The sequence below is a fragment of the Sciurus vulgaris genome, assembly GCF_902686455.1.
Source record: "Sciurus vulgaris genome assembly, chromosome: 2".
NCBI classification, from domain to species: Eukaryota; Metazoa; Chordata; class Mammalia; order Rodentia; family Sciuridae; genus Sciurus; species Sciurus vulgaris.
In genome coordinates, this window is record NC_136462.1 from 38,226,148 (window position 1) to 38,488,329 (window position 262,182).

The 262,182-nt window shown below is 43.1% G+C and overlaps 5 protein-coding genes across 17 annotated transcripts; 3 read left to right on the forward strand and 2 right to left on the reverse strand.

Annotated features, from left to right (window-relative positions):
* Positions 1–66,465: 66,465 nt before the first annotated feature.
* Positions 66,466–92,173, forward strand: MAX (MYC associated factor X). Of its 5 annotated transcripts, XM_079127193.1 has the most exons (7): positions 66,466–66,730; positions 67,445–67,471; positions 75,336–75,443; positions 89,283–89,406; positions 89,645–89,727; positions 89,863–89,947; positions 90,638–92,173. In XM_079127193.1, the coding sequence occupies exons 1-7, from the start codon at positions 66,695–66,697 to the stop codon at positions 90,823–90,825; spliced, it is 651 nt and encodes a 216-aa protein (XP_078983319.1). In that variant the 5' UTR covers positions 66,466–66,694; the 3' UTR covers positions 90,826–92,173. The 5 variants fall into 5 exon arrangements, 3 of the variants coding, with proteins under 3 accessions (XP_078983319.1, XP_078983318.1, XP_078983317.1); XR_013761845.1 differs by lacking the exon at positions 89,645–89,727 and having other exon boundaries at positions 89,863–89,963; positions 90,638–90,775; XR_013761846.1 differs by lacking the exon at positions 89,645–89,727 and having other exon boundaries at positions 66,467–66,730; positions 90,638–90,776.
* Positions 91,839–173,571, reverse strand: LOC306653953 (protein farnesyltransferase subunit beta). 3 transcript variants are annotated; one of them, XM_079127113.1, is made up of 12 exons: positions 173,292–173,571; positions 151,727–151,791; positions 141,209–141,281; positions 139,139–139,230; positions 131,634–131,780; positions 131,449–131,532; positions 127,336–127,422; positions 120,116–120,245; positions 118,654–118,786; positions 111,780–111,891; positions 110,413–110,527; positions 91,839–107,733 (listed from the first exon to the last, which is right to left on the reverse strand). In XM_079127113.1, exons 1-12 carry the CDS (start codon positions 173,433–173,435, stop codon positions 107,602–107,604), a joined length of 1,314 nt encoding a protein of 437 aa, XP_078983239.1. In that variant the 5' UTR covers positions 173,436–173,571; the 3' UTR covers positions 91,839–107,601. The 3 variants fall into 3 exon arrangements, with proteins under 3 accessions (XP_078983239.1, XP_078983240.1, XP_078983241.1); XM_079127114.1 differs by lacking the exon at positions 173,292–173,571 and adding an exon at positions 172,667–172,827; XM_079127115.1 differs by lacking the exon at positions 173,292–173,571 and adding an exon at positions 154,455–157,326.
* A 14,361-nt stretch (positions 173,572–187,932) lies between these two features.
* On the forward strand, positions 187,933–209,967 carry RAB15 (RAB15, member RAS oncogene family). Of its 7 annotated transcripts, none has more exons than XM_079127169.1 (7): positions 187,933–188,053; positions 205,623–205,683; positions 206,462–206,522; positions 207,027–207,104; positions 208,025–208,114; positions 209,221–209,286; positions 209,461–209,967. In XM_079127169.1, the coding sequence occupies exons 1-7, from the start codon at positions 187,981–187,983 to the stop codon at positions 209,617–209,619; spliced, it is 588 nt and encodes a 195-aa protein (XP_078983295.1). In that variant the 5' UTR covers positions 187,933–187,980; the 3' UTR covers positions 209,620–209,967. The 7 variants fall into 7 exon arrangements, with proteins under 7 accessions (XP_078983295.1, XP_078983292.1, XP_078983294.1 ...); XM_079127166.1 differs by lacking the exon at positions 187,933–188,053 and adding an exon at positions 188,061–188,555 and having other exon boundaries at positions 206,426–206,522; XM_079127167.1 differs by lacking the exon at positions 187,933–188,053 and adding an exon at positions 188,063–188,555.
* A 139-nt stretch (positions 209,968–210,106) lies between these two features.
* On the forward strand, positions 210,107–218,160 carry GPX2 (glutathione peroxidase 2). The gene is made up of 2 exons (XM_079127173.1): positions 210,107–215,031; positions 217,477–218,160. The coding sequence occupies exons 1-2, from the start codon at positions 214,810–214,812 to the stop codon at positions 217,825–217,827; spliced, it is 573 nt and encodes a 190-aa protein (XP_078983299.1). The 5' UTR covers positions 210,107–214,809; the 3' UTR covers positions 217,828–218,160.
* A 7,226-nt stretch (positions 218,161–225,386) lies between these two features.
* On the reverse strand, positions 225,387–243,528 carry CHURC1 (churchill domain containing 1). The gene is made up of 4 exons (XM_079127196.1): positions 243,376–243,528; positions 234,779–234,914; positions 231,712–231,782; positions 225,387–225,964 (listed from the first exon to the last, which is right to left on the reverse strand). The coding sequence occupies exons 1-4, from the start codon at positions 243,493–243,495 to the stop codon at positions 225,872–225,874; spliced, it is 420 nt and encodes a 139-aa protein (XP_078983322.1). The 5' UTR covers positions 243,496–243,528; the 3' UTR covers positions 225,387–225,871.
* Between the last annotated feature and the right edge of the window lie 18,654 nt (positions 243,529–262,182).

The following is a 262,182-nucleotide window of genomic DNA, read 5'->3' on the forward strand; positions in this document are numbered from 1 at the left end:
TCAGCATACTGTAACAATACCTGCATACCTGTGTTTATAGTAGCACAATTCACAGGAGCCAAGTTATAGAACCAACCTAAGTGTTCACCAACAGGTGAGTGGCTAAAGAAAATGTGGAATTTTATTCATCCATAAAGAAGAATGAAATTATGTCATATGCAGGAAAATGAATGGAACTTGAGAGCACTATGTTAAGCAAAATAAGCCAACTCGGAAAGTCAAAGCTCATATATTTTCTCTCATATGTGGAAGCTAGAAATTTTTAAAGGGGATAAGAGAGAGGAAATTCCATGAAATTAGAAGAGAGAGCAGCAGCTTAGAGGAAGGGGACTGGCGTGGAGGAAAGGAAGAAGGGAGGGTGAAGGGAAGTACTAGGGAAAGAAATTGACCAAATTATATTATATGCAGGTACAGCTGTGTCACAATAAACCCCACTATTATGTACAATTATAATGCACCAATTAAAAAAAATTTTAAGGAGTTCTTGAAATACAAGGAGCTGGGGGTAGTATACACAGTGGTAGGTCACTTCCTTAGCATAAGCAAGGCCCTGGATTCAACCCCCAGCACTGTCAAAACAAAACAAAACAAAAAAATCACTCTTGGTAAAGCTGGTGGCATGAGTGTATCTGAGAGTGCCCTGGCCTGATCCTGAGTTCACCTCTGCCACCAACTCTTCTTTCAGTAAGGCGACTGTATTAGGTTAGTTAGCAGAGGCCCCTATGCAGAGCCCCCACAAACCATGACTCTACAAACCACGAGAAAGTGGGGAGAACATGATTGAGAAAATGTCATTAGCAGATTCAACACACCTAGAAAGAGAAAGTGAAATTCCTACAATTCCCTGGGCCAAATATCTGTCTGCCCCTCCAGTCACGCTCCCCACCTTCTCCACCCTGGTCTGCGATGGGAGAGGCCACTGACTGCACCAGATGGGCCCTCCGGCTTCCAGCTGTATGCAGCAATGGGAGGCACGAGCAGGGTTAGAGGACAGCAGGTAGACTTCCAATCTGCCGCACTGTTGGGGCAACACCATGTCCCTTTACCAGAGGTCACAAATTCTGTGGAAGCGCCCGTCCTCACAGCATGGCTGTGGCTATCTCCAAGTTCTCCTAGCTGCTTCCTCCTTTTGCCCTTGACATGGTAATGAACTCCACAGTTGCTAGATGAAGGGTGTGTTCTAGTCAGTTTTTCATTACTGTGACCAAAACATCCAACAAGAACAATTTAGAAGAGAAAAAGTTTATTTGGGACTCAAGGTTTCAGAGGTCTCAGTTCATAGACAGTGGACTCTGTTGCTCTGGGCACTTGGTGGGGCAGCCCATCAAGGAAGAAGGGCCCAGTGGAGGAAAACTGTTCCACCCAGGGTGTGATCAGGAAGCAGAGAAAGAGAGGAAGTAGGAGAGGTTGCAGGTTAGATGGTACCTCCCAGGTCATGCTCAAGGTGACCTGCCTCCTCCAGCTGTACCCACCTGCCTACAGTTACCACCCAGTCCATTCAAACTGAGATGGACCAATTAGTACAGCTCTCATAATTAATCACTTCACCTCCAAACATTCCTGCATCAATTGGAGCTTTTGGGAGACAACTCACATCTAAACCCTAACAGTGCTTCAGCATCCCTGGTTGACTCTGGAATATATTTGAAAAGAGTTACTTCCTTAAACTCTCTGCAGTGTACCATTTATTTCCTACCTGGATCTGGTCTGATACCCAGCTCAACCTAGAAGAGGGCATGCCTGGTTCAACGAGGACATGTAACCAGTCATGTGGCAAGTAGTCCTTCCCTGTGGAAGTGACAGCCCCAGACCCTAGAGTTCAATGCCATTTAAATGTTTTTTCTTGCAGTTCAAGGGTTTGAACCCAGGGGTGCTCTACCACTGAGCTACATCCCTAGCCCTATTTCATAATTTTTAAATTTAAATTTATTATTTATTTTTCTTTTTTATTTATTTATTTATTGGTAGTGGGGATTGAATCCGGGGGTCTTCTACCACTGAGCTACATCCTCAGCCCTTTTCACTTTTTCTTTTGAGACAGGTTCTCACTACATTGCCTATGCTGACCTTGAATTTGTGATCCTCCTGCCTCAGCCTCCCTAGCCACTGGGATTACAGGTGTGTACCACCACGCCCAGCAAACTCTGGTCTTCTGCACCTAACTCCTCCTACACTGATTCCAGGAGTCCTAAACAACCAGCAAATACTTTGACTCCCAGCATACCTTCTCATCCCTCGAAAGGAAGGCTCAGGTCAGGCTAAAGTTAGCTTAACATATTCATGTCTTACTGTGCTATAGTGAATTGGCTTTTTTGTTTGCATTTCTCTCTTTGAGCCTTGCTACTATGAGTCATTGTCCCTGCATCCAGTCACACTGGCATGAGATGCAGTGTGTGGACGAGCAAGGCTGGGCACAGACCAGGGATGAGACACTGGATCACAGTGAATGTCCCAAGGTAAATGCCACCACACAACTAGCTTCCTGGTGGCCAGGCCCTTTGTCCTCTCTTGCAATATCTGTCTCAGTACACATTTGTTTTCAGACTTCTCTGGCCTTTAATATCCTCCACTAGGCTAACATTTTATGATCATCCCATACCCTGTTATCAGCTAACACCTTGCAGGGATTATGACAGCTAGCTCAGAGGGAGACTGCTTAGAAATGGGCCTCAGTTCAATGCCTAGGGAGGGAGGGAGGAAGAGGGAGAAGTAAGTGAATTTGAGGAAGGAAGAGACAGACAATAAACGGGTAGTCAGTTTGACCTGCCTCTCATTTTTGCAGCTGTCCCTGGAGCTTTCAATCCCCATTGTTCCCTCTGTGGGTCTGGGTCCTATCTAGTCTTGGCTCAGCCGTACCTACCTGTGTGACCCTTGACTTCTCCAGATGGTGATCTCTTCCTTTGAAAAAGGAATTCTAAAAATCAGTTTATTCTAGATATCATATATTTAAAAATAATATATCAGTGGTATTTAGCTGAAAAGTAGAGATTTGGTTTCAAATAAGCTTTTTAGACTTTGGGTTTAGAAAATGAACTCACTCAGAATTCAGCTCTACTGCTTACTATGCAACCCTGGGCAAGTTATTTAAGTACTTTGAGCCTCAATGTCCTTGTCTGTAGAACAAGAATAATATCAACTACCATACGTGATCATAAGGATTATGTGAGATGATGCATACATGAAGGAGGGCCAGTCATGACCTAATCAACTCCATGTTGTCCCTCTCTGACTCCACTTGGCCTCTTCAACTTCCTTTTCTTTCTTCTGGAGTTACCTAGATTCCAGAACAAGTCTGATTAACCCATCTGTGTGACAAGGGACCAAAAGTACCTCTAAGCAACCGGGAGCCTCCCAGAACATACCCAGGATGAGCTGGCCTCCACAGTGTGAGTGATTGCCCCACAACAGACCCGAGGAGTCCCTGCTAAGCAGGAGTGGTCATCTCCAGACAGAAACTGAATTGCCCCCTCAAGTGCTGATGACTTCCCAGAGTTTCATGGACCCAGGCCTGAAATAATGATCAACCCGACCAGGGCCTGACCACAGTGATCTACTCTGCCAGCTATGGAAGCCCCTCAAGGCCTTGCCAGCCTCCAACCTGTGCCTTTGTCCCCCTTTCTATAAAATTTCAAAGTTTTTCCATCAGTCCCTAAAGATAGGTCTTCGATGACCACACCCCTGAATCTGTTCTTCCCAGTGTGGCCATGCTGAATAGAGCTCCTTTGCAGCCCTTCCCTGCTGCCTAGCTCCGTGATTGGTATATTGACACATATTGACACAGGTGACCGAGTCCGGTCAATTGTGACACCCAAAGCCAAGGCCTTCATCCCAGGACTCCAATAACATGTAAACCCCAGTTACATGTTATCCCACATTACCCCGTCTCTGCTAGGTACATTTGAAGAAGAGCCCTAAAACCAAATGGAATCTAAAGTTTTCTAATCCTAATAGCATCACTCAAGAAACAGAAGGGGAATCCAATTTATAATCCACAACATTTATTAAGATATCTTCTCTTCAATTACCTACTTGCCCTACCCCTACCCACCAACTGCTCCACAATCTCAACTCTAGTAACTCCACACAACTCCCCAACTTATCAGAGCAGCAAAAGCAAAACAAAATGAAACAAACAAGAAAAAGGACGACCAGTTAAATCTGAATCTAGACACACAAGGAATCATTTTCACATGTCCCCTCATGTGATGCTGGGGACATACATATGCTTTAAAACACATACTAAAAAATCATTTGTTGTCCAAAAATTTATTTTTTGCTTATCTGAAATTCAAAAACAACCAGTATCCTGAACTTGATCTGACAACCCTACCCAACATCCAACCCACAAATCTTTTTCTGTTTTTACTTATCACTATCCCATAATTTTTATGTAGGTTGACTTAGCTCACCAAGGAAGCTGCCTATTACCTGCATTGTCCACAATAGAGAAGAGCCCTGGAGCTGCCCCAGGGAGAAAAGTCCTTCCCCTCCCCCTTCTCCCGGCCCCTTCAGTTCTTCCCTCCCTGTATTTGTTTCTCAGACTCTACATTTTTACATGTTTATAAGCACAGGGTCACAAGAAGAAGAAATTAACTGAACAAAGACCACATTGCTTCTTTCTCCTACCTTATTACTCTTTTCTTTCTTTCTTATTCTTTTTTTTAACCAGGGGTACTTAACTACTGAGTCACATCCCCAGCCCTTTTTATTTTTTATTTTGAGGTAGGGTCTTGCCAAGTTGCTTAGGGTCTTGCTAAGTTGCTGAGGCTGGTTTTGAACTCTCGATCCTCCTGCCTCAGCCTCCCTAGTCACTGGGATCACAGGTGAATGCTGCCCTGCCCAGCTACTAATATTGTAATCATTTATTATTATACAGACAACATTTTCTACCCTCCCAACCCAATCCAAAGACTAAGTATTTTCTGAAAAACTCCAGGGAGCTTAAAAGGGGCTGGCCCATTGCATTACTCCTATAAGAGGTACTACATTGGTCCCTGACCCCGGGGGTCTAGATCCAGACAAGCCCATGGCCCCCTCCACTCCAGGCACTATCCCAGCTCCACTGCTTACAAGCCACAGGTAATCACAGCATGGTTCTCTTCCTATGGTCCTCCCTATCAGGAAGCTCAAGATTTCCAAAGACCCCCAGTGACCCAGGGGCCCCTTCTGGGACAGTGGCCTCAATTCTCTTTAGAAGACGCTGCAACCCCATTGCTGCTGAGTGCACAAGCAGTCCTCCATCTGGGGCCACCCGAGGGAGTTAAATTCCCATTACAGAAACAAAGCCTGCTGAACTGAGAGAGACGTTGATCCTGAGCACCGGCAAGAGCCTCCTCATCCCCAAAGGGGTGCTGGGTCCATTAGAGCTTTTCACAGCTGACTGCTTACCTGGCATTTTCCACTTCACTCGGTGCACTAAACAGTGTCCTGGGGGGAAGGACCCAGCAGAACCAACCCATAAAATCCAACATTTCCCCCTTAGTCCTCTTCGAAGCAGACCCCTCCGGGCTGCCTCAAAGGAGAGATGCAGCTCCATGTATTTCCCTTTCTTTTCTTCTAAGAATGGGAATCCAATCTGGGGCATATCAGACCCAGGACTTTAACGGAAAAAAAAAAAAATCATCTTGTTCATTTCCGCTTATAACTACCAAGGGGCTTCTCCACTCTTCTCTCTCCTATAACCATTGCTACTTTCCAAAAAAAACACAGATAAGAAAAAGAAATGAGGCTAAAAAAAAAAAAAGAGTCTCAGCAGCATAGGTTGCTTCCTAATTTCAGTTCAGTTGAAGGGATATTTGCTGTGAGGGACAGCTCATCTCAGGGGTTACAAATTAGGGGAAATTCAGCTCTGCCCCCCTGAGGCCACAGGATGTGTGAGACTCAGACCTAAGCAGTACCTGGGGGTGCTGTGTGCCCCACAGGAAGGGCAGGGAGAAGGGTGGGATTTAAGACCTTGGAATCAGGAGCAGCATTGGGGTGCACAGGGTTTGGGTTGTTGTGGGATTTTCTTTATTGTTTCGTGGTGTGTGTGCATGTGCGTCTAAATGTGTGTTTTTACTTTCTCTTCTCTTTCTCCCTCTCTCCTGCCCTATTGGGGTGGCCAAGCCTGACCTGCATAATCCTCTGAACCCCTCTGCAGTCCTTCCACCCTGACCTCTTGGACAACAGACCATTTCGTCAGGCTTTTTCTCTTAATCTTTCTGTCTGTAAGAGGTGTAGCACACAAGACGTGCTCCATGGATTTACAAATACATACATATATGTGCTTTTTCACTGGGCTCTTGAAAACAGCCAGGATCAGAACACTTAGGCACCCGTTTCACGGAGCTTACAAAAGCAGGATTGAACGTAGAGTTTAAGTTGCACATCCTTCAGAGTTGAACAGAGCTGGGTGGGTTGTCTTATCACCCATAACACTGAAGGCCAATTAAATTGCTTGTGACTCAATTTGCTGATGTATAAAATGGGGACACTGGGCTGGGGGGTGTAGCTCAGTGGTATAGCACTTGCCTAGTATGCATGAGGCCTTGGGTTTGAGCCTCAGCACTACAAAGTAAACAAATAAAATAAAATGAGGACACTAATCCTCACCTCCTGGGCTTATTATGAAGTAGAAATGAAAAGCACATAAGTGTTCAATGTGAGTCAACATCCACTAGGGTGAGTGGTGGCATTTTAGTACCACACATTTTGGCACCTAATGGTAATACTGATAGCTTCCAGTGCTTTGCTGTTTTCAGGTTGTTTCACATGTATCTGTTCCATTCCGCTAACATCATTATAAAATTCTTGAGGACACAACAGCACTGGGCATATCACAAGGATTCAACAAATAGCTATTAGGTTTAGGTTGTAGGAGAAGGTGGAATTTTTCTGCAAAGCCACTGAGGTTTCCATTTTAGGCAAAAGCAAAGAAGCCTTGAGAATCTCCATGACTGAAATGTCGAATGTACATGTTTGCTCAGTGAATAGGGCAGAGGGAGAGATTAAGTGAATTCCAATTGGGTCGTGACAGCGTCCTGTGACAGATAGCCTGCAGAGCAGAGGAGAACACAGCTGAATAAACCGGGGCATAGAGAGAAATGAAAGCAGCCAGGGGCACGCTCAGCAGGATGAAAGATAGTAGGTCAGTGTGAGGTTGGAAAGGGAACCTCATTACTGTCCAGACAGAGGCGGGGTGGCTCTGTCAGGTGGAGTGGCACTCAGGGAATTCCAGAATGTGGTGGTCACTTGGGCACCAAATGGAACAGCAACTGAATGACAACCACCAACACAGTGGGCGGGAAAGGTAGTAAGTGATTAATACATATGTAATTGAGCCAAAAAATGCTTCTTCTCCCTCCCCTTGGGGATGCCACTGTGGCCTCTGGAGAGAACCCTGGGTGATGCTGAGACACCAGGAGATGTTTATTTTCTGGGAGCTCCCTACAGTCCCTGGCAGGTAAGAGACAACTAATAGATATTTGCCAGTGATTATTGGAGTTCTGAGATATGAAACCCATAATGCAGCATTGTACGGAGAGGTCCTGGTCTTTGGTTTTACCAGTGAGGAAAACTAAAAAATATAAAAACTTAAAAAAAGAGAAGTGGCTTATGCAAAGTCATGAAGGTGGTGAAGAAGCAGGAAGTGATAGCTCAGCTCTTTTAAGCCTCAGTTCATCACCCAGTTTGCACACCCATCTGCAAAGGGTAGGCTCTCTGTTACTAGTGGCTAGAACCCAGCTGCAAACAGACCATCCAGCTGCCTAAAATGACTTCAACATGGTACAAGTTTTCCCAAGGTCTCTTCCAAACTGAGCAACATGGTTGCCTTGGCCTTCTTTCTTCCAGTCTGATTCTAACCACACGTTTTTCAAAGCTGGAGAAACCTTAGTGATGAGCCAGCATACCTCCCTCTTCAGAGCAGAAGCCGCCATAGAGATGAGCTCTTATTTTATGATTGTCATGATCAATATTATTATTGGTCAACAACTGCTAGTGAGGCCCAGGCAATGATGCAGTAGTTGCTTGGTGGGTCCCCCATGCTGGACAGTTAGAGCAAGCTGGCTTCTCTGTCCCTGTCAGGCATCACAGCCTCCTGAAAGCCACCAACAGCCAGGGACAGGAAGAAAATAAAAGAGTAGGTGCTGGCCTGGAGTTGAGTCATAAAGACTCAGGGGAGTCTGAAGGAAGGTGACTAGGGCCTGGCTTCATGAGCAAAGAGCTCACAGGGGCTGGAGGAAAATCGCAGCTGGTCTTTCTGCTAACAGAGCCCACAGGACAGGTAGGTGATCTTCAGAGCCCCAGGGTGAGCCTCAAACTGGCATTTTATTGCTGATTTTTAAAAACTGCCATCATTGCCAATCCTGTTTTATATCTTTTAATTGTTTTAAAATTGTGTGCTCTGTGCCCTAAAGTGACTTTAACACCAAGGGAAGCACTTTAAAAAAATAAATAGATAATGAGCTATATTTGCTTCCCCACAGGGTGCAGATGGAGCAAGCCAGGCGGAGAGTGGGGAGCCACAGGAAAGCCTTCTGAGCGGGGGCACAGGCCCTCACTCCTGCCAGACCCTACTTCCCCTGTTCCCCATAAAATACCACTCTGGGCTTCCGAGCACCATCAGGAGCCAGAAAACTGGAAGCCAGGTGGTTGCATGAATCATTTGGAACCATTTGTAGATTTTGCTGCTTCCATGGCCTGCCAGCCAGAGCCAGCTTGAAAAGATGGAGCACATGAAGGGATCATGTCCTTTGTGGAGTTTGAGAGAATATGTGTTCCTTAATCAGCAAGGGAGAGCACAATTAAAATGATAAATCTAGAACCACATCTTTCCAGCCCCAACTGAAAGGCCAGAAGATCAACCAGGATTTGCTGACAAGGGCCAGTATATTTATCAGTAAGCGGACAGGTCACAAGCTCTTCCAAAACAATCCAAGAGGAGGGAATACTGTCAACCTCTTTTTATTTTATTTATTTATTTTTTTGGGAGGTACTGGGGATTGAACTCAGGGGCACTCAACTCCTGAGCCACATTCTCAGCCCTATTTTATATTTTATTTAGAGACAGGGTCTCACTGAGTTGCTTAGTGCCTTGCTTTTGCTGAGTTTGGTTTTGAACTCGAGATCCTCCTGCCTCTGCCTCCCAAGCTGCTAGGATTGTAGGCATGTGCCACTGTGACCGATTTAACCTCTTTTTATGAGGTCAGTGTTACCCTGATTCAAAGTCAGACAAAATATCACAAGAAAAGAAAAATTACATGTCAACATCCTTGATGAACATGGATACAAAAATATATATCAAATCAAATTCAATAACACACTAAAAGGATCATCCACCATGATCAAGTGGGATTTATCTCTAGGGTAAAGGATGCTTCAACATATATAAATCATTAAATATGATGCACTGTATTAACAAAATGAAGAACAAAAAACCACAGGATCATCTCAATAGATATAGATGAAGAATTTGACAAAGTTTAACTTCTTTTCACAAGAAAAACTCTCAAAAAATTAACTATGGAAGAAATGTACCTCAACACAACAAGGGTCATATACAATGACCCCACAGTTAATATTTTACTCAGCAGTGAAAAACTGAAAGCCTTTCTTTTAAGATCCAGAACAAGACAAGGATGCTTGCTCTTGCCACTTCTATTCAACATAGCTCTGGAAGTTCTAGTCAGAGCATTCAAGCCAATGAAAGAAATAAAAGACATTCAAAAGGAAAAGAGCGAAATTGCTACTGTTTGCTACTGATATGATCTTATATAGAAAAGACGTTAAAGATTCTACCCCCAAAAATTAGAATAAATGAATACAGTAAAGCTGCAGGATACAGAATCAATGTATAAAAATCAGTAGCATTTCACCAGGTGTGGTAGCACAGGTCTATAATCCCAGCAGCTGGGGAGGCTGAGGCAGGAGGATTGTAAGTTCAAAGCCAGGATCAGCAACAGCAGGGCAGTAAGCAATTCAGCAAGACCCTGTCTCTAAATAAAATACAAAATAGGGCTAGGGATGTGACTCAGTGATCAAGTACCCCTGAGTTCAATTCCCAATATAAAAAACTTAGCATTTCTATATACTATAGTCTAGTGATTAAGAAGGCAGAGGGGTATCTTTGGGGTCAGATCCGAATTCCAGTCTCCACTCTGGCAGGGTGCAGCAGTGCATACTTGTAATACCAGCTGCTTGGAAGGCTGAGGCAGGAGGATCGTGAGTTCAAAGCCAGCCTCAGCAACTTAGCAAGGCACTTAACTCAGTGAGACCCTGTCTCTAAATAAAATACAAAAAATGGGCTGGGGAAGTGACTCAGTGGTTAAGCACCCTGGGTTCAATCTCAGTACCAAAAAAAAAAAAAAAAAAAAAAAAATTGTGTCTGTACTGAACATGTACATACATTTTTCTGGTCATCATTCCTTAAACAATACAGTATAATAACTGGCTGCATACATTTGCATCATACTAGGTATAAGTAATCCAGAGTTGATTTAAAGAATAGTAGGAGGATGTGCAGAGATTATATGCAAATACTGCAGCATTGTGTATAAGGGACTTGAGCATTCAAGGATTTTGGTATCCATAGTGGGTCCTGGAACCAATCACCAGCAGATACCAAGGGATGACTACAGTCACCGTCACTGAGTCATATGATCAAATTCCCACCTTGCCTCCTCTCTGCCCACCCAAGACTAACATACTACCAGAAGCTTCTCTGTGTAGCAGAAAGAGCCTGGATTTGGGCGCCAGCTCTGCTACTCCCTAGCCCTGTGCTTCTGCCCATATCACCCAATTTCTCTAAGCCTCAATTTCCTCTTCTGTAAGATGGAAATAATAATAGAGACTCTGCCTGCTTCATAAGGTCATGGTGAGGCTCAAATACGATAGCATTTGGATCTGGAATGTCTTTGAAAAGATTCATGTGTTGAAGTCTTAGTTCCTAATGCAGCAATGTTCAAGGCAGGGTTTTGGGGAAGTGATTGGATCATTAGAACTCTGACCTCATCAACAGATTAATCCACTGATGAATTAATAGTTTGATGGCATTATTGAAAGGTGATAGAAACTTTCGGGGTGGAGAAAATAGGTCACTGGGGGCATGTCTTTGAAAGGTATATCTTTTTTTCCTCTTTCTCACTACTTCCCTGGTCCCATGATCTGAGCAGCTTTCCTCCACCACACCCTTCTGCCATGATATTCTGCCTCACTTAGGTCCAAAGCAATGGAGCTAGTTGACCATGATCTGAAACCAAGAGCCAAAATAAATTTTTCCTCCTCTAAATTGTTTTCTTAGGTATTTTGTTCTAGTTATAGAAAGCTGACACAGACTATGTGTGAATTTGTTTCAAAAGCCATAAAGTGAGGGCTAGAGATGTAGCTCAGTGGTAAAGCACTTGATCCCTAGCACTACAACAAAAAAATTGCAAAAGAGAAAAGTTACTCTAACCAATCTCATAGGCCACAATCAAGTTCCACCTTCTTCCACCTTTTTCTGTGAGAGAAATCCAATTCAAACTGTCTTAAAAAAGAAGAAAAAGATTTTATTAGCTTGTGCAACTGAGAAATACGAGAGTAAATTTTGGAGTTAGCTGGATCCACAACATTAAAAAATCTGCTTCTGTCCTTCTCCTAACTCTGCTGCCCTCCATGTTGACTTTACTCTCAGGCAGGCTTGCCCTGTGATGGGGCACAGATGGCCGGAAGCAGGGCTCAGCTTGCAACCTACCAGCTTAGCAACTCAAATAGAAATAGTCCGCCCCTGGCTGGCTTAGTAGCTCCAGCCAAAGTCCCAGAAATTTGTGCATTGACTTTGGTCATGTGTCTGTTTATGACCCTTTTCCCTAAGGCCAGGAGAATGGAATATACCAACTGGCCAGGTCTCAGTTATATACCTCATATCTGGAGCCCCCAGCCACATGAAAAGAATAGGGGGAGATGTTTCCCCAAAAGGAAAGCAAGGTGATGTTTCCTATAGAAGAGAAAAGAAGATACTAAATGACAGAGGTCCACCCTACATTGATTCTACTATTATATTTTCTGGTGGGATGCAGGAAAAAGAAGTAAGAGCAAGATGAGATATGCGCTTGGTGCTCTCTGGTTGCATCAACACTTCTATCCCTGGAATACTCTGTCAGGTAACAGGACTCCGGGCAAGGAAGGTCCTAGGAAGGGAGCCCGGCTTTTGCTGAGAAACACAACTATAGATTATGAAAGGAACGCAACCCTCTTCCCTGGCTCATTAAAGTAAGAGAATGTTTAATAAATACCATTTGATGAGAAAGTTCTGACAAGGCCACTACTCACTAAATAACCATCACTCTGGTTCTGATTTCTATTTCACTTGAGAATCTACAAGAGCCCAGACTTCCGCTGCTGTTGACAGAGGCCATGTTGGCAGGGGGCCTGAAGCAGCTTTGTGCATAGAAGAGCAAATACTGAGCAGGGGCCCCAAGAAACTCAGGTACTCCGATCTAAGTCACATCATTTCAGCCTAATGTCTACTTCCTCAGGGGTCTGACAGTCTCCCTCCACCCCATCATTATTTCCAGCTCCTAAATGACACTCCTCTCACTGTTGTATCATATTACAAAAGTTATGTACACAGTTATTACAGGAAACTCCAAAAAGAACATATAATCACCCTTATCCTTCTCCGTTGCATAAGGATCATCCTCTTTCATAATATACATTGGGAATCCACCTCATTGCCATAGATACCCTTTTAAAGCATTGATTTTAATACATTCAAGTTTTTTTCTGAGCGAATGTATCATATTTACCAAGTCCCCTCTTGTTGGACAGCTAAATTGTTTACAAATGCGACTATTATGGTATTCCATGGGGTCTTTTAAAACTAAAATGAACAAGTGTAGGGAGTTATAATGACCAAACAGGATAGGACAAATGGGGCAATGTACAGCAAAAGAAGTATGAGAAAAAAAGCCGCTTTCAGAAAAATATTTCTGTCTGACATCGTGTAAACCACACCTGGAGTCCAGGAGTTTTTCTGGGCTCGGCTCCCAGCTCTGCAGAGTTTCTGCTATTTGAAGGACATAAAGACGCTTTATCCATCCGGGTCCTGCTGCTGCTGTGTGGCGCTGGCCCTTTAGCTTTTCACTGTATCGGTTATCTGTTACTAGACAAAACACCAAACCTCGCTGACATCAGCCATCTTTTTTGCTTACAATTGGATGGGCCAACAATTTGGACAGGGCTCTCTTTGGTGGTTTTTCTGTTCCATGTGCCATTGGCTGGAGTCATTCACTTGTCTTCATCCACTTGGTGGCTACACAGGAAGGTGTCTGATACCTCAGCACTTTCCTACATGGGCCTCTCTTCCTCCATGTGGTTAGTTTGGGCTTATTTATCCCATGGAGACTCAGAGTGGACAGATATGGCAGCTACTTCCAAGTAGGACAATCTTGGAAGTTGCTAGTATCTTAAGGACCAGCCTTATAAGTCACAGTGTTACTTCCAATGTATTCTGTTTGCCAAAGCCAGTCTGTGTCAATCTGAATTTAAAGAAAGAGCAAATAGACCCCACCTTTTGCTAGGAGGAGAGGCAAAGAATTTGAAGCTATCTTTAACTTACTCTAGTATATGTGATGAGAACAAAAAAATTATAAAATTCTCCCGCAATCAAGATACATGGAACATTATGAAGTGTCACAAAATACTAAGTCCCAAGTGTGAACTCAGCCAACCAAAAGAGAGGTTGAAGCCCAGGCATGCTCTATAACTTTGCCTAAGTTCTGAGTAATGCACCAAGAGAGACCATTGCCCCAGTGGTAAGTGGAAAACAGAATTCCTGCAGAACTCACAGGCCAGGAAACAGTGGCAATACCCATTCGGATCCACAAACACCCACTGCGGTGTTGGAGAAAGCACCGGGGACTCAGACATCCAGCCCAACTCTTCCCTTGGTTGTGGAACTTCACCAGGCTCCAATGAAGCACTGATTTCTCCTTGTGCAAAATTTCCACTCCTTCCTTTCCCAGGGGTGTGGGATATAAGTTATGAGATCCTTTGTGAGAATATTTTCGCTAAAATAACAAACATCTGCTTCCTCAGGCTGGCAAGTGAAAAGAAAGCGTAGGTTGCCCGTGAAAATGGTCCATTTTCCAGGTAAGTGTTCATATTATGTTTCCACATAGAGGCCTTGAAACAAAGGACTCTAGAGGTCTGAGTGAACCAGGCCATGCTGGTCAACCCCACCTCTGATTGCAGCGGTGCAGGGAGATTCTTGCTCATCCCCAGTCCCCTCAGAGAGCTGCAGGGATGTCTGGGCACTGACTAGGGCCTAAAGTTAATATCTAGTCATTCATCGCCTGAATTCCACTTGATCACTAAACAATGCTGCTATTTTGTGCACAGTATCTCTGAGGCAAACCATTTGGGAGGTAGTAAGTGGGCAAGTGGGCCACACGATGGGCAGGGGTTTGAACTATCTATAATCTATACACAGCCTAGGCCCAGCTGCAGGATCCCCTTTTTCTGCAGGGACATATAAACTGTGGCCTCTTTTAAAAGAGCTCAGACTTCATGTCTTTATTTTCACTAATCTAATCAGATAAAGGCAACCAGTTCTTAAATATTTAAAAAATTTTTTCACAGCTCAGCCTGAAGCCCTGTGCCTATTTGATTTATACAACTCATATCTGGCTGGGTGTTGGTGGATTGAGACAAATATCTTTTCAGAACTGAAATGCCTCTTTTTTTTTTTTTCCCTCTGTCTCTCTAAGCCTCCCTCCAAGAACAAGCCAGCTGGACAGAGGCTCACTTCCAAGGAGAAGGGACTCAGGCGTGGCCATCCCTTAGTCTTCTTATTTTCCCTAGACCACTGGGAAGGAATCAAGACATTTTTTCATTCAATCAGGATCATTTATAAATAACAGAACCACTTTCTGCTTCACTGCCGCTTACAATATTGAGAGGAGTGAATTAGGGTCACCACTATTAGAAAAAGGAGCAGCGAGTAGCACATGGCACAGCTTCCTTTGGAATCTTTGCTCAGCATGACTATTGTAGAAGTACTGGGATCCCCTGCACTAGGGGGTGGGGGGGAGAAAAAAACAGATGTATTGGGATGAGTGCTTTGGGACTTGCATTAGAGGTCTTTGGACCTGGATGTGAGGTTCTGGACAGGCTGGACCAAATGTGGGCAGAGGGAGACTGAGCTTCACATGTTCCCCAACCCCACTGCAGCCCACTACCTTCAGAACCTGGAGTTAGCAGGTTCCACTACTGAACTTCATTCTGTGGCCTGAGAGGAAGATAGTTCCCTCTGTTGTGAAGACATTTCTGTCCTGGGGAGCAATGGCCCCTCTCCTGTGTACCAGGTGTTTGAAAACAAACAATACATTTACAAAAACAGGAAAATTCAAAGAATTCCTGAATACTCTTCACTTCATTTGCTTGACATTTTCCTTTTCTCGAAATACTTTTTTTCTGAACCATCTGAGAGTAAGATACAGATAAGATCCCCTTTGTCCCTAAGGACTTGAGCATATATTTCCTAAAACACATGAACAGTCTTTCATAACCTCATATATTACCCACATCACAAAATTAATATTAATACAATACTATTATCTAAACTACACATCTTTTTCTAATTTTATCAATTTTCCTAAGAATGTTCTTTATCGCCAAAGAGATGAAAAAATTGATCCCAACTTCAATCCAAGATTATATGTTCTCCTCTCTTTAGGTTCCCTCAATTAGAAGAATTCTTCAGGCTTTGTTTGTCTTTCATGAGGTCAATATTTTTGAAAAATAAAAGCTATTTATTTAAGCCAGGTGTGTTTGATGATGCCTGTAATCCCAGCAGCTCAGGAGGCTGAGGCAGGAGGATCATGCTTTCAAAGCCAGCCTCAGCAACTTAGTGAGGCATTAAGCAACTTAACAAGACCCTGTCTCAAAATAAAAAACAAAAAGGGCTGGGGAATGTGGCTCCATGCTTAAGCACACCTGGGTTCAATTCCTGGTACAAAAAAACAAACACCACAGCCATTTATTTAATAGATTATCCTTCATTTGGGCTCATCTGTTGTTTACTCAGATTCAGGCTATGCAGCTGTGGCAGGAATAGCATAGGGCTGTGATACTGTGTCTGTCTTTGGCACACACATCAGGAGATGTGTGATATCTATTTGTCCCATTTGTCCCTTGTGATGTTAACTTTGATTTGTGGGTTCAGGTGGGGTCTGATGAACCTCTCCACTGTTGATTTACCATTTTTGCCTTTTTTTTTTTTTTTTTTTTTTTTTGTGGTGCTGGGGATTTGAACCCAGGGCCTTGTGCTTGCAAGGCAAGCCCTCTACCAACTGAGCTATATCCCCAAACCCCATTTTTGCCTTTTAAATCACTATTTTGTGGGAGATACTTTGAGATTGTGTAAGTATATCATTCCTCATTAAATTCTGACTACTACTTTTAATATCTACTGATAATTCTTACCTGAATATATTATTACTACAAAAGTTACCAGTGTGATTTTCTAGTTACATCATTTTTCCTATATTTAGTAGTTGGGACCTTACTGTAAGTGCTTTTTCTTTTCCTCCATTTACTTCTTTGTTTATATCGGTATAGACTTATATTTTCTTATTTTATTCAATGGGTTATTATACTACTACTATCATTATATTTTTTTAAAGTTCAGATTCTCCCAGATTTCTCCAGTGGGGACTCCTTCCAGATGTCTCCTTTGTCCTTTTGACATATCTAGACAGGACTATTTTGGAGGAAGGATGCTCCAGAATTCTGGTCCAGAATATTTCCTCAAATAATAAGTTTAGAGAGCATTCAAAAATCTCACTTGTTAACATTATGAGAAAACATATATTATTTGTCAGTGAATTTTCTAGAGTTCCAATGGAACAACAAAATGTTTATCAACATACATTTTTATCATATTCTTAGATAGCAAACTCATCTGGTATGTCAAAGCATGACCAGGACAAGAGGTCCTGGTCCTGCTGTGTGGCCAGTTCATTTCACAGTGGACCGACTGCGGAAGGACAGAGAAGAGTCAGGGGTGGGGGGAAGCCCAGAGAGAGGTGAAGAGGAAAAGGAAGGGGAAAGATGGAGGGAAAGAACTCCTCCCCATCTTCATGCACCTACAGCCTCCTACGACCCTGCCGCACCCTCTGGAAGTCAGCACCCTGCTGCAGAACACAGGATACTTTGTCAGAGGTTAGAAATGACCACCTTCATCTCAGTCAGAAAAGGGGCTGGGACCTGTGTGTGTGGAAGGAACTCAAGTTCCTTTGCCACAGAAATGCCACTGGAAGAGGGAAAACAGCGCCTGTGACAACCCCATCACCTTACACCTCTACTCACACCACCACAGCCTGGAGACGCTTCAGGCAGAACTGAATGCTGGGGAAAGCCTGTGATAAATCAGCTCTGCCTTTACTAGCTGAGGGTTGCTATGGCAATGGGAATACACTGTAGGTTTTAAGAGATGTAATTTTCTGTGATTCACTGTATATTTTTAGCCATTTTTCTTCCTGTATTATCTCCCTGTGGCAATTGCCTATTAATGCTGGTCTGCACTAGGATTGGACTAAATGGTCCATTCTCCAAAGTGATGAAAACCCTGGAGATCAGTAAGTACAGGAGGGGTATGGCCCATGGACCTAAGGGTAAGCTGGTAGAACAAGCAGATTGGTTCCATGAATTAATTAGCATGGGCCATGCCACACCTAAGGAAGAGAGGAAAGAGAAATAAAAGGGCCCAGAAATGTGGTGCTGGATTTCTTAGAAGGGGAGACTGAGTCATGTCACTTGCTGCAATCAGTATGTTCAAGTGGTGTCAGGGGCAGGCCACACAAATCACAACCCTACATCCCAGGCAAGGGAAACTAACCACAGGTTTCTGAACAAGAAACTATACAAGCATACTAAGCTTTTTTAAAACTTGGCTCATCTTGCTATTATTTTTCTTTCTCTCTTTCTTCTCTTCTTGCTCTAATTTTACTCTATGTGTGTGCATTCATGTTGCTGGGGATTAAACAGGCCCTGGCACATGCTAAGCCTAGGTTGACCACTGAGCTATACTACCAGCCCATAAATTTACTCATTTATTACACCATAACATTTTAAGGAGGGACAAGAGGAGATGAAAACAGAATCAGTCCACTTGGTTACTTGGTAGTTTGGTCACGTGTCAAATTGCTTAATGATGAGGATCATTCTGAGGAATGCATCGTTAGGAATTTCACCACTGTACAACATCACAGAGTGTATTAAACCCAAATCGAGTTGGTGTAGGCAACCACACACCTAGGCTCTATGATACATATTGCTCCTGGATTACAAACCTGTCCAGTCTGTTACCATACTGAATGCTATAGGCAACATTATTTGTATTTGTATATCCAAACATAGAAAAGGCACAATAAAAATGATAGGATTTTTCGACTCCTTTATAATCTTGTGAGACCACCATTGTATATACAATTCATCATTGACCAAACCATCATTATGCATTGAATGATTGGAGTTGCATCTCTCTTTCTGTTTCAGGCAACAGAAAACTCATATTACTTAAGCAGAGAGACAAGTTGCCATCTCTAATAACCAAAAAGCCCAGGGGCAGGGGCCAGTTTCAGACCCAGCTAAATTCAGAGCCAGAGGACATCATCAACATCTAGGCTCTCTGTCATACCACTAAGTCCCACTGATATTTTGGCTTTGGGGCTATAATAGCAGAAAATTCAGCTGATAGAAGCCTCAACAAAGTGTGGTTTACTTTTCTCACATAGGAAGTACAGATATGGATTTTCTTCTTATATAACGAGTAGTCCAGAATAGGCATAGATGACATTTCTGTGTAGCAGAAATGTTATCGAGAACCCAGCTCCTCTTTTCTGCCCTGCTGCACTATCTTCAGGGTTTCTGAAGGACTCACAGTTCCAGGTGTTCAAGGCAAAAAGGAGAGGATAGCTCCCTCTGATTCTCATATCTAGAAAACCAAATCCTTCCCCAAAGCCCTCAGCTGACCCCTGCTTGCAACTGAATGGATACATCGGTGCCATATGGCTACTCTAGTCACTGTAGAGGCTAGGAAGTATGTTTCTAGAGTTTTTTAATGCCTAAAGTAGAGGCAGTGTTTTTTATTTTGTTTTGTTTGGACCTCATATAACAGTCAAAGAACAAGTCATATTCAAGACTGTGGGATGGTTCTGCCTCTTCATCACAGGGTCTGCTCAGTTGCTGCACTGTCATTTCCCAACCAAAAGGGGAGAAAGTAGAAGAAAAGGACAAGAACTTCCTTTTAAGAATGTGATACAGAAGTTGCATACACCATTTTTCCTGCTCACATCCCCTTGGCCAGAACTGAGTCACATGATCACAACTAGTGGCAAGGGAGGCTGGGAAATGTAGTATTTGGGTGGTTGGGGGCCTAGCTAAAATTTGAAAAGCTGTATTATTAACATGAAGAAGGGGAGGAGTATTTCTGAACAATTAGCTACCTCCTCCAAATCAGTAATAGGAGAAAGGGTTTGAATGGATGTTGGGTTAGCTAGCCAACCATTTCTGCTTCTGCCGTCTCCTCAGTCTAACCTTTGTGGAGGCCAGACAGCTCCAGCATCATCAGCCTCACATTCTCCCTGGTCCAAGTGCAGTAGTGAAAAAGACCAACTTCCCTGCCGCTACCCTAGCCAGTCTCATTCTATCTCCGTGGTTCTGACTGGGTCACCTGGTCATAATCAACTCAGGGGAAACAATACAATTCTCTGGTCATTCCTAAGTTACCTGCCCCCCAAATCACCAAGACCTTCATAGGCTTCAGTTTGCTCCTGTGTAAGATAAACATAAGAGCTAAAACTACTTGAAGGCATTGGTGGGAGAGTGCTGCCGGTGGTCATTGTCAGTAGATGCATCCTCACTTGACCTTTAACCATACCATTCTAAAAGACAAGCCCTCAATAAATCAAAGTGAATGCTGTTGAATGGTGGTCTATATTTCATCTCATAACATATTCCAAATTTAAAATATTTATTTAGCACTTACTAAGTACCTGTCACTGGACTAAGCGTTCTATATACCCTCATTTATGACTTTAGAATAATTCTGAGGGCTGGGGATATAGCTCAGTTGGTAAAGTGCTTGCCTCGCAAGCACAAGGCCCAAGGTTCAAATCCCCAGCACCGCAAAAAAAAAAAAAAAAAAAAAAAAGCATAGAATAATTCTGAGGGAAAGGTACTTTCACCGTGTTAATAGGTAAGGCAATTTAGCTCCTTGCCTAAGGACCCAGCCAGGGCAGTGATGGATAAAGCCAAGACTAGAGTTGAACCCCCAACTCTGCTCCCTCTTGGGTACAAATATGTAAAATCCACACATATGGGATCACGGCAACCTTCCTGCTGACCGTGGCATCATGAGAGCACTGCTCAGCTCCCCCTTGGAGATAAAACCTGCTGCCAGGAATAGCCGCTCCACCCAGCAGGGGCACCTTTTGAATCCTTGGAGTGTCTGCACTGAGCTCTTACATTTCCTGGGCACAGCAGGGGCCCCAGAACCAGGCCTGTGCTGCCCAATGGTGACTCATCTGCTCTGAGGCTTCCCATCAGCCTGGCCCCAACGCTTCTGGAGCTGTGCTGCAGTCCAGGCTTCCTCCTCCCTCTTTCCTCCCTCTCTCCTTTGCCAAATGTCAGGCCTGCACCATTGCCCAAAGGCTCTCCCCACCTACTTCTGTTCCCTCACCTTTATCCTTCAGAGGCGTTTCCCATAATATAGCTCTTATATGCCCAATTCCATCTTGGCTTCTGTTTCTCCAAGGACCCAAAATGACACACTTCTTGTACCTGCCTTGACTCATTGCATGGACTACACCATTAGTTCGTAAGTTTCCTAGATTCTTGAGTTTTAAATAATTCAGAACGAAAATACTAATTTAAAGTAGGGCACAATGGCGCACCCCAGCTACTCAAGACACTAAGGCAAGAGGATCACAAGTTCAAGACCTGCCTGGGCAACTTAGAGAGACCCTGTCTCAAATTTAAAAAATAAAAATGGGTGGGAATATAGTTAAGTGGTAGAGCACCTCTGGGTTCAATCCCCAGTACAGCCCCTCCCCCCAAATACATATATATATATAAATACTTTTATATAAATTCAAATTAGGAGGTGTGGAAGATCTAATATAGGTGCATATGGAGGTTCCTGGCCTAGCACTTAGAAGCAAGTTTCTACAGAGAGGGGAAAATAGTCATTGCAGATCTTAAAAGGGTCGCCCAGCCACACTGGGTATGTTGGAAGGAGAGGATGGGAAGGGTCTGCTCCTCCTTGCCTGGGTTCACTCTGCAGAGATGCAGATAGATTCTAGCCATTCTAATTCTCCATCCAGAAGCCTCCAAAACTACTTAGAAAAGGAATTGATTATTTACAGAAAGAGCAAAGACTGCTGCTTAACTCAGCCAAAGGGAGAAAACGACCAATTGAACAAATTTCACTGGCTTTGACAAGGATCTCCAGGCTGAAGTGAGTTCACCCTTAATGCCCCTGGGAGCACTATGTGCCAAGAACACCCCGTCCCCACCCAACCAACCTCAGGGTCTATACAGGAACTGCTAACAGTAGCCACAGAGTGGGGGTGCCCTATCAATGTGTTATTTGGACCCAATAGTCTTTATCATAAAACTTAAAAATTAGTTAACAAGATTTATTGAGTGGGATACTTCACATAAAAATCTGGAGTTCTTACTTTTCTTTAAAAAAAAATTAGCAAATCTGAAATGCTAGAGCTGCAGGCCAGCTTCTTGCTTCAGACAGAGTCAATCTCCATTACTCCTATCCTAGAACACCCACTGGCCCTGAAATCACTTGAGTTCACAACACCAGCCTTAACCACACAGGACAATGAACCTACTTGATTTTGAACACTCAGATTCAGATCATGAGGCCTGGATAGCACTTGGCTGAAGTTTACTATGAACTCTTTTAAGAAATATTAGTTACTAAGCAAATTAATAGTATAAATAAGATTTCAGGGTACTGTTGTTGTTGTTTCGTTTGTTTTTTTAAAGGAGTCTTCAAGCATTCCAGCAGGAATGAGATATTAGCACAGCTGGAAGCTTTGACTTTGTCAGGACAGGTGGTAGCCAGAGGCAGAGGCCCTGGGTAGGACTTCTGTCTGGGCTTTGCCCTTACTAGTTACATGACTTTGAGCATTTCCTGCACTCCCAGCTTAGGTACCTGGTGTAGTAACAATAATAAGTAAGAGCTAATGTCTGGTGAGTGCTCTTCCATGCAAAGCAGTATGTTAGGTTCTTTGTGTGTATTCTCTTTTCATACAAAGCCCGGAGGTCAGATTCTAGTATTATCTCCAAAGTAGGAGACAGGTTCTGTGGCCTGTTCAAAGTCAGTCAGCCAGGGATGGAGCTACTATTTGGAGCACAGACTCTCTGACTGCAGAACACACTGTGTTTACTCCCTCTGATGCTTACGCCTGCATTGGATTGTTGCAAGATTTAAAAAAAGACCAGGCAGGCCAAGTGCTTCCTGTAAACCAGAACGTGGTAGAGCAATATTTACTGTTATCAGTTGAACACTGCAATTCTTTTTCAAAATTGATGCTTTACCTAAAAATCACCAATTCAGTCTGACTCCTTCCTAATTCATTCAAATTAATGAATTTCCCCCCCTCTTTTAGGGATTATTAAGGAGCTGGAACTGACACATTGTTAGTCCTGCAGTGCCCTCTGCTGACAGCAATTAGGAAAATTGTAAAGTCTCAGTAGCAGGTGATATCAATCCCCACCACCACCTTGAACAAATATTTCTCCAGCTACCACCTTGTGCTGGGCATTGTACCAGTTGCTACCAGGTCTAGAGAGATGAGGAGGGTGCAAGAAATTCTGTTCTATCCAACACTGTCCTGCATGATTTAGGTACAGGAGAAGGAAAACAGAAAGCTGAAGACAGAGCAATCTGTATTTCATCATAGCATTGCAAAGTAAAAATATTTATTCAGCACTTGTTGGGTGAGTCCCATGATGACATTAGGAGACCAAAGCCAGACCTTATGGTCATCCTCCTCCTCACAAGGTCACAGTGAGCCCAAAGGAAAGGTAAATGCTGCTCCTTGCCCAGGAGTAGCTGGGGCAAGTCCTACATTGTAGTGTTTGCCAATGTCTGTGGTATAAATACTCCCATAATGACCAATTGCAAACTACCAATATGATGATTATCGAGTTTCTTGAAAATTTAACAATTAGCCTCTTACAAGCTATAGGAACTGGCTCCAACATACTATCTCTTTTAATTCTAGCGGGGGGAAAATGTACCTTTGCATCTCCCTTCCCACTGGTCTGGGCTCCAGAATTATCCCAGCTGGTACACATCTGATGAGTGGGGACAGGCCAGCCAGCCTCACTCCACAAGGCTGACCCCAAGTGAGAAATGGGGAACGCCAGCTGGAGTGTCCCTGAGGCGTCCACAGGTGGCTCTGGCCAAAGGTTCACGTCACCTTCCTCCCACCGCCTCTTTCCAACCGTTTTCATGTCTAATCAACTGAAGGAGGAGCAACTGTCAGAACACCATGATGTCTCTGGAAAGAATCCCTCCTTCTGCCATCCACTTCCCTGCCCCAACTCCAGTTCCCTCCCCAAATCCTCACAGATTTGGTCCACAGTCCTTCCTCAGTCTAGAAGCCCCATCCCAGCAGCTTTGAAGAACCCCTAGATTTTCTGATGTGACAGACTGGTCAACCCTGGACCATGTGCCTCTTCTTGTGTCCAACTTGCAAGGAAAAGGGCCCTGGCTTCGCGCAGCAAGAAAGAAGGAATGTTGGGGGTGGGGGCGCGCATGCCTGTGGGAACAGTTCTCAATTGCCTCCAACTACAGAGGTGAGCCAGGCTAAGTAAACCCAGCTGCCAGGAGCCAGAGAGGACCAATCTCCTGCACATGTGCTTTCTACTCAGCCCCCCCCCACCCCCATCATTCCAGGGCCACCAAATAAAACCAGAAGTAAGACCACCTCTGTTATCAGCAGCTGCAAACCTCTGCCTCCCCTGAGGCTGGCAGCTACCCCAGCTTGTTCTCCCCCAACCTGCCTTGATTTCCTTCTGCAGCCTCAATCCACTCATCCCAGAGTCCCACTGATCCTGAATGAATAAGAGCTGCAGCAAGAAGACTGAGTTCCACTTGTGGCTCAGGTACTCAGAGTTCGATGTCCTCAGGAAGGTTCTATACCTCCTGAGGGTTCTCCTCTGAAGCCTACATGGAAAAAAACATCGGGATGCACTGTCATGTGGAGTAAATTAGAATGTAGTGGAAAGGACTTTATAAGTCAGAGTGTTCCCTCAGACAAATCTTCACAATATTTCGTTTTGTTTCCCCTCTCCTTAAGAAAGGAACACGTGTTCTTTGTGGAAATTCTGAAAAATACATTTGAGTATACAAAAATTAAAATCACCCCAAGCTAACCATCCATATTTGATGTGTTTCCCCCCAGATTCTTTCCCCATGTTTATACAAATAATACCTTTTAAAAAGACGGTATTCCAAAGAACTTAAAATCAGCATACTACAGGGATGCAGCCACACAATGTTCATAGTAACTCAATTCACAATAACTAGATTGTGGAACCAACCTAGATGCCCTTCAATTGACGAGTGGATAAAGAAAGTGTAGTATATATACACAATGGAATATTACTTAGCCAATAAAGAAGAGTAAAATTATGGCATTTGCTGGTAAATGAATGACCTTGGAAAATATCATGCTAAGTGAAATAGGCCAAGCCCAAAAAACCAAAAGCCGAATGTTTTCTCTGATAAGTAATGACAATATATAACGAGGGCAGGGTTGCCGGGGGGAAGAGGAGAATGAAGGAACTTTGGTTAGTGTAGAGGAGAAAGGGGTGGGAGGGGGTGGGGATGGAAAAACAGTAGAATGAAACAGACAGTATTACCCTATATATATGTATGATTACATGAATGGTGTGAATCTACATTGTGTATAACCATGGAAATGAAAAGTTGTACCCCATTTGTGTACAATGAATCAAAATGTATCTGTAAAAATAAAAAATATTTTAATAAAAAATAAGTTTAAAAAAAAGGCCCTGACACTTGGGTCTGGTGATGAGATTTAAAAAAAGAGGGTATTTATGAATCAAGGGTAGTTGTCTCCCCCTTCAGCAGGGAACTACAGGCTGTCCGGACAAACTGCAAAAAAAGTTCATCTCTATTCAAAAACAGTGGAAATCAAGCTCTATATTTAGCAATCTTCTAGACCCCTTTAATAAGGAGACCTTGGAAATAGATCCTTTTCTTTTTTTTTTTTTCCCCAATAGAAGCCTCCAAACTTTTGGTTTGGCAAGCCATTTTAGAAAAGCAACATACCTTTTTGGATTACCGTGTCTGCTTATCCTAATTTGTTAAATATTTTAAAAATTGGAACACTCTTCATTTAGTAAAGCCCATATTACTGCAGTGGTATTATTAAAATGCTCGTTCTTATGCTCTGATTTGCTATCGGAAATACTTCTGAAAACCTCACTTTTTGCGGTGGTTGATCTACAAAGCACCAGAGGTGCCCATGTAGAACAAGAATGCAAATTTGTTCCGCTGAGTTCTCCTGGTACCTGACAAAATGTCATCTTTCCATCAATGTTACCAAGATCGGGCCTCACGTCTGCCCTAAAACAGGTGTTTTTTGACTGTCGGAAACTTCCTCAGCCTCTTCTTCTTTATAATGATAACAGCTGGCCCCTTCTGCCTGAGTCCATCTCAACCTCGACTTACCCAATATCCCAAGCCAACCTGGGGGATGGGTAAAAGTCAAGGGCCCCCAGCAGATGCTCACATGACTTAAAGTGTGTTGTTAGGGAATGTGTCCTCTGAAGTCCCAAATGTCCCCTGAGTGGCTGCATGCACTAGAAGAGCTTGTGGCTAAACATTACCAGCCCAGATGTTTCAGGCTGGATAGTGGCAAAAATTAAGGCAGGCACTCTTCCCTTAAATGCCTACAACAAGCCCAGCAGCTTCTTGCACGGCCACTTAAGCCTGCTTCTCTCCAGACACACGCAAGAGCAAGGAGCAAAGAGCACCCACTCCATCAGCACGCTCTACTGCAAAAGAAGTTTCTGTGACTTCCAGAGATACTGCTTGGCCATGTCCAGAGGACGAGTCCTTCAGAGTCTTTCTCTGGGTGTGAGAGGAGGTCTGGTGTTCAGGGTAAAAACCTGGACTTTGGACCCAAGGGGACCTGGGCTTGAATACTGGCTGCATCACTTCCCAGGAAGTCTGGCCTCAGGCAAGCGCCTCTCCCTTGCTGAACCTGAGGAAGGGGCAGTGAGGATGCCAAGAGGTCATAGGTAAAAGCATGCTGTGCCAGTGCCTGGGGCACCAGGGTTCCTGACCAGGTCACTTGGCACTTTGCCCCTCAGCAGAGCTGCAGCAGTAGGAGAATACAGGTGGGCTCAGGAGGGTGTCCTGACTGCCTCCCATTTCTGTCACCAACTGCCTTATATTTGTCCAGGTTTCCCAGAGAACCAGAGCCAATAGGAGCTACACAGAGATATGCAAGAGGAGATTTATTATGAGAACTGACTCACACGATTGTGGAGGCCCAAAAAGTCCCATGACCTGGTGTCTTCAAGCTAGAGAACCAGAAAAGCCTGTGGTGTAAATCACTTCAAGGTCAAAGGCCTGAGAAGTGGGAGCTCCAATGACCAAGCGCAAAAAAAGTAGGTTGTACCTGTTGGAGAGCGAGAATTCGCCTTTCCTCTGCCTTATTGTTCTGTTTCACCCCTCAGAAGACCGAATGATCTTTACTCAGTATATGGCTGTCAATGCTACTTTCTTCTGGAAACACCCTCAGAGACACACCCAGAAATTATGTTTTACCAGCTGTCTGGGCATCCCTTAGCCCAATTAAGTTGACATATAAAATTAACCATCGTGTACCCCTTCCCACTGAACTTTCACATGCTTGCTACATCCTTCCAAAGGCAGAATCCAACAGCAGGACTTGTCTTGTCTTTCAGGCTAAGCGGTGCTTCTAAGCAGCCACCGGAAGGCCTTCACCCACCTCTCAACCAGGCCCCCCATCTGATCATCTGCCCAGGTAAGAGGGTTGGACCGTCTCAGCTCTTGGTGGCACACATCACCTTCTTACAGTCTCCTCTCACCTCCGGGCACTCAGGGAATCCAGGCCAGGGCACCAGAACCTACTTCAAAGCAGGAAAAGACCCCTCCCACTCCCCATGACTCACCAGGCCTCCCCTTCCAGGGAGAGAAGTCAGTGGTGTAGAGGCAGGGACTCCAAACCCTGAGACCACCAGAGAATTTAATTATGTCCTTCAACTGTCATCACAGAAACCCAGGATGTACAACTCATCTCTCCTTCCTGATTCTCTTCTCTATAAGTCTCAGATGTCACCTATCAGTGAGGCCTCCCATGGCCTCACCTACCAGAGAGTCACACCCTGCCCCACCCGGTTCCCTGCTTTTTTTCCCCACCTTTATAGAACGGCTCATGCTGTATTTCTTTCTTATTTATCTTGCCGACTTTCTGGCTTCTCTCATTAAAATATAAATTCCACAAAATTAGGAATCTTTGTTTTGCTCACTGCTGTTTTCAAATCCTGGAACACAGGCACACTGGGGGAAGAGGGGGGAAGGATTAACATTTTAACATTTTTTTTTTTAATAATTTTTTAGTTGTTGATGGACCTTTATTTTATTCATTTATTTATATGTGGTGCTGAGGATCGAACCCAGTGCCTCACACAGGCCAGACAAGCGCTCCACCACTAAGCCACAACCCCAGCCCCAGGATTAATATTATAAGAAGGAAAGTTTTAGAAAAGCACTTCTAAATTCTCTTGTGAAGGGACCCAGTGTTGCCCTTTGAGCTTCTTAGGATCCTTCCAAACCCTTAGGAAACCAGACTTCCAGCCCCTTCCCACCCTCCATCCCTGAGGGCACTGTGGGATCAGTAGGGCCGCTGTGGACGCAGCATCCCTTGTGGGTTCACCTCTCTCTGGGGGGCCAGCACAGCAGCTTACTGCGAAGCCCCTTTCAAAGATGGTGGTCTGACAGATGGGAGCCCCTTGGGCTGTCATCTCCTTCCTGTTATAGAGGGCCCTGTGGTCTGCAGACAGACTTGCTCAGTAGGAAACTTGCAGAACCCAGAGTCACAGCCTTCTAACTGGAAAAATGAAGGAATCTAAAGCCAGAAGCTCCAATTACTTACAGGGGCTGGTCTGAGAGGCCATGGCCAATGCCTTCAGCTCCTGGAGGGGAGCTGTGAAGATGAAGAAAGTGAAACCCAGTCCTCCTTTCCTCTGGCCCCCAGAGTATGGCTGCTTTCTAATTGCATCTGCCTGGAAGACTTCTGAGACTGTCATCTTAGATGCGGCCACGGCTCCTGCCAGGCCTGCCTGTAGGGCTAGGAGTGGGCTTCAGGGGCCTCTCCTGCCCAGTGCCCACGGCCTCCAGGCCAAGAGCTGCAAACTCAGAAGGCAGCCAGAAAAAATGGTGAACACAGCAGGAAAGGGAGGAGGCGGGGTCCAGGCACCAGGAGGCTGAGGAGCAGGACGCGCACGCTCAGTCAGCCTGTCAGAGTGAGGACTGACCTGCACAGGTTAGGGGAGAGGGTGTGGAGAATGGGATGTCGGCCAGGACAGGCGGGGAGGCGGGAGGGACAGTGGATTATTTCCCAGCACAGGCCGCCCGACAGCTGCCCACCGTGATAACAGGGTTATCTTTAACCACTTTACAGGAGAGAAATCACCTTTTCGGGTGGCCTTATGGTTAGGAGGCAGGGATCTGCAGTTAGTCACACCTGGATTCAAACCCATGCTCTGTCACGTCCCTTCAGAGTCACCTTGGATAAATGTCTGAACCTTGCCAACCCTCTGTTTCTTTACTTACAGAAGGATGACAGCTGTTGCCACCTCTTTGAGTGGTTGTAAGGATTAAGTAGTGTTTATAAAGCGTTTAGCACAGAGCCTGGCACAAGGTAAATGCTCAGTTCCCCAGGTTGCATATCTATCTAGCCTCTCCAGCGGTGACAGTGTCAACAATCCCATGGTCACCTGCTTTTTCTGTGATTCCATTTATGTTAGATTTGAATCCTGCAAAGTTGTTTGCACAGTAGAATAAAAGTCAATGCTCTGTTTGAACCCCAAGCAGATTTCTGTGTCTGGTGCAACTGAAATGGAAAGATGTTGAAATGACTCCATCTTGTTTTTATATGCATCAGGCTTTTTCAGTCTGATTTGTAGTATGGCTTCATGCAGCTTTAGATCCCATCCTAACTTTGCTGATGCCGTTTTAAATCTTCTTGCTCCTAATTTCACTTCCAATTTTATCACTTTTCATTTCTTTGCTACACTTTCATCATTGTTAGCCAAGTTTTTTTTTTTTTTTTTGGTGGGGGGGGTGATGCTGGGGATTGAACCCAGGGCCTCAAGATGCTAGGCAAGCTCTCTACCACTGAGCCACACCTCCAGCACACCCTTCCCAGCCCCTGTTTCTTTGATTAACCATTTTTGGAAAATGTCATGGAGGTTCATCACTGGAGGACAAGGAGGTTACACAATCAAATGTCTTCCTGTCTGTGCATGAACCCAACAACAGAGGGGCAGAAATTAAGAACAAGTAGACTTTAAGTGGCATGGTTAGTCACTGATTATGATGTACACCTGTTATTTTGGTAGCAATTTGTTCACTAAAGAGCTAGCAGCAAAGTTTATGCCTTATGCAATGACCTGAAATTGACAGACTGTGGCCACCAGAATTTGAATCATGTCATTGAGGACTGGTGTGCTTTACTCAACCATGATAACCAAAGTTTTGTGTACCGAACTCTGCAAAACAAGCACTGCCTGTCATGATCATAGATGTTGGATTACTGCTCTATGCCAGGCTTTGTTTTCAACATTTAAATGCAGGTAATCCTGCCCATCCCATGAGAAAGGTAGCATGACGAATCCCCATTCTACAGATGAGAAAACTGAGACCAAAGAGAACATACCCAAGGTCACCTAGTTGGCAAATGGTGGCATTGAGCCTGTGCTTTTAATTAACATACATTCTGTGATAGAGATGAGGATCCTGAGGCTTAGGGAGTGTTTTTTATTTTGGGGATCATGGGTACATAAATGGCAGTCTTTTTGCTACTCTGTCACAGCCAACTCTCCCCACAACCTACATGGCAGGGGGCAGGGGGATCATTCCAACACAAGGGGCCAGCACACTTCCCCAGCTCATGGGAAAGGAATGCAGCCTCAAACACCAACTCCGTTTCTTGATTTTATCTGTTTATTTCAGAATGGGTTATGTGTGCACACTAGCCAAAATTCAAAAAGGTACAAAGTTGGAAACGTCTCTGCCCAGCCTGTCTTCAAGCCTCGAATTCTCCTCCCCTGAGGTAACCAGTGATACCAGTTTCTTCCCCTTCTGTTCCTAAGAATTCCCATGCCACCTCTTCCCTTCTTGACTCAAAGTCAAGTTTGATCAGCTCCATGCCCACAATTCTGCTTCCCCCGCCCCCAAGGGAAGGGTCTCATGACATCTCCTAAATTGCCCAGGCTGGACAATAACTCTTGAACTCCCACCTCAGACTCCTGAGTAGCTGGGATTAAAAGTCTAAAATTTTTTTTAAGGAAAAACATCCAAGAGTCAAAATCGTTTAAAAGTTGCCTTGGGGTTATTGGTTTCGTTTGTTTCCAGGAACTTGAGAACCACTGGAGCACCAGAAGAAAAAGTGCTGTGGACCATGCGAAGGGAGGGACCTCCTGATGTTCCTGGACAGGTGTTCAGGGAGGGCGTGGCTTCCCAGGATGGTGAGGGGAGGTGGGGCAGGAGTTGTCCCAGGTAGGTCAGCCTGCGCGCCGACCCTCAAACCCTTACTCTATCTATTTGGAAAAGGACTTAAAAGGCAAAGAAAAGAAAATTGCCATCTATGATTCAAGTCTTTCTATAACAATATTTATTTCAAATATTCTCTCCTGCTGTCCCTTTAAGCTATCCAAATGTTTCAGAAAGCCCAACATTGCAGTATCTAAACCACGTCTTCACAAAATTGCCTCTTTCCTTTAAACCTCTTATCTTCTGCAGCACAAAATCCTTTCTCTGAATATATATCTCAAATTTGGGGCGCAGGCAATACAATCATCATAGAACATGTGAACAGAAGGAATTTGTCATTTAAAGGAGGAGGGAGGAGGAGCAAATGTCAAAAGACATACAGATACAAGGATAGCTCATCTTTACTGATAGGCTGGCTAGCATAGTACTTGTGAACGTGGCTGTGTGACCTGGACAAGCCAGTTAACCTCTCTGTGCTTTAGTTTCTTCATCCAGTAAGATTAAGAGAATATTTCTTGGTTCTGAGGGATTTGGGGGGATTAAGCTTGTTGATACAGGAACTTGGAACAGTGCCTGAGACAGAGGAAGCACTTTATACAGATTTGCCCTTGTCGCTGAGCCCTGGGCTGAGTGCTCATCTGCTGACACAGATGAGTTCACTTAACCCTCACCATAGCCCTCAGAGGTGGGGCTCCTTGGTATTTCCCCTGGGCATTTGAGGAAACAGACCCACAGGTTGAGTGACTTCTCTAAGTCACCCACCTTGGAGACAGAGGAGCCAGACTCCAATCCTATTCACCACCACCCTGCACGATGCAAGCCCAGCTGGGCATGCAGTGATGGAGATGTCTGAAGAGGGAGAGGGTCTTTCCTCGTAGCTCAAATGTCAACTGGTATGGCCCCAAACCACCTCAGTATCAGCTCCTGATTAGGCCATACACACCAGACTCCATTTAAACCCTGTGGGGCCCAAGTCAGCCTTGGGACAACCAGGTGGGGGCCCCTGCTCACGAAGCTCATTCTGCCCTCCAGCACCATTTCCAGAAAGGACCACGGCAAGGTTTATCCCACACCGCCATCTAGAAGGACGAGGGGACGTAGATGGAATTCAAGCCGACCGGAATTCGTAACCGCTTGGTAAGTCGTTTGAGACCTTTGGAAATTATTAGTGCCACTGTTATTTGGGACATGTTTCCATTACTCAATATTCCTAATTCATTGGCATCAAGCTTAGGTGAATAAGTAATTAAAACATGCACATGAAGATCTCAAACAAGCACTTGATGACCATTGATAAGAATATTCACTGGAAAATAAAGTGAACTGTGTAACATCAGGATAATCAGGCTGAACCACTCAAATGAATTCAATTAACTGAAGTCAATGAAATGCTGCTCGAGCTCACAGAACCAGCATGACTTCAGGCAAGTCACGGAAGATCTCTGAGGCTCAATACTTCATTGGAAAGGAGGAGGGTTTGCTGGGCACAGTGGTACAGTCCTGTTATCCCAGCAACTCAGGAGGCTGAGGCAGGAGGATCACAGGTTGAGGCCAGTCTCAGCAACTTAGCGATACCCTGTCACAAAATAACAAGTAGGAAGGGCTAGGGGGTGCAACTCAGTGGTAAAACACACTTGAGTTCAATTCCCGGTATTAGAAAAGAAGGGAGGGAGGGAGGGAGGAGAGGAGTTTAACCAGGGATGGTGGAATGGGGATTAGAAACTGGGAGAAGGATAAAGGAATCTAGTATATCTGGATTATCAAAGAAAGACAGGAAATGCATGGTTCGGTGGAAACTCAAGCCATCTAATATTTTTGGAGCATGGTGTAAGTAAAAAACCAATAATAACAAAAATTGGGAGCAAATGAGGAAGCAGTGCAACTGATAAAGTACCAAGAGAGGCCAGGGGGTGAGTACTCTCTGTGGGCTTGACAAGGACCAGAGTCCCTCTGGCGCAGATAGTGAGAAAGGGGAGAACAGTTCCCAGGGGAGGGAGTCTTCTCCTGTATTCCTTTAACCCAGGGGTCAGCAAACTTTTTCTCTTCTTTCTTCTTTCTTTTTTGGCAGTACTAGGAACTGAACTCAGGACCACACACATGCTAGGCAAGCACTCTATCACTGAGCTACATTCCCAGCCCTTCTTATTTTATTTATTTATTTGGTACCAGGTATTGAACCCAGAGGCACTTTACCGCTGAGCCACATCCCAGCCCTTTTTTGTATTTTATTTAGAGACAGGGTCTCACTGAGTTGCTTAAGACCTCACTGCGTTGCTGAGGCTGTCTTTGAACCCCTGATCCTCCTGGCTCGGCCTCCTGAGCTGCTGGGATTACAAGTGTGTGCCACCTCACCTGGTTTTATTTTATTTTTGAGATAGGAATCTCACTAAATTGCTGAGGCTGGTCTCAAATTTGCAATCCTCCTGCCTCAGCCTCCCAGGTAGCTGGGATTACAGTCGTGTACCACCACACCCAACTAGCAAACTTTTTCTCTGAAGGGCCAGATAGTAAATAATTTTGGCTTTGTGAGCCCCATGGTCTATTACAACTTCTGGACTGTGTGTCTAATCACTACAAACAATACATAAATGATGTCTGATGAAGCTACATGTGAAAACTGAAGTTTAAGTCCGATATCATTTTTACGGGTCACAAAACATTCTTTTGATTTTTCTCTAAACTTTCCTAAAAAATGCAAAAATCCTCCTGAGCTCCCAGGCTATCCAAAGCAGGTGGTGCCCTAGGTTTGTACTGCAGGCCATAGTTTTCCAAACCTTAGATATTTGCTGAGTTTCTACTGGGTACTGGGCACTAAGCCAGGTTTTGGGGATACAAAGCCACTGCCTGCAGGACTCACAGAGTGACATAGGAGTAAGACATTAAAAACAAGTGATCATGGTGATATGTCAGCCAAACCCTAGTGACTCACAGATGAATGAGTGGAATGAATGACATGTATAAAATGGCTTTGGACTGTGACCAACTTGAGTGCTGTGTGCACTACACACAGCATAAATCGAGAGGGTGTCCCGTGCGTGGACCTCTGGAGGTGTGGGGCAGCCCTGGCAGGAGTCCAGAAGAGAACTCTGAACTCATCCTGAGTTTGCACAGGAGGGCCTCACAGGGGAAAGGAGTGAAGTGGATTCTTGAAAGCTGTCTAGGAACTTTGTCCTACTTGGGCAAGCAGGATGGGGCATTGCAGGAGAAGCAAGGACAGGAAAGAATGTAGTGCTGGGGTGTGTGGTACAGGAGAAAGCTAGAGCTCAAGGTGAGCTGTAGAAACTGAGGATGGGAAAGGAAGTAGGAACAAGACATGAAGGGCCTGTGGACTGTGCTAAGTAATTTTCATGTGAATCCAGATCTGCCCAGTCCAATAAGGCAGCATGCTGTTAGCCACCTGTTGACATTTAAATGAAGTAAAAAAAAAAAAAAATTTTTTTTTTTTGCGGTACTGGGAATTGAACCCAGGGCCTTGTGCTTGACAGGCAAGCACTCTAACAAACTGAGCTATATCCCCAGCCCCTAAATGAAGTAAAATTTAAAACTCAGTTCCATAGTCACATTTATGTAGCCACATTCCAAATGCCCAGTAGTCACATGGCCACTGGCTGCCGTATTAGATGTTTCCATCTTGGCAGAATAAGACATTTTGTTTTAGAACTATCACACACAAATGGGGCAGATGCATGGGAACATAGGGGACTAGTTCCACAGTCCAAATGAGAAGGCAATTTCAGAGGGATCAGAAGAGAGGGACAGAATCAAGAAATACTCAGGTGACAGGCTCATGTGACATGGGCACGTGGAGCTCGAAGGAGAGGTAGAGTCCAAATTTCTAAACTGAAACCTTTGTGAAGTAGAAGGCAAGTCAGTACAGAGACTTAGATAGGAGACAGATGGGTCATTTGTCTTCTCTGGGGTTGTTACCTAGTATTCTATGCAATGAAGAAGGTGAACTGAATAACTTTGTAAAATTGTTCACTCTTCTATTTTTTTTTTTTTTTTAATGGTGCTGGGAATCATACACAAGCACTCTACCACTGGACTATATCCCATCCCCTGTCCTTAATATGTTTATCATTGTATTTCAAATCACCTTTATTTAAGTATCATTTTGTTTAAGTACTATTTTATTTTAAATCACACACTAAATCTTAATAACAAAGCACAGCCAAATTATTCCTTATAAGGTACTCTGTCCTGAAACAACTCTTTATCATGATAGGCACCAAGAAGAACAACGATCTTGAGAGTCTTTCTAAGCATTATATTCTTCAGCATTTATTGACTGACTGCTATTTGTGAAGACATTAATGATAAAATGAAGCACAAGAAACATCATCTCAACCCTCAGTCTTTGATTTAAAACACTTAAAATCAGAGGAACAATGCTTAGATACTGATGCCCTTCCATTGACTCTATTTGATGTCTAGTGTTTGGGTAAGCAGTTTATCTTAGTTTACTAGTACTAACAAAATTCCTAAACAGCTTCAGACCCTCTGGATTTGGACATTTGAGGGTAAGAGTTTTATCACTTGCCAAAAGTCAGCATAAGCTCACTTAGATGTGATTAAAGAGGTTGGGCTTATGGTCATTAGACCTGGGTTGGACTCCTGATTTCTGGCTGTGTGATCTTACACAAGCATGACTTCTCTGAGCTTTAATTTTCTCATCTGTAAAATAGGTGATAATTCACCTTGCAGGATCACTCATAGTTAAGTGAGATTGGGAATGACTTGGTAGAATATCCGATACTCGGGGTGTTTAATAATAGTAGTTTCATCATTCATTTATTTCTTATTACTCAATCCTTCGACCTGGGCAGGCAAGTCAAACACGGCTACTGCCTCTCTTTCCCCATGTTCTCCATCCTTCTAATCTGATTGAAGCCAGGCTGAATGGACAGAAGAAGTTCCACTCCTCCAGACTTGGAACTTCTTTTATTCCTGTAAAAGGTACATTATACATCTTCTGTTTAGTGAGAGTGCCTCTTGGTATATGCCAGCTTCTTCCCAAGTCCTATGGGGGCTGGGCCTGAAATATCCATGACCATGCCTCTGTGCTGATTCCTGTCATCAGTGATTAATAGTGACAAATTAAAGAAGCACAAGCTAGACTTACTTTTGGTGGAGAGAAATACATACAGTAAAAATAGACTACTAAATATCTTCAGATTATTTTCTCATATTTTTTAACATATTTTCTCATAAAGCATAAGTCAGACTGTGGGAAACCTAAGTGTTGGCCATCTGACCATCTCCAGGTCCTCCAATTGGCACTGGTCACTTGCATGGCTGGAAACCCAAAATGTCCATATGCTCCCAGTGGGACTGTGTTCTCCTGGCCACCTCTCATCCAATTTCTTGTTTATACTGAGCTCTGAATCTCCTAGCCTTACCTCCTGGTAACTGTTTTGTTCCTTCAGATGGCATCTACCCAGACAAGAAAACCAGTTCCTTTTGCTTTGAATTTCCCAAGGCAACTGTTAGCCCACCACAAATTTATTTATGCAGGAGCTTTTACCTATGGTGTAGAAATAAATGTGTGGGGATAATTTCTTTTTTTCTTTTTCTTTTTTTTAAAGTAAAAGTGATTAGACATCACCAACGCTGGATTCAATCCATTGTGCAATCAGTGCAGTCCACAGAGCCCTGTATGAGTCAGCTTTTCATCACTATAATGAAATACCTGAGACAGGCTAACTTTATAAAGAAAAGAGGTTTATTTAGCTTAGAGTTCTAGAAGTTAAGGGGCCCACAACTGGTGACGGTCTTCTTGCTGGCAGAGTCCCAAGGTGGCACAGGGCAACTGATGGCAAGAGACAGGTAGCACATGTGTATATGTGTGTTTCTAATCTCTCTCCCTCTTATTATAAAGCCACCAGGATTCAATCATTTACCTTATCTAATCCTAATCACATCCCAGTGGCCTCACCTCTTATCATCACAGTCAGATTAAATTTCTACCCTCTTAATACCTTGCATGAGGATTAAATTTCGATACATGAAGCCTTGAGGGACACTCAAACCATATCCAAACTATAGCAGGTCCTGTGTTCAGAAGGGTCTAACACTTGGGGTTTTGCACCCTGTGGTCACCATCAGGAAATTCTTAATAATTTTCCTCTTAAATTTGCATGTTGTGAGTGAAGTTGAACAGGGTACTGTGATCCTTCAGGGTCCTGGAACCTGGACTCCTGCTCTGCACTGCCTCCCACCAATTCCCCACCTTCCTGTCCCTAAAACCTACCACCCCTCCCTCCTCTGCCTGGTGTTCCCTGACTCTTGTTGATCCACCACAGTTGGGGTGGCGGGCATATGGGAAGGGGGAGATGCCCCTGGCTAGAAGGCTGATGGGAGGGAAAACCTAGCTGCTGAGCAGCACATGCATACTTCACCAAGTCGCAGGCAGGCCCGTCTCCCCACCCCACTCCCTGCCTTCAAGGCCCGAATTCCTGGGTTTCCCTATGCCCAAGGGAGCCTGATATTAAATAGCAAATTAAAAGCAATTTGAAAGATCAAGAGAGAGACTACAGTTGAAAGATAAAAGCTTCGTAGTTTAGTACCTCTGACGGCACATTTGGTGCATTTGGGGTTGTTTTGTTTGTGGGGAGGGTTTTGCTCTGTTTGGTTTTACGTTGCTGGGGATCAGCCTCAGGCCCTCACATTCTACCTATGCCACAGACATACCCAGCCCGAGACGCCTGTGGAACTTTCTCGTTTTCGCTCTCCCCATCATTGTTCTGCTGTTCTAGGGCCCTCTCTGCCATAGGGAGTTTCTCACTGGCCAGCTTCCCTACCAGGCTTCTTTGAGTCTCCTTGAGCGCCTACAGACCCTCATGTCTCTGTCTTTTCCCGCCCTGTTTGCCTCTCTGTCCCCCTAGGTGAGCCCCAGAACCCTGGCAGAACTCTGCAGAACTGTCGCGCATTCGGTACTTTCCATCTTCCAGATCCATGACTGTTTTAGCTTTTTCATTGCAACAACCAAAACACCTGACAAGAACTTAGAGGAGGAAGTTTATTTTGTCTCATAGTTTCAGAGGTTCAGTGTATGGTCGGCTGACTCCATGGCTCTAGGCCCAGGATGAGGCAGAACATCACATCAGAAGCAAGGTGAAGAAAAGCAGCTCAGGACGTGGCAAACAGGAATCAGAAAGAGCTCTCTGCACTCCAGGGACAAAATATAGCCCCCAAAGACATGCCCCAGTGACCTACCTCCTCCAGCGCACCTCACCTGCCCAGTTGCCACTCAGTTAGTCCATATCAGCGGATTAATCCACTGATTAGGTTAGACTTGTTGCGATCTAATCATTTCACCTCTGAAAAGTCTTGCATTATCTTACCCATGAGTTCTTAGGGGAAACCTTATAGCTAAACCACAACCGTGACTACATGATCTACTAAAGTATTTTGTGAAATAAAAACAGGTTTCACCCTAAAAGCCTACTGCCAGTGGTTCCAATATTAGGATTTTTTTTCTCACCACTGGGTATATATAAATCACCAGTTGCTTTTTAGCAGTATTTACCAATAAGTCATGTTCTCTAGAAAATGAGTCACACAATAAAGCCCGTAAAAAAAGAAAAGAGTTCCACCACCAATAAGTTTGGGAAACATTCCCTTTCCATCCTCCCCATTCTTTGTAGCTTTCCATGACACATTAACTTATTAAAGAAACTGGTTTGATTTATTTTAAAATAGCATTTACCAATTTATTTGTCATCATGACCCCTTTTTTCAAGGAACAACTATAAACAGTCCACTGTGCAATCGTGTCTTAGAGGAGTCAGCAAATTTTTCTGCAAAGAGATAGTAAATATTTTGTTTTGAGCGTCAGAAGGTTTCTGTGAAACTACTCACCTCTGTTCTTGTAGCTCAAAAGAAATAATAGACATGTTGGGCAAGGTTAATAGACACGTTGGGCATGGCGGCACACACCTGTGATCCTATCAACTGGGGAGGCTGAGGCAAGAGGATTGCAAGTTCAAGTCCAGCCTTGGCAGCTTGGCAAGACACTATCTCAAAATAAAAAATAAAATAGCTCAGTGGTAGAGCACCCCTGGGTTCAACCACCAGCACCACAATAAAATAAAACCCACCGTGGACAACATGTAAACGAGTGCGGCTGTGTTCCTAGAACTTTGTGAGCACTGAATTTGAACTTTGGATAAACAGTCTTCTTTTGATGTTTTTTCAACTATTAAAAATGTCATTTCTTAGCAGAAGGGTCAAATAAAAACAGGTGAACCTGCAGGATTTGCCAATTCCTAACTTAGAGGGAGACTAAGAAAAAAGTTACTCATAAACACAAGTTAGATCATTAACTCTTGTTAATACTCAGTGTTTCTAGTTGGTCACTATATTTTACAACCTCTGGATGATTTAAAAATAAAAAGCAATGTCACCACTCGCAGTTTGGATGGTTTCATCTAATACTTAAGCCCTTGGCAGTAAATATTGAATCATGTTACATCTGCTACACCTCTCAGCACACCCCTCCGGGTCCAACCAGGTTGCCTGACTAGAGCACAAACCTGCCTTTTGGGTTCCCCCGCCATCCTCCACACCCTGCTCACTCTGAATGTTACTGGTCAAAAACAGAATTTTGTGTCTCTCTTATTTTGGTGGTGCGGGGGCAGAACCCAGGGCCTCTCACATGGTAAGCAAGTGCTCTACCACCGAGCTGCTCCCTGGCCCCAGGAAGAGTCTAGATGTGGCTGTAGTAATTGTAAGGAAAATCCCAGGAAACCACATGGGAAATCACATAAGGGAGTTTATTAAGCAAACAGAGTCTCCCTGCAGGGTAAGAGAGAAAATGAGAGGAAAAGAGAAAGGAAAGAGAAAGGGCACACGCTAGAGAGTAGAATGCGAGGAGGAGGAAAAGCAAGCATGTAGGAGAGAGAAGCAAGAAGGGAAAGATGGCGGTTGAAATCCGCAGGGCTAACAGGGGACCAATAACAGAGAAGAATACTTGCAAGCTGACTGATGAACCAATAGCTAGCTAGGATGTTCACAGATTGACAAGTGGTTGGGAGGCGGGGAAAATGGCTGCAATGGAATGGGCGGGGGAGCAGCTTTATACATTACAGTAATGTTCCTTGAAGTCTTCCTATTTGCACAGGGCTTTTTTGTTTGTTTTGTTTTTCTTAGTGGTGCTGGTTTGTGTGTGTGTGTGTGTGTGTGTGTGTGTGAGTGGCTTTTTCTTGGGGGGGGCGTGAGGAGATGCGGGATGGGGGACTGGGGGAGGGGTGGGGGGGTCGAGGGTTTTACTGAGGATGTCTTTGTGGTGCTGGGGACTGAACCCAGGGCCTCTGGCACACAAGCACTGCCACTGGGACACACCCCACCCTCCATTTGCATGTTTTAAGATAAATATACTTCCCTAGAGCCCAACACCAGAATCAAGGAACTAAACCACAAGGCCACACCCACATGCTCTACAGAGTAACTTACTCTGATTCATAATTACAACCCACATGCACGTTCTTGACTTCGTGCCACATTCCATGCTATTCTGTTCTTAGAAATACATAGATGCATCTATTTTGGGGCCAAAATGACTTAAAATTAATTTTCTGAGAAGTTCATCATTAAGATTATCCTCTATCTGGGTGACTCCAGAGGTCAAAGCAGGAGAATCGCAAGTTGGAGGCCAGCCTGAGCAACTTAGCAAAGCCCAGTCTCAAAATAAGAAACAGGAAGGGCTAAAGTGGTAAAGCATCCCTGGGTTCAATCCCCAGTGCCACCAAAAACAATAACAAACAAAAGATTATCCCCTAAAGTAGCTAGAGGTAGCCTTGGAGTTGAAAAAGCCCATTGTGTAATTGCATTGCATGACATACACTTCAAGGTCTTGAGAGATGTTTATGTTTGTCCCTTTAACTCCTGAATGCCGGCTATGTGACGGGCAATGGTGGGAAGGAAAGATGTACGTGATTGCTTTAGTGTAGTGTTCTGTCTATTCCAGAAATAAATCAAGTGGAAGAAAATCCCTGTGTTTGATAAATTTCATCAACCCCCAGAGGACAAGGAAGAAAGCCTTCTCTTTCAACTGGAGGACGAGCACAAATCCATTTTAAGAAATCAACATGAACTGGGCACGGTGGTGCACGCCTGTATTCCCAGCAGCTGGGGAGGCTGAGACACGAGGATTGCAAGTTCAAAGCCAACCTCAGCAATTTAGTGAGGCCCTAAGCTACTTAGTGAGACCCTGTCTCTAAATAAAATATTAAAAGGGCTGGGCATGTGACCCAGTGGTTAAGCACCCCTGGGTTCAATCCCCAGTTTCAAAAAGGAAGGAAAGAATGGAGGTAGGGAGGAAGGAAGGGAAGGAGGGGAAGGGAAAGGGGAGGGGAGGGAGGATAGATAGAAAAGAAATCAATGTGAAAACATGAATGAGAGGTATCTCCCCAACCAGCTTGTGAAGGAAACAGGAGAACCAGTCACACTCAGTTAATAAACTTTTTTTTTTTTTTTTTTTTTTTTTGGTGGAGGAGGGGTGTGCTTGAGATTGAACACAGGGGGCAGTTTATCAGTGGGTTTTGCCCCTAGTCATTTTATTTTATTTTTTGAGGCAGTGTAACAGTGATCCACTTTATGCTTTGACTGTAGCCCTTGCTGCTCTGCCCCTGCAACTTATTTTTTAAATGGACATGTTTCTTTCTCTTCTTCTCTCCCTGCTCCTCCCTAGACTCTCCCCCTCCCTGATCTCAGGGGAAACAAGATTACCTTTCTTCCCCATCCTAGGCAGAGTTATCTGTCCCTGAGCACACCCACCATAGGAACCAAGTAATCCAGACTTTGGGGATGGTACCAGAAGATCTCAGAAACGACTCTCTCCCAAATGAACAAGTGAATTGCAATTCCAACAGAGAACAGTGGAATGTAGCCTTGAATCACCTCTATAAAAGCCCCCCGTTCCTGCTGATGGCAGAATCACAGCCTCTGGGACAGGAGTCCCCTGTGTTTCTCCTTTGCTAGCAAAGCCATAAATCTTCTTTCTCCTTTTTCTCAAAACCATGTCCTTGTATTGGATTGGTATCAGGGACAAGGACCGAGCTTTCGGCAACAACAGGGTCTCTCTAAATTGTTGAGATTGGCCTTAAATTTACCATTCTCCTGCCTCAGTCTGGAGTGCGCCACTGCACCCAGCAGTTAATAAAGGTGGGTTTGTTGGGGGACTAAGAATCAGAGAGGTGACAGTGGGTGGGTGAGGAGTGACACTCATCTTTAAGCAGCTCCAAGCATGTGTTTTGGCCTGACGGATGAGGGACCCCATCAAGGCAACACCACAGGAGGAAAATCACTGCTGCTGGCGGCGTCCACTAACTTCCTGGAGACTCGGCCCTCTCGGAAGTTAATCACAGTCCCTGGCTCCCTGATGACTTCTGACATGGCTCTCTTAATTACACCTGCCACACAGCCGAGGGGCTGCGGACAGGGGAAGCTGGTGACGAGTCAGAAGTAGACGTCATCTTTGCCATGCTGCTGACTTTCCGCTGAGCTTGGATTTCCTTCTTTAGGTTCTGCTTGTGCCATCCTCACCACCGGACATCTGTCAGTACACCAAGGCCTTGTAGCCTGGTGGTTGGGAATGTGGACTAAAAAGTCAGACTATATTCAAATCCTATCTTTCACCAACAAGCTGGGAGACCCTCTTGCTACTTAGCATCTACCTCTGTGTTCAGTGTCACCATCCATAAACAACTGACAAATATTACCATGAAGACTAAGAAATGCCCCAATCTAACCAGGCACAGTGGCACATTCTGTAATCCCAGTGGCTAGGAGGTTGAGGCAGGCGATCACAAGTTCAAAGCCAGCCTCAGCAAAAGCAAGGTGCTAAGCAACTCAGTGAGACCCTGTCTCTAAATAAAATACAAAATAGGGCTGGGGATGTGGCTTAGTGGCCAAGTGCCCCTGAGTTCAATCCCTGATACCAAAAAGAGAAAAAGAAATGCCCTAATCCCCCCCAGCCCCCAGCTCAAGGAGTGGAGAGGGAGCCAGGTCTAGACCGGTAGAATGAGGTTGTAGGAACTTGGGGATCACAGCAGAGAGCCTCCTGTGAAGCAGGGGCTACTGACCACAGGAGGAGACAGGGCAAAGCAGGTGACAACGGCAGCTAGAGCGTGGTGCTTGTGCTGTCCCAGGCACCGCCCTCCGCCTGTGGTATTGCATGCTTAGAACGACCCTCTGAGGGCTCTTATTCTTATTGGTCCCATTTTGCAGGTGATTGTGTCTTAAAAAGATCAGGTAAACTGCTCAAGGCCCCAGAGCTAGTGAGGGGTAAAGCCAAAGCTCCAACTCAGGTTTTGGCTCTTAGACAAGCTGAGGATACAAACACCAGGAGATGGAGAGTTATTGTTTAATGGTTCAGAGTTTCTGTTTGGAGTGATTAAAAAAAGTTCCACAGGGCTACGTATACAGCTCAGTTGGTAGAGCGCTTGCCTCACAAGCACAAGGCCCTGGGTTCAATCCCCAGCACTGCAAAAAAAAAAGAAAAAAAAAAAAGGAAAAAAATAAGTTCCAGAAATAGTAGCAATAGTTCTACATTGTGAACGTATTTCATGCTGCTGAATGATACACTTAAAAATTATTAAAATGGAATGAATTTGATCAAATTATGTGTGTGTATGAATGTAGCATAACAAATCCAACTATTTTGTATAATTATAATGCACAAATAAAAATAAAATTAAATCAACGAGGTGTGGTAGCACATGCCTGTAATCCCAGTGACTTGGGAGGCTGAGATAGAAGAATTGCAAAGTTGAAGGCCAGCCTCGGCAATTTAGTGAGACCCTGCCCTGTTTCAAAATAAAAAATAAAAAAAGGACTGGGGATGTATCTCAGTGGTAAAGCACACCTGGGTTAAATTCCCAATATCAAAAAATAAAAATAAAATAAAAGAAGATAAACATAGTTAAAATGGCAAATTTTATGTTATGTTTATGTTATATGTATATTTTACACATGCGTGTGCACGCAAATTACCAGGAAAGATGATGAAAGTCTCAACAATTCCATGATGTTGAAGACATATGAAAACTGGGTGCAGCAGTGCGTACCTGTAGTCCAGGGAATCAGGAGCCTGAGACAGAAGGATCACAAATTCAAAGCCAGTCTCAGCAACTTAGTGAGGTCCTAAGCAAGTTAGAGAGGCCCTGTCCCCAGACTTAAAAAAATAAAAAGAGCTGGGGATGTGACTCAGTGGTTAAGTTCCCCTGGGTTCAACCCTGCCTGGTACCAAAAAGATAAAAAATAAAAAATTTAAAAAGCAGGGGTTGGGGGGAACCGGGGATGTACTCAGTGGCAGAACACCCCTGGATTTAATTCCCAAGACCACTCACACACAAAAAAAGACATGTGAATCAAGGACAAAACTAGGCATTAGGGATTGAAGAAAACAAAGCTGGAAAGCTTCTTTTCCTTGCAAAGAAGACAGTTTGTAAAACTTGGAACAATAATAAACTTGAGTTTATTTCTTGAGGAAAGCATTTTGCAAATGTGAACGCCCACAGGCTCAAACCTGATACTCTCAGGAGCCATCTCTAGGACTTCGAGAAAATTAAAAAAGCTAAAGAACTACCACAGAAGAGAAATCTACCTTCTACATTAAGAAAACCTTCATCAATACAGTAAGGACTGTGTTTGTTGGGCAATATTTCTTTCTTGTATAATTAGGACTTAGAATACAAAATGTTTTCCCCAAATAATGGATGAAGCTAAATAAATGTGTGAAAGAGCCCAGCAAATAGAACAGACGACACCTCTGTAAATCCCACGAGAGAGATTTACAATAAGCAGGTTATTTCTAGTTATAAAACAGTCTATAAAACAAAGATGCAGCATGAATGCTAGTCCTCTTCGTCAAGGAGGCTGTGGAATATCTAGGGAAAATCAGGAAATCTTCCACAGGGCGGCAGGGGCCCTCTTGTTTTCTTCGCAGAATAGCAGGAGCACCCTAAACAGGTGTCTGAGGGGATGCTAGGAGGAGGGCAGGGACATCTCAGGATGTCCTGATTGTGCTCCCCTACCTAGGGAGCAAAACCATCTGAAGATGAACAATTAGTCCAGCAGGCCCAGACATGATTAATAGGATTCCCCCGTCTCCATTCCATACATGGCATTTGGCTCGGAATGCCAACTTTACCACTGGGGAGTGGCTTCCATCCCATGCATGGGTCATTAGCAGTTGTTAGAACCTGGGAGCTGATAAGAAATCTGACCAGCTGATAAGAAGGTGGTTTGTTGAATTTCTTGTGGACATCGATGTGGCGTTGACCTCTGAACTGCTACCTCCCTACTGGCTTCCTCTGTGGAAGGAGGATCACAGGTGAGGGCAAGAACTCAGAGAAGACTGTGCCTCCACAGAGGAGGAACTGTTTATTCCTGGCAGTACTCTCTTATACCTGGGCAAGAGGTACCCTTGTCCTAGCCCCATGCATTAAAAGTTCCCTACCTGGACGGGGCACAATGATACATGCCTATCAACCCAGCTATTCAGGAGGCCGAGGCAGGAGGATCACAAGTTTGAAGCCAGCCTGGGCAACCTAGCAAGACCCTGTCTCAAAATAAAGGGCTCTCAGTGGTAGAGCCCTTGTCCAGCATGCACAAGGTCTCAGGTTCCATCCCCAGCATTGCAAAAAGATAAATAAATAAATAAATAAATAAATAAATAAGAGAGAGAGAAGAAGAAGAAAAACTCCACTCATTTTGATTTGCAAAACCCCAGGGATGAAGTCACAGAAGCTAAACCATTAGTCCCCAAGTTAACTGAAGGGGGCAAGTTCAATAATTCCTACAAGAGTTCAAAGGTAATGAGAATCCCAGTTTTCCCTCGGCTGGTCACTATGAATCCAGTCATGAGAAGGAGGCCCGGCCTCTATCTGCAGCTGGGACGCAGCCAGCCTTTTGTTTTCAGCTCTAGGGAAGACACATGTGCAGAACACCTGTTGACTGGAAGCTCAAAGCATTTTCCTTTTTCTCCTCCTGGGGAACCTGTCTTCTGCCCTGGAGGAAACGGGAGGGAAATTGCTCAGAATAACAAGCCTAGTGAGGCTGTCTAAATGGACACCAGCCCATGTTACTCTCGGAAGGGTGAGAGGATAAAATGTCCAGCAAACCTGAAGATGGAGACAGGTTTGACAGCAGTCTACTGCCTCAATGTGCAGGCAGGGTGCCAGGTGGGGCTCCTCTCACAGTCTAGACGTGTCTCAAAACACTTAAGGAAAAAGCACCTGGGTCAGGTTATTGACATTTATGGTGGAGAGGGAGGAGGCAGAGAAAGCAGTGAGTCAGGCCCAGCTGTCAGGCCAGAGTTGGCCTGGAACCTCAGAATGGCAGGAAAACAAGTCTTCAGGAGGCTGGCTCCTGGCTGCTCCTAGTTCAGGGCTGGGAAGGAGGCCCGGCATGCACAGCAGCCGATTCTCTGGGAAAGGACCAGAGAAGGCATGCATCTCTCTTCTAAATCAAAAAGCATGTATGATTTCTAAACAGAGCTGCTTTGACAGGAACTTTGTAGATAACTCTTCTTTACACAACTCTCATTCTATCTTCTGGGAAAGGCATTCAGACCTTGGAGTCCCCTGCTTCATCATAATACATCAGTGCCTTAATTTGATGTTTAAAGATGCGAGCCCTGAGCCCTTCTGTCTGGTTCAAATCCTGTCTCTACCACTTAGTAGCTGTAAAGCTTGAAGTACACCACTCAACCTATCTGTGTCCCAGCTCTATGGGACTAATGACAGTCCCCACATCAGACAGCTGTTAGAGGAGTATGAGTTCCTACTTGTATGATATTAAGCACACAGAAAACACTACAAAAGAGTCTGCAAAATAAATTTATAATTACAAGTCTAAGCTAGGGGTGTAGCTTAGTGGTAGAGCATGAGCTCAGCATGCCCAAAGCCCTGGGCTCAATTGCTAAACCAAAACAACAACAAAAACAAGTCTATTCATCTTATATGCCCTGGTCCAGACCCTTACCTTAGAAAAGTTCACAAAAGTATCACCCTCAAATAAGCCCAGTCCAATATGGATTATCCCTGAAAATTGTATTAACAGTTGTTTTTATTGTTGTTATTATTTTGTATCAGGGTTTGAAATCAGGGGTGCTCAACCACTGAACCACATCCCCAGCCTTGCTAAGTTGCTGAGGCTGATTTTGAATTTGTGATCCTCCTATCTCAGCCTCCCAAGCTGCTGGGATTATAGGAGTGTGCCACTTAATTATTAAGTGATTTATACTTTGAGGTGAATTTTACAAATATCCCTATGTTGAATTGGAGATGGATGTCATTAAAAAATAATTTATTGAGGTGAAATTTGTACCATTATTTGCTAAGTCTCTTAAAGAGAATAGCTCCATAATAGAAAGTTACTCCTAAATCTACCCAACATGTGCCCTCGAGGCAAGATTTTACTGCCTCACTTGGTAAATAAGCATGACCTTCCTCATATTGTAAATGCACTAATTCATACTGTAAGAATGGTATGTTTATTATGTGGTTATTGTGTTGTGAAACAGTAACAGGCGGATTTTTACAAGACCCTCATGTGTAGGAACTTCATTTGAGTGAATCATCACAGAATGTTTCTGAAGTGGGTGAAGCTAAAACTAAGTGGGAAGGGCCTAAAGATGTCTTCTGTATTGCCCAACGGCCCAGCTGTGGACTAGGTGTGGCCTTTATACTAACTGCACTAGGAGAGAGTGAGAGGCTTCCAGAAGTTCCAGAGGTTGCTTCATGAGGCTGGAGTTTGTCCTACCTAGAACAAAGTGTATTTGCTGGACCAGCTTCCCTGGATTAGAAAACTGAATGGCATGGAGACCACATGGCTAAGAGGCAGGATAAGACGGCAGACCAGACACCTGTAAAGTGTTTAGTGTAAAGTGTGAGATCATTTTGGGAGCACAGAAACTGAGGGCTATCTACAGATCTTGAATATTTTCACAGAATTTTTCTTTTCTTAACTTTTTTCTTTCGAGGCACTACAGATTGAACCCAGGGGCAGACAGGGTCTTACTAAATTGACCAGGCTGTCCTTGAACTTGTAATCCTCCTGCCTCAGCCTCCTGAGTTCCCAGATTAAAGGTGTGTACCACCAAGCCTGACAATAATTTCCTAAAATAAAAAACTTAGCTAGAAGTGGCTTAATTGTGTTTATATTGTATCATTAGACATTGTTTTCTTTATATATTCCCTTAGTTTTTTTCATGAAATATCTTTTTATGTCAACTCTTTTGGTTCCATTAAGGGAGTTTTGCTTGTGTTTTCCTGGCGGTGAATAGGGGCACATTTTACCCCTGAATAGCAAAGGAAGTAGAAATAAAAAATGGAAGAAGTTTGGCTGGGGGTGCACCTTAGTGGTAGTGACACAAAAACTAAGGGAGAAACCGCCCATCCTGCCATCTTTCCATCTGGCTAAAATCTCTAAACCAAGGGCCCACACCCCTGCTCCCTAACTCTTGGAAAACAGTCTTCCTGCCTCCCATGACCCTACTTTTGTTAAAATTCATCTCATAGCCAAGACTTCCCAGCAGTGCCCCATTCCCAGGCTCTCCAAGTCTCCCAGTATCAGTCTTTTTTCTCATTTTCTCCAATGTTATCTTTTTTTTTTTAATAGCTGCAGCTTGCCTCTTTACATTTCTTCTGTATTGATTTTGTTAAGTATTCTGTTTCTCATATAAATAATTTTTACATTATCCCTGCATTGGTGTAGATTTCTCCTCCAAAACTCATTTTGAAATTTAATTGCCATTGTGAAGGTATTGAAATGTGGGACCTAAAAGGTAGCTAGGTCATAAGGATTCCACCCCATCAGTCCATTTTCAGTTGCTATCACTGATTACCACAGGCTGGGTAATTGATCAAGGATAGAAATGTATTTCTGATAGTTCTTTTTTTTTTTTTAATTTTCTTTTTGTAGTTGTAGATGGACACAATATCTTTATTTTATTTGTTTATTTATATGTGGTGCTGAGGATTAAATCCGTGCCTCACACATGCTAGGCAAGCCCTCTACCACTGAGTTACAGCCTCAGCCCTCTGATAGTTCTGAAGACTGGGAAATTCAAGAGTATGACACCAGCATCTACCCAGCCTCTGGTGAGGGCCTTCTTTACCAGACATGGTGGAGGGTGTCACATGGCAAGACAGAGGAAGGGCATTGGAGCCCTTGCTTTTTATAACAGCCACACCCTCAATAGCCCATTGATTTATTAATTCTTGACCAGATCATTCATGAGACAGAATACTTATGACCCAATTTCTTCCAAAGGTTCCACTTCCAAATATTATTAACAAATAACTTGGGATGTGTAAACTGGGCATGATGGTACATTCCTATAATTCCAGGACTTGGAAGGCTAAGGCAAGAGGATCTCAAGTTGAAGATCCTCCTGGGTGATTTAGCAAGGCCCTCAGCAACTTAGCAAGACCTTGTATCTAAATAAAAAAGAAAAAGGGCTCAATGGTAAAGCATCCCTGGGTTCAATCCTCAATACCAAAACAGAAAAAAAAAAAAAAAGAAAAGAAAGAAATCACTTTAGCTTCCCATCTAAATACTTTCCTGTTCTTTTGAAAACTAGAAAATACTGCAGAGAGGACAGATGGGAACTATAATAGAAACAAGGGTGGCTGATCTCCTGGGGGCTTCTGTAGAGAAAAAGCTTTCTGCTTTTTTAGGTTGGCTACCAAAATCAGTTATTCTGCTCCCAGCCCCAGATCTTGAGTTGCTCTTCCCTTCCCAGTTCCATAAGAGCTCCCGGGCAACACAGAATGATGGAGAAGCACCTGTAGGAGTCTCAGCTGTACAAGGAGAAAGGGGGCCAGAGCTACCCGAAGGCAAGTACCAAGAGCCATGAGCAGCTGCCACCCAACTCTGCTTCAGTTGTGGGTTCTGGATCCAAGTCTGCCCTCCCCAGTATCCAACCTAAGACCTTGGAGCCTGGCTCTCCACCTGAACAAGAACACAAACTGCACACCACCCAGATACACGGCTTCAACCACAGAGCTGCCTGTCCCCTTCGGAGCCAGGGAACTCTGGATGAGTAAGAGAACAGTCAAAGTCCTGGATGGCAGGCAGATTATGCCAAGGCCTTGAATCAGGCCAGAGAAGTCTTTTTCCATCTGTGGAAATTAGGCAGACTAGAGATGCCAATATCCGGGGGAGCCTCCAGCTGACACTAATGGCACTCAGCAGTTGCATAGGGAAGAGAAACAGCTCTATCTGGGCATGCTTGGTTAATAAAGAAGAAAGGTGCTCCTGAACTTGAACTTAGGTGGACCACTACAAACCCATCGAGGGGAAACCTGAGTCTCAGCAAAAGAAATTAACACTGGACAACTTCTTCTCTTTCTTCTCCTTCTTCTCTTACTTCTTTCCATCTTTTCCTTCTCCTTCTTCTCCTTTTGTACAGGGATTGAACCCAGGGGCACTCAACCACTGAGCCACCTCCCCAGCCCTTTATTGTATTTTATTTAGAGACAAGATCTCACTGAGTTGTTTAGGGTCTCCCTAAGTTGCTGAGGCTGGCTTTGAACTCGTGATCTTCCTGCCTCAGCCTCCAGAGTCTCTGGGATTGCATGCGTGTGCCACTGCACCCAGCTGGACTTCTAACCCCGATTTCTGTTTTGTTTGCTGTCCTGCAAAAAGTCTTTGCTACTTACACCACCTGTGTCATTTTTTGTCTATCCATCTATATATTTGTATAGCTCCAAATATGTGCTATTGCTAAGGATATTGTATTGAAAAATACAATCAGAAAACTTTCATAAGATCTAGGTAGAATTAATCATATCTCTGGCATAGATTTTAATGGTAGATGTTGTTAGATGTCCTTTTACACAGAAAAGAAGTCTAACAGAGGATGAAATATTAGAATGGGAAGAAAGAAATTTCTTATTTTGTTTTCTCAGATAAACAGGGAAATAAATTTTAAGTGAAACTAGATAATTATAAATTTGGCTCAAATATATTAAAATGAAAGATTCAAAATTATATGTATATATTATATTTATATACATACTCACACTTATATGTGTGTGTGTCTGTGTGTGTGTGTTTGTGACTTTGGGAATAAAGTTTCCAACACATGAATTTTTTTTTTAAGTACATATGTTGCTGATGGACCCTTATTTTATTTATTTATCTGTGGTGCTAAGAATTGAACCCAGAGTCTCACACACACCAGGCAAGCTCTCCACCACTGAGCCACGACCTCAGTCCCTCCAACACAGGAATTTTGAGCAAATATTCAAACCATAGCAAATCTCATGAATGGATTAATGACATTATTGTGACAGTGACTTCATTATAGAAGTTCTTTCTGTCTCTTTCCCTCTCCTTACCCCCTCTCCCTCTCTCTCTTTCTCCTCCCTGTTCTCTTGCGCCTAACATCTTCTCTCTTCCTCTCCCCCTCCCTTGCCAGATGATGCCCTCCTACCATGTTATGATGTAACAAGAAGGCCCTCACCGGAGGCAGCTCTTTGATCTAGGAGTTCCCAGCCTCCAGAACTGTGAGATATAAATTTATTTTCTTTATGAATTATCCAGTCTGTGAGGGCAGATATAACCCCAGCCCCATCAAATATTTATTGCAACAGAAAATAAACTAAGACAGTCTTATTAAATTTGAAGTTTTTTGAAGGTGAAGAGCTTCTATCTCCTTAATAAGTCTCTGCCACATCATTTGTTATTAAAAAGTTTCTTCAAAAGTAATATTGCAGGGCTGGGGTTGTGGCTCAGTAGTAGAGCACTTGCCTGGCATGTGTGAGGCACTGGGTTCCATTCTCAGCACCCCATATAAATAAGTAAGGGTCCATCTACAACTAAAAATTTTTTTTAAAAAGTAACATTGCCATTGTTCTTTTTAAAAAATGCTTGAGTGTAAAAAAAAATCAAATAGGACAAAATTGAAGAAAAGTCATAATCTCATCTCAAGAAGAGAAGAGATAACAGTTTTGAATATATCCTTCTCCACACCTTGGTCTGTACATGTACAAAAATTGACAAAAATGAGACCTTCATATTCTATTTCATAACTTTCTCCCTTTACTTTTATGTTGCTATGCAGGCCTACTTCAAATCTCTGAATAGCAATATAATATTCTAAGGCCAGATGTTTCCTAACATCATTGGTCTATTAATAGATATTGAGACTGTTCCAAATGAACTTTTAGGTTGTAGAAAGCTGTCAAGGATGACTCTTGTTTCAGGCTTGAGTTTTTGAAAAGATGGTGGTAATACCAATTTGGGTTGAGAGTGTCAGAGAATTAGCAAGAGTTGGGTAGAGAAATAATAGTTTCTTTTCTGTGAGTACTTTCTCTTTACAATAATATAATAATAATTAAAAAACAGGAACTGACATAGATATATTACTCTCGTCTAGTCCTGACTCTCCTCTCAGGCTTCATTAATTGTCCCAATAACATCCTTTATAGCAAAAAGATTCAATTCAGGATCAGGTGAACCACTTAATTGTCATGGCTGTTCAATTTGCTTTAATCTGGAAAGTTCTCCAGTTCTTCCTGACCTTTCAAACTTTTGAAGATTACAGGCAAGTTGTTTTCCAGAAAGTTCCTCATTTTATGTTTGATGTTTCCACCTGAATAGATTTAGGTGTCAGAAATATCACAAGTACTGCTGTGTATTTTATATTAGGTATTCCATTGCTTTTTCTTTGGGGTGGATGGTACTGGGACCAAACTCGGGACCTTGCACATGCTAGGCAAGCACTCTCCCGCTGAGCCATGACCCCGGCCCTTGGGTGTTGATTTGTTCCATTACTTATGATGTTAATCTTGGTCACTTGGTTCGAGGTGTCTTCCAGGTTTCTTTACTGCAGTGGTACTTCTTTTTTTCCTTTGTTATTATCAAATATTTGTTGCAAGCTACTTTGAAGTTATGTAAATGTCTGTTCCTCATTCAACTTTCACCTACTGCTTTTAGCATTCCTTGATGGTTCTTGGGTGAATAACTATTGTTGTTGCCAAAGTGCTTTTCTGATTCCATTATCATCCTACTTTAATTATTTGACATTCTCCGATCAGAAAAATCTTTCTCTCCACCCCATTTATTGTTCGTTTGTTTCAGTATAGACTCTATTCCCATTTTATTAAGTGGATCATAATTTCTAACTGTTATTGTTAACCTCGATGCCTAAATTATCTCAGATTCAGCAAGCAGGAGTCTCTTCAAGCTGACATCTATGTTCTTTTGATGTGCTTCTATCATTCATCAAACAACAAGAGACATTTATTTCAGTCTCATTCTGTACTGTCTTGGCCAAGTCTTAAAAGCACCCATTTCTCCAAAAAGCCTTGGTTTCTTTCAGTGGAGAATAGTATTTAGAAGCCAAGACCTGGGTGTAAGTTGTGCTTATTTCTATTGAGTTGTTACTCCTCCTGGCTCTCAGAGAATAAAGCTAGGAAATCTGTATTTATTTCTGTATCTATTTTTATATACAAAAGCCATAAGTTCATGCAGTTATTTTCAATTCTAATCCAGCACCACAATTAATTCTAGTTATCTTCCCCTCCATATGTAATTTTTCTCTTTGATAGGCAGACACCTGTCCTTGGTTTATGTATTTACTCAGTGGAGTCTGTTTCAGTCGTCACAGTTCTGCATGGATGCCTGCCTCACTCACTCCTTTCCCTGGTCTAGGCTCCCTCCTCACCCTCCACAGACCCTGACCACCCTGCTGGGCCACCACCACTCTTATTCACCCCTCTTGGGGCTTCAGTACCCTGTGACAGGCCACTGGAACTTGCACTCCCACTGATGGATACATGTTGGCCCAAGCTAATGGCTTCAGACTAAATTATTCAGGAAGCAGTGAACAAGGGGAAGAAGAAAAGTTTCCCTGGTTATCTTTTAATTTAAAAATTAATGCAAATATAATGATAAAGAACATCTGGTTTCCTTTCAGAAGGAGACATGACAACTAAATGCAAGGTGATATCCTGGGCCAGAAAAAGGACATTATTGGGAAAATTATGAAATTAAAGTAAGGTGTCTATGTTATTCTTAAGAACATTTCAATGTTAATTTCCTAGTTTCAGTCACTGCACTATGATTATGTAATATGTTAACACTAGGGGAATCTGGATGATTTTTGCAACTTTTCTGTATAAAATTATTACTAGGAATTGAACCCCAGAACTACACCCCCAGCCCTTTTTATTTTTGAGACAGGGTCTTGTGAAGTTGCTGAGGCTTGCTTCAAACTTGCAATCCTCCTGCCTCAGCCTCCTGAATCACCAGGATTCCAGGAGTGCCCACTGTGCCCAGCTCTTCTGGGTGTTCTTCTATGTACTCATTGACATTTGTGAAAATTCGTCTGACACTATGGTAGGTATTGTTTTGTAGCCCACTTCATTTGTGTCACTTTTCATGATGAACATCGTTCCCTCCCTTATCTGTTGACAGCAATCTCCCTCATCTTCCACCTCAGCACATCCACTGTAAGGATGGAGTGGACTTTTCCTCAAGGTTGTGACCATCTCCACTTGCCATGAGTCAACTGGCCAGAGGGTCGGTCTGACCTGCAAGGACAGACGTTCCAGCAGCTATCAGTATCCAAGGGACACTGTGTTCTTTGGACCTGTTACCAAACCAGCCAGGTCAGTTTCTCCTCCTATTTCAAAGCAAATTTCTTCCCATCCTCTTGAATTGCTGCAGCATTTGGTCTATAATTTCACCAAAGCGGTTGGTGGGGAAGCAAACTGTGGCCTAGAGGAAAGTATTTCTAAAAATAAGGAGTTGTTGCTCATACATTATAAGTTCTATTTACTTACTTATTTTAATCAATGCACTTAAACAGTCCTGATCTTTGAGAGACTTGTTTGAGGTAACATAAGCCACTGGCAGTGACGGGAGGGAAGAGGGTAAGATGGCCATGTTGTCTTCAGCCAGCAGTCTGTGCCAGGCACTGCCATCCCTACCAAGCCCAGACTGGAATGCCGGAAGGATGAGGTTCAGCCCTGGCAGTTGGAAGTGACAGCTGGACTTTGGAAAGTTATATGACAGCTTCGGTGGCACTTGCCCAACTCACCCCTAGAAAGAGCACCTGAGTGCTCTAAATACCCAAGTACCTACTTTACAGATGCTGCCTTTTGCTAGCCCTTGAGTTCCCTTCAGGGTTAAGTGCACAGCAACTTTAGACCGTGCTGACTACATAAGGGTCCCTCTCCACATAAGGAATTCGCAAACCAGGGTTCTTCAACTCACTAGTCTACAAACTGGAGAGGGCAAGGCACTTATGTAACTTGGAGCTAACAGCAGCTATGCTGCGGTTGATCAAAAGGAGTGGTATGGGGTCACGTGACTAAGTCATTTCTCAGGGCCCTTCACATTCTAAAGTCCTTATGTTCCTAATCTAAGGCAGCAGTGCTGTGGTGAACAGCACATATTTTGCATCAGAAGGACTTGAGCTCAGCTCCCATTTCTGTTACCTACTGGCTAAGTGATGTTGGGCAAGTTACTCGACCTTATCTAACTTCGGATTCTTCCTCTTCACTGGGGTGTTGGAAGAGTTCTGTGGCATGATGCAGGGCCTAGCATAATACCTTGGACCCAGCACATATCCCATACTGTGGCTATTATTATTACTACTATTAAGAACTTTTTTGACAGGTGATACAGGTCAGTGGTAGAGTATGTATCTAGCATGCACCAGGCCCTGAGTTCAATGCCCAGCATGGAAGAACAAAAAAAAAGAAATTTATCATTCTGAAATAGGTGTAACTATTAAGATAGATCAGTGATGGTTTCCAGGGGTTGGGGTGGCAGGACAGGATGACTAGCAAGGGACACAGGAATTTCAGCATGTGATGGAACTGGTCTGTATTTGGACTTTGGTGCTAGGTTGCATGACTACAGTTTTCAATATTGTTACTTGGTATAAATTATACCTCAATTAAAAGAAAACAAAGGAGACTGGAGATGTAGTTCAATGGTAAAGTGTTTGCCTAGCAAGCATGAGACACTGGGTTGGAACCCCAGCACCACAAAAAAAAAGGAAAAAAAAAAAAAAAAGGAAGGAAGGAAAGAGAGAGAGAGAGAGAGAGAGAGAGAGAGAGAGAGAGAGAGAGAGAGAGAGAGAGAAAGAGAGAAAGAAAGAAAGAAAGAAAGAAAGAAAGAAAGAAAGAAAGAAAGAAAGAAAGAAAGAAAGAAAGAAAGAAAGAAAGAAAGAAAGAAAAAAGAAAACCAAGGCCAGGAGCAGTAGTGCACACCTAGAATCCCAGCAACTCATGAGGCAGGAGAATCACAAATTCAAGGTCAGCCTCAGCAACTTAGCAAGACCCTATCTCAAAATAAAAAATAAAAAGGGCTGGGGATGTAGCTCAGTGGTAAAGCATCACTGAGTTCAATTCCTAGTACCAAACAAACAAACCAATGACAACCAAAAAAAAAGAATATTGCTGCATATATGATCACATTTCACTCCCATATTTCCATTATTGAGGGCGAGTTCTCTCCTTTGTAGCATGGGAGGGTAATTTTGTGGAGGGAAGTGGAACTCCTGTGGAGTCAGGATCTCTGGTCCCTTACCTAGAGCTACAAACATGTTCACATACGGACAAAAGCACATTTTAAGAAATGCATCCTTAGTCAATTTTGCTTTTGTGTGAACATCATGGAGTGCACTTACGCAAACCTACTTGGCCACACTCCTTCTGCTTGGCCTCTTTTTTTTTTTTCAATATATATTTTTAGTTGTAGATGGACACAATACCTTTATTTATTGATTTATTTAAATGTGGTGCTGAGGATTGAACCCAGTGCCTCCCAGGTGTTAAGCAAGCATTCTACCACTGAGCTACAACCCCAGTTCCCCTGCAGGGCCTCTTGATGCAATCCAGAGACTGGTAAACTCGAGATGTATGAGACTGCTGCTGGCTAACACAGCAGGCTGTTTTACAGTAATGTGTTTTATATAGGTAGAAGGAGTACCCTCTAAATAATAATAAAAAGTATAGTTCAGGCATTTATCATCGTGATCAAATGTGATATGCTGTACATAAACGTATGTGCTGTACTTTTATGTGACTGGCAGCACAATAGGTTTATTTACACCAGCATCACCACCAACAGGTGAGTAATTGTGCTACACTGTGACAGCTGTGATGTCCTTAGGTGACAGGAATTTTTCAGTTCCATTATACTGTTATGGGACCACTATTGTACATGTGGCTGGTCATGACGGGAAAGTCCCTATGTGCACAGGACTGCTTCCATCCTGTTGGGTAGGGTGCCCCAAGCCGTTAGCCCCTGCAGTCACTGTTCTGTCTCACACCATTTCCTTCCCATGAATGTCCAGTCACTGGTTTAAATAACACCAAAAAATTGGTAAAGAAGTTTGTTAACTGAAGATTTGGTGATATTTGAATTCCACAAAACCACAGGAGGCCCTCTTCCTTTCAGGATTCCTTGTTTGGTCACAGATTGGAGATATTTCTTGGGATAAAGTAAGTGCCCCAAGGCATGTTCCTCCAAAATAAGAGGAACTTGGGAGACTGGGGTGTAGCTTGGTGGCTGAGTATGTGGCCCTGGGTTCAATTCATAGGACCAAAAGAACAAACAAAAGAAAAGGAACTAAAGGTTTGTAGACAAAAATATTCTTGAACCAGTAAGCAAGAAGCTGAGCAATTTATCATAATTCTTAGCAATGACTTCTAAATCACCTCTTGGAATACATTTTGTCTTTTGGAAAGTTTCAGAATAGAGATCCCGATTAATTTATTATTTTAAATAAAAGCTATAGTCCATTCAACCTTCAATATCTCCTTAAAGATCTGTCTTTTGTTTGTGTTGTTTGTGTGTGTGTGTTTTCTTTGACTCTATGGTGGGACATATTATAATATGTGCAACATTATTCCATCATATTAAAGTGTCTTTTATGTCACATAACTTCTATGGTATATCACAAACAGTAGCCAAACCAATCAATGGAACAACTTCAAACAACAATCTTTGCATGCCTATCAGGAAACTAACCCCGGTGTTAACAAACAAAACATCCTCTACTGGTTCTTGTTTACCAAAGCTTTGAACAAGTGCCTTTGGTTTTCTGACAAAGGAGTTAAATTAATTCAAGGACTTCAAGTAAGGTACAGGCTAAACAGATTGGCCCTTGACATTGACCTCCTCCTCTTCACCATGACCCCTAGGTCCTCAGGACTGTCAGAGAACATTTTGAAAATGATTCAGAGCTGGGCCTTTTACACAGGGGCTGCCCTGCCAAGCACTCTGTGGAGCGGAACCCAAACAAATGGCTTCTTCATTCTCCATCAACCCCCAGATGTTAAATCAGGTAGGAAAACTTCTTTCCCCTGACAAAGGTGGAACAATCTTCATGATTTATTCCCAGGTACTTCAAGGTGTGAATTAACATTTATCTATGTAGTCTATAAAATAGGATAGAATTGAAATAAAGAGTCACAAGGTTCAGTCCCATAGTATTTATGGTCTTAGTCCATTCAGCCTACTGGAACAAAGATATCATAAATTGGGTGACTTGTAACAATAGACATTTATTTCCCACAGCTCTGAGAAAGTGCATGATCAAGGTGCTGGCAGGGAGTCTGGTGGGGGCCTAGTCCTCACAGACGCTGCTGTTTGTTGCTTCCTCTCGTGGTGGAAGGAGCCACAGAGCATCCTGGGGCCTACTTCATAAAGGCACTGATCCCTTCGTGAGGGCAGAGCCTCATCGCCTCCCCAAAGGCCCACGTGTATTCAACACATGTATTCTTGAGGGGCACAAACTTTCAGACCATAGCGTACTGTGTGCCCACCATGTGCCCAGCTACCATGCTGAGTATCAGGCAGGGACGTGACCAGCAACAAAACAAAGTCCTGACTTCATAAAGCTCATGGTCTAGTGGGGCAGTAATCAACAAAGAACAAACACTGAATGAAAACAGATGGTGCCAGTGCTCCCCACTAGACAATGACGTCCAGAGGGCTCCCAGCAAAGTTAAGAGTGAGCAGGCCACTCCCAAAGTCAGGGGACAAGCATCCAGCCAGGGGGACTGCAGGCCCAAAGACTGGAAGGAGGAGAGGGCGCTAAGGCAGCCTGGGAGTTGTGATGGGAACAGTCTGGGTGAGAGCTAAGTGCGGAGAGATGGGCAGAGGCCAGGTCACACAGGGCCAGTTTGGTAAGGAGGTGGGAGTCGAGGTCATTGAAGGCTAAACACAGAGGGACATGATCTGATTTACCTTCATAAGCAATCACTCTGGTTGTTTGAGTGGAGAACAGTTCAGAATGGGGACAAGTCTGCATGTGGAAAATTATCTTTTCATTAGTTCAAAACTTGTTATTAAATGCCTTCTCTGTGCCAGACTCTTGACTAGGGAGATGGTAGAGAAGGGAGAGAGTCAAGAACCTGAGTGGCCTCTGTTCTGGAGGTAGAGCCAACAGGACTTGCTGATGGTGAGAAAGAGGGGGTCCCAGCTGAGAGGGAGAAGGAGAGTTTGACGCCCAGGTTTCTGGCTTTGGCAGTCGGGTGAATGGTGGCACCATTTGAGGGGAGAGGGAATACCAGGAAAAGACGAGGGGATGGGGAGGGGTGACAGGTCTCAGGCATTTATTTGTCCTTGTCTTCTTCTGTGGTGCTGCAGATTGAATCTAGGGCCTTGCGCATGCTAGGCAAGTGCACTACCATTGAGCCACATCCCCAGGCTTTTTAAAATTTTATTTTGTGTATCCTGCCTCTTTCTGACCCGCTAACACAATCTTGCTAATTTGCTCAGGTTGGCCTCGAATTTGCAATCTACTACTACCTCAGCCTCCTGGGTGACTGGCATTACAGGCACGCACCACCACACCCAGCCCCTCAAGAGTTGTTTTGAAGAGATGAGTTTGAGATGCCAAAGTGACACCTAAGAGGAGACATCAAGCGTGATGGATGAATGAAGGACTTCCAGGAGGGTCTGAACTAGAAGGTTTGTGACCAACAGATGACCATGAACATGAACAGCTGGGGAGAGAATCAAACCCCAAGGTCTTCAGCAAGCAATCAAGTGAAGGATCAGCAAATTGGGCAGTGAGATGGGGGAAATCCACTCAGCGCCAAGCCTTGTGTAGTTGAGTAAAGCCACACGAGACACAGAGAGGCCTGTCCTCGAGGAGCTCACAGTCAATCTAGCAGAGGACAGAGACATGCAAACAGAAGCACAGAGAAGAAAAGCACCAAGTACTATGGGAACAATCACACTTAATCCAGCTTTGGAGAATCCTGGAAGACTTCCTAGAGGAGGTGAAAGGTGCACCCAAAAGGATGAGTAGAAACTGGAGATGACTGGAAATAGTTTGGGAGAGAGAGCACTCAGGGAGAGGGAGCCTTGTGTGGGAATCTCTAGAAGCAAAAGAAAACATGGTCCTTTGGGGGAAAGGCAAGAAATTCTGCACAGCTGGTATTCAGAGAATGAATGAGCAGGAGCTGAAAGATGAGGCTGGCAAAGGAGCCAGATCACTGAGGACCACATATGCCAAACTATGGAGGCTAGGTCTATCCTGAGGGAATCAGGATTGAAATGTTCAATCAAGAAAGAGAAGATAGCCAGCAGGCTGGCATATGCCTGTAATCCCAGCCAATGGAGAGGCTGAGGCAGAAGGATTATGAGTTTGAGGCCAGCCTCAGCAATTTAGTGAGGCCCTAAGCAATTTCTGGAGACCTTGTCTCAAATTTAAAAATAAAGGGACTGGGATGTAGCCCAGTGGTAAAGTGCTCCTGGGCTCAATCCCCAGTGATTTAAAAAAAAAAAAAAAAAAAAAAAAAAATGTAATGAGGCGGGTCAGAAAGAGGCAGGATCTGCAATGGGTGCTAAGGTCACAAAAGGCCTGAAACATACCAGACTTGCTGATGGAATTCACGAGAGACTGGTGGGAAGGGAGGAATACTGGGGTCTAAGAAGGCTACTTAATAACACTCAGGTCTCCTACCCTGAGTTTGGAATCAATGCAGAGAGAGAGGGGCTGGGATGTAGCTCAGTGGTAGATCGCAGAGACAAGTCAAACAGATGGAGAACCAAGCGGTAGCTTCATTATTGCTAAGACTAAATTGGAGAATGTGGCTTGGCCTGTGTGTCCTCTCTGACACTTGTTGAATTACCCTTACTTCCCCTCCCCCCAGTCATAGCAAAGCTGGCGACCACAGGTTCCTCCCTAGGGACAGACCCCCTACAGAGAAGGAGAACAGAAAAAAAATCAACCCTTGCAGTTGGGGATGGGGGTGGGAGGGAGGGGACAGGAGTGGGTTTCTCCTCCAAACTCACCAAGCTAACCAAGGAGTTCAGAAATCCAGCCCCCAAATTTGCCTCCTTGGTGTGCTGGTGATTTCAAACTGAGGGTTGTTGAGAACAGCCAATGCGGGGAGGGGCTTCCCTGAGCTCCCCATATCTGCCTAAAGACAGATCCTCTAAACAGAGCTCATTTGCCATCAATCCCTTCCCCCAATTTCATCAACCAAGAAGGATTACACTTCTATCATAGGAGAAGAGACTGGAGGTTGGCACCACGCCCAGACAGGCTCTGTCACAAGCTGTCACCTGTTCTTCAGAGGGCCCATGCCTCTTTCCCAGGAATTGTTGACTCTCCCCTGAATTGTCCACGCCTCCCCTTTCCCTATGAAGAAGAAGATCCATAAGCTTCTGGATCTCACAGGGGTGCTCACTTTTCTTTTCTGTGACACCCCTGGGTTACACCCTGTATGCCTTTTCTCCCCTTGGCCTGCTTCTGTTCATATATTTTGTAGACTTGCTATCTAACCCTCAGAGGGTAGAGGGGAAGTTTTCCTGTCGCTATACTCTAAGGGAAATAAAAGAGGGGGCAGAGATGCCACCTTTATCCCCCATATTTTCTTTCCCTGCAGTGTGGACTGGACATGACCTGCCTTCTCTGAAAACAGGAGAAGTGGAGAAAAGATCCCTTGCTGTGCCTAGAGATCTGCTTTTGCCTTTCCAGATCCCAATGTTCTGGATCCCTGGCCTACATTCTTGTCCAGGCTCCCCTGTGGAGTTAGGGGTAGGTCCCAACGGAACTGGGCAATCCCTTGTAGTTTCTTTACATCCTGCCCATATTCTTGTAAACAACTTCTTCATTTTAAAAATTAATTTTAATTAGCAAATTATTTGGAAGGATTTGGCCTTATGTATGCTCAGCAAATGCTCTGCCCCTGAGTAGCATCCTCAGACCCCACCTCTTTATGAAAAACTCTTCAAATGATCTAATTTGAGTGTGCCAGCTGGTTTCTTTGGGCACCCTGGTGGTTACATTCCTTCCCCCAAGTGAGAAAGCTGGCATAGCTAACAAAGGAAGAGGATGTGCCTGTCTTCCTAAGGGTTATGGCTTGAAAAGTTCGCTGCTTAGGGAAGATAATGGACTTACTGAGGTAGTAGTTGAGATAGTGGTTGTCTTTTAATAGCTCTATTTTAGCAAGACTGATACTGCACGCTTAAATAGACAAGTCATTAGAAAGTTTATTTCCCAAAGACATATCGTTAACATTTTTGCTGAATACCTTTCTACAAATTTCTCTACACACATATACTCACACAGACATACTCAATTTTACATGAATGGCTCATATTCCAATGCTGGGTCAAAACACGCTTTTCCTGCTGGGCATAGTGATGCTGGACTGTAATCCCAGAGACTTGGGAGGCTGAGGCAGGAGGATCACAAGTTCGAGGCCAGCCTCTGCAATTTAGCAAGTCCCTAAAACAACTTAGTGAGACTCTGTCTCAAACTAATAAATAAAAAGGTCTGGGGATATAGCTCAGTTGTAAAACCCCCTTGGGCTAAATCCCCAGTATCAAAATACAAAAAAATCTACTTTTCTTTATTCACCATCAGCCTTGAGCTTTGAGTTGGCAGTGGAATAATCCAAGTAATATGTCCAGAAATAAGTTGCATGTAACAATATAAAGTTAGAGACACTCAATCTTGGATCACTGTCAGAGAGATGGTGGGCAAAGCCTCAGGAGGTAGAGGATCCCACCAGGCAGAGGTCAAGAGCCAAACACAGAACCCCAGGAACTTAAACAGTAACAAGTCAATGGGAACCAGAGTAGGTACAGGGAAGGGGCCACCAAAGAAGAAGGAAGAAAGCACAAGAGTTCTGGGCTTTCAGTAGGGGTGGAGCGGTACTTACCTAGTCATTTTTGTTATTATTCTACATTAACTGCATTAGGTCCAAGAACATACTAAGATGGCCGTCCTTTGAATCATGTTGGGATTTGCTTTGTGGCTTAGAACATGGTCAGTTCTTATAAATGTTCCTTGAAAATAACACACATTATCATTGTTGTGGGCAGCGTTTTTTTCTATCCATTCAGACTTATAAACCAGGCTGACAGGTCTTCATGAGATAGGGATTGGGAGAGACTGAAAAAGAGACTGAGTCTCCAAATAGAAGTGTGCAGAGCCTAATGGAAAGCAGGAAACACCCATGAACCTCTGATATGCAAAACAAGCATTTGTGAGCAACTCAGCCTTGTCCTTAGCCCTCACCCTTGGCCTGTGCCTTAGACCTATGCCTTGCCTGCAAAAAGTAATAGGACAACAATGCAGGCGTGGCTCCACCTTTAGTCTAGCCCCTAACTATTGTCTCTCTATAAATATTAACACCCCACACCCAAGAGTTGCTATCTCTCCCTCTGGGGAAGGCCAGCATTCTCCCTTGAATGTTTATTCCTTGTTTTACCACAAGAGCTTTTTATTCTCAAGATGGCCAGCATTGTCCCATGAATGGGAATTCTTACTCTACCCTAAAAGTCTTTCCCTTGAAACGGCCCACCTTCTCTCTCGAATGTGAAACCATTTTCCTAAATAAATCTGTCTCCGACTGGAGCATGTTGAAATTCTTTCCCCCTAGCAGACTTCCTTCCAACAATGGGAAGTTCATGAGGACTGAAATCTGGCATGGTCTTTGCAGACGTAGCACTTGCCCTGGTGGAACTGACAGCCTAAGATGCCCCCAAAGAACACCTCCACTCCCTGCTCAGACCTGGCACTGGATCCCCTGCCTGGGAGCTCTTAAAGCATCCATTGCCTATACAAACTATTTGACACTCACCTTGTCTGTCTTCACTGCATTGTGTTCATAATTTACTCTGTTGTCAGGTTTTAGATTCTGCATGAGCAAAGATTATTTTTCTTGTAAACAGCTTTATTGAAATATAATTATTGACATACCATAAAACTACTCTTTTAAAGTATACAATTCAGTGAAAGCCTATCTTATTTATCTTGGCATCCTCTACAGTAGTACTTCTCAGTCTTGGGTGCACACCAAAATCACCTGCAGAGGTTTATAAACTAATGCTGCTTTGTTCTCACCCCCCAGAGTGCTGATTTAATTGATCTGGGTTGTGGCCTGGCCATGGGAACACATCCCCACACCGGTCCCCAGTGGGGATTGAACCCAGTGTCTCCCATATGCTAGGCAAGTGCTCTACTATTGAACTGTGTTCCCAGTCTTTTAAAAACCGTTTAAAGTTTGAGGGCAGGCTGCCTCATGTTTAAGCGATCCTCCTGCCTCAGTTTCCTGAGTAACTGGCACTACAGCTATGTGCCACCATTCCCTGGCAGCGTGGGAATTTCTTAAGCCTCCAGGTGAATTTAACTAGGGTTTTGAAATTTGCACGTAACAGGGTTCCAACCAGTGTTTGTTGTAATCATGAATTAGCCCTAACTTACCCAAAAGCTGTCATTCCTCTCTCCCTTACAGCCCAACACCTCTTATAACACAATGGTCTGCTTATGACTGTCTCCCCAACACTAGCAGACAAAAGCATTTAGAAAATATAAATTCATTTATAAAGACTGCAGACTTCAGTAGGACTGGATTACTGAGCAACAAATAAAACATATTTAAAGAAAAAAATGCAACGCTTACCACATTTACATTTGTCTCTTTGGCAAGAACTATCTACAGACACAGGGATATGTATCACAAAGGTTTATATGCTAAAACCCCAATTTCCAATTCAAAAGTGAGGGATAAAATGATTTTCATTCAGGGAGCAGTAATTCATGAGAAAAACTAATTTCATTCATTTTGGAGATCAGATGCAAGAGTAGTTGGTTAGTTTATCTTTGTTCTTTTTTTTTTTTTTCTCCCATTAAGGTGAATACTGAACTTCATCCCCAAGCGCCCTTGCCACCCACCCATCTCTCTCTCTCTCTCTCTCTCTCTCTCCCCTCTCCCTCTCCCTCTCCCTCTCCCTCTCCCTCTCTCTTCTCTTCTCTTCTCTTCCCTTCCCTTCTCTTCTTTCTCTCTCTCTCTCTCTCTCTCTCTCTCTCTCTCTCTCCCTCTCTCTCTCCCCTCTCCCTCTCCCTCTCCCTCTCTCTTCTCTTCTCTTCCCTTCCCTTCCCTTCTCTTCTTTCTCTCTCTCTCTCTCTCTCTCTCTCTCTCTCTCTCTCTCTCTCTCTCTCTCTCTCTCTCTTTCCACAAAGTCTCACTAAGTTGCCCAGGCTGCCCTTGAACTTTGTGATCCTCTTGCCTCAGCCTCCTGAGTTGATGCGATTGCAGGCATGTGCCACCATGCTGGGCAGTTTATCTGACTTTGGAAAGTATCTTTGTTATTGTTTTCCCTTCCTGTGGGACTTGATGCACACTCTCAAAAATGGCAGCAGGGCAGTCTCAATTTTGCTTCCACAACTGTGAGCTTCATGAAAACAGGGACAGTTAGTTCCGTTTTACATGTAATGCCATTTCTATGCTGCCCCATGTTAAGTTGCTCAGTAAATATTGGTGGAAAGGATGTGATTGCACCTCCTGCTATAGTAAAATATGATTTTAGCTGGATAGGGAACTGCACAAGTTCCTCGTTTTGATCCTTTTTGTAACCCTTAATTACGGTTCTCTGAACTGGGGCACTCCCTAAACTGCACCGGCTATAGCAAACTCAGAAGGGGCTTTTAATTTCATGTACACGAGGTCCTGGTAATGTACCAGCCTCACGTGAATAACCGAGTAGCTGGGATAGTCCCTCCTGGACATATGAATACACGATTTTGGAAGCAGACCCACGCGAGGTCGGTCCGTTACCATGTCTTATAAAGCCACTTAACACCTCCTATTGACACCCCACAACCAGATGCCGATGGTCCGCGTGGGCATCCGGAGCCGCGCCCCCTAGGAGCCGCAGCACTGTTCTCTCCCAGGCGGGTTACGCCCCAGGGCGCAAAGCGGAGCGATTCACGCATCAAAAAGTCAAAGTAAAACCAGTCGCGCCAAGGAGCGGCGGCGTTATTTAGGGAGCCGACTTCTCCCCAAGAGCCTCCACCCAGTCCCCTGGGCCCAGCGCCCAGAACTCAGACGGCGGCCGGCTCCTGGAGCCCAGCTCCCTCCACGTGTCCTGTCTTCCCGGCAGCCTCTCGGCTGCCTCGAGAGGAAAACCTCCTGACAACTCGCGGTCTGCGGACTACGTCTCCCAGAAGGCACCGCGCTACTTCCCTCCGCCCCCTCCCAGACGCGCAGGCGCGCTGGGCTCCGTCAACAAGTAGGGCTGGCGGCGACTGGGTGCGATCCCTTATGGGACTTGTAGTTTTTCTGGCGCTCACTGGGCCGCCAGTCAGAGGGACGAGAACTACAAGTCTCGGCTGCCCCGGCGCGGCGAGCTCGGTCACGTGGCGGGGGGCAGATCGGGCGTGCGTGCCGCCGTTGATCCGGTGCTGCAGTGAGGAGGTGGTTCTCGCCCGTGTTGTGTGTGTGTGTGTGTGAGTGAGGGAGCGAGTGAGTGAGTGAGTGAGTGTGTGTGTGGGGGCACTCGGCTTGTTGTTGTCGGTGACTTCCCCCTCCCCTCCGCCCCTCCCCCTCCCCGCTGCCGCTGCAGTGGCCGCTCCCTGGGCCGTAGGAAATGAGCGATAACGATGACATCGAGGTGGAGAGCGACGTGAGTCCCGGGGCTTCTTCCTTCCCGTGCGGGTTGTCAGGCGGGGACAGCGGCCGGGGCTCTCCGCGGGGCGACGGCGGGAGGGGGCCGGGCTGCCGCCGCCTTCTTCCCCTTCCCCGGGGCTGGGACTGCCTGCGTCGCGCTCCCGGCTCGCTCCCCTCCGGGCTCCTGGCCGGAGCGGCCTCCTGGGGCTGGAGGTGGGGAGCAGACACGCGGCCTCCGGGACCCCCACCTCTTTCCGTGGAGAAGGGTTCTGCGGCCTCTCACCCCACCCCACCCCGCTCAGGATCCGGGGACAGGGATGCGGTGTGCTTGGGATCCCATTGTCCGGATCCTGGGAATGGGGACGGCACTCAGGACCTGCCCCTTGGGTCCGCGACCCCCTCCTCCCGTGACCTGCGGATTCTAGGGGTGAGGGAGGACGGTGAGGGGCGGGGAGTGCCCAGAAGCCCGAGCTGGGTCCGAGGGTGGAGACAGTCTTCGGACCCCTCTGGCCCTGGTCGGATCCCGGAAGGAGGGGCTGCGCTCGGGACCCTCCTACCCTGCTACCGGATCCCGCTGGGGGGTTGGGGTGGGGGGGAAGAGAGGGAGGGGGGGTGTCGGGCTGACTCCCCACCCGCCGCTTCCTCCGCCGCCGGCATTTTCTTTCTTATTATTGAATGCGAAGTGTAAAAATAACTTCTATATTTTCTATTTTTTTCTCTCTTATTCCAGGAAGAGCAACCGAGGTTTCAATCTGCGGTACGTCTTCTACTCTCCATTTCGTTTTCATTTCCGTTCAATTTTAGTCCTTTTTGGGGTCAGAGAGAAAAAGAGGTGGTTCTGTTACTTTTAATATTGTAGTAAACTCTCCTGTTAGCTGCTGAGTTGAGGTGGGGCCTTCTGGGGTTGGGGAGAGGGGTTTGCAGATCCCATGATTCTAGATTCTCAGGTGGTAAATTCTAGTGAGTTGACTGAGTGAGAGGAGCTGTGTGCAGTTCATTAATTGTTCTGTAGTTTTCAGGTGAGAGATCCAACTACCACTGTATAATCGAGAAATGAAAAATAAAGCATTCTGAAAGAGAATGGTAGTATTGTTTCAGGGGCAAGATGTCCAGAAGATTCATTTAAGAACAAGTAGGTTTTAAATCCTGTTTGCATAGTTGTGTGAAGCTGAAGCCACATGCAGTAATCTGCTGTAACCAGAAGTCATGTGACTGACTGCTCCAGACCCCTGGAATCTAGCACAGCATAGTATTCTTATGCAAAAATTGTAAATGTAGAGGAGCCAAAGGTCGAATCATGAAAGTGTCATGTACAGACAGCAGCTTGTGGTCTGACTCAATATTTGAGTTGAAGGAGAGATATAAAGAAAACAATAAAATGTTGAAATGTGGCATTGCAGAGACAGCTTTGCAGAAATGTGATATATAAGATCATATCGTGTTAAAATAATGTCTTAGGGTTTTGATATATGTTCTCAGTGGATGGTTTTGTGGATTTGTACAGACACTAATGTCTTTGGAGCCTGAGACAGTAATGTGGGTATAGATAGGAAAAACAGATCTAGTAAATCAGAGAAACAGGTACATCATAGTGTCTAATATTTGACAGTTGGGACCAGTAAGAGTGGACGGGTTGGGATCAAGAATTCATCTGCCTGTGGGGACCAGACAATGAGATTGTCAAGAAGTAGATGGAAGGAGTGAGGACTGGAGTGCCATTTCTAAACAGGCAGCCACTACTCCAGTGGGTTGGAGTGAGGGCTCAGTGTTGCCAAGATCTTTCTATTCTATTTTTAAAAGAAAAATTAGAAATCATGTTATTTTTCAGATTTTTTTTTTTTTTTTTTTTTTTTAAACCATGCTGTGGATTGAACCCAGAGCCCTGCACATGCTAGGCAAGCACTGTCCCATGGAGTTATAGTCCCAGTTCCCATTTTTCTGATGTTTGAAAATGGTGTATAGAACGACTCTTTGGGGGTTTGCAGGATGCCACTTTGATAATCTCTGGTGGAAGAATTGACTATCTCAAGGTAAAGGCAAGTTCTCTGAGTTGTACCTACTCTTAGAGCAACCAAAAAGATTGTGCAGGTTGTCAAGAAGATAAGTATGAAGACAAATTTTATTTATTTCAAGCTGATATTTCCATAAAAATTGGTGATGCAGTTGTGAGAGTCTTAAGGATTAGCCCTGGATAATTGTTAATTAAAAATAATTTGTTTTATTTCTTGTTGAAATATTGTCAAATACGTATATTTATAAATATATTTGAATATTGAATTGCCTTTTTTTTTCCCCCCAGTTACTGTTATTTTATCCTTAATAATGTGTACTTGGAGTTTTGTGTTTGGGACTCATTCGGTTTAATTTTTTTTTTTTTTTCCTTCAAATCTTCAGTTGTAAAACCTGCCACAGGGTTTGATCAGGGTTGGAGGGTAAGGATTGGTAAGAATTCCTTTGCAGAATCATCCGTTAAATTGGGATTACATTGGCTTTCAAATGAGAAAAAAGTTTTCTTCTTTGTGAAATTTTGGCTCACAGTTCTTGAAAGCTTTCTGCTTTTCAAATATTCTTCCACATGAGTATTGATGTAAATTCGTTTACTGAATTATTAAAAACTTTCCACTCTCCTAGAATGCTAATTTCCTTGTTTTGTCTAGATGTTTTTGGTTTGCTCTTTTTTTTTTTTTAAATGGTGGGTGCTGAGGATTAGAACCCAGGACCTTGTGCTTGTGAGGCAAGCACTCTTACCAAATGATCTATATCCCCAGCTCCCTTGGTTTGCTCTTAAGTGCCTAGGATTTTTTTTTTCCTTTGACTCTGGAGGTAGACAAGGGAAGTAGGTCTGCTTTTTTTTTTTTTTTTTTGGTGCTAGGGATTGAACCCAGTTGTCTCAAGATCCTTTGCTTTTAATTTGACACACCTACTTGTTGATTTGAGTATTGTCTGGCACAAGGTAATCACAATAGCATGGAGAGAAAAAGCAGATGAGTTATAGATCATTTTACAGTATACCAAACTGTGGTGAATGGGTAGGGTAAAAAAGTATTCCATTTTTCCCCCTCTGTGAATGTATCTGTTTACTCTCTAAGATTTAGCATAGATATATCATATAGACATATATATAGATATACATATATAAATAAATATATGTTTTGGGAGATAAGGGAGAAAACTTAAGTTTTTCCTTGGGAAAAAACATTAAGAAAAAGATGTGGGCTGTGAATGATCATTTAGGACAATAGATGATCTTTTAAAAAGTTATTTGGAAAATGTTTTATGGGCCTAATAGAAAAAGAGACATTTATGTTTTAAATTGTCACTACAATTTGTAGGCCTTACATGAAATATGCAGGATACTCAGCAAGAACAGAATTAGGAAGTGAGACTAACTGTAACAGAAAGTGAAACTGATTTGACGAATGTTTTTGTTGCTTCAGTATAAACTGAAAACAGCTTCTCCAGTTACCAGTAAGCTTTTGTTAAAGGAAGTAACCCAGAACAATATTACTAAATTCAGTACATCACAGAATCCCATTGATGTTATCTTATTTTAATTTTTTTTTTTTGAAGGGAAATGTTTGCATTTAAAGATAAATTTTTAGAACAGGTATGATTTATAAAAGAGGTTCCTTTTGCTTTGAGAAATTTCTTTGGGAAAGGGTGAAAGTATATAAGAAATGTAGCATTAGTCTGTTGATCAGGAAACCAAGGCCTTTTCCAATGTATTGTAACTGAACGTGTTGCATTTACAGTGTATCTGTTAGGGATTTAAAACTGATCTGTGCAGTTCCACTTCTTGACCTTTCTGGTGTGAAGTATTTTTAACGGCTCAGCGCTCTTTGCTTCTTGAGGAATTGTAGTATATTCAGAAGGGAATGAGTCTGGTCATTCCTCTGAGATTGGAATTCACTCAGGAAGCTAGTGTCTTCTCATAAGATAGATGTTCTTATGTTTGAGTCTTTTTTATTTTCTTCCCTGAGATGCCAATAATGGTGTAAGAGTTGACCGTGAATCCAATTTGGTTTTCAATTAAAATTGTCTCACCAAGGCATCCTTCCTCTTTAGTGGCTATAGTTTAGTGTTACCTTTGGATAATAGTGTTCCCAAGTTCTTTTAGGCACCAAAGATAGGAACAACTTTGAAAACAAATGTTTTCATTAAATGACAGAAATATATAATCAGGCAATAAATTTCAAGCAGGAGAGGTGTTGGGAAATTGAAATTAATGTCTTCATGTTAGGGACCTTAGTGAATTCATCTCATCCCAGATGCCCATTATTTCATGTTGCAATTTTCATGTTGATTAAAATAAATATTTTAAGTTGCTTTGAAATTCAGTTTTATTCTGTTTCTTATCAGAAGTAAAGAATAAATTTTTTTCTGTTGAGAATTTGGGACTTTTTTTTTTTTTTCAGCATCCTTAGTGTTTACTAAGAATAGCTTGATAACAATCATAGCAGTGCTATCTTCCCTCTAAAATGCACTGAAATTCACATATATGTATATATGTACACATACATACATATACATACTGAGGCTGAACCCAGGGATTTCACCAGTGAGCTACATCCTCAGTCTTTTTTAAATTTTGAGTTGCTGAGTCTCACTGAGTTGCTGAGGCAGGCCTTGGACTTGTGATCCTCCTTCCTTAGCCTCCCAAGAATCTCTGGGATTACAGGTGTGCACAACTCCTGTCTGCACCTTTAAATTCCTTAAATGCAGTTAATGTTTAGTGGGCAACATAGGTTCCCTATATTGCTGATAATTTTCTGTATTGGGGTCTATATTTTCTATATTGGAATCCTTATAAAAAGGATTAGGTGTAAGGTGGCTTGTAAGAAATAGTGTTCTGAGAACCTTGTGCATGCTTGGATAATAAACCATTTATGTTCCCATGTTATTTGCCTAGAATTTAAGGTTGGGACCAATGTTGTGCCTCTAATGAAGATGCATTTTCTGTGTAATAAGTTTAAATAATTTTAAGAGATTTCCTTAATTCTGAACAGAACTCCTTGGCTTTGATGACCTGCCAGTTTTAACAATTTATTGGCCGACAAAATAATGTCTGTATTTAACACTTGTTAGTAGCAGAGATGAACAAATTATAGGTGAAGATTTTATTCTGGCTACCAGTACAGAAAGTTTAGTGGAAATAAAAACTAAGAGGCTAAGTAAAACTTCAGCCGAGATGCCAAAGCTGGAAGCAATTTGGTACTGTAGTTACTGTTGAGCATCTGTGGGCCACTCTTTGGTATTGCCTAGCCCCTTAGTATTTCTTAGTCTGGGATGCCCTGAAGGAAAGGCTTTCTGGCAGAAACTATCAATCCAGTGTGCTTGAAAAGCCAGCAGCATCCTTTGCTCCTGGAGAATGTATTGTGGTGAAATTTGGAGGCCTGCTGAGTAGCCCAAGAAACCTTCTGTTGTCCACTCAAATTGCGCCTAATTAATTTGCAAGGGTGCTCTCAGTACGCAGTTTTCAGTGTCAGAATTGAAAACTGCCACATTGAAAACTGCGAGACATCTCTCTCAGGACAGGCAAGAGAGCTTGCTCATCTGAGTTGAGTCTTACTTGTTCAAGATACAATTGTTTGGTCCTTTAAAAAAAAGAAAAGAAAAATGCTTTTGAGTTTGTGGGAGAATCTCAGATGCTGTACACTGAGAGTCTTCACCCATTTTCTTTCTCAACTCTAAAATCTTGTTCCTTTGGGAAAGGGTTACCAGCCAGTAAAGGTGGTTAACAAGTCAGTGATAAACTTGCCAGTTGGCTCTCTGGGTGTGGGGTGGGATGGGGTAATCAGGCTGGATGGATTTGTGGTTTGGAAATACTTCCCGAAGAGAATTTTCAACCTTGTGTTAGATTTTCAGTTTTCCATGTGCTCTTTCAAGCCACTGGTGATATCTTGTAATTCAGAGTTGCCTGGAATTAGGCATGTTAGTTTTGCATGTTTTTAACTTGTTCTTGCAAATGAGGCTTTGAAGAGAAAAAAATATTATCTTTGCCATTGTCTCAAGAGCCCCCAAATTGATTCTGGTTAGGCCTAGCTGCTCAGGGATGGACACGACAGCAGGGATTGGTCTAAGGTTCCACTATTCTGTTAGTTAAATTGGACTTGGAACCACCACAGAAATTCCATCCCCTACTTTGAGAACAACAGTCCCCAGCCCAAGCTCTCTACCAGGCAGTGGACTGCTGCCTTTTCCTTGTTGAGCCAACTTCTCAAACTTGGCTGGCGCCCCAGATGAGAAGCCAAGATTTCTGCTAATGGGCCACAGCCAAGTTCACTTACAGTCCTCTAACCGAAAGACTTGTCCATTTGAGTCCTTTCAGGGCTCAGTGAATGGGAGGAGAGTAGTGCATTGTGGGGATGATTTCAGTGTTAGGTTTTTCCTCACTCCATGCCTCTAGTGCAGGATCAGTAAAACCAAGTCCAACATGATTCTAGCTGTTTGTGATTTACAGGGCTCTCCCAGAAAGAAAACAGATGATTAGAATTTTATTTGTATCAACAGGAGGGATTGTGGGTAATTCTGCTGTCACTGCTTCTGTGCACAGCTCTTAATCTGGGAGGAGGGCCAGGACTCAGGGTGATTTAGTAGCCCGAGTATCTTAGGCTGCTGCTGGAGACCAAAGCTGGGCGATTAATTTGCATGTAAATAGACCATCTTGGAGGAGTACATAGCAAACACAGGAGAGGCAGATGCATGCCAAATGTCAGCCCTTGTCCTTCTAAGCTCCTCAGGTAGATAGTCCCAGCCCAGTTTACCTTCGTGTAGATGACTAGTGGGAACAAAAAGTTGGACAAGGACTTAGTACTTAAATATGTTTAATTCCTTTAAAGTATTTCTTACTGCTGTTAGAAAGTATCTACAATTTTCTTGCTTCAAGGTTATATCATGATACAGAGTACCTGTCTCTGGACTGGGAGTGTGGTTCAATGGTAGAGCACTTGCCCAGCATGTGTAAGGCCCTGGGTTCAATACCCAGCACCAAAATTTTAAAAATTACCAGAGCACCCCTGATATTGAAGTCCTCTAGATTCAGGTCATATGGTGTTCTGAACTTGATTATCCTCTCAGTTCCCCATACTATTCCATACATCACTGTGGTCTAGGAAGTACTCACTTTATGGTGAATTCTGACTTAAGATGGGATAGCTTTAGAAGTGCTTCTGTCTTCGGTCTTCAAAGAGTGGCATGCTCTGAAGGATCATGACTGTGATGGGAACTACGTGTCCATTCGATAGAGCTATAGGCGAGGTGTATGCTTGAGGAAGTAATTAAGATGACCACAACTGCTCCTGGCCTCTCCTCCTCTGGGATGACTCAGACTTTTAGGATTAGATAATATGAGAATTAGAAATCCTTTATTCTCACAACTCTGGTCTTTACAGTAGATTTTTGTCTATACATTTTGTCTAGTAAAAAAATTCATTGGAGGCATTATTGTGCTAAGCCAAGTTACTTACTCTTGTTGGTTCCTTTTAAAAATTCTTGGCCCTCTGTACAAGTGGATTAAAAGCCACCTCATTTTCCCATATGTAGATTTACTCTCTAGGCTAGCTCCTTGCAACCCGGTATATTCAAGGTAAATCTCAGAGCATATTCTCCATAATTATCCAAGTGTAGGTGTGGTGCAGTTCTTGCTTTCGATTGTTAAGCACTTGTGTTCCATTTGGAAGGGATATCCTTTTAATGCTGACCTGTTGAAGCTCCCTTATATTGCTCCCCAGCACTGTTTTTACTGGAGGTACTTTTCTGTTCCGATTTGTTGGCAGTCTTTGCTGCCTTCTTTGTGATTCCAAGCAGGAGCAGGACAGGTTGAAGACTTTGATTTGAGTATTTAGAAAACTGTCTAAATAGCCTGACCTGCCACAAGTGCCTGAAGGAATTTATTCAGAGCATGTGGGTGTCGGAAGGCCTGCCTTGTCAGAACTACCTTTCTGGCTCAGCCTTGGCAAGGATAGCACCTTGGATGTGTTTTAAAAAACAGGGACTCTGAATGCAGTTAGCATCTTTATCAGTTCTGTTATTGTGATCTCAGATTTTATGCAGCTGGGTTTTCTGGAGGTTTTAATTTCTGTTGTATTTGATGGGAGGGTTAAACTAGTGCCTTTAGCAGACTGGAGACCAGAGCAGAGCCTCCGGTGGTGGGTTTCACGTAGAGAGCAGCACTGCACCAGTGACTCAACTCCTCCTGGGGCACCCCCTCCGCCGAACTCTCTTACAGTGGGGGTAATCAGATCTTAGGAAAGGGCCCACTGGAGATTTCCCTATTCACCTCCCGGCCACCAACTGGTAGCTGTTCTGTCACATAAGTAAGTTGGGGACACTGGTGTTGCAGGAGAGTCACGCTTTGTCCCCATGAATAACTTTGATTTTACTTATGCATGAGCTGGATGCATCGAGCTACTTTGGATGTTCCTGTCGCAAGCTTTCCTCACCCCTTTCTCCCCCTTTAGCAGAGCCTAATTCTGGAGACTCCTAACTTCCCACCTCGACAAATCTTCCCAGTCCACTCGCCAGGGACAGCGCTGACAGCATATACTTCCAGGCTGTACCCCACTCACCTTGTACTAAGCCGAAAGTGTTGTCTTAATGTGCTCTTTCTCCCATTCTTCTAGGCTGACAAAAGGGCTCATCATAATGCACTGGAACGAAAACGCAGGGACCACATCAAAGACAGCTTTCACAGTTTGCGGGACTCAGTCCCATCACTCCAAGGAGAGAAGGTGAGTTTATTGAAAAAGCCAGTGGGCCACCACTAACTTGTAACTTGTGGAACTTAATAGGACACTTCTATCCGGAAAGAAATACAGTAAGAGATATTCAGATGGCATGGTTTCTTTCCTTTTTTAAAAATTCTTTGGCCTATCATCACACATCTTACTTGCTCTTGTTTATCTTTAGTAGAAATATATCAGATATAATGGTGCCGTTTGTAAGACATCAGTATGAGTGGTTTTTCAAACTAGTATTGTATCTAATAAATTAACTCAAGAAATTATTATAACTATACATTCTAGTACAGCGCTTAACCTGTAGTTAGTTTGGGGACACACTAAAGGTTCCCAAGGTCATTGAATCCCCAGACCTCTGTGAGAATTTCTTTTATAAGGTTTTACATCAGTACTTAGTGTAAAGAACATTTCCAGGTGTGTCTGTGAACCAATCTGGGCACGAGTGACTTCACAGCCCTGATAACCCTTTTCCCCAAGGTGTGTAAAGAGTAATGTAGACTTTAGAACAAAAAACTTGAGTAGAGACATGTTCATAAGAAACAGAAGGAAAAAATAGTCATTCCCTTTCCTCCAGCCCCACTGATGGCCTCCAGAAACTAGCGTTTTTCCTGGAGGGGTGGACACCAGCTGTTTCTGCATTCAAAAAACAGAGTCTGAGTAAAAGCCTTATGGTTTAGGGTCACTCCTTGGAATTTGGAGGAAACATTTGTCTTCACAGTTAATTCCATTCTTGACACTAGTGTAGCTGGCTGGTCCCTGCAGCCCTTCAGTGGAACAAGTGGCAAATTGGGAAGAAACCTGTGGTTTTGCCTGGAGCAGGTATCTGTGATCCAGTGTTTAAAGAAACAGCTATTTTGGGCTGGAGATGGAGTAGTAGATAACCTTCTTAGCATGTGTAAGGTCCTGGTTTTGATCCCCAACCCACAAAAGAAAAGAAACATCTTTTGTTTAGAATAATCTTTGTTCTTGGGTATACTTTTGAGTGGCTCTTTTGATTAGCTCTGTGTTGGGGGTCCTGGGTTTGTTAACTAATATTAAATTGGGAATCATTATGATTTGATTATACTGTGGTAAGTCATGTGTTTTGTACTTTATCTAAGGTGTGGCTTTCCATGCAGCTGAAGCATGGGGTAGGTCTGACCTTTATGAAGAACACAAAGCAGGCCATGTGAATACCTAGTATTGCGAAACTAGAATTCGCCGTGGGTTAAACCTACTTAGTATGAACTTGATTTAATGGTCCCAAACAAAGGTACTTACCTGGAATAACAACATTCCTGGGTACAACACTGTCTAAGTACCACAGGAAATTTTTTGACCGGAGAGACTCACCCTTTTAGTTGAAGTACACGTGTGCAAAAGCTTATGTCTTATGTGTGTCTCAGCTGTTGATGTCAGTGTTTATTCCTTTACCATGTTGTCAATTAACATAGTTTCTGTGAGCTACATGGACAAGAACTGCCTTCTACATCTTATATGAATGAGTGGCGTGAAGTCAGTGCTTCCCAAGGGGTGGACTGTGATCACTCACATCAGAATCACTACCAAGTTAGCTTCCTGGAGGTAGGCCTGGAAACCTGCTTTTACAACAAGCAGTCAAATGATTCTCAGGCATCTTTAAGTTTAAAAACACTGTGAAAGAACCACAACTATACCTCCTCCTTACCCAGCCTATTTCACATTGCCAAAACATTCTTTCTTAAGTCCTTATAATCTCATTATCCTAAATCCTGCTGTTTCCTTCAAGAAAGTTGAAGGTTTAGCCAGGTGCAATGCTGCACACCTGTAATCCCAGCAACCTGGGAGGCTGAGGCAGGAGGATTACACATTTGATGTCAGCCTGGGTGACTTAGTGAGACCCTGACTGAAAAAGGGCCAAGGATGTAGCTCAGTGGTGCAGTGTCCCTAGGTTCAATCTCCAGTACTGGAGGCAGTGGGGAGTTGAAAGTCTGACTTAGGTAGCCTTAAAAACAGAGTAGTTTGTCGTTTGTTGTAGCCCTTTGACTTTTTCTCACTCCATTCAGCATTCATATAGATTCAACTCTTTTCCAGCCACTGTATACAGCAGTGGGTATACAGCAGTGAACAAAATAGAAGCAAGCTCTTATTCTTATTTCCTTCTGATAAGGAAATGATAGAAAATAAAGTAATAATAATTATTGTCAGATCAGTGCTATGAAGGAAAGTTAAACCAGGAAGGAAGTGTTGTGATTTTAATTCAGGCAGACAAAAAATACCTCACTGTCAGGGTGGCGTTTAAGTGAAGATTTGAAGGAAGTGAAGGAAAGAACTGCGTCCATCTGGTGATGAACCTTCCAGGCAGAGGGAGGGCCAGGCCAGTGTAGTAGCAACCCCGAAGCAGGAACCAGGGAATGTTCCTGGGCCAAGCGAGGAAACTTAAAAGAGACCAGAGTGGCTAAAGGATTGAGTGAAAGGATGATCACAGGAGATTCTCTTAGAAGCTCACACTTTTTATAAGCAGGAGAGGAACGGTCTAGGGGAACCAGATTTGTTAATCACCAAAGCCCCAATTTGAGAATTTGCTGGATGCCATTCTAACTTTGGAATCCTCCTGTCTTGTGTGCTCTTCACTTTGGTTGAACCCAGCCCCTTCCTGTATGAAAAGCATAACCTTCATTATTCCCTTGTCTGTGAGCAGTTTCACAGGTGTAGCGTGTCTAACAAAACTGTTTGGTCTCTCAGACTTCTCACTAAGTGTTGCAATTTAAAAAAAAAAAAAAAAAGGTATTTGAACCAAAGGAAATTGACTCATTTTTGATTTGGATTGCAGCAATTAAGGTTGTGACATTAATGTAAATAATCATGAAATGATTATTTCGTGTGTGTTATTTCATTATTTCATGTGTGAGGCCCTGACTTTGATCCTCAGTACTACATAAAAATAAATAAGTAAAATAAAGACCTACAACTACCTACACCTACAATTCCCCCCACACACAATTTTTTTTTTTTTTTTTTTTTTTTTAATTACAAAAAAGAGGGGCTGGGGTTGTGGCTCAGTGGTATAGCACTTGCCTGGCATGTGTGAGGCCCTGGGTTTGATACTCAGCACCACATATAAATAAATAAAATAGATCCATTGACAAAAATATATATATTTTTTAAAATGACACTTTAAAAAAAAAATGTTTACCTTTTGCTTAAGTGAAAAATCAGTGAGACTGGGGGTGCAGCTCAGTTGGTAAAGCACTTACCTAGCATGTACAAGACCTGGGTTTAATTCCCACAACTCTTGGGTGGGGGAATCAGTACTGTCATCTGTATTGCAATGTAAAATTAAATCCATACAACAGTTCTGTGAGTTATTGTACCATCATTGGACAATCGCTACTGCCACTGCTCCTGCCAGTGTTACTATCAGGTGAAGAAACAGCCCAAGATCACCATCCCAGTCTATATAGTTGGACAAAGACTAGAACGTGGTACTGTCTAATTTCATTTTCTGCCACACTGTAGGGTTACAATTAAAGGATATTTTTAAAGAATCTTGCCTAAATACTTGTATCTTGTCATTATTTTGGGAGCTTCCTCCAGCTGGAGACAATCTTGGTGGTATGTCATGCCAGGGCTGCTACAAATATATTCCTCTGAGGTGGCATACGTAGGTAACACTGAAATGCAGGTTTGAGGGTCATAGCAAGTCTAAATTCTTTCCAGGTCTACATTACTACACTCAGACCCCCCTGCAAAATAGACCCATTACAGTTGGCAATTTATTTGGGTTTTGTCATCAATTCCAGGGTTAATAATTGAACCCTTGAGCTCTTGTTTTGAGTCATTTGTGTCTCATGGAGCCCATGTAAAGATGGGATAGAATTAGACCATCAGCCAGTCAGGCTGTGAGGGTAAGATCAACTGTGGCACCATCTTCTAAATAGGGAGATGGTACTTTGCAGAAATTATTCTTTGTTTTAGGGTCTTAGTTGGGTACTAGGGAATGTTACTTACTGACACTGAGCTCACTGCGTTTGTGTGGGGGCTAGATCTGGTGGACATCCTGTCAGGTTGCCTTTATATTGGGGCTAATTCTGTTCTCTACCCCATAAGTTAGCCCTAGTACTTGAGCCAGAATGAGTCAGTCCTGACTCCTTAGCATGGTGGACATCAGCCACAAAGGGTTATTTTCACCATTGCTATTTGTAGCGCTATAGCAGTTTATAGTAGTTTCTCATCTTGTAAATCTCTTCCTAAATGCCTGTGTGTTGCTCTCTCAGGCAGTTTTGCTCTGCATGTCTCCCTTCTGGAGCTATGTGGAAAAGAGAATATAACCTCAAGTGAAAATAAAAACTGATTTCTTCTAGTCAGCATTCAGTTTGGAATTTTGGGGAGACTGAAGACATCACTCGTTAGCTCCCGTCACAGTTTGTGGCACATGGTAGGTTCTTAATCCATAGTTATGGAGAGAACTGGAGAAAACAGCAGCTTGCTTAACCTGTTAAAGTAGCAACAGCCAGCTCTTTGTGCTCACCTGTGTGATTGAAACCACGAGTGCTATAGAGGTTAAAGGCCTAAAGATGGTGTCTGCTTTTGAAGGTCTTGCAAATAGGAAGTTTAAAAGATGGAGTGAATCTGTTTCATTCCTTTAAAGGTTTGCTTCCTTCACAGGTACATGTTAAAACCAAATAGTCCTTGTGACAAGAATGTGATGATTTTTTGGGGAAGGAGCAGGGGTACTGAGACTTGAACCCAGGACTTTGTGCATGCTAGGCAAGCACTGAGCTACATCTCTTGCCCTTTTTATTTTTCTTGTGAGAATAGGGTCTTGCTAAATTGCCCAGGCTGGCTTTGAACTTTGTGATCCTCCTACCTTAGCCTGATTAGCTGGGATTATAGACAGATTTGCCCATGCCTGGTTTAAATTCTTAAGGCCAAAGACTTTCTTTCACTTAACCCAGTGCAGGATTTTTTTGTTTTGTTTTGTTTGTTGTTTTGCAGTCCTGGTGATTGTAATCTAGAGCCTCTCACGTGCTAAGCAAGCATATCACCTCTGAGCTATCCCCAGATCTTTTTTTATTATATTTTGAGGTAGGGTCTTACCAAGTTGCTGAGACTGGTCTTAAGCTTGAGATCCTCCTGCCTCAGCCTCCTGAGTAGCTGGGATTACAAGTGTGTACCCCACAGCCAGCCTGGTGTAGTTTTATATAGATTTGTGTGATTATTTGATGACTGTCAACCCACACTGCATCATAGTAAATACATTAAGGCAGGGAATGTGCCTCCTTTTATTCATTTTCTTCCCTTAATGCCTGGCATAGAACAGGGAACTCACAGTGAGTTTTATTAAATAAACTGAGGGGAGGAATCTCACTATTCTGGGAGATGACTCCTTCTGGTGGATGCCTTTAAGGCAGGCAGTTCATTCAACAACACTGTGTCTACATCATATCTGGGCTGGCAGAATGAATGTCTTTTAAATATAAACCGTAGCCCTATCCATTTCACATATTATTCATTAAGGTTATTTTCTGACCAGACTCCAACTTAGCATCTTCTTAAATTTTCTACATCATGAATTGTGCCCATAGTTGCCCAGTCTTCATTAAGTTCCAGGTTCAACGATTGTATTTATTTAATTCTTTTTTTTTTTTTTTTTTTTTTTTTTAGATTTTACTATTTTATTTGTGAAAAAAACTACAAGCAAAATTCATAAATAGACATTTCTATTTAAAGCAGGAAAATGATAAAGTGGCTTCTAATAACATAGTCGTGCACATGCCAGTAACAGGAATATATTAACATCTTTTATTTGCTAGACAAAGAGCAGTGTCCAATATAAATTTCCCCAAAACATTTAAGACCTGTGAATTTCTGACCAGTTCACAAAACCACCAACTGACACTTTAGCATGAAGAGAAAACAAACCTAACAGACGGTCAGCTCTAGAGACTTTACAGAGCAGAAACTCCCAAAAGCGTTATACAAGCTGTCTTTCTGGGCAAATGGAAAATAGAGCTCATATAATACATTAACAAAAATTCACAAGGTAAGATTATGTTTTGACATACTTAACAAGCATTCTCTATTTGTCTCCAACAAACAAAGCTAAGGAAATAATGTAACCATCTTTACACAGTAAATTAAGGTTACACGTCATACTTATTTAATTCTTTATAAATTGAATTTGTGTCTTGCTAAAGACCTCCGCGGGCTTTTCATTGCCTGCTCAGGCAAGGACAGCATTCTGTGTTCTCTGAGGCGCCCAACTTTGCCTTTCTCCTTTTTCTCCTTCCTTACATTAACTCTCCAGTTACTGTGGACAGAGGACCACCTCCTCTGTTTGCCCAGGAATGTCATCTCTGCTTCTCTGAGATCTTTCCTCACTGTCCAGCTCCAGCTTGGTGGCCCAGATGATGTCTGGGTCTCATGTTGAAGAGACTTACTCAGAGACCTCCCTGTCCAGGCACTTTGTCCTCTCTTTGTGCCTCTTCTGCCAGCTTCTACCTCCCTGCACTTAGAACCATGGTGCCTTTAACTCTAGTGGCCCTTTGTGGGCCTTCTTGTGTCTTCCTTATTTCTGTGGTTATCTTATCACCTAACTGAATGTGATGCTGTAGAGAGCACAAACCTCTTTCATCACTCCAGGAATCTCTGCAGAGCAGAGTGTACAAAAGTCTCACTTCCCTGAGGAGGACTAGAGAACAAGGAGATACTACCTGACTTTTTTTGCCTTTGACATTAGGAAGGATGGGGATTGATGACTAGGCCTTCCTTTTAGCATTTCTTTTCCTTTTTTTCTCCCTGTAACATAATAGAAAAACTTTAGAAAAATAGGAAGAAGAAAAAATTTGTTTGTCTAACACAACTCCAACCTTCTCTTTGATCTGTGATCCTATGACAAGCACTATCTGGTAGAAATTTAATGTGAGCCACAAATACATTTTAAATAGTTTAATTTAAAGTCAGTTAAACTTTTTTTTTTTTTTTTTTTTTTAATATTTTTAGTTGTAGATGGACACAATACCTTTATTTTATTTATGTGGTCCTGAGAATTGAACCCACTGCCTCACATATGCTAGGCAACTACTCTACCACTGAGCTACAACCCCAGTCCCTAAAGTCAGTTAAACTTTTTAAAAGACATGCTAAAAGAGTAATAAGTGAAACTAATTTTAATATATTTTATTTAACCTAATATTTAAAAGTAAGTGCAACTTTAACATGTAGTCACTATATTAAAAGTTATTAATGAGGTCTTTTATCTATTTTGTTGCACTAAGGTTTTTTTTTGTTTGTTTGTTTTGTTTTTGCTGTACTGAGAATTGAACCCAGGGCCTGATGCATGCTAGGCAAGTGCTCTACCACTAATCTATGTTCCCAAACCCATATAAATTTTTATTTTGGGACAGGGTCTCACTAAGTTGTCTAGACTGGCCTCAAGCCTGGAATTTGTGATGCTCCTGCTTCAGCCTCCCGAGGAACTGGGATTACATGTGTATGCCACCACACTGTTTTAAAAATCTTATGTGTATTATGTATTTCTGGCACATCTCAATTCAGAATAGTCACATTTCAAATGTTTAGCCATGTAGCTAGTATGTATCATTGGATAGTACAATTCTAAGATTCTTTCCACTTCATTATGAAATCGGGCACCACCTTAAAGTGGATATCAAAGAAACTTGCTTCTTCCCCCCAAAAGCTAATTAATATTAAGTCCATGAAATTACAAATGGGGTCTAAAAAGCAAGGAAACGTGATATTATTTCCTATATTCCTTTCTGATCACTTCATGTGCACACTTTCCATGGATTAAATTGTTATAAAACTCATTATTGCTTTTACATAATAACATGTTTTTTTCCCAGATGATGATGTAGCATTCATATTTAGTCATTCATATAATCCAGTTTTTAAATTTTATAAATACTGTGGTGATGAGAACATTCTGGTGAATGGCCGTTTTCACAGACTAGAGTCCCAGCAGTTGGCTTCCTGCATCATGGGTATGAGCATCTGGTTTTTGCTGTGTATTGGCAAGATGGTTTCAGGAAGGGTGTTTTCATGTCTTCTTTCCTTCTTTCATTTCTTATTTTTTCAAACAAATTCTAAAGACAGTCCTTTGGTAGTATTTTGAGACTCCCAATTTCACTATCATTGGAATTTATTTTTTTGAGGATGACTAATGTAGTAGACGAATGATAGTAATTAACTTTTGTGTTTTGTGTATTACCTGTGGGAGTAAACACTTTTCCACACATTTATTTACTCTGTTTCCTTTTTTGGGAACTGTGCTTCACAGCCAAAGTTTGATGGGGCAGTGCCACACCTTGGTTTCAAGCCATCAAAAGCACGAGAAAAAAGAATGTTTTGTGTTGATTTTTAAACAAATATCTGACTCCTGGCTTTAATTAAGCCCCTTGCAGGGCATGATAGCACTGCCTTTTCCTAATGATCAACAAATAGTCCTACAGCTGGTCCAGCAGAGGGCCTGGAAGCAGGATGCCTTTAAGAAACCTCACAGCCAGATTGGAGTTCAGAGCTGGCCTCAGCAATTTAACGAGGCTCTAAGCAACTCAGACCCTATTTCTAAATAAAATACAAAAAAGACTGAGGATGTGACTGAGAGATTAAGTGCCCTTGGATTCATTCCCTAATGCCCACCCAAAAAAAAATGTCACAGCCTTCCAACCTGCCTTGTTGGCATGCATGGGGTTCCATTTTTGAATTAACTAGTTTATTGGAGACCCAGATATTATGAAGATTTGTTAATTTTTATTTTCAAAAGATAAAAAAATGAAAAGATTTTTATTTCCAAAGGTGGCTTATTCAAATGGAAATGTATACTAGCTCTTCCTGGCCCTTAATGCATGTAAAATCCTGTGTAGTTTTCAGAAAATGAGTGGCTTTATTTTCCCTAAAATACCTAGTGCAAAATAAAATAGTCAGTTGGTACATCAGGCAGTTGTTCTTTTTATTCCTCCCGATGTGGCAGTTTTTCTTGGAAGAAGACGGCAGCTGAAGCATCATCCCAGCATGATGTTTTTGACATGAAAGGGGAAAGGTGATAAATAGAACTAACATTTTTTTTTTCTTTCAGGTCAGCAGTGGGACCTTGGGAGGGCAGTCCTGTTCCTAATGTTAATGATCTAGTACTACTGCTCTCTGCCTCATCTCTCCCTATCTGCTTTCTAGAACAACTTGGCTTTTTACACAATCCAGGTTACTGTAATAAGATTCACAGCACCAGAAATGTGTGAAACTTCTGAGAACTGCTACCTTAAATAGGTCCTAATAACCTTGGACCTGATCCTAAGCATCAGTGATAATGGCTTCAAGAATCATTTAGGGTCTTAAAAGGTTCTAATTAGAATCAAACTCTTTGGGGTCCCAGCCTTTTGTGAAATATGTAAGTTGATTCTTGCCATGATTTGAGGAATGCGTGGATTCTGTTGGAAGCAGAGTTCTGTGAAAGTGGTACCTATGGAGGGTAGGCTGACCTCCTCTTTGAGCACTTGCTGCCCAGCAAGCGACTGCAGCAAGAGCATAGAAGGGACAGAGATCTGTGGGGCCTCACTGCCACACCTGGGTCTTCTCCGGAATCCATTTTGTTTTTACCTTCAGGACTGCCGAGAGGCAGTTGAATCCAGCAGCACTGCAGGGAGCTGACATTTCCTCCCCTGGGCCAACTTCACTCAGTCCTCTCAGGCTATCTTGCGTCTTGGACTTTTCCTCTGTTTGTTTCTTCTCTGTTAGGAGCCTGTTTGGTTCTCACTATCTTTAAAAGGAAAAGGAAAGAAAAACAGTCTTCCTTCAGTGCTGCTATTTTTATAAGCTGCTGTTTTTCACTTCTTTTTTTTTTTCTGCCAAGTTCTAAAGACTAGCTTCACCATCACTTCACTTCCAGCTCACTCCCGCACCTGTGTGGCCAGTTTATTATTGGGCTTCAACTCTCTCCTGCTAGGAAACCACCTTCTCCAGGGTTTTCATAGATATCCTTGCAGCAATCAGTGACTCTTTCAAGATCCTTTTCCTCCTCATTCTCCCCTCTGTGACAACACTATTCCTGCAATTCTGTTGTTTTTAAAGTGGATCTACAGCTGCCTGTTTTTTCAAATGTGGGTGTCCCAGAGGCCTGGGTTCAAATTCTGATTCTACATCCTACTAATTATACACATATATAAAACATTGGTTAAGTTATAATTCTGTGCCTCAGTTTCCCTTTTTATAAAGTAAAGGAACTAACAAACAAAAGGATGCCTGGCACTTAGTAAGGGCTTGATAAGTGTTATGTGCTGCCATTATCATCATTGTCTTCATCATTACTTCTGTTGCTCTATGCATGCATAGATTTGGAACAAGATCTGGCATCTTTTTGTGTGTCTACCTATTCTCATTAGCCATGGTCTGTCCTGTCCCATGGCTATGTCTAAGCTGTTCAGGAGAGTCGTGTCTGCTCAAAAAGGTAGAATTGGAAATTAGCGCCCTCTCATTGCAAAAACTAGAAGGGCACGAAAATCATTCATGTCCTTACTAAATACTCAAAGGCATCATGTTGACATTCCAGGTCCTATCTGGTCAGCATACTCACGTGAATGTTGTCAGTTGACTCAGCTGACTGAGAGGCTTTTCAGGAAACAGAAACTAAAAACCCAGGGCTATTCCATAGTCCATGCCATAAATCCCAGGGTTTCTTGCTGGCTTCATGTTTATGTACATATTATAAACTCATAAAGGCAAGGAAAGGCCTGCTCACACCTTGGTTTTACGGCTGGTCACTTGATTTTGTGTGGTTTGGAAAGATGGGAGGGGAGGGGGTTTTAGATGAATCTAGCATTTTCTAACTTCAGCCTTCCCCTGGACTATACGCAAATTTGGAGACATTTTATATTTGTGCTTTTTAAATTTTTTGTTGAATTTCAATTCTTATTGAGTAAAAGATTAATTCTGAGCCATCTTTTAAAGGGGTTAAGAGCACCCTGAGAAAGACCCAGAGGACTTTTGTTTTCAGAGCAGAGTACTCTGTTTTGAGCACTTAGGAATTTTAATCTTCTTCCCAAAACTATCCTGAGGTGGAAACTGCCATCACTCATGGATATTTTTCTTATTCTGGCTTGTTAAGCTGTGCTCACCGTTCACTTTTTACTTTGTAGTACTAATTTCATGGTTTCATGTAGAAATATCTGAGGGAGAACCTGGGAACACACAGGCTGCTACTCAGTAGAAGTCATCACTTCTTATATTTGCCAATGTTCTCTGGTTTCAAAAATTTTGCTTTTCTGCCCTTGTCCCAGATACACACAGGTGTTAAAAAAGAGGTAATGTTGCCTTCTGGGAACTGTTAGTTGAAAAAAGAGTTTTAAATTAGGCAAATTTAACCAGGCATGATGGTATAATCCTGTGATCCTAACTTTTTGGGAAGTTGAGGCAGGAGGATCAGAAGTTTGAGACTAGCTTTAGGAATTTAGCAAGACCCTGTCTTGAAGTAAAAAAAAAGAAATAGAGAAGGGCTGGGAATGTGACTCAGTGATAGAGTGCCTGGGTTCGTTCAATCCTAGTGCTGAAAAAAAAATTTTTAATTTTTCATTTTAAGAAGTGTGTTGCAGGGCTGGGGAGATAGCTCAGTTGGTAGAGTGCTTGCCTCGCAAGCACAAGGCCCTGAGTTCTAATCCCCAGCACCGCAAAAAAAAAAAAAAAAAAAAAAGAAGTGTGTTGCTAAGTTGTTTAGCACCTCAGCCTTTCAAGCCATTGGGATTACAGGCACGCACCACCACAGCCCCCAACCCCTTGAAAAAAAAATTTTAAAGAGAGCTTGGGATGTAGACATACATAGCGATTACATTAGGGATGGAGAAGGTAGAGTTTGCAGGGCTAGGTGGGGTCTTGTAGGATTTCTTGTTGAATAAGAAATAGCCATGGAAAAGAAAGTGTTTGCAGGTACAGAGCTCAGTAATGACAGTGTAGAGCTCGCTTCTGCCTCTTGAATCCCCAGACTCTCATTCCCTATTAATCAGTTTTAATTCCCTCTCTAGTATCCAAGAGGCAGGGTATTTTAATTAGTGCCTCCTAATTATGTACCTTTTTCCCCCTCTATTTTATCACCAAATAATTAGACCCTGTATGACCCCTGATATGATGCAGGAAACAGCATCTGAAGTGTATGTTGTTAGGTCTTCTCATTCTTCCTAGGTAAGCTAACCATTCAGCTAAGGAGACAGATCTAGCTTCTCCCTCACCTGCTGCCCTTGACTATGCTGCTCTCCTTGCTTAGCACCCTTTTCCCACAAACCCCGAGTTGGTCTAACGAAGTGTTCACTGTCTCACATGGAAATGTATGCGAGAGAGAGAAATGTAGAACCAAGACCAGAGCCTGGCACACAGTAGGGAATCACCCCAGCCAGAAGCCACCTTTCCTGTGGCCTGAAAAATTTGTACTTGTCAGGTTACACTTGTCGTCACTGCATGTGATTTGTCTGCTTGTAGATAATACCTCCTCAGCTAGAGAGTAAGTAAGCTTCTCGGCAAAGAAGCCATGACTAATACATTGTGTTTCCCCACAATGTCTGCCTAGAACCTTGCACATGATTTGCATCAGATAAAAGTGATTGATTGAATCCGAATGATTTCCTCTTGAGGAAATTGCCTTAAGGGTACTGTAAGAGGAAAGCCTTGAAATTCTGGTACTTCCAAGGACTGGCAAATAAACTGAAGCCTTGCATACCACTCTGATACCCAGCTCACCCTGACGTCTATAATTTGAGTTTGTTGGGATTCAACACAAGTAAATTTAGTTTGTTAGCCTGAGTGTGGATGTTTTCTTTGCTTTTCCCCCCAGTTGTGTTCTGGTTGTTTAGGACCACTGGGCTATAATACAGACTTAAGAACTACCCTCCTATCAATAAGAAGCTTTCCTGCTGCTCAGGAATCTCTATGTTGTGAACGCTATATCTCAGCTCCTAGTCAACCCTGCCTTGGGCTTCTCTTGGCTTTGTTCCATTCTGCCAATTTGGCTACTGGCTGCCTGGTCATAAATAACTGGCCATGTTTGCGGCCCAGAGGAAATCTCCCAGGGACAGTGACCTGACATCCATTTTATTGGTTAATTAGCATGTTCCTCTGACAGGACAGTGCCACCTGTGGCTATTGTAGAGATGTGGTTGCTTCCTGAAGGGGCCCAATCTCATGCCCTTCCTGTGTTGACATCAAGCACTGACAGTCTTCATGCAAGTCTCTTCAGCTGGAAAGACTCAAACAGTGACACAACAGCGGCGTTCAGTTAGAATTAGTTAACAGTGGTTTGGGGATTTGACTGAGGTCTAAGACCTTGGTGCAAACCATTGTACCTACTCTTACCCCTAGCCAGCTCCAGCCAAGACCTTGCTCTTGTCATTCTGGACCACTGCCTGTTGCCAGGCCTTAGCAGAGTATGAGTGACTCAACCTCTCATTTAAGTAGGATTTTGATGTTTTCAGACATCAAAACATCAAGCTGAAACTAAGCTGAAACTTTAATGCACCCTAAAGAACCAGAGGGGTTGGGAGGAGTGAGGGTTCAGGAGTCAGATGGCCCGGCCCTGAGGCCAGGCTCCACCGCTGCCTAGCTGGTGGTTTTGAATAAGCCAGTGTACTCCTCTGAGCCTTGGGTTCCTGGCAGAGCTCCTTCTGAGACTGTGCTTGTGAGGTAAGCTCTGTGAGGCACTGGGCACTTTGGCACAAAGAAGGCCTTAAGTATCCATCACAGTTTCCTCGGCCTTTTCCCACCTTGCCCTCCTGTTCCCAGTCTCTCATGCTGTGCCATGGAAGGTCATGGTTCCCTTACTACCCAGACTCGGTCTTTATTTTGTCCCCTGTGCTTTTTCTCATATTGCAACAGGCATCCCGGGCCCAAATCCTAGACAAAGCCACAGAGTATATCCAGTATATGCGAAGGAAAAACCACACGCACCAGCAAGATATCGATGACCTCAAGCGGCAGAATGCTCTTCTGGAGCAGCAAGGTGAGCGGCCGAGCTTGTGGGGCATCTGGCCCTGCTGTGCTCCGGCCAGGTCGGGGCTTTCACACCTGGGCCTGCAGAGTCAGCCAGTCCCAGAGCGTGCCTCAGAAGCAGTCTCGGCTTTGTAGTTGAGTGTTAGAGGAAGACCTGAGCTGCCAGTGAGGAGACAGTGGAGGCTAGGGAGTTGGACATTGGAGGCTGTATCTTTTCTGGCCTGATCTCTCCCTTTCTCGGGACTCAGGTGCTCTGCCTGCAGTAGGGATCACACCTGGCATTAGGTGTCTGATAAGAGCTTTGAGGTCCTTGGAGTGGAATGTGCTATATGTAAGTACCAGAGACTCCAGGTGTTCAGGGACAGTGAGCCCTCCCCATTGTCAATGGTAGTCCAATCAGGGCAGCCTACGGGCCAGGCCCCTGCTATTCTCAAATGCTCACACCCGCCTTTTCCTACAACCACAGGGGAAAGCCAGAGCTGATCAAGTTCTTTGTTCCTGGGGAATTCACTTCTCTTCCTCCCTCATGGAAGATGCAAGTAAAAGGAAATGCAAGTAACCACCTGGGTTAGAACACCTCAAATAAAATAAATAAAACGAATGGGTTTTATTCAAGCTGAGCTGAACCAAGGGATGGGCCGTGGGTGGCGTCAGAGGGTTGGTTAAGGGGCCGAGCAACCTGCATGTAGGGGCTATCTGTCAAAAGGCCCAGGTATTTTGTGTGTATCGGTGACTTGCTTCCAAGTGTCCAGCTTGTCATTCCAAGTGGATCTTGTACATGAGAGCTAAACCAAAACTTTTCTTTGGCCAGTACGTCTTACATCATCCTTTCCTGCTATTGTGTGGCCTTCACACCCTTGTGAAGCCTGGCATTGCTGGGCTGGCTTCTTCTTTGTCATTGCACCGCTGAATCCCACAGGGGAGCTCATGCTCTGGTCTCTACGCTGGGCTTCCATGGCAGGACGGTGACATCACAAGCCTTCTCTTCAGGGTTGGGTGGAATGGCAGAGTGACTGGCCATATCTGCGAGGCACCCAGGTCCAGCTGGGAAAGGAGGGAAGGGAAATGAAGTGTGCGGGTGGAACAGCCACCCGAAGGGAGTTCTTCTGTCTGAGCCACCCTGAGCCTGGGCGGGCCAGCAAGCAAGCCCTTAGGAAGAACAGGCTGGACTCTGAGTCTGAGATTTGGTTACTCCCCGAGTCTCCAGAAGGTGGTAACGTGCTCCCTCGATTGCTTTTTAGTCCGTGCACTGGAGAAGGCGAGGTCGAGCGCCCAACTGCAGACCAACTACCCCTCCTCAGACAACAGCCTCTACACCAACGCCAAGGGCAGCACCATCTCTGCCTTCGATGGGGGCTCTGACTCCAGCTCGGAATCAGAGCCTGAAGAGCCCCAAAGCAGGAAGAAACTCCGGATGGAGGCCAGCTAAGCCACACAGGGCAGGCCAGCAATAAAAACTGTCTGTCTCCTCCGTCGTCTCATCCTCCTCTCAGTTCATCGTTAGAACCCTCAGAACCATTTAAGAGACTCTTTATTTTCTCTCTTTTTTTTTTAATTTTTATTTTTACGTAGAAGCTCTTGGACAACAGCTCTCGTTCTCCTTCCCCATTTCCACAAAATTTTTTTTAAATGTATTCCCTTCAGGGATTCCCTGTCCCCACCAGACATTTTTAAACCAAAACACCCCAACTTGGCAGCTTTTTCTGTGGAGGACAGACGGCCGGCCGGACCTCTGAGCACATGGTGTCCTGCCCACCCCACCAGCTCCTCCAGCCCTGCGGGGCACATGCCTGGAGGACGCCTGCCCTGCCGGGCCTCTCCTCCCGGTCCCCCTCGCCCTTGTTTGATAGACTTTGTGAATCTGTGAACTGCTCTACTTTGAGAAGATGACCAGTTTGGAGTAATCAGAATTACCTGCTCTCCTTCGTAAGGATTTTTTTTTTTTTAATCCTAAAAAGCTATTTATCACTCTTGTTGAAAGACCAGACCTTGAAGAAGTTTGTGGTGTAAAAGGAAAGTGGGGACAGATTTGCAGAGTCCTTGGCACGTTTCACTCCCGCTTCTCTCAGCCAGCTGTTTAAGCCTGCAGTGCCAGCCTTATGGAGGGCCGTGTGACACTTGTGGTATGTATGGGAGATGGCAACAGTGAAGCGGCAGCCATTAGGGAGTGGTAGGGGGTGGTTATTTGGGGGTGGGACAGGGAGGGATCATTGGGTGGGGTAGAGGTTTTGTATTGAGGGCCAGTGATGATGTTTTGATATTTATTTCCTGCTACTGAAATTTGAATCTGAGTGAATTGTCCCTATTTCTGATGATGTCGGTATTGCAAAGCGACAGATTCATAAAGTAATGATCAAATCTTCCTTTCTTTTCGTGTGTATTTCTAAGAAATAGAGCCAACTGATTTTGTAATATAAATACCAAGAGCAATTTACCTGGTACTAAACCCGCACCCCAGTGCGGTCCCTTTCCCCACCCTCACCCCACTTCCTCCTGTTCTGGAACCTGTCTCCATTGTGTGATCCAGCCCTGGTTCTGGCTGCGGTCAACAGATCCCAGTGAAGGGTTTTGTGTGTTTAGGCCTCATTTCTTTGTCTTTTTCCTACTCTGTTCCTGGCATTTGCTGATCTCTAGTGTATACTCTGTAGTCTCAGTCTGTGTTTGATTCCATTCCATGGAAATAAAAAGTATGTTGTACATACTGCCGAAGAATTGTCTTGCAAGTTAAGGCTTCCCCCTTTACTATAAGACTATAAATAAAAACTTATTTTATCCTTCTTGGTGGTGGTGTCTTCTTGCCGCTGCAAAGGCCGAAATGGTTGAGGGAAGAACCTTCTGGAAGATGCTGGCCCTGTGTGGAAGACTGAATGATGAGCAGAGGTCTCTTCCTGGTACTTGCAGAACTAGGAGTGCCATAGTCAGAGCTGGGCTCTTTTTAGCCTGGGAGAGTGAATAAGTGGGTGTTGGTGACAGTGTTCATCAGAAAGAGACTTGGGGTTCCAACAGGTGGCAGTTATCTGGCAACATTTCTAGATCCAATTCTGACTGATCTTTTGTTACTGACCCTTAGGGGAATTGGTGGCCTGGAGATGTGGTTCGGTTCTCTTGATAGTGATTGCCCAGAGGTGGCTGGCGTTTATCAGAATCTTTCAGTTTCTAAGAGTTCTAGTTATGAAGAGGACACAGCAGGACTGCCAATGACTGGCAGTTAAGGAGGCTAACAGCTTCGAGGTAACTCAGGCTGTGGACCCCATATCAGCCTGAATTAGTTCAGTCTTAGAAAGAAATGGCTATAATACAGCTCTGGTTTTTTCATCTGGCAGATGGGAACTGCTGTTTCTAGACTGAAGGAGGAAGTGAAGTTCAGTAGCATGTTCTTTGATTTAGAATGGTAGAATGCTGGAGCTTCAATCCATTGGATGTCAGATCCATAGTATTTCTTTTTGGTCAATAGGAGTTGAGATAGATGGGTCAGGTTTCTTCAGGAGGCTGGATCAAACTTTCCCGCCAGACCCTGATTATATTAAACAGAGATGCTGGGAAAACAGGTCAAATCTATCACAGACACTCCTTTTCAAGACAGCAAAGAGATAGGAATGAGAAAAAAATGGGACTGAGAAGTCAAGTGATTTCACAGGCCATTCGTGACCACACACTTTCTTCCTCCTTTCATGCTTTTCTGCTCAGTATATCTGGCTTAGTCGTGGTTTGGTCAGGGTGGGCATTAGAACAGCTGATAAAGCTGTGCTGGTGAGGAGGTGGCAGGCAGGGAAGCTGGGCACCCAGTAGACAGGGAGCAAACCAGAAGGGGCAGTTGGGCTGGCAGAGGAATGAATTGTCTCTAGGGCCAATTCCTGGTTCCAGGATGTTGTGGGGCAAGGGGTTGAATTTAGGCTTCCCTAGAATTCCATAAACCAGTTGGAAGAAGAGGGGTACAGTTGCTAACTAGTTTTCCTGGGCAAATTTGAGCCACCTGGTTGACGTGCTGAAAAGACTCTGGCAAGTGATGAAAGAAAGGTGGTGCCCCTGGGAGCCATTGCCTGAACTGTGAGAGACCTCAGGCTTTAGACTGCTCAGCTGAAGGGGACAAGTCAAAGTCACAGCCAAGTCCCTTCTGGCCTGTGCGTTCAGGAAGCACATGTAAGTATGCCTCCAGGACAACGGAAGTCTGACCCTGACTTGCTCCCTCACAGTGATGTTAATCTCTGTGGTTTGTTTTGTCGTTACTCTCTGGACAGTCTCCTGCACAGAGCCAGGTAACCTACTGATTATCTTGGTCACTGCAGCAGGTAGTTTCACTGAGGGGCCTGTCAAAAGCCACCACTTTGTCTTTTGCACTGGTATATTCCTACCTTTGCAATTGCCCCAGGTGCAAGGGTATTTAAAATGACCCAGCTTTTTAAAGTTCCTGATATGCTGTTCCAATTGTAAAACAGCTACGACTTCAGTAAAGAATTAAGTAGGCTCACAGAGCTGTCATCTCAGCTGGGGCAGATTTTTAAAAGCAAAGTTGAATAGATAATATTGTTTGAGTTGGGATATTATTGAATTACTGAGGATCTGGCTAAGTTACCCAGGCTGACCTTGAACTTGGAACCCTCCTACAATTTGGGATTGCAGGTATGTGCCTTGCACCGGATTCCATGTGTGTTGCCTGTGCTGTGAAGTCAGACAGCCTGGGTTCAAAATCCTGTCTCTGTCCTTCAGTAGCTCTGTCACTTCTCTGAGCCCTATATGTAAAATGAGGGTAATAAGTACTAGCTTCATGAGGTGGTTAGGTGGATTAATGAGATAATGCTGGTAACATGCTTGACTTCCGGACTAAGGGAGCACCAAAGTGCCAACTGTAATTATCTACACAGAACACGTGACCAAGCTGACTACAAGGTGGGAACTCCAGCTCCTAGGCGCCTGCCCCAGAATGAGGGTTGACTTCTTGGGTCTCTCACTCAGATGCTTGCAGCTCCTGCCCTGACCTTAACAAGGATAACAGGGTGACCCAGGACAGAACTGAAGAAGCCCTGTGGGTGTATGTTAGATTCTTTTCCCTCACCATGCAGTGGGATCTCTGGCCTTTGGACACATTAGAGGTCTGGGGAGATTGCCCAAAGGGATGTTTTGTTAAAAGGATTCTTGTGCTCCAGCCCCTCTGACCTAAAGCATTTTGGCCCAACAACTGAAGTCAGTCGAAGCTCTCCTAAGTGGTCCTCTTATTACTCTGATTTGACTTAAAAAGTGTAATAACTCAAGAAACTAAAGGAAGCTGTTGGGAAAGGTGAGACACTGGTGTGCTGAATTGCCAACAGGGCTCTGAGGTCAGATTCCTTAAGGCTGTGCTTGGAGGAAGGTGGGGGAAGTACCTCCCTGTCTATAGCACGCTGCTTCAGTGGGGTTCTAACACTGCAAGTGCAGGGCTGTCCTTGGACCGACTTTAAATCCCCAGGCAACACACGTGTTAGCACACCACATTCCAGCTGGCCTCTAGTCCCAGGTAAGCCAGAGCAAGACTACCTCTCAGGCCTGTTCTTGGACGCAGTTCTCAGTAGCCTCTGGGAATGTGAAACTAGAGCCTTTTCTTTGCTCAAAACAGATCGTCAAGACTGAGGAGGAGTCCCAGGTAGGGAAAAAGCTTGCCAGCCTGTACCCTGGTACATTATGAGTGGTCAAAGAATTTCCTTTGGTGTCTGAGGTTTCCTAAGACAAAGGCTAATTAATATATCCCTAGACTTCCCTAAGGCGGGACTAAAGAAAAAGTATTTTCTAGTTAATCCCCTAAGGTAGAAAACCAAATGGATAAGCCAGGCCCAACTGTAGGTTTGACTGGAGTGACCATCACAGACAGGCCGATACTTGGGTTTTGGAGGCCCTCCTGGCCACCATTCCATTTGGCTGATAAGAGCTGTCTGCTTGGTACCTCACTGGGTCCAGTGTGAGGAAAAGGGCCTGAGAACTTCAGAGCTGGTGCTGGGTTGGCTATACCCAGAGGCCCTGAGCCTGTCAGGATTGGCTTGTTGATTACCTCTGGGGTGACATTGCCCTGGTTTCCTGAGCCATAACATGAGGATAATTGTAGCACCAAGTGCCCTTGAGAGACTTAAAGGCATAAGTGTAGAAAGCCCTTTAACTCTGCCTGGGACTTAGTAAGTACTCAATGTTGGCAATTCTTAGTTCTGTTTGCCAAGAGTCCTGGACTGTGCGGGTTTTGTTGAAATACAGAGTGAATAAATGCTCTCCTGCTCTGACGTGATAAGGGTCTCTGTGCATTAAAATCTTTAAAAGAAAGGGAAGGCAGATGTATGTTGGTTGCCAAAGGGCAGTAACACATGTGCTTTGCTTGCTTTTTGAAGGAACTTGAGCAAAACCACAAATCTGTTACCTTTTGAAACAGATGGACTTAGGAAATGATACATACCCTGGCTGGCTGGGTCAAAGCCATTAACCATTAACACACCGGTGCCTTCTTGCCACTCTTCACTTGTTTCAGTTGTGCTTTTGTGGTGCCTACTGTTGTGGATGCTATACCTGGTGGAGGCTGAGTTATATAAAAGAAAGTTTGGTTCACCTTTGGTAGCCAAAGGTGGGGGCAGGAGTAAACCCCTGGACCCAAATCTACCTCCCCGAGAAGGTGTAGGGATGTTTATGGTAAGAAGAAGAAGAAGGAGAAGAAGGTGGTCCACCGTGTGGAGCAAGGTAATTGAAGAAAGGAAACGTGAAGTAATTGGTTGTCTGCGCTTACCTAAGCGAACTTGATGACTCTGCATAGAGACGTGTTCAAAAAATGGTGGTGTTAGCAGGACTTCAGGGTGGAGTTGTTGGCCCTCTGACCGCAAAAGTTGGCCTGTGGGATAATTTTGCAGGTCCAGGTGAGGGGTTTGGTGGCTTCAACCAGTTGGAGCCAGACAAGGCTTTCTCCAAATCCTTAAAGAAAGCAGCTTAAAACAATTGTTACCAAGGTGACCACACATCAGAAGTGTTGTCTACAAGAAAGCTGGCAGGGCTTCCAGGCGGTCTTCTCTGGGTGAGTTTCAAAAGAAAGGATGTACTCTTTTTTGATTGAGAATGGCTCAAGCCTCTTACAAGAGGGGGAAAAAATGTTAATTTCCTTACAGGGACTTGTAATGGGGTGAGGTGGGGACAGACCAGTCTGCTGACTGGATTCAGGGGCATGTCCTCCCACTGCATACACACACCCAGCATGACGGGTGTGTCTCCCAGAACACCAAGCAGGTGGCCCTGGACAATCCACAACCAGCCTAGCAAGTCCCCTTCTGTGCCCTGTGTAGATGCCAGCTGCCCCAGCAGGCCTGCTGTGACTGCCAGGCCCCGGTTAGGCTTGTTTTCCTCTGGTGTTCATCACAGGGGTGGGCCCCTTGTGCACCTACAGCCTTCTCTGGGCAAAATTATCTAGCACAGTCTCTACTGTTAATTTTTCCAGTAAATTAAAGGCCAGAGGAAAAAAGAAGAATCAAGGATCCAATATTAAGAGAGCTGTGCCAGAACCTTCCATTTCATGCTGAAAGTAGTGAGGTATTAAGTCTCCTGCCAAGAAAAACAAAGCTGACAGCACAGGCCTGTGGAGAGAGGAGTGCCTTCTCCCACATGCCGGCTCCTCGGGACCTAAGAACGTGGAATGAGCCACACACAGTCTGGTTCAGTAAATAACCAAGAGATCACAGCCCTTGTTCACACCCCGGTCATCCTTCCCCAGCCCATGACACACTCGAGAGTCATCGTTCCCACCTACTGGTGCTATCAACAGCGGGGGTCATGGGGGCAGATCTAGGGCTAAAGGACAGTAGCCACCAGTCCTGGGCCAAAGTGCCATAGCAAGGCTGGCCAGTTGAGAAAGGAATGTCACCTCCATAGTGAACACCTTCCACAAGGCTAGTGGGAGAATTTTGGGGAAGAGGGTCTCTGGTTCCAACAACTTGACCAAGTTTCCCATCCAAGAAATGGAAGAGCCCAGGGCCTCATCTGTAAGCGGAGCAGCGGTGAATAGGCCTGTCTGACTGGCAGCTCCCATAAGGTCTGGAGCTGGTCTGCACTTGCTGTGGCACCCCTAGCCGAGCACCTGGCCTGCAGCAGTACTCCACAAACATGCAGAAGTGTGCGTGCCAGTGGACTGCATCCCAAAGGCATGTTCGTCTTTATGCCCTTGGTGGGTCAGTTCTGCAGTTGTCTCTGTGAGTTCGACCCAGAGGTGACCCCACCCACTGAGGAGATTTGGGAGCCTACGAAGGCTGGCCCCTGCCCTCAAGTGCACATATTCAGGTACTGGGTGCTGGAGTTCAGAAGGGGACCTGGGGAGAGAGGTTGGGCACTGCAGGGTCAGGGAAAAGCTAGCCCAGCACTGCTTAGATTCTTGGATTCTCTTCTTCCTCTTCCCCATGAGAGCCCAGCTTTGGTTGGGGGGCAGGATGGGTCACCATTCCCATCCCACCACATTCATGGGCCCCCTTGGGATCAGGCCCATGACAGCTGTTGCTCCAGAGAGGGGAGCGACCAAGGGATGTTGCCTGGCAAGGAGCATAGCGCCATGGGCATCTCCCCCATGGGTGCTGCTTGTAGGGCCCTCACCTCCATCCTGTGGGACAGGCAGCATGCTCACTCCAGAGAGCTGACCTTGAGCTCTACTGTGAGTCTGGTAGTTGTCTCCAGCACACCCTTTATTTCATCGACCCAGATCATCACAGAGATAGAGATGATAACAAAGTACCACACTCAAGATCACCAACACACAAGATAGTGCACTGATTATTATGGAAAGAATTTTTAATGTGGTGAGAGGTTGAGGAAATAGCATATTGAACTCAAACGTACCTATTATCCAATGTCAATTATCCAAGGCAATACTACTTGAAAGAAAAGGAATGGTAAAAATATGTTGTTATTGTTATTACAAGTAAGAAAGTATGTGTCAGAGGGACACATGAGCAAATTGAAAGAGCTCCCAATGGCCATAGCAGGAACAGTTGATGTAGTGTTGGGATATAACCAAAGTAAAAATATTCATGAGTCCATACTGATATATAGTCATCCCTCAGCATTGGGAGATTGGTTCTAAGAACCCATCATGGACACTGGAATCACAGATGCCCAAGTCCCTTATATAAAATGGCATGGTATTTGCACATAACATGCATATATCCTCCCATATGCTTTACATCATCTCTATAGATTACTTGTAATACTGACTACAATGTAAATGCAGTGTGAATAGTTGTTATATTATTGTTTGGGGACTAATGACAAAGTCTGTACATGTTCAATGCAAACAATTCTTTCCAAGTATTTTCTATTTGTAGTTGTTTGAATTCACAGGTGCAAAATCTAGATACAGAGGGCCAACTAAATAACCGAATAAATAATTATAGAATAAACAAATCTCCCAAGGAGAATTTCAAATAATTTATTGATTCTGCCCTCAAGGATGCAGAGCCTAACTCCCCACTCCTTAAATGTGAGGTGTACATAGTAATTTCCTTCCAGAGGTACTGTACTCTATGGAAAGGAGGAGAGAGAGTAAACTTTGGAGATGCCTGACAGACATGAGCTCAGCCAGATGGTCAAGGTCAGCATCATTGATGATAGCCATTGATGATAGCCAAGGGTATTTGCTAGCATATACCCTTGATGTGATTGGTGAGAATGGCATCTTCCCTCTGTGGTCACCAAACCTCATCTAATCATGAGAAAACATCACAAATCCCAGCAGAAGGACATTCTGCAAAGCACCTGATCCATACCCTTCAAAACTGTCAAGGCCATCAAAAACAAGGAAGTCACAGCCAAGAGGAGCTTAAGGAGACCCAATGATCAAATGTAACATATCCTAAATGGAATCCTGGGATAGGAAAATGACATTAGGTAAAAATTAAGGGGATTTAAATGAAGCGTGAACTTTAGTTAATAATGAATCTATGCTGGCTCATTGGTTGTGTAAATGCCCAGGTAAAATGGAAGATGTTTAACAATGGGGAAACTGGCTGATGGTGTATGCTTTGTATGCTATTCTTGCTATTTTTCTGTCAGTCTAAAACTAAACTAAAAAGCTTATTTAGGGGGTTGGGAGTATAGTTCTATGGTAGAGCTCTTGCCTAGCATGTGTGTGATCTGGCTTTGATCCCCAGCATTGCAAAAAGAAAAAAATATACCTTATTTTTTATAATTGTACTTTTTATGTGTGCATGGTGCTTGGGATTGAACCTAGGGCCTCGTGTATGCTAGGCAAGCACTGTACCACTGAGCTATAACCCAGGAGTGCTCTACCGTTGAGCTATACTTGTAGCCCTTTTTTTATTTTTCATTTTGAGACAGCATCTTTCTAAATTCAAGATTGTCCTTGAACTTGCAATCCTCCTGCCTCAGCTTCCTGAACCACTGGGATTACAGGCATATGCCACTACACTGACTCCAAAAGCTTACTTTTAATAATACATTATTCTTATTATTTTGTAAGAACTGATTCTTCAGGGGAGAGACAGGAGCAAGAGAGAGTTTCCATTAAGCTGAGCTAGTGACTGTCCCTGCCCTGCCAGGCCCTGGTGCCAGCAGGAGGGAAGACCATCAGGCCACCTGGTCCCCATTCTCTGAACCTCCTACTCCAGCTGGCAAAAAGCTGTAGCAAAGCTGGTTATTGCAGGGAAGTGAAGAGGATGTCCAAGAACCAGTTCGACATGCCGGGGCCAGGTTGGAGAAGGCTGGCTGTCATCAAGGCTGTGGTCAGCTCCCGGAGAGACTGACTCACTACAGCCTCACTGTGAGTCACACAGCATCATGCCCTTCACTGGAGTGGCATGCACTTGGTACAGAGAATGTCACCGTATGCCACGGACCAGAGAGCGGGGCCCTGTTAGAAGGCTGGAACAAGTCTACCCCTGCTCTTTGCCGCCATCATCCCCATCCTGGTGAAAAGTGGAGACCGGTGTTCAGAGCCTGTGTTACTCAGCCCTGGAGGGACCCACGCCTACTTGGCCCCTGCCCCGGTGTCCAACACCCCTCCTTACCCCTAAAGAGGCTGGGTGGTGCAGAGCATGACTCTGGGGAAGCAGATCTGGGCTCAGGTACAGACTCCACTTGATGGCAAGGGGACCCCGGTGATTCACTAGTTCTCTGACCTGTTTCTCCAGTTGTAAAATGTGGGTCATACACCTGCCTCACCCACCTCCTGACCTGATCTGAGTCAAGGATCAAATGAGTGGCAGCAGGTCAGGTGGCCCTCTCGAGTTATTGCTGGGGAGGTGTGTTCCGGGTGCTCCATGTTTTTCAGGCAGCAGGTAATAACCTTCATGGCTTTGGGGCTAATGTGAGGTGAAGATTGTACATATGAGGTGCTTTCAGTTGCAAGTTCAGTTGTGCCTCTAATTACAGTAGGTAGGGTTTCGTCCCCATAAACCCATCATGAAAACATTAAGTGGAAGATACATTTACTATACTTAAGCTACTGAACGTAATTGTTTCCACCACACAGGTACCGCTCTTGTGCATATTGTGAAGTTGGAAAATGGTAAGTTGAGGACCATCTATAATAGTAAATCCAATTCAAATTGGCTCACAGAACTGAACAGAGGAAGGTGGGACTTGGGGGGCCACGGGATCAGAGTTCTGGCTGTGTTTCTCAGTCTCATGGGCATCTGGGTGGCTTCCTTTTAGGTAAGAAAATGGTTGTAGGAGTCTCAGGCCACACATTCTAACGTCCCTTCTGGAAGAAGACTGCTTTTCCCCTGTCACTAGATGTTTAGGACCTCTCTTTCTTTGGACTATTTTAGTTCACAGCCTAAACAGTGACTGGCTCTGAACCAGTCGCTGAGGCTAGGACAAACCCTGCTGGCTGGCTTACCCCTGAGTTACTACCAAACCTGAACAAATTACTGAAGCAAAGGGACAGGTGAAAATGATTGGCTTAGAGATGGATGCCAACCATGTCTGCCACAGGTGTCTGTCTCAGTAATAATCCATTGTGGTAGAGAGCAATGGCGATTTGCTTCTCTAGCATCCATTTCCCCTTCAGTTACTTCCCTAATTTGCAGCTGGGCCTTCATTCCTTCCCTGTTCTTCACTGTGTCCTTCTAATGATGCCCCATTTCCCACTGGTGGGAGAAGCATGTGACCAAGATGTAGGCCCCTTAGTGCAATACATTCTGGCTACTGGATTGCTTCTCAGAAAGGCCCTTGGTTTGCTCCAAGCCAGGAAACGGTCGTCCTCACTGGGAAAGAGGGCTGGGGATGGCACCAGGTGCTCACATCTGAACTTAATGCCAAGAGGATGTAAGGTTGGGAGCCATTATTGCTGCTCTCTTACCACTGCAACCAAAGAGTCCAAGGCTGGAACTTATGTGGAGACCTCCAGGGAAGGGAGGAAACCTCCTGAGGCCTCCCCTACAGCCAGCCTCACCCACGGACCTTTCAGTTTCCGAGTCAACATTTTCTCTTTGCTGTAAACCAGCTGGACCTGGTTTTCTGTCAGTTCCAACAGTATCTTAAATCACATTATTCTCCTTCCTCGTCCAAGGCAAGAAATTCCACTGAGCAGTGCATATAGATGACCAGAATGTTTGGCCAGGCTTTACCTACCAAGTACAGTTGTCATTTGACTCATTTGACACAGAACGAATCCCAGCCTTGGCTGAGTGCTGTGGCTGAGACTTAGTCTAGTCAGGGGTTAGACAAACTACAGCCCGTGGGCTCAAGCCGGCTGCCGCCTGTTTTCATACTGGAACCTAGCCATATTTGTGTGGTTTTATTCAGCAGCACAATGGTAGAAGGGAGTTGAGTGGTTTTAACAGACTGTTACCAAAGGGGGTCTGAGGCGGTCCCAGAGAGGTGGACCTCAACTCAGGACAATGAGGTCTTTGACAAACATCATAAGAAAGACTCTTAACAGAAGTCAGAAGACTAAGTAGAGATTTATTCAGAGAAGCAAGGAACATGTACTTGAAAGGAGAAAGCGTGGGCTTCCTCAAGATTGAGATGTATTTTGGGGGTCTCATGTTCTTCTTTCAAAGGAAACTTGGTAGCCAGGTGTGGTGGTGCACACCAGTAATCCCAGCAACTCAGGAGGCTGAGGCAAGAGACTCCCAAGTTCAAGGCCAGCCTGAGCAATTTAGCAAGACCCTGTCTCAAAATAAAATTAGAAAGGGCAGGGGATGTGGCTCAGTGGTAGAGCACCCCTGGGCTTGATCCCCAGTACCACAATAAAGGCAAGAAGATCTGATTTAAGAAGAAAAGGCATGAGAAACTTCACGTGGCCTTCCGACTGAAGTCACAGCCTCCTTTTCCTTCCTGTTCCCCCTTCCTACTTATTGCTGCTATCTCAAGGCCACGTGACCCACAAAGCCTAAAATTGTATCACGTGGCCCTTTACCAAAAATTTCTGCTACTCCAGGGGGAAGAATAAAGTATCGGCAAAGTACTTACCCCTACACTCCAACACAAATCCCTGGGTCCCTCCAGGCCTCTGTAGCCGCACAGGCAGACAGCCTCCATTACAGGCCCACTAACAGGCCTGCTGTCAGCTTTGGGGAAGCAAATATTTGCACAACCAAACCTATCCCAGAATGGGCTGAAGGAGATGTCCTGTTTGTGGGATGTGGTGTTTATGGCACCTCTTTTTTCCTAGGTCTGCAGACATAAGCACATCCATTTCCCACCTGGGCCTTTACCCTTTACTCCAAGTCTGGATGCTGAAGCTACTAGCATGCTCCTGCTATCTACCCCAAAACCTAAGGAGGTGGGACCAATATAAACATGGTAGGAGTAAGAGACGAAGTCCTTCAGTTTTCTTAATGGAATATCACATTGTTACCTACAGCTGACATCCAGAGCCAATGGATTCCACCTCTAGCCAAGACCTCACTCATTCATTTCAGTGCTGGGGATTGAATCCAGGACCTCACACATGCTAGGCTAGTGCTCTATTACTGAGTTTCACCCCAGCCACCTCCATTTTTAATTCCTGGCTAGCAAACTCATGCCATTTAAGTACATATGGTTAATATCAGTGAAATAGCCTAAGAGGCATGTAATCACCCTCTAAAGTTTTTCAAAACTTGATGGTTTTGCTAAGTTAAATCACCAGGGAACAAATCAGCAAGATCTGAGGCTAGCCCTTCCTGGAAGGCCTGTTGTGGTACTTTTAACTATGTATTATGGCCTCTGCTTTTGTATGAGGTCTTCCTGAGAAAGGGCTTCAGAGGATTACTGCATTGTCCGTGAAACTGCTTTGGAAAGGATGATCCTTGGGTTCTCAATGTTTCCTAATAAAGAGTCTACATGATACATATTTCTGTTTTAGCCAGCTTTTTCGCTGCTGTGACTAAAAGACCAGAACAATTGTAGAGGAGGAAAGTTTATTTGAAGTCTCATGGTTTGAGAGGTCTCAATCCATCGACATCTGGGCTCAAGTGAGGCAGGACATCACGGCAGAGGAGTATGTGGAGAGAAGCAGCTTGCATGATGATCAGGAAGCAGAAAGAGAGGCTCCATCCACTAGACAGAAAATATATGCCCCAAAGTCACGCTGCCAATGACCCACCTCCTCCAGCCACACCCTACCTGCCCACCTTCAGTTTTCACTCAGTTAATCCCATCACAGAATTAATTCACAGATTGGTTAAGGCTCTTGTAACCCAATCATTTCTCCTCTAAACCTTCTTGCATTGTCTCACACATGAGCTTTTGGAAGACACCTCACATCCAAACCATCACACCTCATAGAATTTATCACTAGAAAAAAGATGGTCTCTCCCAGCAGCTGGCTTGTTTGCTGGTGTTGATGGCAAGCAGTCTTTTGTTTGCTTTGACCCCAAGGAGCTCTGGTTAAATAAAGCTCAGTTCCAAGAGCCATCTTATCCCTACTCTGGGTTCCTGGACCAGGGTGGCACCTTCTCTTACAGTTTCTGGTCACTAACTCCCTCATGGCATGGCATTCAGTAATTGGCTTCTTTATGGCACTCCTGGTGGTGGAGATCAGAAGACGACATGAATGTCTTTGAGTCCTTAGATGCACAGGACAAGAATGGGCTCCACCTTAAGAAACCTTAAGAGCAGCAACTGAGGACTGCTAGGAAGAAAGGTGGGATTTTGAAGTGAAGGACACCCCTAAAGATACTTTTGTTTAGTTCCATAATTTAAGTTGGTACTTTTCTGACTTGGCATCTGCAGTCTTTCAGAACCCAGCTTTGGGAGTGTTACATGGCCACTAGGTTGATGCTGGGGCTAGCGTTAGCCCTGTAGATACTAAAAAGAAAGAATAGCGACAGCCCCTGACCAGTGACTGGAAACTGGGCCTAAATCTGCAGTTTTCCTGAGATTCCTGGTATCTGGGATGAACTAGAAGTCTAAAATTCCAACTTTCTGTAGAGGGACTCACTGGTGATGGGAATGTAGGCAGGTCAGGTCAGGCTCCTCATGACAGGAACGGCAGGGAGCAAAGGACAGAGCAGTGAGGGAGCCACAGTTCATCCTTCAGGTCGATTCTGTTAGCCCTGTCATGGAGCTCTTGGCCAGAATCATGGCTTGCAACTCAGAAGTGTCACGAGTAAAGGACAATTTAGGAAAGTTGACCAGCATTGTTATCTCGGGAGTTCATGCTGGCTTTCCCTGGCTTCCTGTTTCCCAGAGGGTCTGGCAGGGTTCCCAACTCCTAGGGCACTCAAGGTGAGAATGAGGGGGAAATTGGGGTCTTTGGACACAGAGACCTTCGGTATTTTTGTATTTATTGATGGGAAAAAATATGTATAGGGGGTTACCCACCTTGAATGCCGTGAGTGTCCTTTACTCAAGGATCCACGTGACACACCTGAGGATTTATCTCTAGGACCTGCCTTGAAGTCTGAGTCAGGAAGCCCTTCAGAAACGCACTCAGTGGCAGAGCCCTTGCCTAGCACATGTGAGGCACTGGGTTCGATCCTCAGCACCAATAAATAATAAATAAAATAAAGGCATGCTGTTCATCTACAACTACAAGAAAAGAAAGAAAGAAAAGGGACTCTCATGGAAATGTCAGTGCAGACTCCAGGATGCCACTGCCGGTACCTGGCACTCTCTTCTCTCCCTAACCTGACTTTACCTACCCTTCTGGCCGGCTCCTTGGTATAAAGCCGGCTCAGGCTGAAACAGGCCTTCTGTTTCTTAACAAACCCGTCATTACTGCAGTTGATCTCACAATACCCTGAGGCTTCTGGTACAGGGTCCTGCCATTTGTTACAGTGATAGCAAAGGATGCACTTCAATATGTTGTTTTGAAGCCCAGACCCTTGTTAGCAGGGCGAAAATAGCACAGGGGGCAGGAATTACATCCCAGAATGTGGATCTGTGTTGTGCGGATGTGGGTGTTCTCAGAGAACACCCTCTCCTCTCCCCAAGCAGCAGGCCACAGACTATCTGCCTTCTTACCCTTCCTTGGGAGATAATTTCCTCCAGATGAGGAAAAGGCAGGTGACCACAGGATTCTAGCCTGTCCCTGTGCCAACCCCTTTCTCTGGCCCGGACATTCACCCACCCACCATTGCAGAATGCCCTCTCTGGGGCTCTGGAGCACAATCCCTGCTCAGTTAGATACAGGCAGATGTTGAAATGTGTGCAATGCTGGGATCAAAGTAAACTGAACTGCTCCAGAGAGCTTACGAAGCATCTGAGTTCTTGCTGGAGCCCCTGCTTCCTCCACTGAAGGAGGAGGTGTGTGAGGGCAGACTTCCAGCCCTGCCCCTTTGTAACTGCCAACAGGAATGTTCTGGGATCTTGCTCAGGAGGAAGCTGGCACTCCCAAGAGCAACCTTCATAACTTCGGAAGGGACATTCTGAAGAAATTTTCTCAACACAGATCACAAGTAAGCGACATCATAGAAAATGTTATTTTTTTTATTATTTCAAGAAGGTATTATGTAGCCCAATACACCAAAGCAATAGGGAGTTAGAGGCCAGGTTCTGAGAAGAGCCTCATGCTGCATCTCCACGCTCCTGTCTGCCTGTCGCTCACAGCGGCTCACACGAAGGCCGGGACAGTGATATGGAGCTTGCTGTGACTGTAGCAGTGGACGGATGACCAAAGGTAGTGCCCCACTGACTACAGAGGGCTCAATTCAGGAAGCAGCAGAGGCTCTGTGGGCCTCGCCCGGGCAGCACTCACTGCCACTGGCCATTCACACGGCCCCTGCCTAGCAGCAGCCAGCTGTCCAGCACTTGGTTTTATTTCTGCAGCCTCTAGTGGGCAGGACGGGAATGAATCCTGAGTCATAAATTAAGGTGAAAGACTTAGTAGTGTTAATACTCTGGGCGAGAAAAGACAACACTGTCTTGGAGGAGGATGGGTTGGGAGTCTGGTGGGAGAAAGATGGAAACATGGAGAAGGGCCCCAGCTTCGGGCACTGCCCTGAGGACCTTCGGGGCTTTTCACCGTACATGATGGGGTGGGGCAGGGGGCTGGGCACTGGGGCCTGCTTCCTCTGAGGCAGAGCTGAACTAGAGGTTCATTTTCTACTCATAATTGGTTTCCCGGGTCTAAGTCACCACACCTGAGGCCACAGCCAGTCTTGCCTGTGCACCAAGCGCAGCCTCGAAGGCTCAGTTGCCCAGGGTTGAGGGGCATGGACTCTCAATTCAAGGAGACCCTTCTCCCACTACTCTTGGCTCCTGTCCCTTGCAAATCGCCAAGGTGGGAGAAGAGGCAGAAGCACCTCCTAGTGCAGCCCCGCCATAGTCTCTTCCAAGGAACTCATTTTGGTGGGATCCAAAGCCCCACCCTGGCATGGTGCAGACTGATTTCCATCAAGGAAGGGCACCCCATCTGGTGATTTGATGGTGGAGTGCAGACAGGAGGCGCAGCAGTGGCTGTGGATGCGGTGACATCCATAGACACCATTCATTTCAATGTGGCCGTCCAGGCTGGAGGGCTGGCGGGGAGAGGCCGCTTCCTTCCAGCGCGCACTGTTCCCCAACCTCACTGCAATGGCTGACACATTTTTGGTTTGGCAGGTGTGAAGAGAATTTTAAAAAACACGCCACTGGGTACCTCCAAACCTCGCCACTGTGTACTTCAAACCAGGAGCCACTGGTTTTGTTTTGACAAGAAAAGATAAAGAGAGCCACCGCTCCGCAGTGCTTACTGCTTGTGTAGCACAGACCGCACCTTGTATCGAAATGCATAAACCTTGTCTGACCGGGGAGGCGGGTGAGCACAGAGCGGCGGGGACCCAGGCCAGGTCCTCTAATCAGTTGCAGACTCTGCTGTCGCCTCACCCTCAGGCTCCTCAAAGCCTGGAACTGGCTTCTGCAGAAAGTGCGTGGTGGCCTGGATCACCTTGTCTGGTCCAATGTTGTAGACGGGGTGAGTGGGCTGCTGCAAAGAGAACAGATGCCAACTCGTCATCCTGGTGGCCCTTGGAAACATGCACGCCCTTTGCCCCCTGAAAAGTACTACCAAGAATTTAAGGAATCATCAGCGACCATGCAAAGATATATCTCTAGGCTCAAACGTTCAAAAACAAGTATTTACTAAAACCATTTTATAGAACATGGGACACAGGAAAATGTTAAGCAGCCATTCCACCCCCCACTCCAGTTTTGCAGCACTGGGGATTGAACCACAGCCTTCATGCTAGGTGAGCACTCTACCACTGAGCGACATTCCCAGCCCTTTTCATTTTTTGAGATAGGGTCTAACTACACTGCTACGGCTAGTCTCAAAACTCATGATCCTCCTGCCTGAGTAGCTGGGATTACAGGTATGTGCCACTGTGCCCAGCGTATATAGCCACTGAAATACATGCTTTCAGATATTTAATGATATGGACAAATGCTTACACAGATTAAGCATCCCTTATATGAATGTATGGTACCATATTCTGTTTCATATTCTGGAGTTTTCAGATTTTGGAATAATCACACAGACTTGACCAGTTTAGCATATCTAATCCAAAAACCCAAAATACAAGTTTGTTTGTTTGTTTGTTTGTTTTAATGGGGGGTGGGGTGCTGGAGATGGAACCCAGGGCTTTGCACATGCTAAGCACAAGATCTATCACTGAGCTACATCCTCAGCCCCATGCTGACATGACACAGACTGGAGCATTTTGGATTTTGAATGTTCAAATTATGGATGTTTAATCTTTAACATGTTAAGTGAGAAAAACATAGGTACACACTATATAAAATTTCACTTTTTAAAATTTGTTTACAGATGTGATATATACGAATAGGCAAAAACTGAAAATACACCAAAATTGCTTTTGCAGTACTAGGGATTGAATACAAGGTCTTTCACATGCGAGGCAAGCACTCAACCACTAAGCTACATCCCCACCCCTTTTTGTTTTGAAACGGGGTCTAAGCTGCCCAGGCTGACCTTGAACTTGCAGTCATACTTCAGCCTCCTGAATCACTGGGATTATAGGCATGTGCCATCACAAGCTGACTGTTTTTAATTGTTTTATTTATACTATTATATATATTCCAATTATTAAGACAATAAACATGTATTTATATTTAAAATCAAGAAAAAGGACCACAAATGTATTATGTAGTAAGGGTGTAGATCATATTTAAATTAATTTACATTGTTCCATTTCATCAACAGAAATGCAAAAGGAATGTCAATTTTGAGTCAGAATTCTGGGCTAATATTTAGGAATGCCCCACACTGGGAGAATGAAGGGAACATAATGGCAGCAAAGACTTAAAAAAAAAATTTTTTTAAGTTGTAGATGGATACAATACCTTTATTTATTTTTCTATGTCGCTAAGGATCAAACCCAGTACCTCACACATGCTAGGCAAGTACCCTACCACTGAGCTACAACTCCAGCCCTAAAACTTTTAAATATAATACTATGAGCATTTTCATGCCAAAACATAAAAATTCAGATAAACTGAACAGTTTTTTTTTTTTTTAATTTTGATACTAGAGATTTAACCCAAGGGTACTTTACCACTGAGCCACATCTCCAGAGATTTTTGTTTATTTTAAACGGGGTCTCACTACATGCCTGGGGTCTTGCTAAATTGCTGAGGTTGTCCTGGAACTTGTGATCCTCCTGTCTTGGCATCCCAATCTGCTGGGATAACAGGTGTGCGCCATTGTACCCGGCTTGAACAATTTTTTTGAAGACAGGGTCTAAGTTGACCAAGTTAGCCTCAAACTTATGATCCTCCTGCCTCAGCTTCCCAAGAGGCTAGGATTACAGGCATGTGCCACCCCAACAAAAGAAAGTTTAAAAAGCTTTTGTTTCTACTGCTGGGGGTAGAACCCAAGGCTTTGCTTACACACGCTAGGCAAGCACTCTCCCACTGCATTATGTCCCAGCCTGGGACTGGTTCCCCCCTCATCCCCCCATTATCTGGGTTGAACTCAAGGGTACTTACCCACTGAGCCACATCCCCAACCCTTTATGTATTTTATTTAGAGACACGGTCTCACTGAGTTGCTCAGGTCCTCGCTAAATTGTGGAGGCTGCTTTGAATTTACAATCCTCCTGTTTCAGCCTCCTGAGTTGCTGGGATTACAGGCATGCACCACTGCACCTGGCAGCACTGATTTGTTTTGAGGGAAGCAGACAAATGTGCATTGAACAAATACATGGCAAACTGTGGGGAGTGCCATGAGGGAATGAAGGAGGCGCTGCAGCAGCACATGTTGTGAAGAGTTGGCATCTAAGCTGAAACCCCCAGGGCAGAGAGCCACACACTGAGGGCCATGCCCTGCGCACACTGCTACAGGTCAGCTTAGATTCACAGGCTGTGTCTGAAAAACAGTAACTGCGCCCTCCCCAGAGAGGCACTGATGGCAGGTGGGGGTCTGAATCCTCAACTCTGGAATAAAGGCACAAAACCTCTGTCACAGCTCAGACTACCCACGGGAACTCTGGTTTGCTTAGAGGTGCATTTCCTCCAAGACCACAGCCTCACTGGTGAGCTACAGTATGTAAGGAGGCTGGGACTGCAAGCTTCCCAGCCTGGCCCCACAGGGAGCACACCCAATCCTGCAGGAGCTGCTCTGAAGTCCCCTGTCATCCCGACTTACCAGAGCATTTTCAGGCACACCCAGGACCACATCGTGCAACATGGCTCCACTACCAAAGTGCTGGGCAATGGACAAGCCGCTCAAGCAGTAGCAGGTGTGGTAGAAGTCCCGGGACCTGCAAGGACAGGCAGCACTGAGTGGGTGCTCCTCCACTGAAGGTAACCACGTAAGTCCAAAGGCCCAGGACTCTATCACACATCCCACCCTCGTCCTCCCTGTGGCTGAGGAAGCATGGCTTTTCCTTGGCAGTGGATTTAAAAGCCCCATCCTCCAGCTCTACCAAACCGCCAGACTATAATTTTATATTATCGTTTTTCTTGTGATGCTAGGGATTGAACCTAGGGCTTCAGACACACTAGGCAAGTGTTCTACCACTGAACTATACCCCAAGCAAGGGGGCTGTAACTTTAGGGTTGGCCTAACTGCCTCTGGAAAGCGTTCTCCAGAAGTAGTGCTAGTGCTAAATTAATATTTCTAGAAAAACGTGTAGAAATTAGCCACATTCTTCCAGGAGCAATACAGGCCCAGCAATTTATCTGGATGCCAACAGCAGTAGGGTGTGTGTATGTGTGTGTGTGTGCGCACCCATGTTTAGCTAGAATATGATGGAAAAGGGATTTCCCTTTTCCCTTTATTAGAGCACATGGAGCATCCTGGATTTGAATTTAGTCATTTAATTTACTCTGTAAGAGTTGTCATGATTATAGTGTCTTTAAAACACTGGGGTTTTAGAGTTCTGGGTCTGTCCCCCTCTCGCCCTTCTCCCCTACCCCACATCCCTGTGCTAGGGATTGAACACAGGGCTTTCTGTACTGGGCAAGTGCTCTGCCACTGAGCTATACCCCATCCCCAACCTGCATCCTGTTCTATTTAAGCCAATTTGGCTCAACAACAACAACAAAAAAAAAAAAAAAAAAAAAAAAGGAAAGGAAAAGAAAGCCACCAATGCATTCACCTCTCTGGGGGAGGAGGACACATGTTAGTGGGAAGTATGGGATCTATAGCACTCGATGGTCAAGCGCAGTGGCACACGCCTGTAATCCCAGTTGCTGGGGAGGCCGAGGCAGGAGGATCACAAGTTCAAAGCCAACTTCAGCAAAAGGAAGGCGCTAAGCAACTCAGTGAGATCCTGTCGCTAAATAAAATACAAAATGGGCTGGGGATGTGACTCAGTGGTCGAGTGCCCCTGAGTTCAATCCCTGGTACCAAAAAAGAAAAAGGCATTTGATGCTCCCAACTTGGGGTGCATTTCCCACTCAACACTAGCACTAAACAGCCAGATGGAAAGGGATACCCTGGCCCTCTAAAGCCTGAGGTGTACACTACCCTCCTGCCTTCTCCCTCCCTCCCAGAGAGAAGGCACTCACTTGCCAGGTTTATCCAGGAGCCCCCCAGCAGGACACTGGCAGCACATGAGAATGTACTCCTGCAGGGCCTGCTGATGGAACATCCAGTGGCTCATGCTGAGGGCAGGGTCACCTGTGGAAGGGCGAAGGGTCAGGAAGGGCCTGGCAGGGCTAGCCAAGTACCAATGGTTATTTGTGATTTTTTTTACCCGGTAGGAACAGTCAGGGTTTCCCTCTTCTTCTACCCATTCTTGGATGCAGGCTATCTTCATGACATGCGTCAAAGAGCAGCTGTTCAAAGGGTATTTCACTTGCCTTGAAGTATTCGCCGTTAACTTGGATGGTGATCGTAAGCCACATCTCCAGCAGGCAGTGAACCAGCTGCTTAGCTTACCTTCCCGGGCTGACCTTATTACTGCTCCTGAACTGTCCATCACTGTTTACTCTGGGCTCCTAAAGACAGTGGCTCTAGCCTATCTCTGAAACTTGTTAACCAGACTCTAAGTAGCTAAGGGAATTGTTAGCAGGAGTAACAAATACTATTTCTTCTCCTGTTTTTCTAAGCCTGACCTTAATCTATCTCAAGAGGGAATTCTCCAGTTTTTATTTCCTTTTCTGAGATAGGATCTTGCTATATTGCCCAGGCTGGTGGAATTCTTGGGTTCAAATGATCAACCCTCTTCAGCATAGCTGGGACCACAGGTACATGACACTGCACTAATTTTTCTCTTGGCTCAAAAATTTTTCCTAAGAAGCATTAGTAGTAATTGCCCTCCTGCATCATATGACACCCCAAGGACAAACTGGCCACTCTGGGAATACTACGAAGTAAGCAATTAGGCTTCTTCACTCTCAAGTTCAGCCAGTAAGTCAAGAATTCTTTGGGCCAGGTAGTTATCAAAAGGGGAGGAGGGATGACTTGCCATCGCACAGATGTGTGCAGAGAATGATTTTTTTTTTTTTTAAATACAGATATAAGATGTACAGTAAGTCTTAGTTGTTTTGTTTTCTTTCCACATTTTTATTGGTGCATTACAATTATACCCAATGAGGGGGCTGCTGTTACATATTGGTATAAGCACATAATATAACAATATAATTTGGCCAATATCATTCCCTAATACGTCTCCCCCTCCTTCCCCTGCTGTAAGTCTTTGGTGGATTTTATACTTTAATACCTGGGCCACAAAGATATCAATAATCTGTAAATGGCAACTGAAAACTGATCTTCCTTTCTTCAAGTCTTCTTGTTTCTATGTATTCTACAGAGTTATAACTACTGTAACTTTGTATCTTGTGTTTTTCACATAACACTAAAGACATAAACTTCTCTTCTGCTATGTAATCTTCATGACCCTCACTATGAATAGCCATGCAGTATCTCAAGTGGATGTACAATGTAACCAAGTCATAAAACTCATGGATATAGGCACAAAGTTCTATTTATAAAGTTCACAGTAAATATGGTATATAGTGCATATGTAAGCAAAATATTTAATTACAAAATAATTTTTTAAAAATTCAATTTTTTGTTTTGTTTTGTTTTGTTTTGTTTTAGTACTGCACATGCCAGGCAAGCATTCTACCAGTGAGCTACACCCCTAACCCAATTTTTTGTTTTCTTAAAAGAGTTACACATTTGTAGTCTCAGCTACTCAGAAGGCTGAGGCAGGAGTACTGCTTAAGCCCAGGAGTTCAGTGTCAGCTGGAACAACACAGTCAGACCCTGTCTCTTAAAAAAGGGGCAGGCGGCGGGAGGTGGGGGGGGAGTCCTGGGAAGCAATTGCTGTTTCCCAGGTTGAGCACAAGGTGAGAGGCAGTGGCTGCCTGACATCTGGAGTAGTGACGCTACTCACCTTTAACACCTGACACAAGAACCAGGCCCAATGAGACACACATCTCGAGAGGCACACAGGGTCGCCCAGGCAGGCTCACACCAGACGTGCGCTTTCTGATGCGCTCTCATTACTTCAATTCCCTTCCTCTTTCCCCCACTGGTAGCACAGCTGAGTTTGTGGAAAACACACACATACATGGCAGGGCTTCCCTGTCTTTACTTACTTCCAAGGTTGCTTCCCAGTTCTTTGCAATTACAGGAAATGCCATACTACACATCTTTGTGAATATTCTCAATGTGTAGGATTATTTTCTTCAAATACATTGCCCAGAACAGAACTTTTAAAAGGCATAAACATTTTTAAAGCTCATAACTTTTTTTTTTTTTTGCGGTGCTGGGGATCAAACCCAGGGACTTGTGCTTGCAATGCAAGCACTCTACCGACTGAGCTACCTCCCCAGCCTTAGCTCATAACTTTTTTAAAAGCTTTTTTTAAAGCTTATAAACTGCTTTAAGAACTTACATAGGTACCAGAAAACTTTAAAATTTTACTGTACTACTATCTCCAGCACTGCTCACTTAAAAAAAAAAGTTCTTAGCAATTAAAATGGTAAAAAGAAATAGTATCTGATCATTTATTTTGCTTAGCATGCCTTTGATTACTTACTAATCAGGGTGTAATTTTCCCATAACTTTGGTTTACTAGTTTCATTTCCTTTTGAGAGGGTCTACTTGTCCTTTGTCTTCTAAGACCAATATTCAATTTTATTAATCTAGCTTTTTATCATATTTACCTTTTGTCTGTAACATGTTGTACCTATTTCTCCCTTTTGCTTTTTTGTTTTATGTGAGTTTCAAATATAACACACACGCACACACGTTACATTGTTATCATGCTATTATTTTTTCTCTGATTTCTTCTATAAAGAAGCAAATTTAATTGGGATAGGTTTTTTGGGGGGATGTTAAGAGTGTTCTAAACTATGATGATGGTTGCACAATTCTAATATATTAATAACCACTGAATTGTAACCTGTCCGTGGTGAACCTATGGGATGTGACTTATTGCCATAGAGCTGTGACTTTAAAATCATATTCATTTCAATGTTATGCTAAATTAAACATTCTGTACAAAATATATCCTTATTTCATACCCTGCAACAAATTAAAAACTATTATTATAAGGTAAATGACAATTTATGACTAACAATGGAATCTAAAAAGAAAATGCTATGTTTGTGTTTCAGTTATTTCCTACATTATTGAAGTTTAAAGGCTTAAAGTTCAGAGCTCTGAATCTGAATCTCATATAATCATGGCAAGAAGAAGGGAGATAATGATTATGAGGTGATAACTCTGCATGGATTCAGCCTTTAACATCCTTTATACCTTGTCCCTACATTATAGATTCCCATTATAATGTCATTTTGCATTTCCAAGTTTCCTTTCATCTAAGAAATTGAGTCTTTCCAAACAAAAACTGACAGGTGTAGCAACATGTAGCTCAATTTCACAGGTGGATGAGAAACATCCTAGGGTACGTCCCAAAAAACATACCATCAATTAGCAACCATCAATCCAGTAGAAGCTTGCAGGCTGCTGCTTTCTTACTGCTCCACAAAAACAGCTCTGTATTAGTCATCATTGAATATGTTAAAGTAATTAATAATAATTCAATTCTTCTACTCAAATATTATCTTTGACAGGTGGAAAGAAGTTATGAGATATTGATGGTCACTTGCTGAGTCTGGGAATGCCCTAGACTCCTGTGCTGTACTGTATTAAGCTTTTTTCTTTTTAATTAGCAATATAATCCTAGCTCATTTTTTTTTTTTTTTTTTTTTTTTAAAATGGTGCTGGGGATTGCATAGCTTCATGCATTCTGTGCTAGGTATGTCTAAAAAGAAAAAAAAAAATGTATTTGTGGCTGGGGTTGTAGCTCGATGGAAGTGTGCATACACACTAAATTTGATCACCAGCATCAAAAAATACAAGTAGCAATGCATATGGCAAAACAAAAATCAAAAAGCAGAAAGTTTTAAAAGCAGGGTATGTCTCCAAACTGCCTCCCAAAATTGATGCAACTATTTACTTCCCCACTCAACAGCACAAATATGCCTGTCCCCAACATAGGGCATCAAAATTTTAAATCTCTTCCAATATGATAATAAAAAGGACTAGTATCCCACAGCTCTGATTTGCATTTCTTTATAAATGAGCTGAACAACTTTTGGTTGAATTAATGGCCATCTGCAGTGTTATAAGTAGGGCTCTGATGCCAGCTGGTCTGGAGTCACACAACTACCTATTAACTGTTGTAGGTGGCAGTCAGGTTATTTTAAGCAAGTCACTTAACCTCATGTACTTTATTTTCACATCTGCAAAACGGGAATGTCAAAAGTATCTATTTCATAGGGCTGTTCTGAGGATCAAATGAGAAAATGTATGTCAAACAGGCCCTGGCATATGGTAAGTGCCTGAGAAATCTCAGCTGCCACTAATGGGAGCAGATGCAATAGAAAAGGCAGTAATAACAGTGCCTCCTTTTCTAGGGCCTGTGTTTTCTGATCCTTTAACCGATTTTCTTATTGATTTATATGATATTTTTCAAATTAGCCCTTGATCATTTTGTCACAAATATCTTTCCTATCCTACTAATTGTTTGTTTTTGTTTGGTATTGGGGATTGAACCCTGGGGCACTTAACCACTAAATCACATCCCCAGCCCTTTTTTATATTTTACTTAAAGAGGATCTCAGAGAGTTGCTTAGTGCCTTGTAAGTTGCTGAGGCTAACACTGAACTTGAGCTCTTCCTGCTTCAGCCTCCTGAGCTGCTGGGATTACAGGGCTGCGCCACCACACCCAGCCTACTACTTGTTTTGTTTATACCCTTCTTTTGGAAAATAATTTTTTGTTGTTTTCGTTTGTTGTTGTCGTTGTTGCTGCTGTTGCAGTACTGAGGAATGAACCCAGGGTCTCATGCATGCTGGCAAGTGCTCTACCCCTGAACTACTTCCTAGCCTTTTTTTAAAAATTGTACTTTGAGACAGTCTTGCTAAGTTGCCAAGGCTGTCGTTGAATTTGTGATCCTCCTGCCTCAGCCTCCTGAGAGCTGGGATTACAGGTGTGTGCCACCATGCCTAGCAGTTTTTGTTGTTTTTCCTTGTACAATAAATACCTATCAACTGTAGGAAAAATAGGAAATGCAAACAAAAAAAGAGAAAATAAACATCATTGTGATTTCACATCCCAGAGTCTATTAACTTTTTTTAGTTGTCAGTGGATCTTTTATTTTGTTTGTTTGTTTATTTATATGCAGTGTTGAGGATCGAACCCAGGGCCTCACACATGCTAGGCAAGCGCTCTACCACTGAGCCACATCTCCAGCCCCCCAGAGTCTAGTAATTTTTTATGAGCCAATTCTTCACTAAAAATAAGATCATGCACATAATGTTTTGAAATCTATTATGATCACCGTATAGAGTTAATGTTTCCACAGGCATCTCCTTTTGACTCCCAAGTCTGTAATTTTGCCTACAACTCAAAACACATCACTTCATCCCAGACTTCAGTCTGTTCCGAGTCCCAGAAACTCAGTTTCTGAGGAATGGAAGAATCGTAGGCACAACTTGAGCTTTCTCCCAGGCGATGGAACAATCTAGAAGCGCCAAGATTGCCAGGTAGTCTTTTCCACAGGCATACCTTTAAATGTGACTAAGTCCTTCAGAACTTGAGTTTCAATGCACATAGTGCCAGCCAGTGCCCCCAGGAGGCTTTGGTGAGTAGTGCCTCTGTTACAGTTCTAGGGTTCCCTGGCACTGCAGATTTATGACATCTCATCCCTGCCAAGGACAGGTCTGTAAAAGACTGACAGCTTCCCCAGGTGCTTGGCCTCACCAGTGCCAAATAAAGAGATCACCAACACCCCAAGTTATTTCTATTTTGGAAACCCTGGACTCTGAGGGAATTCCTGACATCCCTTCTAGTGATCAAGCCAGAGACTGTGCAAGCTCTACAGACAGGGGAATTATTTGCCTTGATACCCTGAGATCTAAAGCTAGTAGCCCCAGGCTGGGAAGACAGGACGGAGACTGTTTAATCAAGTTTCAGAAGTGGCCACAACTTAACGACTCCAGTGAAATGAGAAAACTAAAGAATGGGGTTTAAAAAGGACAAATGGAGGGGGTAGGGGGAGCATGGGAGGAGCAGAAGAAAAGAATCTCATCTTTTACACTTGAGCAATTAATTACCCAACTGAGTCCAAAGAAAAGCTTCCCTCTGGGCGCAGGGATCTCCCCACAGGAACAGATTAGCACCCAGCGGGACAGCCATGACTTCCCCTCTCCCACCAGCATACTCAAGAGACACCCTGTTCTTACAGGAAGTAAATGAGCCAGAGCAGGCAGGAGGCAGCAGGCTGCCTGAAGTTCAAGAGAAAAGGACAGAATGTTCCTAGAGTTTTTGCTTGCTGTCTACATTGGTTTCACATCCCCATGTGAGACCCCACAGAAAGGAGTGAAGATCTCTCCACTCCACTGGTGCGTGTTGAACAAGCTCCCATCTGGGATTGCTCAAGGAGTTGTAAATAAAACATTTCCCAAGGTGACAACCAGGCAGCCAGCAACACGTGGCAGATCTTCCCCGTGGGTTCTGGTTCTTACCCCTTCATCCAGCGTCTTTCCTGTCACTGCTGTGACCGTATGCACAGTGTAAGTTTATAAGCTCTGACAGGACCAAATGCAGCTGTGTTGGAAGCTGTGGCTTCACACCCAGCTGAGGTGGCAGTCACCCTGGGGCAGGAGTGACTGCTTCCGCCAGATAACAGCACAGCCCCGGCCCCACCACAGCAGCTTAGAGCAAGCCCATCCTGCCTCAGCTGGATGGATGACATCAAACCACTGAAACTAAATCCCCATGTCCCAGCGCAGGAGGTCCCACACCAAGCACTCCAAATCAAGGCGAGTTCATTCCAACCCCTCCAAGCAAGTGCTCTGGCTTCTTGACTTGGTTAGTACGGAGGCAACTGTCTGGCCCCACCTAAAAGCACCTGGGCTCACCTTGCGCATGCAGAGCACGGTGGAGCAGGGGTAGGAGCCCCGCCTGCCAGAAGGAGTAGCAGCCATCCACCAGCTTGTTGCAGCGGCCCTGAAATCCACCTTCAAATCGCATCTGCCGGCTTGTCACCCATTGCTGAGAATGAGACAGAAGGGAGGGGCAGCTGTAAGCCGAAAGAGACAAAATCCACCAAGATAGGGTCTCCAGGGGCCAATCTGTGAGAAGGGCTCCCCAACACATGGCTGACCCTCAAGTTTAGGGGCTCTGGTTTTCTTCCTGTCCCTCTACTCATTGCCACAGCCATTTAAACTGCAGGCAATCAGCATGGATCTCTGCTTAGCATCTAACAGACAACCATCTTTTCCTGTATTCCAAAGTGGAGCTGATGCTGGGAGAATACAGGGGCCACGCTGGTTCCTAAGGAGCTCTGCAGAAGTCTCTTAAACATAGCTTACGTAGGAAATCTAAGGCAAGACCAGCAGCTCTGTTCTCATCACTTCTCTGCTTAGGGACGTTTATTCAAAGCAGATAAATGGAATTCTGTGCTACATCACATCAGGTGATCTCAAACTGTTCCTGCTTTTTCTTGGTACCTAAGGACATTCACCCCAAGTCTTTTAGCAAGTTACCAGCAGAACTGGAAGTAGAAGACATTTATCCTCATTATCAGATGATGACTGCCCAGTCTAACCTCCCATTCTCCAACCTGGCTGGCTGATATAAGAAAGTCTTAATACTCTGACGCTGTAGATTGACATTGGCTGTTACTCAGTGGTAATGCATGATACAGCCATTCCTCACTCATCTCCAAGTTTTCTAAACACTCTACTACTATCAGGATTGCGATGGGTTTGGCCTATAGAGAAGGAGAAAACCAACTGGCTGAGCAGACAGGACATTTCCTTCCCTCCCCAGCACCCAAATCAGTTCCAGCCACCAGCTATGGGCCACAGGCTGCCTTAATGAACTGTGGAAGGTCCAGAGTGGGTTTTAAGATTTGAGTTCCTGAAAGTAGACGGGAGAGGCTCTGGAGAAGGCGTCCAGCCCTCCCTCAATACTTACAGTTTAGGTCATATTCTTGTTCATAGCAACACTCGCCTAGAGGGCACTACAATCCTAAAAAAACTGCACTGCAGGTTCAGGCAGGGACATCCCCAGGCCATCTTAAATGAACCAGTGCTTTAGTGACAGTGCCATTTAATGGGAGTGGGCTCAGGGTAACTCAAGAGGAGAGAGAGCAGGCACCACACAGGAAATCTATTCTCCATTTTTATTTACCCCACAGCTTAACTGTTTACAAGCCAGACTGATTTCTTCTAGTGCCTAAGCCCATGGGTTGGCTCTGTTTTGCTTGGCTACATGGATCATAAAATCTTTCAGATAGCAATCCTAGTTATTCCAAAGTAAACAGAGGGAAGAGTAGTTTGGTAAGATGGATACTAACATTTATGGGTCAACACTTACTAATAAGCTCTTCAAGTTCAAGGTGCGTTCTTTCTTGAGGATTACCAGCGCGGCCAGGCCACAAAAAGTATAGCCACCATGGGCTTCCATCCCTGGCACCCCGCCAATGCCACCTTCCCAGTTCTGACACCTAAGGAGAGGTTGAAAAAGCAGACTGAGTGGTCAGTGGGTGGATGTGCATAAGTGTCCCCCCACCCTCCACATTCCAGATGGCAGAGAATGACACTGCTCAGATTAAGACATAAGCCATAAGCTGCCACCACCATGAATGGAAAGGTGCTGACTTACTGACTTTTAGAGATGCCTTTTCCAAAAACAACAATATCAACAACAAAACAATCAAAAAAAGCCTGATTATTTAGAAATAGGCTACTTGTACAAGAAACATAGTATCTCAGATTATCTCTCTTTGGGGAAAAAAGAGAGATAATCTCTTTGGGTTATGTAGCATGATAACCAGTTAAAATGAAATTGAAAAATGCTGATTCTGGTTATCTGACTACAAAGGTGATAATTCTTTTTATTTTTCTCTACTTTCAAAAAATTTCTATAATAACATCCATATCTTCAAAACTAAATTTTATTTATAAAAATTATAATTTCCTATACAGTCATATTATCCATTTGTTATTACAGCTATTATTTGAGGTTAGACTATATATTGAATATATTTTCTAGACATAAAAACACACATAATTGGGCTGGGGAGATAGCTCAGCTGGTGGAGTGCTTGCCTTGCAAGCACAAGGCCCTGAGTTTGAACCCCAGTACCGCAAAAAAAAAAAAAAGAAAAAAAACACACATAATCTTTGGCCCAGTCATATAGGGCCTTTTCTAGGATTTAATTCTACAAAATAAGAAAGTATCCAAAAATCAGACTAAAAGTTCAGTTGTATTCTCATTTATAACAGCAAAATGTTAGGTACAACTTTAAAGTCCAAATTGAGTCATGAACTAGTTATATAAATTATTATGTATCTGTACATCAGAAATACTACAGTCATTTAAAATGACACTATAGAATGTTTTTAAATGTTCCATTTATTATATGAAAGACATTATAAAATGACAGTGAAGAATAGTATTTCATTTCTAGAATTCTGAAAGAATATATACCAAAAAAAGTATTGGTGGTACTTTCTCCTGGTGGTAGATAACAAATAATTCAAAGTTTCTTCTTTCTGGGCTGGGGATGTGACTCAGGGGTATAGCACTTGCCTAGCATGCACAAGGCCCTGGGTTTGATCCTAGCACACACATACAAACACAAAACATTTCATCTTTTTGCTCACCTATAATAAACATGTTTTATCTGTGAAATGAAGATATTTTATTTTAAGTACATTTCCACATGACACTATAGAACTTTATTTTCAGCAATCTAGGTATTTACCTAGAGTCACCCTCCCTGTGGGTGTCACCTCACAGTCTGTTGTAGCATGGCTGCGTAGGAAAAGGGGCCTTAATCCAAGGGCCGACAGAACTTCCAGGCAGGAGAAAATGGAAGCAGTAATGCCTTCCTGTCTTCCAGGTCCCTCTCCCTAGAGGTCTGACATCTTGGAACTCACTGGTCTTCTGCAGAGAGGATCCAGGTGGAGGGTGTCAGATTCAGAGTCTAAAACCAACTCCATGCCCTGGATGGATTCCTCAGCTTCCTCTGTCCCTCACCTTCTACTGCCACCCCAACATCCGTCCTGTAGGTTTTCTTTCCATCACATTTGGTTACTTGGAGTAGAGAAAGAGCTCAAGTTTGAAAGAATATGCAAGGGATCTCAAAATCTTTCTTTTACTTAACAATTCTTTACTTGAAAAGGCAATACTCTTTTAAAAAGCTCAAACTTTTAAAAGTATGAGAGAATAAATAATGAAAAGGACTCCTGCCCGATCTAGCCTCCTAATCCCTGAACCTTAGCCTCCCTTTCTCCAGACTCACTCTCTCTGTCTCTCTCTCTCTTTCACAGACACACACACACACACACACACACACACACACACACTTACATGCTCCATTTTTCCTCCCTTTGTTTTTACATGGATGGGTGTGGGGCACCATCCATGGCCTGCAAATAAAACCAGGCTTGGCTGAGCTACTGGACACAGAAATCTGGCTCTTAGGAACTGGCAATCTTGAAATATTGTTCCAGATTGCCTGCAGTATGTGGTTTCCACAGGTTGGTTCACCATGGAGTTCACAGGCCTTGGAACTGACTGGCGAGAGCAAAATGGCTTGCTTAACTCCACCCCATCCTGTTTCTCACAGAAGCTCCTCCGTCTTGTTTGAGCCAGTCCCTTATGGACAGCTCAATCAGTCATGCCCCTGATTCAAAAGATAATTGTCTCCCATCTTTATGATAAATAAATTTCTCAGCTATTATTTCACAGCCAGCCCATCCCTCTGACAGGAACCCTTTTCCTCGCCCACGTGGGACATGGGACGAGAGATGAGAATGTAGAATACATGCCTGCACCTTGCTTTTCTCCTTAATACGATTCTATGGGAGTGTCTTCAAGCTAAACATAATGGGTTGAATATAAGAGCTCAGAAAAACGAAAGTAAAGGAATTTAAACAGGGATAAAACACAAGGGTAAAGAGACGAGGAGAGGATATGAACACAGGTAGGCAATAATAAAAATCTTGAAAGCTGGAACAGAGGAATAAGAGTAACTAACTAACTTAGCCAAACAGAGAAAACTTCCCAAATAGAGAATAGAGGTGGGGGTAAGGGAGACAGAGGTGATTCTGAACACCTCTAAGAGTAAGATGTGTTTGAGCCAAGTTGACTGGTTGCAAATTTATATTAAAAAAAAAAAAAATCACTTAAGCCAGGCATGGTGGCTCACACCTGTCATCCCAGCGGCTAGAGGGGTTGAGGCAGGAGGATTGAGTTCAAAGCCAGCCTCAGCAAAAGTGCGGCCCTAAGCAACTCAGTGAGATTCTGTCTCTAAATAAAACACAAAATAGGGCTGGGGATGTGACTCAGTGGTCAAGTGCCCCCGAGTTCAATCCCCAGTACCAAAAAAATAAAAGAATCACTTAGACCTTCAGGTTCCTTACTCAAACCAAGAAGATTGGAGGTTTTAGAGTTTGCTGAAGAGGACCTGAACTCTCGGATCTCCAGCAGAGATGAGAGCTAGAGGGAGATACCACACTGAACAGGGGACTAGGCGAGGGCCTCGCATCTAAGCCCCACCACCTACCTCCTTTCCCTACAAGTAATTCACAAAGTTGGCTGTCACTTCATATCACAAGTAGGAATCTGGAAGGTTCCTCTCTAGAGAAACTGATAAGCTTAAGAAAAAGGTCCTAAAGATATTTATATGAGAATTCCCTAACAAATGGTTAGGAGTATTAGTACATGCTTACACACATAGCTTCCCAGTACAGAAAGTTGCTAAGCACCAGACATCTAAGTAAAGTCTCTGATATGAAAAACAGAGGAGCCAGATGCAGTGGTGCAGGCCTGTAATTCCAGCAACTCAGGAGGCTGAGGCAGGAGGATTGCAAGTTTAAGGCCAGCCTCAGCAACTTAGTGAGGCTCTCAGCAACTTAGCAAGACTCTTTCTCAAAATAAAAAATAAAATAAGGCTGGGGCACTAGCTCAGAGGTAGAGCACCCCAGGGTTCAATTCCCCATACTGGAAAAAAAAAAAAAGTATGATATAAATGAATATTGCAAAGATATAGATATCCCTAAAACAGAACAGGAAAATATATAACTGAGCTTTAGAAAATTAAATAAGATTACAGAAATAAATACTGAACAGAGTAATTAGAAACAGTAAGGGAATCTTTCAGAAAGTTCAAGAAAACAGATTAAGGAACGAAAAACAGGAAAAAAAATTTGGGGGGGAGGGTGTTCCGGGGATTGAATTCAGGGACACTCGACCACTGAGCCATATCCCCAGCCCTATTTTATGTTTTATTTAGATACAGGGTCTCACTGAGTTGCTCAGCACCTCACTTTTGCAGAGGCTGGCTTTGACCTCATGATCCTCCTGCCTCAGCCTCCCAAGTCACTGGGATCACAGGTGTGCGCCACTGTGTCCAGCAAAATTTTTTTTTTAATTAGATCAATCCTACTGATTAGATGCTATTAAAATGAGCGAACACAGAAAATGGAGAACAAATTATCAAAGAAATACTATAAAGAAGCTTCTTGTACTGAAGTATAAGTGCTTCGAAATCTAAAAGGCTTACTGAGTGCCCAGTACAGTGAGTGAAAACTGATTCCCATCAAGTTTCATTACCATGAAGTCTCCAAACAGCTAGATGAAGATTCCCATAGTCTCTAGAAGGGTAGGTAGGATGTGGATGGAGAAAAAGAGAAGCAAAATTAAAAGAAGAAGCAAAAATAAAAGCCCACAGTAGGCATTGCAAGGGCTCTGGCAGGCAGCGTGGCCCAGGGGGGAGCATCAAGGACAAAGCCACGATTATTTTGTATTCCAGCTTTATATAAAATTCAATCTCCCACCATGTGACATATAAAGAAACAATGGCATGAAGAAGTTAACTAGCCTGTCTAAGGCATAAAGTTAGTAATAACTGGCAAAACTGGGATTCAGCCCAGGCAGTCAGATTTCCATGTCCAGGAAGAGCTTGACAATCAACCCTCCTGAAGACAGCAGGACATGCCTGGCACAAATACAAAGCACAGCTTTCCAAGGGCTCAGCTGAGAAGGTGTGCAGAGTTTGGTAAGGATTTGAAACTTGGAGCAGATAACAGCAAGGAGTGAAGCCTTCTCTCCTACACACCATCTTTATTCCTCTGGTTTGCCCTGAGGCTGGCTATAGCAGTCCAGTGGTAGCAGAAGCAGGCCAGGCCACGGCTTGTGGGCACAGCTAAAACTCTTATAGAAAGCCAACCATCTTTCTGGCAGGAAGAAATAGCCTGCCAGAAAGAGGAGAAGAAAGCCCAGATTCCACCTTCTAACTCAGTTCAAGTTTCTATCCAACCCCTCAATCACGCTGCACTGGGCAGACTGAAAGCAGCTTTGGACAGGTCTGAGCCACTCACCACCACAGGGTCCCGGCCTACAGTTAGAGTCTGACCAACTTGACTGTCTGCTAGAACAAAAACACCAATATCCTTCAGAGTGATTAACAATCAAACAGAACCTACCTACAATATAATTACCATGTCCAGGATACCATCCAAAATCTACTTAACATAGGAAGAGTTAGAAAAATGTGATGTGCCAACTTCAAGATATCCACATGTTGAAATGACCAGACAAGAATTTGAACACAGATATAATTATATATTTACCACAGTGAAGAAAAATTATATTCATAATGAATAAAAAGATGGGTGACCCCCTTTGATAAACAGAAAATATAAAACCCCAGAAATGCCTACTCTTGGTCTTTAAACTACAGGCAGCTTACTATAGAGTATTACAAAGTCTTCAAGAAATGTTGGTTATTACAGTTACCTGTCTTATTAATGACAACACTGGAAGCTAAAGATAATGGAGCGATCCTTACAAATTCAGAAGGAATACAGTTCATATCAATGCCAACTTAGATCTCTCTAAGCAAATAAACTTATCAAGAAGGTATGAGAATAAAATATAGTTCTTAAAACTGTATTTTCTAAGTACCCATTTTGGCATATGTGCTTCATTCAAATTAGTAAGTAAATCAAAAACAAAAATAAAACCCTGAAAGATAGGGACTTCAACAAAGCAAAGAAGTGAAGTGCATTTCATGCCAAAAGGAAGCTTCTGGATGCCCACTGTGCAGCAAGCTGAGAGCAATCTGTCCAGCATGAAGCAAGATGGCAGAGGGTTGGTTCCAGGAGGGATGACCCAGAGCACACACACAAAACACACACACATACACACACACAAAATAGGTTACCTGAGATGTATGACTATACAGAGAATAATTTTATAGCTCTGGCAAAGAATTTGGAAATAAATTCATGACATGCACATTAACTTCAGGAAAATGGAAGTTATGCACAAAAGTAAATATGATCATAGTACATCATCTGGTTTCACTATAAGTCATATTTACATTGTGATAACTACCATTTTGATAAAAATTTAAATTAAAAATAGTTTAGCCATCATTCTACAACAGCACATATGTATCTAATATCATGCCTTTTTTAAAAATTATGAAGTACTTGAATACAGAAAAGAACAGCAAGTAATAAAGAGAATGCACATATATGTTAATACCTAACTTAGATCTAGCCATATACACTTAAGTATTTTTTTATTTTTAAAGAAATGAACCATGACCAATATCACTGATATTGGTGTAGATGTCCCCTGATCTCTTTTCCTTTGCTATCCTGGCAGCCACCATCCTCACCATCCTGAATCTGGTGTTTATCTTTCCCCCTTTTTTTTAGGCGTCCATGCACTTTCATTTTATTAATTTATTTATATGCAGTGCTGAGAATCAAATCTAGTACTTCATATATGCTAGGCAAGTGATCTACTACTGAGCCACAACCACAGCCTCCATGCATATTTTTATATTACTACTACACATGACTCTTCCCATAAATAATAGAGATCAGGTTTGCATGTTTTCAAATTTTAAGTAAATATGTTATCTGTAGGGTTTTTGTGAGTTTTTGGTTTTTGTGCAGTAATGGGGCTGGAACACAGGGCCTTGCATGTGCGAAGCAAGTGCTTTACTACTTCTAGCTTTTCCTTAACATCCATTTTTTAAAAACTCAAACTGTTTTTGAGATTTATCCATATTGACACATTACACTAGTTTGCTCATTTCAGTCACTGCGTTATGTGGCTAATCTGTAACTCATTCAACTTGTACTTAAGAACATCAAACCTGGTTCCAGCTTTTTGTTCTTACAAAACAAGACCTTGTCTCTGGTCTGTTTCATGCATTTGCCTGAGAGTTTCGATAGGAATGAACTACGGAGTCATAAACAAGGGTATTTTGAGATATTGCCAAATTGCTCTTCAAACTGTTTAAAGTCAATTTAGATTCCACCAATACTACTTAGAAAAGGTTTTCCCCTTAGCCAGTCTAAACTATAATACATTAATGAAAGTCTAGGGGGAAAAAAAAACCAAAAACAATTTTAAGTATTTTTGAAATGCACAATCATACAAACCCAATACACCCAATACAAATACAATTTTATATTCCCTTCCAGGCCTTTTTTATTTTCTTCATTTTTCTGAAGTAAAGTCTTGACCTGCCCTAAGAGGCCAGGAAACATCCTGGCTGCTCTCACCTTGCTATCCATTCAGCAGTGCCCTCAAAGAGGTCTGGAGTGATGATGTTGGTCAGAGAGGCCACTGAGGCAGCACAGTATGCACTTCTAGAAAGACGAAAGCAGAGGGAAACATGTTAGGCTTTAAGGAAGAGCCTAAATAAGACTTGGTGAACTTCTTGGGTAGATTGCTTGCTTCGCCTAGTAAGCTCTAATCACCTCCTGTCCTCACTCCTGGCCCACACGCAGTCAGTCTTCATCTGCATCTCCAACTGAGAGGTGTGACATTCTATCTGGATAGAGTTGCTCACGGCATGGCTTCAGTGAAAGAACATGACATTCTATTCTCCCTACCTCCACATGGCCAAGTCTACATCAGAGGAAATAACAGCCATATCAATTCATGTCCAAAGTGGACTTAGCTTTTCTTTCAAAGACCTACAATCTTTCTACCTGTGGAGTCTTTCAGGTGCTTCTGATTTGCTGCTCACTCATTCAGATGTCAGCACCATTTCGGATAGATCTGGGATTCCTGTCTGGATATGCACATGTGCACAAAAGGTTAACTACACATTTTCTGTAATAGACACTCCAAAGCAGGCCATCAAACTCTGAATGGCTACTTTAGCTCAAACAAGTCAGGGATAGGTGAACCCCTTCAGACAAGATGGCGTGTGTTCAGGGTGGTATGGCCATAGACTAGGTGAGCCCCTTCAGATACATTATTAAACCTCTAGGGGAAGAAAAAAGCTCTGATTTCTAGCAATTCAACAGTACACAGAGATAAACAACTTTTGACAAGAGAGAAGGAACATGACTATTACTATTATTTTGGTGCTGGGGGTGGAGCCCAGGCCCTCATGCAGGCTAGGTGCATGCTCTATCACTAAGCTACGCCCCAGCCCATGTATATATATATATTTTTAACATTATCCTACTTGATTTGGTGTAATTCTTGCCATTCTATCCTTCTACCCTAATTCTTCTCAGGACACACTTTATTTCAGCTTGTCGGTCTGTCATGGAACAAGGCCAAGGACTGCTTTTTCTTCCCCTCCATGGTCTTTTCAAATATCCAGCATGGGAAGACAAAAACTACTTGTTCTAATTCGGCTCACAAGTCCCTTAAAGGCCCCTAAGGAACACAAAGGGAAGAAAAAGAAGGGCTTCATTTCTATCTTAAGCACAGACATTACACAAAGTCAATCTTACTGCAGTATTCTGAGAAAATCACTGCAGAAGCTGCAAGCGTTACTGTCCTACCAATGTTGTTCCCAACCTGGGCCCTACTGACCACAGGCACAGCAGAAGCTCAGATAGAAGGGCAGGCATCAGAAGCCTGCAAGAGTCACAGTGCTACCACCGAATGTTGTCACTTACCATAAGCTAACTCTGAACTAATTTCATTCAGGCCTTGAGCTTAAAGAAGCTCAGAAGTATTTACTCTTGAATCCTAATGCAACCTCAGAGGCAGGAAGGCCAGCCTCACATGGAGCTTGACTCATCAGTGGACAAACCAAGAAGTGATGCCAAAGCCACTAGTCCTAGATCTCACATTGAGATGGGGAGGGAACAAGGCACAACTTTTCCAGGTAGTTTCTTCCTCTCTCCTGTTTCAATCGTCACAGCTGTCAAATGTGTCTGCTCCTTTCTACCCTCGCTGCTGTCACTGAAATCCAAGTTGTCATCTTCTACCTGGATTGGTCTCCTGTCTGGTCGCCCTCCTCCCAGTCCTGAAACGGTACTTTAACTGAAACACAATAATCCATTCACTGCAACTGGAGAACTTCTAACAAAATACAAATAGATCACATCGCTCCCAACTTAAAACCTGTCAACCTGTCCATGAGGAGAGTCCAGGCCTCCTCAGTCTGTTCCAGCCAGTCCCTCCAGCTTCATGTCTTTCTCCGCTCCTGGTCCTCACACTTCAGCAACCCTCACCTTCTCATCCCTTCAGCACATCCATGTTCTGTCACAAACTTTTGCAAATGTGGGGTCCATGTCTCCCCTCTACCCCATGGAGTGTTTTAGATTATATAATCTATCTTAGGAGGTCAAGAATAATGTCTTCTTTCTTAACCACAATATGATATTTTATAGAATCTATGAGCCAAAACACTTGAAAAAGTTCATCTCAGAAACTTAGGAATTACCACAGACCTGAAAGATCATCAAGAGACCACCTCTGTCTAACCCAGCATGAAAGCAAGTTGGTCCCTGGAAGCCAAACTGTCTCTAGTCACAGCTCCTTCTCTCCAGGGTCAAATTCTCTCAGCAAACACTCCTGACTGCTGACTGATGCTTCCAGGCAAAGAACCGTTAAAAACACAACAAGTAAAAACCAGCGGAAGTGGGTCCTAGAGACCAGGCAAGGCCTACACAGCTTTATCCACCACTCGTCTCTTTCAGCCACTGTGCAGAAAAAAGCAGGGGCTCAGATGATGGAGTGTGTCCAAGAGGAAGAGGAGGAACGTGGCTCTGGTGCTCCTCCATGGAACAAATCTATTTTATTGGAGAAGTTGCAGAGCATTTGTCTAGCATATATAAAAACACAGCAAGACTGGTGCTGGAACAAATTAGTTAAATAATAATCATGTCTGGAAAAGGTATGTGATAAAATACAAAGCTTTTGCTTTGGTTTGTTTGCTTTTGCCTCAATAAGCTTAATCTCAATACGTTTTTGAAAGCTAAATTTCAGGACTATGCATATTTAGGTGTAATATCTATAGGACACAAATGAAAACATAGTAACTGTGAGGGCAGCAAAAATCTTTAACCTTTTTTCCTTCATAATTAACACAGTATTCTGACATCAACAGTTACATTGACTTCACTGGTACATACAGGTAACTTTTACTAAAAAAGAAAAAAGTCTTTTACTAAAGGCCTTTGCAGAGTGGTTACCTACTTTTATCTGCAATGTGTTTTGTGCTCAACAATGGTCTTTTTTTTTTAAATCCCTATGCTTTCAAACCAATGGTTAAGTCAGATGCTTAAATCAGAACTGTATGTGGGTGTGTTTCTGGGGTACTGTATCCAGGGGTTTAATCTCAGTGAGGCCAAGAGCCTCACTAAATTGCTGAGGCTGGCCTTAAACTCATGATCCTCCTGCCTCAGCCTCCCACACTGCTGGAATTACAAGCAAGCACCACTATGCCGGGCTTGAGTAAGAATATTTATTAACATGTGTAGAGCAAATCCAAGCAATAATAAGCAATCAGATGGCTTCAATATAGAAACCTCACACAAAAAAATACATTTCTCAGACTACATAATAAGAAAAAGGTATAAAATCTCAATAAGCCACTATGAGCCAATTCCTTTGAGAAATGACTTATTCACTGAATTTTCTATATGCCTCATAAGTAATCTGCCAAGTGAAGAAATGCTTGCTAGGTATAGCAGACATACTTCTTGAGTAAAATAATAAGGATGAGCCAACAGGTACCAGTTAATAAAACATTTCTGCACTGCACTCTACTGGCTCATAAGGCTCTCTCTACCTCCCAAAGCAACTCACACACCATGGGAGGATCTCATCCAATTCAATCACAAAGTATTTACTGAGTCCTTACTGGGCTTATCTGTCTCTCTTTTGGTATTAGAGATAGAACTCAGGGTCTCATGAGTGCTAGGGAAATGCTCTACCACGAGATACATTTCCAGCCTCTTTTCGAGCTTTCTTCCAAGAGAAATGAATGACTATATGGTACTATACAGTTTTATATTATGGTGCATCATTTTATACTAAGCAAATGTACTTTTAACTTTTTAAAACAAAAGCATTTGGTTTTGTTTCTATCTTATGTTTTGACATTTACATAAAAGAAGCAAGAGGGGCTAGGGCTGTAGCTCAGTGGTAGAGCGCTTGCCTTGCACAGGTCGATCCTCAGCACCACATAAAAACAAAAAAGATATTGTGTCCATCTACAACTAAAAAAAATTTTTTTAAAAGAAGAGAATGACACCTGAGGACATCTGTATCATTTGCAATGGTTGTGACACTGTCATTCACATGTCATTCTGTGCATCACTTTATGGCATGAAGCAGCAGCTTTGCCAGGCAGTTCCTTAGGCATGGCATCTCTAATGACAGATAAGTTCTGCAAGCTCCTGATACAGCCGCCCACTCACCTCACGTCCACCTCACCTCCAACGTGCATGAGAAAGGAGCCGTCAGGTTGTTTCAGTGAGTACAAATACTGAAGAAGCTTCTCTCTGAGAAATGGCAGGGAGGGGACAGAAGAAGGCAATGGTCAGTGAGGTGTGGCAGGTGTGGAGCCCTTCAGGGTCTCTGCCACTGCTGGCTCTGGCTGTACCTGTTAATGACGTCATAGGCCTCCTCAGTGCCAATGATGCACAGGGCATTGACAGCTGCATATGTGGGTGCAAGGTGCGGGTACTGCCCAGGGCCCCCTCCAAAGCCACCTTCTGGGCTTTGACACAGCTCCAGGAACTGACACACACTAGGTACATGGCCAAAGGGAAAAACAAAGTCAGAGAGCATTAATTTCAAAATACAAAATTCCCACCAGATTCCATGCCTTTTCAATCATTCCTCCTCCCTTAAAAGGGGGGGAAAAAAATACCCCTTACCACCCACCTGTTGAACATAATGCCCAAAAGGGCTTAACTTTCTACCCAGCTGTCATCAGTTTAGTATGCCCTCCTGAGTTTTGCATTTAAGCATCTGCCTGGTTATGAGGCGAAGATAAATGAGGCTAAGAAGAAACAACCCTTCGTAGGCCTGAGGGTAAGAGACTCATGTGCTCCTTGACCAAACCTTTCCCAGCAACTTGCCACCCTGGATCTGTGGTACCAGCTTCCTTCTGCCTTTGGGATTTCACAGTCTTGGAATTTTGTCTAGAACCTGGAGCTCGACTGCTGCTTTCCACGCAGGCCGTCCTGGTCCAGACCCCTGTCCTAGGCCAACCACGAGCTCTTGGAAAGACCTGCCTACTCCCACTGCCGCTCCGCCCCAGTGGGCTGCTGCCTTGTGTTCCCACCAGCAGGACAGAAACAAGAACCTGGTGGAGCCTGTCTTTGTGGGGCAGGGGGTCCACATGCTTGCCAGCCATAGCACACTCAAGAGGAGCACAACTGAGTCACATCACAAGAAAGTATCACAGTCTCAGGGCTCTGGGAGACTTTTTCATACTGATCCAAAGAGGCCCCTGTTCCCTCACTGAGGGAAACCATTTATGGAGGGTTTGCCTCTGAACATAAAGCCAGGCTGCCCTGAAGTTCCATACTTGCTTTAGGTGAAAGCAAGAGAGCTCCTATGTGTCCAAGGTCCTCTGAGGGTCATTGGGAAGGAGCGCTCTGGAAAGGCCCTGGTTATCAAACTGCTTCCTGACTCATTAGGCCACAGCCTGCCTATCAGGAAAAACCTCCATGGACGAGACAGCAAACCTGTCTCTAGTACACAAGGACTTCTCTTCTGGGCTCTTTCATGTCTTTATTTTTTATCCACTGATGCAAGAGAGACCACATAGGCTGATTTCCACAGAAACAGTGTATTACTGCATTCCTGCATCATGTTTGATTACTTTTGATTTCAGACCTTCCATTATCTGGGCAGGGGCAGCAATAGAAAGTGCTCCTGATGTGCTATTTTGAGTTTTGAAATCTCACAGGTTAAAATGAGACCCATTCACTTCTATTTACACCTAAAATTTTATTGTAGTAAACACAAGGACTGAAACTGAAGGGAGAAGGAAGACAACTATGCATTATTTTTCATAGAAATTAATTTTCATAGCCAGGTGTGGTGGCACAGACCTGTGATCCCAGCATTTCAGGAGGCTAGGGCAAGTGGATTGCAAATTAGAGGTCACTCTAAACAATTTAGCAAGACCTGTTCTTAAAAATAAAAAGGGTCAAGGATATAGCTTAGGAGCAGAGCACCCTGGGTTCAATTCCTTGTATTAAAAAAGTTTTCATAAAGTAATTGCTCTCAACATATTTTCCAAATCAACTTTAATTCTTATGATGCCATTTTCCAAAAATAGCTAATAAGCTCAAGTTCTAACAAAGGCTAGCCTCAATAGCCTACCAAAAAAGCTACCTGTACCACAAAAATGAAAAGTTTTAGCTGATATAAAACTTAGGCTAGGGTATAAAACTGTAATCCAAGAAACTCAAGCTGAGGAGGAACATCACAAGTTTGTGGGCAACTTGGCAAGACCCTGTCTCAAAAAAGAAAAAGAAAGGATGGGGCTCTATATAGCTCAGGGGTAGAGTGCACCTGGATTTAATCCCCAGGTGGGAGGTAGGGTGTTAGGCTGGGGCTGGGAAAGTAGCTCTGCATTAGAATGCTCGCCAGGCATGTGTGAGGCCCTGGGTTTAATCCCCAGTACCACAAACAACCCAAAAGAACAAGCAAAGCTTACCAATACATTTTTAAAAATAAGAAAGAAAATGAATCACCTAGTTATTCCCTTCCCCAGCTCCTGAGATAAAATCATGCTGAATGCAACAGCCTTGACCCAGTAGCCTAAAGTCTGGAATGAGCAAGGATCTGAATGTACCAGACACCTTGATATCCTCCCTCCATGCCAATGGCCCTCTCAGCTGACTCCCTGCATCTGACTGACTAGGATTGTACTAGAGAACTGAAGGTGGGGCTTCTCTTGAGTCTCACTTTCGCATTATAGAACATTCTGATCCAGAGTATTTCCAACTTGCACCTTAAGACTGGCAAATTGACCATGAAGATACCAGCTGTTGTTAGCAGACTTCTTAGCAATTTTGAAAACTAAAATGTCAATGATACTTCAGTCTATCAAAAGGGAAAGAAAAGTTTATCTTAGAGAACAAATATTCACTAATCAGTAAAAAAAAAAAAAAAAAAAAAAAAAATCCAGGCAGGAAACACTGCACAAACACCAGGAGTGGAACAGTTTGTGAAAAACATTCATTTAGATACACTACAGATATATGTATCTTAGATGGAGATCAATTGTCTTTAACATTCAACAAGACTTTTATTCTAGCTTACGTTACAATAACCAAGAGAGAAGTATCTTCTAGATGATGGATTTTCAAACCAAAATAAATGTAAAAGAATCATTGGAGAGCTAATAAAGAATATAAAGGTCCAAGAAGCCACTGTGGGGCATACCTATAATCCCAGCAACTTGGGAAGCTGAGGTAAGAGGATCACAAGTTTGAGTGAGCCTTGTCTCAAAGTAAAAAATAAGAAGTGTTGGGAGTGTAACTCAATCGTAAAGCCCTGTGTTCAATCCTCAGCCCTGGAGGGAAAATAATAATAATAATAATAATAATAATAATAATAATAATAATGGTCCAGGGGCTGGGGAGAGAGCTCAGTTGGTAGAGTGCTTGCCTTGCAAGCACAAGGCCTTGGGTTCAATCCCCAGCACTGCAAAAAAAAAAAAAAAAGAAAAGAATAATAATAATAATGAAGGTCCAAACTTGCTCAAGTGGAGAAGAGCCTGGTCCTCTGCCTTGCTTCCATATTTCTATGTGGTTCAAATACCCACCAGGTTTTAGCACAAGTCTTTGCTGTGCAATTAGAATCACTTGGGGGATATTTTTAAAAATTCAGCTCCCAGGCCACACCTAATACCAATTAAAACAGAATCATGGAAGATGGATCCAGGTGGTGATTTTTTTTTAAACTCCCTATGTAACTCCAATGTTCACCCAACTACTAGTGCTTCTCAAACTTGAGTGTGTATAGAAATAACCTGGGGATCTTGTTACACTGTAGCTCTAGTTCAGAACTAGATTCTGTATTTCTAACAAGCTCCCAGGTGAGGGAAATGCTGCTGGTCTGGGAACCACATTTTGGATAGATCTGCACTGTTCTGCACTGGACTAGATCTACAGTGGGACAGACCTACACTGTTCTGCAGGTAGCTCCTAGTCACTTGAGATTATTTAATTTTTTTTTTTTTTAGAATCTAGCCGTCTTTTAGTAGACCAGCTGTTTAAAAGATTTTCAAGATGTAAAACAATGCCATACTAATTTTTTCTTTTAGAAAATAGTTATTTTACATAAATGATTTTTATTGGTTCATTTTAGTTATACATAACAGTAGAATCCATTTTAATATAATTATACAAGCATGGAGTATATATCGTATTCTAATTCAGACTCTAGTATCTCTCCCCCTTCCCAGAGGCTATTTAAATTTTTACTTAAATTAATTAAAATTTAAAAATTAGCACCCAGTCACACAAGTCACATTTCAAGTGCTCAATAGCCACATTTGACTAATGGCTGCCACAGTGGAGCACACAATTTACAGAACATTCCCATTAACATGGAAAGGTCTGTGGCTCTATTCTTCGACCATTAAAGAGTATGTAGAACCTACTAGAGGATCAGGTTCAAAGCAAGAGGATCTGCTGTCAGCCTGATAAGGAGTTTATGGGGCTTCGGGTGATGAATGGTTAAGGCCTAATCGGAAGTGGATGTCTCTGGACAGGATCGTCACTTATGGGGATGAAGGATTCAAAGTAGGTAAGATAAATAAGCAAATGATACAAAATGAGCAGGGAAACAAATCAGAAGCCCCTAAGAATAAAACAAAGGAAAAACGTACAAGTAGCAAGTAATATAATTGGGAAAGACAGGATGAAGGGTGTGGAAAGCATATAAATGTAGGATGGGAAATGACTAGGAACACAGCAGGAAAAGGACCAGAGATTAGGGTCCATGAGCTGTAACAAGCAATAACAAAACATGCTTCTTGGGGCTGGAGGTGAAGTTCAGTGGTAGACCATCCCTGGGTTCCATCTCCAGTACTCCCCCAAAACACTCTATAAGCTGCAAAGTTCTAAAATGTTTGAGCTCTTATCAAAGTTTAAAACCTAACTTTAATGGTACAATCAATGGTCTGTGATTTGGATTTTGTTTCATTACAGTAGTTTTTTAATAAAAAAGCATAGGATTCTCATTAAAGGATGCTCCCTTCAATGCTAAAATCATTCAGCAAAGAAAATGGTCTCCAAATATCAATTTATTTTTGTAAACATACACATAAATACACATATAACCTCTTAAGAGAGGCAAGCTAAATTCCCACCTATGAATACATTATTCTTGAAACATCTGAAACCATCAGTAATAAAAGCCTGGCCTTGCTGACTTTGGTCAGCAGTCAGAGCAGCTGACGGAAGTGATTTCGTCCACTAGAGGGAACTCAGCTTGTCAGGCTTGTCATATTATTCCCTAAACAAACGAAAGTACAAGAGAACAAAATAGGAAAGTGAGAGAAAGCTTTGTGCTTGTGTAGTGTGTGTGGATCCAGCTGGGGCAGGGAAGAGGGCAGGCAACTAATAAACTCCACAGCTCAACTCTCCACTGCTGGGTCGGCTTAGTATTTGAATGAGGGAAAACACAGAACATGCTTCAAAGCATTCCTTTTCCCTGCTGCAAAATAAATAAATAAAAAGACATTGTTATTGCAGCTAGTCTTAAAAAAATTTATAAAAGTCATTAAGATTGCTCTGAATCTTACTAAAAATAGTTTATATTTCTTTATATGTTGGAGCTAGGATTAATTGCACCTAGTATTAATTGCCTGCTAAGAACAAAACAAAATGCAGTACCATTTACTGGAAAGTCTATCATTCTTTAAAAGGTCATTAACTCAAGGCTCAGAAGAACCACAGTAGAGCTTTTAAGGCAGCTGTGAAGCAGGAACTCTCTGCCACTAACTACTAAGTGTTCTTGAAATTAGAATAAGTCAGTTCATTATTTTTAAAACACAACAATATTCTTTTAATAACACAACAATAAAGTTCCACTGCAGAAATTTTACAAAAGGCAAATAAGCTTAGAAAAGAACATTTTAAAAGCATCCTTAACCTCGCTAACCAGAATTAACTACTGCCACGTGTGCATGTATCCTTCTGGTTTTTCTCTGTGTTTAATCAATCATCTGTTTTTAATCTATAAAAGTTGAATATCTGTTTTCATATCACATCTCTTTATATAAATATTTTATATGCAAATAAACATTTAGATATATAAAATTTTGAATGTTAATATTTCATTGCTTAATATTTCATTGTATGTATTGCACTATAATTTACTTAAGCTTTAAATAAATTTTAATGCATCCCCAACTGTAGATATTTAGGTTGCTTCCAGGCGTTCACTGTGAAAAGTCCTTTAAAGGGTCCTTTCTTTCTCTTTGATGTTGCCACAAAACATCTCTGAGTACTTAGTTCCTCAAAAAAGCCTCAACAATAAAATACCAACTCTACAACCTAGAAAAAAACTCAGAATCAATATTGACTTGAATTCTTCCACTGCAGGAACCCCCTTATTCTGTATCCCCACTTCAAACTGATCTACACCCTCCTCTACTTGTTTGTACCCTCAGAGAATTCTCTCATTTCTTTTCTTTTTCTTTTTTTTTTTTTTTTTTTTTTGGTGGGGTGGGATGGGGCGGGTATTGAACTCAGGGCCCTGTAGATGCCAGGTGAGCCTCCGCCACTGAGTGAAGTCCCAGCCCCTCCCATTTATTTTCACTTCTCTCATGTGCAACTTTCCCATTCTCCTAGTGTACATCCTGACTGTGTAGGTGTGGGGAAAAAACTTCCCAACAACCCCCAACCCCCGACTGGTATTTCAAAAACACATGGGCCTTTGACAATTAAATTCCTGTTACTGCAGAAACTGTCCAACTCCACTTTCAGGGCTGAAAGCAAGTAGGCTTGCTGCAACATCCTGATGATAAAAACAGTACACATTTTCCCTCAGTCTCAGAAAGCACTGTATGATCACAAGGGTTAATGGCCTAATGTTTTATTATCTTCCCCATCCACATTCATCACAAGACACCCTGCCCAGGAAAGCAAGAATGAGAGGTTATTGTTAAGAGAGAATGAATGAGACAATGTGAGTTCTGTTCTTCTGACCTGACAATGTGACCAAGGCAGGGGCACTGTGACCAGGGAGGAGTCTGGTGAGCCTCCATGAGCCCTGGCACAGATGACACCTTGGGCACAGAAAAACAAACCTGGCTCTGGAGCTTCTAAACCCAGATTCCTTGCCCTCAAGCTCTGGGGGTACCAGAGGAAAACAAACCAGAATTACATGCCTGCTCTCAGAGGACCTCTTGGATCCAATCCTTTGGATTGGATTTGGGCTGCCTTTTCCTAGCCCAAGTATCCCTAAGACTGGAGTAAAGATCAGGTTTTTTCTTAAGATATAAACTGTGATGAGTTTCTAAGAATGAGGTTCCATTCCATGAATGCCATCTCCACTAGCAGCTTAGAAGGAATCTCAGTTGCTTAGATCTCTAGTCATCAATCAGAGGTTTAAGAAAATGGAGTTATGACGTAGGTATTCCAAGCAGTAACCATCCAGTCCCATCAAGAGCTATACTGCCCCTCCTGGCACAGGGAAGAGGCACTTCCCTGAGGTGTTTATGGAAGGAGCAGATGGATTTCTGCTCACTGAACAGGCAGGCGTTCCCCACAGCAGCTATGCAAACACAAACTGTACTTTCTGGTGAAATCATCTCTCCCAGAGCTGATGACGAAGTCTTTTTCTCAAAGACCAGAGCCAAGAGGCAAAAGAAAAGGGCACAGAAAAAACCAGAATCCTTTTCTTGGGAGTTCAAAGTCTTGTTCTACCCACCAGCTTACAATAGGCTTCTGAAGTGGAGGAGTTTTAGGAAGTTGCTGGAGGTCAGAAGGGCAAGGGTTTCTTTGTAGCACTCTGGCTTTTTTTTCATTCACAACAAATAAAACAGAAACAGAAACAAAACAAAACAAAAAGAACCCCAAATTCAAGATGCAATTCCAGAGAACACCCCAGGTTCCCCAGAGCCAGACTCACTCTGTAGCCACTATCTGGGGGATGGGTTCATCTAGCAGTTCCAAGCTGTGCAGGATCCAGTAGCAGAGCCATGGGCGGCTGGCATCCAGACACTGAGAGGGACGGGGAAAAAACACACCCCTATTCAGAATGATTCCAAGACACTGCTGACAAGGCTACATCTGTCTTGCTCCCCACAGCCTGGTGACTGGGAGGGCACCCTTGCTTGGACAATAATCAATGAATGAGGATGAATGCTTTGTGGCCTTAGCCAGGAACTGAAATGACCATCTGTGAGAAGAGGACAATGGAATAAAAAAAAAGTTGACCTTAAACCCAGTGGGTCCTTCCTTCCCTGACAGGCATCTAAGGAAGGACTTGACACACCAGCAGGTTAAGGGCTGCTGTTTTCCCAGTATAGACCCACCCATGGATTTGACAATATTTGATAAGTATCCACTTGTGCCAAGCACTGCATAGACACTGGGGGCATGATAATAAATGAAATTTGGTTTTGATTCTAGAAATGGTTGCAATAAGAATGTGCATGGCTATCTGTTGAGAAAGAGGGCATTAGACAATCACATAAGTACAGTTTACCTCTTGTCTTTCTGGAACAAGATGGAACATGTGTACATACACCCTGACAAATGCTATCAGGGGCAGAAACGGCCTTGAGGCAGCACATGGAGGAGGAAACCAGTTCTGCCTGGGGAGCCGGCCAAGGTTTCCAAAAGTGACAGGGAGATAGATCTTGATCCTAATGTAAGTCACACATGGTTAGTGGGACTCAAGGCTCACAGGACAGGTAGTAACAGTGCCCCTGTTTTGGATTAAATATATAAAAGAGGTCCAGAGAGGCTACATTTTCCCAGATTATAAAAACAGTAACTGTCACAGCTTAAAAAAGAACCTAGGCTTTTAGACTCTCAATTTGATGGTCTTTCCATTGGACCAAGCCACCCTCTTAAAAAATGCTGGTGGTCTGAGCTGTGGTTGACCTGCCATGTGGTGGGCAGTTTGGTGGGCCACTGAACACACTCCTAAGAATTGGCCTATGTTTGAATCCCAGCTTTTCCTCTTACTAGCTATTGGAATAATTTACTTTATCTTTCTATCCCTGTTTGCTTATGTATAAAGACTGACCTACCTCATGACCTCTCATTTAACCTCATGGTTACAAGGGATGACCACTGAGGATTGAATTGGGAGTGAAAACCGAGCGCCCACAATCCAAATCTAGCCTGTGGATGTGCTTCGTTGGTTTGTTTAACTGGAATTGGCTGTAATGTGATGGGAAAATCATATAACCATTTGGATTGCTGGCTTCATTTGGGAAAAAAAAAAAAAAAAAAAGAAAATCTGGCAAGCTTGGGTCTTCATTTCCCAATGGCATCAACTAGAGGAACAGGGTAGATGCAGGGGGCCTCCGGTTCACGCCAGTCTCCACTCAGGCCAATTCACTTACTCATGCTGCCTGCGTGGGCCCAATGGGCATTCTAGTTGGAAAATACATAATCAAATATGGAACCCCCCCCAAAAAAAGTAGACTAAAAGTAGATCCACTGCATGTAAAATGGGGCAGGGAGACTGAAGCCCTCCTGTTCACATTCAACTGTTGCCTGTCACTCAGGCCCATTCTTAGCTGCAGCCCAAGTCTCCTCCATGAACTCTAGGGCTCTGAGATCCACTCAGAGTTTGGGGCTACAGTGTCCTGGTCCTCTGGTCCATTCAGAAATTAGATGGGCTTACAGGGCAAGGGTTAGGGATGACTAGGTAACTGACTTTTAGTAGCTAGCTGCCCAGGAGTCAAGAGAAAGTATGTGAACTGCTTAGCTGTGATTGAATGGTGGAGGAAAGCCACACCCCATCAAGGGTGATCTACTAGCTTTGGGAGGTGACAAGATAATGGGAGATTTGGTTCTGCCCCGTTGGAAAGGGAATCTCAGCTCACCCAGGTTCCTGCCAGAGCCATGTGGTATGAATGAATCTCCAACAGGTCAGGCCAGATAGCATTTTGCATTCAAACAGTACAAAAGGAGCGACACTTGGTCAAGAACTTGGTACAGAGTCTGCAGAACATGTGTTTACCTCATAGGCATCTGTCAGTTGTCGAAGACCTCTTTTCAGATAATGGAAGTGCTTCTCTCTCTGCAAAATAAGCCTGGAAAGAGAAAGAGCCTATAAGCCTAGCTAGGAGATCCAGTTTCCACTAATCTCACACACACACACACACACACACACACACACATGCAGCTTCAGTACATGTCCCACAGGCATTCAATAGATGCCCAGCACTTCTGCACCTCCAAAGGAAAAAGAGGCCCGCATCTCAGTGTCTAAAGTGACTGAGAATCAGGCTGGCAGATGTTCTTAAGCAAGACTGTCTGAAGAGGTGACCCTGGGCTAACTGAAAAGCTGCAGTGAGCACCCACAGCCACGGCAGTGACGATCCACCCAGAAAGCTCCTCAGGTTCTAACTAAAAACAAGTTAACTTTCCATGTTTAAATTTTTCCCCCCTGGTACTAAGGATTGAATGCAGGGGTGCTCTATCACTGAGCTACATCACCAATCCTTTTTAACTTTTTAAAAATTTTGGACCAGGTGTCACTAAGTTGCTGAGACTGGCTTCAAACTTGTGATCCTCCTGCCTCAGTCTTCCAAGTTGCTGTGTTCACCACTGGGACTGGCTTCATTCTTTGAGTCTTGCTGTTCCCTGTCTTGCTTAGCCACTGTCATTTCTTCTGGGATCACTTCTTCAAGATCTATACTTTGTACCCGGCCTGCCCCTCAGTTATCCATCCATTATTCCCTCCCTGAAATTCCACCTCCCACATGCTGACCCGGCCTGGCTGGAGAGCGGCGTTTGTATTCTGCAGCCAGCCATGTCCTTGGCAGACATCAGCAGTACTGGCTTTAAGAAGGAATGTGCCGCCCATGGCCACCTGCACAGGCAAAGACAAAGGCAGCACTTCTAGTTTGTGTTGCAAAAGGTGCCTGTGTGATTATGAAAGGAAGAAAAAGGAAAAGATTGTGGAGATTGTGGTCACTGTGCTTGCTGACTGCAGAAACAAAAAGAAGAAGAGCCACTGCCCCCCTCTAGGTAGGCAACTCCCCAACTGTGTCTAGAACTTAGAACTCCCACCATTCATGCTCAAAAATAAGGCCCCAAGGGCTGGGGATATAGCTCAGTTGGTTGAGTGCTTGCCTCACAAGCACAAGGCCCTGGGTTCAAATCCCCAGTACCACAAAAAAAATAAAAAAATAAGACCCCAAACGCAGTCTCTCACCCAAAAGTCTCCCGATTCAGTAATGGAAATGAGGTAAGTAATGACTAAAAACTAAGGGGGGAAACAGGGTAGGTTTCATAGAGGAAAAACAAAAAAATACTACTTTGGTTCAAAGGGGAAGAGAGCATCTCACTAAGAGAGATCAGCAAAGTCTATACAGAAGAGGCAGAATTTCTCCCTAGTGGAGGGAGAAATTTTGATTAAAGTCAAAGTAACTGTGGGCACGTAATGTGACTGTGTTGCCACACAGGCATGAAGCGCACAAAAGGAGAAATAGAAGGGAGATCTGGCCTAAATATGGGAGGGAACGGGAGAACAGGAGCTGGGACCCTTTTTATAGGGATCTGAGATCTTAGTTGAGGAATTTCCACTCAATTCAGTAAGCAAAAAGGAAGCCCAGAAGAGCTATGAGCAGACAGAAAAAATTGACCAGAACTGTGCTTCAGAGAAAGTATCTGAGGGCGGCAGACGTTTGCTAAGCCAAGTGCAAGCACAGGGGTGGGCGGGGCTGAGGGGAGGGATCAGCAGCTGGGTAGAGCTGACCCTGCAAGTGCAAAGGGCCCAGGCCAGCCTGGGGACTTCAGGACACGTGGATTTTAAGGCACCGGAAGTATACTCAGGTGAGTGCTGCTGGACACACACATGCTATGGTTTGGACATGGTGTGCACACTCCGAAACTCAGGTTGAAATATGATTCTTAAGGGTGTTGCAGGGGGTAGGCTCTGTAAGCAGCGATTGCCATTAAAAGGGATTAGAGACTTTCTCAGAAGAGCTTTGTTCTCAAGAGAACTAGCTGTTGTAAATGAGGCTGATGGTCATGTTTTGTCTCTTCCCCATGTGCCCTACCTGCCCTTGCGCTTTCCACCCTGAGTTGAAACAGTATGAGGTCCTTCTCAGAAGCCAACCAGTTGGAGCTGCTTCATGTTCTTGTGTTTCCTAGCCTCCAGAACCATCTGCCAAAAGAAGCCTCTTTTCTTTGTAAATTTCTCAGTCTCAGGCATTCTGTCATAGCAACAAAAAAATGGGCTAAGGCAACATGTAAGACTCAGAAGAGGGATCACAGTTACAGACGGAAAGACGGAATGGGAATACTTATCTGCAAGCAGTGACAGGTGAAGTCACAGAAGGTGAGAGAAGAGAAAGAAAAGTATTAACACAGAACTGTGGCAAGAACCATCCTTAAAGGAAACTTGGAGGAGGATAAGTCCTCAGTGAAGGAAAGGAGCAGGAGAAGGACAAAGGCTGTGTCATTTCACAGGCAATGAGGGGAGGGAGAATTTTGGGAGGTGTTTAACAGGGACCAATGTCACAGCACAAATGAGAAAAAAGACAACAGACAGCAGTGTGGCTAGTGACCTTGAGCATTCAGGGGAGTGGTGATGGCAGACTACAAAGGAAGAGGCCAGACTGTTTCTCTTCTGGAAGGTGAACACCAGCTCAGTGCAGGCAGCATCTGATGCTGGGGTCCAGGCTGACTGCTCCAGGGTGGGCACAGGCAGTGAAGAATCCAACACAGATCAGGGAAGTGCGGTGGGCTGACGGCTTGCAGGAGGGCAGGGAGGGGCAGAAAAACTTTCCCAAAGGGAAGACTATTGAGGCTAAGGCTGGAAGGACATGACTTAGCCGGAAAAAAAGGACACCATGGTGTGTCCGTTAGTTTAGTTCAACAGCTGGAGCAAAAGTGCAAGGGGGAGAGCAGACAAATCAGCCTGGAGAGGCAGGGAGGTGTCAGATCACAGGGACTTGTAAGTGCATTAAGGAATCTGGTTTTAAATCTAAGAGCAACTTGCAGTCACCATGCTTTATCATGGACAACCCTTGAAACAAGCCAAGAGAAAGACAACTCTCCAGAAAATACCACGATTCCACTTAGGGGAAATGTCCAGAATGTGCAAGTCCCTAGAGACAGAAAGTACAATAAGGGGCAGCCCAGGGCTAAGGGAGATGGTGGAGCTGGCAGTGATGGCCAAAGGGTACAGGATTTCTTTTGGGTGGTGATAATAAAAATGATCTAAAATTAACTGTGGTCGATGGTTGCACACACTGATTATATTTAAAAAATCACTGAATTCTACATTTTAAATGGGTGAATCATGTGATATTGAATTACATCTCATTAAAGTTGTTATGAAGAAACTAAGGCAAATAATGTCTTTTTTTGGGGGGGGGGGTGATAACCAGGGATTGAACTCAAGGGCACTGACCACTGAGCCACAGCCCCGGTCCTATTTTATTTCGAGGCTGGATCTCACTGAATTGCTTAGCACCGTGCTTTTGCTGAGACTGGCTTTGAACTCAGGATCTTTCTGCCTCAGCCTCCCAAGCCACTAGGATTATAGGCATTCGCCACTGCACTCAGCCAAATAATGTCATTTTAAAGGAAGTTACTGAAGTATTTTGGACAATAGGAGATATGAGCCTGGCAATATGGAAGACTTTACATCCTTGAAGACAGAAATGATGGGTCAGAGTATGAAGCCAGGCAAACGCAGGGCTTTGAAGCGGGGAAGAGGCGACAGAGGAAACTCATGTGAGACAGTCTCAGGAACTAGGAGGCAAGATCATGGGAGAGTTGTGGATTGGCCTCAGTGGTGAATGTGTTAGGGAGTCTCCACAGACAAATAAAAGGCGTGCAAGGCAGCTGGTGAAGGTGAGGGGGAGCTAAGTGGTGTAAAATCTGGTGCAGCCAGTCAGCGGACACCGTCAGGTGATTTTTTTTTTTTTCCTTGATAACCTTGCTGGGACTATTTAGCAGAAGCAGTTAGTGGGATGCTACAGGAAGAACTAGAAAGAGCAGGAAGGCTGAGGAGGAAGGGTGTGGAAAGAGGTAAGTGAAATGCTAAAACAGCTCACCATGATTGGCCAGGGTGAGCAGGTCAGAAACCAAGGCCAGGACAGGTCTGACGGACAAGAGGAACCAGGAGGGCCTGACAGACATTACCAAGGGCAGGCAAGAAGCGAGGGATGCACAGGATTCAGAGCTGGAACTCCTGACTCATTCTCAGTGGATTCATAGCAGGGTTTTCAACATGTCTGTTGTTCCCTATCTGAAAAATGGTCAAAAGAACTCCAATGTTTTAATACTTCAAGAGGCAGAGACCCAGGGTAGAGACAAGAGAACACTCCATACCGTAAGAGAATATTAGCAGCCTCATCTAGAAATGTCAGGCAGGAGAGCACTGACTTTCTTATAACAAAAAAGTCTGGGATCCTAAGCTTAATGCTGGGACTGGGTGACAGGGGTCGTATTTTATTGGAATCACTGTAACTTCGTAAGTGAGGAGAGATCACGTGTACTGTTGGCATCTACCAGCAAGCTCCCAAGCAACCATATGTCATGTGAACAGGAGAAATAAAGGAATACAGTAAGGTTAGTTTCTCACTGACCACAGGAGACTGTTCTCCATGCATCTATGTCCCTTCAATTTAAAAAAACGACAGACCTCAAAGGAAAAGTTGGAATTCAAGCACACAAGAGGCCAGACAGAGAACGCATTGTCTGCTCTGCTCCATCACCTCTCTCAGCCTTCCCATGCACCTGCAGGCAAAGGACCCTCAGCCCACAGTTGCCTTTCCTAAAGGACTGGGTGGGGGGTTTTGCTTTTGTTTTTCTGTGTGTGTGTGTGTGTGTGTGTGTGTGTGTGTGTGTGTGTGTGTTTGTGGATCAAACCCAGGGTCTCATGCATGCCAGGTAGACACTCTACCACTGAGACACATCCCCAGTCCTGGACTGGGTGTTTATAGATAGCTGAGTTAAACAACTAAGCGAATGCAAGCCGCCAGGCACAGTGGCCCATGCCTGTAATTTCACTGACTCTGGAGACTGAGGCAAATGAATTGCAAGTTCGAGGTTAGCCACAGTAAATCAGGGAGACCTTGTCCCCAAATAAAAACTAAAAAAGGGCTGTTGGTATAGCTCAGTGGTAGAGCACTTGACTAGCATGAGCGAGGTCATGGCTTCAACCCCCAGTACTTCAAAAAACAAGGCAAAAAACAAAACAAAACAAAAACTATCGAAACAAGCAAAAAAAAGAAGTTAAAAGCCGGGCACAGTGGCACACACCTGTAGTCCCAGGTACTCAGAGACTGAGACAGGAGGATCACTTGAGCCCAGGAGTTCAAGATCAGCCTAGGCAACACAGCAAGATCTTAACTCAAAAGGGAGGGAGAAAAAAAAAAAAAAACCCAAGATATTAAATGAGCTCTAACTGAAGGAATCCTCCATCACCCTTTATTCTGCCTTGGATTGGTTCCTAGGGACACGACCTGGGCTAGCATAGAGATAAGCCCTTGATAGCTCACCCTCACCTTGACCCTTACCCACAGAAAACCAGGCCCAAGGAGTCCTGCTGGAGAGGAACTGCTGAGCTTTTCCAGTTGATTTTATCCAAAGACAAACTCCAGCCACAGCCAATGGTCTTTCAATGACCACTTCCACAATGGAAATTTCCTTCATTCTCTTCCACTTAATCATAAATATAACACGCACACACATCTGCATGCTCAGGTTTATGTCTTTTAATCTGAAGGGACATACATCCAGTTTCTTTTGGTCAGTCAGAAACTATACTCTCAGGCTAAATTATGTTCAGCCTAAAACCCACATGCCTGTGTTTGGAAACAGCACCATTTTAGAGGTATTTAATGTTGAATGAGGGCACAAAGGTGGGGCCCTAATCCAGTAAGATGGGTGTTCTCGTAAGAAGAGAGACACCATGGGGTGAAGCACAGAGAAAGGGCCACCTGCAAGCCCCAAGACAGACCTCGGGAGAAATCCATCCTGCTGGTGTCTCAATCATGGATTCCTCACCTCCAGAACCGTAAGGTAAGTTTCCAGATTTCAGAAAACCCAGCGTCAGTGTTCAGTTGTGGCTGCCCACGCTGACTAATTCCCTCATTACTCCTTTATTCTCAGCTCACTCAATCCAAATTGGAAGTTAAGGAAAAGCTGAAGCTCTTCCCCATTTTCCTTGATTTGCAGCCCCAGAGCCAATAAAAGCCAAGGAGATGGAGGAGAACAAGACAGGCTCTGTACGCGTGTGCACGGGCAGCATGGGCAGCACACCTGTGGTGCAGGAGCAGGATAAGGACACACGAGCTGACTCAGGTAAGTACGCTGAGGAGAGTACTTGTCCTGGGTGGTGTGGTAAAGTGTATTTCTTTTTTTCTTTCTTTTTTTTTTTTCTTTTTTTGCAGTACTGGGGATCAAACCCAGGGCCTTGTGCTTGCAAGGCAAGCACTCTACCAATTGAGCTATCTCCCCAGCCCTGTAAACTGTATTTCTTATTTGGGTCAGCCCACGGGGCTTCAAGACACTGCCTCCTTTGAGCTCTGTTCTCTGCAGTCTCTGGACTGCCACACATGCGGTTCCCTGGGTGGAACAACCCTATTCACCCTACAGGGCTCAGCTTAAATGTCACTTTCTCTGGGGGGACCCTGACTTTCAACCTAAGTAAGATCCTGGCTGTGACTCTTGGAGCATGCTGCTGGTAATACGTATTTGTGTTCACCTGCTAATGTCCACCTCCTGCAAAGACCAGGAACCTAGCAGGGGCTGGACCAGGGCCAGCCTTGTTCATACCTGCTTCCCAAGCCCAGCAGAGTATCTGTCCTTTGGAGACCTCCAGATACTGCTGCAGAATGAATGAGGAAAAAAAAAAAAAGGGGGGACCGGGGTTGGGGCTCAGTGGTAGAGCACTCACCTCGCATGTGTGAGGCATTGGATTCGATCCTCAGCACCACATAAAAATAAATAAATAAAATAAAGGTATTGTGGTCCATCTATAACTAAAAAATATTTGAGGAGAAAAAAAAAGGGAAAGACTTCAAGTGAACCCAGCAGAGTGGGTTCCTCCCCTAAACCTGGACCACCTCTGGGCGTCGTGTGGTTAGCTGTGACAAAAGAGAGGACAATGGATTCATTTCATTGTTGGCACCTGGGAACTTTGAACACCTACTAAAAACAGGCTTCTCTGGTCAAAAAGTAATCACTGAGCACGTAATAAACAACTCAAGGGAGGGTGAACATGTTTGTAAGGACCTTGGAAAAAACAAGAAAGAATAACATCTACTAACTGCTCGGGATTTGGGAAGTTCTAAAATAGCAGCACATGCAGGAGCAGCACAAGACGTGAAGGTCAGGCAGGCGCCCTGTGAGAAGGGCTTGGACAGCCTTCACTCCGTGTGGCGCTGGCTTCAAAGCCACTGCAACACTTAATCTCCAGGGACCTGTCTGCTCAGGGACGTTGTTGGTTTTTCTCACTTTTGTCCATGAAAAAACAATTATTAAAATTATATGTGAGTGTATGTGTGCCCAGTTTATGAATTTCAGATTCTTATTAAAGTTAATTAAATAAATGGAAATGGGTAAGTTCATTAGTATATAGAAGGAGCATATTCATGGGGAAAGGAAAATTCCACAAGAAAGCAGGATGCTGACAAACAAAATCATTAAAAATATGATCAAAAAGGTCCTTGGGGGCTGGGATACAGCTCAGTGGTGCAGCTCTCGCCTAGCATATACAGGGCCACGGGTTCCTTCCCCAGCACCACAAAAAAATAAAAATAAAAAAAACCCCTGGGGGCTGATTATCTCACTCCAGGACAGGATGCGCATCTCACAGCTGTAGAGGAAAATCATTTTTGGGAAGGGACTGATTGTAGAATACGCCAACATTCCACTCCAGCCTTGAATTTCAGCCAAATCCGCTATTCAGCTTGCTTCTGGAAGGCTGGAAAGGTGAATGCCTGCTTCAGCACCATTGCATGCATCCTATACCTGCGCGTGACCAGTGGTCCTGGCAGCGCATGTGATTCTGTCACATCTGATCAGCATCATGACCTCAGAAACACAAACAAGCCACATCATCTGGATTTACTGCTAAAATCTGAACATGCAGTTTACCTAACAGTGAGGGTCTGTTTCCACATTGTACTGTCAGGCTTTTAAATTCTGATGACTAAAATGTCAAATATTAAAATTGTAAAAACTTAAAGCTGATAAATTTCAGATTTATTCTTTTTTTTTTTTTCCTCTTTCCTTTTTTCAGTACTGGGGACTAAGCCCAGGGCCTCACACATGGGAGGTAATGGCTCTATCACTGAGCTACCCCTCCAGCCCCCAGATTTATTCTTATATCTTTGTGTGTGTGGTGCTGGGGAGTGAACCCTAGACCTTGAGCATGCCACACAAGTACTCCATGACTGAGCTGTATTATTCTTATATCTTAAAAGTTCATTCGGTAATGGTGATATTTGGATTCAGCCTTATACTGATATGCTGATATTCAGTTGATATGTGTATCTCTAATGTTAATTAGCATGCTAATTAGCATTCTTTAAAACATTCATTTTCAGAGGCAACTATGATAAATTGGGAAACTGTCATCATATTTCCGAAACAAACTCAGAGCTCTGATATATTCTACTTCCCCAAGAATTCAAGACCAAAAAGGAACACTTTTGTTTTCTACCCACGCTTGACCCAAGATCTATGAATCAGGGGATTTTTCTCCTTTATTGTCCTCTACCATCACTCCCAGAATAACACCTTCTTCCTCCCAAACTGTAGCTGTTCAATCTCCCTCATTCCTTAAGATGACAGAACCCAAGGCCCTATTCTCAAGGTGAGTGAAAAAGGAATGTCAAATCATCCAAGGTCCCTCATGTGGGAAACACAGAAGCCCAGGCAGGAAAAAATGACTCAGAGCCCAATCAGGTGAGTCATCTGGGGGCACAACAACTGACCACAAAGGTCTCTAGAGCAATTATGCCCCTCACCATCACCAAGTCCCGCCCTTGCGGGGTAGGCTAAACCAGCACAGGCTTGGGCACAAGGACAGCGAGGGTGCTGAGGAGCAGCTATATCCAAGAGCTTGTTTTGGAGCTGCTAAAATAAATAGTGCCATTTGCTAAACTCCAGCTGTGGCTCATGACAAGAGGATAATTCATTTTACTGAGCTTTGGGTTAATGTGGAAATCTGGTCTAGCAGTCTGGGGAAAGACTCCTTTAGCTGGCTAATACTTTCCTCTGTGCTTTCCCCAGGGAAGGAAGATGAAGTGGAACTTTGATTCCACCTGTTTTTATTAATAAGTCCCTGCTGTTTCCAGCCATTTACTGTAGTGGCTAATAAAGAAAAAAAAAAAAAAAAATTAAAGAAATGGTTGCAAAAACGACACAACAGTAACAAGGCTGGAGTCTTGTATAACGTTCCAATAAGAAGGACTCAGAGCAGTGAGTTCGAAGGTATCACAAAGTCAGGAGATATGATAATGGAGGTGAGGCTGGACTTCAGACCTGCAGCTCCACCACCACAGTAACAGGCCAGCACCTGGCCCCAGTGTCTGGAGAGTGTCAAGGAGAAGTGTTCTATCGTTAAGAGAAAATGATGACCACATGCAGTTTCGGACCGCTGATCAATTCTCCTGGCTGGAAATATAACCCAAGATGATTGCAGAGAAACAATTTGTGACTGGAAGAGAAACAGTAATAAAGGAATGAAATAATCTCATGAAATTCTAGTGTGATACATTATAAAATACTGGAAAAAAGAGAAAATAAAAGTTCAAATTTTAAAAATTCTTTTAATTCCCTTTTGGCATTTCTGACTCCACAAGGCTTAGAAGACTTCAACTTGCTAAGCTCCAAGAAAAAAACAAAAAGCACTGTATTTCTAGCTTGAACTCTGTCCTTGGCATCTGCTGCACTAGGGCCAGAAGAAGCTCAAACTTCTCAAAATAGTAATAAATTAGAGTTGGGGGTGCAGCTCAGTGGTAGAGCACTTGCCTGACATGTGTAAGGCCCTAGGTTCAATCTCCAGCACTGCAAAATATGACAATAATAATTTACAGCAAAGGAATTATCTTGTGCTTCGAAGTGCAATACTTTTTTTTTTTTTTTTTTTGCAGTGCTGGGGATCGAACCCAGGGCCTTGTGCTTGTGAGGCGAGCACTCTACGGACTGAGCTATCTCCCCAGCCCCAAAATGCAATACTTTTAAAAGGAGAAACTTGAGAGTCCTCATCTGAGCAAATTCACAGGTCACAACTATCAAAAATCTGAATTCCCTGAATTCCACTGCTCATCTTCAGAACTCAGAGGTCAGGCCTTGAGGCCATCCCCACCTAACACCTGGTGGCTCAGTCCAAGTGGAGCATCTCCTTAGCATCCTAGTAAGAGGCAGGAGTTGGGGTCACAAGCATGCCCAGGTAGCCATAAGGTCAAGAAATAACAGCCTAGCAACAGACACAGAGGAAAGTCATAAGGCTCCCGCACGGGTGGTGCTCTCGCAGTCCCTCAAACTCCTACCCACAGCTTACCTTGGTACGAGGTGGTTGAACTTGTAAGAACTGAAGACCTCTTGGATCTTTTCTTCTACTTTGGCCTGGTAAGGGTGCAGGACATGGAAGAAAGAGAACAAATATAGATGAGACTATTACTGGAGTCCTTAGCCAAAGCCCAGACTCAGGGGCCTTAACAGACCAGCTCTGGTCACCTGCTGCCTAGAGAGTTTAATTAACAGAGAAAGATATTGGTGAAGCAAGAAGGAATTTATTCTGTTTGGCCCGATTATTCTAGAAAACTGTCTCCCCTGTTCAGACAACTCTACAATTATACAGGGGAAGGGCAAAAGCAGGGAGCCAAGAGGTGTGTCGATGACTGCAGCTCTGGCCAGGCCGTGGGGTGCCGAGAGGCATGATGCACACACACGCTGCAGTTCTGGTTCTGCAGGTCCAACTTGCACCAGAGCTTGGGGGGCAGTTTCTGCTCCCAGCATGAGACAAAGCTGGAGAGGATAAAGCAACTAAAAGAGAGCAGGTTAGAAGGCAGGACAATGACTGGCTCTTTCCTGAAATCTCCCAATTGTAAAGGAGCCCCTATTACAATGGCTACCAACTTTCTTCCAATGGCCACAAATCCTATTGCTGGAGTTGTTCGCTGGAGTTTTGGGATGGCACGGTATTTATAACTGGATTCTGAGGTTCTTCAGGATGACAGGCTTAGGACAAGCAGAAAGGGACAGCCAATATGTGACATATTGGCCTCACCTCAACTCCTCCAGCAATGTCATCCATGATATCCAAACTACTGGCAGTTCTGCTCTTTGGCTTCCTGGTACCATTAACTCAAGAGCAGATGAAGAGAGACACCTATCTTTTGCTGCCATAGATTAAAATATGCCACCCCAAAATATGCCTCAGTGGCATAAGGATTATTTCAAATAGATTATTTTGAGGAGTTGCAGATATAAGAGAAGGAAGCCACCATTTATAAGGGTGTGAGGTTTCTTCTCTGGTACCAGAAGAGAAAGGAGAATAAAACACAAGAAACTAATCAATGGAGAAGGCGACCTACTTAAATCTGCATAATAAACCTCCCTCTTGTTTGCTTGTCCTGATCACCTGCCTATAACTGGCTCCCCTACACCCTCTTTCACTGTTTTTAGTGGAAGAAACTACATGAACAGGCATTCAAGGCCCTCTCAGAGTCATCAGTTATCCCTGGCTAGCTACCATATATACATGACATATATGTTAATAAACCTGTTTGTTTTCCTTTCGTTAATCCATCCTCTGTTATGGGGAGTCCCAGTCAAGAAAACTTAGAAGCATAGAGGGACATGATTGTTTTCCTCCCCTATGCTTGAAAATACTTTCTTGGTGTGTGTCTGGGTGTGTGTGTGGTGCTGGGGATGGAACCCAGGGCCCTAAACTGAACTACATCCCAACCCTCTCTGAGAAACTTAAAAATAAGTGTGTCATTTATTTCTGAAACACCCAGTTGAGTCAGAGCTTCCAGTTCCTTTGATAAACGTACAAAAATTACTTGTGATGATGAGAGAAGCCGTGATGTGAATCTTCTAGAATGACAGTCAATTTAAAATGCATTTATGTTTGGTTTTAGGATATGCTTTGATATTTATATTTGAACATGAGTTTGAGGGACGATCTGGTTAAGAACTTATAATATCTTTAGAAATTGACTTGAAGCCACCATGAGAATCTGACTGAGCAGGAATAGAAAGTTGTCCAAGATTATGAAGAATCTTTTTCCATTTCAGACATTCACAGGGGACTAATATATAGCACCAGGCTAAAGGGAACACAGATGGTATTTGCAGTAAACTGAATGGGACAGAAAAATATACAAGAAGTATACGGCGTAAGCACAAAAGGACAGGAGGCAGACCTCGACGGATTCAGAGAAGCCTTTATTCGCGGACGTGGAAGCGTTTGGGGTTCACTTTCCAGATGGGAAAATGGCCCCCCATATACAGGGGGGATTTTGGTTTTATAGGGTACAATGATGAAATCATTGGGAGCTGTGTATGTGCAGTTTTGACAGTCAGGGGCTAGTTGAACAGGTTAAAACTTTAGGAGGGCAGTTGTAAAAAGGTTGAAACTCGTTGTCTGGGGAGACCAGAGTCCAGATCCCAGGGATGAGCACTCAAATCTTGCCCATTGGTATTTGCTGTGCTTCTGTTTAGGACTAATTAGCCATGGGGGAAGGTCATGGTTTAGGGCCCACTGTTATTAGGAAAGGGTGCGCTTGGAGATGTTAAATGTTTGGCCAATTTCCCCTCTCTCCTCTTGAGCCACACTGTCTCTCCGTTTTTCTTGGGGAGTTGTCTTTTAGGAATATTATTTTCCATAACCCTTCATACGTCAGTGAAAACATAAAGATCTGCCTAAGATATACAGTCAAATCTAAATGAGTTGATGAATTCTGAATGAAACAAAACCAACCGGGAAGACAAGCACAGTGGCACACACCTGTAATCCCAGCAGTTTGGGAGGCTGAGGCAGGAGGATTGGGAATTCAAAGGCAGTCTCAGCAATTTAGTGAGGCACTTAGCAACTCAGCAAGACCCTATCTCTAAATAAAATATAAAAGAGGGCTGGGGAATGTGGCCCAGTGGTTAATTGTCCCTGGATTCAATCCTGGGGACCAAAAAAAAGGGAGAAAAAATCTCACTTCCTTTACCCCCACACAAGCCTATTCAAATCTGTATGACAATACTATTCAAGGGCTAATGGATGAGCCCACCTTCTCCTTAGTATTCTGACACATTCCTGGGTTGGGGGGAATCTTCTAGTCCAGAACTCCTTAAAGAGAAGTCCCTCTTCAGCTCCCACCTAGGCAACACAAGCAGCCAAGCACTAGACAAGGAAAATGGGGGCTTATTTCTAAACTAAGATACCTGACAAAAAGCATGGAAATATGTCATACTGCAATTTGGAAAACGCTAAAAATACTCCTAATGTAGTGTTATTTCTCTTCAGACTTCTTAATCACTCTTCTTCAGAATGAACAACTCGCATTTGTAACTGACTCATACTTAAAATTCAAGTTATGAATTTTAATAAACACCTGTTTATGAACAGGTCAGTCATACATAAGAATGAACAAATATTGTCTCAGCACTGATGTATTTTTGACAGCTTTATTAAGACATTAATAGGTTCATTTATTTAAACTATGTGACTCAATGACTTTTAGAAAGTTTACCACTGAGATGATGCTCAAAGAGTTTTAGATTTTGGAGCATTTTAGATTTGGAATTTTCAGATTAGGGATGCACAACCAAGAAAATCTATGCAAATATTCCAAAACCTGAAAAACTCTAAACTCTGAAATTCTTCTGGTTTCAAACATTTCAGGTAGTGGATATTCAACTGTATTATTCTGCAAGTAATACTGTTTTACGGATATATCATGTTTCATTTATTGATTTATGAGTTGATGGACATTTGGGCTGTTTCGGTTACTGGAGTCCTAAGCCAAAGGCCTGACTCTGGGGGTTCCAACAAATCAAGTCCAGCCACTTACCCCAAAAACCAGATGGAAAAAGTAATTGTGAAAAGCAGGAAAGGAACCTTAATCAATAAGTCATATTGGGAAGAAGAGTCAGATCAAACATCTCAGTCCTGTATATGGGCTTTAGGGTTAAACAGAGGAAGACTTGGGGCAGGGGCAAGAGGTATGCATAATTAAGTAGTCTTGGTCAAACTGTGGTCTGCTTGTTATCTCAGTTCTGGTCCTGGGAGGTGGCTCCAGAGAAGTCTTATTGCTTGACGGGGCAATGCTGTTCCCATCCTGAGATGATTGCTCCTGCTTAGGAGGGCAGCCTCAGTTCCTGTCAAGGGGTAATTGCTCCTACTTGGGAGTGTGAGCTCATGATGGAGTGATCTGTCTGAGAGGTTCTGCTCTTCCTGGAATCCAAGATAATTGCAGGTTGAGATCAATGACTGGAGACTTCTGAGCACTGAACCAGGGGGTCTGGAACAGGATATTGTAAAAGCTGGAGCTGAATGTCCCAGAAAGTCTTGAAAATACCTTAGCTAGGGCTGGAGTTGTGTCTTAGTGGTAGAGCACTTGTGTGAGGCATGTGTGAGGCACTGGGTTTGACCCTCAGCACCACATATAAATAAATGAATAAAATAAAGGTATATCAACATCTAAAAATATATTTAAAAAGAAAATATCTTAGCTACTCTTATCTTGGTGTCCTCATCTTGAAGGCGAATAAGGCAGGTAAAGTAAATTTAGGGTTAATAAACCTTGTATTACTGGTTTTTTTGTTTTGTTTTGTTTTTGACAGATACTCTGTAAGTGATTAACACACAGAGTAGAGCAGGAATCTGGCCCAAAGCTTAAGGTAATAAAGAGAAAAGACCCAAAATAAAGGCAGAGATGTCAAGTTTTCATCCTGCTTTTAGTTACCCATTGAGCATCTGTAAGCCCAACTGAAGAGTCAAGAGTCAGTGCTTATGAGCAAAAGCAGCTCTAATTCCCTGTTACATTTCCATTTTTTAGCTAGTATGAAATATGCTGCTATAAACTGTTGGGGCTCAGAACGCGACATCCCAAAGTATGGCGATTTGGCAAGCAGAGTACTTTAAACTAGAAGGGCCTCTGAAGCCAGTTCTCTCCCACCTTCTACTGCCTTCCTATTTTACCCTCTCTCCTTCCCCTGAAACTATTCACAGAAACCAGAATTCCTCTTCCCAAACATTGGCATAGAAATTAAAATTCCTTTACCCAAAGGAAGCCATAAAAAGGTCACAGTCTCCCCTTTATCCTGTGAAGACCCTCATTCCAGAGAGGTCCTACCTAGCCCATACCTAAGAGGAAGGAATGCTACAGAGAGAAGATAGAAAAATGTGGACAGGCTTTGCTGGGCTCCCCTCTCAGTATGTTACCATCAGATCATATCCAATCACATTTCTATATGGCTGCCCATTTTTTAACAAGCTGAAGCATAAAAATACAGTTTCCCTGAGTCTTTGGGCCTTCATTTCTGAAGTCTCCTATGTCACACAAAACTTTCATTAAACAAATTTGTCAAGCCTCTCTTGCTAACCTATCTTGTTACAGGAGTATCAGTTGTGGGCCTTCTGATGAGAAAGTAAAGGCATCTCACAGTTGCTACCCCTACAGAACATTCTGGTACAAGTTTTTGGGTGGCCATGTTTTTCACTTTTCTTGGGCATATACTTAGGAGCAGAATTGCTGGATCATGTGTAATTCTATATTTAACTCCTGAGGAACTGCCAGGCTGCTTTCCAAAGCAGCTATACATTTTTATATTCCCACCAGCAGTGTAAAAGATTCCAATTTCTTCACAGATTCACCCATAGTTGTTATCTGTGTTTTGATTATAGTTATCCTGGTGGGTGTGAGTGGTATCTCTTTTGATTTTGACTTGCAGTTCCCTGATGGCTAATAATGTTGAGAATCTTTAATCTTTACATGGGCTGGCTTATTGGACATTTGTATATGTGCTTTAGAGAAATGGCTATTTAAGATACTTTGCTTATTTTTAAAATTGGGTGCCTTGTTACTGAATTACAATAGTTCTTTATATATTCTAGATATAGAATCTAATCTAATTTCCTAATATATGATTAGAAAAAAATGTATGCCCATTTTTTGGATTGTCTTTAGGAACTAATATGTATGATATATAATATATGCACTATATTATGTTATGTGCATTATATAATACTATATAATATTATATGTGATATGTAACATTATATATTATAATATTATATATATATTTTTTTTCTTTTTTTTTTTTTTGCAGTGCCCCCAGGCCTCACAATGGTAGACTAGTATCTACCACTGAGCTACATCCACAACCCTAGGAACTGGTATATTTTTTGATCAAAAAATATCACCTAAGAGCACACAGTATATTTTGAGAATATGACCTTAAAAATAATATTCAGCAGAGCTGGGGGTTTAGCTTAGTGGTACAGCATATGCTTAGCAATCACAAGGCCTTGAGTTTCTAAAAAGCACTTATCAGAGGATAAGAAAAATCAAAGCAATTCCCAAAATATGTAAATCCTTTTTGCCTCTCCTCCCCATCATATAGCCTGCAGGTATTATATAAAATCTGAGTAAATTTGTTAGTAGTAAGATGCAGGCATTTTTCGAATGTTCTGGTTTTCATAGCAGAAGGAAAGGGGACAAGGTAGTTGTATATAAAAAGAAAAAAAGTTAACGGGACAGGATTGAGACTGCTATCCTTAAAAAGTCCTGCTTGAAGGTTGGACCGTGCCATTTCTAGAACTGATAAGAAGGGTTTACAGTGCCTCTCAACATGATTTGTGCTAAACAGAACTTTCCTTCTGGGAGTCTGAACAATGACTAGGCAAAGGTGCTATGTGGCCAGCTGCAATAAAAAGTGCAGACATTAAATCTCTAATTAGCTTCCCTTGTGGACAACATTTTGCATGTGTTACCACAATCACTGCCAGAGAACTGAGCATGTAGCTCGGTGGCAGAGTGGTTGCCTGTATGTGTGAGGCCCTGGGTTTAATCCCCAGTACTACACAACAAACAAACCTAGAAAATTTACAGAATCAGTGCTAGAGGAATTAAGAGCATCCTGTGTGACTTCCAAAAGGTGCCAGAATATGCTATCCCAAAATATTCTTCTTTGGCACACAGACTATTTTCAGCTAATGGCCATTAAGGCAGAAAAAGCCTCACAAACAGGACACAAATTTTCCTTTTGTAAAGGAAATTTACATTTATTTTGCAGAAAGCATCTCCTTTGTTATTAGCAGGAAGAGGGAGACTCTTAACTCATTAACGGAGGAGCACCAACACAAATCTGCTTGCCAAACCTTATAAAATAACTCATTTCCATACTTTTTCTGGCTCTTCCTATAACTTTCCTCCCCCACAGAGAGGTCCCAAACTACTTTTCCTTTGTTTAGGTAAAGTGTTAAGATGTTATTATGATTTGGATATGGAATGTCCCCTAAAGGTTCATGTGTTGAAGGCTTGGTCCCCAGCGCAGCAATGTTCGAAGGTAGGGATTGTCAGACATGATTGGATCACGAGGGCTCTAACTTCATCAATGGATTAATCTCTTGATGGAGTCATGGCTGAATGGACTACTGGGAGATGGTGGAAACTGTGACTAGTTGCAGGGAGCGGATCCTTGGGGGCATGCCCTTGGGGACTATATCATGTCCCCGGACCCTTCCTCTCTCTGCTTCCTGGATGCCACCAGCTGAGCAGCTTTCCTCCACCACACCTTTCCACCATGATGTTCCACCTTCCCTTAGGCCCAAAGCAATAGAGCCAGCTGACTATGGACTACATCTTTTGAAATTGTGAGCCAAAACTAATCTTTCCTTCTTTAAGTTGTTTCCTTTGAGTATTCTGTCACAGGGATAAAAAGCTGACTAACACACGTAAGCTTTACCCACCCCTTTGGTTGCTCGTCATTGGGTACTCCTGCGTGTAACTATGTAACATACATGTTAAGACACTTCTGATTATCTTTCTCTTACTAATCTTTCCCTAGTTTAATTTATAGAGCCAGAGTCAGCTAGTCCAAGATGGCAGAGGATAAGGACTTTTTCCTGCCCCTTTACTCCACTGCGAGAGGATTCCTGGCAGTTTATGTCTGTTTTCCTTCAGACTTCACCCATTGTTGATTTTACTTTGTATCCTGTTACTATAATAAATCGTAATGATGAATAAAAATATATACTGAGTTCTCTAAGTTCTTGCAGTGAATCAATGAACCTAGAGATGGCCTTGGGGACAGAATTAAGGGAAGAATTCATAACTGTATAACATCTATATGCAAGATCTACAATTCAATCATTTTAAATTTTTATTAAAATCCTTCCTTTAAATATAGGGGAACTAGGCTGGAAATATAGGTCAATGGTAGAGAGCTTATCTGGAATGCATGAGGCCTTCAGTTCAATGTTCAGCACTACAAATTAAAAAAAAAAAAAGGAAAGAAAGAAGGAAGGAGAAAATACCAGGAAAGTAAGGCTACCTATTTTTTTTTTTAAAGTTACCTAAGTCATGAAGAACTGTGAATATGTTACAACTCTCAAATCTGACTTCAGAAAAAAAATAATAATAATTAATCAACTTCAATACAGGGATGCTAAAATTATGCCCACTTTCCCTGGCCTCTCACTTTATCTTGAAGTTTCATGCTTCCTTTCCATCCCAAAGGAACTGACTATTCTATTTAATCTCTTCTTTCTGAATAAAAACCCCCATAGGCAAAGCAGTTACCAGCCTCTACAATGCAAAAGTTGTTTAAAAGCCCCACAGCAACACATAATTTTCTTTCGCATAAACAGCAAAGGACCTACAAGCTCATTTCCCTTGGGCACAGGGCACACAGTTCATAACCATGTTAATGAAAGTGATATGGTTCTCCTGAGAGAATGATCACAGCCTAAAGCAACTGATCTGCTTCAGAAACATTGCTACATGAAAACATTACAAGAAAGGCCAACAGGATCAGTCACTGAAGATTTAGTCACAAGAGATTAGCTCTCTGAAATTCAAAAATAGCCTGAAATAAAGGAACTTTGGTTGGATCTGGCTCAAACACACAAAATAAGCTATTTAAAAATCTTGGGGGGCTGGGGATGTGGCTCAGTGGTAGGGCGTTTGCCTAGCATGTGTGAAGCACTGGGTTCAATTCTCAGCACTGCACATAAATAAATGAATAAAATAAAGGTCCATCAACATTAATTTTTTTTTTTAAATCTTGGGACAATTAGGAAAATTTCTAAATGAACTGGATATTAGTGATATTATAAAAGTATTTTCATTTTCTGAAGTATAATGTTAATGTCCATATGATTTTTTCAGATGTTAATGTCCGTAATGATATTTTTAGAGAATGCCTTCACTTTAACTTCAAATATTCAGGGGTAAAAAAAAAATATATATATATATATACACCTACATATATTTATCTATGTATACATGTATGTATATACACAAAAGCACATGTATCAAAGGAAAAATTGTTTCTTAGCCAAGACATCCATTGGGTTATCAACACCTTTGTCCTTGACTAGATAGACCATTTCACAACTCTGTAGATAGAGAAGTTAACTTGTAGAAAAATTCAGTAATGTTAATAGCTTCCATATATAGACACACAATTAGTAGGTGAAATACACTCAATCATTGCCCTATGGATACTGACTAATTTTGCAACATTTGTAAACTCATTTTATCATTCCTTATCTAACTCTAAGTGGATGGTACTTTTGTAACAGTGATTTAGAGACTGCTTTTGGTAAAAAGCACTGACTCTTCATTTGGGCCTGCAGATATTCAATAGTAACTAAAAACAGGACAAAAAGTTTGGCATCTCTGCTTTCATTTTGTATCTTTTTTATCACCTTAAACTTTGGGTCAAATTCTTGCTCAATGAGATCGCAGGTAGGCATGTCCATCATTCAAGCGATCATCCCCTTTCAAGACTGAAGACACCAAGATAACTAAGGTTATCAACTGCCAGCTTTTACAACAGCCTGTTCCAAATCCACCAAAGTGGTACCTAGAAGACTGCAGGGCTTGCCCTAAACCTTCTAGAAACAGCAAAGCATTTCAGGCAGATCACCCCATGGTGAGACTGTCCTCTGCAATAGCAGAAATTACCCCATAAAAGGAACTGAGGCTGTACCCCTGAGCAGGAGCAATCGTCTCAGAATGGGACAGGATTGCCCCCTCAATAAGACTTCTCTGGAGTCACTTCCCAGGACCAGAACTGACATGATAAACAGACCACAGTTTGATCAAGACTACTTAATTATGCATGCCCCTGCCCAATTCTTCCTCTTGAAGCTCATGTCAATACCACCAAGACAGGGCTATCATAGTTGGTCCCTGGTCTTCTCGGTATAGCTACACAGACTAAAGTTCCTTTCCTACCTTTCACCATTACCTTTTTATTTGATTTCTTTGAGATGAGTGGCCATACTGATTCACTGGGATTCCTAGAGCCAGCACCTGCATTTTAAAACTCTAGTAATAATTTGAGTTCTCCAAATAGTTGTAATACCTTACTGATTCCTTTATTAATTAGTGAGTTAAAAATCTTTAACATAGTCCATCTTACATCTGTATAAGTCATGATTTTATCCTCTTTAAAATGCAATCTTTTAGTTTACATTGGGGATTAGGTGGAGAGTAAATGGGTGCTGTCAATTGTTTTGTAAATTTGAAATATAATAAAAAGTTGGAGGAAGTTATTAAGTATTAAAATGAAATAATTAGCACCCAGATTTCATAATGGCAGCCTTATTTAAGTATAAGAAAGATTTCTGAGAAGTCAAATAAATGTGAATAAACACATACACAATGCATTTATACATATCATAGACAAATAAGTGCTTAAGTCTACTATAAAGTATTTCCAGTAATTAAAAAATAAATACAAGGAAGCTGGGTGCAGTGGGGCATGCCCATAATTCCAGCCACTCAGGAGGCTGAGGCAGAAGGATTACAAGTTCAAGGCCAGCCTCAGTAACTCAGTGAGACCTTATTTCAAAATAAGAAATAAAAAGGGGCTGGGGATGTAGCTCAGTGATAGAGCATCCCTGGGTTCAACCTCAAGAACAAAAACAAAACACAAATGAGTTGCCATTCCATACCACCAGCAGAATGACAGACAACAATATTGAATGCTGGTGAGGATGGAGAGCAACCTGAGCTCTCACACTCTGCTGGTGAGAGTGTAAAATGTACAACCATGATGGAAAAGGATAGTGGTTTCTTACCAAACTAAAAATACACTTGCCCTATGATCCAGCAATTTTACCTCTAGGATTTACCCAAGAGAAATGAAAACATATGAAGACGTCTGTAAATATATTCATAGCAGCATTATTCGTAACAGCCACATTTTGGAAATGGCTCTTGTCCAGCAACAGAAGTCTTTGTTTGCAATACTGGGGTCTGAACCCAGAGGTGCTCTACCACTGAGTTACATCCCCAACCCTCCTCTTTAAATTTTTTTAATTTTGAGACAGTCTCACTGAGTTGCCCAGGCTATCCTCAAACTTGCAATCCTCTTGCCTCAGCCTTCCAAATTGCTGGGATTACAGGCATGCACCACCATGCCCAACAAAGATTTTTTGGGAGGAGTAGGGAGTACTGGGTATTGAACTCAGAGGTGCTTTACCACTGAGCCACATTCTCAGTCCTTTTTTATTTTTTATTTTGAGACAGCGTCTCACCAAGTTTCTTAGGGCCTCACTAAGTTGCTAAGGCTGGTCTTGAACTTGTGATCCTCTATCTCTGTTTCCCAAGTTGCTGTCATCAGAGACGTGTGCCATTGTTCCCAGCAAGGATAGATTTAACAAAAACCCCATAATATATTTATAAAAATACCATTCAGTCCTTTAAAAGGGACAATTATTGATGCAAACAATATGAATGAACCTTATAAACATGCTACGTGAAAGATGCCTTACACAAAAGAATACATACTGTATGACCTCGTTGAAACTTCTAGAACAGGCAAAACAAATCTATTTTAAAAATCAGACACTAGTTATCTAGATGAGGGATAGGAGTTGGCCAACTGGGAAGACCCATGAAGAAATGTTTCGGAGTGATGGTGATGTCCCATATCTTCACAAAGATTTAGGTTACAGAGGCATGTACACTTGTCCAAACTCAGCAAACTATGAATGTATACTTAGAATATCAGGATTTAATTGTTTATGAAATTTCATCTTGAAAGAAAAAGAACCAAATTTTAGTTAAGGACATGCACATTGAAATATTTAGGAAACAGAATGTTGTTATCTACAACTCATTTTGAAATTCATTAAGAAAAGCTGGGTAGAGGTTGGGGGTGCAGCTCAGTGGCCTCAGCTGTAGGGCATGTTACTTTACCATGCTTGAGACCCTGGGTTCCATCCCAGCACCAAAAAAAAAAAAAAAAAAAAAAAAATACAATGGGGGATGAACAAATGAATCAATATGTGATTTTTTTTTAAGTACAGCAGAATGTTAACAAAAGAATTTAGATGGTGAATAAACTGATTATTCATTGTAAAATTCTTCCAACTTTGCTATATTTGAAATTTCATAATAAACTACTAGAAAAAGTGAAAATAATTTATTATAACTATTTTTACATAAAGAACTATTTTAAATAATACTTTCTTGCCTTTCCTTTATGTTCTAGGTGTCTGCAATATATCCCTAAACAAAAGGGAAAAAGAGTACTGTCCTGAGGAGCTTGCTTTGTGCTCACCCACACTTGTAAAACAAAAGCATATTGAGGAGCAGAGAAGACCTCCCTGCCACCAGCAGTGCTAGGAAACTAGCAGCCCAGCGGCTGGGGAATAGCTCAGTGGAAGAGCACTTGCCTAGCGGGAGGAAGGCTCAGTTTCCATCCCTAGCACCACAAAACAAACAAACAACAATAACAACCAAAGGAAACAAAAAACAAATCTAGCCCAGGAGCAGATTCACTGAGAACTAGCTATACTTGTTAGAAATGTAAATGCTCAGGCATTCTCAAGTACTAAAAGAATCATAACCTATAGGTGTGGGGTCCACTCAACTGTTTTTGTTTGGGGAACTAGGGACTGAATACCACTGAGCTATACCCAGTCCTTTTTTACTTTTTATTTCGAGGCAGGGTCTTGCTGAGTTGTTTAAGGCCTTGCTAAGTTGCTGAGGCTGGCCTCAAACTTTTGATCTTCCTGTCACTGAGATTACAGGAATGAGCCACCAGAGCCTGGCCATTCAACTGTTTTTAACAAGTCTTCCAGAGGATTCTGATGATGCTAATGTTTGATAAATTAAAGGTTTTAGTAATGGTAAAAGTTACTAAATTTCAGTTCATAAGTTGATGCATGGGATTTTACTTCAAATAGTACCTTTTTCATTCATAATTACTTCTTGTTATTGTTTTTTTAAACTACTCACCAAACATTTCTTCTTTGCAACTAGCAAAGAATAAAGAAAAATAACATTTTTTCCTCCCCCAGCCCCTGCCCCCGTGGTTCTGAGGATCAAACCAAGGATTTCCTGCACACTAGGCAAGCACTTCCAATGATTGACAACTCCAACCTCAACATATAGTTTTAATGTTTAAGAAATAAAACATTTCTTTGAACAAATAACCTAATGTTTGGAGGATGCAGGGCACCAGAATATGGCATCCTAAAATAAGACTGTAGGAGAACAGAATACATCAGTCCAAAATAATCCTCTTTAGTATAGGATTATTTTGAGCTGATTATTTTAAGAGCAAGCAGACATAAGAGAAGCTCTGAAAACAGAAGTAATGTTTTGTAAGGGAAATTTACATGTTTAAAAGAGAGCTCCATTTCTCTGCCCCACCCCATAAGAAGAGAATAATTCTGGATTCATCAATGGGAATATACTGCAGAGTTGTGTACAAAAATTCTTGTATTTCGATGGAAAACCAGGCATTGTATATGGCACACCCTCTGAATGTGGCTTTGACCTTATCTGTTGTCTTTGAACTCTGAATTGTGCACCTCTTTATAAACTGCAGGTTACTCAAAGATATGCACACCGGCTTGTCCTATCATTTTCTTTTGTCTTCCCTCTCCTCAATGGACAAGACTGTTCTTCCTCTATTTGAAATTCAATTTCTTTACTCTGTACAAATTTGTGCTTTCTGACTGTTAGAACTGGCCATAATATCTGTTTGGTTCCTTCGTACATGAGTAAATAAAAATTTTAACACATGTTCATTCTTATCTGTATGAGTCATAATTTCACCTTTTCTGAAAATAATCTTTTAACAGTAGATATGCATACCAGTTTGAATAGAGATCAAAAACAATGTTAAATGAAAAAAGGCAAGATGAGAGAGTATGATAATCTCATAAGCTTTTTAAAAAACAACACACAAATACACTTGTTTATGCATGCCGCAAAGGATGAAAGTGAAGAAGTGGAAGAATTACACATCCAACTCCTGACAGAAGCAGCTGCTGTGGGGGGAGGAGGAAACTGAACTGGGGATATGGTTAAAGGAGACTCTGGCTACATTTTGTTTCCTTCAAACAAATAACCAGAAGCAAGGAAAAAAAAAAAAAAAGAGGAGAGAGACAGAAAGTTAATTTTAATTTATTAAAAATTTCTTAGAGGGCTGGGGATATAGCTCAGTTGGTAGAGTACTTGCCTCACATGCACAAGGCCCTAGGTTCAATCCCCAGCACCCAAAAAAAAAAAAAAAAAAAAAAAATTTCTTAGAGGAATAAAAGGATTCCCATGTACTTAGTTCCATGATGCTTCCACATAGGCAGGCAGGCCCCAATGCACAAAGGTGCTGTACCCCACAAAGTGCATCGGTCAGTTGGCTGTTTGGATGTCATTTGTTTTCCCATAAAAACAATGTAATAGGGGCTGGGGTTGTGGCTCAGTGGTACAGCTCTTGCCTTGCACGTGTGAGGCACTAGATTTGATCCTCAGCGCCACGTAAAAATAAATAAAGGTATTGTGTCCATCTATGCAAAAAAAAAAAAAAACCAACAATGTAATACCTGATAGGTCTCCTGGTCAGCCCTCCCAAACCAATTTAATGAATAATATAACAAATGTTAATCCTAATAGTACATCTCTCACCTCCTAAAGCTATGAAGTAACTGATTACTTAGCATATAGCAAAAATGGGACACAAGAGCTGAGAGGTAAGGTATACTAATTTGGCAGAAGTTTATACTGCTTGACAGAGCGAGGGCTGGGTCTTTCTACATACAGAGTGCTATTAAGTTTACTGAAGTTTGTGTGTGTACACAAATACTATACCAACATATATCTTTAAAATACATAATGTAACTCAAATATGTATTTATATATGTATACACATGTATATAATATGTGCTTTTAAACAATGCAGAGAGACTGTGTTAGATTCTAGGGGCTAGAGATTAAGTATCTGCACTGAAGTCCCCCAGATTTTGATGCCATGGCAAAAAATAAATGAAGATGTAACCATCTGTCTACATTCTTGACAACCCTGCTTAAAAGATGTCTCATGGATTTTTTCCTAGAAAACCACTCAATAGAAGCACAGAATAATTTCTATTCACCAACAAGTGATAAAAACCAACAAATGCATTTGGTACTTTCTCTTTCATAGCTTTTATCGAAAGACAATCTCACCAGGCGGGGGGGGGGGGGCACGACACAACTACAATCCCAGCAGCACAGAAGGTACAGGCAAGAGGATCTCGAGTTCAAAGCCAGCCTCAGCAATTTAGCAAGGCCCTAAGCAACTCAGCAAGACCCTGTCTTTAAATAAAATATATAAAAGGGCTGGAGAGGTGACTCAGTGGTTAAGCACCCCTGGGCTTAATCCCTGATACTAAATAAATAAATAAATGAATAAATAAAGACAATCTCCTGATGCACCAACTTTCTTGCCGTGGGCCATCACTTCCCTTCTTCCTACATCTCCTCCGCTTTCCCAGAGGACTATTCCAGAAAGCAGATTTGCTGCCTGAAATCCAGATTTCTGCGTAAGCTGTGATAAAAGAATCATTAATATGATAATTACAGGGCAAGATTCTTCCTAAAAATTTTATCCCTCAGAAAAAACAGGTCACTTTACAATCAAATATTTACAAAAGCATTTCTTGTGTAGGGAGTTCTTTCATTGTCCTTATTTTGAATAAATAGCTCCATGTGAGGATGAAGCAGCAGCCTAAAACAACCTCAGACAAGGTCTAGTTCCGGCTGCCTTGGCTAATGGTATTAATGAAAGAAGACAAATTATACACTAATTTAGCAATTATTCCAGTAAATTCTCACTTCCATGTATAAGTTAACCAGTTTAAACTAGCCTTTCATTGTCTTTCTTTCTTTCTTTTTTTAAACTGCTGGGGATTGAATCCAGTGGCACTCCACCATTATGCTCCCCCAGACCCCCACCTTTTTTTAAATTTTGAGGCAGGGTATCAGTAAGTCGCTGAGGCTGACCTCAAGCTTGTGATCCTCCTGCCTCAGCCTCCCCATCCACTGAGATTACAGGTATGAGCCACCAAGCCCAGTTGTCAAAGATCATTTTAAAAAGTAACAAAGTGGTTAAGTTGTGATGATCATAACATGCACCAACTGGACATACTGTGAAAAATAATTCTAATATTATACAAGTGGATACTTGTAACTTGGGATAAAATGTTCAATGATAATTATCCTACTCATATTCAAAAAGGACATATCTCAAGGACCTGAATATGTGGTCTGGAAAAACATTGGCTTACTCAAAAAAGTGGTTCCAGAGATGAGTGAAATACTGAAGGTAAAGATGCTCGTGAAAGGTGGGCAGAGAGGTGAACGCCTGTAATCCCAGCTATCCAGGAGGTCGAGGCAGGAGGATCACAAGTTTGAGGTAACCTAGCAAAGAACCTTTCTCAAAATAAAAAAAAATAAATAAAAAGGAATGGGGATGTAGCTCAGTGGTAGAGTGTCCCTGGGTTCATTCCCCAGTACTGCAAAAATAAAGAAAAGGTGTTAGGTGGGCTAGGGATGTTTAAAAAAAAAAAAAAAATGTAAAAGTCTGAAGAGAAACATTTATGAATAAGAGAAGGGAAAATATTTCTAAATTAGTATTGTTTTATAAAGTATGTGATTTTATCTATTTATTTATTTATTTACAGGGCTAGGGACCAAGCCCAGGGCCTCAAGCATGGTGGGCAAGTGCTCTACCACTGACCTACATCCCCAGCAAGTATGATTTTTAAATTGGTGTAGGTACATTTATTAGTTAGTTTCACAATGCTAGGGATGAAACCTAGGGCCTCTCACATGCTAAGGAATGTCTACAACTGAGCTACATCCCTAGCCTCTAGGTACCTAAAGTTAAACATATTCTATCAGTAGTAGGCTTTTGAATTTGTTCACATTATAGACCTAAAAGTAAAAAGTATCTTTAACTTGACCAAAAAACATTTGGAGAACTTTTCCTTAGGAAAATCTGATCTCTGAGACTGCCTTATAGTTGAACGATATGGTATGTATTACATTTTAATAAAAATAAAACTGATTCACATAGTTAGCCTCATGAGCACTTCACCAAGCAGAGCTGTGGTTCCTTTTATCAGAGGCATAAAAAACTGGGAAGTTTGATCATATTGAAGCAACTTGTTCCACCTCCACTTACTAATCTTCAGAAACTATACCATGAAGCAAGTAAACAGAGGAAAGCCAGGCTTCTCTCCTGGAACTCGCTGACCTTGGCCATGATGGCCTACTGCCCACAACTTGAGGCCAGCACATCGACCTTGCTCTCAACACCCCCTCAGGGGACCTCATTTCCTACCACGTCTGACCTGCGCCCTCCATTCTGGGGAGGCCATCAACCTTGCTGTCCTCAGGCACGCCTGAGTCTTTCCTCCTACAGGGTCATCCTATTGAAATGGCTGCCCCCCAACTAAACCCTGTAGTGCCCCACCCAGTTCCACGTTGTCCAGGAAGTCATCCTGAGCTTCTCAGGCCACAGGCACTCTTCCATTGTCCATGCAATGCAATAATAATTCACCACTCCGTAATTGATTCAGGCATCCTTTTTTTTCCCTGAGAGAAAAAGACATTTGAGAGCAGGAACCAAGACTAATAACTCTTTTATTGTCCCCTCAGCGTTGTCACTTGACTGAATGCTAATGACATTGTGTCTTTCAAGTGAGGAGGGTTTGGCCCCTGTTCAAGGGCAAACTAAAAGAAAACAGGAGTAGTATCTTCGTAAGCAACTGTTTGGGCAAGGCTGCTATAAAGGCTGCTATCGTACAGACTATCAGTATCACCCTGCTGGCCTGAATCAGTGCTTGCAATGGGGTGATTCCAGATGCACGACACAGAAGGCAGGCTCTAACCAACACAACCATCTTGCTTCTGGAGTCATAAAAGGCCCTCCCTGCATCACATCCACCACAAATCACTTGTCAAGGGAGAGACTGTCAAAAACTACCATTCCTCATTAACTCCATCACCCGCACTGTGAGGTAAGCTGTCATAACCTCACCCAAGATTACTGCAGTAGCCTCCTAACTGGTTTCACCTGCATCCACCCTCACCTCCCCACTATCTGCTCTTGACAGTAACCTAAATGAGCCTGTTAAATTGCTAGTCAGACTGTGTCATTTCCCTGCTCAAAACCCTCTGATCGTGGATCATTGAGTCCTGGCAGGAAACAGATGGCACAAAGTGGGTGAATCGAGGAGAATTTACACAGGAACTGTTTAAAAAGGTGTGGGCAGGTGTAGAGAACCCACAGGGAGAGTGCAGCATCTGGAAGCAGGGAACTCAGGGGCACTTGATCCCTTCAAACCTGAGGCGTGAAGAAAAGGAGTGGAAAGGGAGACAGGAAGCTCTATGGAAAAGATATCTGAGAGATGTGACCTTCAGTCTAAGGAAACTCTAGCCTACAAACGCTGCAGGAGAAGAAATACACTGTATTCTTCCTCTTTCTCACCTTCTAGCAATATTTCCACATCCCAATACACCAGCAGCACTAGGCAAGGGAACCCTGATGTGCCCCAAGAGCTGGGTGGAAAAGCACCCAGTGACTCTAGGAGATAAACGAACACCCTCTAGTCAAGTGGTTTCCCATCTGAATCAGGGTCTTTTATTAAAATACTTAAACAACCTATAAAGCTCTTTGTGATCCCATTTCCTCTCACTCTCTTCTTAACTAAGCCATTTACTCACCAAGCACACACCTGCCTCAGGTCCTTTGCACTTGCTGCTTTCTCTCCCCAGAAGGCTCTTCTGCCAGAATCCATGTATAACTCATTCCTTCACGTGCCTCAGGTCTCAGTTCAAATGTAACATCAGTTTTATATTACAGCATTCCTAGAACAACCTCCTGTTTTCCTGCTTTATTGTTCTCCACAGCTTCTCTATTTGTTTGTTTTGGGTGCTGGTGGAGATGGGGATTAATCCAGGGCCTCATGTATGCCAGGAAGCGCTCTACCACTAAATTACACCTCTAGCCCTACATTTTTTCTTTTTCAATTGATGTCTTTCTGACCTGGAACAAAAGTTGCCTAAAAACATCAAATCAATTTTCTCTGTTCATTGACTTATGCCAAGTGCCTAGAACGGTGCCTGGCACATAAAAGTCAATCAAATATTTGTTAAATGAATGAATGGAACAGAAGGACCCCATAGCAAAGTGCTCTTTCCATTGTCTATGGGTTAAACTGCTCTTGTCAAATTGTCCGTCTAACATATAAAGTCTCCTGATACTCAGAAAGGAAACAAATGACAAGTATATGTTTTATTACAATGGTAAAAAAAACTGAGCAGTCAGTAAATCCCTGTTAACATATGGAAGCCTCAGTCAAAACCAAAAGAATAAGAGCATCCTCTGTAAACAACTCTAGGATTTCCTAATAAGGATGGAGTTTCTGATGAATGTATCATCACCAATTTGCCAACCTCATACTTCTCTAACCTCAGTCTTCTCATTTGTAAAATGTGTAAGAATGAATGAAACAATGTACAGAGAACATTCAGTACAGTGCTGGGGCCAAATAAATGATTGCTATAATGATTATTAAAACACTGAGAAAACCACAGAATGAGATACCATATTTCTTTCTACTAACTGCAACTATTCATCCTAGACCTAAAATGTGAGCTATTTGGGGCTGGGGTTGTGGCTCAATGGTAGAGCACTAGCCTAGCATGTGTGAGGCACTGGGTTCAATTCTCAGCACCACATATAAATGAATAAAATAAAGGTCCATCGACAACTAAAATATATATATAAATATAATTTTAAATTTTAAAAAAATGTGACCTAATTGTGACATGGAAAAGAAATAGAAGATGCTCTACTACCTCTCATACCTTTGGGCCCATGTCTGAAAGATGCTCTATAATAACATATCAGGACCTAGCATCCTCTCTCAGTCCTGGCCTTGGCCTTGGCCTACTCCTTTTAAGATGAAGGACCTTATATCCATTTTTGCATTGCTCATTACACCTACTCAGACCATAAGTATTGGTGTTTTCCACATAGGACTAAGCAGATAGGAACTTCAGCAATTTACTGAGCAGGGGAAAAAAAAAAAAAAAAAAAAAAAGCAGTATACAAAAAAGAGAGAGAGCAGATTAGAGAAGCTCCTTATAATGTCCCTGTTTTTAATTTGCTTCTCAACCTATAGAAGTTTCTGTACTGACCTCTTCATTAACAGACCAACTTCTGATTTCCTTTTCTGTCTGAGCTTATCTTCTAGGTCAATTCAGTTAACCACATAAAAAGTAACATCAGGGATGAGAAGGAAAAAAGAAAAAGAAAAGATAATCTCATAGTCTAATGGCAAATCAAAAGAAAAAGGATTGTCCTCAATCAAGTCAACAATTCATCACTTAGGAACACTGCAAAGATCCTGCAGGTTTTTCACTGATGGGAGATTTCTTTGTGCTCTTTCCCAAAAGACTTTTGTAGGATACACTGACTAACCTGAAAAGCTAGATTAAAAAGGGTTTCCTTCACTACTCTAAAACCCATGAAGCATGAAATATTCCCTCTGCTTCTAAACATATAACCATGCATTCAAGCCCTTGTTTCGTTATAAATGTATAACTGTATGTAAACTCCTAACTGTACAGTAAAATAATTACTGCTATTAATTTTGCCCACATAGACGCTCCCAGGTTTGGGTATGAAAAATAAAGCAGTTCCCTTCAAGGTTAATAAGCCTGGGGACCGATCTTACTAAGAGATCTTATTTTAGTAAGCAGCAGGATGTTTATTTGTTAGTGCTAAAAAGAATCATCCTCACCACTTCTCCTAGTAACAGATGGTTAAACAGCTCTACAATAACAATTTGGGAACAATTCCAATTGGGGAATGAGAATAAAAATGAAACTAGTTCACTACATGTTTCTCACTTTTCAAAATGATAGTTTCAATTCTATCTCTAGGCCTTAGTGAATGAGAAATCGTCCAAAATTCGTACATTTATTTTAGCACCTTCCAAACTGTATTGTCTCCTGCCTGTCTTCCCAACCAGGTTCCTGGCCAAAAGCTGCTTCATTTCTTTGTATTTCCAGCGTTTAATATTGTGTCCAGCACATAACTGGTGCCCAAACAGCCACCAATACCCATCACGAGGCAGGCCCCAACCTGGCACGGTAGGTCAGAAGTTAAACAGATTATGGAATGGCATAACGCAGTCTGGCCGTTCGGTTCTCTCGGTGTCCCGAAACTGCAAGCAGGTTGGGGAAAGTGCACTGTCTGTAACCTCCCGACGTCCCAGTAGTATGGAGTGGACTGAATGATCCACCCGGGCTGTGGCGGGCTCTAGGCACCGAACAGGGTCTCTCCAATCTCAGGCAGAGAACACCCGGGTGCGTCCTCTCCTCCAAGCTCAACTCTGCCAAAGACCCCTCCCCAACCTGGCCCCACAAACGCTGCACTCTGAAGCCCCAGCCTGGGCGCCCAGAGCATGCCAGAGAGGGCGCCGCGGTGCACTGTGGGAGGCGTAGTTCCGCGCCGAGTTCCGCACCCGGGCGGCCAGGCGGACGAGACTGCCGCTCCCAGAAGCCCCCGCGCGGGCGCCTCGCCCAGTCCTGCCACCTCACCTGTTCTATGGACGTGACTGTTTCCACCGAGTCGTCCTGCAACCGCTCCTGCGCGTGCTCGGGCCTCAGACTGTACAGCGGTTCTGACCAGACAGGGGAGGAAGATGGAGGGCAATAGTAGGTGAAGGAACTCGGAGAAGCCATGATCAGGAGAGCAGCGGGCGGTGTATAGGACTCCGCTTCGTCCAGCAACAACGCGCATTGAAACTCGAGCGGGGCTAAGGCGCTTACGGAGTGTGGGGAGAGTCAAAAAGATCTTGAACGCGAATCTCTCCTCCCACCTACACATCTTCAGGGAGTGAGTTACTAGGATGCTGCCGCCCCCCATTGGGCAGACGAATTGCTGCAAGAACTCAGCTTCCCGGAGCGAAGGATGTGTACATCTGAATTTCATTTCATAGAGATGGCGTTAAGATGCCTCGATTCGTTATGCAAATTTTAAAAAACGTCAGCATTCTGCTTATTCTGTAATTCAGTAGTGTACGGTTTAGGGTACCCAAGAATCCAATGAATGTAACTTTAAAAGCATTTCTGACAGCTCTCCTGATTGCCTCAGTCACACTATTACTAGTACAATCATTGTGCACTTTGGGGTCCTTGATAGGCTCCCAAGCGAAGCCAGTAGCTTCTCAGCAAATGAGCAGAATTGCCATCTCAGTACCCAGTGATGGAGGGACGGGGCATTATAATCTTCTCCTACCGCCTTAGGAGTAACAGTGCAGTAGTAAGAACTAAAACATGGTAGAACAAGCATAAGTGAAACAACCAAAGAAATATTCACTCAACAAATGTTCATGGAGTATCTACTACATGCAAAGAATTGTGCTAAGCCTGAGAAATACAAAAGTGAACAAAACAAACAAGGTCCCTGCCCTTGGGAACCTTACATTTTAGAGGAATAGTCAGAATTAGTGAACACAAATATATGGTGACTTATAAAATGGTATGAAAAAAAATAACAATCTATGACAGACTAAGGATGTAAGAGCTCAATTAATTAAATTGGGTGGTCAGGCCAAGCCTCTCTCAGAACATAACATTTAAGCTGAGACCTGAAGAGATGACAAGGAGCCATCCAAGAGAAACAAAATGAGAAAAAAAAACTCAAGAAGGAGTGGCAAGTTTTGAGAGAGCATCCCCCAAATATATAGTATCCTTGTATTAATTCTGATAGTTAATCTGAAAATACCAGAACAAATGAAGTTCTTGAGTGGGCTTAAACATCATATATGCTCCCATAAAAACAAGGTTAAAGTAGTGAACTTAGGAAAAAATGTTACTTTTGAACAGCAAAAGAATCTTTTTCAGGGCCTATAATGAAAAGGATTACAACATCCCAGTTATTTTATAGGATCACGAGTTCAAGGCCAGCCTGGGCAACTTAGTGAAACCCAGTCCCAAAATAAGAAATAACAAGGGGGGGAGATCGGGGGGTGGGGGGTGTGACTCAATGGGCTAGTGCTCCTCAGTTCAAGTCCTAGTTCTGCAAAAGCAAAAAACAAATATTATGTCAAAATTATAATACCAAGAGATTAAATTATTTAGAATGGGAGTTGTAGGAGATAATTAGAAAATAAATGTTTCAGGGGCTGGAGGTGTTGCTCAATGGTAGAGTATGTGCTTAGTTTGTGCAAGGCCCTGGGTTCAGTCCCCAGCAGCATGTACACATACACATACATGTGTGCTATATATGTGTATGTATATATGTTTATATATTGTGTATACATATGTGTATATATACACACACACATATAAATGTGTATGTATATATATTCAGAAGCAAATGATCCAGATAGACACAAATTATTTCTGCTCAGAGCACTTTACTCTCTTCCCATGTGATTCAAGTCACATGTCTAGAATTCAGGGAATATAGACCAGAATGATATTCACAACTGCTATCTGTCTTTGATGATAGTAAAAGTACTCAGAAGGATTCCAAAAATGAGGCTGGATGTCATAAAGACTCCATGTGGGCAAGCACTATCACAAGCCCATCTTGGTGGTACTGTTGCTATGTTGAGACCTGTGGCACCAAAATGTTACCATGTCTGGAAATAAGTAGGACTGTGGGTTAGGATCATGGACATGGCTATGCAATGTGAAATAGTCTTATTATACTCCCCTCTGTATGGCCTCTTACTTATCTCCCGTAGTTCTGTTTTGAAAAACAAATCCAGTAAGTTTTTGGGTCATATTCAAGGATTCTTCTTTGTAAAGATTTGCTTTCTTAGAGATAGAAACTTGCCAGGGGCAGCGGTAAGTACCCATATCCCAACTATTCAGGAGTCCAAGGCAGGAGGATGGCAAGTTCAAGGCCATCTTGGGCAATTTAGTGAGAACCTTTTTCAAAATAAAATTTAAAAAGAGCCAGGGATGTAGCTTAGTGGTAAAGTGCTTGCCTGGCATACACGAGTGCTACATCTATTTCCTGCCACTCCGACACTTGACACGGTTCTGTTGGAATAGAGGACTCAACATTTGATACAGTTCTGTTGATCATACTCCCTCTTGGGGGCCATAGGCATGGCATGTCTCCATGTGTAGTTGCTTTTTAATATTAATAATCAATATATCATTAGAAACTTATTGGGAAGGTTTTACTGTATTGGGACACAAATAGTACACAATAAAAATTTAGTAGTAATACATAGATAAATTATATGAAAATAAACAATTGTAGCTATGCTTGAGTTAAAAGGACCCTGTGATTGCTTTAGTATAATAATTTCTAAATATAGATGGATAAAGAGGCATTTCTCTGAGCTTGGATGCTGTGTTTAGCCTTTGTTGCTTTCCTAGTTTTAATAGTTGATTCTAGAGATACTTTACATAATAAAATAGGTTATTATAATAGGTTATTATTAATAGGTTATTATTAATAGGTTATTATTAATAGGTATAATAGGTTATTATTAATAGGTTAATAATAGGTTAGTCATAAAATATAATTTGTGTTTTTCCTATGTTTAGTCTAATTCTTTGAGACTCAAAATAAGATTGTAGTCTGCGATTAAATGGAATAGAATAGACTAAATATTAACTATAAGTTGATTTCTTTGCCCTTTGTTAATAATAGTAAAAGCTTTTCACTGTTAAACACTGGAGTGCATGGTGGGGGTGGTTTCTCAGAAAATCTAGTGATGTGTTTGTTCTGAAGGTTGAAGACTGGCAGATCATGATGCCCTCAGTTTAGCTGGGAGACAAGGTTGTTTTAATTTAGCTGGGAAATAAGATTGTTTTGGTCTGGGCTGTCATACAGAAGGAATGTGTACTTTGAGAAGAAACATAGATTGTACTTTTGAAGTTTTTTCTTATTTTAAACTAACCATAAAATGATATAATCATTACTAAAGAAAAATATCTATAAAAAGGCTGGCAGAAAAATAAAGATTCAGATTCAGCCTCAGAACACTTGGTGTCTCTGTCTGCTGTTTCTCCACCGCGCCGACGCCTCCCGTCCACCTAGGACCCCCCGACCACTGCTAGGGCTGGACCCTGGCACACAAGGCCCTAAATTCAATTCTCAGTATTGGGGGTGGAAAAAAGGGCTAGAAATTTAACATTTCGATCCTACATATTAAGCTATTGAAAGAATAGTTGGAATGGTTATTTAACAAATTATTGCGTCTGTCTCAGGTGCACCTAAAACAATTTCCAATTACAGTTTATAAATAGAATCCATTTCTGAAATGCAGTTTCCTCTGGAGTGGAATCCAAAAGATGTTAACAGAAGCCTGGTAAGTGTCTCCTGCAGAATAGTGTTTGTTCATTCAATAATGCTTATTGAGTATTGGTTGTATGCTGAGTACTGAGCTAAGTGCTTAAGGAAACAGTGGCGAACAAACCAGACACAGTCTCTGCCCTTATAAGTCTCGTGATTTACCAGAAGAACAGACATTAAACAATAATTGCAGAATTGCCAGTTTCATTACAGGTGGGGAAAATGGCACGAGGCAGAAAGGAGCACATAGTGTTGAAAGATTGCAAAGCAGGGGAGATCTAAGGTAGTCCAGAACAGCTGGAGAGACTCTGATGAGGAAATGAGTTGACTAGCCCAGGAAGAGGGAACAGCCCAGGAAGAGGAAACCCACTGACGACAAAAAAGTCAAATGAAACCAGTAATGAAAAATATAAGGAGTTTGTACGCTACGTAAACATCAAGACGATCATTCAGCCGTGGATCAGCAATGGCCTGCCAGTTGTTCTTCCTCTGGATTTAATAAAATCACTTCTCCAAGAAGCAGAATGAACATCAGTATTGGAGGTGCTGCAGAAAAGTGATGTATTTAGAGGGGAAAATTCTTAGTGACGCTAATACCAACTCCAGATTGAACTGCAGATGGTTTGAGTTTATTTTACTCGAAAGTCTGATGTTATCTTTCTAAATTTAACTGTGAATTATATTTCCTTAAAAATAATATAAAATGTGGACATTGCTATTTTGTACTTCTGCAAGGAAGAAAACAAGAAAAAAAAAATTAGTGGTCCAAATGAGCCACTAGAGGTCGCTTCTGACTCTAGTGCAGGAGCAGAGAGTAGGCTTTGACTCACAGGAACCCTGTGTCAAAATGAATTGTTTCTTTTAATATCTTGTGAAACTGTGTAATAATACATATCGGAACACTTGGAGAATGGCAAGAACTCATCTATTATCCTGCTAGGTAATTAATTTCCTCCCCCTCATTTGCTCTCCTGTGGTCATTTTGGCCCTCCAACTCTGAGGTCCTTGTCCCTCTTATTCCTCTGGGTGGAATGACTGACCCAGATCCTACCTTGGGCATCCCTTCCTGCTTTCCTCACATCCCCATCACAAACAGCACCCCAAATCTTCCTTGCCTCTCTGAAAACCAAATTTTCTCTCTGCCCATCCTCTCCAAACATGCTATTTCTCCATTCCTGGGAAGCTTTTTGATTTGAGGAGATGGAATCTTTGCCCAGAAAATTCCTGGGCTCAAGCCATCCTCCTGCCTCAGCCTCAGGAGTAGCTAGAACTATAGGCAAGTGACACCAAGCCCTGTGGAGGCTGGAGGGCAATCCACCTCTTCTACCATTCACTGAGCTAAATCCTTAGTCCTTTTTTTCATTTTGAGACAGGGGCTCAGTCTATTGCTGAGGCTGGTCTTAAGTTTGTGATCCTCCTCCCTCAGTCTCCGGAGCACTGGAATTGCAGGTGTGTGCCACCTTGCCTGGATAGGGCAGGTATTTTTAAACCCTCTTGATTCCACTCCTCCTTTAGCAACTTCCACATTACTCTTTGCTTTCAGAGCAAAAGTCATTGAGAGAGTTTTCCCCTACTGTCGTCCCCAATTCCTTACCTCCAACTCTTTCTTGAACCCATTCTAATCTGGCTTCCTAATCAGTTCTTATCAAGTCTCCATTAAATTCCATATTGCTGACTCCAAGCGTCAGTTCTCAGTTACCCATCTCAAGCCTTCCTACTTGACTTCCCAGCAGCATTTGTACAATTGGTCATTCCCTCTTTGAAACACTTTCTGCTTATTGCATTGCCCTGGGTTTCCTCTCACATCTAGACTTTGGAGTGTCCCAGGACTCAGTCCTTGGACTTTTCCATCTGCACTCACTGACCTGTGAGCTCAGGCAGTCTTAGTGTTTTAAATACCAACAGTAGGTTGAAAAACTCCCTATTTATGTCTTCAGTCTGGATCTCTCTCCTGAACTCCAGCGTTCATATCATATGCCTATTTGCATTTCTACTTGGATATCTTAGAGGTATCTCAAACTTAACATCATCCACAATAGAGCTACTGGATTCCCTTCCAAACCTGTGCGCTCAAGTCTACCCCACCTCAGTTGCTGTAACTCCATCCTTCTAGTTAGTCCAAATGCCTTGGAACTGTTACTGATACCCCCTCTTTTACAACTCCAAGATGCTATTCAAAACATATCTAGAGTCTGAGCTCTGTCTACCAATTCCTCTGTCAATTTCCTGGCCCAAGTCACCATCATCTGTTATTTGGATTCTTACACTAATCTCTTAACTATTTTCCTTTTTTTTCTTTTCCTTTTTTAAAAAAAAATTATTTTTATTGTACACAAAAGGGATACATACTGTTTCTCTGTTTGTACATGAAGTAAAGGCATACCATTTGTGTAATCATTCTTTTACATAGGATAATAGTGTTTGATTCATTCCGTTATTTTTTCCTCCCCCCCCCACCCCTCTTTTCCCTCTACACAGTTCCTCTTTCCTCCATTCTTACCTCCTTCCCACCCAACTGTTTTCCTTTTCCACTCTTCTCCCCCGTGCCTTAATACCAGCTTTTTTGGGAGGAGTACTGGGAATTGAACCCAGGGGCACTTTATTACTAAGTTCCATCTCCAGCCCTTTTTATTTTGAAATGGTCTCACTAAGTTGCTGAGGCTGGCCTCGAACTTGTGATCTTCTTGCCTTAGCCTCCTGAGGCACTTGAATTACAGGGGTGAGCCACCATGCCTGGCTCCTGATATAAACTTGATATAGACTCAACATTTGTGTACGCTGGCCACACACAAATTCATATGTTGAAACCTAATCCCCAATGTGAGAGTATAAGAAGGAGAGTGTTTGGTACATGATTAGGTTATGAGGGTGGAGTCCTCATGAATGGGATTAGTGCCCTTATAAAAGGAGACCCCAGAGAACTCCCTCACCCTCTTCTTTCATGTGAGGACACAGAGAGAAGGAACCCTCTGTGAACCAGGAAACAGACCTACATGAGATATGTGAGATACTGAATCCATAGGCACCTTGATCTTGGCTTTCCCAGCCTCCAGAATGACAAGAAATAACTGTCTGTTGCTTATAAGCTACCTAGTTAATGGTATTCTGTTACAGCAGCCAGAAAGGACTGAGACAAAACAGAAGCCAGACTGAACCTTGTTAAATGTAAGAAAAGTCACCCTTTCCCTCAAAACCTCCTTCTTGTCTCACTGAGTCAAATTCAAAATAACAAACCAGGTTCTGCAACCACTTCTCTGAACTCTTCTTTTTATGCTCTCTGGCTTGGTCACTTTCTCTCTCTGACCCCCCAACACACACTTCCCCCACCACACCAGGGGCTCTGCTGCTCTGTACATACCTCAGAGCATTCATGACTGCTTCTCCCCCTCCTTTCAATGTTCTGCCTCCAGATGTGCACACAGCTGCCCTTCGCTTCTTATGGTTTTTACTCAAGTTTGTTTTTTTCAGTCTAATTCAAGCTTCCTTGAAGGCTTTACTGACCTTCCTGTGTAAAACCGAAGCGCTCTCCCTCCTTCAGTAATACTTTATTCCACTCCCCTGTTTTATTTTTCTCCATCATACTTATGATCAGATCACAGACTTCATGTTTTATTTATTTTATTTGTTTGTTTTATGTGTTTGTGGTGGTGCTGGGGATTGAAGCCAGGGCCTCATGTATACTAGGTGAGTGCCGTACAATGAGCCATATCCTGAGCTTCAATTTCGTGTATTTCATTTACCTCTGTCTTCCCCCCACTAGAATAACCACTCTTCAGGGCAGGGGAAGTTTTGTTCATTGGCACATGTCATTGAATAAATGGGTGGTTTGTATGATTTCCTGTGTGTGTGTGTGTCTGTGTGTGTGTGTGTGTTTCAGTACTGGGGATTAAACACAGAGGTGCTTTACCACTGAACCAAATTCTTCTGCCCTTTTCTTATTTTATTTTATGATAGGATTTCACTAAGTCGCACAGGCTGGCCTTAAACTTGCAATCCTCCTGCCTCAGCCTCCCAAGTTGCTGGGAATACAGGCACACGCCACTCTGTCCAGCCATTGTAATGAATATTTGAATGCTTGTTTGTGTAACATACTGTAGAAGATAATGACAATGAGCATAACATTAACCTTAGCCTTCAGGAGCTTATTATCTAATAAATACAGAAACTATTTATGAAATCTTTTATTATTATATAGCTCATAACTACATGTTAAATATAAAATGAACATATAAACAAAAATAGGACATAATACATGTATAAAAAGTAGTGTGAGAATAGGTGGAGAAAGTAATTCTAACATATTTAATGAAGATGACTTTTTAAAAAACCTTTTTTGTAGTTGTAAATGGACAGCATGCCTTTATTTTATTTGTTTATTTTTATGTGGTGCTGAGGATCAAGCCCAGAGTCTCACATGTGCTAGGCAAGCACTCTGCCACTGAGCTATAACCTCAATCCTGAAGATGACTTTTTAATATATAACATTTGTGTTTAGCAATAATTTCTTTTCTTTTCCTTTCTTTTTTTTTTTTTTTTTTTTTTTTTTTTTTGGTACCAGGGATTGAACCAAGGGGTGCATAACCACTGAGTCACATCCTCAGCCCTTTTTTTTTTTTTTTTTTTTTTTAATGTTTTCTTTTGAGATACCATCTGACTAAATTGCTGAGGCTGGCTTTGAATTTGCCATCCTCCTGCCTCAGCCTCCCAAGTCGCTGGGATTACAGGTATGTACCTGGTTTAGCAATGTTTTCAATAGAGCAAATATTATCCAGTAATAATTTTTTATTTAAAAAAAAATTGCAGTGTTGGGTATTGAACCCAGGTTCTTACACATACTAGGCAAAGTGCCTTGTCACTGAGATACATCTCCAGCCCAGTAATAATTTCTAAATGATTACATTAGAATTTAGAATTCATGAAATTCTATTTTTATTCTTATTTTTGGTAGCACACTTAAAGGAAATATAAAAAGTTTGTAATCATCAAAAATGGAAAGAATAGCTTTCTAAATATAATGATTACATGGGACAGAGAACAACTGTGAGCTTCTCAGAAATCAAATTACCAATTCTCCATGCCTGTGTTATTTTAGTGTGCCCTATGTTGATAAGAAATAAACAGTATGTTATTATCATTACATATATTCTATTATTGAAAACCTGCTCCTAAGTATTTGCTCTCTGTACTGTTTGGGGTTTATCTTGGTGAAAACTTATTTCATCAGCAGATACAGAACTGAAGCCAACTAAAACAACATTGTTGACATTAAACAAACTGAGAAGGGGCTGGGGGTGGAGCTGGGTTGTAGAGCACCTGCCCAGCAGGCAGGAGGCCCTGGGTAAGATCCCCAGCACTGCAAAACAAACAAAATGAAATAAACCCAACCCTGGGAAATGATTTTTAATACTGTTCTGAGTCAGTACCAGAAGTATACACTGCAGAGTATACTGTGACTCCAAAGACTGGCTGTGCTTTGGTACCACCAGTGAAACCTTTAAAAAGACAGATCCCCCCCAGGCACCAGACCAACCTACTGAATCAGAATCTCTGGGCTGGCTCAGGCACATGTCCCCCACCCCCACGCCCCGCCCCAGTACTGATGATTGAACCCAGGGACTTGCTTATGCCAGGGAAGTGCTGTACCACTCTAGCTACATCCCCAGCAACCCCCAACACTTTTTTTTTTTTTTTTTTTTTTTTTTTTTTTGAGACAAGGTCTTGCTAAGTTGCCCAGAATGACCTTGAATTTGCAGTCCTGCCTAGCCCTTCTGGACAGCTGCACCACCACACCAGGCACTACTTGCATTTTTTTTAAAGTTCCACAAGTGATGCTAATACACATCTAAGGTTGGAGGCCACTGTGAACCATGAACCTTCTTTATATGTGGCAGAAAGGCTCACTGTCCACTGGAGTCTGCTCCTTTTTCATTGAGAGAGTTGTAGCTGGAAAGTAGCTGCCCCGAAGCACCCTTAGCACTTGGGTCAATGGAATTTGGAAGAAGCAATATTCATCACATCTAGGCAGGGTCCTCAAAAACCTTCTATTCGATTCTGATCCTCTATTTTCTCTCTTGCCATCTGCCAGCTGGATGCCAGTGCCTAGGGCAGCACTCCATGGCCAGAAGAACTCCTGCCTCATTCGAAAAGCTAAAAATCTCAATTAACAAAGAGATTTTTTTCAGTGTTTTCACTCTCCTGGCCAAATGCTATCCCTTTGTAGATTCCAAATTATTTTCTGGACAAGTGCTATGACCTCTTTGAAATGTATTTCAGTACCACTCCTTTCAAGCAGCCTTTCTGTAGTCTGTTCATCTGAGACTACAGGGTCAACTCTCCTTCTGTTGGCAGAGTCCTTCTTCTCCCTAATGCAAAGTCTGTGATCTTGACGTGTGCAGGAAGTGGAATGGAGTATTTCCTTGACCTTGGTAATGGGCATTCTCCTGGACCCTTCCTGAAAGGCAAATCTTAGAATGAACAAACATCTTGCTTTTATTTATTTACTTATTTATTTTGGTACTGGGGATTGAAGCCAGGGGCGCTTAACCTCTGAGCCACATCCCTAACCCATTTTATTTAGAGACAGGGTCTTGGTAAGTTGCTCTCTAGAGCCTTGTTAAATTGCTGAGGTTGTCTTTGAATTTGTAATCCTCCTGCCTCAGGCTTCCAAGCTGCTGGGATTACAGGTGTGCACCATCATGCCAGCCAACATCTCACTTTTAAATTGAGTTCCCCAGTGGGAGTCCCGTGTTGAAAATATCAGAGTTTCTAACATCTTGGGTGCCTAAATAACTCTGTGAAACAGAGCCACCTGTTCACCCTTCCCATCTTGCCGCTCACTAGATGTCATGTGAGAAGGAAATAAATCTTTATGTCTGTACCCTTAAGATTTAGGGGTTTATATGTGACAGCAATTAGAATTACCTTAACTAATATATGCAACAACTTATTCCTGCATAGATTCCCAACTGTAGATTATATCTTGCTCACCCAAACCTAACTTTGACACTGAAAGTTCAAAGATGACATATGGTTGGTGGTTGCTAGTCATGTCTTTCAATTCTAGTCTTATACAAGGAAAGCTCTCTCTTCTGAGATTTTCCCATTACAAAATCCTCCATATCTAGACCACCTTCCAGGAAGTTGCAAGAAATTTACCACAGCTTTTGTTTCCTGCTGTAAGAGAATGAAATTATTCCTAAAACTATCTGTGCATAGGAAATCATGCCTGATGAGGCTCCTCGTTTGGTCCTTGTGATGAACTGAGTTGTGTCCCCCCAAAATTCATGTGGAAATCTTAACCTCCACTAACCACCTCAGACTTTGATAAAAGTAAAAAAATTGCTGCAGCATGGTAAGAAAGGAAAAGAAAAAAGAAAAAAAGCAAAGATCTTATCTTGAGCCTTAGAGATTTCCTGATAGAAGGAAGAGTGCTTTACAGACGTCATATCAGGAACCAAATCTGCTAAAAGGAAACATTTTCCTGAGTCTAAACAATATCATGCAAGGTTTGAGACTACTGGAGTGACTAACTTTGCCTCTTGACCTGGACGTTCCAATACACACAGAAAATTCACACCCGTCCTCATTTATGTCAGTTACCCACTGCTGGCCTTGTTGAGAATCCACATCCACTTCTCTTTGGTAAGGCACCAGTTCCGTCTAGCTCAGCCTGTGCTACCAGATTTGCAAATCGATTCTGCAATGGCTTTTGTTTTATTTTAACCTCATTTGTGATTTCTTGGTTTACAATTTCTAGAGATAAAGCCTTTACAGAGGCAGTTAAGGTAAAACAAGGTCATACAGGTGAACTCTAATCCAATATCTTGGGTTGGTGTCCTTATAAGAAGGGGTGATTAGGATAGACATAGAAGACCATGTAAACATGAAGATGGCCATCTATAAGCTAAAGCGAGAGAAACCTCTAGAAACCAACCCTACCAATACCTTGATCTCAGATTTCTAGCCTCTAGAATTTGAGAAAATAAATTTCTGTAATTTAAGCCACTCACTTTGTGTTACTTTATTATGGTGATCATAGCAAACTAATGTAGTGCTGAAGGCGGTGGCCGGAACATGAAGGACAGACTGAAATGGGGCTGTGGGGCATTTTGTACTAATATGAATTACCATCAGAAGTTTTTTTCCCCTTGGTCCCCAGTCTGTTGTAGACTCTGTTTATCAGAAAAAAGGAAAAGGATGTGAAAGGAAGAAGTACTGAGATGATAGGGACAGGGGGTTTCTGTTCTGTTTCTTCTAATTCTAGAAGATGGAAATCCTTCTGTAAGAGGAGCATATTACTTACAGTCACCTAGGGACACATGGGGGTGGGTTTGGCCAAGGCATGGGGTTTTGCTAATGAGGAGCCCCCTGGGCCAGCTGTGTTGTCTCAGTAGTGGGTGGATTGCCTATCAGAGCATCTCTCCAGTTATTCAGCTGTTGCTATGGCAGATCCCACAGTAGTACCCTTGGGAGCATGCTCAGAGTGACTGGGGTGAGGGTGGGAGTGAGCAGGGGGACTTGTTTTCCTGGTAGAAAGTATAATTCAGAGTCTGATTCTAGGAGGCTTCTTGGGAGACACATTCAGCACCAATTCCTCAGATGTCACTTGATTCTACTATAATTTGCCTTAGTCCAACAACTGAGAAGAATACCAAAGTGTCCCAGTGAGTGACTAGAGAAAGGGAATGGAATTAGGTGTTTCATTTATGAAAACCCTGGTTAAAGTGGACTTTGTTGTCTCATTGGTCTATGTGGTTCTTTTCATAATTTGTTGAAATCTTAGTTCCTCCATCTCACAGAATAGAGAGACAGAGGAGAAGGAGGGTGGGGGCGGTATTGAGATTGAAGGAGATCTTTAATGGCTCTGAAAGTGGCTGAGCCAGGATGAGAACAAATAATTAAAGTTTGAACTTCTAGACCCTGACACCCTTTCTTTGAGACAGGGTCTCACTATGTTGCCCAGGCTAGTCTTGAATTCATGGGCTCAAGTAATTCTTCTCCTGCCTCTCAGCCTTTTAAGTAGCTGAGACTACAGGTGTGTGTCACCACACACCACGCCTGGTTCCTCCTTTTTTCCTTTTTTTGGGAGGGAGGGATACTAGGGATTAGACCCAAGGGTGCTTTACCACTGAGTTATATCCCTAGCCCTTTTTATTTTTTATTTTGAAACAGGTTTTCATTAAGTTGCTAAGGGCCTTGCTAAATTGCTGAGTCTGGCCTTGAACTTGCAATCCTCCTGCCTCAGCCTTCTGAGTTCCTGAGATTACAGGCGTGGGCCACTGTGCCCAGCTTCCCCCATTTTTTTAAGTCAATATAAGCTACTGAATTTGAAGTCAGCACAGTATGAGGAAGTATCCTTAATTTTTAAAATAAGTATGAACATTTTCCCCTCTAGGTTCATTTAGGAAACTTCACTTCTATTCCTGTCTTGCCCAGGGAAAGTCATTTCTTTCAAAACGAAATTCCCTCTTGGACTGAGGAATCCACCTCAGCTTGCATCTTCTTTCCTGCTTCCTCTGACAGAAGCAAGCAGAGAGCCACTAAGGGTCTCAAATAAGGAGACCTGTGGAGAGTGTTTACCATTACAGTGCAGATCAGTGGTAAGGTAGCTGTAGTACCCAAAGGGGTTTGACTGAGTTGAATTTGAGCTCTATACTCTCTGCAGTCACAGCAGGTTGGACCTCAGCTCAGCAGAAAACACCTATGGCTCTATTCATCTGTGGGATATTCTTACAGCCCAGGTAAGCAGAGAGACTACATCACAGGGTACCTTCTATACCTCAGTATTTACTGAATACAGTGTTAAGTGCTGTGAAGTCCTTTCCACACATTATCTTATTTAATCTTTCCAACAATTCTATAAGGTTGTTGTCTTAAATGTCCCTATTTTGAAACAAGGAAACAGGATCAGAGGGAGTTCAGTAATGTGCTCAAGGTTGCATAGCTGGTGAGCAGTGGATCTAGGATTGGAATCCAAATGTGCCTAACTCCAGAGCCTCAGCATACACTGAAAACCAAAGTAAATCCAATGTAGAGACACACACCTGTAAATCTTAATGCAACCCACAATTTCTTTAGTTTTTAGCGTAAGTACCTATCAGGTTTGGGATTTTTCCCTCTTTGGTTTAAATCTAGACGCTTTGCCTGAAATATAGCTCTTCAAGTCAAGCAAATGGACTTCCCACTTTCCTTGACCTCCCATTGAAAAATATATTCTCCATCTAATATTCAGCCCGAAAACTCCCACATACACGCACAAAATTTCATTACTTTTTAGAGATATAATGGGCTAGACTTGCTCTTCCCTAATACTAGTTCTTAGGAATGGGCAATTTTCTCAACTCCAGAGGGCATTCATTTGCCTCTCTCTGATGCTAACACATTTCAGTGGTAGTAAATTGGGTCTCCAGGGAGGCTCATTCATTTTTTGGTGCCAACGGTGTGCACCAAATCAGAAATATTTTATCAGTCTGAAGTACTATGTTGGCATCCTGAAAACCTACTCTAAGCAACTTAGACCCCAAATGAAGACTTTTGCCTGAAACTTCGCCAAAGCGTTTTTGCATTTGGAAATGGTTTAATGGTCATCTATCTTTTCACCGGGGTGAACGAGATCAGCAGACTTTTCCCCATTTAAAGACTAAAAAGGGGAGGGTGGGGCGTGATACAATCACATAGTGTTGTTATGGGGACTAGATGGCCGAGAAGGACAATCAGCAAGGCCCTTGAGTTCCCAAAGGCGATTCCAGGGTGGGCACGACCAAGCCCTGACCAAGCCTTCCAACCTGGGTTGAGGCCAAATGGGGGCCAGCCCGGGAGCCCCCTCCAGCAGGGTCCAGCGCCCCGGTGGGGCGGAGTTACTAAGGCTAGACTAGGGGTGGGAACTGGGGAGAAGTGATGAACCCGGGAAGTCGAGCGTGGTAGAGGTGAGCAGGATGGCAGCACGCCCAGACTCCCGCGCTCAGAATGTCGGCGGACAGACGCAAACCTTTCCGCACCCACCCCCGTCTCTCCTGGGCACCGCGGCCAGAGGCCGGAGGTGAGGCCCCGCCCCGCCCCGCCACGGGGTCCCGCGCTCTCCGCCGCGCTCCCCGCCCCCTCCCCGGGCGTCCGCGGCGGCGCAGGGGAAGGGGAAGCGGGAAGAGGCGGGCAGGGGCCGCCGCTTTCTCCTCCCACCGCCCGCGCGAACCGCGCCGCGCCGCGCCGAGCCCAGCCGAGCGGGCGCCGCCGCGCTCCCGCAGCAGCCGCGCTTCTCCGCGCCCCGCCAGCGTGCGAGGCAACGCGGGGCCCCGGCCGGCTTCCTTCTCGCCCCCCGCCGGCGTCCCCGGGCGGGCGGGGCGCGGGCCGCGATGGCAGCGGCCGAGCGGGGCTGAGCCCGCAGCCGCCCGCAGCCCCCCGGCCCCCTCGGGCCCCAGCCATGGCGAAGCAGTACGACGTGCTATTCCGGCTGCTGCTGATCGGGGACTCCGGGGTGGGCAAGACCTGCTTGCTGTGCCGCTTCACCGACAACGAGTTCCACTCCTCCCACATCTCCACCATCGGTAAGGGGCGGTGGCTGGGGCGCCCCACACTCCCGGCGGCCCCTTCCCCGGCCTCCCCTTCCCCAGCCCAGGAGGGGTTATCCGCCCCTCCGGCTGGAGACTGTGGAGCCTGAGGCCAGGGTAAGGAAAAACCCCCGGGTGAGCGGGCCACCGGCCGGGGACCAGAGCCTCGGTTCCTGCCGGTGAGAGGGTCCCTGCTGCCTGCCATCCGGGGCTAGGGGTGGCATCTCTGGCCTCTAGCTGGAGAACCTTCCCATCCAAGCCGATATAACAGGGGTGGCTGTAGGCTAGGGTACCCAGAAATGGGACAGTGAGAATCATAGCCAGTGAAATGACATCCCCGCAGCCCCAAGTCAAGAGGGGGAGGGGAAGTAAAGCTTGTGCTCAGGAAAAGGGGTCAGGGTGGAGAGATAGTCATAGAGGTATCATCAGTTCAGGGGTGAGCCAATGTGGAGCCAGGATGGGGAAGACCGGAGGAAGGGAGGGGTCAAAGGGATTGAGTTACCAGGGCACCGGTAGTGAAGGTAAGCTTCAAGGTGGGACACCTGGAGGAGGGCATGGATAAGATGAGAAGCCCCAGTGCTTGAGAAACAGAGGAACCAGCTGGCTAAAGCATTTGTTTTGAAGGAGGCTAAGGAGGGTGGAGGAAGGGGGGATCAGAAGGTAGGCAAAACCCACCTTAGACTATATCTCTGATCCATTAGTACCAGGAGCCTGTGATTAAAGGGACAAGGCCTGGTGGCATCTTGGACAGTGTGGTGAGGGGATCACCTATTTTCTGGGAGTGGTTCTGAGGCCTGCCTCTGAGAGTCTCTTCTCTGGGAGGTCTGAATTGAGGGAATTCCATTCATACCTAACAGGTTCCATGCTTGGTTAACCCTGGAGTAGCCTCCTCACTGCCCAGGCCCCTGAAAGGAAACACCTGCTAGCTGGCTGATCATCCAGTTGGTATACTGTCCTGGAAGCCCCTGCTGCCTTCACGGAGAGCTCCAGCTCTTAGCTTCCTTTGGAGGATACCTCTCCCTGCTTCTCCTTACACATATTCCTTGCCAAGAGAGAAGAAGGAGCAGTTTGATGCAGCCAGGAGGAACAGAGTCTGGTGGTTAAGAGACAGGCATTGTTTCACACATACCTGATGATCTCACTCTGGGGCAATATGACCTTGACTCTCACTAAAGCTTCTGAGCTTTAGTTTTTCATCTGTAGAATGGATGTAATAATAGATCAAGTGAGATAATGTTTGTAAAGCACATAGCACAAAGTCTGATACATGGGAGAGCTGGCTAGGTGCTGTTATTACTGTTGTTAATTTGGATAGAGCTTCATGTGACTTAGGGTTGGGGAACAGAATTCATCTGCATTTCTCAGGGATGCTCTAAGGCTAGCCTCTAGGAGATCCAGGAGTTTGGGCTGGGCCACTGTTTGGATGAAAGACATTTCAGAGAGATGGTTACAGACACCAAGCCTTGGCCAGGAGAGGGCTCAGAGAAGAGGCAGGTGTTGGAGAAAGGCATGGGAGTGAGCCAGGAAGTGGCTGAGGAACCAGATGGGGTATGAGGACAGGTTGCAGGCTTGGGGGCAAAGGGCAGCAGGTTACCTGGCTTTTGCCTGAAGAGCAGTCATTTGCACCCTGGTGTCCTGGCCAAATTCCAAGTCCTAGGAGTGACCTGGACTTTTCCCTTTGAGGGCTTCACTCATCTCCTTCATTTCAGAACCTCTTGGGACGACTGCTTATGTTGTGAGGAGTTAGCCTCCCCTAGGAGTCGGTCTACCCACTCAGTAGGTAAATGAGGGAACCCCTCTTTCTAAAGTGTCAGGATGTGCTTTCCTTAACGGGAATCATCCTGTGCCCCATACTGCTGATCACCATTCCTTCTTGTTCCTTCACCTTGTCATTTCCCTTCTTAGACTCCTCCTTACTGCTAATAGGGGAGTGCTAGACAGACCTAGGGAGTTCCTTAGAAATCTTCTGGAATGTACCACTTTGGGGGCACAAGTGAGTCAGTGAAATAGGTGGGGTGTCTCAATAGCACCCTGTCCCTCCAGTGTCCTTGGTGTATATAGGCCTAAAATCTGTTCCCAAAGTTCTTCCTCTGCTTCTCATGACTGGGTCCCCCTTTCCATGGGATGCAGAGGACTTTTTTGGAGTTTAGATTCCCTGGAAGAGAAAGAAACCTGCATTTCTTCCTATAGCCTTTTAAAATCTGCCCCACTGGGTTTCTTAGATATCTTCTTACATAAAGCTTACTAAGGGCTTGTAATTCCCTAGCTTGGCTGTGGTTTTCAGCATTAACTAAAACTGAAGGGAAAGAGTTGGATTGAATGGTCAAGAAAAGCTTTTTCTTTAGGTTGTTTGGAAGATTCCCAAGGAAGGGGCAGCCAGAAGGCAAATTGAGGAGCCAAGGAAATGGGGACTACCAGGTCATGGTCATTCATTTATCTCTTCACACAAAAAGTGTGCACGCCTTGTATGCTAGCCTTCAGAGGTCCCTAGATGAATAATACATTGCTGCTCTCAAACTGCCCAGGTACGTTCTATCTCTGTGCTGGACACAGATCTAGGCACCCTTCCCAAGGGCTTTTTTTGGCGAATGGGGAAAACAAGGCAGTTCTGCAGTTACTGCCAAGACAGAGTTCAGATTCTTGGCTCATGTTGATGCACCTAGGCTGGTTCTTTTGTAATTTGTTGTGTATTTACTCTAAGAGCCTCTGACATTCCATAAAAGAGCTTGGTCGGGAACAGAGAGGAGACCTCCCTTGTAGACTGAGCCACTGACCGACCCTTCTCCCATCCTCATCTTTCTGGTCAGTGGGTGGACAGGTGGCCCTGTGCTGAATCTGTGTTGTGGGCACTCCCTTTCCATGCAGCTGTGCTCCCAGGTGGGAGTTTGTGCAGAGGGGACAGTCAGAGTCTTAATGTCTGCCTGCAACTAGTTCCTGACAGTCTGTCTCACCAGGTAAAATAATTGAACATTCCTACCAAACACATGTGAGGCATTTTAGAGACACATTGCAGTCCACCTTTTCCTGCCCACAGAAGTCTATAATCTGGTTGAGGGAAGCAAGACACAGGCCAAAAAGATCTATCACCAACTTGAGATGATATATCTGAAAGTATGTGGAGAAGCACTCTTCAAATGTAAGGGGTCAATTATGATCATTACTGCCACAGCCATTATTCATGTAGGATGTGTCATGAGGCATCCAGTAAATGGCAGTGACCCCAGAGAGTGCTTTTGCTATCTGAGATTAGAGAAGAAGAGAGGCCCCTGTGGATTCCAACCCAAAGGGAAGGCTGAAGCTGCCTGCAGTGGGTGCCTGCAGGGAAGGAGCAGATGGAGCACAGTAAGCAGAGATAACAGAGGTGTGAAGTGAGTGGGTGTCCATGGGACTGGGACTCTGCAATCTGGCTGCTGCAGAAAGTAGTTTATGGAGGAGTGCGAGAACATTCCTCTCTCTGTCTCCCAAACTAGAAGTGTCTCGAGGGTGAGACACATCTTATCCTTCTTTGTTTTCATAGGCCCTAGTACAGGGAAGGCAACATTTAATCCTCTTAAATTATTAATCAACCAATGTCAGGCCTGTTTGGCAGAGGGCGTCAAGGGCCTGGCCCAGGAGGTGGGACTTGAGCCTAGCAATGGTAGAAAAGGGTTTTGAGCTGGAAGAAAATTTAAGACTTGAAGCAGGGGGACCAACCATGGGCTGTGCTGGTGTCAGGGCTTGAAGGAACCTCTCAATCAGTTCCATCCCCATCCCGCTCCCACTTTCTCTGGTGGTAACAGCACCAACCTATGCAGTCACTGCTCTGGTTTCCCTTCAGAAGTGGGGAGTAGCTCAAACCCATCAAACTGGCCACTTCTGAAAGGGTCTCTTGTAATCTATGCTATGCCAGGGGTGGGATGTGAGCCACTAATGTAAATTGAAGTAACTGCCCAGGAGTTGGTTTTCTCCCTGCTATCTTTTGTCACCTGGCCTCTGGATCTTTCATTTGAAAAGCCACCCTCAGGCAGCACCCCTGTGGAGTGAGGAGGAAGGCTGTGGGCTGTGATTATCCGGTTGGACTGGTTGGGCCATGGCTTTGAGGCTGCTTGCTTGGGCTGAGTTTGCTGTGGTACTTTCACCTTTCTCAGGAAGTTCTGCTGGAACTGGCTCTGCCTCTGACAGGGGCTGGTGTTGCCTCGGGGAGGGAAGGGCCAGGGGCCCTAGATCTGAGCCTGGAATTGAGTGACCTAACAGACTTTGTGGTGAGTGCGAGGGCCCTGCAGTCCTGGGATCTGCAGATTTCTAGACTGAGAAGCTAGGCCCTCTGGTCTTAGTTATTGGGCAGCCTGAGGCCTGTGTCTTCCTACCCTGTGGCCCATGCCCTGTAGAAAGGAAGCAAAGGGAAGAAGCAATGAGTAGGATGGAACTGGCTTGGTCAGACATGCACATTCTCCATGGCCTTTTTGACTCTGTGACCTTTAGGCACTTATTTAACATCTTTGTGCTTAGTTCTGCATCTCCAAATTGAAGATGGTTAGAGAATCTTTTTCTTCATGGTCATTGGGAAGATTACAGAAGCCAATGGATACAAAGCACTTAGCAGAGTCCTCAATAAAATGGTAGCTGCCACCATCATGTTGTTATTATTTAAAAAAATTTTTTTTGTAGTTGTAGATGAACAGCATGCCTTTATTTTGTTTATTTTTATGTGGTGCTGAGGATTGAACCCAGTACCTCACATGTGCTAGGCAAGTGCTCTGCCATTGAGCCCCAGCCCCAGCCTGCATCATGTTGTTATTGTTCCTAGTGCATAAGAATGTTGTAGAGAGGAGGAAACTGAATAATGTGCTGTGAGGTCTTCTGTCTGTCGCTCATGGATTTAGTCATTCAGGCACTGCTTACCTGACACCTCCTATGTGCCAGGCACCATGCTAGGAGCTGGGGATATAGTGGTGAACAAAACGGAAACCAAGGAGCTGTCTTCCATTCCCAGGAGCATGTGAGTAGGTTCTGTGTTTCATTTCAATTTGTTCCAAGCCCCCCACCCCCGGCCCTGGCAGTACCAGTGTCTTGGGAGGAAGGGTGAGTGGGTGAGGAGGTAGAGAGGAGTGTTGTGGGCCAGGAGGATGGAGGTGTCTCTGCTTCAAGGCTGGGGCCTTTGCTAGATGTTGCTCTGCCTGGGCCTCTGTTCCTTCATTCCTCCTTATAACACAGACATAGACCCAGTCTCCCACCGGCATCCCCAAGGACATGATCCCTGGGAAGGAACACATCTGATACCTGCAGCTTTCAGCTGTCTATGCATCTGTGCCACATTTGGAGATCTGCAGATTCACCCACGGCTTTGAGCACCCCGTTCCCTCCTGCCTGCATTCCTTGGTTTCTGCTCCTTCCTCTTCCTCCCCTCCCCCAGACAGGTTGGTGATAAGCTTTATAACTTGAAAGCCGATATTTGGTCATTACCCTTCTACCCCGATTGCCAGCTCTTCTTAGAGTGCCTCCTTCTGTAATCTAATATTTGTGCCTGTTTCCCTGTAAAACTGCCAGTTTTCTGTACAGGATTCTGACCTCTCCTTGGCTCTTCTGCCTGGTCAGTGATCTTTGTCAAGGGGGGTCACAGGGCTTTCTAGACATTTAATTCCTCCTACTGAGAAGGAAAGGGCTAATTTTACCCTATTTTGTAACTAGGAAAACCGAGGACCCCAGAGAACTAGTGATTCCCATCTTGCACATAAAGTGACCCAAACTTGAACCATCTTCTCTCCTCCATTTTCTCCATACCGACATTGGGCATGTTCTTCATCCCCAGAAGTGCCTTCCACAGGTTGCCAAGTGGAATGACTCCCCGTTCAGCCAAAGGGGAGGGGGCGTGTGTCTCCCATACCTCACATGAAGGCTCTGCTTCCTTTACACACACCCCTGGAGACTCTGGGGCCTGTGACTGAGGAGTCTGGTAGGTGACCTCTGAGTATGGGATCTGAGTGTTGCTCTCATTTTGCCATTTTGATATAGATTTACAGAGAATGGAGTGACCAGGGCCCCATGATCGACAGATAAGCCAACAGTTGGCTTTGAAACAGGGGTCATTCCCTGATCACTTTTCCCTGATTAAAATTTTCTCTTAGCTGCTTTTTCTGTTGGCATATACTGACTTCATTCACTCACGTACATACTCATTCATTTTTTTCTTCCATGTATTTAACTTTGTTGAGTAATATTTAATGATCTACCTTCCACCAGGCAATGAGAATATGAAATGAATAAGATGCTGTTTGTCTTCTGTGAACTCCCAGTGTAGCTGGGGAGTCAGGCTTCCAAATAACCAGAATAGTATGCAAAAGGATTTATAGAGGAGTGAGAAACCCCCCCCTGTGGAGGTTGGTAACAGAGGAAGTGACATTTGAGTGGGGTCTTGAAGACTAAGTAGGGGACAAGGATCAGGGGAGGCACCCATCCTCTTCCCAGGAGGAGGTGCTGTGGAAAACACCTCTAGATTGGAACTGCTCCTCTTCAGCCTGGCTGGGGCCAGCTAGTAATGGCACACCATGGTCATGCCAGCTTAAGTTCAGGTAGGTGCTTGCTGGGAGTTCCCTTTGCTGGCTGTGAGTGGTGCAAATGCATCTGGAGACACTGTCCTATCTGAGGCGTTTGTTCAGGAGGCTCCAAGCCCCTGTCTCTTCTTCCCTAAACTGAGAAACAGGCCCAAGGGGACATTGGAGGAGCGAGTGGTCAGTAGCCTGGCACATCTTGACTGCCTTGGTGGTGCCCAGGTCCTTGGGTCTGGCAAATGGAAATGGGACGGGTAGCTGGGGCACAATGCTCTGTCACAGAGGCAGCATGGAAGTTTATGCCCAAGCCAGTGGGAAGAGCAAGAGCAAGGAAGCCCACTTCCTGAGTGCTGACCTGGTACCCACTTACCCATGGGCTTCATGCTGCCCCTAGAGAGCTGGCAGAGCGCAGGGCCAAGGTGTTCCAAAGTTGGTCTTGCTCCCAGATGTTTCTTACGTGTTCTTCATATTAGAGGCTCCAGGTCCCCATGAAATCCGAGAAAGGGCAAGGGCCTTGCTGTGGTTTCTCCTTTTGTAACAGGAAAGAATAATGTTGGTCCCTCTTGCTTTTCTTTCCTGAAAACTATAAGTTTGACTGAAACTGCCTGAAGACACTTGCTGCTTCCTATGTCTGGAACCCCTAGTCCTTCTGATCTTCTCCCTGCTGATTACCTCCTTGTCACTCAGGCCTCAGCTCAGATGTCACTTCCTTTGAGAGGTCTTTTCTGAGCAACCAGCTCAAAGTAACTTGCACACTGTCCTCACTGTCTGCTTCGTTATCCTGCTTTCTCCTCTTAGCCCTTATCACTCCCTTCCGTGACGTAGTAATAAATATAAGTTACTAGCAGGGTGTGGGGGTGCACACCTGTAATCCCAGCCATTTGGAAGGCTGAGGCAGGAAGATCACGAGTTCAAAGCCAGCAACTTAGTAGACCCTAAGCAACTTAGGGAGACCCCATCTCAAAATAAAATATTTTAAAAGGGCTGGCATGTGACTCAGTGGTTAAGTGCCCCTGGGTTCAATCCCTGGTACAAATAAATAAATAAAAATAAGTTACTTATCTGTCCACTCCACAATAATGGAAGCTCCCTGCAGAAAAGATTGTGTTCTGTATTGTCCGCTGCTTGTCTTGGAGTTCCTGGCACCTAGGAAGTACTCGTAACTGAATGAGTGAATGAATTAATCTCCCTAGAAGAATTTTGCTCTTCCCTGAGGAAAGTCTTGGTAGTATTGGTTTCTTGGGACCCATAAGACAACACCAGATATGTGTTTGGGGATGTGAGAGGACGGAAGACTTCTGTAAGGGGTCAATTTTTTCCGGTAATTTCAAGCTTTTCTGCTCTGACACATGTCCTAACAGGAAGCTCATAATGAGGAGGGAGAAGGTGGCTCCCATGACCCCTATGTGAGTGGGGTACTCTGGTGTGTGCAGAGATGAGGGGTTGGTGTCTTAAACTAAGGTCAGTGCTGCTTGTTGGTTGGGGTCACTGCTAGTGTCAGATGATGTCTGTCAGCTCAACCAGGATGCCTGAGTGACCATGCAGGACCACCTCAGCAGCCAGGGTGCTCTGGAGTAAGGAGTTTCTAAGCTCAGTCCCTGAGCCATACATTCCTTCTTGGAATGTTGGAAAACCCTGGGTCCTGGGTCCTGGGCTTCCAGAGATTGACCCTTCAAGACTTTGTAATAGAGTACCCTTATGAAATCTCCAGAATTTCTTGCGGGTGGGCATCTGAATCAGAACCTTTGATCCCAGTACTCTTGAGATTAAAACATGACCTTTGAGTGAGTTAGAGGGTCAGTATTCTATCTCTCAAGCCCAGGGCCCCTTAGTTTTCTACTTCCGGTCACTCCCAGAACAAGATGGTGTCATACAGACTACTGCATTTGTTCTGAGATCCGGGATGTACCTTTTCCCTAGGACAAAGTGAGCACAAGGGACAGTCAGTCTGCAGTTCACAGAGGAGGAAGGCAGCATGTAGTCCAGCAACAATGAGGTTAAGAGTCACCAGACAGAAGGTAGAAGGATGCAGCCAGTGGCAAGTTTGGGAGGAAGATGTCCTCTTCCCTCCCCTCAGCCGTTTGCTCTTAGGGGTCATGGTATGTCAGGATCCTTTGTCTTGAATTCTTTCTCTTAACTTTTCTGTGAGCTCTCTCTCTTTGTATTCTCTTTCCTATTCTCCCCCTCCCATGTCCCTCAGGGGGGAAATGGCATTATTGGTCTCCTGAGAAATGTTTTGGTGAGAGGGGGCTTTGAAATGGGAATCACTGTCATGCCTTGTTTCGGATCACAGAGATGGACAGCCACCTCCCTGCAGGCTCTGCCTTTTCCTAAAGCTTGTTTTGGGGTTTCTCAGGGTGATCTCTTTGAAGGTGACCTCTTGCCATAGCCCTGAGGAAGCTCCACATGTCCAGCACATGCTGGTTTCCTGCAGGGGGAGGACTTGGGGGCATTTCTTGGACTGGTGCTTAGTAACTGGAGCCAGCATGGCCCCAAAGATTGGGTGTCTGCCTTGGATTTCAAGAGTATTAAATTGTTCCTTGTTGTGGAGTCTCATTGCTTAATGAAAAGGCTCGGGTCACACTGCTGGTCCTTCGGGCCGTGGTTGATCATGGTGATAACATTTGGCACCCAGAGTCAGCCCTGTTTCCACTGAAACATGTGGCATTTGGTGGGCAGGCAAGCTGGCACCTGACTTTAACCCATGAGGGTCTGGCCTGCCAATCGGCCCACCCCAGCTTTGCCAGGATTTAGCTTGTAGCCGGGCTCTGGGAGCTGTCTGAGGTCCACAGTGGGTGGCATTTTCTTTTTGTTGAAACATTCTTTGCCTCACCTCTCTGTCCAGCTCTGATCTCCCTCCTCTCCCTAGCAGGAGCCCCCTTCTACCTCCTAGAGCTCTTTCCGTCCCCCAGGCTATGACTGGGTTCCCAGTCTCATCTTTCCATAAGGAAGATTGGTAGGGCTTTAGCTTCATGCTTTAAAAGCTCTGTGTGACAGATCCTGTTATGGTTTTCTGTTCTATCTCAAAGTCCTCACAGAAGTTCTCTCATATCAGCATTGTCACCTGCAGGGAGGAATTCCAGGCCAAGAGCAGCTAACTGGCATTCCCGAGACCACACAGGTAGTTACAAGGCAGGATTGGAACCACACTCTCGATCTGTTAATGGCCGTGCCGCTCTGTTTGTCCAGCTGCACTTCCTGCATGCTTTCCAGGGCTTTCTTTGTTGGCATACAGTGATTGGATTGAGTGTTCGTTCACCGGATGTGCCCTGTTGCCTTCTTTCCAGCACATCCACTGCTGGACTAGGGAGGCATACCCAAGGCAAAGTACCTTAAGAGCCACAGGAGCACCAGGCTGTCTCCCCTCACGGTTTGGGAGGCCAGAAAGTCCAAGATTAGGGTGTCGACAGATTGGTGTCTGGTGAGGGCTTGCTTTCTGCTACAAAGATGGCACCTTCTAGTTGTGTCCTCCCATGGCAGACACAGAAGGGTTAACATGCTCCCTTGGGCCTTCTTCCTGAGGGCACTAATCGTACTCACAAGCGTTCTGGTCCAGCCCCAGTGCCCTGCCCCAGCACCTAGAGGAGGACCTTGCCTGTCCTCCCAGCTCTCTCATAGCAGTACTGTCACTGTGCTCCAGGACTCTGGTTGTGTCCTGGCAGGCACTAGGGGTTGTTGCTGGATGGGCAGAGGCCAGGCATAGCAGGAAGAGCAACCTGGAACTGCTTCAGGCCACAGTCGGACTGTGAGGGCACTCTCCACAGGCGTACCAGGACCCCGTACTGCCACTTAACTGTGGAGTTTTTCTTGTCCGTGTCTGTGAGGTGTTCAGATGGGAGGAAACTGTCTCTGCTCTTGAGGCATAGGCACCTGTCCCTTCTTGTGCTCTCCGAGGCAGGGCGATTCTACTGATGGAATGTCTGTGCCTGGTACCGTGCTTGCACAGAGGCAGAGATGTAAAAAAGAAAAAGAGACAAACAGAACTTGGTCAAACACAGAATACATTCTCTGATCTTTAGATGCTTTATGTCTAGTCAGGACTAGAAGACAAAAAATAGTAGGCAGTAGGGGAGTAAGGAAATATTGTTTTAGAAGTCTTCTCCCTGCTGGATAGTTGAAGCGTCATGCCTGCCATCTGGGGAACCATTAGGCACAGTGCATAGTCACAGGCCGTGAAGCTTCAGGCAGTCCCAAGGTGCTCTCGGGTGTCACTGAGGAAAGGGTACATGCTGTGGGGATACCCAGGAGCTGAACTTGGGGTCGGTCTGGACTGATTGCAGTGTTAGGACCCAGTAGCCCAGCACCAACTCTTTTTTGTTGTTGTTGTTGTTTTGGTACCAGGGATTGAACCCAGGGCACTTAACCACTGAGCCACATCTCCAGCCCTTTTTATTTTTTTTTTAAATTTTGAGACAGAGTCTCACTAAGTTGCTTAGGGCCTCACTAAGTTGCTGAGGCGGCTTTGAACTTGTGATCCCCTGCCTCAGCCTCCTGAGCCTCTAGGATAACTGGCATGCACCACTGTGCCTGGCCAGCACCAACTCTTGCCAGCATGTTTGTCATTTTTAAGCATCTCTGCCTCTCTCTACATATCTGTTTGCCTCAAGCTACTCTTGTTATGGGCCAGCTAGCTCTCTACCTCATTTGGAGGAAGTTCCCTTCCCCTGCCCTACTCCCCCTTCTTCTTCCCTCCCCTTCCCTTTTCTTTAAAAAAAAATATAAATATATATATATATTTTTTTTTAATAATATGTATTTTTAAGTTGTCAATGGATTTTTTATTTATTTTTATGTGGTGAGTGTCAAACCCAAGGCCTCACACATGCAAGGCAAGTGCTCTACCACTGAGCCACAACTCCAGCTCCTCTCTCTTCTTTTTGAAATAATGTCTCACCTGTTGCCCAGGCTGGTCTCCAACCCCTAAGCTCATGTGATCCTCCTCCTTTGGCCTCCTGGGTAGCTGGGACTGCAGGCATGTACTACTCCTTCAGGCTTGGAGGGAGCAGGTTTGACAGACTTAGCTGACCTCCCTTGCCCTTGTTGGCCTGGTCATCTTGTGGGTCCAGCAAGCCTGTCATTGGGCCAGTCAGGAGCTGCTTCTCTACAGAGGGCAAGTTATACCTAGCCCCGTTTCCCTGAGGAGAAGTTTGGACTCAGCAGTTTTAAACAGAAAGGATGCTGGCTGTGGCTGACATCATGATGGACAAATCAGGTGTCCCTGGGACAAAATGAGCTGTTCACTGGACTTTGGGCCCTCTATTGGGAGAGGGCCCCCTTCTTCCTGACTCTTTCTCCTGGGGCTCGCAGGTTGCCCAGAACCTGTGCTGGACTGTGTAGAAGTGGTTTGCTTGTTTCTTCATACTTCTGCACTGTCTTGTGGGGACACAGAGGTAGGTAGTTCTGACAGGGTGATGAGTCTGGGCTTACTGGAGTCACAGAGGAGCAAAGAGTTCCCTGAAAATAGGTTACTTTGGGTATCTTACTCAGGACTGCTATAACAAAGTGCCTTAGTGTGGTACTTTATAAACAACAGAAATATACTGTTCGGGAGCCTGGGAAGTCTGAGATGAAAGTATTAGCAGATGCAGAGTCTGGTGAGGGCTCACTCTCTGCTACAAAGATGGCACCTTTGTCCTCCATAGCCAGGTCCTCCATGGCAGTCAGCAAAAGGGGTAACACGCTCCCTCAGGCCTGGTTCACAAGGGCTCTAATCCCATGCTCTGCCCTCATGAGCTAATCACCTCCTAATGGCCCTTGTCTCTCCCCCCATCTTCACACTGGGGATTGTTTAAATATATGAATTTTGGGGAGACACAAGCATTCATGTGTGTCCACTGCCTCATTTCTAAATTTCTCAAAACATCAGAATAGATGTGGGATATGGTGGGGTATGAATGAAAAAGCAGAATTCCTCAGCCTTAAGGGTTGGGAACCACTGGTCAAGTGCAGAGCACCATGGATAGGTTTTACGAGACCCATATTCCAGTTCTGGCTCAGCTATAGGATGTGGGGATGTAAGTTGGCCTTATGATAACAATACCCACTTCTGCCTACTTCACAGAGACTCTGTGGCTAAGGGATGTGTGTAGGACAAGAAATATATTTTTTTAATAATTTTATTTGTAATTGTAGATGGAGGGAATGCCTGTATTTTATCTGCTTGTTTTTATGTGGTGCTAAGGATTAAATCCAGTGCCTCACACATGCTAGGCAAGCACTCTGCCTCTGAGCCACAACCCCAGTCCAGGGCAAGAAATACTTGAGGATTGGGTATGGTTTTGCCTAGAGGTGGGCTGCATAGAGGTTCAGTGTGCATAAGATGGGGTAGGTCTGGGTGGGGGGAGCCCTGAGAATCTGTATTTCTACGAAGCTCCCTGATGAGGAGTGCAGTCATCCTTGGCCTAGCAAGGGGAGCAGAAGAGTAATCCCTTCTCCCACTGGGTTCTCTAGGTTGCTTTCCTCCCTGCTTCTAGGGAGCCTTTATTCAACAGAGGGGAGGTGGGAGTGAGGACTACAGAGTGAGGTGCTTTCCTTGCATTGACCCTGGTCCTTCAGAGGCAGCCTTTGGGAGTTCTCATTCTACAAACAAGACTAGTCCAGTGTCACACAGCAAGTGTCCAAACCAGGATTTGAACCCAGGTCTTTCTGAGTCTGGTGCCAATTGATGTCTCTTCCACTATATTCTGGCTCTCAGACTCTCCTCTATCTGACCCTCCCCGCCCAACAAGCACAGTGTTGTTGAAAATACAGGTTTCTGGGCCTCACTCAGATTATGACTTAGTACGTGTAGGCAAGTCAAGGTAGTTGCGTTTAAAAGAAATATCTCCCGGGGTGCTTCTAAAGCTGGAGATCTGCAAAGCACACTTTGAGAGACAGTGAATGTCCATGCTGCCTGACTTGACACTTTGGGTGCAAAACTTTTGCCCAAATGTAGTTGTCAGACTTCAGTATGTGTGGGAAGCACCTGGACCCCACCCCCAGAGGATCTGCTTCTGTAGGTTTGAGGTAGGGCCTGCGTTCAATAGGTAGGGCATTTGCCTTGCTAACGTGTCATGGATGGTGCTAATGCTGCAGATCTGGGGACAACACACTTTGAGAACCACCATCCTAGGGTCAGGAACCTCAGCTTCACCTGGAAGCTAAATGCAACTTCTTAGGCCTTATCTCATACCTACCGAATTCGAATCTGCATTTTATTTTATCACAATCTCTACCTTAATGTGTATGCCTTAATGCTGTCTTGAAGGAGCCAGAATGAGCAAACACGGGGAGGAGGGGCAGCTGGAGAACATCTTTTCTTCCCATGGATACCAAAGAGGCAACAGAGGGGCTGATGAGCACCCAGAAGTGGCTGATGAGAACAGCTGAGAGATGCGACTTGGAAAGGAGAAGGCAGAGAGATGACAGAGGGAAGGCTGGAGAGATGGAATGGGCCTCAGAGGAGAGGCTGTTCATAAAGCAGTGGAGAGACACCCTGTCGAGAGCATGGGGTGGGCAGTGCCGCTCTGGGTGAGGCTGGTGGTTGTGGCAGTGTGATAGGTAAACACACACTGGAATAAGCAGTTGGCCAACAGCTGGGAGGGCCTGCGAGGTGAGAAGGCGCAAGTCTGAAGGCGACTCGCCAGGCCAGCCATTTGACTGTGCTTCAGAGCAGCAGTGGAAAAACTCAACAGCCACGTAGGAGAGGATATGGCCAAGGTTGGGCACAGGGTCCTGCAGGCCAGGGCCTTGTTGGTGGGGTGGACAGGGAAAGCTCTAGGGTGTGTGGAGACAGAAGAAAGAAGGACTGGATGTCATTGGAAGATCATTAGGCTGGTAACCTTTTTTATATCTAAATAAAAAGGTGGGGGAAATACTTCAGAAGATACAGACTGTTTCTTCCATCATATATTAATGCACATGAATATCCCAACTCAAAGCATTTTACTTCTTGACACGTTAAAATAAATTTTATTGTGTTGTCAATAGGCCTAGGTTGCAAGATTGTATGTTTGAGGGAGAACATGCAGCCTGGTGCTGGAGGGGTTGCTGTGGGCCCCAGAATTCCTCAGCCCTGACTCTCAGCCACAGAACTAAGTGAGGGAGCAGTTCTCACCTCCAGCGTTGTGCAGTTTCATATCTACTTGTCTATTCTGCCTTTTTTTTTTTTTTTTTTTCTTATGGTATTGGGGATTGAGTTCAGGTCTACTCTACTACGGAGCTGTATCCCCAGCCCTTTTCATTTTTTAATTTGAGACAGGGTCGCCCTAAATTGCTGAAGCTGACCTTCAACTTGAGATCCTCCTGCTTTAGCCTCCCAAGTCACTGGGACCACAGGTGCGCATCACTAAACCCAGCTCTGTTCTGCCTTTTAACAGCTGCTTTCCCTCATCAAGACACTGCTACAACCCCTCCTCCCTTTCCTCTTCTCTCATAGGAAAAAAAAGTTCCCCTAATATTGGAAGATCATATCTCAGCAGAGCCCTTCTGAAGGACCCACAGGGAGACAGGAAGTGAAGCATAGTTGAGGTTTCCATTCCTAGTTAATGCATAACTCTTCTCTTTTTCTCCCAACAAATAGTGCAAGAGGTAGTGAGGGCACTGGCATCAAACAGACCTGCATTTGAATCTCTGCTACATGCTGTGCCAACCTTGGGCCTGTTTCCTTTCTCCCAGCCTCTGTAAGGGCAGGGACCATATGCCCTTTTTTGCTGCTTTGTCTACAGTGAACACTGTTCAGGGCACATAACATAGTAAGTTCCCATAAATGCCTGTGGAATAATGGAAATAAAACCTCTTATCCACCCTCCTTGTGACCACTTTGCGTAAGCAATGTTCTTGATCTGGCTAGTATGAGGATGAGCTAGGCTTATTATTAAAAAACAAAATTCTGATTTTTCTTGCAAGAAGCACCTCTACTGTCAAGCAACAAGAATCCCTTTTTATTGGAGGATATCATTATTTATACCAGTAGAATTTGTTGTTACGTATCCCCTTGATTCCCTTCTATGCTAGGTACTGGGGAGAAGCAAATTCTTGGTAATTGTCCAGGGAGGGAAAAAACATGCTACTGACTCCCACCAGGGCCAGGTGTTCCTCTCCTCCTTCCCTTTCATCCTCCTCTTCATCCCTCTTTCTCTGTCCACAGGGAAGAATGGCTGCCAGACATTGTCTGTTTGGAAAAGTACAGCTCAATAGATATGAATCAGCTTGGGCAGGCGAAAAATGATTCATGTCTGACCAACCTGATTTAGTTCAGGTTGTCCATTCTGAATCTTTCTCTCCCTTCTAATTAAAGGACGCTGGTCTTGATGGTAGGAGGGAAGCGTCTGAATTTAATCTGTCCATATTTGTGGAAAGCCGGGGATGGGATGGTAATGGGATGCTTTCCTGCTTGTCAAAGCCCTAGTGTGGAGGAGGAGGCAGTGGTGGTGAGCATGCTGGCACCCTGCGGCCTTCTAGAATGGGCAACCTGGTACCGAACAGTCCAGAACCCTACCTTTCCCACATTCCCCATTTGAAAACTATGGTTCACGGTGAACATTTAAGGTTTTGAGTACCCTACTAGACACAGGACTGGAGAGAGGCACAGAGATCAACTCATCTCCCCTCATCTGTCACTCACAGTCGAGCGTGTCTGTTGCAGTAGTGCCTATTTCCCCCAAGGTGTCAGCCCTGGGCTGGTGTGCCAAATCCCCTGTGCTTCCTGTGTCTTGTGGTAGCTGAGCTCTCCAAGCCATTGGGCAGAAGGGCATGAGAACTCTGTGCTTCCTGTGTCTTCTCCAAGATCACGTCATGCCATCTGTTAGTCACTCGTGTACCTGCTACATGCCAGGCACTACATGGGAGCTGCAGTGGGTTGTGCAGGCAGCCACTGTATCTCACTGGCTCTTCCCAGCAGCCCTCGGATGAATTGTAATGTTCCAGCTTTTTACTGCTGAGAAAATGAGAGGGCCAGAGAATCAAGGTGCCCAAGGTGTAGACACAAGTCCCATGACCAGTTAGCTTGCTCCTAACTGAAGCCTATGCTGCTTCTAGTGGGTTGGTCCGCAACAGGTTCACTGAGGCCCCCTCCTTGGTGGGCCTCTGTGAGGTGCCAGGGGCTCTGTGCACAGTCAGAGGGTTGCAACACCAGGATCTGTGCCTTTCCCTCATCAAGACACTGCTACAACCCCTCCTGGTTAATCCAGGCAAATAAGGTGGACTGCTATTCCTAGGGATTCAAATTTGGGAAAGATAAATACAAACTTTTTTTCTAGAAGTATAAATACGAAGGCTTCACATGTGACCTGAATGAGACATGATTCCCATCCTCACGCTGCCCGCTGCCTGTTTCCCTCAAGCCCTTTGCTACTGGCAGCTTGCAGCTAGGTGAGGAAGGGAAGCCCCATTCAAAGCTCAGACGCTTCCTTTATGGTTAAGAAGGCCCTTACCTCAGGTCATCTCCTTCCACACTAAACCAAAAGGAAATCCCTTCGTGTGCGAGTGCCTTGGACCTTTCCTAATCAGCTCTCAGCAGGTGCCCCTCCTAAGTTTCATGTTTGCTTTCTCTCCCCAGGTGTTGACTTTAAGATGAAGACCATAGAGGTAGATGGCATCAAAGTGCGGATACAGATTTGGTGAGTTGGGGAGGAGGAGGCAGGTATGGGCAGAGAGGACCCTGGGCTGCTCCTTAGAAACTGCGGTCTTGGGAAAATCCCTCCTATCTTGCTTAAGAAATTTATTGGAATAGGTTAACAGATCACCAAAGGGCAGGCGTTAGAAGGAATTGGTAAACTAACCATTGTGGGTTTGTTGTAGAATCAGGCTTTACCCTCAGGCTGTGTCACACTAGTGGAGACCCAAAGGATGGAAGGCTCCACCCCATGGTGTATGGTGTGAGCCTCTTGAGAGTCTCCTCTGTAATGCCTGGTGCAGTTACCAGCAATAGCCACCAGGGGCTGCTGTGGCCCTTTGACCTGAACTGTCTGGAGAGCATTACTTTTGCATGTGGAGCTACCTCCTAATTCTAGAATGAATGGTATAGGCATTGCCTTCGGCAGTTCCATGGGCACTGGGGGTGGAGCATCATCCTCCCATTCAACCAAGTCTGGCCACAATGGCCAAATTTCAGAGAGTTGTCCAAGGCTCAGTTATGGTTGCAGGTATAGTGCAGATATAGTTATCAGGAGCATCCCAGGCCTTATGGGCCTGGTCAGTGCCAGTATAGGGAACCTGGCCTCTTATTGCAGAGTCAGGTGTGTTCAGACCCCTTTGGGGATCAAAGCACCACTGATTTTTCACCCTGCAGCTCCCCAGTTTTTCCTGCAAAGGCACAGGGTCTCCCAATTCCTGTTCCTCCTTCCCCATCTGCTCCCACAGTCCCTGCTGCTCTGAGGGACTGGCTTTCTACTGCAGGGACACAGCGGGGCAGGAGAGATACCAGACCATCACAAAGCAGTACTATCGACGGGCCCAGGTGAGCCACCGCTTTCAGGGCTTAGAGGTGGGAAGCTGCCACCCACACTTCCAGGGTGGGTATTTGAGGGGTATTTGTGGGTATTTTGGTCACTGACTCCTCAGATAGGGTCCTCGGATTGCCTTCAGGGCAGGGAGCCTCAGGGCAATCTTTCAGTGATTCACTGATGGATTATTTCCCACTTATTCACAGAGTAATTACTGTAGGTAGGTCCCCTGCCCTCATCCCCAACTTCCACCCTCCACCCTGAACCAAAGACCCAGGTTAAAGTGTGTGATGCCTTCCTACCCTAGAGAGTTCTGTGATGATCCTAGGAAGTGGCAGCTGTGGGGGGTCTGAGAGAGAAGGAGACATTTCTGGATACTGAGGGGTCCTCATTATACTAAGCAGGGAGAGTGGGCCCAACGTGTAAAGACCACCTGTCTGGCTTCATGACTGCACTCTTCCTGTGTGCATCTCCCTCCCCCATCTCTCTTTTTCTCTCTCTTTTTTTCTCTCTCTCAGGGAATATTTTTAGTCTACGACATTAGCAGTGAGCGCTCTTACCAGCACATCATGAAGTGGGTCAGTGATGTGGATGAGGTAGGAGATACCACCTCACTGACGGGTGGGGAAAGGGCACCTCAGGGGAAGGCAAAGCAAGGGCCAGATGGGAAGGACCAGAGCTCTCAGGGCTTGAGTCAGTGCTGCTGGGAAACCTTGCCTTCCACAGCCTGTAAGAAGAGCTCTGAGTGAGTAAGTCATGCAGTGCAAGCCCCAACTGCCATGCTCTGTACCTTGCCAGGCCTCCATGCTGTGTCTCTCCTGGAAATGAGTTGGTTCCATACCCGCCCTGGGAGCAGCTTCCTTCCTGAAATCTCAGGACCAGTTGCAATTGCAGGACTGGGCTTCTAGACCAGAGCCGTGGCTCTGCTCATAGCCGTGGAGCCCTGGGCAAGCCAACTCTCTGGGTCTCCACAACCTTTTTTGGTACCATTTTTTTTAACTCAACAAGGCACCAGTATTAACCAGAGTGTCTTCTATCCTAAGCTGCTCCTGTGGCAGACCTGGGACACTTCTTGCCTGTCAAGACCCTCATTCCCAAACCCCCTGAAACTAAAGATAGTACTAAATCCTTTTATTCCCCCTATACATACATACCTGTGATAAAGCTTAATTTAAATTTAAATTAGGCACAGTAAGAGATTAACAATAACTTATAATGAAATAGAATAATTATAATAAAAGTCACTTAACACTTAAACACACATTGTTTATTTCTAGACTGTTCCATTTAAGTTTAGACATGGTTGACCACAAGTAACTGAAATTGTAGAAAACAAAACCACAGATGATGGGGGACTCCTGTACTTGGTGGAGCCTGACACTTGCCTCCAGTCACCCCACTGTGTCCCTAGGACTCTTAACCTTGGTGGTGGTTTAGAGGTCTATGTAGACTGTACTGGGGAAATAGGAGGTAAGTGCATTTCTCAGTGACAATTCTGCCTCTCCTTTGTCCCCAGTATGCACCAGAAGGTGTCCAGAAGATCCTTATAGGGAATAAGGCTGATGAAGAGCAGAAACGGCAGGTGGGGAGAGAGCAAGGGCAGCAGGTAGGTGGAATCTTCTGCAGCACCTCCAGGGCCAGTCCCGAGAGCGGGGACCTAGGGCTCTGACCGTCATCAGGTCCTCACCCATGTGCACAGCACCCTCAGGCACTGGGAGTTGCCATCCTTGAGAGGCTGCTCTCTGTCCCTCAGGACAGTATCTGGGGTCCATCCAGAAACAAAGACCTCTTGGGCACCAACTCTTGCATGTCCAAGTCCCTCAAAACAGGACTACCCACTGCTTACCAGATAATCCCTGTTAGTGATGAGGAAGGACTTCAAGTTGCTAAGGTCTTCTTGAATAGCGTCCAGGCACAGCTGTGTTGTGCAGTTAGGAAACGGGTCTCCCATCCTCTCCACACCCACTCCCTGTCCTCCTTGAAGTAGGGAGGAAAGTGAGGTAATGAAGGGCCTCAGTCAGGTGTGGAATGTCCAAGCATGCAGGGCGACCATCCTCCTGGGAGCAGGAAGAAAGATGGATAGTGTGAGAGGACCTCGAGAGTTTTTCTCTCCCTCTTCAGTCAATAGCATTCATTAGCCCTTAAAATAAAATTGATATTTTTGTTATAAAAAATAATACATAGTCATTGGAAATGTGGAAGTAGAGGTAACCCTGTGAGAATAACGGTATTTGTCAAGCACCACATGTAGGGCACTGTGCTAAATAAGTGCTCTTAGGAGTATGACCCCATTTATTCAAGTGTTACAGACACTTGTTCCCCTTAACAGAAGAGGAAGCTGGGGCTTAGGGAGAATAAGTAACTTGTCCAAGGTCCTGCAACTGTCATATGGCAGTAATAGGTAACCTAGCCTGGGTCTGTTGTACTCCAGAGCCCATGTTGTTTGCTGATATGCCACATTGCCACTGCATTTTGGCGTCTTTGTGTTCTGATGTATGATGTGTGTATTGGGTGTATTTGTGGATCACCTTCCCCCATTCTCTGCCACCCACTGTCTTGGAAGGAGCCTAGTCTCATCTGAGAAGTGATCTGCTGTGAGAAATTGTCACAGCACAGCATGGTCTGTGAGTGCAGTGGCAGCAGTACATGCCAGGGGCGAGGGGGCCTCCCTTCCCTTACTGACTCTCTTTCAGAAATGTCCTTCTCTTGCAGCTGGCTAAGGAGTACGGCATGGACTTCTACGAAACAAGTGCCTGCACCAACCTCAATATTAAAGAGGTGAGACTACTCGGCAGCAGCTGTCCTGCCTCTGGCTGAGTCCAGCAGAGTGGGGAGGTGAGAGGAGGAGGTGGCGGACAGGAGCCAAGATAAGATGGGACTGGCCCCTTGGGCAGTTACGGAGTTGCCGGGAAGAGAAGATGCTGGACTAACCTGTGCCCCTTGGTTTCCCAGTCTTTCACGCGTCTGACGGAGCTGGTGCTGCAGGCCCACAGGAAGGAGCTGGATGGTCTCCGGATACGTGCCAGCAATGAGTTGGCCTTGGCAGAGCTGGAGGAGGAGGAGGGCAAACCCGAGGGCCCAGCGAACTCTTCAAAAACCTGCTGGTGCTGAGGGTCCTATGTGGGGCACCCCACACAAACCCCTTTCCCTCAGGAGGCCTGTGGGCAAACAGGGGAGCCTGGGCGTTGCCTACAGCTGTCCTCTCATTTGACGACCCCGTCAAAAATCAGTAGCTGCTACTCTTCCCCTGCCTGGCCCTGAGAGCAGCTCTGCTGGCATCTCTGAGCAGCCTCTGCCCCTGGCCCCTCTACCCTGGAGTGGTATCCTTCAGCCTGTTTCCCCAGCCAGGGGCCTGCTGTGAGCCACAGTGCACTGTGAGCACTGACCCACCACCAGAGCTCCCTGGACAATGGCCGAGGCTGGAGTCAAGGCTGCTTAAAGGCTCCTTCTTTCTGAGTGCATCTTGGTCCTGCTTTTTCTCTTTCCTTCCCGCCCTTTCTTCACTTGCTTCCCTCCAGTGTGTTTCCTCCCAAAGCCCTGCCTACCCTTTGCCCATGTGTCCTACTATGTGGCTGCCGGAGCAGCTCTTTCCTTCCCAGCCCTGCCTGAGGGAGTGGACCCAGGCTCATAGGGATGTTCCATCCTCTACTCTGTGGGTGGACCAAAGGCCAAGGGTGCTGCTTCCTCCTCTCCTTGTCCCTGCCCCTTCTTGTACCATGGGCCTGGGAAACTGGGAAAGTGGAATATCAAGGTAGGAAGGAAACACCACCTGGTGGTCCTCAAGCCTGGGGCTGGCCTACCTCTCTCTGCTCCCCCTGCCTGAGCTCTGGCCTTGTTTAGCTGCCCACCTGCCTCTCTGGGAACTGAGTTCAGAGGCAGGTGCTTCAAAGAAGACAAAGTGATGAGGGGTGGCAGGGATAAAAAGTCGCCTCGAGTCTCTACCTCCCATGCAGGGTGTACTCAACTGCTCTTCACATGGGCCCCTGATGGAAAGCTGTGGACCAAGGCCTGAGGGTACCACAGGGGCAAGGAGATCCCTGGGGCCAGAGCACTGCAAGCTAACTGTGCAGTCCAGAAAGAGGAGCACTCGCAAGTGAAGGACTAGCTCCTAGCTGTCAGGGCCAGAGCAAGGGCACGCAGGCCAGGGTCGGCATTTTGTGAAGCAGAGGGGACGTGGTGGCAGCAGGGCCTCACACGTGCTAGGCCAGCACTCTTCCTCTGAGCATGTCCCCAACCCTACCTTCCCTCTCTTGTGGTAGAAGAGAACTTCCCCATACTTCCCGGCAGAGGTGAGAGATGAACCCAGTCTTCAGCAGTCAGGGTTTTCCTGGGTCCCAGAGTTTGTGGGAGAAGGCAATGGTTTCATGGGAAGAGGAAGAAGGCCCTGGGTAGGAATGCTTGGGACTGTTCAGCCTTCGAGTCAAAGAGTTCATCTTGGCCCCTTGCTCCTGTGTAGGCTTGAGGGTGTGCCAATTGCACTGTGGGGAGGGAAAAGGACTTCCGTCTCCAGAGTTCTGTGTTCAGGAATTTTCTTTAACCCCAATAGCCCAAGAGTAGCTTGTTCCCTTTCAAGAGGGAACAAGTCAATTGCCAGCCCTGCTTGGGTTCCTCCTCACCTTTCTGGGGCAAGAGAAGCCCAGGTGAGAGGATCATTCCTAAGCTGTACTACAGCTGGGACTGGAGCCAAAGCAGAGAACTGGGCACCAAGCCCCAAGGACCCAAAAGCAGGGCAGGTACCTGTGAAGGAGAAGAGCCCTATTTCTCACTCCACAAAGGAGGTGGGGATAAAATCACTGGGCATTTTCTCTTGACTTACCAAACCAGGAAATGGCCAGCAGGAAAGGGTGGCTCAGGATTTAGGAATGGGGGACAGGTAGAGTAAATCACTGGCTAATCAATTTGGAGAGCTGGTTCTTTAGGATGAAGCCATGACTGACAGGGCAGCTTCCTTGAGGACTGACCTATGCAGCAGGACACTGGGCATGCGCAGGTTGGTAGTGCCAACCCTGCCTGTCCTTGGGAAGGATGAGAGAAAGGAGAAGTTGTATTAGGCACTGGCTGCAACCTGTGGGCCAGTGTTGTCGCTTCCCCTGCAGATGAGGCAGAGTACCAGCGTCTTTCTCTCCTACCCCCTCAGGAAAGAGGGATTCTATTTTCACCGTACCTTAAGGGTTCTGGAAGGGAGATCGTGGGGCCAGGAGTCTATGGACTGATGAGCCCTCTCCACAGGGTCTACAGCTGGGAGCAGGAGGAGTGCTGGGATTTTAAGATGCAGCTATGCTCAACAGGTATCAGAGACGGCCTCTCGCCCCTAAACTTCAGTCCAGGAGGTGGTCTGGGCTGCCATTGGGCCAGGAGTGTTGAGCAGGCTTTCCTAGCCTGTCTTTTGGTCAGTACCTCTGCCACTTTGTCCTGAGACTCAGCCCAGCCCCTGGCACCACCTGCTCTTGAGCCCCACCATCTCCCTGTGATGGGTGAACTTTGTGTACTGTGTCTAGGGTCCATTATATGAATCGTGAGCAGGGTTCATCTATTTTAAACACAGATGTTTACAAAATAAAGAATATTTCAAACCACAGGTATGGCTACCTGTGTGAGTTCTTGGGAGGAGGATTCACTGGGACCTGGGAGGTGGGGGGAGCACTGGTAGAAGAATCCTCAGAATTCTAAAGCAAGAGCAGGAAAATGATGGTGGAAGTGGAGAACTTCGGCTTCTTTTTTGTGCTTTCCCTATTGCCACCTGCAGGGGAGCTCAAAGCAAAGCCCCCCGGCCTGAAAGAAATAAGATTAAGCACAGTCATTGGGAGGACCGAACATCCATGTCTGAGAGAAGAGGAAGCTAAACGCCCAAGTCGTGTCTGATGGGTCTTTGAGGCCAAGATGGTTCTCAGCTATTCAGTGGGTCAGGAAGAGGTCTTCCCAAAGTATGAGGAGGGACTGAGTAATCTTTCAAATTTGTAAATGGATACCTTAGGGGAGCAGAGGCAGACGTGGAACCTCAGAAATCTAGGTATTTAATACTAATGGGGCTGGCATAGCTTAGTGGTAGAGCACTTGCCTAGCATGTATGAAGCCCTGGGTTCAGTCCTCAGTACTGCCCCCCAAAAAAAGAAAAAAGAATACACATACTTTGGGATATGGATTTGGTGAAGGAGCTAGAGAATGTGTGGGGGTAAAGAGAAAGATGGAGGAAGGAAGGAGTGAGATAGGCCGGGCAATCATCAGTAGTCTTCAGATCTTAACTGTACTTTACAGTTTACAGAACACTGTGATACTTTGCTTCTCTGTCCTGGCAATCACTGTGTGAGAGAGTGAGTGTGGTTATCTTTATCCACACCCAACGGGTAAGGAAACAGTGCTTGGAGAACTTCAAAGATTTTCCGCGGGGGCCCCAAGTAACAGTGGTGGCATTATGGCTAAAGCTGTGTGAATCATACATTTGAAGTACAAGCCCCAAAGTCCTGAGCTCCTGAGAAGCGGGGCTGGTGTGAGTTAGAGTTGGAGGTCGAGGGATTTTAAGAGCATCTCACCAGTCTTGTTCCATGGTGAGAGGTGGGATAACTGGGAGGCTCCTAGGATCCTAGGTTGAGCTGGGGAAAAGGAAAGCCATCACCCGCATGCCATACTCCAGACTCCTATGGCCTGGCCCAAGAGGGCCTGCAAAGGTGCAGCGACAAAGAGATATCTCTGGAGCCCAGGTACTGGGGGAAGCTCTAGGCAGGCAGATAAACATGGCAAGTTAATGTCAGGGTTTCAGTCGCCATCAGTGCCAAGTCCCTCTTACTCAGTGGCTTGGTAGGGACACTTTTGGGCTGCATCCAGGAACTCTACCCAGCCTTAGCAGAGGACGCACTTTGTTCTGCATTTCCTGCCACTCCTGGTGGCAAAAGATTGCAGTTCCACTGAGATCGTGCAAGCTTGCTTTTAGGGAGCAGTCAGATGAGGCATGTGGTTTCCTCACACTTAAACAGCCACGAACAAGCTGCAAGGCAGAAAAGATGGGCACTCCCTGGTGAGCAGTTCCTCCATCTCCTCAACAAATTAGATGCTCAAGACCAGCTGCTCGCAGCCTTGCTTACTTTGTTCTAGTCGGCAGTTCCCAATGGGTGTGTACCCGTGGAAACTCTCCAGGAAAACATCTGCCTTCTTACTGAAATTTCACTCTAAAATCCCAAAGCCAGGGAAAGCCTAATTACCAGTTTCACTGACAGAGAAATCAAAGCATTTTTTAAAGAGTGATTTGTTTGGTTGGGGGGTGCTTGGAAGAATGAAGTGGCTTTAGGGTCTGTTTAGTTTCTGTAGGCTTCCATGGGCTCCCAAGATGCCATGCATCTGTGTGGCTGGTATTGAGGACATCATGGATGGCCTGCCTGGATCAAGAACCACAGCAGTTGTGCCTTGCTGCACTCTTCTGTAGGGAGATGACCAGCACAGCCCCCCGCCCCCACAAGAAGCAACTCTTGGAGACTGAACCTTTGAGAGGGAAGGGGTGCAGTTTCCCCTCCTGTTCTGTGATTCATCCTCATCATTATCCTAGCAACCACTCCATCTTCATGACTGGGGGAGGTGGAGGCAGGCGCTTTAACACGGGAGATAGTGCAATGCAGGGACAAGGGCAGGACAGGGAATACCACTCACTGAAAGACCTCATCTCTTCTGCCTGGTGCAAGTTGAGGCACTGAAAGTCATTATTTCTGGGAAATGACACACTCCTCCCAAGGGTACCTTTGATTCTCTGCTTCTGGAAAGCAATAGCCTAATCAAAATAGAAGAGTAATATGTATATTTCAGTGGTCATCTGAGTCAGGTGGACACATGCCCCAATTCTCTTCCTCATCTTTCGGATCTCAGCAGACTCACCTCTCACTGCACAATTCAGAGACTGGCACTCCGTAAATGCATTCAATAAATGTCTGTGCCAAGTGAAAATAACTTGCTGGGGAAAGTAGGAGTCAATCTTGTATGTCTCCCTCCCTTTTTTCCTCCCTATGCGACCTTTAGGGCTCTGGTTTCCTGCAAGTAGTGAATTATTTACATCTGCTCATAGCTATCAAATTGGTCCCTTCCAGGTTGCCAGCAGGGTGGGGCAGGGAGGAGGCTTTGTTCGGGGACTGTAAGTAGGAGGAGCAACTACCTTGTTCAAACAACGCAGACAGGTGAGTGCCTGCTTTTGCTAAGTCATCCTGAGAAGCAAAGGCCCATTGTGAGATCTTCTGTCCTTCCTAGCTCCTTCCTCCCCACTCCCTGGAGAGATCCTTAAGTGGGTTTACACCATTCGGGGGACTCACTCTGCACTTCACCATGGCCTACATCGCCAAGTCTTTCTATGACCTTAATGCCATCAGCCTGGATGGTGAGAAGGTGGATTTCAACACCTTCCGAGGCAGGGCAGTGCTCATTGAGAACGTGGCCTCCCTCTGAGGCACTACCACCAGGGACTTCACCCAACTCAACGAGCTGCAATGTCGCTTTCCCAGGCGCCTGGTGGTTCTTGGCTTCCCTTGCAACCAATTTGGACATCAGGTGAGGTGTCCCTTGTGTTGTACCCAAGGAACTGGGCTGATACAGCTTGAGTAGGATAAGGGAAGGGGGAAATGACTTGGTGTGTTCGAGTGTCTAGAATTGTGGGGCATGTTCTTCGTCCCAGGTCTTCAGGAGCATGTGAATACCCAGGGGCAGTAGACAAGCTCTGAGACTAAACACTGAGGGTGGGTGTTTATATTTACTCTCTTCCCACTAGAATCCATGAAGGCTGGTACCAGGTCTATTGTTCCGTCCGTTGTGTCCTCAGTGCCTAGGGTACTGAAGATACTCATTAAATATTTGTTGAATGAATGAATGGAGGAAATAGAAGGTCAAGAATCAAACTAGAAGTGGACTCCCTCGAGTTCTGCTCTTTAATGGCTCTATGCCCTTGGGAGAGACACTTGATTTTTGTTTTAGTCTCCTCATGTGTAAATTGGAGATAATACCATTTCGTTCACAGGATTATTATGAGGTTCGTGAGGTAAGATATAAAAAGGTAACTAGAAAAATGTAAAGTATTATGGGAATGTAATCAATTTATTATTTAGATTTATTTAAGTAAGTCAATGGAAAGTGAATATGGAGGAAGGGAAAGATTTGTAGCATGCATGTGTCTCCTCTGGGCATCACACACACCTGGCCCAGAATAACAGATCACGTAGTTATGGATCTTCAGCCTCACACCTCTAGTTATCTTTTAGGGCTTCTTCTATCTCTACTTGTGATTTTAATTGTACTAGCAGGCAGAATGTCACCAAGCGAACTCTCTAATTATAATCTCCTTAGTTCGATTCTCGGTGGCATAAGGGCAAGGTAGAATTAAGGGGGATGTAAGCAGGAAGGCTGAAGGATCGCTGATTGACAAACCAGTCCAACCATTACTGCTCTCACTGTTCCTTCCCTCCCAGTTCACCTTCCAGCCTTTACCAGGCAGGAGAGACAGAATGGGTCAAACCTCTTTAGAGACACCTCTCCTGAGGTACCCCATCATTCCTGTTTATCTAGTCACCTGAGGGACCACAACCTAGGAGCCAGCCAGCCATTTGTGTTAACTAGAAGTCTAATAGACTTCTAACACATTTGTGTTAGACTAGAAGTCTAATAGAGATCAGTGGGCTCATCATGTTATGATGGCCTGGAATTGACCGGACTCTTCAGTTCTAGTAGGTCAGAGGTGGGGACTTTTTCCATGAGGGAGACATCTGACTCAGACTGGGGAGGAAGGGGTGGATTTCATTGGCCTTTTGGAGTTTTCAGTGTGGGGAATGCTGAGTGGGGACAGGGCAGGCGTGGCAGTGGGAAGGGAAAGATAGGTAACAGTTTCTGAGCTAAAGTTTTCATAACTGAGTACTCACTAGTGGAGAGGAGGAGCTTTGGACAGCAGCCTGCAAGTGAAAGAAATAATTACATGTTCACAACCTTTAGCTCTCAAGCATCATTTCCTTTACTCCCCGCACCACACCTATCCTAGAACCCTCAACCCTCTGTCCTCTCTGAGTCATTCCTGACTGTCATTAAGTAGTTCCATTTAGAGTACATTCATTGCTATCTCTAACTTACTCTGCCTAATTCATGGCATCTGAAAACTACATTTTCTTGGTTGGGGTCTTTCTTCAGCAAAGTGTCCTCCTTTTTGCACTTCGGTTCTAGGACAAAGCAGGATGAAAGCTAGACCCTCTAAGTCCCATTCCCCTGGGCCTCACTTCACCTGAAGAGGTGAGCAGGGCAGAGGCAAAGGCTGTACTCAATGTGTAATGAGAAGCCAGGGAGGTGCAACCAGGGCAGGAGGAAGGGAAGGTGGTGGAGTGTGGAGCGTGTGTGTGCATGTGTAGACCAGGGAAGCAGGTAGGTAAGTAGACGGACAGGTTTTGGGCAGTATGACCTGAGCCTCCCTTCCTTTTCTTTCTCTGCCTGGAACTCAAGGTCACCTGAAGATTTAAACAAATACTGCTCAGGATCATTGGAGTCAGAAGCAACAGTTCAAACATGCTAAACGTTTAAGAATAAGAACAGCCAAGTGGGCCAGGGTTGTGGCTCAGTGGTGGAGCACTTGCCTAGCATAGGTGAGGCACTGGCTTGGATTCTCAGCACCGCATACAAATAAATGACTAAAATACAGGTCTATCAACAACTCTATAATACACACACACACACACACACACACACACACACACATACACACACACGTATATATAAAAATCATTAAAAAAAAAAAAAAGAACAGCCAAGTTAGGAACTACAAGGACTTTCAGAAATGCCTAGCACACCATCAAACAATAGCTAGGAGAGGGAAAACACCAAGTCTAGAGAAGGATAAAGCAAATGGACACCCATACAGAGATAAAGGATCCTGGGAAGGGATTGTAGGAGGGCGAAAGATTCACATGCTGTGGAACCTTCATTTCCCTTCCCCCTTTCCTTCCTGTCTCTTTCTTCCCCCAGGAGAATTGTCAGAATGAGGAGATCCTGAATAGTCTCAAGTATGTCCGCCCCGGGGGTGGATACCAGCCCACCTTTACTCTTGTCCAAAAGTGTGAGGTGAATGGGCAGAATGAGCATCCTGTCTTCGCCTACCTGAAGGACAAGCTCCCCTACCCTTACGATGACCCATTTTCCCTCATGACGGATCCCAAGTTCATCATATGGAGTCCAGTGCGCCGCTCAGATGTGTCCTGGAACTTCGAGAAGTTCCTCATAGGGCCAGAGGGGGAGCCCTTCCGACGCTACAGCCGCACCTTCCCTACCATCAACATCGAGCCGGACATCAAGCGCCTCCTCAAAGTTGCCATATAGACGTGAGCTGCTCAGCACATGGATCTCCTGCTCTGTCCAGTCCCTCAGTGTCCTTCCTAGGATTCAGCGTGCCCTCGGGAGCCACTGCTGGACCGAAGCTTTCCCTCAGCCTCACCCCCTTCATTGAAGAGCCTGCCTCTCCCATCTGCCTCTTTCCTTTTCCTCTCTCAACCCTCTGGGGACCAACTTGGGGCTCAAATACTGGGCAGCAGGCTCTGCGCCTTCACAGAATGAGGGTACCTTCCTAAACCCTTCTGGGTGGTGTCTGAGAAGTGTGAAGGACCCAGAGCCATCCTGCCAGATGAGTCTAATAAAGGTCAGATGTGGAAACAACCAGGCTCTTTGTGTTTTCTTCCTGGACAGAAGGCAGAGGGGTGGCACAAACTGCAGGTGGGACAGGGGAGTTGATAGCATGCAAAGGTGTGGTAGGGGGAGGCTCTGATCAAAGGTTAGAAACCTTGATTACTGTCCAGACAGCAGGCTGTGGTCAAGGTCTGCAGTGGCAGGAAATGTAAATTGTATTATTTTATGACTCTTCAAAACTGGGGGGAAAAAAGGAGTAAAGGGGCTGGGGAGATAGCTCAGTTGGTAGAGTGCTTGCCTTGTAAGCACAGGGCCCTGGGTTCAATCCCCAGCACCCCAATAAAAAAAAAAAAAAAAAAAACCAAGAAAGAAAAAGAAAAAAGTAGTAGAGCACTTTATCTTTTCCCTGATTAACTTGTTGAATGTTTTCAATCTTTAGCTAGAATGACTCTCCAATCCTTTAAAAATTCACATTTACTCTTGCTCTTCTCAAATTCATATATTCACAAATTCAAGCACAAGATAAACAAATAGACATAAATCATCAGGTTGGCTTCCTCCTCCAAGAGAGTAGGGATATGAGAGGGCAGGCCTCCCCGAGAAGAGAGAGTTTACAACCTGTCAACACGACTGGTGCTCTCTGTGCCGAAAGTACCAACACCACAAAGACCAGATTCTATCATGTTCTGGAAAAGACAACCCGCCGAGAGGCCACTGTTCCATCACTATGCCTAACAAAACTCATCCTGGGACCTTCTCATTTCGACTTTCCCTTCTTTGACCACTAGATGGAACATTTTACTTCTCTTCACTGAAGCTCTAAAGGGCTAGTTCTACAAACTAGATACCCTGCTTGAGATCCCAACGTTGAGTAGGATGTATTTTTCCCCATGAGCATTTCCCAAGTACATGCATCATCTGAGAAGCAAACATGGAGTGGAGGTTAAGAATCCACACTGTCCGACCTTCAACGAAAGCTGTCATCAGTGGTGCTGTATTTCAAACAGGTAACCTGAGCATTATAGTGGGAATTCCCTGGCATCCTTTTGCAGGGCCTTCTGCTAAATTAAGATTGACCTCAACTTGACTCTTCTAAAAACTTGAACCTTTCAGATTCCTTCTCCTAAAGCCAACCACTGGTGGGAGCGAGTCACTGATTTTAGAGCAGTAACTGCAGAGACAAGTGGCTTCCCTGATGAACGTGAGAATTCACGTTGGGTGCTAGTATGATTGCTCATCATCCTGATAGCGCTACAATTTGTTACATTCAAAACCAGCCAGCTATCCCAGATGTTGGCATTATGCCACAGGTATTTTAGGGTCTGATATGCCAGTATGGTGTGTTGGTTTTTTTCCATGAGGCTCCGGTTTAAAAAATTATTTAAGGATTCCCAAGGGAATGGGAAGCTTGATGTCTCTGTAATTTTGCAGAGAGTGTCAAAGGGGCCACAATGCCAGAAAGAAGGCTCCTCATGTGGGCAGAGAAAATGCTGTGCTTCAGACAAGATCTGACCAGTTTGGCTCCAGAGGAAACAGGAGTGGAGAAGGGGTGGAGCCTGATTTAAAAGGCCCTTCAGCTTTATTGAAGTTTTCCTTGTGTTGATAAAACCACAAAAAAGCGTTCCTTTCTTTTATTTCTCATTTCATTTGTCACCCTTTCCTCCTCAGAAGCAGCAGTATGGGAAATGGTCATGAGGCAAAGCTTTAATGTAATCACCCACTTTCCTGGATAAACAAAATCTTTTAATCAAATTTCCCTGGGGGTGCTCAGAAGTAGAGAGAAGTCTCATTAGCAGGCTCTGCCAGAAGTGGGGAGATAATGCTGCTCAATTTAGAGGAATGACAGAATTGCTTCTCTAAGGGCTCTTACAAAAAATATAGCTAGGAAGAAGAGATTTGAGGGGGTCAAGGTTTAGAGACTGAAATTGATGACTATTTTCATGACTTATGTTCCCACAGTTACACCTTCTTAGTTAGAAATACTGAGCCAAACTCTAGAACTTTATTATAATGACCATCCCAACCATCATCCAAACTACCATTTATTGCATATTTAATATGTTCACACACTGTGCTAAGTATTTTATATACATATGTGTATTTATTATCATACAGATCCCATATCCCACGAGGAATTTTTATTTCTATTCAGAGAGAAAGTAGTTGGGCAAGAGACCTGTGAAAGACAAAGGGTTAGTAAACAGCTGAACTGAAAGTTAAAGCCAGTTCAGTCTAACTCCAAAGCATCTACTCTTAACTACAACAGTGCTTCTTTTAGCTTAGATTTTCCTTCATAAAGGCCACACACAGCTGTCCAAACCCAGCACTGCACAACATCAAAATGTTTCCACTTACATTATATCATTTGATTTTAAAGCTGAAAGCGGTTTAATTGTTTCCATTTTTCTACTGAAGAAAGTGAGGTTCAGACAGGATAACTGGTACAATGTCTCACCATTAGCAAGTGGCAAAGTCTATTCCAGACCCGGTTCTTTTGATTTCCTTTCTACCTAACCATCTCACAATGGAGACATATACTACAGCAAGAAACATACACTTTAGTATTAAAAGCCTCAAATTCAGACAGGTAACTTCCTTGCTCACAAAATAAGAGAATGAAACTGAAAGGATTTTTGATACACTCAAAGAAATGTGAACATACACTTCTTCGGGATAAATTACAAGTAACAGAATATACCTGATTGTACCCAAGCTAGGTCATATATCAATTAATCAGTACTGGGAGATGCTAAGACCATTTGAGAAAGACAGAGCTAGCTAAAACAATACAACAACAACAAAAAGAGGCTGAGCTTAACTTCAACAATCTTATTAGCAAGAAGCTAGATAAGTACATGATAAAGCAAGAATGAGGACCAGCCCAGGTTTCCAATGACACTCACAGGTGATTTCTTTTCCTTCTTAAATCTCAGGAAGGGAAGTAAAGAGGACTAATGCTTTTGCCTGGTTTCTTTATTTGACCAAGGAAAAATAAGAATTCAATGGAACTGGATTCAAGAGGTCTTTATTCCATTTGACCCACAGAAGGATTGTGGAAGATGATAAACACAGTATCACAAACCCAGCATCATGTTGGTTAAATAATAATCAAATACATGAATAGGGTCTTACATTTGAAATTTTTGTAATGTATAGTTCAAAACAAAGAAATATTCTGCAATAGATAAGGATATCAGCAAGGGCATATGAGATCATACTCTTGGGCTTCAAATGACAAAGTTGGAAGCATTAGCAAATTCCAAGAAAGGACAATTCTGGAATATAGAAGCTATAATGGGTCTAGGGCTGCTATTTAAAGTAATGAATGCATTACTTTATTTAAAGTAATAAATGCAATAAAGCATTTTCTCTGCTTTTTGGATTCATTTCACCAAACGATTTCCTCAGCAGGTCAGATATAGATTTGCAGCAAAATGGAAAACATTTTCCAGGAATAAAACAACCAATCCCTAAGGAGCAGCTGACTTAACTTTTCTGTGTAATAAATCTTTATCTGACATGCCAAAATTCCTTGGAGTGCTGTCACTGATATTCTTAACCTTTTCCTAACCTTGACAGACCCTTGTACCTCATGTTTACCAAACATCACTGCTGGAAGGGAGTCACTATGGTAGCTGTGTGACTTTGAGCAAGTTACTTCACTTCTTTGTGTCTTAGTTTTTTTCTGGCTCTAAAGTTGGAATAAGGATGGTACTTATGGTGTTGTTAATGAGGATTAAATAAGTATACTTTAAATGGCCAGTGGCACAGAGGAAGTACTCACTGAACCTCAGCTATTATTATTACTATGCTGTTATATAATAAAGCTTTTCCCTGTATCAACAAAGAACAATTTGCTCGCTTTTTTTTTCCGTATGAGCAAAGCTAGCTCAGAATTTTCAAATCTCTTATATGTGAAGAGGAATCCATTTTGTATCTAAAGCTGGACACCTTAAGTTCTGATTTTGGAATGAGAATAATTACCTGAAGCCACCATGTTCTATGCTGTACTTTATATACTTTCCTAAGTATTAATTCATTTGGATCTCCTAATAATGCAAAAGGAGTACATCACATTTTATTATCCCAGTGTTATAGGAGTGGGACAATGAAATCCAAAGCAATGCTATGTTAATGATTATGTTGATACCAGAGAGACCTAACTGCTTGAGTTTATGACCTCCTATAGTTGCTCTTTCCTTTCATTTTAATGAACACAATAACTTTATTTTATTTATTTATTTTTATGTGGTATTGAGGATAGAACCCCAAGTGCCTCACACGTGCTAGGCAAGCACTCTACCACTGACCACAGCCCCAGCTCCATAGTTGTTCTTTCAACTATGCAAAATAAGACATTCTAAGATCCCTTTGGGGCAACTATGCAGATTTTGCCCTTTTCAACAAAATGTCCTTCTTTTCTGATGTAGGATCCCCTTTAGGACATATTACATTTATTTGTCATGTCTTGTTAGTCCCTTCTTGTCTGTGATTATTTCTCAGACTTTTGTGTTTTCAATGACCTTGACAGTTTCAAGGAGTACTGGCCAAGTACTTTGCAGAACGCCCTTCAATTGGGATTTGTGTGATGTCTTGCTCATGATTAGACTAGGACAATGGGTTTTGGGAGGAAGACCACAGAAGTAAAGTGCCATTCTTCTATCATATCAAGAGTACATGATAGACTGACTAGGATCTCTAGTGGACAGTAGGCTGAGGCAGGGGAACTTGAGGATTCAGGATTTGGTCAAACAACTTCATTTTGTGAATTTAGAATGCAAAAGAAAAATTAATAGACCGATATAGAAGAAAATGAAGAGAAACAGTCAAATACCACCTTCAGTTTCTCATCCCCTGAGAAGTCAAGATTCTGTCTCTAAATCAATTCAATCAAATACTGCAAGAAGTCAAAGTGGTTGGAGCTGCCCTCGATTCCACTGTTATATCTGGCCCATATTATTCAAAGAATTTTCTTATGACAGATGGGAAAAATACTCTGCCTTGTGTATTTTATGATATTGTATTTTTAAAAGCATTCTTTGCAAAGCCTATGCCAACAAAACAAAAATGCAGGTTATAATTTCATTGCAATAGAAATTCCATTTTTTTTAGTACTTTAAACATTTTGCTTTCAGTTCAGGTGGCAAAGTTGTTTATTTAAAACTAACCTAGAGAGACTCCTGTGTGCCAAGCACCACACTGGGTGCAAAGGAAATAATATCAAATATAAGTGGTAAATGGCTCCTTCTCTCAGAGAATTTCTAATCTCAAATAGAGAGATACATAAATGTTATACTGTGGTATGATAGAGGTATAAGCAGGGTGCTACACATGTAGACAAAAAGGGTGGGCCAGATCAGAGAAAGACTTTCAAAGGAGATCATCACCTATATTATCTTAGATATTTAAGAACCCATCAGAGTCAACTAAGCCAAAGGTTGGTAGGGCGAGAGGCAGGGAAGATGCATTTTAAGGTGAGGGGGCAGCATATGCAAAGACATGAAGCTAAGAGAAAGTTTGACTTGTTCAGGGAACTGCAAGCACATATAATTACCACAGTGTGGAGTTAGTAAGTGAAGGGGTGGGAGTTACGGATTCTGAAGTTAAGGCAGGAGTGGCCTGGGATATAAGCAAGAGGCTTGTTGACAAAGAATGCTAGAGACCCCAAAGAAGGCTGGAGACCTTATAAGACCTACATGTTTAGTAAAAGGGCTTGACTATAATTCTGAAATTGGCCTCAATTCTGAAATCACACTCGGATTCCAATGTTTAGTATACGTTACCATTTACCAGCCTTATGACATAAGTAAACTGCTTAAAACTATCTGAGTTTCAGGTTTTTAAAAATTTGAATGTAGGGAGATGAATTCCTACTTTGAAAGGTTGTTGTGGAGATAAAAAGAGAAAACAAATGCACAGTGCCTGCCACACAGTAGGTGATCAAGAAATGGTAACTGTTGGGCTGAGATTGTGGCTCAGTAGTAGAACACTAGCCTAGCATGTGTGAAGTACTGGCTTTGATCCTCAGCACCACATTAAAAATATACATATATCTAAAATAAAGATATTGTGTCCATCTACAACTAAAAATTTTTTAAAAAGAAATAGTAATTGTCATGTTAATTATTTTAATATCTTGAGTGTTTTCAGTTTGTTTTTTAAAACTTTGTTATTGAAGTATAACATACAGAAAAGTGCACAAATCATAACTGAAGAGTTCTATGAAGTATCAAGTGAACACTTCCCATGTTAAGTAAAATGTTATCATCTCTGAAGCCCTATTGTACCTCTTCCCATTCACTGCCTTGTACCTAAAAGTAATTACTATCCTGACTTTTCATGTCAAATTAATTATGCCTGCTTTTAAACTTCATATAAATAGTATCATATGGTATATCTTTTTTCAAATGTATGGTTGTTATCACTCAATATAATGTTTATAGGATTCACCTGTTACTGCGTGTAGCTATAGTTCATTAATTTATATTGCTATGTATATATTCAGTTGTGCAAATATTCCACAATTTAGAATTTCACTTTATTATTGATGGACATTTGGGCTAGTTGAAGAGTTTTTTGCCATTATGAATAATAAGCATAATGAATATGAATGTTCTTGTATATATTTCTTGTGCATATGCATGCATTTCTGCTTGGGTGCATCTGTAGATGTAAAACTGCCACATTATAGAGCTAATATAATGATTATTGCCAAAGAATTTTCCATGGATTGCATCAGATCACACAACAACAAGGAGTGGAGGAGAGTCATGGTTTATCTGCATTCTTAAAAAAAAAAAAGGAGTACATGTTATCAACACAGCTTATCATTGATGATGTTAATCTTAATAACCTGGCTGAGCTAATGTTTATTGGGTTTCTCCATTGTAAAGCTATTCCCCCACTTTCATATTCCTTGGAAGGAAGTCATGATACACAGCCCATACTTCAGGGGTAGGGAGTATCTACAGAAATTATTTGGAATTCTCTATAGGAGATGTGTCTGTTCTCTCCCATTTCTTTATTCATTCTCTCATTCAACCATTTATTTATGAGTATAGACTCATAGTTATTTATTATGTAGTCTGGATTATAATACTCCTTTATTTTGCTGCTCAAATTATTCCAGCTTTGGTGGTCACTGAAAGTTTCTCCAGTTGGCTCCCTGACTGACATAGCCCCAATCATTTTGACATTTGTGTGTGTGTGTGTGTGTGTGTGTGTGTGTGTGTGTGTGTGTGCGCGCGCACGCGCGCGCTGGGGATCGAACCCAGGGCCTTATGCTTACAAGGCAAGCACTCTACCAACTGAGCTATCTCCCCAGCCCCTCATTTTGACATTTTAAAAATTAGCACTTAATTTTTTTTGTGACACAAGATGCTCCAGGCTTATATCCAGATGCATATTTCCTGCTCTAGTTCACCAGTCATTTTTTCCAAGAAGTTCTGGTTCCTTTTAGGAGAAACCAAGATCTGGGCACTAGGTGTGCACTCACTCTAATTATTTTTCTGGTCAAATAACTGCTAACAAAGAATTTCACTTTGGCTATTCTGATGTGAACTGGAAACTTCAACAGAAGAACTCAACTCTAGGGACAACAATCCCCCAAATTACATTTATTTTCAAAGAACATTTAAGTCTCAGCATGAAAGAAAATATGCAAAGATTTTTTCATTATTAGACAAACTATCAGGCTTTCTGTGAACCAACACAACACAGTTACAACAGAACTGGATGAGTCTTAAAATAAAAGAGTCATTTGTCGGGGGTCATCAGGGAGAATACTGATAGTATCTTCAGCTTTGCCACATAACAGACACAGCATGGTGTATTCCTAGAACAAGACAAAGTGCATAATTACTTGAGGGACAGGGAGGAAAGTGCTTCATAACTGATTCTGTTCAGTAAAGCTCTTCTCTACAAATTATCATGGATATTTTTCTGTACATTTGATTAATTTCTTCAATACCTATTAACAATGTCTTATGTTAATTCTACATATCCCTAGAGCCTTTTGTTTACATAAACTGAATACATGCTAATGCTCTTATCTTAGTCCCTAAGTACATATTCTGTTCTGAGAGCTGTTCTCTTCTAGGATATTTAATATTAATATGCAACAGGAAACAGTAGGAAAGGAGAAAATTCCCAAACTGAAACAACTATTTTAATCTACTCTAGGAAAAGAAACGATTGTGTTAAAGTCACTAGTATGTTGTGCCTCATACATAAACACCTAATTGCCTAGAATTTCATTTTTTTAAGGAGTTTCATGTTTCTTAGGCTTCATAAATATCCCGATGTGACAGCAATGAGCTTCAGAAAAATCATTAGGCAGAGTCTCGTTTTTTGAGCTGGCTCTTTCTAGACTATTTAATACAATCATAAACAAGAGACATACTTCTTTTTAAACTTTTAGCTTAAAAACCTTTTTATCTTCTTAAGGAAAACAAACATTGGTCTATATTAAATCTATTAGTATTTCCACAACTGATGTTGAGATTGCTAGTTATGTGGAGATTGGTGAGCAAGGCAGTGTGTGTTTCTTGAGTCTGAACAGTTATTAGAGAGGGTCACAGAAGCGAACACTGTCAATGGCACAAAGCCCCAGAAGCAGGCAACTGCCTTTCCATTTCCTACAGTGAGTTCAAGGAAGGAGCTTAGTTGTGGCTCTAGAAAGACTGCTCCTTAAAGATCACACAATTTTGTTCGTTTTGATCAATCTACAACAATCTACATTCATCTATCTATCTATCTATCTATCTATCTATCTATCTATCTATCTATCTATCTATCATGCTAAGGATCAAACCCAGGAAGTCCTGCAAATGTTCTACTACTGAGACACACATCCAGCCCTCACACTTAATTTTAAATTCTACCCTATACTCGAGAGTAGAAATACATGGAGGCTACATCTCAGAGAATAAATACAAGTCTCATGAATTTAAAATAAAATAAAAATCTATCTTTTCCAAGGCCTTTTATTGCTCTCAAATACATCTACTGCTGTAATCCACCAGACATTACTAGCAGGATGTCAACCTCTCAATGGAAATGAAGAAGAAAAAAGCAATAGAGTCAAAAAAGGAAAAGAGGTGATACGATACAAGTATTTGAGTTTTCAACCAGTTTTTCCTTTATCAAGTTTATATATGCTCTGCAATGTGTTAGGTGCATTGGCAAATAAGAAAGAAGGCAAGGACAAAGTGTGACCTTATAAAACTTCAAATCTAACTTGGAAGAAAAAGAAAAAAAAAATACATTATATCATCTGGCAAGATTATTAAATCAGTGAGACTGATTACACCTATAATCTTTACTGCATAGGTGGTCTGGAATCCAAACTTCATTAAGCCAGCTGTCTGGAATTCAAAAGTAGTTTCCCACAGAAGTGATGTTATTTATGTATATGGCAGTTAGGTTCCCAGGAAAATCTGCAAGTCTTAAATTTATATTGTACAAGTGCTTATAGGATGTAACCATCTATAGTAGTGTTTCTGTGGGAAAGTATGTCTAGAATTCTAACTTGGGAATCTGGGAACACAGTTCCCTGGGCTTCCAGGAATATGATGGGATTAGGATACCTTTTACCAAAACTGGCCATATAGGGAGAATAAAACTTGCCCCTGCCAGGTCATTCATGGGGACCCTCAAGGGTTCCATTTGGGCAGGACCTAGGGGTAGAGATTTGGGAGGAGGGATGAAATGGGTGGAATCACCTTTGGGGTAAGATGCGATCTTTTTTTTTTTTTTGGGGGGGGGTCCCTTGATCCCTATTTTTCTCCATTAATTCTGACTCCATGTCTTCTCCTCTGGCCCACTGAGGAATAGAAAGCAGTTTCATAGGAGTTCTTCTCTTGTTCCTTGAGGTAAACGAATAGTCCATTTAAAGGTTTTTTGCCAAGGGATTTTGAAAAATAAAGATATCTGTAACCATTTGTAATATTTTTCTGTTTGAACTCTAAATCTGTCTCCACCTTACCCACTAGGTTGGCCATCAGAAAATCTTACCTTGTTCAGTAAATGTATTAGGTTATTTTAAAAACAGAATTCTTTTTTCTTCTTTCATGGCATTGGGGATTGAACCCAGGGCCTTGTGCATGCTAGGCAAGCACTACCACTAAGCTATATGACCAGCCTTTTTTTAAAATTTGTATTTTGAGACAGTGTTTCACTAAGGTGCCCAGGTGGCCTTGAACTTGGGATCCTCCTGTCTCAGCCTCCCAAGTAGCTGGGATAACAGGCATGCATTACCAAGTGTGACAAAAACAGAATTCTTATTTCTTAGAGATTTATGATGAAATATTACAGAAGTAGTGGTACATTTGGGAATTACTTCAAAATAATCTTGTGGGGAGATGTGGTAACAGTGAATTTAAACAAAGCAACTTAAAGCTGGGCAGTGGAGTTACTTATTTTTTAAATTTCCTGCAGACATTAGAATAAAATAAAAGGGTGGAGATGAGGATAATAAGTCATGGTAGCCGAGTTCCTGTAATCATCAGGATGATATAGAAGTCTCGGAGAGGCTATTTACTTGATTCAGAGCCTGATGAAGTACAAGGAAAGTTCAGAAAAGGGAGAAAGGAACATAGACTATACCATCAAGAGCAAGAAAGAGACAGAATTTAACTTTCACTAGAAAGAGATAAGATTTAACTGGCCTAAAGACAGAAAAGGAACAATTCAAATAAGGCAAATGCATAAATAAGGACAGTGATACAGAAAATAGCAAGCAGACCACATATGTAGTAAGAGGGAAAGAAACCACAGTTGGAGATTAGCTAGATGGGGAGTGTGGGATGAGATGTTCAAGAAAGATCAATTCCTTTACATTATGTAGAACTACAGTTTGGGGGCTGCAGCAGTAACTTGGGTTTGAGTAGGTATGGTCATTGACATGGAAGATAGAGGTTAAGTAGTCTACTCAGAAACAAAAGAAGAAAGGAGGGCAGGTAGAGTGGTTAGGCTTGACGAAGGAGATCTGGAAGATATCTAAGATTGAGTGCATGTGTGCTCACTATAGGAGGGAGTATAGTGAAAGTTCATGGCTAGAGACCAAAGCTAAAAGGTATCAGGTAAATAGGAAAGGAAATGAGAAAAAAGCAAAGGAGCAGTTAAAATGATTTAACAAGAGAGAAGAAAATGTCAAGTACTATTGACCCCCAGGGAAGAAAGACTTCAAAAAGACAACAATGGTTAACAAATCCAGATCCAGAAGAGATGTTAAAAGAGTTAAGAACAAAGGCAAAAATCACAGGACTTGGTTAGACTATAGGAAACCTATAGGACAGTAGTTTTAATAAAAAAATGAAAATCAGTTTGTAGGTATTTAAGAGGAATATAGGGAAATAAGGAAAGCAGTTTAAAGACCTATTCAAGTAAAAAAGAAAAGGAAGGAAAGAAATGATTACAGGATGAATCATAGAGGTAGTAGAGTGAGATAAAAGAATTTAAGTTTATTTTTAACAAATAAAGAAGAACTAAGTGTGTTTAATGTGAAAAAAAAAATTAAATCCCATGGGGAAAAAAGAAGATGCTAGAAAGATACAACGTGATTCCTGAGGAAATGAAATAGAGTATCATTAGAGAGGAGAAAATAAAAATCTTCCTCTCTGACAGAAGGGAGGGAAGAGTCTAAAGTTGGGACATTGCTACATACGTTGTAGGCAAGGAACAGTCATGGGAAATAAAAGGAAGATGGGTCAGGCCAGGGAGAACCCTGGAATGAGACGCTTAGATATTAATACTGTAGCTAAAGTTGAGGCATGGGAAGTCAAAAATCCTCTAATGGCCAAGTACAGAATATGGGTTGGGGGAGAGTAGCTGTTGGGAGAGAAATCTGCAGATAGTCTATTTTAAAAATAAAAATAAAGAGTTCTTCTGAGAGCACGTCACCATATGTAGGCACTGAGACTACAAGCTATCTTCCTTTGCCTTTTTCTGGGACAGCTTTGTAAATAGCTGCATTTAGTCATAAAGGAAAATCAGACTCTGGTCTCATGACATTGATTTAAAGGGCTGTGTTAGGACATAAACAGACAATCTCATTATCTATTCAGGGGCTCTGTAAAGCTCATAGGAGTTTTTGGAAAACAACGAGAAGCACCCTCCTTTCCTCCTATAAAATGATACAGCTGTTTCTTTAAGCCCATGATATGCTTATTTCTTAATTTGGCTGCTACAGTGAGATCTTCATTTTGCCCTAAGTCACACATATCTTATAAATATTTTAAGGCATAATTTTTGGAGGTTGAAGAGTTATAGTCAAGGTATTATTTAGAGTAACTACAAATATCAGATTATGACAGGTGACTAAGTAGTTCCCCCCATTTAAAACAAGAGTAAATGAGGGCTCGGGTTGTGGCTCAGTGGTAGAGTGTTTGTCTACTACACATGAGGCACTGGGTTTGATCCCTAGCACCACATAAAAAAACTAAGTAAACAAAATAAGGATATTGTATCCATTTACAAATTAAAAAAAAAAAGTGAATGAGAGCATTTATACTGTTTTTTGATTCTATAATGGAAGGTTGTATGTGTGTATGTGTGTTTTATTAAAGTACTACTCAAATTTAAAGGACTTTAAAAAAATTCCCTTGACAACTAAAAGTTCTGATATTTATATCCTAGGGATAAGCATGTAGCTCATACAAAATAAGTAACTCAACCCGAAGGCTTCAAAATAGAGGCAATGAGGAACAATCAAAGGTTCTAGTTTGTCCTAAGTCTCCCAGATCCAGTTTTTCTTTCTATCAGACTTGTGAATCTTCAGCAACTTCAGCCCTGCACTGTTGGTCATGAACTCCACAGAATTCCTCACATGCTGTCACAATTGCAAGAAAATTAATGCTCATAATAAATCTCTTATTCTCTAGTGATTCAACTTTTCTCCTTCCCATCTTGATATAACAATTTTATAACTTTACTTAACAAATGATATTAGAATTTCTTACCATGTCTAATTTTACAGCATTGCTCAACTGTATATACCAACTAGGGAAAACAAAAATAACCTCCTTATTGGAATTTCCATGCTCAGCAATTAGAGTTGAGGTGAGCAATTAGAGATGAGGTGAATAGACCAATACTTAAAGCCAATAAGTGTGCCATTGCATAGTGGCAGAGAAAAGGGAAAAACAATAGTAAATTCATAAGAAATCATAGTAGGCTACTCTTTTTTTTTTTTTTTTTTGGTTGTCGATGGACCTTTATTTTATTCATTTATTTATATGCAGTGCTGAGGATCAAACCTCAAACCTAGTGCCTCACACATGCTAGGCAAGTGCTCTACCACTGAGCCACAACCCCAGCCCCCATAATGAGTTACTCCTTATAAATAAAAATGACAGGACTAAGCTCTCATTTGTAAGGCACACATTTTGATTTGCTACTCTCATGAAACAGGTTTGCACAGATCCACCTGTATTTAGTTTCTCTTTCAATTTGCACAGGGAGAAGAGAGGGATGGTCTATTAACAGTTGTTAGAACGTCATTTATAAAAACTATATATTATCAAAGGTATTTTTAATATCTGCCTCTCCCCCAATAATATAGCCCTAAATTTATACATTTACCTGAAATTCGTCCATGATACTGAATGTATACTCATGTCTGGCAACTACGTGATGACAATTCTTACACAGATCTGCCAAAAATAAAGAGAGACTTATGTAATTAAATATTAGAAAGTTTCTTAAAATAGTAAATTTCTATTCTTAGCATGATATTGCTTAAAAAGAATATTAACTCTAGCATATGTAACACAGCATGGCAGGAAACCCATTATTAGATCCAGAATCTGTCATGTAGCAACACTATATAACTGGGTCTAAACTCAGAGGTTTGCTGTACATCTATTAATTCCCATTGAAAGTTGTCTAAGATAATCAATTAACATATTACTTAGATGTGTTTTTTAAGTTAGCTGGGTCTATCTAACTATGTAAAAGTTTTTAGTCTCAGAAATGACAGTAACCGGGGCTGAGGAAATAGCTCCTTTGTACAGTGCTCACCTAGCATGCGCAAGGGCCTCGGTTCAAATCCCCTGCCCCTCAGGGGAAAGAGGAAAAAAAAAAAAAAAAGAAATGACAGTAACTGTATTACTGTCATACCATAAATAAAAACCAATCTGGACACTGAGTGAATTTAATGGTAACAGAAGACTATAATAAAACAGTGCAAAAACAACTATGATTTATTGAGTGCTTACCATGTGCTAGACAGTCTTCTAAATCCCTTTTACCTATTTATTCACTAAATCTCCTCAAAAAACTAATGATACTATCATTACCACCTTTTTAGATACAAGGAAACAAAGGTGATTAAGTAAGCAGGACAACCACTTAAGTAGGAGGATTTGGAACCATAATTCAAACCCAAACATTCTGGCTCCAAAACCCTTGCTTTTACCCCAATGTCCTACTGTACTGCCTGGAACAAAATAGAGTTTAAAGGGATCTATGCTTAAGAAGAAAGAAAAATATTCCTCTTAGAACATTTTTCAATTATCTGAGTCTATTCTGTAGGCTTGGTGTCTTTCATACCCCTCTTTTAAAATTTCAATTTTTGCATAATTAGCCCACATATATATTCAGAACATACTGATCCTGGAGACAAGCAAAAATGGGATATAAATGGTTTAAATATCTGTCACCATGTCTGGGCACTAGACATATACTAAATGAACTCACAGAAATCCTTAGCACCAACCTCAGAATTTATTTATTTTTATTATACATAGTTTATTTAGTTTCCCTGTATTGAAGATAAGGAGCAGTATATGAAAGTAGCGAAGTTATAAAAGTAAAAGAAAAACAGACTGATAATGAGACAGGAAACCAAAAAAGTTATGCAAGCAGAAGATTCTGAAAAAAACCATTGCATCTCAGGGTCATTTAGTATAGGGGGAAAAACCCTACATATCTTAATAGCTGCTCCAAGGACATCACTAGATTACACTACAATAGTAGAAAGTGAAAACTCACATAGATGATTCTAAGGTTTATTTTTTTTAAGTCCCTGTATCTTGTTTAAAGTAGTATAAAAGCTTTTAGGATGTCCCTGAAAAAAATAATTTAATAAAAAAATTCAGAGCCAGAATCACATGCTGCAGTTACTTGCAAAAGTCAATAATGGGGCTGGGGTTGTGGCTCAGTGGTAGAGCACTTACCCACCACGTGTGAGGCACTGGGTTCAATTCTCAGCACCACATATAAATAAATGAATAAAATAAAGGTCTATCGACATCTAAAAAATTTTAAAAAAAGGTCATTTATGTATCTGGGTGTGTTGGTGCATGTTTGTGATCTCAGTGACTCAGGAGGCTGAGGCAGAAGGATCACAAATTTGATTTAAGTGGCCTGAGCAACTTAGTGGCACCCTGTTTGAAAATAAAAAACAAAAGGATTAAGGATGTAGGAAAGTAATTCAGTGGTAGTATCCCTGGGTTCAACCCCCAATACTGGGGGGGAAAAAAGTCATTTATGTTAGAAGGGCAGATTGGTGCATGCCTCTAATCCAAGCAATTTAGGAGGCTGGAGTCAGAGGATCACAAGTTCAAGGATAGCCTCAGCAATTCAGCAATGCCCTGTCTCAAAATAAAAAAATAAAAATAAAAAGGGCTGGATTATAGCTTAGTGATATAGCATCCCCGAGTTCAAACCCCAGTACCCACCCCCCAAAAAAAGGTCATTTATGTAGAACATCTGATGATGCTACATAAACAGGTGTTAACTATATTTTTCTCTTAAAAACCTAATTCATAATTATGTGTTGCCATTCGATACTGAAAGAAGACTAAGGATATTTTTGCACAACATATCAACTTCCAAAAGCTAACAGATTTATGTGATGGGCTGACAGATCTGACTCCCTGAGAATGTTATAGGCCAGACTCTAAGGGAAATAACTAAACAGACTCCATTTTGCTCTGAGACTCCATGTTATGTAGGAAATAAGCTTCTCCCATGGGAACACCCCGCCTCTGTACCCATCATCAGTTACTTGGTGTGACATGTTTAATAATATACAATGACAACTCCTATGCAGTAAAAAATTGCTCTCTTTTGATTCCTATTGCTCCTGAACAATGTACCATGTGAACAGTGATTGTGTGGATGTTAGTAACCATTCTTTAGTTTGTACCTAGGTAAGGGTCAGTTTGACCAACTTCCCCCTCTGTCAATGATCTCATGATGTTAGTTTGTAATTTTAAATCATAGCAACAGACACTTATGATTAATGTGATTTTTGGTATAAGAACCCCTACAACCCTGTGGTCGGGGCTGTTCTCCCAATAGCCATTTTTTGGGGCATTGTGTGAGACAGTCAGCTGGCCAGCTTAATAAAGACTCTCAAATTTGGACTTCTCAGTGGTGATCAGTCTGTTCTTAAGTTGCACCCCATAACACTTGCATTAAAAAGAAGAAATTTCTCCCAGCTACTCTGGAGGCTGAGGCAGGAGGATTCAAAGTACAAAGCCAGCTTAGGCAATGTAGGAAGACCATGTCTCTAAATAAAGAATTAAAAGGACTGGGGATGTAGCTCAATGGTAGAATACTTGCTTGGCATGCACAAATCCCTGGGTTCAATCTCCAATACTGGAGGAAAAAAAAAAAAAAAAAAAAAGAAACCTCTACTTACGATCATAGGTAACTATTTCTTCTCCATCTTCCTCTTTAAGGGACTTGTTTGTGATCAGCATAAAATCCCTCTTACTGCATACTGCACAGCCTGTAAAATTCAGTAAGAAAGATCCATTCTCCAGACAGGTGTTACCCTAAAATATCAGAAATAGGAATTCAGTTTTCTTACATTCTGAAAAAAAAATTTTAAGTGTGTGTGGTTTTATTTTGTACTAGGAATAGGGCCATTGGATGCTTTACTACTGAGTTACGTGCCCAGCCCTTTAAAAATTTTTTTTATGTTGAGAGAGGGTCTCACTAAGTTGCTTATGACCTCACTAATTTGTTGAGGCTGTCCTCCAACTTTCAATCTTCCTGCCTCAGCCTCCCCAGTCACTGGGATTACAAGTGTGTGTCACTATGTCCAGCACTACATTTTAAAATCTTTGATGAAAATAGGCTTAAAACTTTCTAGAGGCAAAAAAAAAAAAAAAAAAAAAAAAAAAAAAAGCCAGACTTTACTTGCTTTAAGGATATAACATTTAAGTTTTGACAATACCAGCTTTCCTAAATAATTTGGATATATAAATATGATAAATAAAATTTTGAAGCAGTGTTAGTCTATAAGTATCTGAGGGCTGCAGCTGTGTTTAAAAGAGAACTAAGTCCTATGGTCATATATGAATACATGACCAGTGTGACTCCACATCATGTATAACCACAAGAGTGGGAAGTTATATTCCATGTATGTATATGTCAAAATACATTCTACTGTCATGTATAACTGCATAGTTTTTAAAAGAATAGAAAAAAGACAACTAAGTACAAATAGACATTTAGAAACAAAAAGGAAAACTTAATAATACAAAATATGAAAAGGAAAATTAGAATAATTTAAAAGCCAACTACACTAAATGAGGTATATCATAAAACTAGAATTAAAAATTCAATCAAAATGTAAAGATTGAGCCAATGCTAAAGATGAACTCATGAACTGAGATGCTAAATTGTCATAAAAATTTTTTCTCAGGTCTTAATAAAACCATAAAATAAACAAAAGTATCCAGATCTACAGATGTCAGTCCTTTATGCGTGATTCAGGCAGAGGAGGTAAGTTCTGCAATTCATCGAATTGAAACAAGAGCATTCAAGAAAGTTTAGCTTCATCACTAGTCACTAAGAAATTATAAACAACTAATCTTTTCTGACTTAAGGGAAGTCTTTGCTAAAGGTTTATAAACAATTGTTAAGAATTAAGTCATTTTACAAATAATCTAGTCTAATTCCATGCAACAAATTTAGAGTATTTTTAAATAGCGTGATTAGAAAATCATTTGAATCAACATTTTCTCTAATGCTTTTATATTACTGATACTAGCAAAGCACCATGGAGGATTCAAGGATGAGCCAAAGGAGTTTCCAACTTCAAGGAGTTTAAGCAATATCAGGGAATTAAGAACCACCTTAAATGTCACAATGAAGTCTTCCTGGATTCCCAGCAGCACAATTAATCTCTCCCTTTTAAGAGGCTTTTTTTTTTTGGGGGGGGGGGGGGCAGTGCTGGGGATCGAACCCAGGGCCTTGTGCTTACAAGGCAAGCACTCTACTGACTGAGCTATCTCCCCAGCCCCTGAGGCTTCTTACTTCTATGTATTAAGGAAGAGATTAACTCTGGTGGAAGAAAATAAACTTGCTGGGATATGGCATACACCTGTAATCCTAGAAACAGGAGGTGGGGCAAAAGGATAAGAAGTTTGACCAGCCTCAGCGTTTAGTGACATCTTGTCTCAAAATAAAAAATAAAAAGGAACGGCGATGCAGGTCAGTGGTAAAGCATCTCTGGGTTAAATTCTCAGTTAATACACAAACAAATTTTACTGAGATATAATTTACAGACAAAAAGTTTCACATATTTTAAGGGCATAGGTGAGTGACTTCTAACAAACGTGTATACCCATGTAATCTATCCCTATCAAAATACAGAATATTTCTATCTTTCTTCAGGAAGTTTCTTCATGCTTTGCAGATTATCTCCAACCTTCAACCCCTATCAGGCACCCAATAATCTGATTCTCTCTATATAGTCTTGCATGTTTCAGAATTTTACATAAACAGAATCAGTATACTCTTTTGCATCCAGTTTCTTTTGTTCAACATATATCTATGTTATTCATCTATGTGGCTATATATATTGATTGGCAGTTCAATGCTTTTTATTGTCAAGTAGTATTCCCTTATATGGATTAATATGCTGATTGGCATTTGGGTTCCTTTGCTTTGGGGCTATTAAAAATAAAGCACCTATGAAGATTCATGTACAAGACTTGTGTGGATATATGTCTTTGTTTCTCTTGGGGAAAAAAAATCTAGAAATGGAATTGTTAAATTCTATTTTTAAAATGGTATATTTAACTTTTAAGAAACTGGCAAATTATTCTCCAAAGTTTTTCACTTTACAGTCCCATCAATGTGTTGAGTTCCAGTTGCTCCATATATTCACAATACTAAGTCTTTTTTACTTTAGCCATTCTAGTGATGTAAAGTGGTAATCTCATTATAGTTTAAACTTACATTTCTCTGATGACCAATGATGAACAACTTTTTGTGATGCCTATTCAAATGTCTTTTTATGTGATGTGTCTATTCAAGTCTTTAGTCCATTCTTTTTTAGGTTTTTTATCTTATACTGAATTATAAAAGTTCTTTATATATCATGGATACAAGTCCTTTGCCAAGTACATTATGCTATAATTTCTCCTTGTCATTAGTTTGCTTCCTTTTTTGTTTTTGAGATGCTGAAGACTGAACTCAGGACCTTGTACATGCTAGGCAAGTGCTCTATTACTGAGCCAATCCCAAGCCCTAGTTTGCTTTCTTTCTTTAATGATGTTCTTTGAAGAATAGAGTTGAACTTTTAAAAGTCTTATTTATTTTTTCCTCTTGTGATTTGTGCTTCTTGTCTCCTAAAACATCTCTGCTTATCTCCAAGGTTGAACAGATTTTCTCCTATATTTCCTTCTAGAAGTTTTATAATTTTAGCTTGTAGGTTTAGGTTTATGACATATTTTGAAATAATTTAGTATGAGGTAAGGATCAAAGGTACATGGATATTCAGTTGTTCTAGCCACTTTTGTTCAAAGACTATCCTTTCTCTATTGAATTACGATGATGCCTTTGTAGAAAAGTCAAACGATCACATATATGTGGGCCTTCTTTGACTACTATGTTCTCTTGATTTATTATCTACCTTTGCACTCATGTCACATTCTCTTGGTTTAACCTACCTGTTATAGGTTCTTTTCATTTTTGTAAAAATTTTAGAATCAGTTTTAAACTTTTACAAAAAAAAGTCTGCTGGAATTTTGAATTGAGACTGACTTGAATATATAAAAGCTAACTACCAAGGACTTTAAGAAAAAGGAAAGCAAAACAGTCCTAAAAGAAATAAAGATTTAAATACCAATTTCAAATAAATAGAACTCTGAACTAGATTTCATCCATAAACACAGCTATCTTACACAATATGGCCTAAACTCCATAATGTGACCTTGTAAGTAGGTAGGCAGAATGTAAATGCTTAAGAAACATGGGGCAAAGAGATATGTCCATCTGTTGTGTGGTGAGTAAATAAATACTTGAAATGGCAAATTGCAAGTACTGTATGTACGAAACTGACAGGACTTTGCATAAGAGCCCTGGTCACTGGAAAGCAATGAGGGTAAACTTCATCAGTGAGACAGCTCTTTTATTAGACTATTAATATCCAAATTTGGGAAAGTAAACTAAAGCACTGGGGAGCTTTTGAAGTTTCTATAATAACAGGGAAACAAAGACTGCAATCCAAATCAATTCCACAATAGGAGTCAACTGTAAACTAAATTGTTTCAAGAAGAAAGGAAAAAAGTCAACAAGTGCCCTTAGAAAATGTGATTCAGATATACCTTGGTTGAAGAGTTGTAAAGGTAAACAAGCATACAAGAAGAAATGGCTGAAAACTATGATTATAATTAGTACGGCAGTACAGATGATAATCAATATGACAATACAGTATAAAATCTTATAAACTTGTGAAATCTGCAATTATTTTGACAAGAACTGGACACATTTGTTTTTGTCTGGAAAACTGTTATTTCAGATTGTACATGTGAATGTAGGTATAAATATATGTAAGTTAATGTATATGCTTTGTCAGGAAATTTTTTAAGTTAAAAATGAAGGAGCCCAGCACGGTGGCACAGGCCTTTACTTCCTGTTACCTAGGAGGTTGAGGCAGGAAGACTGCAGGTTTGAAGGTCAGCCTCAGCAACTTAGACCCTGTCTCAAAATGAAAAATAAAAAAGGGCTGGGGACATAGCCAGCGGAGCACCCCTGTGTTCAATCCCCAGTACCACAAACAAACATACATGCATATACAAATGACCAGAATATAGCTGGGTGGTAAACAACACTTCCCTAGCATGTATGAGGTCCTGGGTTCAATACCCAACACTGGAAAAAATAAAAAGAACATGTTTTTTAAAGAACCAGCAGTTTTGGGTTTTATTTCTTTATTGCTTTTCAATTCTCTATTTCATTAATTTCTAATCTTTATTTCCTTCCTTTTGCTTTTGTTGAGTTTGTTCTTGTTTCTCTGTCTTAAGTGAAAGTTTAGCTTATTGATTTATGATCATTCATTTTAAATACAGGCTTTAAAACCGTAACATTTTAAAAATGAAGAATATAATTTAAAATGCTGACCCACATACAATTGTTTTAGTAATTACATATTTGAATCAATGTTTAATTAAGTTTGGCTAATTCTATCCACTAACAATTTGAGTACATGAACTTTGATAGGTTAGTTTAAAACATAATTTTAAATTTAAACATATCACTAATGCACAATGATTTTTTTCCTTCTGATTAATCTATATTATTTCTGCACTGCTGTTGTAACTTAAAGCTGAAACTTGAAATACATGAAATACTGGTTTTTGTTTCCAATTTGATTTGAAAAATATTTTATTACAATTTTGTCCTGTTCGGTTATTATGAAAAATGCAATACAGTTCTGGTTCCAAGTGGTTTGCTAAATACTTTTCAGACAGAGAACATTGTTCTAGTCTGTAGCTTAGTAAAAATCCATTTGGGTTCAGAAAATCAGTATGGTTCATTTCCAACTAGATTCATGCTTGAGTTCAGTTTCTCAGTGTAACATTATAAGCAAGTAGGTCAGAGCCATGTTAGGATTTCAGTACTATGTATTTCTAGTCTGTGAAAAACATCTAACACAAAAAGCCAGATAACTTTATGAAATAAAAATAAATAATTAAATATTACTTTCTGTGCACGTACAGCTTTTGGAGAAGCTCATCTATTTTCTCTGCCAATCTTTTTTGAATTAGTGGACCATATTTGCTGTCAACATTTCATTACTCTTTCCTTTGCTAAGCTTGAGCAAAGCAGCTTCTACTCTGCCATTAAACTTCAAAAAAAAATCTCACAGCTGAAAGGGTCTCTGAGATGCCAAATGGTTAGTCTCTGCTGAACAACAGGAAGAGAACTTAATTCCTCTAAGTGTTATCTATCCCCTTTTTGAATATCTGTTACAAAGTTCCTTATTCAAAGTCTACAACTTCATAACATCCACCCACTACTTACTTCTAAATCTGCTTTCTGAAAAAAAAAAAAAAAAAAAAAAAAAAAAGTTTAATTCTCCCTCATGACAGCCCTTTAATTAGTTCAGGAGAGAATAAAAGCACAGAAAAGTGCTTCAGAGCACTTTCCTGGTTTTCCAGTCAACTCAAACCTTTACTCTTCTTTAGACCTTAAAATTTCCATTTTCTAAGTTAATATTCTCTGATCCTCAGTCTTTGGTTCGCTACATTCTTTTTGTCAGAGAACAAATCCCTTCTATTTTGACACCTTGATTTGGCTGATCCATCTTTCTGACTCACACCCAGTTACATCTTTGTTATTCACAATGTTGTATCTTTGACACCTCAGATGTTACATTTTCAGTCTCAAATGAAGCATGATAAAAACAATTTGACCATTTGCCCCCAATTTTGGTTCTTCTTCTCATATGGGACAATTTCTGTAATGACACTTCTAACTTCCCACTTGCCTAGACTGAAAACCCTGAGATCGTCTACAGCTCTTCCATTCTTCTCTCCAACATTGTATTGATTGAGTCCTATTAAGCTTTTCTTTGAAATAAGGCCTTCATTATCTCATGCCTGTACTGTTGCCATGCTCTATGGGGCTCTCCTTTCCTACTGTCCCTCACCCCATCATCCCAACATAGTCAAGATTTTGGAATCATTTCCCCATTCACTATTATTTTGATGGTTGCCCATAGTCATGTCTCAATATGACTTAAATCTTTCAATTGCTTCCACTCTTCAGAATTCAATCTAATCTCTGTAATGCCCTCCACTGAAAACTTTTCCAGTATGGTGTAATATGTAATGATCTTTATTATATTCATAAAAATCTAAGTTAAAACAATGTATACAATAGAACACAATACAGAAAAACACAAAAATCGTAAAGCATAATGAATAATTACAAAGTGAACATCCACAGAATCACCACCCACATCAAGAAATACTGCTTTGCATCCCCAAAGACTTCCCCTCATGTGACCATTCATGATCATACCCTAATCCTTTAGCAGTAATTGAGATCAAGACTTTATGGTAATCTCATGCTTTCTTTTATTTTTACCACCCAGGAACATTCTTAAACAATACATTTTAGTTTGCTGATTTTGAATTACACTATGTTCTTTTTTTTTTTTTTTTTTTTTTTTTTTTTTGCGGTACTGGGGATCGAACTCAGGGCCTTGTGCTTGCAAGGCAAGCACTCTACCAGCTGAGCTATCTCCCCAGCCCCACTATGTTCTTTTATTAACACTGTCTTTGTAATACTTAATTCTGATTGTTGTATGTTATTTTGGTGTTATTTTTACTGCTCTAAATCAGGGTTCTTCAACTGTATAAAATTCTTTGTTGTGGTGGCTGTCCTGTGTATTACAGAATGTTTAGCAGCATTACTGGTCCCTACCCATTAGATGTGAGGAGTGGTCTCCCCATTGTGACAACCAAAAATGTATACAGATATCACTAATGTCCCGTGGGAGACAAAAATCATTCCTGGTTGAGAACCACTGCTCTATATCATTCATTTTCATCACTCATTCTTTTATGATGTTCCATTCTACAAATATATCACAGTTACTTTTCCAGTCTACTACAGATAATACCTTTCCAAACATTCTTATACAGATGTCCAAGATTATTTGCACATGCATTTTTCTAGAATGAGAACTGCTGGGTCACTTCAGTATGCACAACTTTACTGCAGAATGCCAAACCTTTTTTCCAAAGTGGCTGTACCATGTGAGAATGCATGCTATAGAACCTTCTCAAAAGACTAAATAATACTCATAATGTACTAAGAGAAAGAAAACAAGTATAGAGATTTTCTCCCAACCCATGCAAGAATTCTTGTTCTTGTTATTTTCCTCCAGTCTCCAGCTTCGTGTTTCCTGTTCTACCTAATCACAACTATCCTTCAAGTCCTTAAGGTGGTCCACACTGTTTGCGGGGGCGGGGGATAGCAGTGCTAGCTCATCTCCTATTACTCTCTCCTCTCTCTAAACTTAAACTGTTTAGAGATAAACGGATTGTCCTTTCTTTCTTTCTTTCTTTTTTTTTTTTTTCGGTACTGGGGATTGAACCCAGGGCCTTGTGCTTGCGAGGCAAGCACTCTACCAACTGAGTTATATCCCCAGCCCCAAGTTTGGATTGTCCCTTCATTTCTGTTAGCCACATACTCGTCCATACTGTAAATTCTTAAGCAGCACATCCTTTCATAGCCTCACAAAGTGATCTATACATGCGTGAACGTTCAATAAGTATGCCCTGAATTAACGAAGATAGATAAGGTATGAACCTCCTGGGCCTGAAAGAAACATTAAAAATAAAGTAACACGCTGGGAATCCCAGCGTCTTTCAGGAGGCTGAAGCAGGAGGATCACAAGTTGGAGGCCAGCCTCTGGAACCCTAGATCTAGGCTGGGGATAACTCAGTGGTAGTACGCCTCGGGTTCAATACCCAATATATATGAATGAAACGCATGAAGGAACAACTAGGAAACGTGAATTCTAGTCTTGGCTTTCGTATTACCTAGAATGTGAACTTGGACAAATGATTTCTCCTCTCTGGGTATTTTGCAAAACTGGGTTAGAGGAGATGACCTCGGAGGTCCCCTCCAGCGCTGGAATTCGGTAAGAAAATCGAATTTCATCAAATTGAGCTCGAGGACAAGCCGGGGTGGGGGGCTGCTGCCTGGGTGGTGCTGGTGCTGAGGCTTCCTAAGCGGTCCCCAGGCGCTCAAGAGAACGGGAATGACGGCTGAGGTCAGCCACCGGGGTTGGGGGGCGGGGGAGAACCGACGGGCACAGACAGCCACACTCCGCCTTGGTGACCGAGGCCTAAATACAGCCACAGGGTCACTGCAATCCACAGCGCGGCAGTCCGCCCTGCGCCTGGCCTGTCCGGGAAGGCCGGCCGGAGGTCTGAGCAGCCTCAGGGGCCGGCCATGGGGAGGCTCTCTGCGACCCTTGCTCACCCGATTAGGATATTCTTTCTCCACACAGTCCCCACACATCGCGAAGCCGCTTATAAGGAACTTCCTCCACCGCTTCCGGGAAGACGAAATCTCGCGATAGTTGAGAGACGGTTGCCGCATGCGCCCCTTGTATTCGACTCCGGGATAGTTGGCCTCGCCAAGATTCGAAGTCTCCGCCCCCTAGCAACTGTTGTTAAGGCAGTGCGCACCAGGGTCTCCCGGGCAACACTCGGGGCTTGATGTCACACGTCAGCAAACTTCTGAGAAAGGGGAAATGCCCCAGGAACCGCAGATGTGGCGGAAAGGGAAAGTGGGTCTTGGACGGAGCGAACTTCTAATAGGTGCCTCCAGAGCTTAGGCTGCCAGGAAGGCAAATCACAACAGGCAAGAAAGAGAATTGTTTTTCGCTGCTTCTGCCTACTCCGCATATGAAATTGAAATGAAAATACTTTAAATATCGTTCTGTACCATTTCTTGGGGCAGAGAGAGAGTGATCAGAGATCAGATGTCGGTGGGTGAATAAACAATAGCCGAAGAGTTTGCAAAGAGACGTTTGGAGCTCTGCAGAGAATCTCCTAAAAAAAAAGCACTTAAAATGTTAATAAATGACCATCCTGGAGTCCTCTGTAGGACATAAAAGTGGAAACGTGTTTCTATTTCTTTCTGTATCACAGAAGCACCTCAGTGGTGGGCAGATATTACGTAAATAGAATTCAGCATTATTTATTAATACTCCTTTGGATCTCTAGACATTTATGATTGGTGCCCTGCCTCTTCCATTCCCCCTGTATTGAAAGCGTGGTATTCACAATGATATAATTAACCTGAATACAAATCTCTAAAGTCTGTCTCTGTGCTTCTGATCAACCTGTCTTCATCATACTCTGCTGCTCCAACAGAGACATTTAATGGGAACATCAGCATCCTCCCTTAACCCTGCAATATTGCTGTTAAATCAGTGAAGAAAGATTGGGGAGCATATGAGACTCTGGGATCTCTGTTCTTTAAAGAAGACTAATAACCATTTCAAAGCAAGCCAGTTTAATTGGGTTTTCTAATATGGGAAATATGTCTCTACTGGTGCATTGAAATGATAACCTTTAGTATCTCAGCCTCTGGGAAGGATCTGCAATGGTTACTGAAAAATCACACCTGTGATTTTCATAACTGTACAAACTAATACCATCAAAATTTATTCTTGGAATAATTATAATGCCTCCCATTTGTATGACATTTTCAACCTTTCAAAGTGTCCTCATTTCCATTTTTAATTTGGTGCAATTACAACCCCATAGATTGGTAAGAAAAGTATGTGCACCCTTTTCAAATGAGGAAATGAAAGAAATAGTTAAAGGTCTTGTCTTTTTTGACAGAACTATTATTCATTAGTTGGCCAGGACTAGGACCCTTGTTCCTATTCTTGGCTTAACTTCTTTCTAACACAGTGGTCACTAGCCCAAGGGCCATAAAACACTTTAAATGTGGCCAGTTTAAACCGGGATGTGCTATATGTACACGAAATTTGACAAACAGCATGAAAGATGAATGTAAAACATCTCAGTAATTTTTACATGATAACACATTGAAATAACATTTTTGATTGAGTTAAAGAACATGCATTATTAAAGTTAATTTCACCTTTAAAAAAGGTGGCTACTAGAAAATGCAAAATTTCACGTGTAGCTTTCATAATATTCTTATTGGGGAGGGTCAGTCTATACGATTCCCTCTCTTGATCCATCTTTAAATTCTTTCTCTGTTTTAGCTGGGTGTTGTGGTGCATACCTGTAATACCAGTGACTTGGGAGGTTGAGGCAGGAGGATTGCAATTTCAAGCCAGGCACAACAATTTAGCAAAACCCTGTGTCAAAATTAAAAATATAAAAGAACTGGGGAGGCCGGGGTTGTGGATCAGTGGTAGAGCACTTGCCTTGCATGTGTGGGGAACCACATAAATAAATAAAATAAAGGTATTGTGTCCATCTACAACTAAAAATTAAAAAGATTTTAAAAATGTTTAAAAAAATAAAGAACTGGGAATTTAGCTCAGTGGTAAAGAGCCCCTGTGTTCAATCACTAGTACAAAAAAAAAAAAAAATCTTTGTTTTTTAAAATATTTTTTACTTGTAGCTGGACACAATACCTTTATTTATTTATTTTTATGTGGTGCTGAGAATTGAAACCAGTGTCTCACACATGCTAGACAGGTGCTCTACCACTGAGTCACAACCCCAACCCTCTTCCTTTGTTCTTAAAGTCTAATGACAACTTTTGATTTTACTATGCTTCATATCTATTTTATTTCCTTCTGTAGATATTTATGTAATATGTTAGATGTGTGCAAGGTATTGTGTGGATGACAGGAAGATGAAAAAGACCTTGTAATTTATTACTCTCCAGATTCTTACAAAATGGCCTGAGAGATAAATTGATCACAAATTCCTATAATTAATTACTATCAGATTTCTGTGTAGGAGCATACAATGTAGAGACTGCTCCAGGGGGGGTTTTGGAAAAGAGGATTTTTGTCCCAGAAGAACATATAGAATTTCAAAAAGCAGAGTTTATATAGAAATTTCAGGTAGCATCAAGAGTCTGGATCTTATTCCGCAGGTGGTAGAGAGCCAATGAAGGTCTGAGCAGGAGAGCGCTGCCAGAGTTGTGGTTGAGGATTATTTTAGCAGCATTTTATTGGGACTGAGGAATGGAAAAAATAGAAGATACCAAAGACAGACACTAACGAGAACCACAAGGGGGAGCTGTATAGCTTTCTGCCTCATCACTAGTAGAGGACAGGAAAAAAAATAAAATCAGATAAGTAAAAATTCATGGTCACTGATCTGAGAGAGCATGTTCCTTGGCATAATTCCTTTTTTTTTTTTTTTTTTTTTTTTTTTTTTTTGGTGGTGTTGGGGCTTGAACCCATGGCCTTGTGCTTTCAAGGCAAGCACACTACCAGCTGAGCTATACCTCCAGCCCTGATCTCATGTTTTGAAGCATAGAAAACAATCTGCATATTCACAAGTGTCCTTTTCCCTTCTAAGGGCAATATTGTATCTTGTTAATTAAAATGAGCAAGGGATTCTGAAGAAAAAAAGTTATCTTAGTCATAAGCAGAGAAGTTAAAGAGCTAAGGACTATCTGCCCCAGGAAGTCCTCCATTCACATCTAACCATGTTTTCAGGAAGAGAGGCAGCAAATGAGACTAGGGGAAGAGGTGGACAGGACATTTAAGTGTGATTGTAATAATAGGAATATAAAAGTATCTGAGGGTGACAGGCGGAAGAAAGGAAAATTGAGACTGTAAAGTGGGAGATTAGCACTAATAGGAATGAAAAATTAGTGGCATAAAACAAAACAGCAAAGACCTATTTTCTCTTGTGGGCCACTATATAATATAAAGTTTGCAAGAAACATTTTAGGATTATCTTCTAATAAAATATTCTCTGGGACATACCCTATCCATTTGAATCATTTTAAAGACATGTGATGTCAATGGTGTATATCAAATATACCAGGACCTGTTGCAGTTTTTGCTTCAAAGTGTCTCTTGAAAAATGGAATCAGCTGAGCACAGTGGTGCACACCTGTAATCCCAGCGGCTCAGGAAACTGAGGCAGGAGGATCACAAGTTCAAAGCCAGCCTCAGCAACTTAGTGAGACCCTGTCTCTAAATAAAGTATAAAAAGGAAGGACTGGAGATGTGTGAGCATCTGTGGTTACCAATTAAAAAAAAGGGGGGGGTCAATTTAGGAAAATCTAAATGTTAAAACCATCCTACTTGCTGGTTTAATTGCTAAATTATATATCCCTGGAGCAAGATTAAGTTTTCCCTAAGAGCACGGTTTGAATCTCCTTTTGTTTATTTATTTTTATGGCTCTGGGGGATTCAACCCAAGGCCTCAAACATGCTAGATAAGCACTCAACCACTGACTCACATCCCCAGCCCTACTTTTATTTTCTTTTTATTATTTATTTATATATTTATTTATTTTGGAACCATGGACTGAATTCAGGGACCCTTAACCACTGAGCCACATCCCCAATCCTTTTTATTTTATTTTGAAACTGGATCTTACTAAGTTGCTTAGGGCCTCACTAAGCTGCTGAGTCTGGCCTTGAACATGCCATCCTCCTGCCTCAGCCTCCCAATTCACTGGGATTACAGGCATACACCACTGCGCCTGGCTTATTTAAAAACAAAAAACAAAACAGGTAAAAGAACACACAAAATTTATTATATGCCAAAGACATGGGTGTATTAGAGTCCTGAATCTCCTTTTAATACCCCCTTGTGCGTGTGTGTGTGTGTGTGTGTGTGTGTGAGAGAGAGAGAGAGAGAGAGAGAGAGAGTGTTAATTACTGGTGATTGAACCCAGGGACACTCTAATACTGAGATACATCCCCAGTCATTTTTATTTTTACTTTTTAATTTTGAAATAGGGTCTTGCTAAGTTGCCCAGGCTGGACTCAGATTTGGCGATCTTCCTGCCTCAGTTTCCCAAGTTGATGAGATTACCGTCATGTGCCACCATGACTGACTTGAATTCCCTCTTTCTATCAGCTCTTTTCTTTTGCTTTTTATGATGCCCCAAACCAAGAGGCTGGAAGAATACAGTGCTCATCACATCTATCTTCTCCAACCTTTGCTTAAAGGGGTTAAAGAAGTGCTCCAAGCCTTCATGGTAACATTGTCAGGCCAATTTCACAGATGGAGGGAAGGAAGCTCACCTGCCTGGCGAAGGCATATGCCACTCTTTCAAGGACAGTGTGAAATAAGAGTCTGTGGTTGTCTTTATCTGGCATCCCTGCTTGGGATGAATGAACAGCAGCAGTCCTGGGTAAACATAGTGTACACAGGCAAGTCTGGCCTAGGATGGGTACACCAAGCTCCTAAAAGTTCAAGGCTGTCCACTTTTATTTTTTCTTAGCTCAGTGGCCAAGTTGAACTTGCTCCTTCATAGACCACTTTGGGCCACTTCCCTAGTAGATTTTAAACTCCAGTCTTTCAAACACATGACAGTTAAAAGAGAGCTCCACCACTTATTTTTGATTCCATTTTCTTCAGTTCTGTTCACTTTCTTTTCAAATATGGATTATCATTTCCATATGAAATTTTCATGATATATGTCAAAAATCTCTGCTGTAGTAGCCTTCTAGGAAATATTGTCTTTCAAATCTTATGGGGATTGGAATGGATTGGACAATCGAAACGTAACCAGGTTTTAGACATGTTTTTATTTTGTTGTGTTTTGTTTTGTTGTTGTTATTATTGTTTTTCTTCTTTTCCCTTAGTATGTGCCCCAAGGATGCAATAGCACTCAGAGCAGACTTTTGTTCTCTCCCACGTGTATTGACTCTGAGAAGTAAAGGGGTTTTAGCATTTTTTTTTTAGAAAAACTGGGGAAGCACAGAGAGGGAAATCAGGAGGTTCTGTTCATCCTGGGGAATGGACAGCTGATGGAGGATTTAGTCCAAGGCAACTGTGATGCAAACCACTCTGGAATCAAGAAACCTAAGTAGTATGGAAAAGAGTAGTTTTGACTCTGAATGAAGAAAGGGTGAACAGAAGTTGTTAGGGATATTTGGGAAATAACATGGTGACTTAGAATTAAAATGTTAGATTCTGGTTCTAATTGCATTTTAATAACATGAGAATCATAAGCAAGTTGCTTATTGGATAAATTTCAATTTTCTCATCTGTAAAATAATGGCAATAACAAATATACCTGTCTCACAGGGTTGCTCTATCAAGTGATTCGCAAATGGTATGATATCTGAGTATCTCCTTGTGACGAGAGGGTGTTAAAAATAACTCTGGCCATAAGTCTGAGGTGGTAGAAGGGAGGCTCATAAATGAGGAAAGGAAACTGGTAATGATGAAAGCCTGCTGGCTGTGGGAATCCATCCGACTGAATGGGGTGAGGACTGGTGCCCTAGTGGTTCTGCCAGGTAGTCTGTGTGTACTTGAAGACGGAGTGAACAGGTGAACTGGAGAGGACAGTGCCTGAAGAGTGGGTGAGGGAGGGAAGCCACAGGAGATGGAGGGAGCCAATGGCCAGGCTCTTCCAGGAAGGGGACTTGGAAAGTTACTGAAGGCACAAAGAGGCAGGAAGCCTTCTCTGTAAGTGCCACTTCGAGTTCACCACTGATCGCAGATTCCCAACCCTGTTTCTGGGTCATTGTACTTCTTTCTCTTTACAAAATCATCTGTGTAAAAGAAGTATATGGCAAGGTTTGAGAGGACCAAGCCCCGTAGACAGTGTCAAGAATATAACAGTTATTATAAATCTCATTATGAGAGTACTTTACAGGCTCCACGATTCTCTGTTCCCTCAGGATAAAGACCACTTTTTTTTTTTTTTTTTTTTTTGCAGTGCTGGGGATTGAACTCTGGGCCTATGTGCTTGCAAGGCAAGCACTCTACCAACTGAGCTATATCCCCAGCCCAAGACCGTGTTCTTTACTGCAGCTTTACTAAGTCTGTTAGACTTCAGCCCCAGTCTCCTTCTGCAGCCCCACATCCTGTTGCTTCCCATGCTTTTCCTGCTATTTCTAGTCTAACAATTTCTTCATGACCTTAACCACACCATTTTTTTTTTTTTTTTTTTTTTTTGTACCAGGGATTGAACCTAGGGGCCCTTAACCACTGAACCACATCCCCAGCTCTTTTTTCTATTTTATTTGGAGACAGGGTCTTGCTGAGTTGTTTAGGGCCTCACTAAGTTGCTGAGGCTGGCTTTGAACTTGCAATCCCCCTACCTCAGCCTCCCAAGCTGCTGGGATTACAGGCGTGCGCCACCATGCCAGGCCCAAATTCTTAACGTCTTCTTTCTAGCTTTTTGTGTACCATTCCCCCTGCCCACAATGGCCCTTTGTCTGCTCACTGAACTCCTATTCAGTTTCTGGGATGCGGCTCCCACATCACCTCTTCCATGAAGAGTAGACATCAGTGTCCCATCCTCAGTTCCCATAATAACACTTTATTCATTCTCCTGTCGTGGCACGCACTGAAATCCTTGAGAATGGTGCTCGTTTCCCAGCTCTTAGCATCAGGTCTGGCACATAAAAAATGCTCAGTATTTCCTTTATTGATTACAAAAAGCTGCACAGTTTTACATATCCCACTACCTTACCCTGAATGCCATAGCCAATAGCAGCCACCATTCTGTCTCATGGGGACTTCGCTTTGTTCATTCCAGGTTCTTCTTTCAAAAGGTTTTAAAATTTCAGAAGGAAAAAAAGAAACTTTTTTTTAAAGGAGTTTTTGTTAAAAAAAAACAAAAACACAAAAAAACTTTTTTGAAGTCCAACGTCCTCTTCTTCTGTAATAAATCACCCAAAATTTATTACTAAGTCATGTCTTCATGCTATACTCACCAGAAGGAAGATCTGCCTAAGGCAAGGGTGACAGTATGTCCTAAAATCATTTGATTTAACACTTCAAAGTTCTTTAGGAAATTATCTGTAAACCTTAGAGTTCCGTTTGTCACCTTATTCCTAGAAGTTTAGCAATAGCTTCCTGACTTCGGTTGGTTCTTTGCACTAATTTTTATTTTTCTTTTGTAGATTACTGAATCTGTAATGGTGCTGTGGTTTGAGTATGGTTTGAGTGTGTCCCCCAAATGTTCATGTGCCAAATGTTGAGAAGTGGTGAGTCCTTCAGAGGTGGGGCCTAGTGGGAGTTAGGCCATGGAGAGAGATCTCGCCTTTGGAAGAGATTATTGAAGCTCCCATAGGATTCTGAGAGCAGGTGATTTATTGAAGAAGAGGATATTGGACCTCAAAACAGTTATTTAACCAAAATTCCTTTTTAAAAAACTTGCTTTCCTTGTGAAATTTTAAAACCTTTTGAATGTGGGACCTGGAGTGAACAAGGTGAAGTCTAAATGAGACAGCTAGAATGGTGGCTGCTTTGGTCCGTGGAATTTGGGGTAAGGTGGTAGGGTGTGTGCAACTGGGTAATCAATAAAAGGAATACCGAGCACTCATTACTTGCCAGACCTGATGCTAAGAGGTGGGGAACAATTAAAAAAAAGTGAGCCTGATTCTCACTTGCTTCCTGTCTCACTATGTGACCTCTCTCTCATATACACTCCTAAGCATGATACCAACCACCATGTTGTAATGTAGCCAGAAGGCCCTCGCCAGAACTGAGCAGTGCCAGAACCATGTTTGGGCATGGATCTGGCACTCCAAATTGTGAGCCAAACAAATTTATTTTATACGAAGTACCCAGTCTCATGTATTTTGTTATAGCAACAGAAAACAGACTAAGAAAAATAATTTGTTGGTTTGAGTTGAAGGAAGGTAGAAGACTCCTCTACCGGTCATTTAATACTTGAGATGTCTACATCAGAGAGCTTTTCATTTCCAAAATAAAAGTGGTGCTCCAAATGTAAATATACCTTAAAAAGTATATGATAACATTAATGCTCAGGAATTCAATTCAATTCATATAACTAATGTTTGGAATATCTCCATGCCTGCCTTCAAGAGGCTTACATTCTGGGAAGGGAGTAAGATAAACCGATGGTCACAATACAGTGCAGAGGCTACTCTTTGGGATGTTCCTGGGGCCCAGAGAAAGGGCAGACATGTTAGCTTGGGAGTGGTTAGAGATGAGAGAGGACATAGACTCAGCACTTTCCAGAAGAGTTGATGCATCAGGAGACTCTTTAAAATTGAAAAGACGCTAGATAATATTAGGCAGGGTATTTCCCCATGTAGCATAGATCTAATTAATGTCAAGTTATTTCATGATAAGAATAAAGTTTTGACCCTTCATCAGGGAAAGATGACTTCATAATTACACATAGGTCCATCCCTGGTAGATTCATGCAATGAATTTTAAAATCTCTCAGGTTCTTTTTACTATATATCAGGATTACACTTGCCACCAATGTGTTCGTGTTGTGACATACTTAAGTATGTTCACATACGAAGTCATATTCTAGTTGTCACTTATTACCATGAAACACTTGGCAAGGTAATTGCTTTCTCTGTGCCTTTTATCTCATTTGCAAATGGGAATATACTTTCTCCATCAAGTTGCTGTGAGATAATTAGGGAGATAATCCTCATAACACAAGATCTGCTCTATGTGTTAAGAATTCCGTAAGTGTTAGATTGATGATGAAGATGAGTCCAAAGAGCCTACTGAAGATATGAGAATAAGTATGTAGTTAATCAAGGGATGGTAACTAACTATAGCCCCACAGACTCCCAAAGCAAGAAGAAATCTTAAGAAGTCATCTAATTTACTCCTCTGCACCTCGGACAATCAGTGCTTAAATCAACAGTGTTTTGCCCTGCCTCCCACCAAGGGCCCTGAATATACAGGGGAAAGGACTGGGGGTGGAGGGGAAGAATGAAAAGCAATCACAAGGGAGGAAGAGAATGAGAGGTAAAGGGAAAGGAAGCAAAATGATCTGACAGAGGAGAGAGGACATACACGTCAGTAGCCTGCTTGCCATTAAAGTTGCTTATTCCTGGCTTCAATTTTCCAAGGAAGATGGTGACTTTATTTGGGTTAAAACAATAAAAAAAAAGGGGGGGGTTGGGAACTCCAAAATGTCATTTTTTTCAATAATCCCAAAGAGGTCTAGATATTAAAAGGTCCTAGAAGGAAGAAGGGTGTCTCTGGAGATGTTAGGTTAGGGAGTCCTCTTTTTTTTTTGTACCAGGGATTGAACCCCTGGGCCTCATCCCATCCCCAACCCTTTTTTATTTGTTATTTTGAGATAGTATCTTGCTAAATTGCTGAGGCTGGCTTTGAACTCACCATCCTCCTGCCTTAGCCTCCCAAGCTGCTGGGATTGCAGACAAGCACCACCGTGCCCAGGGGGGAGTTTTCTTTTCTAAGGAACTCTTTATTAAACTCCAGAGAATATTTAGAGGGCTTCTAGAGAGATTCTTGTGTTTCCTAAGACTGCTGATGTTGCTGGGGCTGCTACATAGAAACAAAAATGTCAGGCAAATGTTTACAGAGGAAATCTCTCTAAGAACCAAATTTTAGAGCAGTCAAAGGCAAACATCCTTTTATTACCCCATGTAAAACTGAGGAACACTGCTGGTGCCACAGTCACCTACTCGGTAGGAGGGATTTTGGTAAGGCCTAAGCTGTTGGTAGTCTGAAAAAAATGATTTGCCTTCCAGGAGTTTTTCAACATTGACTCACAGCCCTATTTGATTTTGACCCGATGCTCTTTTGCAGCATTGTTAAGTATTTAATCCTGAGAGATGATTCTGTCCTAATTCTCTCTCTCCCACATGTCTTTCATTTTTCAGTTTGTGTTCCAGTTTATTTTCAGAGCCTAAGCTATCCAGACCGCCTGCCTCCTTTTTTCTGTTCTTATGTCTTCTTCCTTTTCCTTTGGCTACTGGTAATTTAGCAGGCATAATGCTGAACTGGGGCCAGATGTTAATTAAACAAAATAAGTCAAGCAAATTGAAACTTTCCAATATTGAGTTTTGGGTTAGTTAGCCACAGCAGCATTTTCTTAGGTATTTTGTTTTGTTTTTAATGTGATTTACATAAAAGCCCCTTGGTTGGGGATGTCCTCTTTATTCTGTGTGACAGAGCAATGGAAAGAAGGTGCTGTCAAGAGAGAGACCAAAGACATTTCTAAGTGACAGGGCAACGAGACAGAATCATAGGCTGTGACCACAAGCTGGGCCTCACCAAAATCTTGAGGAAATTTTTGATGTCAAATTCTGTTCTAGGGACATCAAGATTTTTTTACTTCCTACCAGAATGACCATTTGGCAGATAGTGAATTTATTGCTTTGAAGATTCACTCCTAACCCCTGTTTCATTCCTAAATAACAGTAAAGACATCATCATGATGAAACAAGGAGATTTTTGGTTCATTATACTTGTAAGACACTGATCAGGCACCAGATGAGGCAGAGGGAAAATACATGATTCATAAGCAGTTGGGTTACTGTTTTGAAGACATTGGATATATACATTAAAATACATACATGTGGACTGGGGGGATGTGGCTTAGTGGTAGAGTGCTTGCCTAGCATGGGTAGGGCACTGAATTCAACTCCCACCTCTGCCAAAAGAATTATATATATATGTTTTAACAAACAAATAAAAACTGCCAGATAACACAGACTGAATGCCAAGTGAATATTTATAAGTAGGCTACCATAGAGCCCAGTTTGTCCTAGACAGTCTGAATTCATGACCGGTTTATGGTTCAGAGTAATTGTGCCCCCTTTAACACTCAAACACCACAATTTGGGTGATACATTCATTATATGTTATTTTATGTACAGATCAGTCCTCTAGAATTTAAGGGGAGGGAGTGATTATCAATGGCTAGGGTGTTTGGTGGGGAGTTCAGGGAGCTGGTGGAACTTGAATCGGACTTTGAAGGAAGAGTTAGGACATAGGCAAGAAGAGAGCAGCCTACAGGGAGATATCAGGAACAAAGGGACCAAGATGGACCTGGGAATAAAGTAAAGGCACAGCACAACTCCAGGGGGCGTGGTCCACATCATGTTCTCTCTGAATGGCCCCCTCTGGATGGCGCAGCTCTTGGTTCTACATGTCTAACATATTTGGGAAGCAAATTAAATATTCAACTGGAGAAGAGAATTTGTGTAAGAACAGAAGTACAGAACAGACAGTGAAAATAAAGATGTCAGATTAAGAAATTAAAGTTTAGGTGAGAAGCAGGTGGGGCTGGTTGTAGGGGTTTCTTTCTCCTTGAGGAGTGTGAGAAAGAAGGTCTACATGTCATCCCTGATCAAAAAAGTGATCAGCACCATGAAAGCCCCAGGGTCACTGGTCCCTATCCTAAAGCAGTTGAAAGACCATTTACTCTCTGGACAGACAGGCACAGACCCTTCTAACAAATAGCTTTGTATCAGGAGGGGGTAGTAGCAGAATCTAAACAAACCCTTACAAACGTGGGTGAAATTCTGAAAGCGGCAGGGTGTGACTTCACTAATGTGGTCAAAGCACCTGTTTTTACTGGCTGACATAAATGATTTTAATTACTAACAATGAAATCTACAAACAGTATTCAAGACTAATTGTCCTGCTAGAGCTGCTTACCAGGCTGCTGCTTTTCCCAAAGGAGGCACATGTTGAGATTGAAGTAGTAGCTGTCCAAGGGACCTTCCCAATTGCAGACAGAGGGTTGTTTCTTATCCACGTCTTTAACATTTTGCCCGGGGTGCGGCAGCGCACATCTGTAATCCCAGCAGTTCAGGAAGCTGAGGCAGGAGGCTCATAAGTTCAAAGCCAGCTTCAGCAATTTAGCAAGGCCTTAAGCAACTCAGTGAGACCCTGTCTCAAAAAATAAGTAAATAAATAAAAAGGGCTGGGACATGGCTCAATGGTTAAGTGCTCCTGGGTTCAATCACTGTACCAAAAAAAAAAAAAAAAAAAAAAAAATTAACATCTTGATTTTTACAATTGATGTTGGGAAAATATACATGTATCTAACATACCTGAAATTATCATGGAAATACTATATGATAGATTTCATATGAATTGAATATTAGATAATGAATCCAGTTACGGATGCTATAAATTATAGCTATGTACACTCATTGATGAATGTGGGAGAAGAGACAACTCATTACACAGTCACTCAAATAAATAAAAGTATGAGGAAAATAACACATAGGAAAGCTGAGTTATTATTCCTGAAAAGTAATAAAGAGCAAATCTAATTCAGTTAAATTCTATTAATTTAATGATGTGAAATATTTAGTTTTCATGTGATTCTGTTTTTACTAAGTAAAATAAATATTCAATCTTGAATGGTAGAAGTAAAGGAGAAGAAGGCTGGGGTTAGGGTTGCAGCTCAGTGGTAGAGCGCTTGCCTAGCATGTGTGAGGCACTGGGTTTGATTCTCAGCATCACATAAAATTAAATAAAATAAAGATCCATTGACAACTAAAAAAATTTTTTAAAAAGAAGTAAAGGACCAAAATTTTATGTGGACAATATTTTTCTAATGAAAATAAAAACCATGCAGATTTAAAAAAAAAAAAAAAAAAAGAAAGAAAGAAAAAAAAAGAAAAGAAAAGAAAAAGAAAGAAAGAAATTAAAATGTTGTCCCATGGGTGATAGAACTCTAATTGAAGATTTTTAAGCAGGGAGTGATACTTACAACAAAATGTTTTTGGAAGATTAATATTCCCAACTGAACTGATCACTGTTTTGAAAGGAAAAGAAAGTAGAAGGAGAAGTAGTTTTAGAAGTGTTGGAAATGCCTAGGAGAGACATGATGAGTCTGATGTACTATGGAGGTCGAAGGAAGGGGATATGAGGAGATAGACTTGTGAGAGCCGCAAAGGCAAGGCTGATAGGGTTTGGTAACTGCTCAGCCACCCTAGGAGAGGGAACAGTCGAGAATGGTGCAAGATTTCTGGGCTGGGGGGTGAGGCTTGGTGGTAGAGCACTTGTTAATCATGTGCTGGGTCCAGGGTTCCATCCCTGCCACTGGGTTGGGGTAGTGCTGATAGGATGAAGCCTCCTCTACTTGTAGTTTTAGCTGTTTGGGAGGCTGAGGTGGGAGAATCAATTGAACCCAATAGTTCAAGACTACCCAATGTTGCAAGACCCTGTCTCAAAACAAAACAAGAAAACTTGAGATTTCAAACCAGAGTAACTGAGAAATGGATGGTATCATTGATAAATGTGGAGTCGACAGAAGGAGTTAACTTTGTGGGGGAAAGATGAGCTCTGTTCCAGATATGTTGACTTGGAGACATCCATCTGGAAATGTCCAACAGGAAATAGTAACATAGAGCTGAGACGGTCATGCTAGAGACGTGGATTAAGGAATTCTGTGTGAATTAAGAAAAGGTGTTTGCCTTCAAGATTATAAATAGTCCAAGATTATCACTTGGATTTCAGGTCTATTTTGTGGAGTAGGAAGGAATACAGCTTGCAAAGATAGCAGAAGAGAAGGCCCAGAGACAGGGCAGAGTGGAGTCAAGAGGATCAAAGAAAAAGGAGGCTTCATGCTGGAGAGGTTGGCCTGCAAAATTAAATGACAGAAGAAAGTCATGGTTTTGCCAGGGTGGATAACTTGGAGGTTTTTGGCGGGGGTGTAAAATTTTGCTGTAATTTTATAGGTGGGCTTCCTGTTATAATAAGGGTTAGGAATGAATAGGTGGTGAGTCAAGGGAGAGAAGGTATGAAGTCTGACCTTGTAAGGAATTTGGCAGGGAAGGGAGAGAAAAAGAATGAAAGTTCATGGAATGGCCAGGATTAAGGAAGGATATTTTAAAGGGCATAAGAAACTCTTGCTCTCTGTTGAACTATGGGGAGTGCTTTATTGGCTTAGAATAAATTCCAAGTTTTCAAATTGCGTGCAGTACCTTTCTTCCTCTGAATTCCAGCCAAGAAGCTTAGTATAGCAAGGGGGTCAAGGGTGGGGGTGTAGGGGAGGAAAGCCCCATAGGGAGAAGAACTTAGAAAGGATTCAACAGGGAGTCCTCAGTGGGTGATTGAAAGGGACATCATCTTTTCTCATGGAGTTGGAGCTCTTTCTGTTCAGGCAGAACCATATCTATCCATAAATGGCACAGATATTCACCTTAGGAGAGGACATCCCTAAAATACTGAGGAATGGGGCTGATGGTGGAGGTCAATTGTGGAGTACTTGCCCAGCACATGGGAGGCTCTGGGTTGGATCCCTAACACCACAAAATAAATAAAAACTGAGGAATTTTTTAGTTGTGTTTGTGTATTTGAGATTTTTCTAAAGCCTTCAATCAACCTCTTACTTTAAAAAAAAAAAAAAAAAAAAAAAAAAAAACCTTCCATGGTCCACAGATTGCTCAGCCCAACATCCATCCTTCCTGCTGTCCCGCCCACCATCCTAGTTCAGGACCCAGTTACTTACTTGTCCCCTTGACTGCTGTAATGGCCTGTCTCCTGTCACTCTCCATTCCTGCCATTGCTGCCACTCAATCTCCTAAAGCACCCTTCTGATCCTATCTGCGTATTACCTAAAAGCCTTCGCAGATTCCCATCGTCAACTGAATTAGGCTTTCAGGTTGTCTCACCCTGATTTTTAAAGCAGCCACAATAGAGCTTTAGTTTACTTTTTTTTTTTTTTCTTTTTTGTCCCAATTTCCACACTTTCCTTGTATCCAAACTGATCGACAGGCATGACAAAGGGGGTTACTTGGCCCTTCTATTTGAAGTAGCTATGCAAAATTTCCCTAGGACAACAACAGCCAATTCACACAGGAAGGTGGGTGGAAGATGCAAACGAAGGTCATTTTTCACTTTCTGCTAAGTTTGATCTTGTCTGAACCGTCCCCTGCAAAATTTTGTTGTTGTTGTTGTTGTTGTTTGTTTTAACTTTATGTGGCATGTACCAAATTCTGCCTTATATTGGAGTCATTTGTGTGCTTCTATCCCCCCGTGCTAGTATGGATGCAGCCAGAAGACAAAATAGTCCTCATCTCTGATCAAGGTCTAGTACTATGTCATGCACTGGGGGGGCATTTGATATTTTTTTCTTTTTGGTACTGAGGATTGAACCCATGGGCACTCTACCACTGAGCAATATTCCCAGCTCTTTTTTTTTTTTTTTTTTTTTTTGCTTTGAGTCAAGATCTCACTAAGTTACCCAGGCTGGCCTTGAACTTGGAGCTTCCTCCTTCAGCTTCCCAAGTCAATACATGTTTTAAAATTCCCTGACTGGAATGAAAAGAGATTGCATGTTGCCTTTGCTCACCATCTCTCAAGATGATCTTACCCCTTCCTATTAAGATGCAAATGTTATTTTAATGTAGCATCTGTGTCTCTCACCTGGCTATAAATACATTATGAGTTAGAATATAAGAAGCTAGAAGACAGGCACGTTATATAAGTTAACCTAATTTCATCAATGCTCAATTCACAGATTTATGTGAATTTATGCTCTTAGTAGTGTTTTTAATAATTTTAGTGATAAATCTACTTGCAGGTTATTTTACCAATCAGGGGCTCTTCCATGAGAATAGAACTACATGTAAAATTAAGTATTTGTGTATAAAGTTCCTTATTTTTTTCCCCTGGGGAGAGGGAAAACAGCTTTCATCAAATACTCAAATATTGGCCTGTTACCCAGGAAAGAGTAAGCCCATTTGCTGGACTCAGTGCATCTACAGAAATGTTTTTATTTTGTTCCCATTGATTACTTGTGAAGGAATTTTTTTTTTTTTTTTTAAACTTTAGTAGTTGTTCCACAGACAGCAAATATAGCCACAGATAGAGTTGTTTAGGATAATTCCTAATGCTGCTTTCCTAACCTCTACCCGGTGCCTGCCTATGTTGAGTCTTGCCTGTCACTGGGCTAAAGAATAGCATCATGCAATCACAGACAAGGTGTATAAAGAACTCGCCATCTGTCACCTACATCCTCCTCTGCCCTCCTTCTTTTGGCATTAGGGGCCTCTGCTGTTTTCACCGGAGGTTTCGACCCAGGTGCTTGTATCAAAATTCCTATGTGACTCTTTCTTTCTCATGCCAACCCTTCTGGCTGAGCCTGCAGTTATAGTTAAGAGCTTCCTTTAAGAGGAATAAAATCTAATGGCGCCAATCTCTGACACTGGATCCATTAGCTTTGCCTGGTGAAGGAGTGAGAGGCAAACTTTTAGCTTATTGTTAAAAACCCACTTCTTGGTTAGATTTCTGCAAAATCTCTCCTACTCATTATTACTGATTTTTCTCCTTTCTCTCTTATTCCCTTGGGATTCAGTCTTCCCTAGTGACTTAATTTAGTTAATGTTCTAATTAGTGCAACTTCCACTCCAGCGGATTTCCTGGGCTTTCACATCAGTGCTTTTCCATATGATAAACTCCATTAACAATTCTCTGAACATTCAAGAAAAAGGAAGCAGTTATTTAATGCAATGAGCTGTACCTCATTTGCCCCCATCTTCTGGTCCAAATTTCTTGGCTATCCTGGAGCTTCCTCAGCAGATAATTTCATCAACAGAGAATTAGGACTGAGTGGTGGCATCAAGGCAACGATTGAATGGACTCATTTCTAGCAGTTACTGTTCATATCATCACTGAAGTTAAAAAAAAGGACTTTTTTGATTTGTTTTGTTTTGTATTTTGGGTACACAGGGGCACTCAACCACTGAGCCAGATCCCCAGTGCTATTTTGTATTTTATTTAGAGACAGGGTCTTGCTGAGTTGCTTAGCGCCTCATTTTTGCTGAGGCTGGCTTGAACTTGTGATCCTCCTGCCTCAGGCTCTTGAACTGCTGGAATTACAGGTTTGTGCCACCTCGTCTGGCTAAAGAAAATTTTTTAATGCCCATGGAAAGCGCCAACACTTGGGAAGTTTTCTAAAAAATGCCATCTTCCCAGTAGTGAGTAGATTTGTCCTGATATACTCTTCTTTTTCTTTGAATCTCCTTATCTTATCCAGACATGATTAGGAATATAGTATAATCTGGACTAGGGAATAAAAAGTCAAGTGAATCACATAGACTATTTGATCTGACATTCTAAACAATAGTTCTCAACCTTGGCTGTGCTTTTGAACCAAATGGAGGGCTTTTAAAAAATTGATGCTTGGGTCTCACCCCCAGAGATTCTGACTTAATTGATGTGGGGTGCAGCATAGCCAGTGGGAACTTTTAAAAGCTAATCTAGCTGCAGGCAAGGTTGAGGACCAGCAGTCTAAAGTAATCAAAAGGACTAACAGTCAGCTTCAATTAATGAACAGTGTCATAATACTGTCAGAAGACAGTAGAGGGCAGAGTTGACTTAAATTTATATACAGATAAATTGTATAATGGCAAGTAGTTATAAGGTAAATAGTGTAAAAGTAAGTCGTTAATAATGTACTTTGTGGCTGTCTTTTGCTACAAAGCTTTCATTTAACTCTAAAGTCAATTTTTTTGTGTATTGGAATTTTCGCGTGTTAGGAATTGTCCAAACCAGCACACTTCTGAGAATTCAAAGGAACTCTCTTAATGATCATGCCAGGACCACAGGTACAAATCAGGATTGTCTTGGGCAAACAGTGATATGTGGTCACCCTGTGGCCACCAGGTCTTCTGTAGAGAAGAGTTAGGATCTGCAACATGGCAGCATTACTTAGAACAAACAGCAATTAACTATGTACTTGTGCTAAATATTAAAATCTTCAGTATTATTTTGTGTATGCCCATCTATCATTGTTCAGTACCACAGTAGGTACCCTGAGTAATAGAAAATAAACTTAAGACAGATTTTTAAGTGTCAAGCATTATATAATTTGGTCAGGAAGAGAAGACTGATAAAGGATGTTGCTCTGGTAAATAAAACACAAGAACCTCCTCAAAGATACTTTCTGGAGCAGAGTATGAAATATAAAATAAATGAAAAACTACTCACAAATACTACCCTAAATTGTACACAGGCTGTCCTTGGCCTGTAGTGACTTTTTTGGAGTTTTGCACTGTGGTGCTTGCATACCTCCAGCACGTCAGTATGCAGACACCAGGTGACTTCCGGAGTTGCTCGGATCTGAACCTTTGAAATTCTCCTTGTGAGCACAGCTCCTCTCATAGGCGCCCTCTCTAGCTCCTAGATAATTAACCTAGATAGCCATTGACCCCCAAAGTGAATCAATGGACTTAATTTCAGTATGGGAGGCCTGATAAAATTGGTGAAAAGCAACTACCTGAGAAGTAACAGAAGGATCCCTCAAGGAGCTTAGCCACAGACCTCTGATCCCACGTGGAGCTTCTCCTATTGGGTGTTGCAGCCGCACCCCACACTTTCTGAATGACATGAATGACAACTCTGGTGCTAACTGTATTTATGACTTTTTTTT

What these genes read in the sequence shown, in the direction of transcription:
- MAX (XM_079127193.1), top strand. Translation starts at nt 66,695, where the DNA reads ATGAGCGATAACGATGACATCGAGGTGGAGAGCGAC. An exon ending in TGGAGTGGAATGTGCTATAT is followed by an intron (nt 89,728 to 89,862) that starts GTAAGTACCAGA and finishes CTACAACCACAG; the next exon opens with GGGAAAGCCAGAGCTGATCA. An exon ending in AGATGCAAGTAAAAGGAAAT is followed by an intron (nt 89,948 to 90,637) that starts GCAAGTAACCAC and finishes ATTGCTTTTTAG; the next exon opens with TCCGTGCACTGGAGAAGGCG.
- RAB15 (XM_079127166.1), top strand. Translation starts at nt 188,432, where the DNA reads ATGGCGAAGCAGTACGACGTGCTATTCCGGCTGCTGCTGATCGGGGAC. An exon ending in GGGTCAGTGATGTGGATGAG is followed by an intron (nt 207,105 to 208,024) that starts GTAGGAGATACC and finishes CTTTGTCCCCAG; the next exon opens with TATGCACCAGAAGGTGTCCA. An exon ending in CCAACCTCAATATTAAAGAG is followed by an intron (nt 209,287 to 209,460) that starts GTGAGACTACTC and finishes TTGGTTTCCCAG; the next exon opens with TCTTTCACGCGTCTGACGGA.
- CHURC1 (XM_079127196.1), bottom strand. Translation starts at nt 243,495, where the DNA reads ATGCGGCAACCGTCTCTCAACTATCGCGAGATTTCGTCTTCCCGGAAG. An exon ending in AGAAAGAATATCCTAATCGG is followed by an intron (nt 234,915 to 243,375) that starts GTGAGCAAGGGT and finishes CTGATATTTTAG; the next exon opens with GGTAACACCTGTCTGGAGAA. An exon ending in GTATCATGGACGAATTTCAG is followed by an intron (nt 225,965 to 231,711) that starts GTAAATGTATAA and finishes GTCTTGTTCTAG; the next exon opens with GAATACACCATGCTGTGTCT.
- LOC306653953 (XM_079127113.1), bottom strand. Translation starts at nt 173,435, where the DNA reads ATGGCTTCTCCGAGTTCCTTCACCTACTATTGCCCTCCATCTTCCTCC. An exon ending in GGAGGTGAGGTGGACGTGAG is followed by an intron (nt 127,423 to 131,448) that starts GTGAGTGGGCGG and finishes TCGTCTTTCTAG; the next exon opens with AAGTGCATACTGTGCTGCCT. An exon ending in CCGTGCTCTGCATGCGCAAG is followed by an intron (nt 111,892 to 118,653) that starts GTGAGCCCAGGT and finishes GCCCTTCCACAG; the next exon opens with GTGACCCTGCCCTCAGCATG.